Source organism: Neofelis nebulosa, chromosome 13, assembly GCF_028018385.1.
Source record: "Neofelis nebulosa isolate mNeoNeb1 chromosome 13, mNeoNeb1.pri, whole genome shotgun sequence".
Lineage (NCBI taxonomy): Eukaryota > Metazoa > Chordata > Mammalia > Carnivora > Felidae > Neofelis > Neofelis nebulosa.
The window spans coordinates 49,311,205-49,534,281 of record NC_080794.1 but is presented as its reverse complement, the minus strand read 5'-3'; the positions used below and the strand labels follow the sequence as shown (position 1 = coordinate 49,534,281).

Below are 223,077 nucleotides of genomic sequence, written 5' to 3'. Positions count from 1 at the left end.
GAGAAATCAATCGCTCAACCTCCTGGAACTTATTGGCAGTGACAGAAGGATCTGAGTGAGGTGCCTTTGGATTTGAAGCCTTACCGGGTACCTCAAGTGGCCCCTGATGGAGGAAGAAAGACACTTCTCCTTGTGACTAGTCAAGTAGAATCTTTCCCCAACAAAACACACTCTTATTTGAAAAGAATTCAAATACTAATCTTCCCTCTGTGAGTGTTTACTGTATGCCAGGCCTTGTGCCAAACTGTACAAGCATCGCTCCATTTGATCCTTTCAACCTCGCTGAACGTTTGGTATCATGATCCTCATTTTACCGATGAAGAACCTGAGGTCCAGAGAGATTGAATCTCTGCTGAACATCACACAGCTGCCAAGGGGCAGAGAAGGGTGTGAGCCCTAACCACTACAAGGCTACTCAGTCTTCAGTATGAAGATGAATCGCCTGGGAATCTTGTTAAAATGCAGCTTCTAGTTCAGTAGGTCTGGGGCAGGCTGGGAGTCTACATGTCTAACAAGTTCCCAGGTGATGCTGCTGCTGCTGGTCGCCAGACCACACTTTGAGTAGCAAGGTGCTGCGGAGGTCTGTCCCAGGTAGCCATGCAAGTGGGCCATGAGCGGTTTACCAAAGCATTGCCGAAGTTCTCTCTTCCATCCAGCGAGGCGCGGGGGCAGAGAAGGGCATGAAACAGTGTGAAAGGGTTGGGGAAGAGAACCAGAGGCACGGTGAGGCTTTAGGTTGACTGTCCCATGAAAGGGAGTGCCATTCTTCTCCATTGACTGTGTGGGAAGCATTCAGGGTAGACAGAGCATTGGCCATGTCCTGTCCAGCCCTTTCGCAGCTCAGTGGTTCTGACAGAAAGTCTCAGGAAGCCCAGCTCTCAGGCCTGCGGCAATGCCATGAGACCACTCACCCACCCTCCATGAAAGAAGCTGATTTCCGGAAGCCATTGCCTGGGAAGGCTCCGGCCGACACAGGACACCTGGTCTCCTTTATTGGTTCTCCCTGACCCTGTTGCATGCTTCTAGTGGGCTTCTGGGAACTGAGGACACCACTCAGGACAAGAGTGATGAAAATATCTGGGCTAGAGACAATAAATACTCTGCAGGACAAATAGAAAGTCGGCTTTGCCTGTCTCTTTTGCTCCAATTCTCTGTCAGATCAGCTTACCTGGTGCTCTCCCCAGGCATAGCTCCAAATGAACACTGAATTCTGAGTTGGGGGGGGGGGGGCGCTGTGGGCGCTAGGAAAATTCATGATCTAGCATCCTATTTAGGGCCACTGTTGACAGACACCAAGCAGCCAGGGCCTAGGGGAAGTAGGAATGGCACTGAGGGAATCCTGAGGATCTCGGGTTCTTGTCCAGGTCAGCTCTGGCCTGAAGTTCCACAGGCTCCCAAAAACCCCAAGGAGAGTAGGGAACTTACTTGGCCCTGGCTGCGGCCCCAAAGAGAGTGCCCATGAGATCACTGCAGCCTGGTCTAGGATTCGACAGCTGCTTCCTGACTCGATCATAATCCACTTTAAATATCAAAGCAAAACCAAAGCAAACAACACGTACTCAAATGCTCACAGCTGTATGGGAAGTGTATGGCCAGAGGGAAAACACAGCCTGGCTACAGACCCCCATCAGCCCACATCTTCCCTCAATCTGGTCGGCATCAAGGAGAGCGTGCCAACCCCGTGCCCCTGCTCTGTTGTGATGGCTCTTGATGGAGAGAATGGCAGGACTTGGTTGGTGTTCTTATTGATGGTGACGATATGTATGGCAAGGTTGAGGATGGTCTTGGTGATGGTGCCAGGTCTTGGGTTTTTACAGTCATGGGCTCCAGTTGGAACTGTGGGTGATGGCGGAGGTGTGATTGATCGTGCTGGGGGGTGGTTGCCATTATTTAGGTGAGGATGCTATTTGTATTAGTTAAGAAAATGGGATATGAACACCTCTGGTGATTGCATGATGGGCAGAACACCAGTCAGGGGGCTGGTCTTGAAATGACTCACGCTGCCACCTATCTAGCTGGCATTCCATCTTGCAACCTAATGGCTAGTGCTCAGGGAAGCCCTGCCCATATCACTCTGCAGTGAGGCCACTGCACCGCACAACTCCAGGGGCCCTGTTGTCATTGGAGTCTATGCTAACGACACCCCTCGAGAGCAGTGTATGGCGATCCCCACAGACGGTAGTGTGAATGGGGCCTTACAGCCTTCGCTAGTTCCACGTTGCCTTCAGAATACAAAGTCCCCGAGGCTGGCATCCCAGCTCTGGACCACAAACCATAACATCCTCTGCATTCCTTCCATTCCAGCCAAAATGATTAAGTTGGGGTTCTGGGACACCCCTTCTTCTCCTCAGCACCCTTCCTCTCTGCTTAGAGCACCTGTCCATCCTTCTCTACCTGCCCTTGTCCTAATCCTAACTGCTCATGAAGCTCAAACACGCAAATGCCTTCTTCCAGGAAGCTTTCTCTGACCCTCCACTTGGTCGGAGGGTGGGGGGTGCTCCTTATCTCTGGACCTCACATGACCAACCTTGCATCATGATTAGCCACTGCCCACATTGGTCCTTTCTGATTCTTTTGGCACCCACGGCAGTCAGGCATGGTGCCTTGACTAATGCCCACGGACGCTGAATGCCAGATGAGGAAATCTCTCCTATTTACTCTAGAGGGCTTTACGTAGACCCCTGGCCTGGGGCCACCCAATGTGCTTGTGCAGGGGCCTGGGGTCATTGGGAAGATACCAGGCAGGTTAGAAAACAAATAAGGACCTTCTAGGCCTTCAAGAGGGCTTCAATGGGCAGGGGCTGAAGACAGGGGTCTGTGAGGCTACCAGCTCTGACTAGTTGGCCCAGGTCCTCCACCAGCCTCAGGATACCCACTGCCTGGGACTTCTCTCTGTCTAGCAGCTCATGGCCACACAACCTACCCTTGGGCCTTAGAAGTCCTTAGTAAAAGGTCAGCTAAATATGGGTGTGCTACAGGATGCCTAGATGTAAGCAGAAGTCCACAACAACCCTCCCCTGTTGATCCCCCAGCCAGCCTGCCCTGCCTGGTCCTGGCCTTGGCCCTGGACTCAGACTGCTAGAGACAGGAAGAGATGGGAGGCCAAAGTGGAACAGGCTGGTGGGGGATTTGGGGGAGCATCTCAGTGTGGTTGACAGGATAGAGCTCTCTCCCTGGTCATCTCTTCCAGGTGGGATTGCCAAGTCCCTAGAGGCAGAAAGAAAGCCTGTGCCCAGGAAGTGGGAGACGGAGCAGGTCTCTGGCCCAGTCTAGCAATGGGGGGTGGGGTGGGAGTGGGCGTGGTTTGAGGAATCCTGAGGGATGGACCTTGGCATCTGCCTTTACTTACTAAGTGCTGCTGGTCTCACACTTTCAGCCTGTGGTTCCCTCAATCAGAGGATAGGCCGATGGGTAGACAGGTGGGTGGGGGGGACATGAGCCTGTCAGCTGGGCCCTTCCTGAATGGTCAGGACTAGAACAAGGCCACAGGTGGCTGGGGCTGACAGCAAGACCATGACAGGTCTTCCACACGCACCTGCCACCTGGGCAAGGCTCTGCCAAACACATCTTCCACCTCCTCTCCTCTCAGCCATGGCCTTGGCCCACCGAGGACTCCCAGCAATCCCCTTGTGAACTGCTCTTTAGTCCAGGCAAGTCCCTTTTCTCACTTCCTGGACCAGGGCTGAGCATGACAGCGTCTTCCTGGGAGAGGGGCTTGCAGCATGCTAGGGATGAGGATGATTTCTGATCAGTAGGGAGGGCTGGCTCAGCCTGCTGGTAGTGGCTGGGTGTTGGGGCGGGGGGGAGGCAGGGGGCATTCCAGAGTGCCCCCACCCCTACTGCCCTGTGGGAGGCTACGGACTCCCTCCCACCATTCGGCCCACCTGAGGTCCAGAGCCTGGGTGGGGCCCTCAAGTCAGGAGATGCACAGCAGGCAGAACTGCGCCGGGGTTCCAGCCCCAGCGGGCACTGCCCCTGCCCCTGCCCCTTTCCTGGTGGCGCCTGTCCTCTCCCCATCTTGGAATGTCCCTCTCGAGTGGTACGCACACAGGCACAGCATGACGGGGGCTGGTTTGATTCATTTTCAATCCTCTTTATTTCAGAACAAGCATGCTTATATGTACAGGAGAGAGAACTAGGGATCCAGCGCATACAGCACAGAGAGGAGAGCACACGCCCAATCTCACCACGGCCAGGAGGGGCCTCTGCCTCATCTACCCTGGGGTTTCCACTTACTCTGCACAGAGCCCTGCTCCAGGCTGCCCAGGTTCCAGAGAGCAGCGAGGGAGCGAGTGGGGCCAGGGGTTGGCCTCTTCCCGGGACCCTGATCTATAGGTGGCTTGTTCCAGGACAGCACTAGGCCAGGCTGCCTCTCCTAGCAGCTGAAGGGGATGGGAAATCAACCAGTGGCGTGTTCTGTTTCCCTTGGTTCTGGGGTGTGATGCCAGCAAACCCTGCCACGTCCTCTCTGATCTATGGCTAAGGCCCTGGGCAGGGGAGCAGAGGCTGGGGCCACGTGGGGTTGGGGAGGATTGCACTCGGCGGGTGGCCAGGAGGGGGTGCAGTGCTGTGTGGGGCTGGGCCTCGGCCATCAGCTCTGGGGGAGCAGAGAGCAGAACTGCCACAGTTGGCTGTCAAAGGTGCCCCCCAGCACCCCTATACATTCTCAAGCATCACCATGGGGCTCACATGCCAGATCTGTGTGTGGGGGGTGGAAGGTGGGGGTCCAGCCTGAGAGGAGTGGGGGGATTCCAGATAGCCTCTTAGCTTTTAACATTAAGGATTTGGGCCGAAAGGCCATGGTGCCAGTTGCGCAATTTGGCAAAACGTGGGCTGTTACGTTCCGTTTCAAACCTTTCCCTGTGGCACAGAGAGAGAGACAGAGACAGAGACAGAAAGAAGAGAGGAGGAGAGAAAGGGGTTAGGGGATGTGTCCCATTCCCCTGTCTGACAGCTCGGGCAGGGGGCACGGGGCGGGCAGGAATTTGGTTTGGAGAGGCTTTGCCACCCATGGAGTACTTTCCAGATAGTCAGAACTGGTTTGGGGCAAGATCAGAGTCCTAAGGGCCAGGACTGAGGGACTGAAGTCCCTGAGCTAAGTGAGTAGGAAGCTATAGAGAAGGGGCCTGGCTAGTGGGCCTGAGGACAGGCTGGGCAAAGGCGGGGGGGGGTGGTCACTGGTTCTCCCTGGCCCGTGTGGTTAGGGCTGGGCAGGGCTGCTTTGGCTGTAGGCTCTCAGGACTGAACCAAATAGGCAGGTGGGCCTAGCATGGTCTCTGTCCCCAAGCTGGGCATCAAGAAAGAGGAACGCCTGTTCCCATGATGAGGTTTGGTGAGCAGACCGTTCACCTCCCTATGCTTCCCTGGCCTTTACCAAGCCTTCTCTGTCCCCAGAGAGAAGCCTTCAGATACACCAATTGCCCCATCTGCCCAGGCCTGAGCACGGCCAGGCAGGAACATGTGTGCACACACATACTCACGAGACCACTGGCACACAGACAGAGGACCAGGACTTGCCAACACTTCCCATCAATAGGGCCTCTGGGGCCCACCCCACAGTCTGCTAAGTCGAGGGCATAGGACGAAACGGGCAAAGAGCAGCCAGAAACATAGGAATGGAGGAGAGGGCGTGCCTGGGCCAGGCCAGTGCCACAGACGCCAGAATCCTACATCTTCCAGGCCGGAGGGGCCGCTAACATCCTCCAGACCAGAGGTGCAAATTGGTGGCTCAGGGGCCGCATCTAGCCACAAACGCAGTGTTTAGCCCAGATAGTATTTAAAACTCCTTTTAAAAATTAATTGCTACATCCAGACCATGGAATACCACTCAGTAATAAAAAGAAATGAATGAACTATGGTACACGTGACAGGTTGGATGAATCCCCAGGGAACTGGCCTGACTGAAGAAAGCCAATCCCACAAGGTCACAGGCTGTACAATTCCATACATATAAAATTCTTGAAATGATAAAACTATAGAAATGGAGGACAGATAACAGATTAGTTGTCGCCACAGGTTAAGGAGAGGGTGCCCACGGTAGGGAGGTGGGTGTCGCTGTAAATGGACAACAGGGGGAGATCCTTGGGGCGATGGAAATAGTCTGTGTTTGGCTATACCAGTGTCAACAGCCTGGTTGTGATATTTTACTATAGTTTTGCAAAATGTTACCATTGGGGGATAAAGGGAACGTAGGATCTCTCTATATCATTTCTCACAACTACGTGCCCAAATCTGCAATTATCTAAAAATAAGTAGCTCAAGAAGTGAATTGCCAGCATATAAAAGCCAGGAAGACCCGGTTTAGGTCTCTAAAAACAGAGATGGGGCAATGCTGGTCTTACGTTTCCCCAGTAGCTCTGCATCCCCACATACACACCTTGCCCCCTTCCCACGTCTACATTACGAGGTAGACTCCCTCGCTACACCTCAAGTCCTGATATTGTGTCTCTGTAGAAGATTCTGTTAGACAAAACGGGCCCACTGTCAACATAGTTGAAAACCACTGTCCGGGACCAAACTTTCCTGATACCAAAGAAGAAACCAAGGCCCAGAGACATCATGCGAATGGCCTCAAACCGCACAGAAACTCAGCCGCAGAACTATGATCCACCTGCCGGGCATCTCCTGCTGCCTGCCTCTCTGAGGCTGGGGAGGGAGGGAGGGAAGGAAGAGAGCAGAAGCGGGGGCCCCTGCCGATAGCACTACGCGTGGCAACAATCCACCATCCCATAGAGACCACCCAGGGCACGGGTGTGACCAGTTTGCCCAGCCAGACCCACAGCCTTTGTCATCAGTGCTCAGTGACGGGCTCAGAGACAGTCCTGGAGAGTCAGTGGACCCTAGTGAGCCTGCTCTGCTTGCAGCTATTTGTAAATTCACAGCCTGCCAAAGAGAGGAGCCGGGAGAGGAAGGAAGAGATGGGACAGAGAGGGAAGGGAGCTGGCAGAAGAGAACGGACGAGAAGAACTGGGACACCCCACAAGGGCTTCTCAGGGACACCCCAGGGGGGTCCTGGGTTCTCCAGGTGTGGTTTTCAAACTTGCTAGACAGGACACCCGGAATGAAAAATCCACAAAACTCAGGTAACTTTTGTTATCCTCACGAAGGTTCCATTGGAGGGAGGGCTCTGGGCTGTGCTGGCACCGGGAGACTCAGCCACAGGAGCTGGGACTGAGCTGGCTGTGCACAGGGAGGAAAGAGGACACTGAGGTGCCCAGGGAGGCCACAGGGACTACAGGGAGGAGCCAGTGAGCAGTGAGTCCCTGAGCTCTGTAGGAAGTAGGGGAGGGAGAAGAAAATGAACCACAGAAGGGTACACGATGGAGAAGGGACTTGGGAAGTTTTTACGCTGTTGGTGGAGGAGTGTGCAAGACAACCCTCGCCTTCAGCTCCTCTGTGAACTTGTCGCTCAGATCAACTGTGTTCCTTGACATCTGGGGTCTCAGAGAGGCACAGAGTTCTTTGCACAGGTGAACAGTGGGTAAATGCAGAAACTGCTCTTACAGGCAGTTGAGCACAAGGTGGGGGCCAGAGGATGTCTGGGTTTCACACCGGATTCCTCTGGGATGGTTACACCCAAGCAGCGGGAACCCCATGCCTCAAAGATTCAAGCTCTGCTTAGGACAAAGTGAGGCTTGCCCCCACTCCCATCCTCGTCAGGGCTGCCCAACGTGGAGCCGAACTTCTGATCCATCCGACCCCTGGAGTGCCTTCTCCAAGTCAGGGGGAAGCTTCTGTGACCTCTCTCAGATTAGAGGCTCGGCTTTTGGATGGAGGCCAGGAACCACAGTATTACCTGCACCCGTGCAGGAGCCGGCAGGGGGCTGCAGTCTAAGCCTGCCTGAAGAGTTTGCTGACATGCTGGGGTCTTTCCTGAGAGGGAAGCCAAGTCCACAGCAGGTGCCTGGGCTATTTAGGGACCTGGCCTGCCTCACCTGTAAGGATAGGGTCCTTGGAGATTAGGCTCTGCCTTGGGCTGGCCAGCACGTGGGCACTGGAACCTCAGAGAGAAGCTACCTGCTACCAGGTACTGGAGACACCCTGAGTGTCAGAAGCCAGGACCTCAAGAAGAGGGCAGGGCTCTGAGCTGGTCTGGGACTCTACAGGGTTCAGGGTTGGGGGCGGGGAGGCCTCGGAGGTGGAGCAGAGACAGGTGAGGGGAGAGTTTGCAGGGTCCTCGGACACACAGACTGCCACCTGCCCCCGAGGCCACCAGTGCCGCCACCTGGTACAGAACACCTGACACCATGGCATTCCCGCCTATCTCCCCACCACACGGCGACAGGAAGAAGAAAGCACCTTTGCACACGTACAAGCCTGTAGAGGCTATCTGTCACCTTGGACAGGTTGCCAGGCCCCAGGGTTGGCAAACTCAGGTTCTGTGGGAGTCAGCTACATGGCAGCGGTGTGCAGTGAAGCCCACCCTGGGGAGGCAGCCTTCCTAAGAGACCCTAAGATTCCTTCCTGTCAGTGCTGCTAAATTGGGAGAAAGAGGAGGCCAGCTGCCCTCAGCCAACAAGATGGGTCAGCAGGGTCTCGGAGTGCAGCTTCCGACTTGGCAGTGGGGAAGGCTGGGATTGGGGCTTAGCCCCCTGGGGAGCAAGGACCCTGACCAGCTTGGACCCAGGGTGAGAACAAGCATGATCCCTTCTTCTCAGTGGGCCACTTGGGCAGCCCGGGCCCCGTGCTGTGACCAGTGGCCCCAGTCACTACTTCAGACTTTAATCACAAGCAGAATTGAACCACTGTGCCCACTACAAGCCTCACTCTCAGGTCCTCAGGCTGCTTGGAATTCAAATGAAAATGTCCACCCCCTCCTACGGCCGTGGGGGGAATGGGAATGGGCTTTTGGGGGAAGGCTTTGAGGACAGCTTTCCAGAAATTACAGTCAGGAAAAGGGAGAGGAGCAGAAGGCTTATGCCTTTCCAGTCCTGGGATGTTGGGTGTCCCCAAAGCCTTCACCGCAGGGCCAGAGATCCCAGGGCAGAGGGCTGACAGCGATTCAGCCCGTGGGAGGAAGGGGAGCTGCTTTGAGCTGGGGGGTAGAATTGGGAGGGGTAGAATTGAGGGAGAAAGCAGGATGGAGCCTCTTGTTAGGCCCTCTTTCCAGATTTCCCTACAGAAACACCTGCAGTAGCTGAGGGAGAGGCTCTAAAACCTGCAGCAGAGTTCTCAAGACCCCAAGGTCCTGTGCCTTCTGCTGGGGGCTGAGCCATGCTCCTGTGGGGTTAGGCCGTGGGGGGAAAGACGAGCCTGCCCTCATATCCACAGGACAGGGCAGAACAGTACCGAGGAGATGCTTCTAAAAGGAGGGAATGGCCCATGAGGACTGGAGACTGCCTTTAATACTGTCTTTTGTGTTCTCACTCAATAACTTTGCAGAGCCTGAAAATACTCCAGGGGAAACACAAAAGACAGAAGTTCCACCTTCTAAATGGTGTCTGGTTAATGAGGTGTGAGCTCAGAGTGGTTGGTCACCAGAAGTGCTCCAGAGGAGACGGTCAGGGCCTGAAAGGCAGGGCTCTGTCTCATGGGAAGGAGAGAAAACACCCTGCTGGCTTCCTGATGGAAGGAACCTAGGGATGCTTAAGCTGTTTGCTGGGGGTGAGGGGTGGGGGGCTGTAAGACCCCTCTATCAGTGAGCTGCATTGTTCCCTGGGTGTATATGGGTGGCTTCAAGGAGGAAGGTGGAAAAAACAGAAACGGCACGCGGGAGCCACAGAGCACAGGAGCAGGACCGCTGAGGGCTCAGTCACACTTAAAATAGCTAGATACTAACTTTTGAGCTAAATCACACACCATCTCAGTTCAGGCTCTGTGTAGACACGTTGCAGGCATTGGAGGGTTAAGAACCGTTACTGGAACTGCATGCCATCGTTAGCAGGCCTGGGGGACCACACTTTAGGCTGGGGTGCCCCAGCCAAAAAGTGGAAGCAGCTTAGATTGGCAAAAATATAGGTTCAAAAATGAAATCTACATCAACTCTGAGCTGACCCCAGAGCTCCACTCTCCACACGATCCTGTGATCACTACATGCTGATTAGCAAGTATAGAAAGCTTGGCCCCAGGTAAAAGAGCACCTCTGAGCCCCAGTCCCGTGCGGAGAGGCCGCCCATGGACGCGCTGGCCCAAAGCAGACTCTCCCAAGAAGAGCATGCACAACATTTGCCGCCGGAAGTGGAAACACAATCCTCAGGGGCTCCATGCCTCACCATGGAAGGCCCCAGCAGGTTCCAGTGGGTTCCAGGGCAGCGTGCCCCCCTCATGCCCAGGCTCATGAGCACCTGGCAGGATGCAGGTGGTAGGTTAGCAGTTGTGGTCCCAGGCCTGCCACTGGTGGGAGACCAGACCCTGAGCCACTTCGCCTTGCAGAAGCCTCTTCTCACGCCCAGGCTTGTCCTTCCTAGCAGAGCTATTGTGCTTTGAGCGATTTATGGAACTACTACATTAGCATAGGTCTGGACAGGTGGATCCCGAGGTCAGATGCCCATGCCCAGCACAGCCCTCCCCGTGCCTGCTTTCCAGTGCCTAGCCTCCAGACTCACAGGGGACAGACCCTGAGATGAGTGGGGAAGGCAAGGCAGCCGGCCAGGTGCCCTCACAGGGAGAGATGCCCTCATTCTCAACAGCCCAGCAAAGGCCAAAGCAGCCCTGCCTCTGCCCAGGGACAGAGCCAGGAGAGCCCAGAATCCTTACTCCTGCAGCCTGGGCCCAGGGGTTAGAGACAGCTCCAGGCACCTACCTCAGTGACCTGGGACGAAGGCCCCAAGCCAGCATCTGCTGGGGCCCTTTAGGGGCCAGGAGCTTCCAAATACATGAACTTGAGAGGTTCCTTCCATGATTCATGTGACCTAGGGGCTGCCTGGGGAGGGATTGGGTTAGGAGGGACAAGGCCACTGAGCCTGAGTCCAGGCACTTACCTTGACCTTCGCAAAGCTTCTTCGTCAGGATCTTGCACTGTGGGTAGAAAATTGCTGATCAGGAGAAATCATAGGAAACATAGGAAGAAAACCCTCCAGAGCTATGGACGTTGAGTCCCCTCCAATAATGGAACAATTTACTGCCCCCAGCCTGAAAATGGTGGCAGGGAAATGCTGTGTGCTGGGCAGAGGGCAGGGGGAGAAGGGGGACACAGAGGAAAGGGTACAGTTGGGAGGGAGACCTCTGAGGTCCTCTTATCCCAGCTCTGGGCCATCATTTTGCCCACAAGCCACCTGGCACACGTATGGCCTAATGTTGGAGTCAGGGAGCTGGGCAGAAGGCCGGTGTCACTCAGTAACCTGCCCCGAGGGGCCTAGAGGGGCTCAGCACATTGCTAGCTCTCTGTGGAAAGCAGCTCATCTTCAAGGGTCAGGGGGCTTGACTCCCTGGCTTCTGTGGGCCTTAGGACTGTGGGACAGGGCCCTCAGGGCCCCCCAGCATCTCTCGTGCTCCACCCCCGGCCTCACTTACTGTATTCCGTCCCTGTCATCTGGGCCAGGATGCGGAAGGAGCGAGACTGCAGGTTGGAGGAGCGGCGGGCCCACTCATCAGCCTCATCTTCTGGCTTGTTCTGGTTCTTAATCACCGCCTGGTACACGGGAGAGGCGCTGTCCACTGTAAGGTCTTTAATAGGAAGGCTCCTGCAAGGCAGAAAGAGGCCGTGAGGGAGGGCTAGGCTAGAACCCTGCTCCTGTCCTCCCACTACCCCCATGGCTCATCTGCTCGCACCCCCACACCCAGCACACCGGTTGGTGGCCCCTACTTGCCTCAACGCCCCTCCCCCATGCCCTTTACCCACTGCCATCTGAAAGCCTGAGACAAGGTCTTGGCCTGGGTCCTCAGTGCTCAGGGTGGCCAAAGCGAGACGGTGATTCCTCTGAGATCCCTCTTGGCAAACCTCTGCCCCACCCCGGGCTAACCCCAGGCACAGGCCTGAAGACCCATCCACATCCCAGGCCCCACCCCCTTGGGATCTCCTTTAAGGAAAGAGGAGGCAGAATAGGTCTTTTGAAATAATTTCAACCTCCCTGAACAGCTCCTGAGTTTGGGGCAGGGTGACAACAGACCATTCGGGGGACTCAGGTTTCTTCAGGGTCAGTTCCTTGTCCTCCTTGTACCTTTGGACCCCAACAGCGAGCCCCCAATGCCAAGCCTGCCCTAAAAGTGGACTAGGGACTTCTGCTCAGCAAAAACAGGCAGGCTTGGTGGAGAGGTGGTGTGAGAAACAAGGCAACCAGGCTTGTGTGTTCTGGAACTGCCCGCAGACGGGGGAGGCAGTGTGGTTCTGGCCTGGGGTCCTGGGGGAAGATCTAAAGGAAGGATCACTCTTCCTCTGCTCCAGGGCAGTGCAGCCTTTGGAGGGGAACCTGGTGACCTTCCTTCAGACTCCCAGTGTCTTGCACACAGCAGGTGCTCAAAACTTACTTAAATGAATGAATCCTACAGCAGAGCCACAAGGGACCACAGAATCTCTTGGGTCCAGTGCCTCCTAGCCTTAACCAGACTGCAAGGCAGGTTGTGGGGTACCCACTCACCCTGGCCGGCAAGAGCTGGAGGGTTCTGGACCCTCCAACCTACCCTCCGAGGGAGGGTCCAACATGCCCTCCCAGGAATCAGGGTGGACTTGGGACGAGTTCTCAGCCAGCACAGCCTGGCTCTCTACCCTATGGACCAGTGGCCCAGCACTCTCCTCTTACAGATGCTGAGACTGAGGTCCAGAGCGGCTGACCAGCTAGCTCCAGGTGTAGGGGCCTTGCTGAGTCAGAACTCAAGCTTTCTGGGTCCCCATCCACTGTCCTTTCCATCAAACTGCAGTGATGTGGGCTCAGAAAGGCCACTTCTGCCCACTTCCCTTGTGCACCCCAGATGCTCCATGCCTGGAAACATGGCCCAGCTCAGACACTTACTCTGTCCACTGCCTCTGCCTGCCTTCCAGAGGGCCAGCTGGCTAGGAGAGGGACCTCTCCAGTGCCCATGTCTTCTAGCCTCTCTGCAAGGAGCTAAATGCAAGCATTGGCCTGCTTTCCTAGGCTTGGTCCCCAGTGTCTGGCTCAGAGAATGCTCTGAGAGCAGAGAGGAGGAAGGTGATGAAAGGTGGCCAAGACTGGGGCAGAGCCCCCACCCCAACTGCCCTGAAGGCTCTGCCTTGCCCTGGAGAGCTACAGGTACTGGCAGCCTGGGATCAGATGGGGAAGACCAGTGGATCCCTCTGGGGTCCAGCAGGGAGGATCCTGGAACTGCCCACAGAGCAGAGAAGAGAGTGGGGTCTCACTGGGAGAAGCCATTTCTGGCATAAGGAGGAGTCCCAAGGGCTCCCAAAGCAGAGGCAGGATCTGCTACCTCTGGGTGAGAGGTGCAGTAAGAACGCACAACCAGGACTCCTTGGTTTGCCAGAAGGGAAGGAGGAAGTGTGGATTGTGCCATGGGAGAGAGAAAGTATAGACCCAAGCCCAGGTCCTGCCCTTGAGCCTCGCTACACAGCTTTGTGGTCCAGAAAGCAGACGGAAGGTGTTTGCTGCCATTTCTCCAGAACATGCCCTGGAGGCGCTCCCCTGTTCCTTCCACAGCTCCAAGGGCTCGAGAAAGCTCCCAGTAGTGAGTCCTCTGGGACTCACATTATTGGCACCATTTCCCACAATGCTGTGCAAAGACCAGGGACTTGTGTTGCTGCCACAGCAGATACTGGGGGTCAGATGAAGGAATTCCCATTCCTTTTGAGACTCCGGGCCTCAGGGAGACTATGTATAGGCCCTACAGTCCTGGGACTCTGGGTCTGGGGTTACTCTGGAGCCACTCCCAGTATGGTCTTCTTGCCACCAAAAACATTCCATGGTCACCACAACATTCAGGTCACCTCTGGACACTTAATTCCACTGTACGCTGCTCCCCGAAACTGACTCATCTTTCACCTCCCACGGGTGGTACTGGCAGGTGCTGGCTCCTCCAGATCCACCTCCCATGAGGGTCCTAGGAAATGGCTTCCAAGGGCCCCCTCATTGACCTCTTCCCTGAATAATGGTCCAGTGTGCATTCAGACATTCAGGTCTATGCTGTCCCAATGCAGACAGGAAAGGCTACCAGGAGCCCCCACAAAGCACAGCACAGAGATACGCTTCCAGCCTTGTGTGCAAGGGACGCAGTGTGATGTCATCACTCTGATTTCTGTCCACAGTGACATTAGTTGAGGCCAAGCCCCAAAGCACTTGCCTGCATAGGCTGCTGAGCATGTCGTTTGGCTGTGAGGTGGGTGTGAGGAAGAACATGGACAGAACCACTGTCCTCAGGCATATCCCACCAAACCCACACACCATCCCTCAACCAGACAGACGACGATGACGACGACGACGACGACGGAACAGACACTGTGGGGTCTACTTACGCCAGCGGCGATGCCCTGCCAAGCAGAAGAAAGCCCAGCAGTGAGTGTGTGTCCATCAGGGGATGGCAGAGGGGCGGCGCACACGCAAGGGAGCAGGGTTAGGGTCAGAAATGAGTTACGGGAGTGAGGCGGATAAAGGAGGAAGAGAAAGAGACAAAAAGAAAACTGTCAGTGAGGAAGGAATCGTGGGCATTAACAGCAGAAACGGAGCACCTTATGGCACAGAGGGCTAGCTCTTACCCACCAGTACCATGGTAGCATCAGCCCGGCAGGACCAAGTTAGAAGGAAGGGGAAAGCATGTTGCTTCCCAGGCACACAAGGGAAGGGAAAGGGAGGGAGGGGAGGGGAGAGGAGGAAGGTAGGGGAGGTACTCTGAGAAGCCTGGATTAGATCAATGGTGCATCATGTTAAAATAAATCATGGGTGCCCTAGTGGTAAAACCAAATGAGAGCAGTCTTTTTCCCAAGGTGCAGAAAATATAAACTTAGCGAAGAGCAGTTCTTCCATTATTTTCCACTGAACTTCCCTTTGGTGACGTTTGCGACGTTACCGCTTTTAAGAGCACAGCAAGGACACACATGGCAAACAAATGTTAACAGGAAATCCCTGTTAACTTTTTGGCTTAGTTGAGCAGCCTTGTTTTCCTGGGTACATATGAGCTAATGGTTGTGTTTTTAAAACTTGCGTGGTCATGGTTTCTGCTTTGAATGGTGGGATTAGATAAATCAGCCCTGTCCAGAGATGTGCAAAAGAGCGATAGCTCTGAGCCTGGCTGGTTTCAGACTCATGGCTCCAGGGCAAGGAACCTCTGCCCCCTGGTGGTGGCCCAAAGGAAGCACTGTGTCCCTTTGGGGGGTCCCCAAACCCCCACACAACACTCCATCCCTTTGGCCCCTGGAGCCTGCCCTTATAATGTGTACGTACGTCATGGCCGCGAGGGCTGGATTCTGCCAAGGTCAAACACTATAGGAGTTATCTGGGACTTTTAAACCACTTTACCCCTCTGACAACATCTGTTTTTCCTAGCTTCAGAAAAAAGTACAACTGTCGTTTTAAGATTTCTTGCTTTGAGGTCTGTGAGTTCGAGCCCCACGTCAGGCCCTGTGCTGACAGCTCAGAGCCTGGAGCCTGCTTCAGATTCTGTGTCTCCCTCTCTCTCTCTGCCCCTCTCCTGCTCGTACTCTGTCTCTCTCACTCTCAAAAATAAATAAATGTTTATTTTTTTAATTAAAAATTTTAATTAAAAAAAAAGATTAAAAATTTTTAATTAAAAAAAGAAAAGATTTCTTGCCTTGAGTTGGTTGAGATCCTGACTTGGGGATAAGATGTTGCCCAAAGAGATCATCAGTCAATTCTGAAAGTCAACAGCAATGATATTCTCAAATAGAAAACAGTGTGCATGTGTGTGTGTGTGTGAGAGAGAGAGAGAGAGACAGACAGAGAGCAGATAGAGAGAGAGAAACAGAGACAGAGAGGAAGGCAGAGATAAAGAGATAGAGACACACACACACAGAAAAAGACAGATACAGGGAGAGAGAGACACTAAAAGAGACAGAGAAAGAAAGAGACTTTCTTATTAATGTTTGCACTATTAGCAGTTTTTTCCACAAATGATTTTCAGCCAACTCTTTCCCTATTCAACACTCAAGTTCCTCAACCATTGCTAACAGGCAAATTCCAGGAAACAAGGATGTCCTAAATCCCATTGCCCTGAGACTGGGCTTCCCTGGAACAAACGGGAGGGCCTGGGTGCTTCCCAGGCTCTGCAGTGGGGCTGACTGCCAACAGCACCTTGGATGGTTGGTCCAGAGGCCCCTTCCCAAACAAGAAACCTGGTCACATATTTGCATTGCTCTCATCATTGGAAGAACACAGCAACTTCCCCCAAAGAATGGCTTAGTTTGTAAGAAGACTGGTTTATCCAGAATGTGGCCCAGGATTCCAGAAGTCTCTCTCTAAACTGACCCCCTTGTGGAGGCTGGGAAAATGCAGAGGCTTTGAAAAGCACTTGGAGCAACCACCATATTCTTCAATCCTCCACCCTTCTAAAGCTGACTGTGAGACTGATTCTGAAGAGAGAACACCGTGTTCTGGAAGGGCCCTGGCAAAGACTGGCTCCCTTCGAACAGCTGTGCCCTGAGAGGCCCAAGGCGAGGGAGGAAAGCTGGTCCCGATGCCTAAAGTCTCTGATGGCGCCCGGCAGCCTGGTACCTTGGCCTCCACTAGTGAGGAGGCCCAGCCAGTGGTGTAGGCGGTGAACGATGAGCAACTGTGGAGGAGGGGAGGCGCTTACCCACTGAAGTCACTGCCCTGGGCCTGGGCCTGTCCAGCAATGGCATCCATGATGGCATCCTGGGAGTACATGCTGATGGGTGTGTTGTACTGCGCATGGATGATGGTGGCCTTGCCGCCCAGCCCCTTCACCTCGATGGGCTTGTGGGTGGACAGGGCAGAGTCCTTCAAGGCACTGGGGTTGAACCGTTCCTGGTAGTCGGCGCTGGGGGAGGGCAGCAGGGGGAGCAGAGGAAGAAGAGGAAGGGAGGTAGAAGGAGAAAAGGGCAACAGGTGGTGTTACACAGGAGGTCAAGTTGAGGGCTGGTGGTGGAGAGACCTCCCAAGGCCTGATCCCAGGTAAGTTACCCAAGCCCCCTGAACTGCGGACAGCTGGGTCTGGTAGGGAAAATCCTCAGGACCCTCCCCAAAGCCCTTTGCAGAAGGTTTTCCTTGCCCATTTTGGCTTTCCCAGGTCCTGGGAGGTCTCGGCTCAGCCTGAGCCACTTCTCAGGGTCAGCAGGGGGCGCCAGGCATTGAAAGCTCTCTCACCACATCAGCAAGGAAGCAGAGACAAAAGGGGTGGGGGTAGGCGACAGGAGCTGGGCCACGCGTGAAAGGCAGCGGCAGCCCAAGCAGGGTCCAGAATGCCCCAAAGGCGAAAAGCAGCCCCACTGGGCACCCATGGGGATTCTGAGTAAGGTTCCTCCACGAAGGGGCTCGTCCTGCTGGCTACCCTCTCGGTTGCCCAGGGCTCTGCTCCTCCAGATGCTTCAGTGCAAGTGCTTCTTCCTTGGAACAGGACTCAGTCTGTTCAGTCCCCCTCTAGTCCAACTAGCTGTGTGGCCGCCAGTCTCTGCCAATCGAGGCTTTTCCCTCCAACAGATGAATGCACTCCTGGGGCAAAGAAGGTCAGGCGCAGCCCTTCTGCGAGTCCCGTCAGGACAGAACTGTCTTCAGGTTCACGTGGAACCCAGCATCAGCTCGGCACACGCTCCACCCCCCGCCCCCCGCCCCCCTGAGCCGGCCTGCTGGTCTTAAGCAGCTGCAGCAGGAAATGGGGAACGGAAAGGGCACATCAGACAGAGCCCTAGCACCCCTCCCCGAGGCCTCCACTCCACACTTGCAGCTCCACACGCATGCAGGCTCGCTCAGGGACGCGAATGCACCCCCACTCACACATGCACACGCATGTACCCATGCCGACACAGGCGCACGCTGTCCAGGCTAACTGACAGGCGGACGCATGCGAGGACAGGCACACAAGCGCACGCGCATGCTTTCCTTTGATACTAACTTGGCTGGAGAGTTGGCTACCACCTGGGGAGGAGAGAAAGAGCAAAGAAGACAGGACTATCAGCATGAGGTCCTGCCAGGGGCTCTGAGCGCGGGGACCATCCTCAGACCGGCCATCGTGGGGGCCGCGCCAGCCCTGACTGGCATTGGGTGAGGAGAGTGCCAAGGAGAGGTGGCAGAGCTCAGAGTCAGGGTCATGGCCTGTGAGTCTGGGTCAGAGGTGCTGACGGCAGTGTTTCCCCCTCAGTAGGTTCACAGCACCTGAAGCTCCGCCAGGGATAAGAGTTTTCTAGTCCATCTTCGTGGATGCTTGCGTACCATGTATGTGACTCCGCCACATACAGCCCGGCTGGAGAGCCCAAGAGAGGAAGATGGAGAGGGAGACGGGACCAGCTGTGACTGCTCCAGGCAGAGTCAAGGCCAGACGTGCCTCCCGGCCAGACAGCAGCTCTGGACTTGCCCTTGATTAATGGGGACCAGCTCTGGGAGTTCTGTTCCCTGAGCAGGACTGGCAGTATGGGGGGGTTATCCACAACCCCCCTGCCCCGGGATGTACTCTCCCTCCCAGAGGAGGGGCAGGCAGTCCTGGCCCCTAAAGGCCCTGTGCAAGGTCACCGAGGCAGGATGGAGGAACGCGAAGGCTCAGGAGAAGTACGGGTCCAAGGCTAATTGCAGGTAGGGCCCCAGCCAAGGCAGCTTGGACACAAGATGAACCCCACCCTCACTTTTGTCTAGAGCGAGCCTCCTGGAGCATCATCTCCTTGGGGCAGGCGTTGCCTGCATTAGGTTTCCTTAAATGCAAATTCCTTGCAGGGCCGACCCTGACAGCACCAATGGCCCCGTCAGAAGAGGGGAAAGAGTGCAGAGAGGGGTGTAACTGCCCCCAAACACTGCCGCCATCCCAGATCTGACCACTCCGGGCTCTGGCTGCCAGAACCTGGGCCCCAACTTGCCTGACCCCGGTCATTCCTTGGCCACCACTCAGGGGAGCCAGGCCAAACCCAGAGGGCCTCTAGCCCCAGGCCCTACACTGTCTCAGAACTGATAAAATTCCCTCTGTCCTCTAGCTTCAAATAGCAGCGAGAGGAGCTATATTAGGAAAGGTCTTCTATCCCTTCTCCATTTCTGGCCAGTGCCGACAGCTGCAGGGTCAGCTCTTGCCCTGGCCAGCCCAGTGCCCCCTGCAGAGGGCAGTGTTGGCCTGGAGGCACAGGGTGGGGGCGGGGGGCAGCACGGTCAATTAGTCTGGGTGTGCTGCCTCTGCCCTTCCCTGTCCCGGCAACTGGTAGCTGGCACCTTCTTTGGCATTGACTCCCGCCCCCTGCTTCGCTTCCTCCTGAAGATTTGGGGGCTGAGAGGCCTGCAGCAGACAGCTCAGAGAGGAGCGAGCACCCAGGTCTTGGGGAGAATAAATCAAAGATGTAAGACCTGCCCAGGGGCCCTTGCATTTAGTGACTTGTGGGATACTGCCCTTCAGGGCCAGCTCACAGAGGATGAGAAGGCGGGCGGGGGGGGTGGGGGGGGGTTGCTGCAGGGATGCTCCAGCCCAGCCTTTGTTCTCTCCACTCCTGCCAAGAGGATTCAAGCTGCCAAGAAATCACATCGCAAGCTGCCCAGAGAGGAGGGGAAGGAGCTTCCTTTTGGAGCCAGGCAGGACAGAGTTCAAATCGTGACCCTGCATCTTCTGAGCACTGTGACTCTGCACTGTTCCCCACCCGCCTCAGCCTCAGTGTCCTCATTCGCAAAATCGAGATGGTGGTGCCCACCGTATGGGCGAGCTGTGCGGATTAAACAGAATCCTGAGTGTAAAGCCCTCAGCATGGGTTTGGGGTGCAACGGATGGATGTGAGGATTAGCATTTGCCAACCCTGTCACTTTCGAGCACTCAGACACTCAGCAGAGGTGGTGGCCTCAGCCCATCAGAGGCTGGCTTGGCTAGCCCAGGTCAGAGGCTCCACCCTTCCAGCCAGCACTGCCCAGAGACCACGGCGTCAGCCTCCACTGTGGATGAAACACTGCACTCCTTCCCCTAGTCTGTCTACCCTGGAGAAACTGTTGACCTGCTGTTCAAGTAACAATTTAACCCTTGTCAGGTTCTGCACCAACAGGAAAGCACCACTGGAGCCATGGGAAGCAGGGGTGGGACTGGCCTTTGACTTTCCTGGGCAGCTAGATAGGTCCCTACCACCAGGAGTCATGCTGACCTGGGTACCAGCCCCATCTGCCACTCATGAGCTGTGTGTGACCTCGAGCAGATTACCCACTCTGGCCTTCTATTTTCCAGCTATAAAATGGGGAGGGGTGCCTGGGTGGCGCAGTCAGTTAAGCGGCCGACTTCGGCTCAGGTCACGATCTCGCGGTCCGTGAGTTCGAGCCCCGCGTCGGGCTCTGTGCTGACAGCTCAGAGCCTGGAGCCCGTTTCAGATTCTGTGTCTCCCTCTCTCTCTGCCCCTCCCTTGCTCATGCTCTGTCTCTCTCTGCCTCCAAAATAAATAAAACATTTAAAAAAATTTTAAATGGGGAAAGTGATACCCAACTCTGAATTTGCTGAGAGAGTGTGTTACATAAAGCACAAGACTGCCTTAGGGCTCCAAGTCCAGACTGAGGGCTCAGTAAGGGGAGACACTACTGTCACTGATGGTGGCCCTCATGGAGGTCTCAATCTGTCAGAGGCTGACTTCCCTGCCAGGAGCCAATCCTAGAGAGGACCAGAGAAAGCTACCAGAAGGACGCCATTTCTATTCTGCCATTCCTTGAGTTTTCTGGCAGAAACCCCTTGCTGGAAAAAGCCCAGGGGTTTATGACTTTGCCAGTTTGGTCCAAGGAAGCCTGGATCCAGGTGCCCGGCCTGTGAAACATCCAAGGCCAGCTTCACTCAGGATCCCAGGAAGAGCTGAAGGGTATGGGGAAACTGGGAAATGGAGGGGAGCAGTCAACTGGTGGGGCACAGCTTCCTTCTGTAGCAAGAGCAGTGGGAGGGCATGGGCGTGGGTCAGACTGACTCGGTTCTAATTCTGACTCACAAGGGCAACAGCTGTGTGACTTCAGGTAGCACACGGCAAGTGTTCCAGAACAGAGCTCAGTGCTGTGCATGTGGGGGTCTCTTTCCATCCTCCCAGTAACCCTGAGACATGGACAGGCTCATGTCCCTGTACAGAGGAGGAGCCCTGAACCCCTAAGCACTCGGCCCTATCGCCTTGCCTCAGCCTGCTCTGCCTCTCGAGCAGGAGGAGACAATTATACCGAACGCACGGGCAAAGTTAGAATGAGATATAACAAACATGAAGGGCTTAGAAGCTAGGATGTGCTCAGCTTGGGGGCTCCCTCCCCTCGGCCTCTCCGTGATGCCCACCCCGACTGTAGGTTCTTTTAGCTCCTACACTTGCAGAGTCCATCGGCTAGAGCTCAGGGGGTAGAGAGTAGGCTACTATTCTCCTGCACAGCCCCTTTCTCCTCCCGGTCCTGCTTCCTTGCCTTGTTCTATCGAGCGTCAGTCCTACAAGCCCCTGACACTCACTCCATCGCTGAATCTTCTGCACCCAGCTCAAGTGCTCCCTTCTCCAGGCAGCCTGCCCAGACCACTCCCAGCCTTAAGGAACTTGCCTTCCCACCTCTCTAGTTCTTCCCTGCTCCTGCCTCAGGGCTCCTAGAGGCCACCAGCCTGAGGCTTGCTCCAGAGTTCCTAGAGGGAGCAGGCTTCATCCCATCCTGGGAAACCAGCTGGTGTGAACGTTTTGAGAGTCAGTGTCTCACATTCGGGCTTTGCTCAGCCACTTAGAAGCTGGACAGCTGGACTTCGACTTAACCTTCTCTGAGCCTCAGTTCCCCCCTCTGCAGGAGCCAACACGTCACGCCAGGCTGTGTAAAGCAATGACACATCCAGCTCATGGCAAATATACCAACAGCATCATTACTTGTATCGCTCTCAGCTTGTGCCGCCTCATGAGCCGATTGAGGCCAGCTCCTCGCTCTGACCGCCCGGCCAGGCCTCTGTGAGCACTGAGGACCCCGGTGGCCCCAGACCACCAGCGGAGAGCTGCGCACCCGTTACCTACCCTCCTGGGAGTCCAGCACCTGAGGCCTTCCCTCGGAGGCTCATCTGATACATCTGAGCCATCTCCCTCAGGGTCTCTGCCGAGTACAGGCCAATGGGGTTGTTATACTGCCTTGGCTGGCTTGAGCCCTGTGGGACTTTCGGGCTGAGTGAGTCCAGGGCTCCCTCCAGGCTGGCCTTGGCCCGTGGGCTGCCCCATGGAGGGCCGGGGTCAGAGGCCTCTGTGTGTGAGGAGAAGACGGAGGTCTGGGAGAAGGAGGAGCTAAAGGTCTGCCTGAGCTCCGGGGTGCCCGGGGTGCCCGGGCTGGCCCTCGCCTCAGGGTTGGGGCTGAGCACCGCCAGGCTGCCGTTCGTGTCCCGAGCAGGGTCCTGGCACAGGGCAGAGCCATGCAGGGGAGAGAGAAGAGAGCAGTTAGAGGCCACACGTGTCCCAGTGCATCTGCATGGACCTGAAACAGAGGTGTTAGTGCGAGCGCCCAGCAGCCTACCACCCCGCAGCCTGCAGCCCGCTGCACAGAGCTCAAGAGGGGCCGCCCAGACTCCTGAAAGGGAAGCGTTTGGCCGAGGGGAGGGAGGGGAGGGAGGGAGGGAGGCATACAGTCCCTGGGCCTGAGGCTAACACCCACTTGGACAAAGTGCAAGCCCCACACAGAAGGCCAGGCCAAGCCAGTCTGCTTACAGGGCTGGAGGAAAGGGGGGGTGGGTCTCTGCTGGTTGGGGCAACTCCCTCCATCCTCTGTCTGCTCCCTGTTTGCCTGAGTGGAAGAATCTGGTGGTGCTTCCTGGCCTCCTGGTGGCGGTGGGCAGAACCTGGCCTGCTCCACTGACCCCATGTTGAGATGCCCCCACATGGCCAGTGAGAGGGCCCCCAGGGCTGGCGGTGGACAGGCAGGGTGGAGGTACAGGAGGGTATCCAGGGGCTGACATTTGGTTCCCACAGGCCACCTCTGCCACTTTTCCCAAGCAGCCCTCTGCTCACTTCCCCAATCTGTCACCCACCCCAAACTCTGGGTTAGCCTCTTCCTGTCCTCTCCCCCAACCCTGCCTATTGCCCACTCTGCCCCGCTGGACAGACAGGGGTCAGTCTGAGGTCATTCAGGGATGGGTGGGGAGTGGGTCCCTGCAGGACGGGTGAGGCGGGCCTCTCGTGTTCTGGGCCAAGTCGCTTGGGCCCAAGTGGTTTATCTGCTTACAGGGAGCTGGGAAGGGGTGGCAGGCACGGTGGTGAGGTGTGCCCACCTTGTACCCGCTGTTTGGCTACCACTAGAACTTCTGAGTGGGCTAATGGGGCGTGTAGTCAGGAGGGCAAGTGGAAACCAGAAACAGAGATCCTATGTCAGACGAGAAGCTCTGAGGGGCAGCAGGTCCCTTCAAGCCTGGAGTGGCTGACTCAGACTGGGGCCTCTAGCATCATGCCCCAGTCATCCCCCCTCCCAGCACCCTCAGGAGAATGAGGGTCTGAGCCTCCCGGACACTTGTCCCCACCTAGTTGGGAGGATGATCCCTCTCCTGCGAACACCACTTCCTAAGCTGGTTTCCCACCGGCCCAGCCACGAGATCCCAGGGTGTTGGCTAGCGCCCCCACACTCGGTAGCTTGGTATTTCATGGGGGCTCGGATGCCTCTCCCAGGAGGCCTGCCCCTCCTCCCTCAGGGTCAGCCATGGCAGGGGCATGGGTAGGGCAGGGCTGATCCTACCACCTTGCCCCCGTGGGGCAAGGGTCAGGCAGGCAGATCAGGGGCTCCACCACGGGACCACAGCGGAGAGTGGAGCCTGCCGCTGCCAGTCAGCACCTACCTTCTGGTGGGGGATCACCGGCAGAGGGGACTGGACCGGGGGTGCTGTTGTGGAGATGGGGACGGGGCGCTTCGACCTGGAAAAACCAGAAAGGGCACCAAGTGAAGACAATTGCCGCTAGGACCAGAACCAGGAGCTCCTGCCAGGGCAGAGTTGGTGACAGGAGAGGTCAGAGAGCCTGAGGACACGCCATGAACCGGGCGACCCCAGAAAGGCACTGGGCCCGACCGGGTTGGAGAAATCATGGCCCTTAAGCACTTTGCACCCACGAGCCTCTGTTAGGTCCTTGGGAGGCCGTCTGGGGTGAAGAGAAGGCAGGGAAGACCCTGACTTTCAGGCCTGACTGCCCAAATGCTGGCAGCAGTGTGACCACCCCCACCGCACCCTCAAACCTCATCTGTGAAGTGAGGCACAGGTGTGGCAGGTGTTTGATGGTGGCTCGGGCCTATCCTTCTGGTCCAGAGGCTGTCCTTACTTTCCTGTGCAGTCCTGTAGCACAGGCTGGGCCCATGTGACTGCTGTCAGACAGCCCCTCTCTCGGGCCCCTGATGCCCACACCCCAGGCTCCACCCCCTGGCTCTGGAGAGCTCCCACCTACTTCTGCAGCGTGAGACTCAGGTTGTAGCTGGCAGACTTGATCTTGTTCTGGGCTTCCAGGTGGGTCATGGTGTCTGTGTTGATGCCGTCAATGGCCACCACGAGGTCACCCTGGCTGAGCTGGGACTGGGCGGCCTTGCTGCCCGGTGTGATCTGAGAGAATTGACAGATGGGGGATGAACATACGAAGGGTGGGCCTGAGGATGGGCCAGTCCTCGGGGAAGAGTCGCCTGGGATCATGCAGTAGAGGCCCGCCATTTCCTCTTTCACTCACTGCGACCAGTACCCGCTGCTCACCAAGCCTGATTCCTCTTCCTGGCACACGGCCACCTCATTTCCTAGTGCTCTGTGTCTGAATGCAACCATGATACTAGCTAGGGCTAGGGGAATGTGGGTGGAAGCAACGTATGACACTTCTAGGCCTGCCCCCAGCAACCATGCTTCCCATCCTGCACTCTCTCTGCTTGTCAATTGATTGGATGCAGAGGACCCAGAAGAGGACAGCTGAGCCACCAACAGAGGGACCTGAATCCTAGAGTCACTGCTGGGAGGAGACATCGTTAAGAAATACTGCATCGGATGTTGCATGAGTGAGAAATAAGCTTCTGCTATTCTAAGCCATTGAGATTTGGGGGCTGTTTGTTACACCAGTTAGCCTACTATAACATCTGTATCCTCAAAACCCATGGAGCACTTTGCAGGTTCCAGGAGAGAGGGTATATGTAAGAGCTAAGATTGAGCATCACCACAGAGACTCTGCCAGGCGAGTAGGCAAGACAAATGCACCCTCACAAAAGCATCCCAGGGCAAGTGCCTAGTGCTACCGTGGCAGGAAGGCAGAGAGCTGGGAAAGTCATCAGCTCAGCCTGGGGAAGCAAGATCAGTTGGGACATGGGGCAGGGTCCAGTGCTCTGTGGTTGGCTTCACACTTCTAGAAAGGTGGGGGGTGGGGAGTGCAGGTATGGGGCCCACATTCCAAATCCTGCACACTCATGACATCACAGAATGTTAGAGTCTGGGGGACCCTACCCCACATGGCATGATCATACAGAATGTGATAGCTGCTACACACCAAGAATACCCAATCTGATGTCAGGAAGGCCACACTCTCAGTGTGGGACATTCTGTGGGATGTCACGATGGCTCAGACTATACTCCCAAAGACATCGTGCACAAAGCCAAATTCTGCCTGCCTGGCCCTCAGTACTAGCACGCTGAATTTGGTCGTGGTCTCCTCTGCAGTGATGTCACTGGAAATGCAAATTCTGGAGGGCCTAGGTGTATAACTTGATGGCTGGCCCCTAGGGACATTACATGGAATGTGATCAAGCTCCACTTCTAAAGCTGTCTCATAGAATGTCATGGAGACTGGCTTTACCCCAACTACCCTCCCCCCATGACACCACATGAAATACCATGCAAGTCCTACCCTCTACTGATAACACAAAGAATGACTTTATGACTTGATCCCCATGACATCATGTGGAGGCCCCCCCCAATGACATCATGTGGAATGCCATAAAGGCCTCGCCCCCAGTGACATCATAGGAAAGAGGAGCCTCTGGGAGCCACCCCCCACCAAGTTGTAACTAGAGGATATCCCTTGGCTTTTCTTCCACAACATGCCCACCAGCCAGCTTTCTTTCCTGGCTTCTCTGGGCACACCCCAGTTACTTCCGTGTCTACACCCCAGGGACAAGGCTGGCTTCTAATGCCGGCAGAAGCTACTTTCTGGCCCCGGCCTGGGGGACCATCCTAGAAGGAGTCCAGAAAGGACCTAGGGAAAGTCCCACACCCTGGGTTCCAGGTCTGGGTGGGCCTCTGGCCAGGCCCTGGGCTCCCAGAGATGGAGGGAAGCCTCCTACCAGGCCCTTCACAAGGAACTTTTATCCAAACCAGGGCCACCTGCAGTCACCAGTCTCCAGCCCATTCCCAAGTGGGCTCTACAGGGCAGGCCAGGAAGCGTGTGTGCTAACCTGGTGATAGCAGGGAGAACAGGTGAGCCCCCACTGTGGACCCACTCTTTCAGCCCCAAGGATTGTACTACTTTCTTAACCACTGACCACCCTATGCCCAGAGTAGCCTCCCCTCACCCCCAAACCTGCCGAGACGAGGCAAGGATAGTAGAGAAACAACCCATAGACTGCCAGGAAGCCACGTTGTCTGGTTTGCAAAGTCCAGCCTGCCTTCCTGGCTCCCACTGGGGTATCTTGGAACCACTTGGGCTTTCTCAAAATACACATCCCATATCCCGAAATTCATGGCTGCAGGGAGCCTCTACTGATGACAGGAATATGTTGTTGCCTTTGATTTGGGTTGAACAAAGGGTAAAAAACAACAGAGCAAAAGAAAACACTTTCTAGGCTAAGAGGGGACTCCTGAGAGCAAGCTGAGTTGCCCAGCTGGGCCCATCTGCAGAAAATCACCTTTATGTACACCTTCGGGCTTCACGTTCAGGTCAATGCTATCCCAGACACTTTTTTTTATAGACATCTGAAGAGTTCTACAGTGAGCACCCACGTAGCCACCACTGAGGTTCTACTTTAGCATTTGTTCAAGTTGCTGTGTCACATGTCAGTCCCCCTGACCATCCATCAGTCCATCTTAGCTGGGAAGCATTTCAGAGAAAATAGCAGTTACCAGTGTGTCTCCATTCAGGGTGAATTGTGCAATGCCTCTTTGTCCTAGTGGACTGCCCACAGGGATCCCCCACAGCAGGACACCTCCATACCAGGGCTCCCCTACAGCAAGACACGCCCACACCAGGGCTCCCCCAGATGCTTCTCACCATCTACAGAGAAGGGGGCCATTACTCTGCAGCAAGGAACTCCCAGGTCGGGCCACTACAGACCCCGAGACAGAAGGGCAAGCCTCATGCCTGCAGAGATGATGCCTGCCAGGGAAGACCGGAGCTGTGCCCAGAAGCTCATGGAAGCCGGTGTGAGCAAGGACACCAGAATGACATCCAAGAGCTGCTGGGGCCAGATCGGCCAGGACAAGCCGTAGGACTATCTGGAATGCCCTCCCTTCGGAGTTGCCCTCAGGACATCTGTCACCCTCGGGCGTGGGGTAACACCATACCTTCCTACCGCCATCCTCTTGCCTGGTCCTGCCTGACTCCCCTTCGTCCTCAGGTATAGACTGAGGTGATTCTTGTTCCCTGGGAAATGTTCAGTCTCCCCAGGGCCTGGTCAGTAGCCAAACTTCCTGAGGGGAGTGCCGAGCTGGCTCCTGTCTGCCCTGGCGCCTCTCTTCCTGCACCTGTGTCTGCTCATCAGGGCTCAGCTGGCCTGGCTTTTGGCTGCCCTGAGCAGGGCCCATGACCCCTGGGGTTGATGGGGTGGAGGGTGCTGTAATTCTCTGCTAGGTGGGCGATCTTCTGGCTCTGCCTGGGTCTCCTGAGAAGAGGCAGGGACCCTAAGGAAGTCACCCCTGCTCTGCCCAAGGGCCATCAGATCCCCACGCCCTTCTCAGGAGCAGCTTGCCCTGCAAAAGGGTGGGGCCACCCTGGGACCCTCGCCTGGAGTCCAGGCACGGTGTGCCCCGTGTAGCTCTTGTCTGACTCTGCCCCTCTCTCTTCGATCCTTGTCCTACAAAGGACCCAAAACCACTACATCCTTGGAGGATTTTTTTTTTCTTTGAAGTCTTTCTATCCTCTTTTGAGCATTTGAAAAACTCTTCATAACCACTGTTTCGTCCCCATTCCACTTTTTCAGTCATCCCCAATCACCAGCTACCTCTCAAGTAAGGGCCCAGCTGTGGGCCGAGCTCCAGGAGCACCGGCCTGTCTCAAAAGCTCCTTAGGACAGGCTTTAGGTGGTTGGGGGCCAAAATTGCCCCCAGGCTCACCTCACGGGAGCCCTTCCTCTTTGTTGGGCTGTGGTTTAGGGCACCTGACAGGGGACACAGGGCTAGCTGGTGCCAGGGAGCAACTGTGGCCTCTGCAACTGTGGGTGCCTTGAGGAGAGGCAGTAAAGCAGAGAGCACAGACTGGTCTGAGCCAGACCTCAGGGTACGGAGCAGCCTCCACGCCCTCTGTGTAAAGACACAAATAATGCCTTTCACCCAGGATTTCTGTGAGGATTACATTTTTAAATAGGTTATTCTGTAGGGGCGCCTGGGTGGCTCAGTTGGTTAGGCATCCAACTTTGGCTTAGATCATGATCTCATAGCTCATGAGTTCGAGCCCTGCGTTGGGCTCTGTGCTGACAGCTCAGAACCTGGAGCCTGCTTCAGATTCTGTGTCTCCCTCTCTCTCTGCCCCTCCCCCCTGCTCATGTTCTGACTCTGTCTCAAAAATAAATAAACATTAAAAAAAATTAAGCAGGTTATCCTGTAAGGAGGTGCAGAGCTAAGAAAGTTTCAGGGAAGCTCCCGATGGAGGGGGTACAGGGGCTGGCCCCTAACCCCTATCCCCCAAGGGTGCCAGAGGGGTGGAGGCTGGGAAGTTGCCTCCTTGGTCCCCACAGAGAAATAAGATCTGGGGCTGGCAGAGAGTGGCGTGTAAGGGGCCAGCCCCAACTGACCAGTCTTGAGCCAGCCTGCTGTCCCTAGAGGGGCCTGAGCATCAGCTGGAAGAGTGGAAGTTCTGTCCACAGTCCCAGGGAAGCAAGGCGCTGGCCAGGGCTCAGGCACATACATGTAAGGTTTTTATTTCCCTAGCTCCCTGGCAGCAGAGGGGTAGCTGGGCTCTGCAGAAGTGCTCAGCCATCACTCTCAGTGCTCAAAACCAGACAGGCGCCTGCCTTCTTTCCCTCTAGATACGTACGCTTGCCCCCCGACCAGCCCCTGCCAGTGTAGGTGTGGCAGGGGCTGGAGGGGAGGGCAAGGGTATGTAGTAGATGCTGTGTACTGTGCAACTTCCAGCATCTCCTCCCAACCAACCCAGGCTGACCACCCCAGGAGATTTCCCATGGAGCTCGAAGTGCATTTACCATTATGTGATCAAATTACTGTCACGCCATGCTCTCCTCCCTTCCCATCTGGCCTCCCCTGGGGCATCGCTCCATCCTTCATCCCCTAGCTGGAAGCTTCTGTCTCCCCATGACCCCGCTCCCCAACTACACCCTGGCTGATAGACAAGCCAGAGTCTTGTCTATGCTCAAAAAGCCTCTCCTTGCCCAGAGAAGATTTGTAGGACAGTGAAAATATTTTCTATGATACTACATGGTGGATCCATGTCATTATACCTTGGTCCAAACCCATAGAATGCACAACACCAAGAGTGAACCCAGATGTAGACTATGGACTCTGGGTGATAATGATGTGCCAATATAGGTTTATCGTGTGTAACAAATGTGTCACACAGATGGGGGATATTGATAACAGGGGGAGGCTATGCATGTGTGGGGCTGGGGGTATGTGGGAATACGCTGTACCTTCCACTCAATTTTGCTGTGAACCTAAAACTACTCTTAAAAAAGTAAGTCTTGGGGCGCCTGGGTGGCTCAGTCGCTAAGCGTCCGACTTCGGCTCAGGTCACGATCTCGCGGTCCCTGAGTTCGAGCCCCGCGTCGGGCTCTGTGCTGACAGCCTGGAGCCTGTTTCGGATTCTGTGTCTCCCTCTCTCTGACCCTCCCCCGTTCATGCTCTGTCTCTCTCTGTCTCAAAAATAAATAAACGTTAAAAAAAATTTTTTTTTTTTAAAAAGTAAGTCTTGGGGCACCTGGGTGGCTCAGTCAGTTAAGTGTCTGACTTCACCTCAGGTTACAATCTCATGGTTTGTGAGTTCGAGCCCCGCATCAGGCTCTGAGCTGTCAGCACAGAGCCTGGAGCCTGGAGACTGCTTCGGATTCTGTGTCTCCCTCACTCTCTGCCCCTACCCCCTGGTACTCTGTCTCTCTCTCTCTCTCTCAAAAATAATAAATAAACATTAAAAAAAATTAATTCTTTTGGGGCACCTGGGTGGCTCAGTTGGTTATGTATGTGACTCTTGGTTTCAGCTCAGGTCATGATCTCACAGTTCATGAGTTTGAGCCCCACATCTGGCTCTATGCTGTCAGCATGGAGCCTCCTTGGGATTCTCTTTCTCTCTCCCTCCCTCTCTGCCCCCCACCCCACTTGCATGCTCTCTCTAAATACATACATACATACATACATATTTTTTAAAGATTAAGTCTTTTAGGGTGCCTGGGTGGCTCAGTCAGTTAAGTGGCTGACTTTGGCTCAGGTCATGATTTCACAGTTCATGGGTTCAAGCCCTGCATAGGGCTCTGTGCTGACAGCTCAGAGCCTGGAATCTGCTTTGGATTCTGTGTCTCCCTCTCTCTCTGCCCCTCCCCCGCTTGCTTTCTGTCTCTCTCTTTTTCTCAAAAATAAAAATATTTTTTTTAAACATTAAAAATATTTTAAATATTTTTATATTTATATTTATATAATATTTATATTTATATTTATATATTTATAATATATATAATATATATTATAAATATATATAAATATATATATTTATATTTATATATATTTATAAATATTTTTATATTTATATAAATATAAAATATATTTATATTTATATTTAAAATATTAAATATTTTAAAGGGGCGCCTGGGTGGCTCAGTCGGTTAAGCGTCCGACTTCGGCTCAGGTCATGATCTCATGGTCCGTGAGTTTGAGCCCCGCGTCAGGCTCTGTGCCGACAGCTCAGAGCCTGGAGCCTGCTTTGGATTCTGTATCTCCCTCTCTCTCTGACCCTCCCCCCATTCATGCTCTGTCTCTCTCTGTCTCAAAAATAAATAAACATTAAAAAAATTAAAAAAAATATTTTAAAAATTTAGGGGCACCTGGGTGGCTCAGTCAGTTAAGCATCCGACTTCGGCCCAGGTTGTGATCTCGTGGTTATGAATTCAAGCCCCACATTGGGCTCTGTGCTGACAGCTCAGAGCCTGGAACCTGCTTCGGATTCTGTGTCTTCCTGTCTCTCTGCCCCTGCCCTGCGTGCATTCTCTCTGTCTCTCAAAAAAAAAAAAAAAAAATTTAAAAGAAGTTAAATCTTTAAAAAACGGATCTCCCTGCCTTAGTTGCTCCAACCAGCTCCTGTCATGTCTCTCCTTTCCTTCACCTTCAGGCTTCTCCAAGAATGACCAGCAGGTCCTGCCTCTGACTGTCTCCCATCCCTCTCACACCCAGCCATCTAGCATCAGCCCCCACCACTCCACACATGCAAGTGACCTCCCTGTACCCAAAACCAGGAGTCACTGGTCCCCTCTCTTGCGGATCACACCCTTCCCTGCAGGACCTTCTGAGTCTCTCTCTTCTTCTCCTCTTTTCCCACAGTTCTCTCCTGGATGTCCTAGGTGTCACTCTCAGTGGACCCCAGACAACACTAGGGCATGGTAAAGTCCACTTCATGCCTCTTAGGATGGTCCCAGCATAGAGGTGTTTCCTGGCTCCAAAGAGGTGGAGAAGCTGTGTTTGGGAATGTGAGGGCCTCCGGTGAGGGGGCCTTTGCAATCATGGACAGTCTCTGGATGATGGGGGACCGTGCAGAGAGGGATGGAGAGTCAGGGAACTGGGGACACATCTCCCAGGTGGGAGGGCTGCCCCAGAGGGACCTAGCAGGCATTACTCAGGAAGCCCGGCCTTCCTCACACTTGCTGCTGTCCTACAGTGGCTTAAGCCTGAGGAGCCCCAGGGGCTGTCCATGAAGTTGCCCTTGTCCTAGGTCCTGGCCCAAGGCTTTGGAGGGTCTGCTCCTCAGGGCCCAGCCAGCTTCATGCCCATTCCTTTCAGGGCCCTCACAGAGTCAAAGACATCTCTGAGTACCTGGGAGGGAAGCAGGGCCTGGGCACCTCCAAGAATGCATTCCCCAGCCGTGGGCCTCTGTCCGGTTATCTTCCCTATTCCTTCATCTGGGAAGGCCCCGGCCAGCCGCCCAGCAGCCCTCCGGAGGCTTGCCTGACCTTCAGGGTGGCTATAAACAGCACAGCCTGTCAGCACTGCTAGGCGCTGCCCAAGAAACAGCAACTATGGCCTCGAAATTCCAGGAATTGCCGGCACAGTTGCCCCAGAATAGTCTCAGCCTGTCCCCCTCCCCCTCCCAGGGGACCCTCCGTCCTCTGCGTCCCCACTGTAGCTAGAAGATCTGACAAATACTGGAACCAAAAACAGCAAAGAAACAAAGGCTTCTGGGCTGGTGCCCCAGGAGAGCCTGCTAGGCCGAGCGAATAAGGCTGTAAGAGATAGAGGCCTTGGTGCAGAGAGCCGGGCATCCTTCCCTCCTCCCCCCACCGGGGTCCAGGCTCAGCCCCACGGTTCCCCCATCCTCACCACCACCTCAGTGGAACAACAGGTGCACAGAATTTTATAACTGTGAGCAGCAGAGCCAGACAAAAACACACACTTCTTCAGTAGAGTCAAGGGCTGCACGACGCACCAAGGACAAGGCCCCAGACCACAGCCTCTGCCTCTGCCCCAGCTCTTGGACCAGAATGGGCTGGGCCTTTGGAGCTGCTCTTTAGCGGCTGCTCCCACCCCTCCCCCACTTCCTGGAGAATTGGCTGCGGCTGGATGGAGGGGCGGGGGGGGGGGGGGGGGGGGGGGGGGGGAGGGGAGCTCATGTTGCAGGCCCAGCCGCACCTGTCCAGGATAAATAAAGGCATTTCCCCTCCACCCTCCCATTCTCCCTCCTGAACCCACTTCTCTGTGGATCCTCAGAAGGAGACCGGGCGAGGGAGGGGGGCTGCTACAGCCCCAAGGTTGATTCTGGTGGGCAGGGTCGGGTGGGGACTGGAGGTACCACCCAGCGTGAGGGTGGCAGCCTTCTTCCAGGAGGAGCAGCCTGTGTCTACAGCTGACAGGGAACAGGCTCCATTCAGTACTTTGTTACTAATCCCCAGCCAAAGGGCTGAGCGGCAGGCCAGGGAGTTAGGGGTTCCTAAGGTCACAAGAGCTCCTGAGCAAATCGAGCCTCGGTTTGCCCCGCTCTGAAGTGAGATGGTAATCGCAGGCCCGCCTGCCCAACCACCTCTCTCAGGACCGCAGTCCGGGTGCCCAGGGCTGTCGGCCCTGCTGAGAATGAGCGAGCCCTGCCTTTGCTGCCCCATCCCTACCCCGCTGCAATATGCCACCACTGCCCTGTTGCAAAGGCTCAGGCCAGGACACTGGAGCATCCGCTGGCCCTGCGTCCCACTGGGGAATAAGTTCCTGGTCCAGAAGGGCCTTGAGAGCCCCAGCAGGAAATACCACAGCCCTGGTGGGAGTGTCTTGGGCCCTGCCTGGCCTTGCCGGAGTGTCTTGGGCCCTGCCAGGGCCCTGCCTGCCTTGAGCCTGGGATGCCCAAGCCCAGGATATCAGTGGCCCACCCGAGAAATTTGTGAAGAGGTTCTAAGCCCTGGGGAGGATCCAGCATCCATCCCAGCCTGTTCCCAGCCTTGATGACTTGGGGCATGGCTCTGAAGGAGGCTGAGAGGCCATTGTACCTATCCCCCGATGCCCTGCATGAGCAGCGGGTTCTATTTTTAAAGGTCCCCCTAGTCATTGGCTCCATGACATCCCAATACACCCTTTCCTTGCAGTGAGGACATTCTTCCTGCTGTCTAGCTTAAGGCCTCTGTGCTGCAATATAAGCCCTGGGCTGGCTGAGGCCAGGTGGTACATAGATCCTGGGTGAGGTCATTGACTATCCTGGGTGCCACTGCGACAGGAGGCTAATTTCCACCAGCAGGGATGGGGCAGGGAGCACCAGCATGAGGCCTGGAGGACTGTAGGGCTGGGGGAGATGTGGGCTCAGTCTGAGGCATGGGAGGCCTGTGGATCCATGACAGTGAGGGTAGACAACCCCTCCTTGGACATACAGGAAACCTGTAACCACCTGAGAGCAGTGCAGGGTCCATTGGGGGAGGGGCCATGTCCACTGGGACTCAAATGCCCATGTATCACCACATCATCAGGCAGGGTATCCAAGGCTCTGGGTGTCCTTTTGGTACTGCACCCTGCGGTTTCCGGGACAGTGGGTCTGAAGGGGTGGGGACTCAGGTCAGATGAACAAGATCTCCGGCAGGATGGAGAACATGGCCATTTCCTGGGACTAGAGCTGGTCCAGTGCCCCCCGCTGGAGGAGTGTGGCTTTTATAGCTATTATGAAGTTCCTATGTCACCCCTGAATGGGGCTTCTCCTTCTCCGCATCCCCCCCAAATACCCACACCAAGTTCCACAAACAGGTTCGCTCCTCCATGGGGGCACTGGCTCCCTGTCCCCTCTGCCAAGCACTGACTGCCCACCTCAGTGCCTCCCTTCCCGCCCCCACCCTCCACCCCCAGAACCACAGCAGAGCTCTGCTGCCCTGAGAAGACACTGCCTCCCTGTCCCCCGGTGGGCAGCAGTCCCAGCTCCCTGGCCCATGCATCACCCTCCAGTGACAGCCTGGAACCTCAGCCTGCCCCCTCGTGCCCACACCAGCAGCACAGGAGCTCAGCCTCAGCCCTACCCCATCAGGCAGGGCTTGCCTTTGCCCTCCCACATCTCACAGTCCACCCTGAGCCTCAGGGCCTTCAGACTCGCTGGAGAGAGGGTCTGAGACTCGCAGCTCAGCCAGACTCGCTGGAGAGTCCTTTGACAAGTGTTGCCTGAATGCTTACTGTGTTCTAGACACTGGTACAGGTGCTGGGAACACAGCAGTGGTTAAAACAAAGACAGATTCTCCCAAGCAGATCTAGCTTATCGCCTCTCTGGACTTGAGTGTTCCTGGCTAGGCAGTAGAGCTACTCAGACAATCTCCAGTGATCTGTGACATCCCCAGCAAGTTGTTCCCTGACCACAGACACTCCAGAACACGTGGACCATTTGCCCAGGTGAGCATGAGGAATAAAATGTCAAACAGGTAGGCAGAGCAGCTGTGGCTGAATGGGTAGGGGCCCGGCCAGGTGAGGGAGGAAACCAGTAGGAGATCCCCAGCAGGCCCAGGAAAGGGGGTAGAGATGAGGCTGTTACCTGGGGCCTGGGATGAAGGGGATGCTGGAGCCCAGTTACCAGCCTAGCCTAGCCCTGAGCCCCAAGGGCAGGGCAGCTGAAGTCACCAGTCTGCCCACCTATCTATGTGCTGGCCTGTCACCTGCCCTCTCCATGCTAGGAGTGCTCTCTCCCCATAGCAGCTGCCCCCTTCTGTGGAGATGGTCCAGGCTGGGGAGCACCTTGAGCCCACCCTCCCCACGGAAGGGCTTAGGAAGGCACTATACTCTGTTCACCAGCCTGCCTACCCAGCGAACTTGGCCTTTCCTTCTTGGCTCAAAACACCCACCACTTGCCCATGTTTCACACTCACAACAGGTTGGCGAGCTCAGGTAGACAACAGCTATGGCCAAAACCAAGGGCCTGTGGCCGGCAGTATCCAGTTGGAGCCAGTCCCAGCCCCAAGTCTGGGGATGGGACATGCTCTGCTCTCCGAGAGCCTCAGGGAGGACAACAGAGGGATGCGCACACCCTCCTCAGAGTGTGCCCCGCCCCTGTGGGTGTCAGGCTGTGTGGGCAGTGCACACTCACCCGGGAGATAGTGAGCGGCATGTTGAAGTCCTTGCCCCCCTGGAGACGGAAGCCCCAGGGCCCAGGCCCGGTCAGGGTCACGCTGTAAGACATGCTGGTGCTGACAGCGGCAGCCTCTGTGAACAAGAGAAGAGAAGAATGAGAGGGCCCTCACGCACCCACCTCCCCAGCCTATACCTGGGCCCCTACCCCCGACCCCAGCCTTGCCTGCTCCGTCCCTTGCTGCCTGGCCAGGCTGTGTGGAGCTCCTGAGAGGCTCCTAAGAATAGCCGGGAACGAATGCCATCGACACTGATATCTGCCCTCTGCTGCGCCCATAAATGGACTGTAACCCTACACTCTGCCCGCCCGCAGCCTCCCACCGTGACTCACACGGCTAATATTGCCCCTGGGGAGGGGTGTCCAGCACCCAGCACCCCCCAAGGGGCAGGATGGGGGACTGGCCAGGTTAGTGATAATGCTCTCTCCTCCTTGCTCCCTCTGCCCTTTAGAGAGCCCAGATGTGTGTTCTCTCGGCCCAGCTCAACCCACCCGTTTGCCCAGAAGACTGGGGCTTTGCAATTTGTGTCTTTCTGCCCTGTGCTCCCTGGTGAGGACTCTGAGGTTGAAGCTTACCCAGTAGAAAGCCTGGGACCAAGCTGAGCCTCCAGCTGGTCTGGACAGAGCTTCTGTTCAGGAGACTGGCAACTGGTCCAGGGTTGTCCAGCCATAAAAATGATCAAATAATAACTGTGTCTATGGTCCTGGCTGAGCTCAGCTCCAGGTCCCTCATGCCATTATCCCCTCAGATTCTGAGAGGCTGCCACCTTGGCCTGCAGGAACCAGGGTTCAGAGAGGTTAAGTGCCTTCTCCAAGGTCACACAGGGAGTGGACCCAGGCCATGCTGGAGCACCTGAATGGTGCTCATTTCTACTGGGCTTGTGCCAGATAATGCATTCCCCATGGCCGCAGGCACCTCCCGATTCCCAGGCCAGGCATGGGGGCGAAGGGCACAGGGTCTTGGCACAGGGTCTGAAAGCAGGTCTAAGGCAGGCCCACACCCTCCAGACCCTCTAGGGGCCCAGAGGTTATTCCTGGCTCTCCTGTCTCATTTGTGCTCTGGAAAACTTGACAGCAGCATGGAAAGCTCCAGCTGCCAATGTCGCACGCCAGGCCCCCATGCCCTTTGCACTGGAATGGCAGTGGGTAGGGAGGAGGGGAGGAGATGCCATTTGCTCAGCTGCTGGGATGTGGGGCCAGAAGGCAGAAGGAGGGGGAAGTGCGTGCGGTGTGTGTCTAGCTTGTAACCCAGAGACAGTGTGTTCTGGGTGGGGACCTGGGGGCCTAGGCCCCTTGGGACTCCAGCCAGTGTGTTCTTCAGGCCAAGATACCTCCAGAAGCCCTTCCTCAGAAGACACTTCAGGCCCTGTGTGGTCTGGAGATAGATCAAGGCCCAAACTGGCTCTGATTGGAGAAACTGAGGCTCAGGGAAGGTGAAGGTGACAGGGCTGGCAGTTCTTTGGCCCTCTGGGAAGGCTCTAGCCCTGGCTAGGCCCTGAAGACTCAGAGTGGGCCTGGGGTGTGACGAATTCCCAGTTGCCATCACCCCACCTCATGGCCTGGCACATACAACATGCATGGTAGCATCCCCACATCACAGGGACATTTGGCAATTTGCCCAAGTTCACAAGAATATCAAGTGGAAGACGCCAAAGAAGGACCTGTATTCTTTCCCCCATTACACCACCTCTTCTGCTGGGTATCAGACAGCCCAGGCTGCCCCCCTGCTCAGGCCTGGCCCGGGAAGCCAGGAAGTCCAGGAAGCTCATGGCCAGCACCCCACCCTCCCCATACCATCCCCTACCTCACTCCCAGGCCCCCTCCCATCCATCCCCACCTCCAGGTTTACCCCCTTTCCTAGGAGGGGTCTGTCCTGCCAAGCTGGAAAGGACCCGGCAGCGAGGTATGGCCAGTGTGGGGAAAGAAAGAAGCCCACCCTGTAGGGGGAGGGGAAGCCCCGGGCTAGGAAGTACCTGGAGCTGCAGGCTCTTTCTCTGGACTCTGGCACCCACACTGCCTGATGCTGCCTCTGGGGAAAGGGAGGGGTGATGGGAAGGATGCTCTTAAAGGGGAAGGCCAGCCTCCCTCCGTCTGCCTCCCCTGGGCGACCCAGCCAGAGAGGAGCTGGTGCCCACAGGCTGGGCATGAACCGCCTCCTGATAACAGCAGCTCACTGGGGAGTGGGGGTGGGGACAAGCCTGGTCTTTGTCCCTCCTCCATTCTTCCCCTCACAGTTTGAGGCAGAGGCTTCAGGAGTGAGAGTTGCAAGGTGGGGGACAGAGGGAGGGGAGAAAGAGATGCTGCGGGCGTCAGAGGCCAAGCCCTGGGTCTCTCTCCCATCGCGACACCAACAGGTGAAGACCGTGCTTCTCTGCTTTTTATTTTCCTATACGCTGTCAGAGCGATACAGCCCTGGGATGATCTTAGGTCACTGATTCGAGACACGCCACAGGTGCAGTGTGTGCACACGTGTGTTTGGTGGGCATGCAGACATGTGCAGGTAGAAGAGTGTGCCCGAAAATGTATGTGTGCACAAGAGGGTGGGCCATGGCAGAAATAACACTGGGGAAGCAGAAAGGGGATAGCGGTGAAGAACAGATTCCGGCGCATGAAAGTCTGTGCTCGGCTTCAACTGCTGGCCGCGGGAGATGCAGTGCTGGCCTGCCCACGTCAGTGAAATGCCCAGCCTGGGTGCAGCGGCAGCTCGCAATTAGCTGGCGTGTCCCACGGAGCCATCGCCATTGTCATCGCCTGGACAATCACAGCACACAGCATTTGAGGAGAGGCAGATGACTCCGGGAAGTAGGAGGGCCTGGGCTGAGCCTGGGGTGCAGGCTGTTGAGATGAGAAGTGGGTGCCAAGCACATGTCAGGGCAGGTGTTTTGGGGTGTGGGGCCCCGAATCCAGCACAGCCTGGGTGACAGGGCCACTTCCAAAGCCTGAAGGCTCATGGGGTGATCTTGGGTCTGTGTGTATGAGGGGGAGGTGAGGGAGCTGGATGTGTCCCAGAAGAAAAGGTGAGCCAATAGGCACCCTACATCCTAGGGTCCTGGCTGGGGAGCAGCCCTTTGGTCTGAAAGCAAACAGCACACATAGGTTTAGCTCCAGGAGTGTCCCACTGGGAGCATTCTCCCAGTGACCCTCCATGTTTAGGGTCACTGAGCAGTGAAGTGCGGTCGCATGGAGAGGCCAGGTTGTGTCCTGGCTGGGGGATGGGCCTTCTCCGAGGCCACATTGTGGCCTGGACGATGGAGCCTGCAATATCTAAGGCCACCGGCAAGACCTCCCCCTGGGGCCATCCCCTAGGCTCTCAGACTCCTGCAGTCAGTCAGAACTGAGCTCCCCTCACCCCCACCTTCCAGTTGTCCTCTTCCTCTACTCCCTCTGGGGGGCCTGCGTCTCCTCTCGCCCTGCGGCCGCAGTCACCTCATTTCTTGCCTGTCTTACAGCACCAGCTTCCTCCAGGCTTCTCCCTGCCCGTTCATTACATTCCAGCTGTCCTTCTCCAGCCGCTGCAGGGAACCCAACCACCCCGCAAGGTCAACCGAGCCTACCTCAAAGCCCTAGCTAAGTCCTCCAAGGGCTCCCTGATCCCCCCAGGGTCAAGGCTAGAGACCCCTCAGGTCAGTATCTGATTGGGCCTCCCCACAGTTCCTACCACCTCTTGCCCTTCTTTTCTCCTCTTCTCTCCCCACCACTAGCTCCCGGAGTCCCTCTGGCTGCTCCTGGGTCACAGAGCAACATTCTGTTCCAGGACACGCCAAGCTCCCCAGTGGCCCCACTGTGTTCACACAGGCTCTTTTCTTGGCCTGGAGTGCTCAACATCACCCCCATCCTGCCTGGCAACCCTTGCTTCACCTCCACCTTTCCTGGGGAGGCCTTGGGGACTTGCCTCTGCTTTCAGCACCCTGTGTGCTGATACCTTGATGGCAGTGCTTATCACACGTGTTAGGTGATGGCTGATATGCTGTCCCTCCCTGCCCAGTGCCCTAGCCCGGCCCAGTATTCCCTACAGGACAGGCGCACTGCCTTTCCTCACTGCTTGTCTCCGTCCTGGCCTCTGTGGCTGTTCACAGTGACCAGGGTCAGGGCTGGGGGGTGAGTCATCCCTGGAGCTGGAGCATCGAGGGGGCTGTGCTCCTGGGAGAGGCAGGGATTCCGCAACTGCAGGGGGCAGCCCAGGGCTCCCCCTCTCTGGGACATCCAGGGGGCAGCCTTGGGGACGTAAGGCAGGACATGGTCTTAGGCTTGCTAGGGAAGCCCAAGAGATCCCAGGAGCTGGGGGTGTTGCACCAGTGTGAACAGAGGGGCTGGGTAGAGAGCTGTCAGCTGAGGGGGAAGGGTAGCCTCGGGGCCTGTGCACACGGCATTTCCAGCGTTCCAGAATATGGCCTTCTCTAATCGCCATCGACATTCCGTTCCATAGGCACTTGGGCTGACAGCTGGCCTTCTTTTAATAGCCACAAGTATTCTGGGTGACATCCTAATCTCAGGGCATTCACAGCGAGCACATAACAGCTTACAACACCCACCCCCCAGGTACATCCAGCCTCCAGTCACGCAGACAGCGTGGTCACACGCAGTTTAGAGCGGACAGGTTGGGGCATACTCAGTCCTATGCCCTGTGGTGTCACAGAGACAGAGAATATGTGCTGGGCACATGGTCACACACATGCACAAGTTACACTCCACTGACTCACTGCACACCACATACCACATACTGTCACGGTCACACATAATTACACACACAAGCTATACAATCATCACAGCACTGTAGAGCTACCACCATCTGCCATGCATGTGCATAGTCAGGGTCACGCAATCACAGACACTCTCAGGTACAGTCACAGACCACATTCAGGCGTGCTCGGAGCATCTTGGAGTCACAGAGACCCCCAGGCACCCCAGGCAGGCAAGGGAAATCTGGGTGGGGAGGGAGTGATTCCCAGAGGGCACTGGGCCCGCCCACAAGAACAGCTCCCCTTTCCAGGCCACTCCCTGGGCTACTTGCCCCCTGTCCCCACCCCCTTATAGACTGGCAGGTGCCGGGCCCAATCACCTGCCCAGGCGTCTCTGCTTCCCGTCCCTGGGGCCTGACAGGGGCCTTGGCTTCCATGTCCTCCAGGCCCTGACTGCAGGGGAACCGTCCACTCACTTGCTGGGCAGCCCCCCACACAGCTGCCGCCTCCGTGTCCATCCAGCCCTGGGGAAGGTGAGAGAGTCACTATGAGGTGAGAGGGACATTCCAGAGTCTTGCTCTTGCCCTCTTCCCCAGCCAAGTGTCTCTCCGTCGTCCACACAGATATTCACTGAGGCAGGGTCTGTGATACTGTAGGCTTGCTGGTCACCAAATCCCTGCAAATTCTGAGTGCATGTGTTCGTGTGTGTGTGTGTACGTGTGTGTGCACTTGTGTGTCTTCCTAAGCATGTGGGATGGGTCTGTCTTCACTCTTTGATGTCGTGCACTACAGTGGTTCAAGGCAGGGACTGCTGGCAGCTCCTCCCTCAGCCCCTTAACAGAGACCTCCAGGGATGGAAGCAGTGGCAAAAGGTCAGTGGCGATTCTTGGTGAGGCCCATGGTGGGCCCTGTAGTTACAGTGATGGAGAAGCCCAGGTGTGGCTGGGAGACAGGAGCCCACAGCACAGAAGGCTCTCCTGGGGACAGCTAGCTCCTGCCTGTCTCTTGGGAGGCCCCTCTAGGGCCACAAATGCCTGTCTTTTCAAGCTGTGGCTCTAAGCTCCTAGAATAATGCCAGCATGGAAGAGAGATGGCCTAGAGTTGGAAGATGCATGTTCAGTCCTGGCCCTGCTCCTGGGTGACCTTGGGCCAATGCATTGCCTCACCAGGGTCCCTGCCTGGTGCAGGGGCAGATGGTGCAAGGGAAAGCCATGGAACAGTTGTGAGGGGCTCTTCCTGACCGCATCCCAGGGTCCTCAGTGTCCCTGAGGGTCCCTGAGTCTCAGAGGCAGCCTTGCCCAGAGGCCTGAGGCTGGCCTGGTTGAGGAAAGGAGGGAAATGTGCTAGCCAGCAAGGGCCCAGCATTCTTACCACCTCACTCTCAGAGCCTAGGGATGCCTGGCGTCTCCGTCCGGAGATCCAGCTGAGGTCCGAAGCCTGGCTGCTCAGTGTGGAGCGGTGGGTAGAGCGGTAGCTGGCATAGGGGCCAGTGCGCTGGCCCGACACGCCCAGCAGCACCCCCAGGCAGGGCAGGTGCTGGGCAATGGCCATTCTGCAAGAACAACACATCTGGTTAGGAGATGGGGGTGGACCAACAGACTGATACAGGGCTAATGGGAGTGGAGAGAAAGCCACTGGGGAAATGGGGGAGTTTCAAACATTGTAGTTATGAGGATAGACAATTGATAGGGTGATGGCGATGGACAAAAAGACACTGGCAGTCAGAGGAGGTGATGAGGAAGGACAGACAGATGTTGGGGTGAAAGAGACTGACAGGCTCATAGTGTTGGGGATGGACAGACACTGAGGCCATGGGCATGGAGGGAGAGGCTTTGGGTAGTAGGTTCAGCAAGGTGCTTGGTTTCAGCTCTCACGTGGCTGGCCCAAGGCACATCTCTTCCAATGGGGACCAGGGACGCTCCTCTGAGCCTGCAGCTGGCCTCAGCAGGGTGGGGAGTTACTGACACCACCAGGCAAAAGAAAGCACTGAAGGCTTCCTCATGCAAGAGGCCAGTTATGCCGGGATTCTATCAGCAGAGAAGGCTCTGGGCCAGAACGAGTCCCAGGCCTCTGCTAGGGCCCTTGAACTCTCCCGACTGTGGTCTCTCTAGGACATTGCTCTCTGGGGGCTTCTCTTTCTAGTGGGTATCACTGCTTATTGGCCATTTTGCTGCCTTTGGGCCCTGGCTCCAAAAATTCCATAGTCAGGATTGGACACTGCCCAGGGAGCTCTGATGTCCCTCCAAGCTGAGCCCCCTGGGAAACTGGGGCAGTGGGTAGGGGGGTGGACAGCAGCTCCAGACCCCACCTATTGTCACTGGCTGCTCCCAGCTGCTAGAGGTCCCCACATATATGAGAGATAGGAAAGATGGCTGGCCTCTACCCCCATTCACTGCTTCAGGCCCTCTGTGACCATGAGGGTGGGTCTGGAGACCTGGGGCTGGGTCCCGGAGGAGGGCCGCACCTGTACTTGGGGTGGGTGATGGCATAAATGATGGGGTTGTGGATGGCAGAGGCCTTGGCGATGACAGCTGGCACCGAGTTCATGTAGGGAGTCAGCACATGCGCGTACCTAGGACAGAGAAGCAGTGGTCCCCCTGCCAGCTGGCCCTCCTAGAGCCTCCACAGCCTACCTTCCCACTCAGGAACCTTCTTCCTCTAGGCCAGGCCCTGCAGGGCACAGCCCAACCTGGCCCAAACCAACACAGCCACATCAGCCCCCCAGGAGGGACTGCCATGCAGGGAGCATTCTGACTGGAGGTGAGCGGGAACCAGGGGAGCAGTTGAGGGAGGGCGGCTGAGAGGAAGATGTGCCAGGTTGGGAGTTTCCGCCAGGTCCACTATAGCTTGGAGCCTGTGCTGCTGGCAATAAGTCCTCCCCACCCCCAGTGACTCTGGCCCTCCGCCCATCTCCTCCCCCACCCCACCCAACCCTGAGACCCACTGCTTCCCTGGCTGCCTTAGAGTGATTTCACCAGAGAGCTTTAGGGAGGGCCAGGCCATTCCTGCACAAGGAGGTCTCGTACCCAAACACGTCCCAGGATTAATAAGTATCACTGTCACAAAGTGCTTCTGCATTCTGGCCTATGTCCATGCTGCTGTGGACATCAAGGTCCCCAGACTCTAGCCACAAACGACAAGCAGGCAGGGGGTGAGCGGCTCTCCTGGCTGTGTGTCCACAGGTGAAGAGGGAGCCAGAAACTCAGGGAGAGTCAAGTGTTCCCGTGGGATCTGGCAGGACCTAGTAGCCCTTGTAGGCCCTCAGGTCAAATCCACTGTGGTCCAGAGCTCCCCGCACCCCTAACCTGGTATGTGTTCCAGTGCCTCCAGGAGCGGGTGGGCCCATCTCCTGCAGGGAACCTTACAGCCCGGGGAGAATGAACAAAGTTCTGAGGACTGACTTCGGTTGTGGGGATGGCTGGCTTGGGCTTAGACTGAGGAGGGTCCCCTTACCCTCCTCCCTCCCCCTGCCCCAGCCCCTTGGGCACTGCTCACCCAGCAAAGGCCATCAGGGCCACAATGGAGTAGGGGGCCCAGGAGAGCACGAAGAGAAGGATGACCAGCAGCTCGATCTTGGCCATTTTCCACTCTCTCTGCAGCCGCTGCCGTTGCCGGGGGGACCTACCACCGCCCTCGCAGGCCCTGAAGGTCTGGAGAGCCCTAGGACAGGTGCAAAGTCCGAGTCTGACCCCACTCTGGATGCAGTGAGTGCCATGATCATGGCCACTGTGGGGGAGGCTGCCTGGACATTCCCTCCAATGCAGGAAGCCCTGACTCCCAAAAAGTTCTCCACCACATCCAGCCTAAGCTGCCTCCCTGTGGTTCCCCCTGTGATGTCTTCTCTACCCCCACAGACCTCCTGACCAAGCCTAACGGTCCCCTCCTCAGAAGTCCCCTTCTGAGACTCCTCTAAGCACCCAGGTTGCTCTCATCTCTAGACATCCCATCTACTACGCACATGTGCTCAGCTTGTCTTTGCCCACCTGGAGCTGGGAATGTCCTGGGTGGGTGCACATGTGAGCCTGGGGGCAGGGTAGGGGCACCCTGGAAAGGGGTATGGCTACCCTCCCATCCAGCCCCTCCTCGCACCCAGCTCTTACTGGCCTGTCTCCCGGATGGCCCTGAAGATGAAGATGTAGCAGTAGATGATGACCAGCAGGGGCAAGAAGAACACAAAGCAGAAGAGCAGCATGGTGTAGGCTCGAACTGATGGCGTGAAGCTCATGTAGTCCCAGGAGCAGGAGGTCAGCAGCCCCTCTGGTACGTAGGCGCCTGGAATCCCGGGTGGGGGGCAGGTGCTCAGCCTTCAGGGTAGTGTGATTCAGGCTCCTCCTCCAGCAGGGGCTCTGGAGGTGGGGTCTGGGATCCCTGAACACTGGTCCCAAGCCCCGCCCTTCCCAGTTCAGTGTGGAAAGCAGGGCACCTGGAGGAGAGCTTTCCAAGCCAGTTCTAGTAGGCAAAGCCCACAGCTGCCCATTTTTGCCAGTTTGGAACAGAGACCTCACCATAGCCCCAGGGTCTCACTCCACCAGATTTGGCCAGGTGCTCGATCCTGCCACAGAAAGGTGGGTGCCTTCCTGCTAACTCTCCTACCCGCTCAAGCCCCACACCCCGAGGCCTGTGTGTCTGACTCTGCAACTCAGCATTGGATACACCTGTCACTTCCCACCACCCAAGAGCCATGTGGTCTTCCCCTGTACTGGGAGAGGGGGACCAAGGCCACGCTCTGATTGCTGATGGCACATCAGTTTTCCCTGCTGCTAGTTGTGTGCCCTGAATATCCATCTGCCTTGAGCCTCAAGCACTCCCTTGGCCCCACCTGCCAGCTGGCCACCCCGAGTCTACCAACCTGCCCCTTGAACATGCCCTTCCCAGCTTATCTTCCCCTCTCCCGATTCCCCCAGTCCACTTACTCCAGCCAAAGAAGGGTGGCAGACTCCAGGCTAGGGCATAGAGCCAGACGCCCAGCAGGACAAGCGCCGCCCGCCTCTTGGACACCACCCCGATGGTGGCCAGTGGGTGCGTGATCACCAGGTAGCGGTCCAGAGCAATGGCCATCAGGGTGATCATGGAGGTGATGCCAAAGAGAGCCCCACAGAAGGCATAGAACTCGCAGCCTGTGGGCACAGCTCCCTGACCTCAGATCTTGGCAGGAGCCCATGAGGTACCCCAGGGGAGGGAGCGTCTGAGGATGTCACATACTCAGCTCCTGCCTTCTCTCCAGAAAAGCAGCCCTGAGCCCCTCTCCAACCTGGCTACTTGCCACATCTGGCCCAGAAGCTGAGTTTTCCCTCTTGCTCACTCATAGGATTGAGGGCGGCCACCCATTCTCTGCCCAGGAAGAGCAGATCACCTCCTTGTCCAAGGCCACCCTCCACTGTGGGCATGGCCCTCCACAACCCTCCTCCTCCCTCCAGCATAAGGGAACCCTGAACGTCTACCTGCCTCCCCGAAGAGCCACCGCTTATGGAGGCTGCTGGCGAAGAAGACAGGGGCCTGGGTGAAGGACATGAAAAAGTCACTGACCGCGAGGTTGATAATGAACATGTTGGCAGGTGTCCTGAGTCCTCTGCTCCTGTGGAGGGTCAGAAGCTGTCAGGAGGTGCTTCTGCTGGGGAACTTTCCTGAACTACATGTGCACACACACACGCGTGCCCACACACACATGTGCACATGTACAGTCACCAGCCACTGGGCCATAATCCGTCTTGCTGCCTAGCCAGCACCAGCCAGACAGCTCTGGAGCCTGACAGTGTGGACTAAGAAGTGAGGTCCCCTGAACGACAGCAACTCTTGCCCTGTATGGAGAGCAATACCACTCCCAGAGTGTCGTGCAGCCCAGCAGAAGCAGGAGCTAGCTCTAGGGCTCATCTGTTTCCTCCTCTCTCCTTCTGGAACCCTCTGCATGACCCACACTCTCTCCTTGGACACACCCCTCATTTCTCTGAACCCCTCCAGGCCAAGTTCTCCCAAGTGGCTTCTCCCGCGGAGCTTCTCACATCTTCCTCCTCAGGTGCCCCCTCCTTGTCCCCCTCATTTCAGTATTTCTGCAGTCTTCACCCTCGGGGATGGCCCAGGCTGTGCCCTACAGGTCAGGCACTTTCACAGACTTCTCTCCCATAATTATCCATCTTTGCATCTATCCCCTCCCTCTTTTCCAGATGGGAACACGGAGGTTCCCACCCAGGAAGTGGCTTCTTCCAGGTAACAAGGCTCAGTAAAGTGGCACTGCCAGGATTCAAACACTTATTTGATGGGCACTGCACAGGCGTAGATTTACTTAACCATCACATTGACTCCGTGAAATCAATCACAACTCCGTTTTGCCAACAAGAAAAACGGACTCCCAGAGGATAAGTGACTTGTTCAAAGTCGGTTCAGCTAATAGGTAGTAGGGTCAGAATTCACTTCTTCACCTCCTGTCTCACCATTCAGCCCAAGAATGGGGCAAGTGGGGAAAGAAGCTGGGGGTGGTTTCCAAGGGTGGCTGCTGAGAGTCTTGAGGATTAAGGATCTTGTTGCCTGGGCTGCTTTTTCAGGCAGAGGAAGGATACCCACTGGGGCAGGTGACATGGAGGTAAGCTGAGAGCAGGGTAGAATGGACAGAGGCTCGGGTATTGTAGGGACATTTGTCTTACAGAAACTATGCCTGGGTGCCATTGGCATGTGCCACTCAAGTTGCCCTGGACTACTCTTTGCCCCCTTCCCTGAGCTGGAAGATGGAGGCCTGCCCTGAGACCACTGAGGGCTTGGCCGTGGTGTCCCCACCCAGGCTCAACAGAGCCCTGGCAGAACTGGCACTAGAATTCCTGCCCTGTCTTTGCATGGCCAGCTGCCCTCAGTGCCCATGCCCACCAACCAGGTACCTGCAGAAGGTATAGATGACCATCAGATTGCCCAGGATCCCCGTGAGCCCCACCAGCAGGATCACTGTGCCCAGGGTGTAGTGGGCATGGTCCGGAACATCAACTGTGGGGAAAGGGATCCAGGCAGCAGCCTGAGCCCTGGCTGCCTGCGGAGAGACAGAGAAATAAGAGCATCACGTTATCCTGTCATCTTCAAATAACCCCGAGAAAGAAGGGTTAGGGTTCCCATAGGGTGGTTAGGGAGACTGAGGCTCAGAGTGGCACAGCCACTTGCCACACTACTAGGAAGTGGCTGAACCAGAGTGGAAATTCAGATCTCTCTAAAGTCAAGCTCAAGCTCCTATACCATGACACAGAGGCACAAGGATTCTAGGATCATCTGTTGGAGGCTGGTCGGACAGACAGACACATGTCTGACAAGGAGGAACACAGCTGGAGTAAGTCTACCTTTCCTTGGGGAGAAGGCAGAGCCATCCCCTGGGTGGCTTTCTCTCCACTATATGGCCCTGACCCAAGCACTCAAGATGGTCCGCAATGGTATTCTAGGCCCTGTAGACTCTGGGGTGGTGGAGTTGGGTAGAGCCCCTCTCCTCAAGACCCCCAGCCTCAAAGACTGCCACATATAATGGAATGGGGCTGAGTTTGATGCCTGGCATGGGAGAGAGGAAAGGAATTTCCCTTTAAAAAGAAAGCTTACGGGGCACTTGGCTTGCTCGGTCAGAGTAGCATATGACTCTTGATCCCGGAGTCATGAGTTTGATGTTGGGTGTAGAGATTACTTAAATAAATAAATAAACTAAAAAAAAAAAAAGAACACTTAAGTCTCCCAGGGTCACTTCAGGGAGGTCATGACCCTATAGGCCAGTACAAAGGGCTTTAAAGACCCCTCTGCCCTAGCTCCTTTCCTGGGAAGGAGGACAAGTTAGTCTCTGCCTTGCCTCCTATAGCTACAGAGCCTTTCCATCCTATCCAGGATATAGGCCTGCATCCCAGGGTCCTAAGGGCCAGCCCTCCCCAGTTAACAGTGGGTTTGGGGGCTATGGTCCTGGGGCCCTGGCAGGATCTTGGACGCAACAGAAGGCACCTAACACCTCACTCTGGGCTGGACAAATCCAGAGACCTAGGGTATGCCTTCCTCTCTGGAAGGCTTCATGGGACATCCAACCACCCTCAGAAAAGAATGGATGCAGCCAAGGACAGATCTGGGCCATTCCAGCCCCTTGTCCTTTAGGGCTGGCCTTTCTGTTCCTCGAATGACTCCACAGGGAAAGACATTCCCTACACTGTCTTCCTTGTCCTCTTTGTGGGATAGACTCAGAGAGGTCCAGTAACATGCCCAAGATCCCACAGTAGAGCTCAGGCCATTTCTATCTCCCTGTCAAAGCCCCTGTGTGTTCCCAACATGGAGGCCAGGGTGAGGGGAGGGGAGGCTCTGTGTGTGCACATGCTGGCCTCTGGCTTACCGTGGGACTGATGGGTAGAGGTTGGTCCAGGCTGGAAGTGCTGCTCCGGTAGCCGTCCCACCTGCTGGGTGAAGCTGGGGTGGCCACACAGCTGGGCTCCTGGGTTCTGGGCCCTGAAGGAGGGTTCATCCTGAAGTAGGGCCGTCCTTTCTCAAGCCCACAGAGAAGTCAAGGGCACAAGGTGCTCAGGATATTAGCTGTGCCCCGTCTCCCAAATTTCCTCCTTCCTTAGCATCCCTGCTTGATTGGCTGGCTGCCTGTTCCTGCATCCAGCATGGACCGAGCCTGGAGCTGCTCTTCGAGCTGATGACTGCTGTGTCCAGTGAAGCACAAAGGAACGAGTGTCACAGCTATGGCGACTCACAGCCACAGGGTCTGTCCCCACCTTTAAGTAGCGGAGCGGGGAGTGCACATGCCCAGTTGCTCGGTCCTGCGGGCTCCCTCAGATACAGGTCCCTGGGTATCTGTCCACAGAAGGTTTGATGATGGTAGTATACATGTGTGAAAGTGTGTGTGTGTGTGTGTGTGTGTGTGTGTGTGCGCACGCATGCGCATGAGTATGAGAGTGTGTGTCAGTGTGAATGTGTGTGTATATGTGTATTTCAGGGGAGACTGTTGTGCTTGGCCTCCTGGACATTGGACAGGAGGCTTTGTCCTCCCCTCTGACAAGGCTCTCTCTCTTCCCCGAGCTCATCAAGAACAGCCTCTTCTCCCTCAATGATGCCCGGGGTTGCCCAGTGGCACCCAGCTTCACCCTTTCCATGGGGTGCCCTGCCCTCAGATTCAGCCCACATGAGTCCATCACATCTTCACAACCACCCCCCTCCCAGAACCAAGGCTGGTCACCCACTCCACAGATGAATAAGCTGAGGATGTGCCAGGATATCACACAATCAGGGTGAGATCACATCACAAGGCATTTTATTTCTTGCCTTTGATAATAAATTTTTTAAATTTTTATTCATTTTTGTTGGGGGGCATACAGAGAGAGGGAGAGAGAGGATCTCAAGCAGACTCCACGCTGTCAGCACACAGCCTGGTGAGGGGTTCAAACTCACAAACTGTGAGATCATGACCTGAGCCGAAACCAAGTGTTGGACGCTTAACCAACTGAGCTACCCAGGCGTCCTGATAATAAACTTTTTTATTGAAGTATAAATACTTTAAAAATCCAAAAAGGCAAATCTGGTAGAGACCTGGAGACTCAGGCCTGGCTGAGATGAGTGAGTGTCGGGGTGGAAGGGTCCCCTCTTGGAGGAGGCAGCAGGAGCCAAGTGAAGAGCCCAGAGCTGAGTAATCTTCGCAGGGGGCCCACTTGGCTTCCAGGAACATCCTACCTGGGAGTGTGTCCAGAGGCACAGCGCAGAGATTTGTAGAGCCCTGGAGTGGAGACATATGCCGACTCCTCCTCCAGGACTCCCTCCACCCCCAGTCTCTACAAACAGTTTTCCTTAAGCCCCAGATTTGGGTGGGATGGGGGGCAGGGAGGAGCACCCACACTCGGAGGGAGAAGCTACACTTCCCAACAGGCGCCAGCTCGCTGTTCAGACACACTTCCTCCTGGGACCTTCCATGTCAGTCTTAGGCTCACAGAGGCTCACGTGGGTGGTGGGTGAGGCTGGACCCCGGCTTTGTTTCTCCCTGTAGTGCCCAGCATGGACTTACCAACTGCTGGCCTTTGAATATGGGGTTCTACCTACTGATCTCAGCTGGGAGCCACTCTGAACTGACACCAAGTCCCATTCACTGTTCTCCCCAACTTTCTACCCTGATAATTAGGAACGAATGCAGGTGAAGTACCTAGCACCACAGGCCCCCAGAAGTGTTTGCCAGTGGACAGATGAGCAGGGGCCATACCCTGGGCACCATAGGCCTCAAAACAACTCCTAAAGCCCTGAGATATTGAAACCCCCACACCTGGGGCCTTCAGAAGCCCATGGCCCATTTTACATCATCCTTCTCCATGGCTGACGCACAGCTGCCCTTGGAGGTGATGCTGAGATGTCCCACCCTCTCGTCTTGTGCCGCAACTCTTCAGGGGAGGGCCCACCACAACCCTCCGCCTCCACACCTCTGCGCCCAGCTTCTGCTCAGAGCCTGCTGTCCAGGCTGAGCCAAGAGAGCCATGTGGGCAGACTCAGCCTCCAAGGACACAGTGTTTAACTGTTCCCCTTGGGCATGCCACTGCCCAAGCTGTCCTAGTTACAAGCCATGGGTCCAAGGTGGGGAAGCCCTTGGCTTGCCATCACTCTCCTCAGACCTCACGGGTGCCCAGCTGCACTCCCACCCCTGAGCCCCACTTTTGCTCCCCACTCTGCCCCCTAGATCTCTCTCCAGGCCTGGCTCAGAGTGGAACCCAGCCTTCCCATGTCCATCCTGGCTTCTCTGTCCACAGTCCCAGGGGCCCCACTCCATCCAGGAGTGAGCACAAGAACAGACAGGGAGGGGTCCTCAAACCCTTCACAGGCCCCACCCTAGTTAGTGCCCATTTCCTCAGAGGCCGGTCAGGCATCTCTTCCTCTTCCAGTCTGGTTGGTCTGGTCACTGAGGGCAGGCTGATCTCAGTGCTCAGGGCCAGTTGCTGGCTCTGGGGTCTTCTAGGTCCCAGGCCCCTGGGCAGCTGATAGCAGGCTGCCATCCCCACATATGGCTCCTCTCTTCATGGCCTTCCCTTTTCTCTTACCTGCCTCCTTACAGCCCATTCTTCATGCTACAGCCCTAAAGTCGTTTAGAACCACAAAGTCAGTCAGACAGCCTCATGCTTCGTCCTTTGGTGGCTTCCGTTGCTCTTGAGACATAGACAAAGCCCCAGTTTGGCAAGGAGGTGAAGGAAAATAACACAGCACCACCCAGCACATGGCAAGAAGAGGCCTGCAATCCCCCACCGAATGCATGCTCCAGAACAGCCTTGTTTTCAGGAAGGAGCCACCAGGTGCAGGTGCCAGGCAGTCTGGGTGTGGCTGCCTGCAAGCAGGGAAGTATCTGAGAATGCCAGCTTCTGGTACCTGAAGACCCTACTGGGAGTTGGACTTGGGCCATGTGGGAAGGGGACGCTTGATCGCATGGGGAGTTGAGTTCAGGTGCAAACCCTCCTTCTGGGGGAGGAGGAGCCAGCTTGGTGCCTGGGCCTCCGGGCTCATTCACCAAGGAGTCCTTATTGTGCCCCAGGTGAGCTGGCCTCCTCTTGGTCCACAGACCGCACACAGTCCCTCTGTCACCAGCTTCTGCTCATGCATTTCTCCTGAAACTTCCCTCCACCCCTTCTCTAGGTCTCTGTTCAAACGCCACCTCAAAGACGTGCCTGAGGACCCAACTGTTCACAGCCTCCTGTCCATCCTATGGGACACTCACTAATTGTGTCATTTATAGTGATTGTCATCTGATTGTGTCCTCTCCCTCCCTGGATCACGAATGGGTCTGTTTGTTTCATCTTTGTGACCTAATGCCCTGCAAAGTGCCTGCACACTGTCTCTGGAAAATCTCCATGGTCCTTGCTTCTCAAAGCGCTGTCCAAGGACCGACCATATCATTGTCACCTGGAGCTTGCTAGAAACGCTCCAGACCTACTGAATCAGCTGACCCATCCACATTAAATGGGTGAGGTGCTGATCTAGACTCTTCAGAGGACGTAGGGGTGGTGGAAGCTGCCCTGAGGGCACACCGAGGCCACCCAGGGATTAGCAAGAGCAGTACATGCTGCCATGAAAGCTGGAAGGACAGCAGGAGGAAGGTGGGCCCTGGGACTCCAGGGGTGGGAGCGGTCCAGCAGGGTGCTGTTGGCTGTGCTCACGAGTGGGAGCTGGAGCCTAGGTGGGGATGCAGCTGCTGGCAGAGGTGCCATGGTGAGCAGAGTGTGGAGCATGAACTCCCATCCCTCCTTTCTGGTCTCCTGTCTTCTGCACCTGCCTCCTACTGGCCAAACCTGCCTGGAAGCCAGAGATAGGGGGGCTTGACAGGTGTGGCTCCCTGGGACAGAGAACAGAGTAGGGAAGGGCAGTGGGGCACATAGGTTTTCGCTCTTCCACCGCACTCCCAACCTGCCACTGTAGCCAGTAGATGGTGTGGGTCCCCCACCCCAGCAGGCAGATCAGCTCTCTCAGCTCACCTACAGGTGCTCTTGCTCCTTGATTTGTTTCACCCCTCTCTAGGGGCTGCTCATGGAGGGGTGGCCTGAGTCTTGGGTGGGCAGAGGTACGAGCTGTTTGCCTGGCCGGCCTCTGGGTTCCCTGAACCAGCCAGAGCCATCCTTATGTCCAGCATGACCTAGGAGTCTATGCGCCATCACACACATCACCCCCCCACACACACACACACACACGCACACACACACACACACACACACACACACACATACACAGAGTGCCAGGAGAAAAAGGGGTTGTGTGTGCACTGTGGTACACAATGGAGCCCTCACCCACAGCTCACCACTGACATGCTGCTTGCTCCTCATACCTCACTGGCATGGCTGGAAGTGGGAAAAGCTTTCTAGGCCCCTCATCCTCAGGGGAGTTTTAGAAGCATAGGAAGCAGGAAGCCCGAGGGCCGCCCTCGGTGGCTTAGGGGGCCTGGGTGTCTGCACAGCCAAGGGGCCAGGGAGGCAGGGGGTATGACGTTTTATGTTAGATCAAGCATGAGTTAAGACACAACTCAGTCTTGAGTCATCAGCCAACGCATAACCCACACTTGCTGGGGGACTAGAATCAACCAGCGTCATGGACACTGTCCACAGGGCCCTGATGCCAACTTTACTTTCTTCTGAGCCCCAGAATTCCTGTCTGTTATGGAGAAGTCCTGAAAGGTCTTATAAGAAAAGCCAGGAGGGCAGGCCCCTGGCCCCTGCATTTCTGTCTTTCTGGCCACAGCACCAGCGTCCAGGGAGACAGGTCTCTCTGACTGGTCTAGCAGGCAGTCCTGTAGTGCCATTCCCATGTCATTCCCATCCTCTTTACTGCTAGGGATCAGCTTCCTCATCCTGAGGCTGGCAAGGGCTATCTGGTTACCCAGAGACTCCTGGGAAACTCCCAGGGGCTGTTGCCAGGGGAATATTAAATGTCTCAATGAGTACGTTCCTGTAGGCACCTAGCCAGCAGCTCACCTGGGCTGCCCCTCACCTGGAACCGGTGGGGTTACAGACAAACCCTGTCAGGATAGGGTCCTCTTTCCCAAGACCCAGAGTGGGGGTAGAGGGCATAAATTCAGAAATCCAGAAAAGCTCGCTCTTCTGCTAACCTCTACTGTAGGGCAGGAGGTGTAACTCTGCCCTTTCACCTGCTGTGAGTGCCGTCCGTGCCCCTCCACCAGTATAGGCCTGCCCATAGGGAGCCAGCTAAGTGGCCTGCTGGTCCTGCTAATGTCCCCAGAGGCATCCCAGAGTCCTTTTGTTCCCTGGGGCCCATCTCTTTGTGGCTCCTCCCCCCCTTACTCCCCATTCTGGGGTGCTACCACTGAGGAGCCTCCTGTGCAGCCTGTGAGAGCCAAAACAGGGACTAGCCTGGGTACAGCCATGGGGCAGAGTTTACATAGCACTGTGGGACCCTTTCCTGTACCTTCTGATGCCCACATTCTTGGCCAGGCACTAAGAGGTATTCCCTATGCCCATCTTGCCAGGTCCATGTGTGATGTTTCAGTAAGTCCAGTCTGAGGGGTCCAATCTCACACCCAGCCAAGCACCATGCACTTATCAAACCACAGCAGTGTGCCAGGTTCTGGGCTAGCATCAGTTATAGTGGCTGCCCTGGGCACGCTTGCTGTGTTATTGGGAGGCAAATGATGCAATCCTCCCCCCTAGACACTGGCCACTTTCTCCCCTTAGCTGGAAGTTTCTGTCAAAGGGAGTCAGAGCCGGTTAACAGGTACAAGAGAGGAATTGGGAAACAGAAAGTCAAGGAAAATTGAGTAAAGCCAAAAGAACAAACTTCTAACTTGAAAACTGATTACACACCCTAGAGAGGCATGTACCTTGGGCACGCCCAGCCGCCCGTGTAAAGCAAGAACTTGCTACAGATTTCAACAATAAGATTCATTCCTAAGAGCCTCTGACATTTCCTAGTGGCATGCAGAGCACCCCAACTGGGTCACACAGAGAGAGGCTTGAACCACCCTAGGCACTATACACTTTTTTTGACCTTTTGGTAACATGCTGGAACAGCAGGAGAAGCAATTTTCTTCCTCTCAGTGTTTTAACTGATCTCGACCAAGTTCCTGAGCTCTTCCCTACAAAGTGGAGCATTTGCCTGGCGGGGGGTGGGGGTTGGGGGGAAGGGGAGATGGGAGGAGGGTATCCACTTTAACTTCTGAGAGCCCAGAGCTATTTCTGACTGCTCAGAGATAACAAGGTATGCGGCAGGATGGAAATCTACACAAGACACAGAGATGTTCTCAGTGAACAGTGATTCCAGCCTATGATGCATGTCTGGGTCCGTTCTCAGTGAGTAAACCCATAAGCCCTCATTTATTTGAGCATTGCATGCGTGGACCTGGAAGATTTTGGATGAAATCCCTGAATTTGAATTGGCTTTGTCTTTTTATGTGACTGTGGACCTGTTACCTTTGCAGGAGGATTCCCAAAGCTGTAAACATTGTAAATTTCCTCTCATGCTGGCCCAGCAGGTCAGGCGACCTTGGCTGGCCTTCCAGCTCTACCCCTATCTGCTGTCGGGATCTGGAAGTCACAAGGAACAGAAATCTCTGAGACTCAGTTTCTTCATCCATAGAATGAAAGTGTTAAAACTTGCTTCATTCATGAGGAAATGTCTAGGGTGCCCTGGCCTGCCTCACACATAATTGGGGCCCCAAGTTTACAGGGGCTGCCGAGGCAGAAGAGAGGAAGCCTTGACTTCGATGTTGGCACAGTACAGATTTTGTCACCTGGAGCCCACCCCTGGAGTCTCTGATTTAGTTAGCCTAGGATATGGCCTAAGCACCGGGATTTTTTTAAAACATTTTTTAAGCATAAAGACCTGCATCTTTATGCTATTGCTTTCCACTTACACACCTGGACTCACAGGTGAGCCCTGTCCCCAACCCACAATTCATTCCAGTGCCCTCAGCTCTAGCTCCATCTGCTCTGGACAGTGCTGTGGCTGCAAGCAGCCTGCACCCAGGAGCGAACTCTCCCCCCTCCTCTGACATGCACCTTCTCTGGTCAAGGTCTGAATCCACACTCCAACCCGACCTACCTGAGCCCCTGAGAAGTACAGAAAATCCCTGGTGCTGAGGAATCCAGTACATGGCAAGGGCTGTGATGAGCAGAGCTATGAAGTATGGAAGGCAGGCAGAAGAGGCAGGGTTCTTAGCCTGGGGTCTGCAGGTAGAGTTCAGGGCATCCATGAACTTGGGTGAGAAAAAAACCGTAAGAGACTCTTAAACGCTGAGAACAAAGTGAGGGTTGATGGGGGGTGGGGGAGAGGGGAAAGTGGGTGATGGGCACTGAGGAGGGCACCTGTTGGGATGAGCACTGGGTGTTGTATGGAAACCAATTTGACAATAAATTATATATTTAAAAAATGATATTGTTTGCACGGACCTCTGGCTGAAATTTAGCATTTTCCTTCATTACAAGTGTGGACAAAACCTGTGCCTTGGTCACCAGTGGGTATCACTGCTACTTTTACGTGATGGTAGGGTTGTTGCATAATGGCACAAGATTGGTTTTACTCAGCACTGCTTCTCAATTACAGACCCTCCTTACACCTGCCACCAGACCTTGTTGACTTGTTAAGAAGCATGCACGTTACTCTCTCACACATTTATTATTTAATCTTTTAGTAACAATATTTCACTGTGATTGGTTTCCTTGGTAATCTTGTGTATTTGATTTTATGCATTTTATGCAACACGCCTGGAAAGGGTTCCGTAGGCCCCCCGGGACTCCATAGTGGTCCCTGGCACCACAGTTAAGAACTGTGGAGTAAGGGGCGCCTGGGTGGCTCAGTCGGTTGGGCGTCCGACTTCAGCTCAGGTCACGATCTCGCGGTCCGTGAGTTCGAGCCCCGCATCGGGCTCTGGGCTGATGGCTCAGAGCCTGGAGCCTGCTCCCGATTCTGTGTCTCCCTCTCTCTCTGCCCCTCCCCCGTTCATGCTCTGTCGCTCTCTGTCTCAAAAATAAATAAAACATTAAAAAAAAATTAAAAAAAAAAACAACAACTGTGGAGTAGAAGTTGAGGCAAATGTTCAGAGACCAGGGCGTGGAAGCCACGATTGTGAGGGGCTAGAAGGGTCCTCCCCCGACTACCCCACAAAGGCTGCCTGGAGATCTTGGGAACTGGGATACAACTGCCTGTGACAAGCCCCTGGATCCTTCAGGCCTGGTTATCTAGCTTTGTCTGGATCCCCAGATGCAGCCAGAATCTGGCAAGAACTGCCAGGCCTCAGGGTCCCCCATCCATCCCAATCCCTGAACCCTGGTGCCAGCCTGTAAGTCTTGCCTTCCCCTTTGCCCAGATAAACTTCGCTTCCTTGCAAGCAACAGAGTTCACCAACATCCAGTGGGGACAGAGTCTGTAGGAGGCCTTGGCCACCCAGAGGCAAGGGGACCCAGGGTGTGGCAGGGTGGATCCAGGGTGTGCTGCCCCCAAGACAGCAAACTTAGAGATGAATGTTCCATCTGCCATCTTGATCCAGCTCACTCTGAGCAAGTGAGCTTAGTGCCTCACTGGAGAACTAGAAGTGGCCTTCACTGCAGGCCAGGTCCAGAAAGCTGCTGGGCCTCCTGGAGAGGGCTGGACAGAGCATGGGGGTGACCTGGAGACTAGGAGATGGGACCCAGGTGGGACTGACTTGCAGAACCCGGGGGTCCTCCCTTCCCAATACAGAGCAGGTGGAGGCTCAGACTCATGCCCCAAAACACGGACCCTCCAGCTGGGCCTGTCTCTCTGCTCTTCTCATTCCGAGATGCTGTGGTCTCCACCAAGGGACTCGGCCTTTCCCTCATCATCTAAAAGCTTCTCAGAACTCTAGTTCTGAAAGCAAACACTTCACAGCTTCTCCCTGAGGACCAGGAAGCCTACACTTTCACAGCAGCTGCTCTGGCCAGCCCTGCCCATGTGTTCCCTGCTCGGGACTCTGTGTCCCCAGGAGTGGTGGGGTGAGTAACCATGTGATGGGTTTGAAGAGTGAGGGCCTCCCCTGCCTCACAAAGCCCCAAGGACAGGCCAGGGCAAGAGAATTCCTGGGATTGTTTTGTAGTTTTTATTTGTGTGACCTAACTGATACCAGCACATCCTTTAACAATGAAGTCATACAGAAAGGCTTCTATGAAAACTCGTCCCCTGTCCCAACCCTCCTACTTCCCTAGTTCCACCTCCTGGAAGCAACCATTTTCAATCCCTTAGTATCTCTTCTGCCAGCTATCTCCATATTTGTAAACAAAAGGCTTATGTCACTGAATCTTGTTTAGAAGGATGTGGAAAGGGACTTTTCCTGTTGTTGGGTAAAGACCCAAAGCAGAAGCCAAGAGGCTTAAGGGCCCCCACATTCTAGAAAGAACATCACAGAGCTGCTTGACAGCCCTCCAAGGCCACCTCAGAGGAGCCCAAACTGGCCTTTGGACCTCTTCCCCACCCGGCCACCATGTTGCAGAAGTACACTGGTGTTTTTCCTCCCAAGAAGCTGAAGACTCGGTGAGTCTCCTCACGCCTACTTCTTCACAGGGATATCTGGCTGGGTTCTTTGTTGGGGGACCCTGATACCAGTTTTCCCAGAGAGGAGCCGAGTAGAGAAGAGGGATGGTGGGAGAGAACGCATCTCAGTATTTACTTAGCCCCTGTTTTGGTTCAGTAGCCCCATGCTCAGTACCTTTGTCTGATGGCCACCCCCCGCCCCCCCCCAGTGCAGAGATCCCCCAAGTACCTCCCTTCCCCACTCCAAGGATATCCTTCAGTCTTCTACATGATGGGGATACAGCTGTGCAGAATGGGGAAGACGTCAAGGGCTCCAAACAGCGTCTTGCGATCCCCCTGTTGGCCTCCTCCCTCCCCCTCACCTCTTCCGAGGTACCTGGTTCTGCTCACAGTGAAGCCTTTGGTGGATCCCACCACGTAATCAAGTGATTGTGGGTGATTCATGGTTGCTCCCATTGCTAGTTTAGGTCTTGGCTTTCTCAGGGTTACTGAATCAGTTTCCATTTATCCACCTGCTTCTAGGTTCCAGATGGTTTGTGGTTTCCTCTGCCATTCTCCCCATCTTTGGAGGTTGATGCCTTTCAAATATCCACTGACTGTGATTTTTGTGGAAGTTTTGGAGAGACAACAAACTTAGATATGAGTGTTCCATCCGCCATCTTGATCCAGAAGTCTCCAGTTTGCTTTATGCTCTGAGGTACACTGCAAGGCTAGGGTCTTTTATGTTCTTCCCCTTCTCTGTAGGTTGAGGGGGCACAGGTAGAGTCAGGAGTTGGCAAGGAGCACCACACTGAGGCACTGCCCATCTTTGTTAGGGCATCTGTATTCTGCTCTCTCTTCTAAAAATGATTAACTATTCAAAAAGCCGGAGTTTTGTTATTTATTTTGTAGCTCACGTTGTTAGTTACCAGGGGACAGTTATGATGGGGAAGTTTTAATTGACTATTGCGACCCATGACTTTGAAGTTTCTCCATAAGCATCTTTGTACATCAGCTTGGTCCTTTTGGAGGCTTATATTCCCAAAGTTCCTGAAACAAGATTCTAGCGGGATCAGGGATCCAGACCCCTGCTCTGAGGGTTGGCATCCCCCATCATCTGTGGCCTCCCCTCCCCAGCGTGATCCCCAGCATGGCCACCCCTACATACAGCACCTGGCTGGATTGCGCTGAATGGAAAAGCCCAGATTAGAACAAACTTCCTAAATGTGGAGACTTGACAGAAAAACATTATTTGATTTTACAGAACCCTGAGACTAAAAACCTGGGAGTTTTTAACACATGGCCCTCCCAACCCCAGATCTAATGGAAAAGCATAATAGGAGCTTCAAACTCCTCTCCCCAGAAGCCCAACCCTGAGCTAGAGTGTCCTTGGGTTCAGGTTTCTGATCTTTAGACTTGTTGTACAGAAGTGATGTGTCCCCATGAGAAAGGATCCAGGCCTGGGGATCCCTGACTATTTTGTTTTCAACCTCATGGCAGACAACTGATCTGCATTTCTCTCCATTACAGATCTTGCTGTTCCTGCCTCTGGTTAGTGCCCCTGGAGAGGCCAGAATCAAGGAGGCCTAGGTGCGAGGCATTGGGCACCTCGGGCACCTCTGAGCCTCACAATTAGGACAGTGCTCCCTCCTGGCCCTCCTGGGTCTAGTGCCGGTTGAGGACACAAAGACAAAAGTCTGCAGGAGCTGGGAGCAGGGCTGGGCTTTGAAGAGGAAACCCGTATCAGGAGTGACAAAACCTTCCCTCAGAGCTGAGCCTTGGGGGCACCCTGAGCAGGGTAGACGTACTTAGCTGAGCACTTAGGTACCTCCCTGAGGGCCACAGCAGCAGGAATTGTCTGGGAGGTCCATTAAGGAACCACCTACCTCCACATCTCTGTTCCTCCCCCGCAGCCCTGGACTTGGCTCTGGCCTCAGCCATCCTGTGCTCAGAGCTGGCTCCTGATGGGACCATGAAGCAGCACTGTGTTTGGGTATGGCTGACTCAGGTGAGGCTCAGGAAAGGGTCCCTGAGCCTTCCTTCCTGTAACCCTGCAACTTTACAAGAGGAAGGACTGTGGCTGGTGCCCTGCAGGCCCTCCCCTTACCATGCCAGCCACTGGATCCTGCCCCCTACACATTGGCATAAAGTCCTGGGAGCAGGGGCACTCTTGGCCACCTCTTGAGGGCCCACCCAGATGATGCTCCTGCCTCTTTTGATTTGGAATTCCCAGGACTTCAAATGTAAGAACAGTGAAATGTCAGTTTGGGAAGGGTCTAGCTAGACCTGGGAGTAGTATAAGAGGAGGGAACATGAAAGGCATCCAAAGGTGTCATATCAGGCAAAGTCCCAGCCTCCACCAGATACTACTGGGAACTCTTGGGTGTAAACTATCTACCCTTGGAATTTAATCCAACCTCAGGACAAGGAGGCTGAGTGAGCAATTCTTTGCTGTGGGCTATCCTGCAGGTACCTAAATACCCAAGCATTGAGCTCCCTCCAGGGGTGAAGAACTCCCAAAAGCCAGCCGTTAGAAGCAGGTGGGTGGGTGCACAGGCCCAGTGAATGGTGGCCACAGGACCTGCGCAGAGCACCAAAAAATGTCTGCTGCATTGAACAAGCAACTAGAATGAAATTCTGCCAAAGACTGGTGTTTAGTGAGGCACAGAATCCCAGAGCGGGATGAAAGGTCAAGGTCATCACAAGTGGATTCCCAACTTCTGGTCCACCCTCTGTGGGGATAGGGAGGGTCCCCTCCCCTCAAAGGTTTAACATTCCAAACTTGTCATCCTCTCTCAGGTCCACCGAATGTCCTGTCCTCCAGCCATTGTGGTAGAGCTGGCCACAAGGTGCCAAAAGAGCCTGGGTCAGTGTCTTCTCAGATGACACTGCTGTGACCCCGGCAGTCATTCATCAGCCTGGTGGCCTGCCCACTCTCACAGGCTTTCAGGAAAGAGATTGTCTGGCAGACAGAATTTTTTTTTAATGTTTATTTATTTATTTATTTATTTATTTTGAGAGAGAGAGAGAGAGAGAGAGAGAGAGAGAAAGCAGGGGAGGGGCACAGAGAGAGAGGGAAAGAGAGAATCCCAAGGAGGCAATGCACAGGGCTTGAGCCCAACACACAGCTCGAACTTACAAACTGTGAGATCATGACCTGAGCTGAGTTGGCTCTCAAGAGTCAGACCCTCAACAGACTGGGCTGCGCAGGTGCCCCATGGCGGACAGAATTTCTAATGAATCTAGCCACAGCCCCCTTTCTCCTGCTTACAGGCTCTAGAATTGACCACCAATAGACATAAGTCTTCTAGAATTTGCCCTTCCTATTCTTTCAATTTCTATGGCATAGTAGGGTATCTGTCCCCCTCGTCTCCCTTGGTGCGTCCCCCACCCCAAGGGCCCTGGGTGCAAGGGCCACACCTGCTGTGTTCGCCACCATGTCCCCGAGGTCTCTCCTGGTGCCCAGCAAACAGGAGGAGGTGCTAAGTGACTTTGCGTTGATCAGAACTGATGTCACAGGATTTTCGTGAAACCAAGTGTGAAGAAGGAGCTTTGTTTTAGCCTGCGTTTTCTGGGAAAGAGTCTAAGGCAAACGCTTAGATGCTAACACTTTCTGAGGAGTGAATCCCAGGGAAGCAGGAGTGAGGCAAGCAAAGTGGGAGGGAAGGCCTGAGGGAGGGCTGAGGAAGCTGGCCACAGTGCTATAATAGGGACAGTGACTGCTGCTGAGCTGAGTAAGACATCTGAAGGGGGGCTGTATGAACCACCATGGCATCGAGAAGTCTGCCTCAGAGGAAGAAGGGGAAAACAAAGTTCTGTCTCCCAGTTGCTGTGTTTATTGGGTGCCCACACCAGGGGGCTCTCTACCCTTGTGCATATGCATGGCGCCCCTCATGGCCCCAGTAGGCACCAGAAGAGCTGAATCCCAAGGCCGTGGTGGTGCACCTTTGGCACAAAACACAGCTTGGTGGGATAAGCCAGCCAGTGGGTAGAAGACAGTGGTCCACCCCATCTGCCGTCTTGCAGCCCACAGCTCTGTAGGCTGGCCCAGCAGGCCCACATGCATGCTGCAGTTGCTTGCATCCCAGTAGGGACAAGCTCCAGCATAGGAGGAAGAGACATGCAGCAAGAATGTGGGGGCAGGGGTGCTACAGGGTCAGGTGGGGGGAGCACACTAGGCAGACATGGCCTGCCCCACAAGGCTGAGCCCAGCTCAGCAAACTCGCTCCAATGAAGATCCAAACCTTCCCTGTGCCTCGAGGATGTGGCGGTAGCAGGTGGTCCTCCAGAAGGGTCACCTATAACATCGGGCAGACAGTGATGGAGTAAAAACAGGGAGGGGCACGGACTGGATCTAGCACAAGCATTTCTCGGCAGCTGTAGGAGAAAAAGACACCTGTCCATCAGAGCAGGGTGTCTGGCCCCACACCCACTCAGGTTCCGTAACCTGGTTCGCATGGGGAGGTGCCAGGAAGTGCCAGAGGAGGGCCTGAGACCCCAGAAGAATAGGTAGTAGACCAGAAAGGGAGAGGTGAGTGGCCAGGTGGGGCAGCATTAAGGAGTTGGAACCCACTGCCCAGATTCTTCCATGGCCCAGAGGGCAAGAGTGAACATTTTGGAGATGAGAAATATGCAGGTTGAGAGTGGGATTCACATGGTTTCAGCTGCCCTGACTCAAAGTGGTGTCCACAGTAAGCATTGCAGTGTGGTAGATTCAACGCATGGCCTCAAAGTCTTTGACACTCCTCCCATTGAGATGTGAAATGCCCTCTCCTTGAACTTGGGCAAGTCCTGTGACTGCTTTAACCAGTAGAATATGGTGAGAGTCATGTTGTACCAGACAGGGCCCCAGCCTTAAGAAACTGGAAGCTTGGGGCATCTGGGTGGCTCTGTCAGTTAAGCATCCGACTCTTGGTTTCGGCTCAGGTCATGATCTCACAGTTAGTGAGTTCAAGCCCCATACCGGGCTTCATGCTGACAGTGCAGAGCCTGCTTGGGATTCTCTCTCTCGCTCTCGCTCTCGCTCTCGCTCTCTCTCTGCCCTTCCCCTGCTCATGCTCTCTTTCAAAAATAAGTAGACTTAAAATAATAATAATAATAATAATAATAATAATAAAAGAGACTGGAAGCTTCCACTTTCTGTCTCTTGGGACATTCTATGTGGGGAGCCCTGGCTGCCTCGAAAGAAAGTCTGATGACTCAGCCTGCCTTGCCGCAAAAGCCACATGCATCTGCTTCAGTTGATGGTCCATCAGAGCTCAGACTTCCAGCCACACCTGCCAGGTGCCACATGAGGGAAGCCGCGTAGGACCTTGCCATCTGCCAGTTAGATATGAGTGACCTCAGTTCATGCACAGAAGAATCGTGCAGCAGAGCCCTGCCAAATTCCTGACCCATAGAATTGCGAGATATAAGTAAGTGGTTGCTGGTTTAAGCCTCTAGGCTTTAGGGTAGCTTGTTCCACAGTAACAGACAACCAGAACCAGATGCTGTAGTCTCAGCCCACCAGGGCTCCCAGTCTGCTTTTGTATGGTTTTTCTAACTGTGCTTTCCTCTGCACTGGTTTATCATCTCAAGCTTGTGATAAAATGGTCTCATTTATTGGTGAGTGATCCAAGCTTAAGGGATGGAAGCGTCATTTTCAGAAATGATACCCCAAGGAAGAAGAGGAATGTCCTCTTATTAGGAAGGTCCCATGTATCTTTCCCTTAAGATAGGGTCAAATGCCCATTCCTAAACAAACTGCTATCAAGGAAAATGGCCTTAGGACCACAATTAGTTTAGATCTGCACTGTCTAATATGGTAGCCTCGAACCACATATGGCTATTGAAATTAAAACAAATTAAACAAAAGTAAAATCCATTCCCTCAGTTGCACTAGTCACATTTCAAGTGCTCAATAGCCACACATGGCTAGCGACTACTATAGTGGACAACACATATTATAGAACATTTGCATCACTGAAGAAAGTTCTACTAGACAGCAGTGACTTAGATGAATCATTGAGGGAATTGGGAGAGTAAATTTGGGGAAACCAAGCACAATGGTTACCACACTCGATGGGGGTTACAGGAGGGGTTGGAGGAGGCAGTGATTTTGTCTGTTGTTCCTTATGTCAGTAGCTAGTTAAGTTCACAATTCCCTATAAACATCAGGGCTTCCCGCATTCTTCCTAAGCCAGGACTCAGAAAAATACAAGAAAACTAAGGCCTAACAGCACTTACAGATAGCAAAGCAAGAATCCAAATTGAATCTAACAGTACATCAAAAATTAATATACCATGACTAAGTGTGGTTTCTACCAGAATTGCATGGATAGATACATTAGGAAATTGATGAATAGAACAGACACAATGATTATTCAAAGGAGAAAAATTATGACCATCTTCATTGACAATTAGAGAACATTTGATAAAATTTAACATTTTAGGGGCAACTGGGTGGTTCAGTCAGTTAAACATCTGACTTCAGTTCAGGTCATGATCTCATGGTTTGTGAGTTCGAGCCCTGCATTGGGCTCTCTGAGATCTGTGGAGCCTGCTTCAGATCCTCTGTCCCCTTCTCTCTCTGCCCTCCCCCACTCATGCTCTCTCTCTCAAAAATAAATAAACATTTTTTAAAATTTGACATTTTCATTGTTTTCTAATATGAGCCATACCCCTGCCAAGAGACTGGACAGGAGCCTCTCTGTTGTGTATTATATGACAAAGGGAGTATTCTGGAGAGAACTGAGATGCTCTCAAAGAACCTGGATAGCATAGAAAAAACATTGCCCCTGGAAAATGAACTCATAGGACTTCACATACTCAGGTGTATGAGTATCCCCCGCTAACATAAGCAAGCCTGGACTCATCTGTGGTAGAGTGTGGTTAAAATCTTGGGGAGGCTCCATCACTCCTCCTGGTGACATCAGGTCTCCTTGGCAGGCGGTGCTGGGGTGTGATTATGCTCTATGGAGAGAAAGCTACCCAGGTATCATGTGCCTGACAAGGAAGGGGGTGTGCAGGGGTGGTGTCGTGTGAGCAGAGGGGACTGCCTGCCTGCACCCTTAGCCCTGAGCTTCCCAAAGTGGGCTACGGGGAGCTCAGAAGTTGAGTTCCTCAGCCATCTGGAGCCGGGTATGGCCTGAGGTGGCTGGAGACCCTAGGCTGTCCCCTCTGGCCCCCTACAAAGCCTCATCAGTTTAACCTGAGTGTGTTTTCTAGAGACTAGCATGTTTTCTGGTATATACCCTGACTCAGGAAAATATTCTTCTGGGGGACGGGAAAACCAGGCTGTCGGCTTTCTGACCTCGGTTTCTGGTGAGCTTAATGGAGTAAATCCACTCACCCTTAGGAGGGTCACAGGTGAGTGCTGCTCCATCTGCCGGGCTGTGGCACTCTGGGAGCCACTCAGCTGGCATGCCCCAGCTCCTCCTGGAGACATTCAGCCCACCCATCCCTGTGCATTGGCACCAACACACCTGTTTCTTGGGATAGCTGTGTGCCCCTTTCTTCCCCTCCTTCTTCCTAGTCCTGATCGCTAGCTGTCCCTCATACCCCCACTGTACTTCCCCACACCCAAATTCTACAGAAACATCCTAGAATCTGTCCCTGACTCCCAACAGCCCCTGCAGATCACCAACTCTGCCCCCATCGTCCTCAGTCTCCTCTTTCTCTGCTCTGGAAGTCAGGGCTGATAGACAAAGTTGAGCTGAGGAGATAAGACTAACACGGGCCAAACAACCACAGGCCATACCAGCCAGAGAGCTCCAGAGGAGGGTGCCCTTCCTCAAGGAAGTGCAGCTAACGCAGATTCTGCCAGCATCTACCATTTAATGGAAAATACAAAGGAACAAAGACTTTCCGGCCACTGATGAATACGAGTACACTGTCAGGCCAGTCTGGAGCTCCTGGGATGGACTTCTTCTCACCTCCCTGAGCAGGCCCTGGACCACGCACATGGATCCCTCTCTGGGCAGGTTACAGAACCAGCTCGTACAACAACTGCAGAGACCAAGCCAGGCTCCAGGGGACAGAGAGCCTGGCTGGAGGCCAGGGCCCCCTCTTCTGGACCTTCTGGTTTCCACTGAGGGGGGAAGTGCAGATAACACAGATAGAACATGGATGGCCAGTCAGCTCTGTCCCCTGCATTGCCTGGCCAGGCCCTTGGATCCCCGCTGGATCCCTCAGGGCCCCTCTCTGGTGCTTCTGACGTTCAATGTGGAGGTCTGCTCTGGGCTGCCGGTCAGTCAGTCACTGGGGAGCAGCCTCGGGAGCCTCTGAGATGGACCCGCCCTTCCCCAGCCTCAGCAGTGAAGATGCCTGCTCACTCTTCAAACTCGGGTCACACATCCCTTGCCAGGCAACTGTATCTCCCTCTCCATTTATTTTATACAGGGTTCCATTATACACCTTACCTCCCCATGCTGCCCCTCTCTCCACATGGGTGAGGGCCTCTGGGGTGGGCTCATTCTTCAGTCATTGCTGCAACTTCAGTGACCAGAAGAGGGCCTGGCAAGCCATTGAGTAAGTATACCTGGACAGCAGTGGTGTCCCACCTTGCTGGTGCAGCCATTCATGCAATGTGGTCCATGGAACTGGAGCTAAAGATGTTCCAGCAGCAAAGGGGGATGATACTTGTTTCTTTTCTTTCAGCTAGCCAGCCACTGTGCCTGCACCACTTATTGAATACACCTTTCTGTTTCCACTACAATGAGCTACCAACTGGGTTATATATTCTATTCTCATGGGTGCTGCAATGCATTTCCGGATTTTCTAATTAACTGTTCCAGTGATCCATTTATCTCTGCCTATGGCAATGTCATACTGATTTGATTATAGGGGTTCTAGAATATGTTCTGATATCTGGTAAGCTAAGTCTTACCTCACTATTCTTGTTTCTTTCTTTTCTTTTCTTTTCTTTTCTTTTCTTTTCTTTTCTTTTCTTTTCTTTTCTTTTCAAGTAGGCTTCATGCTCAGCATGGAGCCCAACACAGGCCTGCACTCACAACTCTTTAGATCAAGATCCGAGCTGAGATCAAGAGTCAGGTGCCCAACCAACCGAGCCATCCAGGTGCCCCTATTCCTGTGTATTTCTTGACTGCTCTTGGGCATTTACTCTTCCAGATAAACTCTTAGGGTTATTTTATTAAATAGTTCTCCATCCAAAGACAATAATTATCATTTGAGATGGTTAGAATTGCTTTCAATGGAAAATACTGATTTTTTTTAAATAGACATTTATTTTTTAGTTTCCCATCATTATTATGCTTTTCCATTCGGTCAGATCTTATTTTCTGTGTTTCACTGAGATCTTATAGTTTGTCTAAAATATAACTTATGTAATTTTCTTGTGAAATTAATTTATAAAGATTCTTGTTGCTAGAGGAGACAAAAGCCACAGATTTTGGTATGTCTAGGTTGATTGAACAAACTTCCCAGATTCACCTATTCCAGATTTTTTTTTTTTTTTTACTAGGGTCTCTTCAGTTGTCCAGTTATCTGAGAAATAGGTGATTTCACTTCTTGTCATATCAGTTATTTCATTTCCTCATTTTCTCTGCTTGAGTGTCCTAAACAATATTAAGTAATAATGATAACAGTTGGGATCTGTCTCTAGGTCCTGATTTTAATTGCAACCGTGGCACGTGGCACACGGGGGACTCGCTCTGCACCCACAGCCCTGAGGCCACTCAGAGCTCCACCTGCTGGCCCCTTCCACCCCCAGAGGAGCAGAAGGCGCCCATCCAGATGCACCGCCAGCACGCGAAGCCGGCCTGGGCATTCCGAGGGGCACCCCGCGAGCAAGGACTACCTGCGCGGACCCAGAGGTCCCACTCCTGTCCATCTCCAGACTCCCTGCCCGCAATCAGAGGCAGCCCTCCGGGGAGGCCGTGCACCGTGGCTTGGGCCTCATCACCACCTCAGGGTGCTGCGGAGGCCCCACTTTAGCCAGACCCATGCCTCTGTCCAACCTTAGCGACCCCAGGCCCTCACAGGCTGCCTCTGTGGGTAAACAAGGTGAGCAGGTGCCTTAGAGCAGTGACAATCCTGCTAGAGAGGCTTTGCTGCCTGAACGACCGCAATAGAAACAAATTCACACATAGTTTTTATAACCCAAGGGATTGGCTGTAAAATGTCATCTTCAAGAAGAAACACATGCAAACAGAAATTCTTGGAAAAAGAAGAAAAAAAAAAGAACAAGGAGAGGCTGTGTCTTGCCAGATATAAATAAAATATGTACCAGAAAATTACTGTAATAAAATACTGTGGGACTAGCAGAAGGATAAATAAACAGATGAGTGGAACAGAAACCAGAACAGAGACCAGAAACAGAACCATACATCTAGTCATTTATATGTGGCGGGGCTACACTTTTAAACTGGAAAAGGGATAGATTTTTCAATAAATGACATAGTTAAACATTTAAATAGGTGATTTTGACCCATTTTAAGAAGAGATGTCCCATGGTGCCCAGGTGGCTCAGTCAGTCAAGCATCCTACTATTGATTTTGGCCCCCGTCATGATCTTATGGTTTCTAAAATTGAGCTTCACATCAGATTCAGTGCTGACAGCTTGGAGCCTGCTTGGGATTCTCTCTCTCTGTCTCTCTCTCTCTGTCTCTTTTTGCCCCTCTCCTGCTTGCTCTCTCTCACACAAAATAAATAAATAAACCTAAAAAAAAAAAAAAAAGATGTCGCTTTCACAAAAATCTCAGAGCAAATCTTAGAGCAAAGATTTAATGGTTTTAAAAAGTCAGCCATGGGGTACCTGGCTGGCTCAGTTGGTGGAGCGTATAACTCTTGATCTCAGGATTGTGGGTTCAAGCCCCATGTTGGGTGTAGAGATTACTTAAAAATAAAATCTTAAAATGAAATCAGCCATAACAAAACAGCAAAACTAAACAGCCAATAAAATATGCAAGAATATATATTTCTTAAGATTTTTTTTTTTTAAGTAATCTCTACACCCAACAGGTGGCTTGATCTCACCACAGAGATGAAGTCATATCTATCAACTGAGCCAGCCAGGTGCCCCAATGTGAGTATATTTTCATAATCTTATAGACCTTTCCCAGACATTTCAGGAAAAATAAAGACACATAGGAAAATATTGACATATTTGTCTACATAAAAATGTAAATTTTATCAGGGCACTTTGGTGGCTCAATTGGTTAAGCTTCCAGCTCTTGGTTTTGGCTCAGGTCGCGATCTCAAGGTTTGATTCATGTGTTTGAGCTCTGCCTCAGGCTCTGCACTGACAGGGTGGAGCCTGCTTGGAATTCTCTCTCTCTCCCTCTTTCCCAATCTCCTGCTCATGCTCTCTCTTTCAAAATAAATAAATAAATAATTTTTAATGTAAACATTATCTATGGAAAAATGCAATAAACCAAGTTAAAAGGCAAATAAAAAGCCAGTAAAGGGGTGCCTGAGTGGCTCAGTCGGTTAAGCGTCCAACTTCCGCTCAGGTCATGATCTCACGGTTTGGTTCCTGAGTTTGAGCCCTGACATGGTCTCTGTGCTGGCAGCTCAGAGCCAGGAGCCTGCTTGGATTCCCTCTCTCTGCCCTTCCCCCACTCGCACCCTGTCTCTCTCTCTCTCTCTCTCTCTCTCTCTCAAAAATAAATAAACATTAAAATTTTTTTTAATTAAAAAAAAAGCCAGGAAAAAGCATTTATGACATGTATCAGAGAAAGGGGAGTTGATGTTACTAATATTTAAGTCCTAACAAAAATAAATGAACATCCCAATAGATATCTGGACAAAACACATAATATGGCCAATTCATAAAAGAAATATACATGGCCAATAAGGAAACAAAAAGCACTACACCTCACTAATAAAGAAATGAGCATTAAAAAAGCAATGATCAGACTTACAAGTCTTCAGGAGCTTTCCACTTCTAGTTAGTAATGGTGGCTTCTATTAGACTAACTGTCCACTGATAACAATTATGAATTCTGGACAAAATATAACGGTTTACAAACCAACTGTTTGAAAGAATTCAAGAGCAACCAAAAGTGGGCAGAAACTGAAGGGCATATGATCCTTGAAAAAAAGGGAGGAACGTGGAGTGAGATCCCCATTTACCCAACTTTTCTCCCAGGTCACTCAGTCCCTGCAGTGTAGAACTCAGCTGGGTGGGGGTGTGGGGGTAGGTGTGGGTGGAGTGGAGGTGGGGATAGATCTCAAGCAAAAAGAGGCCAACATACCCAGCTGAGGAATCAGAGGTCAAGGCCTCAGAGCATCTAAAATTGAGGGGAGAATCCCAGAAACAAAGATGTACCAGAGGAAGAACCCCAAGATTTGTGTACAAACTCCTCTGAAATCCTTGGCTGACTCCTACTGCACATGTATAGGGCAAGACTCCAAGGAATCCAGAGGAAGGCGAAAGTTGAATGGAAATTTCAACCGCTGTCCAATGCTAGAGAAATAAAAGTTTGGAGCTCAAATCCTGTCAAGTTAGAGAAGCCTGGTAAACATTCTGGCTTTCCGTTGAAACCCCGGAAGGGCCACACCTTAAAAGTAAGGACCACTTCCTGGAATTAAAGACTACATCCTAGGACTAAGGGCAAAATTGAAATAGACCCACTCTAAAAAAGTCTAAAACCAAGCCTTCAGGATCAAAATGATCTGCCTGTGGTTTAAGTTCCTCCAAGAATAACACTTGACATTTGTAAGTGGAAGATCATGAAATTTAGAGTCTTTAAATTGTATGATCCAAAATATTCAGAAGCCATTAAGAATTTGCTGGCCATGCTGAAAAGCAGGAAAATGTGACTCATAGTATAGAGGGAAATGGTCACTGGGAGCAGACCAACAGATGATAAAGGTATTGACAGTAGCAGACAAGGATTTAAAAATAAGTATTCCAGGGGCACCTAGGTGGCTCAGTCGGTTAGGCATCCAACTATGATTTCAGTTCAGGTCATGATCTCATGGTCTGTGGGTTCGAGCCCCACATTGAGCTCTGAGCTGACAGTGGGAAGCCTGCTTGGGATTGTATCTCCCTCTCTCTTTGCCCTCCCCCCACTAAATAAATAAACTTTAAAGGAAAGTACATTGAAGAATGTATAAAAAAGATAAACATAAAAAGTAAAGAAATGGGAATTTCAGGAGAGATGTGGAAATTCCACAAAAGAAACCAAGTGTAAATTCTAAAACTAAGCATAAACAATATCTGAAATACTTTGTTGCAGAATTTCAGTGACTTGATAAATTAAGTTTGCATATTATAATTTTTAGAGCAATCACTAAAATACAAATGCAAAGAGCTGTAGGTAAAATGCCATAAAGGAGATGAAATACAATACTAAAAAAATGCTTGCAATGCTTACAATACTAAAAAATCCTCAGTTGACCCAAAAGAACCCAAGAGAAGTGACACAAAGAACAAATAGGACAAATAATAAACAATAAGATGGAATACTTAAACTCAACCATATAAAAATTACACTAAATAAAAATTATTAAATCCAATTAATTTAAAAGGCAAAGGGTGAAAGGTGGGGGTAGTGAAGGTAGTCAAAATGTACCAACTCATCCACTCGCAAGATGAATAAGTTCTCTGGATGTAATGTACAACATGTGACTGGTTAACACTACTGTATTGTATATTTGCAAGTTGCTAAGAGAGTACATCTTAAACGTTCTCACTACAATAAAAAAATGTATAACTGTGTGAGGTGATGGATGTTAACTTATTGTGCTGATCATTTCACAATATATACATAGATCAAATCGTGATGTTGCACACCTTAAACTAATACAATGTTATATGTCAATTATTTCTCAATAGAACTGGGAAAACATTAAAAGGCAGAGAGTTCATCTTGGACAATAAAGCAAAACACAACTATCTGTTGTTTATACATAAACTGAAAACAAAATGGAAGCACTGTATCTAAAACACTAATCATTTAAAAAAAAAAAACACCCGATAAGGCTCTACTATGATCAAATTAGATTTAAGGCAAGGAGAACTACCATAGATATGGAGTGACATTTCATTATCATTCTTTTTTTTTTTTTTTTTTTTTTTTGAGAGAGAGAGCATTTGAGCAGATGTCAGGGGCAGAGAGAGAGAGGGGGAGAGAGAATCTCAAGCAGGCTCCACACTATCAAAGCAGAGTCAGGCATGGGGCTCAATCCCATGAAGCATGAGATCATGACCTAAGCCAAAATCAAGAGTCTGACGCTCAACCCACTGAGCCACCCAGGCGCCCCAGACATTTCATTATCATTCTAAACAATTTGATTCCAATCAGCTTTATTTGCAGTAGCATAACCACAGTTCTTTCTTCTCATCTCCATCTATTTAATTCCAGGTACCTTAAACCCATCAAGCTTGGTGGGAGAGTCTTGTGGGCTGAATTGTGCCACCCCCCACCCCAAATTCATGTGTTCAAGTCCTAACCCTCAGAACCTCAGAATATTTGGAAGTAAGGTCTTTTTTTAAAGTTCTATTTATTTAAGAAATCTCTACACCAGCATGAGCCTCGAACTTACGACCCTGAGATCAAGGGTCACATGCTCCTCTGACTGAGTGAGCCAGGCATCCCAGAGATAGGGTCTTTAAAGAGATAGTTAAGGATAAATGAGGTCATTGGGGTGGACTCTACTCCAGTATGGCTAGTGTCTTTATAAGAAGAGACAATTAGAGGGGGCCTGGGTAGCTCAGTTGGATAAGGGGCTGACTCTTGATTTTGGCTCAGGTCATGATCTACGGTTCATGGGGTTGAGCCCTGCACTATTCTCCTACTGAGTGTAGAGTCGGCTTGGGATTCTCTTTCTCTCTCAAAATAAGTAAATAAACGTTAAAAAGAAGAAGAAGAAGAGGCAATTAGGACATAGACACATGCGAAGACCTCATGAAGACAAAGGGAAGAAGATGGTCCCTCTACAAGCCAAAGGAGGAGGCCTCAGGATGGAACTAAGACTGCCAAAACTTTCTCTTCCCTTCCATTCCTGCTTACAATAAATTAGTTCATTATTTCCTGAGTATATCATTTTCTTGAAGTATCGTGTAATATGCAGTCAACACCAACCAACACAAGCTACTAACATATTTTTTTTAGGCTCTTCTGGAGCTACAAGCTACAAGCTTATCAGGTCACAAGCTTACTAGGTTCATTATCTACCTTCCGAGTAATTGCAGGTGATGGTTTTGTCAACTGTATCAATATGAAACAGCTTCCAAAGTCAGCTTTCTTGCTCCCATGAGTTGATCCCTAAGTCAAAGCCACAAGAGTCAGGTTTTTGTTGAGGCATGCTTCATCTCCCAGCATCAGTTTCTGGGTCGATCATAGTATGCTAACTCTCTTCTGGGGGCAGCATCCATAGGCATTCAGAATGGTGGTGCATTTGACACATCATTGTAGGCTGTCCTACAATACAACCTCTAACAAAACTAGCCTGTCCTAAACCCCTGGTAATAAAGCCATTTGCCTTTATACCAGGTAGGTTGGGAAAGCACCAAAATCTACGTGTGGCACGCACCCAAGCTGACTTGGAGGAGTTTGTGTTGTGAGGTCTACAGTTCTTATGAACTTATGAGGTTGCCTAGAACTAAAAAAACATGTCGGCAGGGCCTAGGGTGACTCCTTGTGTGCTGAGTGTGTTTGTGACAGGATCAAGTGTGCTTTCCTTATTGAAGATGTTGTGAAAGTGTTGAAGGCACAAGCTCAGAGTCAGAAAGCTAAATAAAAAAAATGAAGCTTTGTTGAGTAATAAAAAAAAGGCAACAAAAACAAAAGTACGCTAGATTATGTCAAAATCTTTTTTAAAATTTCTTTAATGTTTTATTCATTTTTGTTCATTCAAAACATTTGAATAAATGTTTTTATTCATTTGATTCATTGGTGGCGTGCACGAGAGAAAGACAGAGAGAGAGAGAGAGAGAGAGAGTCTGACTTTCTTTCTGAGAGGGGCAGAGAGAGAGGGAGACAGAGGATCCAAAGTGGGCTTCATGCTGACAGCAGAGAGCCCAGATGCAGGGCTCGAACTCACAAACCAGAGATCATGACCTGAGTTGAAGTCAAACATTTAACCAACTGAGCCAGCCAGGTGCCCCGATTATGTCAAAATCTTAATGATATAAGATAACAAAAGTTTATTTCTTGTTCATGTTGTGTATCTATTGCTAGTTGCCAGATCCCTTTCACTTGACTTTCTCACTCTAGGATCTAGGCTGATGGGACTGTCACGATCTTGAACATTGCCAGACTCACAAGCAGAGGAATTGTTCTGAAAGGTGACAAATTGGCGACCAGATGCTTTGGTCCTGAAGTGGCACACGTCATCTGATCATAACTGATTGGCCAGAACTAGTCATGTGTTCCCCACTAAAGCACAAGGGGGTAAGAAGTGCAAACAGGCAGGTGCCCTGAAGGTAGAGTAGGAAATATTTGGTCAATAGCATCATCCAACTGCATATAAACTGTATAATCAAATGTACTTTAGGTCTGGTGAATAGAGGCCCAACTTTACTAGAGTTGCAGCCCCTGGTAAGCCTATTTGCAGACTTAAGAGGCCCCTGATGAACTTCAACAGCACAAGTGCATACTACGCACCTTCTTCCTAGTCTTTCACCAAAAACCTATGGTGATTTTGCCAGGTAACTGTGCCAGGTAGAGAGGATTCCCCCCAAACTTTCAGTTACAATTGACCCTCACTCTGAGATAGAACTGATTCCTTGATACTCAGACCACCAACTTGGTCCACTAATCATGGCCTTAATAGCACCAGGTGACAATTGAAGATTTGACCAGTGTCAACAGCAGGTCCTATGAGGCAGCAGACATCAGGGTCATTTCCCCAAGGCCTGACTGCCATGGAGCTGCTCCGGGATTTAAAGAGTGTTTATTGTAATAGGAAACGCCAAGTAGAAACCACTGGAGTATCCCTCCAGGCTAAGGAGGTAATGAAAAAGGAAATTGACTCCCTGACTCCTAATGTTTGAGGTCGTTGGAGTTGGGTTTGCCTTGTCTCCTGCACTTGAGCAGTTGTTCCCATGTATCATGAAGGATGTGTAAAACTAGGGGAAGAGAATCAGTGAGAAGCCAGCAGAACCTCAGATAAAAGGGGAGCAGAGCCAGTGGTACCTGAGGATGGTCAATGACCAGAGACCAAATCCAGAGCATATTCCAGAAAACTCTTTGTGTGGAAAAAGTGGGAAAACTAATCAAGAGCAATAGAAAGAGGAGTGACTGGGGCACCTGGGTGGCTCAGTCAGTTGAGCGTCTGACTTCGGCTCAGGTCACGATCTCGAGGTTTGTGAGTTGGAGCCCCGCGTCGGGCTCTGTGCTTACAGCTCAGAGCCTGGAGCCTGCTTCAGATTCTGTGTCTCTGTCTCTCTCTGTCCCTCCCCCACTCATGCTCTGTCTCTCAAATAAATAAACATTAAAAAATTAAAAAAAAAAAAGAAAGAGGAGTGACTTCACAAAGTTAAAAAATAAAATAAAATAAAATAAAATGTTTAAAAAAATAAAATGTGGAAGGACAGGGGAGTCAGAGTCTTCTCAGGAAATGAGTCTCCTTCTGTAACTGAAAAACCACCTTATATAACCCAATGCATAACAACTCCTTACCAAAATATCTCAATTTTCCCAACTTTTATTCATCATGAATATGTAAAACTTTTGAGACATAGAAGAAATAGTTATGTCTGTGTTCATCTAGTTTATTAATTTAACTACTCGTATTTGAAACCATGTATTTTACAAAGTAATATTTCCATCTATAAGTGTTTGGGTTTTTTTATTCCACATTTTGTGAAACAACCCCAGTGTTTTTATGTCCCTTATAGCCTCTTGTTGAGTCACCCAACGGGTTTCTTGAAAAACTCATTTCTCGAGAACAAGCAAAAGCCTTGAGAATTCCAATTCCCCACTTGCCATCAAAAACGTCTCAAGGAAATAAGTTTTCATATGGTACATTTATCATAGGTGGAAATGGGGACCTGCTTGACCCCCCTGTGGAGGTGTGAGGCTGGTGTAACACCCAGGGAAACTTCAAAGCACTGTCTACTAAAGGGTGGGAAAAACAAATGTCCCTGGGACTTGTGACATGGTCACAACAGATTAGGTTATGGACAAAGGATCCATATTGGTTGCTTAGGTTAAAAATAAGGAGGAGATTTGGGGGGAGGGAGCCAAGATGGCGGAACAGCATGGAAGTTTTTTTGTGTATCTCGTGTCCATGAAATACAGCCAGACCAACACTAAACCATCCTACACACCTAGAAAAATGATTGGAGGATTAACACAACATCTGCACAACCTGAACCACAGAATTCAGCAGGTACGTGGCGTGGAGAGGTGAACTTGGGGAGAGAGAAGCTGCCGGTGGGCAGGGAGCCACTTTTGCAGGCGGAGAGAGGACTGGGGGAAGGGGGAGAATACAGGAAAAGCACCCCTCCCAAAAAGCAGCTGGAGAGAAAGTGGAAAATTGGAAACAGCCGCAGGGACTAAACTGAAAAGGGAGAAAGGAGAAGGTTTAAATTCCATTAAGACTGTAAACAAGGGGAACGCAAAGGATGCAACTCCACAGCTCAATACCTGGCAGTGCTCTGGTGGGAAGGGCGAATCCCCAGGAACAGAGTGGGGTCTGGGAGGTTCTCAGGCCACACAGGGAAAAGCGGTTCCACTGCTGGAAGGACATTTGGTAGAGACTGTTGAAGCCACCTAGTCCCAGCAGACCCCCGAAAATGGCCACATTCACTGGAGCTGAACAAGGTCGTTAAAGGTGAAGCCTGGTGCCAGATGTGTGTTGTGATTTCCCATAATCCCTGAAACACTGCTGCTACACTGTCTTGAGAACTTTTTCTGGGACGGGCTGACACCTGGCCGCAGTCTCCGAGCACCGGCAACAGCAGGGTCCAGCGGGCATTCCTGGGTGCAGCTGACATTCGGCCATTGCTCATTTGGCCATTGTTCATTTGGCCATTGTTCAGTGAGACCCTCCCTCAGAGGGGCGGAACGGGTCAAAGCCGCAGTCCTTCAGAAGTTAAGGGGCTGGGGAAAACAGCCACATCTGAGACAAACTTGGGAGAGAGGTACTGCCTGGGGCCTGGTCACGGAGAGTGGAAAGGCAGGGAGTGGATGAGAGCTGGACAGAGGACCAGTACACAATTGCTGATCTGGAAGAACAGACTGGGTGGCTGGGTGACTCCATTTTCACCGCTCCCACGCATGCGCATACGCACCTACAAGCACTGCAACAATTCACCCCAGTAGGCTAGCAGCACCATCTAGTGGAGAGCAGAGCCATTACACTGAGCCCCGCCCAACTGGGCCAAATTTGCTCTTCAAGAGCTCATGTCTCACCGCCGGCTTAATTTATGGACTATAAAGAGCTACGTAGACTGACTTCTAGGGAAAAACAAAGCAATTTCAGTCCTACTTCAATCTGTTAGCAGGTTCATCTATTCAATTTTCTTTCTTTCTTTTTTCTTTTTTCTTTTTCTCTTTTACAATTCTTTTCTTTTTCTTGAATAAAGACAAAAAATTCGTTTTAATGTTCAATTTTTTTTTTTTTAATTTTTTTTTTTCAACATTTTTTTATTTATTTTTGGGACAGAGAGAGACAGAGCATGAACGGGGAGGGGCAGAGAGAGAGGGAGACACAGAATCGGAAACAGGCTCCAGGCTCCGAGCCATCAGCCCAGAGCCGACGCGGGGCTCGAACTCACGGACCGCGAGATCGTGACCTGGCTGAAGTCGGACGCTTAACCGACTGCGCCACCCAGGCGCCCCTTTAATGTTCAATTTTTATTAAGAATATCTTTCTTTAATTTTTATTACTATGTTTTTTTACTTTTATGCAAATTTTTTCAAATTCTATTTTACTTCCATCAATTTATTTTAGTCTATGACAATGTATTCACTTTTCCAAATTTTCAAACGATTTCTTTTTTCCCCTTTTTTATCTTTTTCTCTTTTTCATTTCTTTTTGCTTAAATACAGAAAAACGAAAAATTCATATTTCTTTTTAATTTTTATTAAAAAATATTTTTCTTTAATTTTTTTCTACTATATTCTTTACTTTTGTGTATATTTTTTCAAATTCTATTTTACCCCATCATCTCACTTTAGTCTACTTCAGTGTATTCATTTTTTCAAATTCTCAAACGATTTCCTTCCTTCCCCTTTTTTTTTCTCTAATCTGTCAAACCACTTTCAACACCCAGACCAAAACACACCTAGGACCTAGCATCATTTGATTTGTGTGTGTGTGTGTGTGTGTGTGTGTGTGTTTAATTTTTAATTTTAATATTTTTTTTAATTTTAATTTTTTTAATTTCAATTTTTCTACCTCATTAATTCCTTTTCTCCCTTCAAAATGACAAAACGAAGGAATTCACTCCAAAAGAAAGAGCATGAAGAAACAACAGCCAGGGATTTAACCAACACAGATACAAGCAAGATGTCTGAACCAGAATTTAGAATCACGATAATAAGAATACTAGCTGGAGTCGAAAATAGATAGAATCCCTTTCTGCGGAGACAAAAGAAGTAAAAAATAGCCAGAATGAAATTAAAAATGCTATAACTGAGCTGCAATCACAGATGGATGCAGTGGCAGCAAGGATGGATGAGGCAGAATAGAGAATCAGCAATATAGAGGACAAACTTATAGAGAATAACGAAGCAGAAAAAAAGAGGGAGATTAAGGCAAAAGAGCACGATTTAAGAATTAGAGAAATCAGTGACTCATTAAAAAGGAACAACATCAGAATCATAGGGGTCCCATAAAAGGAAGAGAGAGAAATAAGGGTGGAAGGGTTATGTGAGCAAATCATAGCAGAAAACTTTCCTAACCTGGGGAAAGACACAGACGTCAAAATCCAGGAAGCACAGAGGACCCCCATTAGATTCAACAAAAACCAACCATCAACAAAGCATATCATAGTCAAATTCACAAAATACTCAGGCAAGGAGAGAATCATGAAAGCAGCAAGGGGAAAAAAGTCCCTAATATACAAGGGAAGACAGATCAAGTTTGCAGCAGACTGTCCACAGAAACTTGGCAGGCCAGAAAGGAGTGGCAGGATATATTCAATGTGCTGAATCAGAAAAATATGCAGCCAAGAATTCTTTATCCAGCAAGGCTGTCATTCAAAATAGAAGGAGAGATAAAAAGTTTCCCAGACTCGGGGCGCCTGGGTGGCGCAGTCGGTTAAGCGTCCGACTTCAGCCAGGTCACGATCTCACGGTCCGTGAGTTTGAGCCCCGCGTCAGGCTCTGGGCTGATGGCTCGGAGCCTGGAGCCTGTTTCCGATTCTGTGTCTCCCTCTCTCTCTGCCCCTCCCCCATTCATGCTCTGTCTCTCTCTGTCTCAAAAATAAAAAAATAAAAAAATAAAAAAAATAAAAAATAAAAAAAAGTTGAAAAAAAAGTTTCCCAGACAAACAAAAATTAAAGGAGTTGGTAACCACTAAACCAGCCCTGAAAGAAATTTTAAGGGGGACTTTCTGAGGGGAGAAAAGATGAAAAAAAATATATATATATCCAAAGCAACAAAAGATTAGAAAGGACCAGAGAACACTACTAGAAACTCCCAATTCTACAAGCAACATAATGGCAATAAATTCATATCTTTCGGTACTCACTCTAAATGTCAATGGACTCAGTGCTCCAATCAAAAAACATAGGGTAACAGAATGGATAAGAAAACAAGATCCATCTATATGCTGTTTACAAGAGACCCACTTTAGACCTAAAGACACCTTCAGATTGAAAATAAGGGGATAGAGAACCATCTATCATGCTAATGGTCAACAAAAGAAAGCCAGAGTAGCCATACTTATATCAGACAATCTAGACTTTAAATAAAGACTGTATCAAGAGATGCAGAAGGGCATTATATCATAATCAAGGGGTCTATCCACCAAGAAGACCTAACAATTGTAAACATTTATGTGCCAAATGTGAGAGCACCCAAATATATAAATCAATTAATCATAAACATAGAGAAACTCATTGATAATAATACCACAATAGTAGACTTCAACACCCCACTCACAGCAATGAACAGATCATCTAATCAAAAAATCAACAAGGAAACAATGGCTTTGAATGACACACTGGACCTGATGGACTTAACAGATATATTCAGAACATTTCATCCTAAAGCAGCAGAATATACATTCTTCTCCAGTGCACATGGAACGTTCTCCAGAATAGACCATATACTGGGACACAAATCAGCCCTAAGTAAGTACAAAAAGATCAAGATCATACCATACATATTTTCAGACCACAACGCTATGAAACTCGAAATGAACCATAAGAAAAAAATTGGAAAGGTAATAAATACTCGGAGACTGAAGAACATCCTACTAAAGAATGAATGGGCTAACCCAGCAGTTAAAGAGGAAATTAAAAGGTATATGGAAGTCAATGAAAATGATAACACCACAACCCAAAACCTCTGGGACGCAGCAAAGGCGGTCATAAGAGGAAAGTATATAGCAATCCAGGCCTTCCTAAAGAAGGAAGAAAGATCTCAGATACACAATCTAACCTTACGCCTTAAGGAGCTGGAAAAAGAACAGCAAATAAAACCCAAAACCAGCAGAAGACAGGAAATAATAAAGATTAGAGCAGAAAGTAATGCCATCAAAACAAGAAAAACAAAAAACAAAAAAAACAAAAACAAAAACAGTAGAACAGCTCAATGAAACCAGAAGCTGGTTCTTTGAAAGAATTAATAAAATTGATAAACCACTAGCCAGTTTGATCAAAAAGAAAAAGGAAAGGACCAAAATAAATAAAATCAAGAATGAAAGAGGAGAGATCATAACAAACACAACAGAAATAATAACAATAAGAGAATATTATGAGCAATTATATGCCAATAAAATGGGTAATCTGGAAGAAATGGACAAATTCCTAGAAACATATACACTACCAAAACTGAAACAGGAAGAAATAGAAAATTTGAACAAACCCATAACCGTAAGGAAATCGAATTAGTAATAAAAAATCTGCCAAAAAACAAGAGTCCAGGGCCAGATGGCTTTCCAGGGGAATTCTGCCAAACATTTAAGGAAGAGTTAACACCTATTCTCGTGAAACTGTTCCAAAAAGTAGAAACAGAAGGAAAACTTCCAAACTCTTTCTATGAAGCCAGCATTACCTTGATTCCAAAACCAGACAGAGACCACACTAAAAAGGAGAACTATAGACCAATTTCCCTGATGAACATGGATACAGAAATCCTCAACAAGATATTAGCCAACCAGATCCAACAATACATTAAAAAAATTATTCACCATGACCAAGTGGGATTTATACCTGGGATGCAGGGCTGGTTCAATATCCACAAAACAATTAAGGTGATTCATCACATCAATAAAAGAAAGGACAAGAACCATAGGTTCCTCTTAATAGATGCAGAGAAAGCATTTGACAAAATACAGCATCCTTTCTTGATAAAAACCCTCAAGAAAGTAGGGATAGAAGGGCATACCTCAACATCATCATAAAAGCCATATATGAACGACCCAAGGCTAATATCATCCTCAGTGGGGAAAAACTGAGAGCTTTCCCCCTAAGGTCAGAAACAAGACAGGGATGTCCACTCTCGCCACTGTTATTCAACATAGTATTGGAAGTCTTAGCCTCTGCAGACAACACAAAGAAATAAAAGGCATCCAAATAGGCCAGGAGGAAGTCAAACTTTCACTCTTTGCAGATGACATGATACTCTAAATGGAAAACCCTAAAGATTCCACCAAAAAACTGCTAGAGCTGATTCATGAATTCAGCAAAGTTGCAGGATATAAAATCAACACACAGAAATCGGTTGCATTCCTATACACCAACAATGAAGCAATAGAAAGAGAAATCAAGGAATCGATCCCATTTACAGTGGCACAAAAAAAACATAAAATACCTAGGAATAAATCTAAACAAAGAGGTGAAAAATCTATACACTGAAAACTATGGAAATCTTATGAAAGAAATTGAAGACGACACAAAAAAATGGAAAAAGATTCCATGCTCCTGGATAGGAAGAACAAATATTGTTAAAATGTTGATACTACCCAAAGCAACCTACATATTCAATGCAATCCCTATCAAAGTAACACCAGCACTCTTCAGAGAGCTAGAACAAATAATCCCAAAATTTGTATGGCACCAGAAAAGACCCCAAATAACCAAAGCAATCTTGAAAAAGAAAACCAAAGCTGGAGGCATCACAATCCCAGACTTCAAGCTATACTACAAAGCTGTAATCATTAAGACAGTATGGTACTGGCACAAGAACAGACAATCAGATCAATGGAACAGAATAGAGAACCCAGAAATGGACCCACAAACATATGGCCAACTAATCTTTGACAAAGCAGGAAAAAATAGCCAATGGAATAAAGACAGTCTCTTCAGCAAGTGGTGCTGGGAAAACTGGACTGCGACATGCAGAAGAATGAACCTGGACCACTTTCTTACACCATACACAAAAATAAACTCAAAATGGATGAAAGACGTAAACATAAGACAGGAAGCCATCAAAATCCTCAAGGAGAAAGCAGGCAAAAACCTCTTTGATCTTGGCCGCAGCAACTTCTTACTCAACATGTCTCTGGAGGCAAGGGAAAGAAAAGCAAAAATGAATTACTGGGACCTCATCAAAATAAAAAGCTTCTGCACAGCAAAGGAAACAATCAGCAAAACTAAAAGGCAACCAACGGAATGGGAGAAGATATTTGCAAATGACATGTCAGATAAAAGGTTAGTATCCAAAATCTGTAAAGAACTTATCAAACTCAACACCCAAAAAACAAATAATCCAGTGAAGAAATGGGCAAAAGACATTAATAGACACTTCTCCGAAGAAGACATCCAGATGGCCAACTGGATATATGCCATCTGGCACATGAAAAAATGCCCATCACTCATCATCAGGGAAATACAAATCAAAACCACAAGGAGATACGACCTTACACCTGTCAGAATGGCTAACATTAACAACTCAGGCAACAACAGATGTTGGTGAGGATGCGGAGAAAGAGGATCTCTTTTGTATTGTTGGTGGCAATGCAAGCTGGTGCAGCCACTCTGGAAAACAGTATGGCGGTTCCTCAAAAAAACTAAAAATAGAACTACCCTACGACCCAGCAATTGCACTACTAGGCATTTATCCACAGGATACAGGTGTGCTGTTTCAAAGGGACACATGCACCCCCGTGTTTATAGCAGCACTATCAACAATAGCCAAAGTATGGAAAGAGCCCAAATGTCCATTGATGGATGAATGGATAAAGAAGATGTGGTATATATATACAATGGAGTATTACTCAGCAATCAAAAAGAATGAAATCTTGCCATTTGCAACTACGTGGATGGAACTGGAGGGCATTATGCTAAGTGAAATTAGTCAGTCAGAGAAAGACAAAAATCATATGACTTCAGTCATATGAGGACTTTAAGAGACAAAACAGATGAACATAAGGGAAGGGAAACAAAAATAATATAAAAACAGGGAGGGAGACAAAACAGAAGAGATTCATAAATATGGAGAACAAACTGAGGCTTGCTGGAGGGGTTGTGGAAGGGGGGATGGGCTAAATGGGTAAGGGACATTAAGGAATCTACTCCTGAAATCATTGTTTCACTGTATGCTAACTAATTTGCATGTAAATTTTAAAAAATAAAAAAATAAAATAAAAAAACTACCTGTCACCCCTTACTAAAATGATCTACCTTTAAAAATTGTAAATAAAAATGTAACCCTACTCATAATGTAATTTCTTTATACATTTTTTGGTAACTAGATTGAAATTTTAGCTCTAGAATTTTCTAGAGCTTCAAAAGTCTTCAAATCACTTTTTATTTAACAAAAGTTCTTCCAGTAGGAAAGAAGACCTGACATAGGGATAAAGAGGAATTCCTCTGACTCCTGGGCCAGTTATCTTGAAAATTCCACCAGCTTCAGGTTGCTGCAGAAGACCCATGCATGGGGTCCATTCCATCCTGGGCACAGGTCATAAACATTTCAGAGAAGTCCTGCCCTCAGAAGGAGCATGAAGTTGTTTCATCAACAGGCTCCTTCACAGTTTGGAGTCTTTTCCCTGTCTTAGGATCTAAGTGCATCACTCTTTCTCCATTGTGACAGGCCACCCAGAGCTTCCTCTCAGTATCAATACACATTCCACCTGGGAATTGTTCTTTTTCCAGCTTGTGAACACATCTGCAGTAGGAGATCTTTCCTATCTGCAGGTCATAGTCAAAGGCTTCCACGGAGTAGGACAAGCTGTCAATGTAATAGAAGATTTTTTGGCCCAGGGACCATCCAAACTACTGGTCACAGTACTTTTCCAGGCAGTGGTCAGGAAAGAGGGAGTACAGGGACCCCTGGTGCGACTCCAGAACTGCGGGGGCCATTTCCTCAGCCATGGTGCCAGCAAAGTATCTCTCAGCAGACCAGTTTTCTTGTCTTTATCTACTGTGGCCAGGACAACTGCTGACTGATCTTTCCAGTTCATAGCACAGAACTTTGTTCCAATGGTGGTGACATAGCCTCCTGATTGGCAAAGGGCCACAGAGCTGACGGAGGCATCCATGGTCACATGCTGCACTTGCTGAGAGAATCCCACTGACAAGCCTTTTTTGTAGGAATATGTATGAAGAGCAGAAAGCTGGATGCCTCCTCCCACACTGGAGATTCACCACGCCTGAAATTCTCCAGCAAAATGCACTCAATTCTAATGGAAGATATTGTCATTGTGGGGAGATCTTGATGCTAATGACCCTTGGAGAGCCAGCTCAGGACTAGATTATTATTTACCGTTCTCTGAAAGAGTCCTTGAAAATGAGTAGCTCTCAATATTGGTGTCTGTGTTAGTAATTTGACCAAGGTCACATATTTACCACATGGTAAAGTTGAAATTTGATTTTTGGCAGCTTCCCTCCAGAGCTCTCTCTCTTAACACTGAGTCACAGCCAACCACCTCAGAACCTCAAACTAGTTTATATGATAGCCCTAGCATCTATCTTGATTTGGGTCACTTTGTTGGCTAATCAGGCAGACTTGAACACTCATGATGGAAAGTAGCCTACCAGCCTTGGATATTCAATGCCATGGGCATTGTTAGTGTGTGTGTGTGTGTGTGTGTGTGTGTGTGTGTGTGTGTGTGTGTGTGTGTTTTAAAGAAGGAAAAGAGAACACTTGTCAATCTGGGAAGTCAGTTAAGTACAGTTCAGTTAAGGTGTATCTGGCTGGTTCAGTCAGTAGAGCATGCAACTCTTGATCTCTGGATCATGAGTTCAAGCCCCACATTGGGCATAGAGATTACCTAACAAAAAACAAAAAAACAAAAAAACAAAAACAGGGGCACAAGGTTGGCTCAGTCAGTGGAGCATATAACTCTTGATTTCAGGGTTTTAAGTTTGAGCCTCACAGTGGGTGTAGATATTACTTAAAAATAAATTTTTGGGGGACACCTGGGTGGCTCAGTCAGTTAAGCCTCTGACTTCGGCTCAGGTCATTCTCACAGTTTGTGAGTTCAAACCCCACGTCAGGCTCTGTGCTGACAGCTCAGAGCCTGGAACCTGCTTCAGATTCTGTGTCTCCCTCTCTCTCTACCCCTCCCCTGCTCACTCTCTGTCTCTCAATAATAAATACATGTTAAAAATTTTTTTTAATAATTTTTTTTTAAAGTACAATTCAGTGTAAGAGAGTTGCTACTGTATTTGTGAGGAAATAATGTATTAGTTAGCTTTGGTGTGGTAACAAACATCCCCCCACACTAATCTCATTGACTTACAATAATACACATTTCTCGTTCGCAATACACGTTGGTATCTATGAATTAGTGGTGGTGGCTCTGCTTCATGTTTCTTCTCATTCTGAGACCAACCTGAAGGATCGGTCCCTGTTTAGGAAATGACATTTTTATGGTCAAGGGAAATAAGCAAGAGATGAGACTGAACTATCTAACGGTTCTTAAAGTTTCTGCTTGACTGTGGTATATATTACTCCTGCTCACATTTCATTGGCCAAAGCAAGTCATATTGACAACGGAGTAGGAAAGTACACTCTACCTTTGGGAAGGCACTGCAGATTACACATATAATCCTCTTATAGGGAAGGGAGCAGGTGTTTGGAATTGATAATCCAACTGCCTGCATATCTTAATATGTTAACTGTTGCTGCAGCAGAGTATAGGAATATTACTGTTATTTTCCCATTCTCATATCATCTATTTTTGCAGTATTTGTATAATTTTTATAATTCAACATCTGTTTTACTAGGGTAAATTATAGTATCCATCACTTGGCCTTTAATATGTTGGAGATATTTTCTGACTATGAAAATCATACCGTTTATCTTGCATCAATCAATGTGTTCACTTGATTTCTTTTCTTTTTTTTCATGTTTATTTGTTTTTGAGAGAGAGAGAGAGAGAGAGAGAGCAAGCACAAGCAGGGGAGGGGCAGAGAGAGGCAGAGACACAGAATCCAAAGCAGGCTCCAGGCTCCAAGCTGTTAGCACAAAGCCCAATGCAGGGCTTGAACTCACAAACCTTGAGATCATGACCTGAGCCGAAGTCAGACACTCAACTGACTGAGCCACCCAGGTGCCCCACCCTTGATTTCTTTTTGAAAGGAGCTCAGACTGCTTTGTCCCTACTTTCACTGCATTTGTGATTGAACCTTAAACACTTACAAGCATTAATGAAAATATATGTCTGAAAGAAGCTGACATATACTAGATATTCATAAAAACATCTTAAATCTGAATGGTGTATTATTTATGTAGATAAAAATTTCAATGCAACATAATAAGAGCAGCCAATTTTATTTCATAAGTCAACTTTTGTTACAAAAGTAATAAATGTTCATTTTAGGAAATTATAAAAATATAAAGATGCAAAAACCAGTGGGTAAAAATCACTAGCTATCTCACCCTGCGAACATAACCAATATAACCATAACATAGCATTTTAGTGAATATATTTTCAGTGATATTTCTAATATATGTAAATATATAAAGAGGGATCATATTGTGATTGACTGGTTTCACTTCTCAATATGATGTGACTAGTTGTCTAAGCCATTAGATATCATCCTACATTATTAATGGCTGCACAATATCCCATCTTATGGAAGCAGTTTAACTAGTTCTCTATTAATTATCAATAATTCTGTTATAGGGACAGACAGCCTGGCTGGCTCAATCAACTGATTGACTCACCTTTGTCTCAAGTCATGATCTCACAGTTTGTGAGTTCAAGCCCCACATTAGGCTCTCTGCTGTCAGCACAGAGCCTGCTTGGGATCCTCTGTCCCCCACTCCCTCCACCCCTCTTCTGCTCATTTTCTCTCTCACTTTTTCTCAAAATAAAGAAATAAACTTTAAAAAATTCTATTATAAATTTCCTTATAACATTCGCAATTAAAAACATTCACAATTAAACATTCACAATTTCACAATTAAAATTAAAAAACATTCAAACATTCACAATTAAAATTTCCAAAGACCAGGGGCGTCTGGGTGGCTCAGTCAGCTAAGTGTCTGACTGCAGCTCAGGTCATGATCTCATGGTTCATGAGTTCAAGTCCCGCGTCAGGCTCTGTGCTGACAGCTCAGAGCCTGGAGCCTGCTTCGGATTCTGTGTCTCCCTCTGTCTGTGTCCCTTCCTAGCTTGCTCTCTCTCTCTCTCTGTCTCTCTCAAAAAAATAAATAAAACATCTAAAAAATTTTTCCCAAACCCAGCTTTCTAAGATCAGAAATCCTGGAGCAAATAGTTACATATAATTTTCAGTGCCTCAGTATTGAATTATAAGAAAAATACTCAAAATCATTGTACTTTGACAAACGAAAAGAGGAAAAAGGAGACAAACTAAAAAAACCGACTCTTAACTATAGAGAAGAAACTGATGGCTACTAGAGGGGAGGTCGGTGGGGCTATGGGTGAAGTAGGTGAAGGGGATTAAGAGGACACTTATTGTGACAAGCACTGAGTAATGTTCAGAATTGCTGAATCACTATATTGTACACCCGAAGGTAATATAACACTGTCTGTTAATTACACTGGAATTAAAATAAAATTTTTAAAAATCATTGTATTTGGGTATCTAATATATGATTTCAGATCATCAGTGCTATCAGCCTTCCCACATTCCACAATCTTCTAGAGAGATACCAAGCCACTAAACAATTTTAAACCAAGTAAAGAACCCTCACTTTCAGAAATAGTGAGCTAAGTAATTCAGAACTACCCTCCTACTGAAGACAACTAAAATAATTCATATGAAATATAAAAAGCTTTTTCCTATAACAGAAAAAAAGCTAACAAGTGCAAGGAATCACCTTGCCAATTATTGGCAAGAGATAATAGCTCAGAAAAGGTGAAACTCCAAAGAGGAGAGCTCAGTATTTGGGCCACTTTTGCAATCAGAAGAGGTGGCTAAAAAGCTGAGGGAGCTAAGGTCATGTAAGTTGGAATCTAGGGCTTTGCAAGGCAGGAGCAATTCTGGAAAACTACCCCATGCTTAGGACTGTAATCCTGAGTGGCTGCACCCTGGAAGGAAGAGTAAACTGAAGGAAGGAAGGAAGAGTAAGCTTTCTCCCATATTTCAGCTCAGTTTCAAGTACTTTGGGTGATTCAGAAAAACCTCAGGCACTAAAAATGCTTAAGGTGCTTCTGGATTGCTAATGCCCCTACACATCTGCAAAAGTCCATGAAAATCCTTTCCGTAGGAAGATGATACTATCCTAGTCTGAAAATTACCCCACTAGGGGCTCCTGGGTGACTCAGTTGCTTTAAGTATCCAACTCTTGATTTCAACTCAGGTCATGATTTCATAGTTGGTTGTGGGATCAAGCCTCAAGTTGGGCTCTGCCCTGACAGCACAGAGCCTGATTGGGATTCTCTTTCACTCTTTCTCTCTGCCCCTCCCCTACTCTCTCTCTCTCTTTCAAAATAAATAAATATACTTAAAAAAAAAAAAAGACTAGGGGTGCCTGCGTGGCTCAGTCAGTTAAGCGTCCAACTTCGGCTCAGGTCATGATCTCATGGTCTGTGAATTCGAGCCCCACATCGGGCTCTGGGCTGACAGCTCAGAGCCTGGAGCCTGCTTCGGATTCTGTGTCTCCCTCTCTCTGCTCCTCCCCTGCTCACACTCTTGTGTGTGTCTCTCTCTCAAATAAATAAATAAATAAATAAATAAACATTAAAAAAATTTTTTAAAGACTTAAAAAAATTACCTCAATAAAATTTTCAATTACAATTTTCAGCACACAAAGACAATTAGACACAGAAGGAGATAAAGTAAGAACAAGAACCAATGTAAACAATAGATGATAGAGTTTCTACAGACTGTCCAGACAGGGGAATTATTAGACATAAATGAGAAAAAAAGCTATCTTAGTACGATCATTAAGATAAAAATTGAATTAAAAAAAATCTTTAAAAAAAATTTTTTTTCAACGTTTTTTATTTATTTTTGGGACAGAGAGAGACAGAACATCAACGGGGGAGGGGCAGAGAGAGAGGGAGACACAGAATCGGAAACAGGCTCCAGGCTCCGAGCCATCAGCCCAGAGCCTGACGCGGGGCTCGAACTCACGGACCGCGAGATCGTGACCTGGCTGAAGTCGGACGCTTAACCGACTGCGCCACCCAGGCGCCCCTAAAAAAATTTTTTTTAACATTTATTTATTATTGAGAGACAGAGGGACACAGAGCGTGAGCAGGGGAGGGGTAGAGAAAAGGGGGAGACACAGAATCTGAAGCAGGCTCCAGGCTCTGAGCTGTCAGCACAGAGCCTGACACAGGGCTTGAACTCACAAACTGTGAGATCATGACCTAAGCCGAAGTCAGTTGCCTAACCAACTGAGCCACCCAGGTGCCCCTAAAAATTGAATTTTTGATACAAAGTTGGAAACTAAAAAAAAAAACCAGAAATTGGGGTGCCTGGCTGGCTCAGTCAGTAGAGCATACAACTCTTGATCTTGGAGTTCTAAGTCTGAGCCCCACGTTGGCTGGAGAAATTACCTAAAAATAAAATCTAAAAAAAAAACAACAACCAAAAATTGAGGATTCAGAAGGTGAAAAATATAATAGCACAAATTAAAAATTCAAGATATGGGTCTAAAAACAGATAAGGTGAGGAAAATAGCTTTGAAGAATCCATGCAGAATTAGAAAATTCACATGTGTTTAGACCTTTACTTTTCTTTTTAAAAAAATTTTTAATGTTTATTCATTCTTTTTTTTTTTTTAATTTTTTTTTAACATTTATTTATTTTTGAGACAGAGAGAGACAGAGCATGAACGGGGGAGGGTCAGAGAGAGAGGGAGACACAGAATCGGAAGCAGGCTCCAGGCTCTGAGCCATCAGCCCAGAGCCCGATGCGGGGCTCGAACTCACGGACCGTGAGATCGTGACCCGAGCCGAAGTCGGCCGCTCAACCGACTGAGCCACCCAGGCGCCCCTATTTATTCATTCTTGAGAGAGAGGGATAGAGCACAAGTAGGGGGAGGGGCAGCGAGAGAGGGAGACACAGAATCGGAAACAGGCTCCAAGCTCTGAGTTGTCAGCACAGAGCCCAACGCGGGGCTCCAGCCCCCAAACTGTGGGATCATGACCTGAGCTGAAGTTGGATGCTTAACTGACTGAGCCACCCAGGCACCACTAGACCCTTACTTTCTGTAGGTTATATTACAAATCATAGATTTGTTTAACATAATTCTTCAGCTGCTTGTGGCCCCTACTTCCCCCAAGATCTTGGCACCTTTCATCAGAGATGACTTTCCTCCTTGCCTGCAGGGTTAGTATCCACCATATTTGTTAGAGTGTTTCTTATCAGTTCCTACCAGTCTGGAGAGCCAGTACCCAGGCTCAGAAACTGCATATACCAGGGTAACCCCATCCTCTCCTAGACCCAGCTGTGGTAGTCACCCCTTTACTCCTTTACTCCTCCATCTGAACCCAGACCTATGGTGTTTCTTTTTTTTTTTTTTTAATTTTTTAATGTTTATGTATCATTTTGAGAGACAGAGAAAGAGCATGAGCAGGGGAGGGGCAGAGAGAGGGAGACACAGAATCCAAAGCAGGCTCCAGGCTCCAAGCTGTCAACACAGAGCCCGACGCCGGGCTGGAACCCACGAATCGGGAGATCATGACCTGAGCTGAAGTTAGATGCTTAACTGACTGAGCTACCCAGGTGCCCCCAGACCTACAGTGTTTCTGCTCCTGGCTTCACCTTATAATAGATACATCCTTCCTAAGAAAGGAATATATCCCTTCCCTTTGTCCCAGAGCTGCTCCTCTCTCTCTCAAAGCCAAAATCACTCCTTCTTCTCTGGAGTACAGCTCTCATCTATTTACCTGATATGGGAAGCCTTATCCTGTAACTAAGAGTCTTGCCAATCAAACAAACAAACAAACAAACAAAGGCTTGCGGGTAAGGGAGGGAAAACGTATCAGGAGGCCTGGGCCCCCAAGAGGGTCAGAAAGGACTTGGAACAGTATAGCCCAACCCCCTCCACTTGCTCATGAGGAAACTGAGGCCCAGAGATGGTGTGACACATCCAAGGCCACACAGTGAGAAAGTATCACAGCCAGGACCAGGATGAGGGACCTCCTCTGCCACCTACTGCTCACTAAGACCCAAATCAAAGGCTGCCTGTTGCCCTGCACCTGGCAGATGTAGCACCTTTTGAGTTCCTGGCAGATGCTAGCGCAGTGAAGGTAAAATGGATCAGACACAGTCCTTGCCCCCAAGTGGTACACGTGACTGAGGAACAAAAGTACAAATTAAACCGGCACTACACTTACATGTACCTTACCAGTCTGGGTTCATTTATCCCTCACAACCCTATGGGGCATGTAGTATTATTATTATTCCCGTTTTATAGATAAACTGAGGCCAGTGAAGTTAAGTAACTCGCCTGTAGTCTCACAACGGATAATGTGCGAAGCCGGGATTTGAATCTAGGCTGCATAAGCTAGGGATCTGTGGGGGCATGCATGGGAGCAGGGGGGAAGAAGGCGGTGACTGAGCTGAACTGAACCTTCGAAGTGTATTTTAATAGCCTGGGAAGGGAGAAAGGACAGCAGGACAGGGAGAACCACACGCGCCTCCACCAGCTACAGCAACATGCAGTCAAGTCTCTGTGCCCAAGGATCCCAAAGGCAGTGGGCATGCTTCTCTGCCGTTCCACTTCCATTTTGCCCTAAGTGGTGGGGTGCCGGAAAGCCCTGCGGGGAAGGTGATCCACCAGTCAACTCGGGCAGTTAAGTGGCCCCCACCAGCAGGGGGTGGGGCGGAAGGGCCCTCGGCGAACACCCTCAGTACAGCCAGCCTGCCGCTGGGTGGCACTGTGGCTCCTCAGAGAGGGAACAGCGCCCACAGGGAGACTAGACTGGTCACAAAAAAGAGAGGGAGCATCATTCCGGCCCTCCTGCGCTGGGCACTGGGGTTACAAAGAAGTACAAGAAACAGTTCCCGCCTTCGCAGACCCGTGGTGGGGCTGGCAGACACCTGGGTAACTAATTAATTACTCCAATAATAGCCATAATGAATTGCTCCAACAGCCTGTTCCAGTTGCAGAGCCCAGGGAAGGAGGAGGCATTTGAGCCTTGATACAGGATTGGCCGTTCTAGGACAGGACGGCTGTGACGGTGCTGGCTCCCAGGGCACAGGCACAGATGTGGGGAAGGGGGGTTCCCAGAGTCCCAGCTGGGGCCGGGGGCCTCCATCAGCCACGTGCCTGCCGCAGGTGGGAAAGGGTGGGCATCTGTGCACAGGGCTTCAGCACCACCACACGAAGGTGCTCTTTGTCTCCATGAGCACTTAGCTCAGGGACCTGGTGAGGCCCCTGGTGCTAGGATGACTAGAAAATGCTGGAATCCCCTGGCAGGCACAGAAGACTGCTGGCATCTTGTCCTCTTTCTGTGCATTTCTGAACTCAGCCTCCAGTCCCAGCACTGGTCCCAACTTGCTGCGGGATCTGGGGCCAGACACCACAGGTCTTGGCGCTCAGTGACTGCATCTCTAAAAGTGATCTTTCATGTGCACAAATATGTTAAAAAATGAAAAAAGTTAATCAGAAACCACAGAGTTGGGGGGGGGGGGGCGCAGAACGCTTCAGTGGCTCGGTCGGTTAAATATCCAGCTTCCACTCAGGTCATGATCTCCCGGTTGACAGGACATGATCTCGCAGTTTGTGGGTTTGAGCCCTGCCTCTGGCTCTGTGCTGACAGCTCAGAGCCTAGAGCCTGCTTCAGATTCAGTGTCTCCCTCTCTCTCTGCCCCTCCCCATCTCAAAAATAAATAAACATTTATATATATATATATACACATATATATGTATAATATATATTATATATTATATGGGGGGAAATATATATATGTATATATATGTATATATGTATAATATATATGTGTATATATACATATATACACATATATATTATACATATATACATATATATGTTATATATATACACATATATACATATATATGTATATATATGTGTATATATGTATATATATATACATATATATGTATAATATATATATAATATATTATATAGAGGGGGGAAAAATAAGTCAAACAGCAATAAGAACTGTCCATGATGTTTCCTGCTGGCTTGAAGGCATGCCCTGGTCTTCTTTTTAGAGGTGGGGCAGTTGGGGAGGAGGACTCCCTTGGCTTCCCTTCAGGCCTGGGCAGGACCCAATACAAAACCAGAATATATCTACTTGTCCTTGGAGAACAATTCATCTCCAAATTCAATAAGCAGAACTTTGCAGCAGGGAAACAATTTAATATCTGGTAGATACATTTTCATTAAATTTTTCAAGATGGAACAAAGACTGTATTTTCAAATTTCCTATTTAGAAGTTAACTCATCATGGTGTTGAAACCCACATCCAAGCAGTTGAACTGAAATCAGCTTCCTAAAACAAAACACAAGCAGAGATGGACTGGCTGAAGTTTCAGACAAGACTTCAAACCCTCCCTGGATGATGGGCCCAGGCTTCCTCCCACTCTGGTCCACATGCACCCATCACCAGAAGGGGGCACCCATTGTATCCACTATACCCCCTTCACAGAAACCAGGGGTGGGGCAAGGGCGCTCAGGGTTGCAGGCCAGGGCCCACAGTATCATTTCAAGCAGATACTCCCCACCTTCTTTTGTCATTTAGTAGTGAAGCTGTTGAGAGGTGATAAGGCACTTGGAGGCACCCAGGGTTTGCCAGGGAAGGGGTTTCTCCTCACACTGTCCTCCACCAGTTGTCCAGCCTCAGAGCCAGACTTGCCCAACCCAACTGGGGAGCCCAGGTCACCTTTTAGAGAGATGATTCCCTCCACCCAATGGCGATTCCAGAAGAGGCACAGGCACTTTGCGTAGCAACGGCATGTAAATCCTTTTCACTTAAATAGTGTATTACTGGGGCACCTGCATGACTCAAATGGTTGAGTGTTTCTTAATTCCAGCTCAGGTCATAATCCCAGGACTGTGGGATCCAGCCCAGAGTTGGGATCTGCAGTGATCATGGAACCTGCTTAAGATTCTCTCTCTCTCTCCCTCTGCCCCCCTGCCCCACTCTCACGTGCTCTTTCTCTCTAAAAAAAAAAAATTAAAAATAAATAAATAAATAAATAAATAGGGTGCCTGGGTGACTCAGTTGGTTAAGCATCTGACTTCGGCTCAGGTCACGATCTCACAGTTTGTGAGTTGGAGCCCCGCATCAGGTGAGCTCGAGCCCAGCATCAAGTTAAGCACGAGTCCCAGTTTGGGTACACACGAGCCCCGCTTCCTGTGAGCTCCGCTTCTCTCTCTCTCTCTCTGCTCCTCGCTTACTTGCACCCTAAATAAATAGATAGTGTATGACCAGTTCAGTTAAATTGCAGTCTTCCAAAGATGCTTTCATCTACACATTTTACTACAAACAATATACATTTTATGTAATTATTTGAATAATGATAAGAGGACACCTAAGGAGAGCTGATGGGGATTAAGGGAGATAGAGCCCTTTCAGTCCCATTCTCCCCTCTGCCTTGGTCCGTTTGCTCCTAATCAATTACTTTTTAACATATAAAGAGTCATGCAGCAATAAATCAAGAAATCCTTTTGGCCCAGGCTTTGGGTTACCACACTGTAGGCAGACTGTGCGCAATTGCATCCCCAAATTGCAAGAAGTCAGCTCAGACTAGACTAGGTGCAGAAATGCTTCAGTTTTATGCACAGAAAACTGGCCTTGGAGGAGGGGCAACTGAGTTTCCAGAGGGTATGATATGACCCCCCCCCACACAGATTTATTATGTGCAACTGTGTCCCAGAAGAGGCTTTTGGGGGACATGGGAATTTATATATCCCTCATCTGTTCTGCAGAATGCTTCTAATCTCTTTGCAGGGTATCCTGGCATCCCTGAGTTCCTTTTATAAATTTTAGGTATGTAATTTTAAGCAAGTGATTTGTGTCTGGTCTTCCCATCAATCAGAGCTTACTGTTGACTTTGTCAATATCTTGGTGGTGTATTATCTTTAATACACAAAGAACACATATAAGCCAAAAATAAGACAAGCACCCTAATTGAAAAATGGGCAAAAAACATGAAAAAATATAATTCAGGGTTGCTTGGGTAGCTCAGTCAGTTAAGTGGCTGACTCTTGATTTCTGCTCAGATCACCATCTCACCTGTTTGGGAGGTGAACTCCAACCTCGGGCTCTGTACAGAGCCTGCTTGGGATTCTCTCTCTCCTCTCTCTCTGCTCCTTCCCTGCTCGTTCTCTCTCTCTCTGTCAAAATAAATAAGCATTAAAAAGAAAAAGAAAAATACAATTCATAAAAAGTTAAGAAATGCCCAGTGTTAGTGAAACTATCCCTCACCTTCTAGGACTATGCATATAATTTTATACGACTAAGAATAATTTCAGGGGCACCTGGATGGCTCCCACCATTAAGGGTCTGACTCTTGGTTTCTGCACAGGTTATGATCTCGCAGATTGTGAGTGTGAGCCCTGCTTAGGGCTCTGTGCTGACAGCTCAGAGCCTGAAGCCTGCTTTGGATTCTGCGTCTCCCTCCTCTCTCTGTCTGCACCCCCCTCCCCCCCCCCCCCCCCCCCGCTCGCACTTTGTCTCTCTCTCTCTCTTTCGAAAATAAATAAGCATTAAAAAAAATAATAATTTAAAAATGTTTCAAATCTGTGTACTCTTCGATCAAGCAATTCCACTTCTCCAAATGTATCCTATGGAAACATCTGCCCAACTAAAATGGACGTACAAGGATTTTCGTTGTAGCATTATTTACTACCGGAAATTTATTATAGGAAAACTGGGGGAAAGTCCATCAAGAGAGTAGATTGGGACTCCTCCAAGCCTCCGCCAGACGCGCGCAGCTGAGCCAGCCCGACCGAGCGCCGAGTGCCCTTCTCCCTCCTGCGAAGCCCCAGCTCAGACCCTTTCCGCGACCGGGACTCGGCCCACAACCGACTCTCCCACCAGGCCTGCGGGCGGCCCGGGCTGCCCGGGGAGTGAGCGCAGCGGTTCGGCCACAGCGGGTGGCCGTTCTACGTGCGCTCGCTGCCCGTGGCCGCGGTCTAGGGCCCCGCCGCGGGCTCGGCCGGTTAGCTCAGCGGCGGCGTCTGGAAGATCCCGCAGCCGCAGACCGCTGGCGCGTGTCCCTGGAAGTCAACCGCTCCGCCTCCGAGGAGCCGACCGTCGAGAGCGAGGAATGCGTAGTGGATGGAAGATCACTGGCAAGCTCGAAGAGAGGTAGGACGGCCATGGCTGCTTCTCCCCGGGCTTCGCTCAAAATTACACGCTGCCCCCCCCGGGGTGGACCCCACCCTCGTCTCCTCCTCTCTGTCCCCTGAGGGCAGGCTAACCGTGGGGGCCTCGATGCCCAGCCAGCTTGAGGCCCCAGAAGCTGGGAAGCCGGGAAGCCTGGAGCCAAGTGAAGGCCTTAGCCTTGCTGTACACCCTCCCCCTCAGTAGCCACCTCTGACCATCCCCACCTGCCAACCCGTAAGCTCTTTTCATACTTTACCTTCTGTTTTTGTCAAAATTCTAAGCAACTCCCCACCCCCCCACACACACACCCTCAAAAAAGAGCACATTGGTTCAACTTTTGGTTAACCATACAATAGCCCACGAAGCTATTAAAAAGGATAAGGTAGATCTGTACCTCTTGATGTAGTCAATATGTCCTCCAAGTATTGTCAAGTTAAAAAAAAAAAAGATTAAAAACTAGTATGTTCCCAATGAATCCTTCTATATAAAAATAGAAATCTCGGGGCGCCTGGGTGGCGCAGTCGGTTAAGCGTCCGACTTCAGCCAGGTCACGATCTCGCAGTCCATGAGTTCGAGCCCCGCGTCCGGCTCTGGGCTGATGGCTCGGAGCCTGGAGCCTGTTTCCGATTCTGTGTCTCCCTCTCTCTCTGCCCCTCCCCCGTTCATGCTCTGTCTCTCTCTGTCCCAAAAATAAATAAAAAACGTTGAAAAAAAATTTTTTTTAATAGAAATCTATAAATACATTGAAACCCTGGAAAATTATACAGCTCATTAAACTTTTATGATGGGCTAGCTTTGGGATGGATTTAAATTTTCCCATTCTTGGGGTGCCTGGGTCACTCAGTGGGGTAAGCATCTGACTCTTGGTTTGGGCTCAAGTTGACGTCACAGTTGGTGAGTTCGGGACTGCATGGGGCTCCGTACTTACAGTGTGGAACCTGCTTGGGATTCTCTCTCCCTCTCTCTGCCCCTCCCCTGCTCTCTCTCTCTCTCTCTCTCTCTCTCAAAATAAATAAATAAACTTAAAAAAAAAGTTGTCATCACACACACAGAATTTGTAACTGGTCGGTGACAGATGTTAACTGAAACTATATGCCAACTATGTCAATTATACCTCAATTTTAAAAAATGAAAAAGAAAAGGCAGAAACAGAATAGTGTAAATAGCATGCTACCTGTTTTTGTAAGAAAGAGAGAGAAATAAGAAAAAATATGTTTTTAAGCCACTTTATTGAGGTATAATTGACATACAAAAAGCTGTACAAATTTGATGTGTACAACTTCATGAATAATAGAAACTTATCTATATTCACTTTTTTATCGAGGTGTAATTGACATATTAGTTTCAGGTGTACAACATAACGACTCAATATTTGTACATATTGCAAAATGATCACCACAGTAAGTCTAGTTAGCATCCATCACCACACATAGTTATAAAACAGTTTTTTTATGATAGGAGCTTCTAAGATCTACTCTCTGAACAACTTCTGAATATGCAATACAGTTTAAAATATTTTTTTTAAAGAGAGAGAGAATGCATGAACAGAGGAGAGGGGCACAAGGAGAGAGGGAAGGATCTTTTTTTTTTTAATTTTTTTATATTTATTTATTTTGAGAGAGAGGTAGCACAAGGAGGGGGCAGAGAGAAGGAGAGACAGAATCCCAAGCAGGCTCCGCACACCATCAGTGCAGAGCCTGATGCAGGGTTTGAACTCACCAACTGCAAGATCATAGCTTGAGCAGAGATCAAGAGTCAGACACTTAACCGACTGAATCACCCAGGCACCCTGAGAGGGAAGAATCTTAAGCAGGCTTCACATTCAGCATGGAGTCCAACGCAGGGCTTCATCCCACAACCATGACATCATGACCTGAGCCGAAATCAAGAGTTGGACATCTAACCAACTGAGCCACCCAGGCACCCCTGCAAAACAGTATTATTAATTGTAGTCATCATGCTGTACATGACATCTCATATGTACTTCTATTTACATAAATAAGGACTGGAAGGATTCACAATACGTGAATAAAAGTGGTTCTCTATAGATGGCAGGTGGGGAGATAATGAGCTGGCTGGGGGTATAAGTGCAACCAAGACTTCTAAGCACAGACCTTTTAATATTGTTTTGACATTTGAAGCAAGTATTACCTTTATGAAAAAATGAATTATGAAAAACCCAGCAACAATGGCATCATCAAATCTAGTGAGGATGTGATAAACTTATTTTACTCACACACACAGTCATCTCCATTGAAGCAAGCATCATTCATTGCCAATGTCAGAGGTCATCCTCCAGTTGATTTTTAAAAATTCTTTTCTTTAAATCTTCTGGAACTCTGTGGTACACTGCAAGGAAATGTGATGCCGGGGCAGTGACTAGCCCAGTATCACAGAGGCTGCAAAAAAATCTAGGTGAAGATGGGTAAAATGGAGCTTTCTTTCTTTTAAGGATGCCAAGCATATGAACTTGCCTATGACTCTTGGTGGAAGGCAGAGATGATCATTTTCCACTACGGAAGCCATAATGGCCAAATACTCGCTTTTCCAGCTGCCTTTGCACATAGGGCATAGTCTCCTAGGACACAGGGTCAGAGCTAATCAGCTGCATCCTCCCCAGAACCTGAAATAAGAGCTAATGGTATGAAGAATCCTTTCTAGGTCATCACCAGTAGCAAAGCCACCATCTGTGTCCTGGGACAGTGACAGTATCCTAAAACCAATGTTAGTAGCGTCCAGGGTTAACAGTAGGTCCAATGGTGATAGCCTTCGTCCCATGCTGACAGACCAAACAGATTCGGCAGTGGCCTCACTTTACATCTCTGGTTTCATTTTACAGCATAAAATTTTGCTGCATCTCTGACTGCATAGCCTCCCTTGGACCTGCCTATTTTCCAGGCCAGTGTCTCCAAATCTCCCTAGTTTCATTCTATACGTTCCATTTTCCTTAAATCTGTCAGAATTGGTTTCTGTTGCTTGAAGAATCTGATTCTGGATTGCATTAGGGGTTCTCTAGCTGGAAACCAGAGGAAATAAGGGAACTGACAACCTAGCCAGGATCTCAAGCCTATACCTCTGATGGAAAAGAAATAGAGAAGAGGGTAAAACAGTCCCATAAATCTTAGAATTGTGTGTGTGTGTGTGTGTGTGTGTGTGTGTGTGTGTGTGTGTTACAGGGCAGCAGTGGGGGGGGGGGGTGGGTGGCTTTCCTGAGAAGATGCTGCTGGTGCTGGGTCCTGGGTTAGGCTGGATCTGAAGCTTGCTGGGAGCGTTGACCGGTACACACGTGATGGTATTAGCCAATTAGCGATTGGAGGTAAAAACTTGAGGGTAAGGTAGCATAGAGAAACTGTGAGAGTGAACATTCTGGCACATGGTTACAATTTGAAGTTGTATGATTTTTTTTTTAAATAATGATCATGAGGGGCGCCTGGGTGGCTCAGTCGGTTGGACGGCCGACTTCGGCTCAGGTCATGATCTCGCGGTCCGTGAGTTCGAGCCCGGCGCCGGGCTCTGTGCTGACAGCTCAGAGCCTGGAGCCTGTTTCAGATTCTGTGTCTCCCTCTCTCTGACCCTCCCCCATTCATGCTCTGTCTCTCTCTGTCTCAAAAATAAATAAACGTTAAAAAAAAATTAAAAAAAAAAGTAAATAAATAAATAAATAAATAAAATAAAATAAAATAATGATCATGAGTTCGTATGGTGCTTCTGAATTCAAAAGACAGATGGATGGGACAAAGGCCTTCGGGGGTGAAGGTATGTGTGATTGCTCCTCTGGGTCTATCCAAAGAAACTTCTTTTAGATGTGACTCATTTATTCATTTAACACATGTTCACTGAGCAGATAGAGAAGTGAATTAAAAACGTGCATCTAATTTCACTCCTCTGAAAACCCCAATAAAACTTCAATAAAGCGATTTATAACTGCTTTTTTTCTTTCATTTGGATCTATACATCTTTTTTTATTGTGGTAAAAGACACGGTACAAATGTGTTATCATTTTAACCATTTTTATGTATACACTTAAGTGACATTAAGTGCAGTCATAATGTTGTTCAGCCATCTCCATTTCCAGAACTTTTTCATCATTCCAAACAACCCACGGTGCACTAACCCCACATTCTTCCCTCCCTCCAAACCTGGTACCTCTGTTCTATTTTCTGTCTCTATAATTTTGCTTATTCTACAGCCCTCATATAAGTGGAGTCATATTTTGGTTTTTAAAATCTGGCTTATTTCACTTGGCATAATGTTTTCAAAGCTTCATCCATGTCATAGCATGTATCAGAATCTCTTCTTTAAGGCTGAATAATATTTCATTGTACAAATCCATCACTACTGGTTAACCTGTTCGTCTGTTGATGGACACTTGGGTTGGTTCCACTTTTTGGCTGTTGTGAAGAATGCTGCTGTGAGTGTTGGGGTACAGATATCTGTTCGAGTTCCTGCTTTCAGTTCTTTTGGGTACACGCCCAGAAGTGGGATTGCCGGATCATATGGTAATTCTATATTTAACTTTTGGAGGAACCACGTACTGTTTTCCACAGCAACTGCATCTTTTTTTGTATTCCTACCAGTAACATACAAGTGTTCCACATTCTCCACATCCCCGCCAGTACTTATCTTTCATTTTTTTAATAATAGCCATCCCAAAGGGTATGAAGTGGTATCTTGTTGTGGTATAATGACTTTTCTTTCTGTTTTAAAAAGTTTATTTGTTTTGAGACAGAAAGAACCAGTGGGGGAGGATGGAGATTGAGGGAGAGAGAGAATCCCATGCAGGCTTCACACTGTCAGCAGAGGGCCTGATGTGGGGCTCAAACTCATGAACCGTGAGATCATGACCTGAGCCCAAGTCAAGAGTCAGAAGCTTTGCTGACTGAGCTACCCAGGTGCCCTCATTGTGGCCTAATTACTTTTAATGCATAACCTCACTAAACAAGGGATGCATAGCCAAGCCTGTCCGATCTGAGTATTTTACTCCACATTCTGACCCTTCTGAGACCCAAGCACATTTGTTTTAACAAAGCAGAATATGGGGCTCCTGGGAGATTCAGTCAATTAAGCATCTGACTCTGGATTTCAGCTCAGGTCATGATCTCAGTTCATGACTTGAGGCCCACGTCGGGCTCTGCACTGACAATGCACAGACTGCTTGGGATTCTCTCTCTCTGCCCCTTCCCCGCTTGTGTGCACATGCACTCACCTCTCTCTCTTAGAAAATGTCTTTTAAATTAAAAAACATTTTTTTTTTTAAGAAAGGAGCTGAGGATGGAGAATGGGAGAGATATTGCTTACGGGTACATGCTTGCAATAGTAGGTAAGTGTTTCCTGGAGGTCTAAGACACAGTACAGTGATTACAGACAACGAAACTGTATCACATATTGTAAACATTAAACTTGCTAAGAGGTTAGATCCTAATTGTTCCCATCAGTAGAAGAAATGATAATTGTGTGGCATGACAGAGATACTAACACTACAGTGACAGTCATGTTGCAATATAAATGCATCAAATCAATATGTTTTACAGCTTAAACTTACACCACGTTATATGTCAATTATATCTCAATTAAAAAAATGAGAATTAGGCAAACCATAAGAGACTCTTAAGTACAGAGAACAAACTAAGGGTTGCTGGAGGGGAAGTGGGTGGGGCAATGAGCTAAATGGAATTTGGTGCAGAACCCAACATGGGGCTCGATCCCACGACCCTGGGATGATGACCTAAGCCTAAACCAAGGGTCAACAGACTGAGCCACCCAGGTAACTCAGCCCCTGTCTTTTTGAGTTTGTTTGTTTTAGATTCTACATATGAAAGATCTCATACAAGATTTGTCTTCCTCTGTCTGACTTATCTTACTTGGTATACTGTTGCCAAGTTTCATCCATATCATCACAAATGGCAGGATTTCCTTCTTTCTTCTGCCAGAAAAATATTCCGTCATATGATATACCATATCTTCTTTATCCATTCTCCCATTCAGCGATGTTTAGGTTTCCATAACTTGGTTGTTGTGCAATGAACATGGGAGTGGAGAGTCTCTTCTCCATCAGTTTTTATTTATTTATTCTTTGTTTATTTTTAAAAATTTTTTTTAACGTTTATTTTACTTTTGAGACAGAGACAGAGCATGAACGGGGGAGGGTCAGAGAGAGAGGAAGACACAGGATCGGAAGCAGGCTCCAGGCTCTGAGCCATCAGCCCAGAGCCCGACGCGGGGCTCGAACTCACGAACCGCGAGATCGTGACCTGAGCCGAAGTCGGACGCTCAACCGATTGAGCCACCCAGGCGCCCCTCTTTGTTTATTTTTAATGTTTGTTTATTTTTTTAGAGAGAGAGAGTGAGTGGGGGAGGGTCAGAGAGAGAGGGAGACACAGAATCTGAAGCAGGCTCCAGGCTCTGAGCTGTCAACACAGAGCCCAATGCAGGGCTCCAACTCACGAACCATGAGATCCTGACCTGAGCCAAACGGTCCTGAGTCAGACGCTTAACCAACTGAGCCACCCAGGAGCCCCCATCAGTTTTTATTTTTGTCAGGCAGCACATCTCACTATGATTATGAAATTTATTCTGAATCTTCTGCCAGTGCTTTTTGCCTGGTTGCATCTTTAGATGCGTTCCAAGGAAGTTTTGATTTAAACTGTGGTGTCCAAATTCTGGGAAGCCTGGATAATTCATGAAATTTGGATGGAAACTATTATTGAGGTTTGTAATGGCTTGATAGGGATATCCCGAATCCTACATTTTTCCATGCATTAAACCACCACTAGATGCTGCTAAAGGCTGTGATATGCCTCAAGCAGGCTATGTTTGCCTTTCCTCCTTATGGGGAAACAACCAACATTCATTTATTTAAATGCTTTGTGTTAGGACACACTCATATGGATTTTTAATTTGTTTTTTTAATTTGAGAGAGAGAGAGAGAGAGAGAGAGAGAGAGAGAGAGAGAGAGCGCTTGTGAGCTCAAGCAGGGAAGAAGCAGAGAGAGAATTCCAAGCAGGCTCAGTGCACAGAGCCTGATTAAGGGGCTTGAACTCACAAACCGTGAGATCACGACCTGAGCCTAAATCAAGAGTCGGACACTCAACTGGCTGAGCCACCCAGGCGCCCCAACACTAATGCATTTTAACGCAAGGTAGAGCCCAGTGGATGGGAAACGCCACCTTTTCTACATCTTTTGAACAGAGTATTGGAGCTTAGGGCTACAGAGTGTCTTCTCTGGGCCAGTTTTCATTCATTTTTCCATTTAATCTCTGTGACTGGCATCTGTTTGCCCCTCCAGATCAGCTTCCCACCCCTCTCCAACCATTGTGTGCCCCAGAGGCTGAGCTGTCAAGACAGAACTAACCAGCGCACTCCTCCTGGGACTTCCCCTTGGGTTTGGCCAGTTGGGTGCACCTGCAGGGGGCACTACACAGGAGAATGAGCACGTGACAAGTTTGTTCCCAGTTCCCACTGCAGAACTCCCACTGGCTAGCTTTGTCCTGCCACCCATGGTTCCACCGCCTGTAGGGTAGCCCTCCGCACAGCCTCTCTGTCTCCAGGTTTTGTCCTTCAGGCCCAGGGGAGGTGACAGACAGCCCTATTGTTCCTAGTCCCTAGTCCCCAGTCGTAGTACTGCACAATCCCCCAGTGGTTACTCTACACCTTATTCACACCTTTGTAAACAGTCTTTTTATTAAACTCTCCTCAGATTACTCAGTTGAGTGTGTCATCTGTTTTCTGCTAGGACTCTGGCTGATATAACCCCTAGAGATAGGGGGTAGCTTATCCAAGTTTGAGAGATAGTAGTAGCATAACTGGGATGGGAAACAGGTCTGTCTGAGTCCTTTGCCAGGTCAGACTTCACTGCCCAGGAAGGGGCCTACTTGAACAATGGGCAAATCGGGCACCCGGGATGAGGTCCAGTGCTGGGCACAGCAGATGGACTCTTCTGCTCTGTGCCCTACACCACTGCATGTCCAGGGCCCATCACCACTTCTGTGTCTCCTGAAGTTGGTGTGTGCCCTCCCCATCATTCAGCTGCCATTGTGTTTGCCCAGGAAGCCTTTGCTTGCAGAGCCCTGAGCAGTCTCCTTTAATGACTCTTGTGGTGGTTTTTAAAATATGTCCACAAATTCTTGAAGATTCTCTCCATCAGGAATGGAGTCTAATTCCCCTTCCCATGAATACAGGCTGCCCCTAGTAATTTGCTTTCAACCAGTAGAATAGATAAGTGATGTGCCATGAGTTTCAAGGCTGGGTCATAAAAGCAGATCAGCTTCTGTCTGCCTCTCTCCTCTTAGGACATTCATGAGACGAAATCCAGATGCCAGGCAACAGACAGGTGAGCCAGCTGAAACCCTCGCTGAGGTTCCAGCCATGAGAACGACTCAGGCCCCAGCCATGGTTTGATTACAACTACATGAGAGATGTCACTGGGAATTGCCTGCTGAGCCCCGTCAACAGGCACAGGGAGAGATAATAATAAAATTGTTGCCATCATTTTAAGTCACTAAGTTTTGAGATAATGTGCGACATAGCAGAGAAAACCAATAAAGTTCCTTCTGGATAGAAGGGGTAGAACCCTCAATACTGATTCTCTTTGGGCTGTCCAATATGTTCTGGGATATTACTTTAATTCTCTTTAAAAATTTTCCAAGTTTGGAGCACCTGGCTGGCTCAGTTGGTAAAGCATTCAACTCTTGATCTCAGGGTTATGAGTTTTTGAACTCATATAAAAAAACAAACAAACAAAAAACCCCAAAACTCCAAATTTGAAGTGCCTGGCTGGCTCAGTTGCTGGAGCACGATCTCAGGGTCATGATTCAAGCACCACGTTGGGTGTGGAGTCTACTTTATTATTATTATTATTTTTTTTTTTTTTTAATTTGAGAGAGAGAGAGCAAGCACAAGCAGGGCAGAGGGGCAGAGGTCAAGAGGGAGAGAATCTTAAGCAGGCTCCATGCTCAGCGCTGAGCCCTGTGTGGGGCTCAATTCCATGACTCTGATCCTGGGATCATGACCTGAGCAGAAATCAAGGGTCAGTGGCTCGGTCAACTGAGCCACCCAGATGCCCCTGTGAAGCCTACTTTAAAAATAAAATAAAATAAAAATGTCCAAATTTCATAAATAAATAACTCTGAAGTTTTATTTTTTCCCCATTATGGTCTTGTGCTGGATTTTGTTCCTGGATACTTGAAAAGTTGATAACTTCTTGGAATTAAATGTAACTGAATTTTTGTTCAGAACAGGTTCATGTTCTAGAATTTGCTTTTCTCACTTAGTAATATATTGTTGACAATTTTCCAAATGAGCAAATATAGATATCCTGCTTTTCAAACAATGGCTTCATAGTATTAGGCTCCAGTTTTTAGGAGCACCTGGGTGGCTCAATCAATTAAGTCCCACTTCGGCTCAGGTTATGATCTCACGGTTCGTGGATTGGAGCCCTGCATTGGGTTCTGTGCTGACAGCTCAGAGCCTGGAGCCTGCTTCAGATTCTGTGTTTCCCTCTTCCTCTGCCCCTCCCCTACTCACACTCTGTCTCTCTCTGTCTCTCAAAAATAAATAAACATAAATAAAAAAACTTTAAGATGGTTCCCAAAGCTCCTCCCCTCCTGTATTTAAGCTAGTGTGTGATCCAGATCTAGTGACTTGCTTCTAACAAATAGAATATGCAAAAGTGATGGGATGATTAAGTTACAAAAGACTGTGACTGTGACGTCCATCTTGCCCCATGACCTTCTATTTTTGCATGCTTTAATGAAGCAAGCTGTCATGTTAGAGAGGTCCAAATGGCAAGGAACTAATCAACAGTTCATAAGGAACTGAATCCTGTCTGCAACCAGGTAAGAGACCTTGAACATAGATCCTTCTTGAGTCAACTTTCAGATAATCCCACAGCCTTGACTGATACCTTGATTGCCACCTTGAGAGAGACACTGACATAGAAGATACAGATAAACTGTGCCCAGATGCTGACCCACAGACACTGTGAGATAATAAGTATGTGTTGTTTCGATACCTTAAATTGTAGAGTAATTTGTTATGCACCAATAGATAACTAACAGTAATTATTTAGGGATGGGAACTTGCAGGTTCTGTCATGTGGTGATGAAATCACTGACTTAACTATTGCATAGGGTTACCTGTAATGAAATATCCACTGAGGCAAGGCTCTGGGGCTCCTAGTGACTGACATCAGAAAACATCATAGAGGAAAGAAGGAATTCAAGGACTGCGGGTGATGCCATTGGTTTGGACTCTGCTGGACAATTGAAGGAAGGTGATTGAGAAGCACAAGGTCATAACATTTTATACCTCTTCTACTTCTGTTTATTTTTTCTCTTCTCTTCTCTTCTCTTCTCTTCTCTTCTCTTCTCTTCTCTTCTCATCTCATCTCATCTCATCTCTTCCCTTACATTCCTGGAAAATTCAATCCTAAAGGCATGAGGTAGGACAGAGGAAGACATTTGTACCTGGAGTGGAAGGAGTGTTGGTGGCACAGAGTGGGGTACTGGTGACTGAATGGATAAGGAGAGCATTTGTGGAGGAGGGTGGCCTGGCATAGGTGTCCGAGACTGAGAATGGTGAGAAGGACAGCACTGCAGATGGGTAGCTCAGTGAGGATGTCACAACCTGAGCAGGGTAATGAAGCATACCCTCTCGTGCTGCATTGGAAATTACCCTCAAACCTAGTAGGTTAGAACAATCATCATTTACTATCTCACAGGTTCTGTGAGTTGAGAATTCAGACTTGAATTCTCTGGCTTGTCTCTGTTCTGCAATGTCTAGGGCCTAGCCTGGCAGAATTGACAGCTGAGGGCTAAGATAATCTGAAGTCCTGGCTGAGGCTTGAGGATCTGCTTCTACGGTGGCTCACTTTATGCCTGAAAGTCAACGCTAACAAGTTGATTTCTTTCTATGTGGCCTATCCACACATGACTCCCTCCGCAGGACTGTTGAGTAGCTTTACAAAATGGCAACCGGCTTCCCTGAGAGCCAGTGATCCCAGAGAGTGAGCCAGGAAGAAGAGATCTTTTAAAAAATGAACTAGCTTAGACAGTCGTATGGCATCAGTTAAGCATTTGACTCTTTAAAAAAATTTTTTTTAATGTATATTTATTTTTGAGAGTGGGGGAAGGGCAAAGAGAGAGGGAGACAAAGAATCTGAAGCAGGCTCCAGGCTCTGAGCTATCAGCACAGAGCCTGACACAGGGAACTTCGAGATAATGACTTGAACCAAAGTCGGACGCTCAACCAGTTGAACCACCCAGGTGCCCGAGCATCTGACTCTTGATTTGGCTCAGGTCATGATCTCATGTCTCCTGGGTTCGAGCCCCACATTGGGCTCCATGCTGACAGTGGTGTGGAGCCTGCTTGGGATTCTCTCCCTCTCTATCTGCCCCTCCCCACATGTGCTCTCTTTCTCCCTCCTTCTCTCTCTCTATCAATAAATAAATAAACATTCAAAAAAAAAAAAAGTGAGTTGCTAAATCCAACCCATAGTCAAGGAGGGGGTAAATAGGTTACATGTTCTGAAGGGAGAATATCAAAGAATTTGCAGATCTATTTTAAATTTACAAAAGATACGGAGGGACAGCTCGGTTGTGGTGTCCCAGACCCTGAGCAGAGTGAGGAGGGCATATACGTACAAGGGAAGAGTGGCATGGGTTTTCAGAGCCTGAGCAGGATGAAGAAGGCATCCATGTGGGAAAGACAGACTGGCGTGGGGGAGTTGGAGTCCAAGTGTATTTGAGGAAGGCATCTGTGCTCATGTGGGGGTGGGAGTAGTGCTGGAAGATGGTTTGCATACAGGGGATTGATCACATAAGTAAATATATTAAGGATAATTGGAGCCAGGCTTCTCACTGTCAGAAGAGTGAGTTATAAATATGGAAAGAAAAAAATAACATAATCCTGTGACGTTGGATTGGGAACTGTAGGTATGAGTGTAAACTCACAGCTCTCAAGATGAAAAGATGGGGGTGCCTGGGTGACTCAGTTGGTTAACTGACCGGCTCTTGATTTAGGTTCAGGTCATTATCTCACGGTTCGTGGGTGTCTGCTTCCCCACTGTAAAGCAGTGTTTTCCCTTTGAAATTAATAAGTATTTGGTGGATATTTTGAAATTCTGTAAGTACCCCGTTCCTCATCAATTTACTCATTTATCAATGCATATCATATAGACTTGTGCCTTCCTATTTTATTTCAATGGGATATATTTTCTTTATGTGATTTTTTATTTTGACTGGCTCAAATTGTCCCAGATTTGATCAGTGGAGCCCCTTCATACTGGCTCATAGGTCTGTTTGACATGTTCCCAACATTCTTGAGAAAGTCTTTGCTTTCTGGTTTACAAAGATGTTTTGGGAAGTGCCTGAGAGGCTGTTGGTTAAGTGTCCGACTTTGGCTCAGGTCATGATCTCACAGTTCGTGGGTTTAAGCCCCGCATCAGGCTCTGTTCAGAGCCTGGAGCCCACTACAGATTCCGTGTCTCCCTCTCTTTGCCTTTCCCCCACTTTCTCTCTCTTTCTCTCAAAAATAAATAAACATTAAAAATTTAAAAAAATGTTTGGGCTCATCTTGTATGTTTCCTGCTCTAAGCCTGGAATCTGCCATTTCTCTATAGAACACTGGATCCTTTTAGGGGAAATGGTATTTCTGGGTGCTATGCGTGCTCATTGCTATTAGGACTCTGCTCTTCCAGGCTCCTTGGATAGCAGTAGGAAACACACACACACACACACACACACACACACACACACACCCTGTCTCTCTGTATGTCTATCTATCTACCCATCTTTCCATCATTTTTTTTCTTCCAAAGTTTATTTCGAAAGAGAGCGAGAGAGTGGGGGAGGGGCAGAGAGGGAATCTCAAGCAGGCTCTGTGGGTCAGCACAGAGTCCAATGTGGGGCTCGAACTCACGAACTGTAAGATTGGAGCCAAAATCAAGAGTCATGCGCTTAACTGAGTGAGCCATCCAAGCGCTCCCACATTTAATTTTCTTTTTTTTTTTTTTTTTTTTTTTTTTTTTTTTTTTATTTATTTTTGGGACAGAGAGAGACAGAGCATGAATGGGGGAGGGGCAGAGAGAGAGGGAGACACAGAATCGGAAACAGGCTCCAGGCTCCGAGCCATCAGCCCAGAGACTGACGCGGGGCTCGAACTCACAGACCGCGAGATCGTGACCTGGCTGAAGTCGGACGCTTAACCGACTGCGCCACCCAGGCGCCCCTCACATTTAATTTTCTATGAGAGAAGTAAGCCCTAGTATCTGAAGGCATTCCGAATATAATATGCATTAACTCTCTCCTTAGCATAATGCTGCTAATCGTATAACATCTGTGGGAGAACTGGAATAGTCACTCAAATCATTTTCTCCTCTTCTGTCATCCAGCTGAGGAACCCTGGTTGAGAGAGCCTGAATTCTAGTATTATAGGATGATCATGTCAGCAACTTATTCTCAAATGGTTCTGGAAAAGAAACAAACAAAAAAGGAAGTCTGAGATTGTGTCAAGGTTAAAAAGAAAGAGAAAGAAGGAAAATGCTGTAAATTCTTAATCTAAGGAACAGCCCAGGGACTTTCTATGATTGTGCTAAAATAATCGCTAACCTCTTGTAGTCACAGGATGAGGGAGCCAAAAAGCAGACCCAATGTTTGAACAGTAATTTGATAAAATTACAGTATCAGTTGAATTCATAGGCTTACCATTTCTTGGGTGCAAGTTAAGGCAGTAATGAGAGAACAGGATTCTTACAAGTTCAGTGAGGTTTACAGTACTCCTAACCACACTCAGCCTGGTATGTCTGAGGAGTCACCTCATGCCTGAAGACCCCTTAGAGACCCTGGAGCCAGTCACCTGCAAAAGGAGGCCAATCTCACTGGTACTGGCTCCAGGCCTACCCCTGGAACTGTGGCTGTCAACCTTGGTTGCACATTGGAACCACCTGGGGAATCTTAAAACCTACTGGATCTCTGGATTGCAGGCCCAGATTTTTTTTTAATTTTAATTTTAATTTAAAAAAAAATTTTTTTTTAACGTTAATTTATTTTTGAGACAGAGAGAGACAGAGCATGACTGGGGGAGGGTCAGAGAGAGGGAGACACAGAATCCGAAACAGGCTCCAGGCTCTGAGCTGTCAGCACAGAGCCCGACGCGGGGCTCGAACTCACGGACCATGAGATCATGACCTGAGCCGAAGTCGGCCACTTAACCGACTGAGCCACCCAGGCACCCCTAATTTTAATTTTTTTAAATAACGTATTTATTTTTTAATTTACATCCAAGTTAGTTAGCACATAGTGCAACAATGATTTCAGGAGTAGATTCCTTAATGCCCCTTGCCCATTTAGCCCATCCCCCTCCTTCAACGCATCCAGCAACCCTCTGTTTGTTCTCCATATTTAAGAGTCTTTTCTGTTTTGTGCCCTTCCCTGTTTTTATATTATTTTTGCTTCCCTTCCCTTATGTTCATCTGTTTTGTATCTTAAATTTCTCATATGAATGAAGTCATATATTTGTCTTTCTCTGACTGGCTAATTTCGCTTAGTATGATATCCTCTAGTTCCATCCACGTAGTTGCAAATGGCAAGATTTCAATCTTTTTCATGGCCGAGTAATACTCCATCATATATATATATATATATATATATATATATATATATATATACACACCACATCTTCTTTATCCATTCATCCATCGATGGACATTTGGCCATGCCCAGAATTTTTTATTTAATTGGTCTGTGGTGCAATTTAATTTGGGTCTTAGCAGCTCCCAAAGAGGTTCTAACTTGCAGCCAAGACTGAGAACTACACACCAAACTAGAGATAAAACCCAGCGTGTCCAAAGGTCAGATTACAGCTGAAACCCAGAAGCAGCATTGCACAGAAAAATAATTGCAAGATTTATCCTACTCATACCAGCAATATACATTATTTGGAATTCTTCTGCATGGAAGATTTGTCTCTTCTTTTCCATGTATTTATTTTTTCAATTGTTTATATCAGCATGACTCATGGATATTTATTTTATATTTTGGGTTATATATAATCCAGTGCTATTCATATCACTCAGGTTCCTCCAGTTTTAGCCATCAGGAGCTCTTTCAGTTGGCGTCTGTGTCCCTCAGACACCTCCAGCATTGGTGGGGTTTTGTTCATTTTTCAGTACTTCCTTTCTGGCACTAGGGGATACTCCAGGCTTACTGTCACCAGCTAGACCCCAAGACCTGACCTGCACTGTCCACCTGCTTGTCCTCACTGACCTTTGTCCCACATTTTCCCTTAAACTCTTCTTTCTGGCTTTCCTCTTAACTCAGGCAAATGGAAAGCAAACTGCCTTCTGAGTCACAGCGACTGCCCTGAGAAGACCTCCAGCCAGCCCAAACCACCCAGACCAATTTGAACTTAACCCTTGGCTCATACCTGTGCAGATGGACCATAGAGTGACCTGCAGAATGACTGACAATTACCTTTATCTCATTATAATGCTAAAATCTCTGCCCAAAGAGGAACATTTACATAACATACAAGGTGTATAGGCAAGTTTCCTTAAGGTGCATGTGCCTATGTCCCTATGCCTGCCTCTACCCTATGACGAGGCTTCCCTGTCTAAATATTCATCCTAACCCTAAGTAAAAGGAACTTACCCACGCTTGCTCAAGGAGTCTCAGCTTTGGAAGCCATTCCCTGTGATCTTAATTGCTGCAAATAAAAGTTTTCTGGGGCACCAGCGTGCCTCAGTCAGTTGAGTGTCCAACTTCAGCTCAAGTCATGATCTTGCGGTTTGGGAGTTACAGCTACGTGTTGGGCCCTCTGGTGTCAGAGCGGAGCCTACGTCGGATCTTCTGTTCCCCTCTTTCTCTGCCCCCCTCCTCAAAAATAAACATTTAAAAAAAGTTTTATTTGGGGCGCCTGGGTGGCTCAGTCGGTTGGGCGGCCGACTTCGGCTCAGGTCACGATCTCGCGGTCTGTGAGTTCGAGCCCCGCGTCGGGCTCTGGGCTGATGGCTCGGAGCCTGGAGCCTGCTTCCGATTCTGTGTCTCCCTCTCTCTCTGCCCCTCCCCCGTTCATGCTCTGTCTCTCTCTGTCTCAAAAATAAATAAACGTTAAAAAAAAATTTTTTTAAAAATAAAAAAAGTTTTCTTTGTGCAACAACTCAACCTGGTGCAATTTCAGACTCACCCAGGAATGAACTCACATTGGTTCAGTTACACAGTCTTACACATTTCTTGCCCCAGTCCTGGAATCAGCCATTTCTCCAGGAGTCTCTGGTTCCTTTTATTGCAGAATGGTATTTGAAACCAAGGTCTGAGAGGTAGGTATAATTTTTATATCCTGCTACACCAAAAACAAACGAACAAACAAACAAACAAACAAACAAACAGAGAAAACCAAATTAAAAAACACATGTTAGAGTCCCCAGGGCCAACCACCCCAGATCGGCCAGTGCCTAGCTTTGGAATCCTGTCCCTTTCCTTGATGTCTTTTGAGAGTCAGGGTGGGAGGCTATCCTGACCATCACCTGTTTGGTGGCCTTCTGTTAGGTGGGTACCAGTCTGGCTCTTGTGAGTCCTGATAAAACTAACAAATGATGGGAATGCAAGCTGGTGCAGCCACTCTGGAAAACAGTATGGAAGTTCCTCAGAAAACTAAAAATAGAACTACCCTACAACCCAGCAATTGCACTACTGGGCATTTATCCAAGGGATACAGGTGTGCTGTTTCAAAGGGACACATGCACCCCCATGTTTATAGCAGCACTATCAACAACAGCCAAAGTATGGAAAGAGCCCAAACGTCCATCAATGGATGAATGCATACACACACACACACACACACAATGGAGTATTACTCGGCAATCAAAAAGAATGAAATCTTGCCATTTGCAACTATGTGTATGGAACTGGAGGGTATTATGCGAAGTGAAATTAGTCAGAGAAAGACAAATATATGACTTCATTCATATGAGGACTTTAAGAGACAAAACAGATGAACGTAAGGGAAGGGAAACAAAAATCATATAAAAACAGGGAGGGGAAAAAAACAGAAGAGACTCATAAATATGGAGAACAAACTGAGGGTTACTGGAGGGGTTGTGGGAGGGGCGATGGGCTGAATGGATAAGGGGCATTAAGGAATCTACTCCTGAAATCATTGTTGCACTATATGCTAACTAATTTGGATGTAAATTTTAAAAAATTAAAATTAAAATTAAAAAAAATCTTTTAAAGAAAAAAAAGTGTGCTAGGGGCTAGGAATACCAAATTGAAGAACTCAGAAAGATCAATATCAACCAGAATAAAAAGAAACACACATAGAACATAAGAAAAAAAAAACAAAAAAACTAACAGATGATAGTGGAGTAAGTGCCCCAAGAGAGGAAAGTAAAGGTTCATAGAGGAAGGAGAAACTAATTCAGTGGGGAGAGAAGCTCAAGAACTGCTGCTTGAGAGCAGACAGTATGGCTGACATCTTCTAGACCGCAGGCTCTTTATACCTCTATCACTCCACCTATTGCCTGGCCCGCAGTAGTCCTCCATCAACACCTATTGGTGGTTTTACTCCACTGAGCTCAGAGCAGCCCACAGAATATTAGCAGAGACCTCAATTTGGGACATCCCAAATAGTTCTCCAGCCCTGCTGCTTGTTGTAGGCAAAAGAATCCTGCAGAGTTTCTGGTGCTTAAGAATTTATTCTGGGTGGCTCAGGTCACGATGTCATGGCTTATGAGTTTGAGCTCCACATCAGGCTCTGTGCTGACAGTGCAGTGACTGCTTGGTATTCTGTCTCCCTCTCTCTCTGCCCCCCTCCCCACCTTTGTGTGTGTGTGTGTGTGTGTGTGTGTGTGTGTGTGTGCGCGCGCGCATGCACGTGAGCAAACGCTTCTCTCTCTCTCTCTCTCTCAAAATAAATAAAAATAAACTTAAAACAATGGGGGGAGGTACCTGGGTGGTTCAGGTGGTTGAGCGTCTGACTTTTGATTTTGGCTCAGGTCATGATCTCATGGTTCTTGAGTTCGAGCCCCCCATCAGGCTCTGAGATGACAGTGCAGAGCCTGCTTGGGATTCTCTCTCTCCCTCTCTCTCTGCCCCTCCCACCCTCTCTCTCCCTCCCTCGAATGAATAAACTTTAAAAAAAAAAAAAGGATTTATTCTGTGTGCTTTCTGGAGATTTCTGAACCATCCTTGGTGGCACCAAAGCAGCATTAGGGAGATTATCCTGGAGGTGAAGTCATCAAATGGGTCCTAGACCCTTCAGATGTGTATCAGTGGTCCATATGCTTGGAGTATAATTACCAACATACATCTTGCCGGATAGAGATAAAGGAAGCTTCCAAAGGAATTTTTATATGTTTAAAGTAGACTCATAGGATTCTGGGGGGTCAGGCTAAGCTTGCCCTTTGCCCTTAGCAAAGTGTCAACATGGAGGCAGCTGATTTCTTGGAGGAAGGTCACTCTGCTTATTTCAAGGACTTGTCAATGGGCTGTAAGTAGTAAGGAAATGTATTTTCCTTTTGCCTTTGTTCCCCATATCACAGATTACTAAAAAAAAATAAACTTAAAAAAAAAAAAAAGAACTTATTCTGTGTGTCTTCTGGCAAGTTCTGAACCATCCTTGGCACTTGGGAGATTATCTTGAAGGTCAAGTCATCAAATGGGTCCAAAAGTCACCAGTGCAACCTGATAAACTCTGAGAGTGGGCTGGACTAAAGGGGTGGAGAGGGGACACAGAAGAGGGAAGTCAAGGCCCTGTCCCAAGTGGTGTCAGTCATGGGGACTTAGACAAACCCAATGAAGACAAAGGCTAGGAGGCAGTAGGCTGCAGGTAGAAGGTTCAACCAGTCCTGTAGCAGTTGAGGGGTGATGACCCCTGGCTGCAGGGGAGAGTGTGGGGGAAAGAACTTCAAGTGGGGGCATTCCTGTAGGCAGCTGACTGCTATACAAAAACATGGAAGCTGCATGGCCCAGACACCTGCTGGAGAATAACAGGTAAGCCAGTTTGGCAGGAGCAAGGAGGATTAATAAGTGGAGCCTGGGAAGGTTCTGGAACAGGATTCTTAAACCTGGACCTGGACAAATTTCATGGCCTGGAGCCTGAAGCCAGGTGCGAAATTGGGAGATCACGTGTATTTTTCAGGGCACCGAGTTAACAGAGCACATCCTTTCCTCAAAGTTTGAGACTACTGTGGAGTCTCTGCAATGTCAGGAGACCCACTGCAGTTTCTGGGCAGAGCGAAATAAAACTCAAAAGCCGGCTGGGATAGGACCTTGCAATTTATCAACAGAGCTTGAAGTCGGTGGCCACTAACTCAGAGCTACCTCCTAAAACCCTTGGCGGGGGGGTAAGGGGGGACTGGTATAAATTGCCCTCATTTTACCAAAACTGGCACCTCATTCCCTTTCCATAATCCCAGGGGTCCTCTGGGGAGTATCTCCGTGATTCTGGAGGAGAGGATGCACAGCCTGAGGTGAGTACAGGAGACCCCGCATGCAAACATTCATTCTCTGGAGGAGACCCCGGACCCTGTCGCGAGGGAAGCCAAGGCTTGGGGAGGCCAAGGGCGCACAGCTAATTATAAATGTAACCACAATTTCCAGGAGCTCGCTGTTAGGGGTCGCTAAGGGTTTTGAGGGCGGAGAAGACTCCGGGTCCCGAGGCATCCGGTTTGTTGTGTACATCAGCTTCAGCGGGACGGAGGAAGCAACGCAGAAGTGACCGTTGGAGACCTGAGTGCGGCAAAGATGTTCAGGAATCATGTACCTGGATGTAAAGGCCCGGATGGCGCGAAGTGTGGCTGGATGGGCATGGCAGCTCGTGACGCGCCGCCCGGCGGCCTTGGGCGCCCAGGGCCAGCTCCCGACTGCGGGTTCGCACCCACGCTTCCTTCCTGGAGCGTCATAGGCCGCACCGCGATGGGACTCAGTGGGCAGGAGGAGCGGAGGTGCCGGGTGACAGGAGCAGTTCTAGCTAAGCCAGAAACCTCGGGTGAAGAGATCAAAGCCCAGGTGGAGGTGGACGGGCCAATCCCGCCGCCGCTAGCTAGTCCCCCAACCGCTCCCAAGCACCGCGCGGGACAGCAAAGCCGGTGCGCTTGGGCGAAAGCGTCCCCGACGCGGTCTCCGGCCCCGTGCAGCTCCTGGATGGGCCTTTGCTCATCACACCACATCCGCTCCCCGGGCCGCGGCCGGACAGCCCCGCTTAGCCCCCCAGGCCATCGATCAGTCTTGGAAGTGCCCGCGAGGTCATCCGCACAACAAAGGCGGCCCCAAGCGGCGCCTTCTGTCTTGTAAATATAGGGTCCCGCCCCCAGGCAAAGTGGAGCCCCTGGTACCAGCAGCCGAGGCACCAGCCCCCACTCCGCACCCCTCCCCCACAACTCCGGAGCGCTTTCATTTGAAATGTTAATGTTTTGAAGCTTCCTTCTAGGCCCGGATCTGCGTCTTTGAAAACCGGCTGAAACCTCTGGGATTAATAAACAAACCGGCATTCGGCCTGGGTGGGAACAGGGTAAACATTTGTAGGTCTAAAAGAGAGAGGCAGGAGTGCGTAGACAAACGCGGTAAATTATTACACAGCCCTGGCCACTCGCTTTAAAAAGACTGCTTTGTGCACCGATACCAGGATTTGGAGTTTTCCCAATCAAGAGACCCTTATTTGCACGCTCCAGGCCGAGGACCCCGGCGGCGCTGCCTTCCGCCCCCTCCTGGCACTGAGGAATCCAGGTCACAGGTGGAGCACCGGCTGGGCCGCGCTCGGGCGGAGCCAAGCCCAGGCCCCGCCCAGGTCCTCCTAGGCTGGAACCCGGCCCGCAGCTCCTTAGCCAGGCGGCCGCTAGGGCTCAGGTATCCTCGGGTAGCCCTGACCACCGCGAGGCTGGGTTTCTCTGGCCGGGCGGCCTTAGCGTAACTCGCTCGGCTACTGCGCCTGCGGAGGACACAAAAGGGTGTCACAGCGGGTGCTTTTCAAAAGCCTTGGCGTGAGTTTCCCTGTACACATTCGATAGTTGGTCAGGGTTATTGCCAAAATCTTATCAAGTCGGGTTCCTTGCCCAGCCCAGCTGCTAACGATGATAATGGTGCCCGCGGTCACTTTGGGAGGAGGGCTGACATTCTGCCATGCACTGTTCGAAGCTCTGCGCGTGGAGTAACCTGTGATGAGATGACACAAGCCATCAACTTGCTTCTTTCTAGAATGGGAACATCACGTACTCTCCACTCATCCTCGCAGGGAGAGAGCAAATTGGGGCATGTGCCCCCGCTGGATATGGGGTCCCAATTGTGCACGTATGACCCCACGTGCCCGGGAATCATGTGTGCTGGGGAGGGGCTGTGGAGGTGACCAGGGCACCACTGTGGTTCTGGAACGCAGCCAGGTCCCCACAATTCCCGAACTTCAGAATTCTTTAATCCACTAAATCCTCCCAGGCACAGCCTGGCCTTCCAAAAGCTTTTGCCTGGAGCTGGGCAAACCCAATAAAGGAATGATCATTTTTCAATCATGGGAGTCAGTAACACTCATATAATGAAGCAAGTCACACAAAGGAAAGAATTCTTTCCCATTCTCCTGGGAGAGGCCCCTCAGCCCAGGCAATCTTCAGAGCTGCCCAACTGCCCAGACTATGGGCTTGGGGGGGCGGGGGAGTATACAGAGGGGTGAGGGTTCACTGAGGAGATCTCCTACCCACCCAAACACTGGAGTTGTCACTTGAAGAAATGCCAGCCCAGGTTATTCATAAGCATTTCTTACAGATCCCAATTCCTGCGTTTTCTCTGCCCCAAGTGTCAGTTGCGGATTCCCTGGATCAGCTGAGTGACAGAGAGAAGGGAGGACAAACAGCTTATGGTAGAGGACCCCCCACCTTCATCCTAGTAATAACATCTGGATGTTGTCAGAGGACCTGATGGACGGGGTGGAAAGAGATTGTATATCACCTGGTTAAGACAAAGTGCTTTGGCCTCCTATTGGTAAATAAGCCTGGCCTTGTAGACACTCATCTGACCCTCTACCCTCAGTGGTCACAGATACTTTATCTCCCAGGTTTGTTAAACCTTCCCGCAGGCACAAGACCATTCTGACTCCAACCTGGTCTCTTCCTCTAAACACCCCTGAGGTCTTAACCAGGGGTCTTAACCTTACTCCTCCAGGGGGCATGGACCTCTGGCTGGAAAGGACAGCAAAAGAATAGGGTTCCTCTACCTGGTGTGATGTTAACAACCTAGGGTAGCATATGCTTTATGTCCATAACCTTTGGAGAAAAACAGACACCTGTCAAGTAGCTGAGTGATCTTGGGTAAGTCATTTATCCTTGCTCGGTATTCCTTAAGTTTCCCACTGGCAAAGTGGTCAGAAATTAGAACATTCCTGAAAAGGAGGAGAGGTAGGGAAATCTGCATTGTAAACAGCACCTGGAAGCCTGCTCACTTCCTGCACACTTCACGCGTGTTCTCACGCATTCTCCTGAGGCCCCACTATATGGTGGTAGAGAGGGAAATGCCACTGCCACACTGTCATCTGCTCTGGAAGTGAAATACCTGAAACTCAATCACCCTGGTGTCCTGGCTTGGGTGAGCAGCAGTCAGAGACAGATTGGCTTTCAGAGCAGGTGACAGCCCAGTGGCTTGTCTCCTATCACGGGAGGCGGGCGGTCAGCTAACACCACCTCACTGCTGGGATGGATCTTGCTCCCAGCACAGTATCCCACTGACTCCTTCCTGGGAGATGAGCCCCAGCAGATCTTCACTGACATTAAATAGCCTTGTTCTGCTTCCACTGTTTCCATCTCAAGGATATTAATCCCTAGCCTGCCTGTGGCTATCAGACTTCTTCTTCAACATTTCCATATCCATTTTCCAAACTTACTTAGAAAGAGGCACAAAGCTCCAATATGACCAAACCTTCACATGCACATTTTTCTGTGTCTACTTTTCATTTAGAATTTATAGAAACAAGGAATAGAGTATGTTCAATTTATATGGGTGGGTGTATGACTCATTGGGTTCCACAAGTAGAGAGGAAGAAGGACTTTCCAGATCATGGGGGCTGCAAGGGCCAGGCAGTGGGTGAACTTATTCTAGTAGACAACGGGGAGTCACCAAACTTGTTCTAAAAGAGGGAAGTGGTTAAATTTATGTTTTATTTGGTAGCTGTGCAAGGGTGAAATTTTTTTTTTTTTTTTTTTTTTTTAGTTTATTTATTTGAGAGAGATCAAAAGCATGGGAGGGGCAGAGAGAGAGGGGGAGAGAGAGAGAGAATCCCAAGCAGGCAGAGCCCGATGTGGGGCCAGAACTCACAAACCGTGACATCACGACCTGTGCTGAAATCAAGTCTTGTACAGTTAACCAACTGAGCCTCCCAGGTGCCCTGGGTGAATTTGAAAGCTTTAAAAAAAATTTTTACAGTAGTTTTAGGTTCACAGAAAAATTGAGGGTATATTAGAGCTCCCACATACTTCCATCCCTGCCCTCATAGTTTATTTTTATTATCTTGAATTAGTGTGGTATATTTGCTACAATCAATGAACCAATATGATGCATTAACTAGAGTCCATAGTTTACATGAGGTTCAGTCTTTGTCTTGTACACTTCCATGGGTTTTGACAAATGCATAATAGCATGTACCCACCATTCCAGTATCATACAAAATCGTTTCATCGCTCTAGAAACTCCCCCACACGTCACCTATTCATTATTCCCAGCTTCCTCCTTGTAAACCCTTGGCAACCACCAACTGCTACAGTGTTGTCTTTTCCCGAACATCATATGCTACATGGACTTTTCAGACTGGTTCCTGTCTGTTATTAATATGTATTTAAGGTTTTTATGTCTTTTTGTGGCTTAATTTCTCATTTCTTTCAGTAAGCCTTTAACAAATATTTTTCTTCCATAAACATTTACTGAACTTCTGTATCAGTACTGTCCAATAGAAATATAATACAGGTCACAAATTTGTTTTTTCTAGTAGTCGCTTTAACAAAGGTAAAAAGAGGAGCACCTGGGTGGTTCAGTTGGTTAAGTGCCCAACTTTGGCTTGGGTCATGATCTCGTCGCTCATGGGTTTGAGGCCAGTGTAGGGCTCTCTGCTATGGGTGCGGAGCCTGCTTTGGATCCTCTGTCCCCCTCTCTCTTTGTCCCTCCCCCCTCTCAAAAATAAATAAACATTTTTAACAAAAGGTAAAAAGAAACAGATGAGAGTAATTTTTAGTAAGACATTCTACTTTATATATTTAAAATATTATCATTTCGGGGCGCCTGGGTGGCACAGTCGGTTAAGCGTCCGACTTCAGCCAGGTCACGATCTCGCGGTCCGTGAGTTCAAGCCCCGCGTCAGGCTCTGGGCTGATGGCTCGGAGCCTGGAGCCTGTTTCCGATTCTGTGTCTCCCTCTCTCTGCCCCTCCCCCATTCATGCTCTGTCTCTCTCTGTCCCAAAAGTAAATAAAAAACGTTGAAAAAAAAATTAAAAAAAAAATAAAATAAAATATTATCATTTCAACATTTAATCACTGTAGAAATTATTCGGATACTTTATATCCTTTTGTCTTTGGCCCTAAGCTTTTGGAATCCAGTGTATTTTAGATTTTCAGCACATCTTAACTTGGACTAGTCACATTTCCAGCGTCCAGTGGACACACGCAGCAGGACAGAGCAGTTACCATGCGGGGTGCAGAGGATAGAGCAGGGAACAAAACGGACAAGGTCTCTGTCCTCACATAGGTGACAGTCTAGTATGGGAGACAGAGAAAAACGAAGTAAACAAATCATTTTGGAGAGTGAGGTGTTACTGAGAAAATAATACAGTGGTATTATAGACTGGGAGGCTGATTTAGTTTGGGTAGTCAGGAAAGCCTTTCTGAGGCTGAGAACCAAATGAGGAGGCATTAACCATCAATTCTCTGTTGCCACGATAATGCTGTGTAACAAACCACTCCAAAATGCATACGCTTAACATAGAACTATTTGTTATTGTTCATGAGCCTAAAGTCAGCTGGGCAGTTCACCTGGCCCCAGGTGGGCTCACACACACATCTGTGGGCAGCTGCAGGTCAGGTAGGTGGCCATGCTAATCCTGGCTTGGCTTGCGTGTTTGGGGTCTGCTGGCTGTTGACTGGTATGGATGACCTCAGCTTTTTTCCATGTGGCATCTCAGCCTTCAGCAGGCTAGCCCAGGCCTGTTTTTATGGCAGAGGCGGAGGTCCACGAAAGAATGTGGGCGCGTTCAAGTTTCCTTAAGACTCAAGCTCAGAACTCTATCACTTCTGCCATGTTCTTTGGGCCAACCCCAGTTACAAGGCCAGCCCAGATTCTGGGAGGAGCTGCAGTCACATTACAAAAGGTGTGCATACAGGGAAGGATGGAAAATTCAGGCGATTTTTGTGATTAATCTCCCAAAGCACTTAAAAAGCTTTCAATTCCACCAGGATGTTATAAAAAAAATTCTAAGTTTGTGTGTGCCCAATAAAATATCCTCAAAGTATAAAAACAAAAATAGAACCCCAGGGAGAAATTGACACAATTACTCTTATACTGGGAGGTTTCAGTGTACCTTTTGCTCTTATTGATAGGTCAAGTACACACAAAAAACTAGTGGAGATACAGAAAAGTTGAACACAATTTATGAGCTATTCAGTCAACATTTATAGCCTACTTTCTGTGTGTGAGGTCCTATTCTAAGTGTGCTAGGTGCATGGCAGTGAACAAGTCAGCAATCCCTGTCCTCATAGAGTTTATACTCTAGTGGAAGGAAACAAATAATAAACAAGTTAATAAGTAAAGCAAACATGAAGTCTGCCACGAAGAAAAATGACAGGGAAAGGAGAGATAGAGTGCTGGGCTGGCAGGGTGAGGGATTTAAATAGCACCTCAGGGTAGGCACTACTGAGGCCTAAAAGAGGTGAGGGAGTGAGTCATGTGCTTATCTCCAGGACTAGTGGAGGGAACAACAGCAGAGAGGCCTGAAGCAGGAGCAGGTTTGGCAGGTTCTAGTAGACAGGGGCAGGATTGGTAAAATGGAGAGGGATAAGGAGTAGTCAGGGGCCAGATCACCCATGGCTTTACAGGCCACAAGATGGGTTTTGGATTTTAGTCTTGGCGATGGGAAGCCCCAGGAGGGTTTTTGTTGGGGAGGAGGAATATCATAGAACATTAGGGGTGAGGACACTGGGGAGTAGATGGCTGTTTGGAAACAAGGGTCAGGTAGCCAGACAGACCTTTAGAGGTTGCTGGGTACCAATCCTTGTCAGGCAATATGTCCCCAGGGAATTTTCCTTGCTTTGCTTTTCAACTACCAAGACAGCAGTTTATTCCCCAAAGGATGTCACCATCTCAGGAGAACATATTCCAATTATACTGGAAAACAAGACAATTGTGATTATAGTAGTATTCATCTTCTCAATTCTCAGGATGAAAACCTATCCAAAGCAAGAACAGGTTAGTCCAGAAAGCACTCCTCTCTCCCATGGGAAAACCCAGTCAACTACTACTGACAGTTTCAAGTCACTTTCCTTTCAAGACATAATCTAACATGAAAGGAAGCAAATGGGGGGCAGGCAATTAAATATTTATTGAGCACCTACTATTGCTACACACTCTTTCATGAGGTAGGGATGTACAAGAGGAGACAAAGATCCCTTCCCTCATAGGGAAGATACGTATGTAACAAACACAAAAAAACATGAGATATGTTAGATGAGATAAATGCCCTGAAGAAAAATAAAGTAGAAATAGCATTTGGGAGTGGGGTGTTACAATTTAAAATAGGTTGGGGCACCTGGGTGGCTCAGTTGGTCAAGTGTCTGACTCTTGATTTTGGCTTAGGTCGTGATCTCATGGTTTGCGAGTCTGAGCCCCGCCTTGGGCTCTGTGCCAAGGGCACGGAGCCTGCTTGGGATTCTCTGTCAAAAATAAACAAACATTAAAAAATAAATAAATAAAACAGGCTGGTCCATGGGAGATTGATTGGAAAGTTCCTTTTCCATACTGGGCAGAACAGAAATGTTTGGGGAGTGTCAGGGAGGTAAGGGCAGGGCCTGGCCCTCATTTTGTAGGGCACTGTAATACAATCACCACAACGTGCAAGTGTATGATTTATAATTTTTATTATAAATTCTGATTCCCCATCCTAAAACAAGGAAACATTTCCTGTAACCAGTGTGGAAATTTCTGACTTCAAGCTCTCTGAAGTGAATTTTGAAAGTTATGATACATTGTACTACACATTATCAGAAAAAGATTACACAGTTCTACTTAGCAATTCCAGTTCTGACAGTTCTCACGTCCGGGCTGCAACAGAGACCCAACAATGGCACAACAGATTCTTCTATTAGTTTTCCTGGCAGGATTTTCTTTCTTCCACTGAAGCAAAGGATGAGTCCACCTGAGTGGATGGAGCTCAAGGTAGTGGAGATTCTACCCTCCTCCAGGCGGCACGCAGGAGGGCAGCCTGTAGCATCAAAGGGTACAAGTGTGGTTCAGATCTATGATTTTAGTCTCTGCCATAAATATAATTTAATGGGGGAGAAAAATCAGACATCAGACACCGAGGCATTCTAGCAAATAAAAAAGCCCTTATTTGCTACCTAATATGTGCGTGAAGCAGATTTGAATGAAGTGAAGTGAACCAATCTGGGGGGGTGGGTGCAGGGAGAGAGGGTGGGGGATGGGGATAGGCAGGTGGCAGAGTATAAGTTGAGGGAACTAAGAAAACCAAAGGAAAACCACCACCAACATCCAAAAAGCTGCTTTCCCACGTGTTATCCAGACTGGAGTCCACATTGCTCACTCTGGTGTGGGACTTAGGGCCATGGCACTGGAATGGAGTGGGGCTTTCAGGGTATTCACTTGCCTCACTGGAATCAGGGAGGTAAAAGGTAAAGGGAGTGGTGTGGCCTGAAGGCCCAGAGACTGAACTGCCTCCAGAAGGGGCCCTGGCGTAGGCAGTCTTCAGTGTGAGGCACAGGAGAGCAGAGAGGCGCAGCACAGCTCTCTTCAGTATTAATACACTAAGCTTCCACAGACTAAACACACACACACACACACACACACACTTTCCTACTCTTCAAATCACGTACCATTTTCTACCAGATTCAACAATGTCTATAATAATGGATATCAGCAAATGCCAACCTCTCAATTTCCTCACCTGTAAAACAGGGATAACAGGCAGGGATGCAAATGAAGAGGCTGGCATCGTACCTGATGTATAATAGGTTCTTAATGTTTTCTCTTCCTCCTTTCCCCCACCTTAACAAAAAAGATTAGACTTCTGTTAAAGGCTATAGATGTACTTCAAAAATCAGGGCTTGTTGACCTTTAACGTATGGGCCAGTTACCTGGTGAATCATGTTAAAAATGCAGATTCTGATTCAGTGGAGTTGGGGACAGGGATTCCACATTTCCACTAAGCTTCCAGGGTATGCCATGCTGCTGACTAGGGATCACTCTTTGAGCAGCAAGAATTTAACTCTACTAAGCTCCAATAACACAACTACTGCACAAGAAGCCCCTAAATGGGCTCCACGGATTATCTCTTTCTATAAAAAATTAACTCTTCTATTTAAGCTTCATGTGGAGTCACTGACCCAGCCAACTAACCAGGCTAGGTCATAAAAAATGCATCCTTTGGTCCAGGAGGGTTCACAGCACTCTTCCACAGGAAGATCTTGCAATGGTCTCATCTCTGCACCACTTTCGGCTTTTTGATCTTAGCCTTTGCCTCTGATGATAATGACCCCTTAATTAGCACCCAGTACTCTGTCATCTAAATAATTATAGTAAGTGCAGCTTGCACCTCTGCTTACAATCTCTGAAGAAACTGATAAAATAAGATCCTATGCTGATTTTTTTAAGAAGACAAAAGTGGGGGGCGCCTGGGAGGCTCAGTTGGTTAAGCGTCTGACTTTGGCTCTTGCTGTTCATGGGTTCAAGTGCCACATAGGGCTTCTGTGCTGACAGCTCAGAGACTGGAGCCTGCTTCAGATTCTGTCTCCCTCTTTCTCTCAAAAATAAACAAGCAAAAAAAAAAAAAAAAAAAAGACAAAACTGAGATGCCTAGGTGGCTCAGCCGGTTAAGTGTCCACCTCTTGGTTTCCGCTCAGGTCATCATCTCAAGGTTGGTGAGTTCCAACCCCCCTAGTCAGGCTCTGAACAGATAGGTCAGAGCCTGCTTGGGATACTCTCTCTGTCCCTCTACCCCTCCCCCACTCACGCTTGCTGGCTCTCTCAAAATAAATCCTTTAAAAAAATAAAAAAAATGAAAAGACAAAACTGACCCAAATACAAGCCATGCACATACTGCCCACAGTGGAATTCACAGACCTGTTATAACTTCCAGTCACATAAGCTATCAAAAGTTGATTTATCAAGAAAAAGTACTGTTACAATATTTGGGAAACTTTAAATGTCAGAATATACATTTTGTAAACAGTAGGGCAAAAGTAAAACAGTTCAGCCATGCTAAAATCCACCTTAAATTTCTAGTGCGAAGGGCTGCAGGATATCTTAACTATTTTTTCTTGACTCAGAGTTTCCTGAATATACTTGGAGGAACCCGGTTAACTTCTGGGTGCATTCAAGGCAAATCATCCATTTGCGGAAGAAGGGGAGGGCTTTTCACTAGAAGCAATTAGTTTCCTAATTTCCCAGGTGTATCTCCATTAACCACCCACCAAACAGCTGGGCCGTCCAAGCCAGATGAATCATGCACCTCTCAGCACGAAACGATTGTGCTACTTTTTAGAACGCTGTTTTCCCACGGCAGCCTTAAAAAAAAAAAAAAAAGATCCCCCCCATCCAAATTTCCAACTTTGATAATCAATACATTGACCCGAAAAAAACAAAACCAAAACCCAAAGACCACAAAGGAGCGTAGTGTAAAATTAACTCTTTTCTCCCATCAATCTCCCACCTCCCTGTCCTCCCCAGAGGCAATCACTGGTTCAATTCTCGAAATTTTTCATTTATGGAAAATTTCAGAAACGTTAGTGAGACTGGAATAATCAGCCCTTGTGTACGCATTACACAACAATGGAAAAACACCCCACTGGCTTTATTCTCCCTCGGTCGGTATTTGTAGGAGTTATTTTCAAGTAAATCCCAGAGTCATAATCCTTTTACCCGTCAAAACTTCAGACTTTTAAAAAAAATTCTTACATAACCACGTTAGCGTTATTACACACAACAAAGTTAACGATAATACTATCCAGTATTCTTGGGGTCTCTCTTAACGCGTGCAGGGCAGACCGGAGAACTATGAAAGTATGAGCGGAGGGGTCGCGGGAGCATTCAAGCGCCGGAGCCGACATCACTCGCGGCGTTAGGTGCCCAGTGCCCCGGGCTTCCCAGTTCCCGCAGTCGTTACCTGCGTCGGGCCAGCACTCGCCAGGCCGGGTAGAGGGCGGTTCCCAGCCGCGAACTCCGCGCCTTCGCGCTCCCAGGCCGCGGCCCCAGCAGGCCTGGCGCAGCTGCACAACCCACCGTCCCTAGACACGGCGAGTCCCTGGAGGGGAAACGATTGACACAGCTGCCTGCACTGCGCCCCCGGCCCTCCCTGGCGGCACCTGCGTCTCCCGGCGTGGTCAGGAGCTGCAACGGGCTCCCGAGCCCGGGCGGGCAAAGCCCGCCACAACCGCTCCTCCCGCCGCCGGCTCCCGCGCCTAGCCGCGAGTGTAGCGCCCTCGCGGACCCGGACTACAACTCCCGTCGGGCGCTGCGGCCGGGCCAATGGCGGGCGCCGGAGCATGCGGGAAGCAGCGCCTGCGCGGCGGTTTGAGTAAGCGGCCGCGCGATTGGCTGCGGGGTCGGACGGCCGCGCGGGGCCTGTGGGAAGCGGAGTGACGGAGCGAGCGGCTGTTGGAGGAAGGAGGTGGGGGCCGGGAGCGCAAATGGCGTTGAGATGGTTCAGGGCCCTGTTCAAACTCCAGCGCTGACCATTCACCGGCGGAAGCGGCGGCGCAGGAGGCGGCGGCGGCCTAGCGGGGGCACGTAGCGAGCTCCGGTACCTGCTCTGGCGGCGGCGGCCAGGGAGGCCTAGGCCCGGGCCCGGCCGGCGGCGCTCAAGGCGGGGAGGGAAGTTGCGGTGCCGCCGCTCCCCCCCCCCCCCTCCACCGGGTTTCCTATTTACCCAGAGCGGAGTCGCGGGTTCTGACGGTGGCGGAGCCCCTTGCCTCTCTTCGCGCACAAGCCGGCCCTGTTCTCTCGCGCGGGGCTCCCGCGCCCGTCCGTGGGCCGTTGGGAGCAGGAGAGGCGGAGGCGGCCCGAGGCCAAAGCACCCGCCAGGCGCCGAGGGTAAGTGAGGTCTCGGGCGGCTGCCTAGGCCCGGAGGGAGCCAGGGAGGGTGGGGGAGGCAGGGGTCTGGAAGTCTCGCTATTTCACCTACACAGCCTCTGAGGAAGTTGGGCAGGGGAACGACCTGGAGAACTCTCTTTTCCCTCTTTTATTTTTCCTTTTTCTGAGTTCCTTTCGGGCGGCCACTGATTTGCCTCCCTCCCCAAGCGCGGTCAAGTGCGTTGGTTTCAGCCCTGAATCCTTTGCCGTCTCTCCTCCGCCCCTGGCCGCCACTAAGGCCTTACACTGCCCTGGGGATTCAGTGGCAGAGGCTTCCGGGGCGTCGGAAGCTACATCCCGTTCCTGGCGGTGGGGGTGGGGAGGAGAAAAGTTGCGTGAGCTTCCAGCGGGAGGGGACCGCGTCTCCTGCTACCCCCCCCCCCCCCCGGTGCAACGACCGCCCCCAGGTGAGAATCTCTAGGTGGTTAGCTTCATCCTTTCCGGCTTTCACTCCTTGGTGGAAGCCCCTAAACCCCTGGGGGTCCTAAAGAAGCTACACTTGGTTGAGGGTTAAGTGTGAGGACTTTTTAATCCCAGCGCACGTTCCTGAAAATTCGACCTGGTTTTGGGCAGAGAGGCAAGGGCCCAACGACTGTAAAGACTTAGTTGTGAATCATTCTTTCCTTTTTAGTTAGGAAAGTCTTTGGAGTTTGAAGCCTGACTGAGCAAGATAGCTTGTGTACTTGAGATATACTTAAAGTATGTCAACTGTGTCCGCACTCTTACACTAATTTGTACGTACTTTACACTCTAGGCATTAATGTTATCGCGATAGTATGTCTAGTGACTTTACAGACAGACATGGAAAACTATAAAATAAATCAAAAGTAGGGGATATTACATAATGAATTCCCATGTATTTGCCGCTCAGATACAACAGTTCTTAATTCTTAACCGAGTGTTTTTCATCTACACACTTTCCATTCCACATCCTTTAAAGCTAGAGAATTGCTGACATTATTTCATCAGTATTTTAGTACATAATTGTAAAAGACATGGACACTTAAAAAACAAGCATGATTTTCTTATCGCTTAAAATAGTTAACTCTTTCATATCAAGTGTTCATCTGCAGACTTTCAACTTGCAACAGTGAATGCTTTGTGGTTCCAAGACCATTTTACTGCAAGACCACTAGTTTTTCTCCTGCGGGCCCAAAGGAGCTCAAGTCTAAATTTTTGGTGTGTCATTTAGTCAGCATTTTTAGGTGGTTACCTTGTGAGTGTATACAAAATGTTTCAGCTTTGTTGGTGTACATGTAAATGCAGGTCTGTAGATGAGGGCTTTAAATTCTTGAAGGAATGAAATGACTTTTTTCTTTTGTTCTTGCAGCTGCCAAATATACTTAGTTTTGTTTAGACTGGACCTAACAGGAAAGCCAAAGATTCTTTAGTGTCAATCTACAGTAGATCTCAGGAAGAAGTTTTGTGACATTTTAAAAGGTCTTCACACTATTTTTTCTTAATGCAGATCTGTATGATGACTAAGTTATTACTTTGTCAAATTAGAATTGGTTTCTAGCCAAACACGAGAGAGGAAAATTATCATTGAATATACATAAAACTAAGTTTATAGTGACATAAGTTCCAAGAGTTTAAGTTAGTAAAGGAAAAATATGTTTAAAGTATAGACCAAAACGTATTCAAGAGTAGAAGTCAAATACTATTCTACTTGTCATATTTTAAATTTCAAATTATGAAGCTTTTTTTCCCCCAAATCTAGACAGTGATCTTTTTTGGGTATATTTAATAAATTGACATTTAAACTTTAGGAGGTCAAAGTGTAGGAAATGATAAGAATTGATAGTGTTTAAGAAGTACTGTTACTTTAAAAAGTGTTTTATTCTTTTGATTTACTATTTTGAATTTTTTTTGTTATAGTATTTGTTATTATTATGTAGATACAACAGATGAGCCCACTTATCCTTTATAAAGCAAAGAGGAAAATTTACAGGTTTCTGTTGCTTCATTTAATAATTAGCAGACTGGTGTAATATGCTGGAATTCACCAGCTTCAGAAATCGTAACTCTGCAGTTGAAGACAAAGAAGATAGAATACGTTTTTTTGTGATTAGGGAGATGACCGACTGGAGAATATTTTTCAAGCCACAGTTTAAACTACAATAGACCAAGGATCAGGATCTTTAAGATTGTATTAAAGGCTGCAGGTTCTAATACATAAGAAAGTAGCACCATTTTCCCCGACTTTTTCCCCCTCCTATGAATAAATGTTTTGACATTTCAAGACCTAATTGAGTCAATTATTTGATAATTCTGAGATACTGAAAAAAATTAACATTTTGTGCATAAGATTTTATAGGAGTAATGACCCTATTCAGATTATTTTCTTAAGGTAAAAGTGATACTTATGAGAATAGTACATAGATTCATTTGAAACTTAAAAAAAATGGATATTCCACTCTTAAGTTGGTTTTGTGGATAAGTTGATTAATCCTTATGCTTGCTTACTTTGTAAGTGTATGACTATGTACTCATTATAAAAAAAAATTAGATATGGAAGTATGTAGAATAAAAAAATGAACCCCTCTCTTTATACACCTTCCCTGTATGTATTCAACCATTTTTAAAGTTTGTATCTTGACTGTTGAAAAGCCCCCATGGGGGAGAATCCCGGGGTTATTTTTATATTCAGTGTTAACGCTGGTTAAGTGTTTGGTGATTGTATATTTTCTTTTCTTTTTTTTTCCCCCCACAGAGAATATGAAACAGGTGTCAAAATGACATCCAGATTTGGGAAAACCTACAGTAGGAAAGGAGGAAATGGCAGTTCAAAATTTGATGAAGTCTTTTCCAACAAACGGACCACCCTTAGCACAAAATGGGGAGAGACAACATTTATGGCTAAATTAGGGCAGAAGAGGCCCAATTTCAAACCAGATATCCAAGAAATTCCGAAGAAACCTAAGGTGGAAGAAGAAAATACTGGAGATCCTTTTGGATTTGATAGTGATGATGAGTCTCTACCAGTTTCTTCAAAGAATTTAGCCCAGGGTAAGGGTTCCTCTCATTCAGAATCTAGTGAAGCTGCTCAGCTGGAAGATGTCACTTCTGTACTTGAAGCTAATAGCAAAATTAGTCATGCAGTTGGTGAAGACAGTGTTGGGTCTGATAAATGCTTACATTTGGAAGAAACTTTGGTTGGGAAAGAAAAGAGCACAAACCGAATCTTAGAAGATGATGCAAGCAAAAGTAGCTGTGCTAAATTAATGACTTCAGGTAAGTTTTTAATTCCTTCCTTCCTTCCTTCCTCTCTCTCTCTCTCTCTCTCTCTCTCTTTTTTTTTTTTTTTTTTTTAGTTAAGTGATCTCTATACCCAACTTGACTCATGGGGCTTGAACTCATGACCCTGAGATCAAGAGTTGGATGCTCTTCTGACAGAGCCAGCCAGGCACCCCTTGAATTTCTTTATTCTGAGCCAGGAGACCTTTGTGTATGCCATTTAGTTATTAAATGCTTTAAATTCTAAAATATCCTGCTGCTTGGGTTTTCTTCCTGCATTTGTGATTAATGGGGGCTTTAGATAATTTGTAGAAGAGACTTAAAAACATTAAAGAAACCAATTGGGGGTTGAAATTTTACTTAAGCAGCTTGGATATTAATGTTTCCAGACTGTTACTTGTGGTGCATTTTGGGAACAGTTTTTCCTTCCTCCCCAACTCCATTTCTAGTAAGAAACATGTCTTTTTGTTGTGTTAGGATGACACAGTATCTTACATTAGTGGGGAAGATTTGTATTGTTACTGATAATGAAAATGAGATGAGCATTTGCAATGAGGATTAGGTTTAGGAGTGTTAGACTTTTTTTCAAAACTAGTTTAGAAAGATTAAGGAGGTATTGTGGAAACATTGAGGAATTGAACTTCATTGCAATTTGAGATTTGTGGAGTCTGGTGCCAGTAGCAACTTGTATTAATATATTTTAATCCACAAAACCAGTTGTATTTTTAAAGTGTTAATTTGTAAATCTGGCATCTAGGCTTCATTCGAAAAATAACATATTCTATCCGTTTTACCTCTACTCCCTTCGTAAAGGATTTGAGACTTCGGGTAAACGGTAAAAGTGCAATTAACTGAAACACTAAAGAACTAAGCTTGGAGGTAGCAGGAGAGACAGTGTGCTTGCTTTATTAGCAATAGGACAAGGATGGCACTGTAGTTGAAAACAGACCTTAGTTTCCGACTTCTTGGCAAAGTTTGGTGATACGAAAGGTTATATAGATCTCATATTTTGAAAGGAAGTAAAGACAAAACTTTCCTAGTACTGAATTCTCAAGAGGAGTTTGTCCTCGAGGCTTAATATAAGTGCCTCAAACAATATAATAAAAGACTTTGCCTTGCATAGTTTTACTAAAAATGCTGGACATTTTTCACTCTTTCTCACCCTTGGATGAGAGGATGAGCGAGCCAGCTGTTATTGTCATTCCCTTGATCCTCTTGGTTAATTCTGATTTGGCTGTCCTTATGCTTTGCCCACATTTCTCTTGACACATTGTTCAAAACTTAAGGTTAGGTTAATCTTTCAATAAAAAAAAAAACCAGCTTAGGGGCTCCTGGGTGGCTCAGTCGGTTAAGCGTCTGACTTCAGCTCAGGTCATATCTCTCAGTTTGTGAGTTCAAGCCCCACATCAGGCTCTGTGCTGACAGCTTGGATCCTGTGGCCTGATTCAGATTCTGTGTCTCCCTCTGTCTCTGCCCCTCCCTTGCTTGCACTCCCTCTCTCTGTCAAAAATAAATAAACGTTAAAAAAAATAAAAAACAGCTTAAAAACTTTCCCAATTCAGCTTCTAAGCATGTATTATAAGTCACAGGACTGTTGAACCAAAATAAACTAACTCAGTTCTCCTTACTGTACAGATGAGGCTCAAAGAGGTCAAGTGACTGTCCAAGGTTGGCTAGTGACAGATTTGGAATAATACTCATTTATTGATTTTCAACATACTGAGCACATACTACATTACCTCCACTGTGATAGGCTGTGAGAGTGCTGTTCCACTTGCGTTATCCAGTATTCTTAGTGCTCTCTTGTCCTCTGATAGTTAATCCACAATGGGGGCAGATAGGCTGGAGGAAGGAACGTGAGGCTGAGGAAGTGGTGAAACTGGTCAAGAAGGCAGACACAGCTTCCCCAAGTGCTAACTTTTGGAGAACTGGGCATCACTAGCAGGCAAAGTGTTTAGGTAGAGGGACAATAGAAACTTGGAAATTAAATCTACATAGATAGAAGTTGCTTATATTGCATATACATCTGTGTATGTCCAAACTGCCATTTGAAGTTGTTTGGTGGGAATTGGAAACAGTTTTCTGTAGAAATGAGGTATTAGCTTCCCAGTCTGATAAAGCTAAATTGGAGTTCTAATGCTGACACTGTGGACTTAAGAATCCAAACTCCATGGTGATGGTTTTATGAGTAGAAAATGGGTACTAAAATACAGATAGACGTTCAAGAACATCTTATCCCTCTTCCTCCTTCACAGGTCATCCTTAGTGTAAAGGGAATGGGGTAGCACTATGAACATTTTTTTCTCCTTTCCCTTGGCCACCTAGAGCTGCAGCAACCCTAGCAGCCCCCTGTAGGATAAGAAGGGAACTTTGAAGGAGTGCTTTTAGTTCTCATGGTAGTTGTAGTTCTGAGGTCTTAAAAACCATTTATAGGTTTGTATAAGTTAGTTATAGTTTTGGAAATATTTTTACATGGTATGACCTTGCTTTTCATTCCCCCTCCCCTCTAACATTTGGGCGTTTCCCTGTATCTAGACTCTTGCATTACTGTCTGTCATATTGTTATTGCCTTTACTCTCATGCAGAAAGAAGCCTTCTGGTTGTAATTGAAGTTTAGAAACCCAAACTTAAATTTGTGAAAAAAAAATTGTGTTTAATGTTTATTTATTTGGTAGGGGGGTGGGGACAGAGAGAGAGAGAGAATCCCAAGCACATTCCACGCTGTGAGCACAGAGCCCAATGAGCACAGAGCCCAACGCGGGCCTCCATCACACAAGTCGTGAGATTGTGACCTTAGCCAAAAGGATACTTAAGCGACTTGAGCCACCCAGGCACCCTACTAAACTTAAATTTTTGATAAAGGGGGTCTTTTTGGATTAAAGATTCTTCGAGAATGACAATGTTTTGGACTTAAGATGAAACTGCTTGTACATGTAATGTCTCAGAAAACCCTTGCAGGTCGTTTTTACACACTTTATTCAAGAAAGAACCTTTGAGAAATTTTATTGTAGTTTGTTCACAGTGTAGTAGCTAAGTTCCATTGTATCCTTCCTGTGGGAAGTGCCTGCTCCTTCAGATCATTTTCACTGTGAAATTATTTCGGTGAAAAGAGCTTATCCAAGCTCAAATTTACTGTAAAAATTTCTCCTGGCATCAAGTTTTAAAGTGCATCTCTTTCTCTACAGGGGAATATGTGGTTAATTTTTAGCTACTTTTAAAATTATAGGTAAAATATTTTATACCGGGTATTACTTTTAAAAACTGTGGCTCATTTGAAGAGGAAACACAGAATAAGGTTATGATAAAATGTATTATAGTTGCCATTTTCCAGATAGATTTTTTTTTTTAATTTTTTTTAACGTTTATTTATTTTTGAGACAGAGACAGAGCATGAACAGGGGAGGGTCAGAGAGAGGGAGACACAGAATCTGAAACAGGCTCCAGGCTCTGAGCTGTCAGCACAGAGCCCGACGCGGGGCTCGAACTCACGGACCGCGAGATCATGACCTGAGCCGAAGTCGGCCGCTTAACCGACTGAGCCACCCAGGCGCCCCCCAGATAGATTTTTGATGGGTATGAGAACCAGAATCTAGATTATAAACTGTGAATGAGAACTGCAGAGAAGGATTGAGTTGCTAAAATGTCCTAACTCTTGGGGCGCCTGGGTGGCTCAGTCAGTTGGTTAAGCGTCTGACTTTTGCCCAGGTCATGATCTCACAGTTCGTCAGTTTGAGCCCCGCATCAGGCTCTGTGCTGACAGCTTGGAGCCTGGAGCCTGCTTTGGATTCTGTGTCACCCTCTCTCTGTTCCTCCCTGCTGACACTCTGTCTCTCCCCACCCCCCCGCAAAAATAGAGATTAAAAACAATTTTTTCAATGTCCTAACTCTTGATTTAAAAAATAAAAAACTTATATCAGCTTCAATAGTTGTCAATATATGGCAAACCTTATTTTATCTACTCTACACACTACTCTTTCCACTTCCTATCCTCTAATCCCTGGATTATTTTAATGCAGATTCAGGACTTCTTATTTTATGTGCAAATACTTCAGTTGTAATTGCTTTTAAGTTGAGTTCTCAAACAGCTTTGCCACTTAAAAATGACTGTTAGCAGTACCTAAAGTTTTGTCCTTTTAAAAGATCTTGGAATATTCTGTAAAGTGTGGTATCCAGGGCTGTGTGCATTAAGGATGAAAGGTTTCTCTTGCCTTTTATATGAGGCTACTTCCATTTTCCATCTTTGTGCTTTCTGCTACAGGTTTTTAATCTGGACTCTAGAATAAAGTATGCAAAGACTTATATTTCCACTTGGCACACTTTCCTTGCCAGCCAGCTGGGATTCAGTCTACACATCTTGCCAAATATTGAGATAACTACTGCATAGGCTCTTAATTTGCATGACTGGTTTTGTAGCCAATGCATTTTTTCCATTTGCTTAAAGCTGTACTGAGTGTGTGTTAGGGATATTATTGTCAGGAATTTAAGAACTTTGATTTGGAACTGAAGATGATTATTATTTTTTGAATGTTTATTTTTGAGGGGGGGGGGAGAGAGAGAGAGAGAGAGAGAGAGAGAGAGAGAGAGAGAACGAGTGGGGGAGGGGCAGGGAGAGGGAGACACAGAATCCGAAGCAGTCTCCAGGCTCTGAGCTGTCAGAGCCTGTCACAAGGCTCGAACTCACAAACCGCGAGATCATGGCCTAGCCTAAGTCAGACCCTTAACTGACTGAGCCACCCCTGAAGATGATTTTAGGAAAGGGAAATAAATTGTTCTATTCCTGAAAACTTAAAGTAGCCCAGGAACTTGTGAGGTGAGATGAGATTTTCATCTGCGCATTGGATAAAGTACAGATGATTGAGGGTTTTTTTTTTTTTTTTTAATTTTTAATGTCTATTTATTTTTGAGAGAGATCGAGTGAGCGAGCAGGGAAGGGGCAGCGAGAGAGGGAGACACAGAATCTGAAGCAGGCTGCAGACTCTGAGCTGTCAGCACAAAGCCCGACACGGGGCTAAACTCACTAACTGTGAGATCATGACCTGAGCCAAAGTCAGACACTGAACCACTCAGGTACCACTAATGAGAATTAGTAAAGAATTCTGAAAGTGTAGCATCACCAAGAGCTCCTAACCCTCATTTAGGTATTGGACATATTTGTTGTTTAGAATGTATATGTCACACCTAAAATTCTTTTAAGGGAAGTAATGAGACCGATTATTTATTTAGTTCCTACTTTTGTGTTGAGCTCTTATATCTTATATATCAATTGATTCTTAATCAGAACTATGTAAGTCAGGCTTTGTTTCCATTTTATAGAGGGTAAATCACAGTTCAGTGAATAACTTAGATTACTAATAGAAGATTCGAGAAACAAAGTGTTCTCTTCTGTATTCTGATGTGAATGAACTTAATTTTATCATATTTAGAGGCTTACATTTAAAATAACAGTGTCACCTGTTGGTGGGAATGCAAACTGGTACATCCACTCTGGAAAACAGTGTGGAGGTTCCTCAAAAAATTAAAAATAGACCTACCCTATGACCCAGCAGTAGCACTGCTAGGAATTTACCCAAGGGATACAGGAGTACTGATGCATAGGGGCACTTGGACCCCAATGTTTATAGCAGCACTCTCAGCAATAGCCAAATTGTGGAAAGAGCCTAAATGTCTATCAACTGATGAATGGATGAAAAAATTGTGGTTTATATACACAATGGAATACTATGTGGCAATGAGAAAGAATGAAATATGGCCCTTTGTAGCAACGTGGATGGAACTGGAGAGTGTGATGCTAAGTGAAATAAGCCATACAGAGAAAGACACATACCATATGCTTTCACTCTTATGTGGATCCTGAGAAACTTAACAGAAACCCATGGGGGAAGGGAAGGGAAAAAAAAAAAAAACAAAGGTTAGAGTGGGAGAGAGCCAAAGCATAAGAGACTCTTAAAAACTGAGAACAAACTGAGGGCTGATAGGGGGTGGGAGGGTGGGGAGGGTAGGTGATGGGTATTGAAGAGGACATCTTTTGGGATGAGCACTGGGTGTTGTATGGAAACCAATTTGACAATAAATTTTGTATATTAAAAAAAATAATAGTGTCACTGTACAGTTTTAGTTTTATCTTGGCATTGGAGATAATTGATAGGAACACATTCTAGATTCCCTCTTGCCTCTATTTAAATAATTTTCTTTTTTAAAAAAATATTTATTTATCTTGAGAGGAGAGCACACTTATGAGCAAGCAGGGGAGGGGAAAGAGAATCCCAAGCACCTTTTGACCTAAGCCGAAATCAAGAGTCAGTCGTTCAACCAACTGAACCACCAGGTGACCCTGAATACTTTTCTTTTCAATAAAAATTGTGGCCTGGGGTGCCTGGGTGGCTCAGTCCTTTAAGTGTCCGACTCTTGATTTCGGCTCAAGTCATGATCTCATAGTTTATGAGATTGAGCCCTGTGTGGGGCTGTATGCTGACAGCTCAGATTCTGCTTGAGAGTCTCTCTCCCTCCCTCCCTCTCTGCCCCTCCCCTGCTTTTGCTGTTTCTAAATAAATAAATAAACTTAAAAAGAAAAATGTGGCCTAAGTAATTATAATACTTAGCAAATAAAACTGACCTTATTTTTACAAGTAATAAGTATTTTCTATTTTTTTCATTTTTTGCGATATATATTATACAAATGGAAATTTAGTATGCAAATTCTGAAAGACACACTGTAATTTTAAATTTTGTTTATGAGTGGAATTTTAATTTCTTTTAAAGTTTATTTTTTTTAGTAATCTGTACACCCATCATAGGACTTGAACTGACAACCCTGAGATTGAGGCACATGCTTTTCTGACTGAGCCAGCCATGTGCCCCAGAACTTTAATTTCTTGTAAAATATTTTCTTAGTAAAAGGATTATTTTCTTTTTAGGAAAAAAAATTTTTTTTTTTTAACATTTACTTATTTTTGAGAGACAAAGTATGAGCAAAGGAGGGGCAGAGAGAGAGAGGGAGACACCGAATCGGAAGCAGACTTCAGGCTCCGAGCTGTCAGCACGGAGACTGATGTGGGGCTCGAACTCATGAACCACGAGATCATGACCCGATCATGAACTGAGCCACCCAGGCGCCCAAAAGGAGGATTATTTTCAAGGTCTGAGCAATAACAAAAGTGCACGTGACCACTGACAAGTTTCTTCTCGGATCCAGGTTGAATACCAGCCATAGGAGGTAGTATGTAGAAACTGTGAGCATAGTCCATGCCTTCTAGGAATGGAGTTACTGATTTCTGCTGGTAATAACTGCTTTTAAAACGGTGACAACACATTTGTACAACACTTGATGCTTTTCAGAGATTTTCCATACGCATTCCATATTTTTAGAATTTAGAGCCAGGTGATTCACACATTTTTCTTGCCCAATCTTTGACTCCAGGAAACAGTCCTCAACTTTTCCAGAGCGCTGATGGTAGAGGAGGATGAATTTGTTCATAGGAAAGTCTGGGGGTTGCTTTCCTTCCAGCCATTCAGCTATTATTTTAGTGTCCTGTGTATGCTGAATGCTCATGTATGTCAATGAACAAGATTTTGCCTTATTCACATTCTAGTGGGCAAGACAGATTGAATAGAGAATAAGAAGTGTGCTAAAAATTACAGAAAAATATAGGATCTGGGGTGCCTGGCTGGTCCAGTCGGAAGAGCATGGGACTCTTGATCTCAGGGCTGTGAGTTTAAGCCCCAAATTGGGTGTAGAGATTACATAAATAAACTTTAAAAAAAAGAAAAGAAAAATGTGGGGTCCTTTAAGAGTGTATGGTCTAAGTGAGGGATAGGGGCAAAGCTGACTTCTTGAAAATTTTGTAACAGTGTTTCAACTTTTTTTTTTTTCAAGTTTACTCGTTTTTTTTGAGAGAGAGTGAGAGTGGGTGAGGAGCAGAGAGAGGGAAAGAGAATTTCAAGCAGGCTCTATGCTGTCGGCACAGAGCCTGACATGGGGCTCGATCTTATTAACCGTGAGACCTGACCTGAGCCAAGATCAAGAGTCAGATGCTTAACCAGCTGAGCCCCCCAGTTCCCCCAAAGCTGACCGTTAAGTTGGGACCTACTGCTACACTGAGCAAGCATGAAAGTAGCAGAACTTAGTGGCGTGGATAGTGAGGAAAAAGGAGACATTAAGAATGTCTCTCAGTTATCTAATGTGAACATGTGAGCAGATGGTGGTATTGAGATAAGGGGACTTACTTTTTTAATGTTTATTATTTTTGAGAGAGAGAGACAGAGTGCGAATGGGGGAGGGGCGGGGGGGGGGGTGGGAAACAGAATCTGAAGCAGGTTCCAGGCTCCGAGTTGTCAGCACAGAACCAGACACGGGGCTCAGACTCACCAACTGTGAAATCATGACCGGAGCCGAAGTCAGACCTTAACTGACTGAGCCACCCAGGTGCCCCAAGATAAGGGGATGTTTTGAGGGCAGGTTCATCAGTGTAGGTTTGGGCACATTGGATTTGAGACATTTGTGAGGCATAGGGTATGCCGGTATGAACATAGATAAGACTTGGTTAGAGATGATAAATTTGAGATTCAGCATGTAAATGTTACTTGAAATTATATGATTAGATGAAGTCATTAAGGAGAATGTAAGAGGAGAAAGCACTGAACAATGAAGACCTTGTTATACTTAATTGATGGAGAGAAGAAGAAAAAAAACTAGATTAGAAAATTGAATAGAGGCAGCCAGAGCACCAGTAGGAAAATTGAGCCAGTGGTATTTTATAGAAGCCAGTAGAAAGGTGTTCATGAAGGATCAACTGAACTGGAATGCTACTTGCAAAATCAACAAGAATGAGGACTGCAGAATTGGCATTGGAGTGTGCAGCTTGGGTTGGAACAGTCTGAGTAGTGAGTACATAGGATATGGGAGTAGCAAGTGTACACAACTTATTAAAGATATTTGAAGGGGAGAAGAGAGGTTCTGAAAAGTTATGAGGTGATGAGGGTTTCTGGAAGGTTTGATTGCAAAGTAGAGCCTTAGAGCATAGGATTCAAAGCACAAGGTGGGGAGATTGGTCTTGGAAGAAGGGAACCATGTTTCCTGGGTAGGAGGAAAGATGGATGAGAATGTGAGCTTAGTGAAAGGATGGAAGATAGAGTGGTTTTATGGATGAAGACATTATTTTCCCCCATGAAATGATAGAAGAGATTATCCCTGAAAGGAAGATAAGGGCAAGGAAATGTGGGGGCTAGAGTGGAGGGATAAAGGGTTCAAACAGGTGTTGCAGAAAATGGAAGCAGGAGCTGTATAGAGAGAATTTCTGGACGTCAGTGAAGCCTTAGTGAAGTCTGTATCATTAAAAACTTATGGTCACTTACCTCATTGTGAGTGCAAACACCCCCCCCCCCGCCACCGCTGCTTTAGTAGGCCCTGTTAGCCAGAACCTGCACAGAACGTAGAATATTAGATAGGAAAATTAGAATTATCCTGGATTGTCATTTTTGTCTGACAAGATGTGGTGTGAACAGGTAGAGAAGAAAGAATTTAGGGTATTGTCCAGAGTGAGTGAAATGATTGTGAAATTTAAAACTTTTAGGAGTTGGACAAGGCTGGTGGGTAGGAGAAAGGAGAGAGGTCAGTATACTGAGTCTTATTTTTTTTTTTTTTAATTCTTTTCAACATTTATTTATTTTTGAGAGAGAGCACAAGCAGGGGAGGAGCAGAGAGACAGGGAGACACAGAATCCAAAGCAGGCTCCAGGCTCCAGGCTCCAGGCTCCCGGCTCCCAGCTGCCAGCACAGAGCCCGACGCAGGGCTCGAACTCCTGGACCATGAGATCATGACCTGAGCTGAAGTCGGCCACTCAACCAACCGAGCCACCCAGGCGCCCCCTGAGAGTCTTGTTAAATAAAAGTCAGGAATGGGGTTACTGGAACAGGTTGGATAGTTGGTAGGTTGTGATTGAGAAGTGAGTTACTAGATTTTAATATTTAAGAGGTGAAGCATTCTAGGACATGACAAGTTTCCGGGTAAAACTGAGAACTGGTGGCTGAGCTGGAATGTAGAAGACTGTCTTTGGGAGAAGCTTAAAGAACTGTGAGGTCAGGGGATTGGGATTTGATGGAATTCAGGATGCTAGCAAGACTGGCATAAGGGATAGGTTATAAATCCTATGTAAAACCCTTAAATGAAGAATAAGAGGTTGTTAAATGACGAGTTTGGGGAAGATTAGAGGGTAACTAGCTAAGTGACACAAGCCTCAAAAGGATGGGCTTTTATAAGAGGGTGGAGTAGGAATAGTTTTATAAAAAGTCTCTGGAGAGTCAGCATACTAGTGACCCCAAAGCATCCTACTCTCAGATACTGAAAGGGGCTGCAGGGTAAGAGGCATATGTATGTAGTCAGGGTTCAGCTAGGGCCCGGAAGTGGTAGAGGGAATGAGCCCCCAGGTATATGTGAGTGTGCTGATCACTGACTCCTGCGTGATTTAGACTTAAGGGTTTGGGTGGTGATGGCAGTTGGTTGTTGGATTTTGAGATTGGAAAGAAGTACCGATACGTTTTGAGTATTAAAGTGTTTGGGAGAAGGTAGATGACAAGATGAGTTTACATTTTGGATCATGACCCAGAGAAACAGATGAGAAGCATGGTGTCTTTAGAACCAAATTTTCTGATGGCAATTTTCAAACCTTCTTTGTTCGTTCACTCATTGTCTGAAAAGTGTTTGAAAACTGTCCCTGCTTCATATATCCCCTATATATTTTTTTAAGTTTGAGTCTTATCAGTCAAGATCCCAGCTGGAAATAGGCGGCATGCCCCAATTAGGCTAATACCAAGAAAGTGTATTTATAAAGGGACTATTTACAAAGTTGTGGGGAAAATGTTACGGAAATCACAAGGGGTGGTGCCCTAGACTTGGTTAGCAAGCAGTGAAGCTATTATCACCCATTTTCACAGGGACGGGGAATATCTGAGCTGTATAGAGGAAGCCACCTTAAGGGAGCAGTATCCTTTTGTTGAGAGGCCTAATAAGGAAAGTGCTGGTGGGAGGGAGGGGGGATGGGGTGGGGGGGTGGGGCGGGGTGGTATCATACCTGAACCTAAAGTTCCTCCATTCATCCTGCTGGGGCTCCTTATGGGTAAAACCCAGTGGAAGAAGGAAGGAAACTTTTTGATATAGGTCAGCCTCCTGGGGCTGAGATTAGGATGGTGAGTGGATCTGGAAGGACAAGTGGAATATACCTGGTGTAGTATTTTAAAAACAAACCCATATAGTTCTATGAAAATGTATATAACTGATTACTATCAAGATATAGAATATTTTTGTTACCTCAAAAGTTCCTTCATGCTTCTTTTTGGTCAGTCTCTTGTCTCACTTCCAACCCCTGGCATCCACTGATCTCTTTTCTGTCCCTGTAGTTTTTATCTTTTCCAAAATGTCATACACCTGGGATCATGTAGTATGTAGTCTAATCAGTCTGGCTTCTTTTATTTAGCATAATGCTTTTAAGAGTATTTCACGTAACAGTAGTTCATTCCTTTTTAATTGCTATGTAATACTCCATTCTATATATGCCCAAATTCTTTCTTTAGTTGAAGGACATTTGGATTGTTTTCAGTTTTGGGCAATTATGAATGAAGCTGCCATAAACATTCACATTTAGATTTTTGTTAGACATATTTCCTCATTTCTCTTGGGTAAGTACCTAGGTTATGAAAATATTGATCTTAAATTTAAATGCTTGCAAAAGATGTAATTTCCTGTAAAAAAAAAAAAAAAAGAATTTCCTATGAATATTGATGTTTTAAAATAAAACATTTAATTTAAGTATCTGTGATTTTTTGACTGTTTTATTATAAAAACACAGATACAGAAAACCATACAATACAATGTATAGAAATACCTGTTTGGTTTAATGAATTATTTATAAGAGCAACATGCTTATAACCACCACCCACATTAAGAAATAGAATTTTGGCAACCACTCTAGAATCTCTTCCATCGGTCTCTTCCTTCACCCCCAGAATGACTGCTCTCCTGTCTTTTATCATAATCGCCTTCTTACTTGGAAATGTTGAAATTATTTGCTGTTCACTTTCAAATATTAAAAAAAAAACAAAACAAGTTCTTTCACAGCCAGAAGATTTACAGTGCCCCTTTATCTTTTTGAAATTGTAATTTTTTTTAACTTTATTTACTTATTTTGAGAGAGCATCCACGTGGCAGGGGCTGGTGAGGGGAACAGAGGGAGAGAGAATCCTAAGTAGGCTCCATACTGTCAGCATAGAGCCTGACGCGGGGCTTGATCCCATGAACCCTGAGATCATGACCTGAGCTGAAATCAGGAGTCGGATGCTTGTATTTCTATTCCACTTTGCCTTCAGAATTTTATCCTAATGCACGTATTTATGTTTATTTAATAATTCATCCTTTTCATAATTCTTTGTACAGGAATATGTATATATGTTTAAATTTAAAAATTCTTCTAGATTGTTATGAGCACAGTTATTAGTGCATGTTGGTCAACTATGAATACTATACATTTTAAATTTTTTTTTTTTCAACGTTTTTTATTTATTTTTGGGACAGAGAGAAACAGAGCATGAACGGGGGAGGGGCAGAGAGAGAGGGAGACACAGAATCGGAAACAGGCTCCAGGCTCCGAGCCATCAGCCCAGAGCCTGACGCGGGGCTCCAAGTCACGGACCGCGAGATCGTGACCTGGCTGAAGTCGGAGGCTTAACCGACTGCGCCACCCAGGCGCCCCTGAATACTATACATTTTAAAGGCAAAATTTATTGAAATTTTGGAATTTATTGGAAATGTACATCTTGATGGGCAGGACTTTTTCCAATTAGTGCATGTGTATGAATGTCATTGCTTAGATAATAAAAAGCTTTGGTATCAATCTATTCTTGTTTCTTAATACATGTAAATATTGAGAAAGCATAGTGACAAAAGTAAGGGGAAGAGTTGTTACAGCAGTTTCTATTTGAAAGCAATAATTGGAAACTGCCTGACATGCAAAGGATGTTACCCATACGTTAGAGTTACTCACGTAGTAAGCACAGAAGCCGGTAATCTATCATATTATTTTTTTATAGGTTATGGCAGAATTGGAGCAATATATCACAGTAAGATTAGGAATGGGTGAGCAATATGCCATTATTTATAATGTGGGAGAATGATTAAATCCCAGGTGGGTTGGCATTTCAGATTTTGGACCAGAGTACATGTGGAATTGAGGATTTAGAAATGAATTTTTTCTTTTTTTTTTTTAAACGTTCATTTTTGAGAGAGAGAGAGAGAGAGAGAGAGGGTGTGTTTGTGTGTGTGTGTGTGTGTTTGTGTGTGTATATGTATGTATGTATTTGTGTGTGCGTGCACGGGAAGGGTGGGGAAGTGGCAGAGGGGAACAAAGGATCCAAAGCAGGCTTATGCTGTCAGCAGAGAGCTGGATATGGGGCTTGAACCCATGAATATCAAGATCATGACCTGAGCTGAAGTTGGATGCTCAACCAACTGACCTACCCAGTTGCCCGAGAAATGAATATCTTTAAACCTCAGTTGTGCCTATATATGTTTTGAAAGGTTTTAGCGTAGTTCTGGGTGTGTCTGTATTAATTTGCCACTTGGAAGGTAGGTGCACTGGTCGAGGAGTGACGGGTATGTTTCCTGTCTCCTGGTAGGTAGGCAGAGATGGGCATCTTGAGCAGGAGCCATGGGAGCAGGGGCATCTGCTTGGCTTAGTCAGTTAAGCGTCAGACTTCAGCTCAGGTCATGATCTCACTGCTTGTGGGTTCGATTTCTGCAGTCAGACTCTGTGCTGACAGCGCAGAGCCTGGAGCCTGCTTCAGATTCCCTCTCCCTCTCCCTCTCCCCCTATCCCCCCCTCTCCCCCCCTCCCCTCTCTCCCCCCCTCTCCCCCCCCTCCCCTCTCTCCCCCTCCCCCCTCTCCCCCCCCTCTCCCCCTCTCCCCCCCTCTCCCCCTCTCTCTCCCCCTCTCCCCCCCTCCCCCCTCTCCCCCTCTCTCTCCCCCTCTCTCCCCCCTCTCCCCCCCTCTCCCCCTCTCCCCCCTCCCCCTCTCCCCCCTCCCCCTCTCCCCCCCTCTCCCTCTCCCCCCTCTCCCTCTCTCCCCCTCTCTCCCCCTCTCTCCCCCCTCCCTCCTCCCCCCTCCCCCCTCTCCCCCCTCTCCCCCCTCTCTCTCCCCCTCTCTCTCCCTCTCTCTCCCCCCCCCCCCTCTCGCCCCCTCCCCCTTTGTCTCCCTCTCCCTCCCTCTCCCTGTCTGTCTCTCTCTGTCTCTCTCTCTCTCTGTTGCTCCCCTACTGGAGCTCTGTCTCCGTCTCTCTGAAAAATAAACAAACATTTAAAAAAAAAAAAAGCCACTGGAGTGAACAAGCTCCTTAGTTGCTGGTAGGTTGTCATAGTTAAGGCTTTCCATAGGTAATGTTGATGGGGCATGTGGGAAGGTTAAATTGACCAGGACTGCTCTGTGATTTGGACTATCTGTGTAGTGGGCCCAGCTGAGTAGCACTTTTGAAAGCTGTTTGATATTTACTGTTTTATCTTTTTTTTTTTTTTTATGGCTTTATCTTTTAAATTACATGTAACTTTGGTGTTTTGGTATACTTTATAAAATATAAAGATGTCTTTTTCTTGTTTTTTTAAAAACTTTTTATTATTTTTAAATTTATTTATTTTTTAATTTACATCCAAGTTAGCATATAGTGCTATAATGATTTCAGGAGTAGATTCCAGTGATTCATCCCCTATGTACAACACCCAGTGCTCATCCCAACAAGTGTCTTCCCCAGTGCCCCTTACCCATTTAGCCCATTCCCCACCCGTAACCCCTCCAGCAAGCCTCAGTTCTCTGTATTTAAGAGTCTCTTATGTTTTGCCCCACTCCTTGTTTTAATGTTACTTCTGCTTCCCTTCCCTTATGTTCATCTGTTTTGTATGTTAAATTCCTCATATGAGTGAAGTCATATGATATTTGTCTTTCTCTGACTGGCTAATTTCGCTTAGTATGATACCCTCTAGTTCCATCCACGTAGTTGCAAATGGCAAGATTTCATTCTTTTTGGTTGCTGAGTAATACTCCATTGTAGATATATACCATATCTTCTTTATCCGTTCATCCGTTGATGGATGTTTGGGCTCTTTCCATACTTTGGCTATTGTCAGCTGCTATGAACATTGGGGTGCATGTGCCCCTTCGAAACAGCACACCTGTATTCCTTGGATAAATACCTAGTAGTGTAATTGCTGGGTCGTAGGGTAGTTCTATTTTTAATTTTTTGAGGGATCTCTATACTGTTTTCCAGAGTGGCTGCACCAGTTTGTGTTTCCACCAGCAGTGCAAAAGAGATCTTTATCTGCATCCTCACCAACATCTGTTGTTGCCTGTGTTGTTTCTTTTAGCCATTCTGACTGGTGTGAGGTAGTATCTCATTGTGGTTTTAATTTGTATTTCCCTGATGATGAGTGATGTTGAGCGTTTTTTCATGTGTTGGTTGGCCATGTCTTTGGAGAAGTGTCTATTCATGTCTTTTGCCCATGTCTTCACTGAATTGTTTTTTGGATGTTGAGTTTGATTTTTTTTATAGATTTTGTATACTAACCCTTTCTCTGATATGTCATTTGCAAATACTTTATCCCATTCTGTTGGTTGCCTTTTAGTTTTGCTGATTGTTCCCTTTGTTGTGCAGAAGCTTTTTATTTTGATGAGGTGCCCCAGTAGTTCATTTTTGGTTGTTTCCCTTCCCAAAATATAAAGATGTCTTAAATTACCATTTAAAGCGTTTTTTTTTTTTTTTTAATGCCTTTTACCATTCAAATCTTTTTTTTTTTTTTAATTTTTTTTAATGTTTTTTATTTATTTTTGGGACAGAGAGAGAGAGACAGAGCATGAACGGGGGAGGGGCAGAGAGAGAGGGAGACACAGAATCGGAAACAGGCTCCAGGCTCTGAGCTGTCAGCCCAGAGCCTGACGCGGGGCTCGAACTCACGGACCGCGAGATCGTGACCTGGCTGAAGTCGGACGCTTAACCGACTGCGCCACCCAGGCGCCCCTACCATTCAAATCTTTTTTTTTTTTTTTTTTTTTTTTAAATTTTTTTTTTTTCAATGTTTTTTTATTTATTTTTGGGACAGAGAGAGACAGAGCATGAACGGGGGAGGGGCAGAGAGAGAGAGAGACACAGAATCGGAAACAGGCTCCAGGCTCCGAGCCATCGGCCCAGAGCCTGACGCGGGGCTCGAACTCACGGACCGCGAGATCGTGACCTGGCTGAAGTCGGACGCTCAACCGACTGCGCCACCCAGGCGCCCCCCTACCATTCAAATCTTTAAGTAAAATGCAGAGACTGATGTGGGGCTTGAACATGCAAACCACAGGACCATGACCTGAGCGGAAACCAAGTCGGATACTTAACCAACTGAGCCACCCAGGTGCCCCCCCTTTTTAATTTAAAATGCTGCTGCATGGTCACGTCCATTTCTGTATGTGCTATAAATTCCTTAAATGGTTTCTGTTGATGTGAGACTTTTGGGTTGCTTCCGGTATTTTTGTTTTCTTTTTAAGTTGCTTTATTTTTCAGGTACCACTTAATAACTGTGTGACTGTCAGACAGTAACTTATGTCTCTTATCCTTTATCTGCAGAATGGGATGCAGGTTCACATTTCTTTATCTGAAACCTTTGGGACCAGATTTGTCTTGGAATTCAGGATTAATTTGGAAAGTAGAAAGTGTGTATATTTTACATCAATACCCCATCAGAGTCTGAGACAGCATTCTAATCAGTGTTTGTTCAGAAAAAGAAAATACATTTCTAAGTAGGATACTCTAAATAGCCTCACTTAGGTGAGGTCAGGTTTTGCTTCAGAATGTATTATGAAAAAATTTAGTTTTCAGAGCTTTCTGGGTGTTGAAATTGTGATAAAAGCATATGAACTGGTAGTAGTACCTACCACAAAAAGTTACTGTGAAATCAAATGAATTAAGATGCAGAAAGTATTTATAACAGTACCAGGCACATACTGAGGGCTAAGTAAGTATAGGTATAGTTCAGCCTGGTTTTATTTCGTCCCCCCCCCCCCCCCCCAGCTTTATTGAGAAATAATGAACATATAACATTGGGTACTTTTTTAGTTTTTGATTTTTAAAAATTTATTATTTTTTATTTTTAAGTAATCCATACATCCAATGTGGGGTTTGAACTCACAACCCTGAGATTGAGTTGTATGCTCCACTGACTGAGCCAAACAGGCACCCCTCTAGTTTGATTTTTTTTTTTGTACTTTGATTATTTATGTGTGTGTATATATATATATTTTGGGGGGGAGTGCAGGCAGGGAAGGAGCGGGGGGTGGGGGGGGGTGGGGACAGAGAATCCAGAGGTGGGCTCTGCACTGACAACCTGACAGAGAGCCCAGTGTGGGGCTGGAACTCATGAACTGGGAGATCATGACCTGAGCTGAAGTCAGATGGTCAACTGACTGAACCACCCATGTGCCCCTTTTTTGTACTTTGATTTTTAATTGTGTATGAAATAAAGTATCTTTTCATAAGTTATTAATTCATTTCTGTTTCTTTTTCTATAAATTGTCTATGTCTCCAGCTTTTTTGTGTGTGTGAGATGTTGGACTTACTAATGTGTACGAATTTATTTTAATTAAAGAAAAATTTTTAAGTTTACTTTGAGAGAGAGCGCATGAGCGTGGTAGAGGCAGAGAGAGAGGGGAGAGAGAAGCCCAAGCAGGGCCCAATGTGGGGCTTGAACTCATGAACCGAGGTCATGCATCATGACCTGGGCTGAAATCAAGAGTCAGGCACTTAACCAACTGAGAGCCACTCAGGCACCCAAGAATTTTTAAAAAAATTTTTTTTTTTAACGTTTATTTATTTTTGAGACAGAGAGAGACAGAGCATGAACGGGGGAGAGTCACAGAGAGAGGGAGACACAGAATTTGAAACAGGCTCCAGGCTCTGAGCTGTCGGCACAGAGCCTGACGCGGGGCTCGAACTCACGGACCGTGAGATCGTGACCTGAGCCGAAGTCGGACGCTTAACCGACCAAGCCACCCAGGCGCCCCAAGAATTTTTAATATATTAAGGAAATTATTAGTTTTTTGCATTTCCCTAATGACTAATGATGACCATTTTTCATGTGCTTATTTGATGTCAGTATAGTTTCTTGGCTGATGCCTGTTCACATTTTTTTGCTCATTTTTAATTGGATTGTTTATTTTCTCATTGAACTTTAAAGAGTTCTTTATATATTTTATATAAAGGTCTTTTATCAAGTATATTTATTGCAGACGTTTTCTCTTGAGTCTGTGGCTTGTCTTTGCATTGTTTTAACAGTGTCTTCTGCAGAGCAGAACTGATTTTAATCAAGTCCCATTTTATCAAATACTTCTTTTATGGCAAGGGAGTACACTTTCTTCTTCCCTAGGTATTCCTTTGTTGGACAGTTCTAATTGATCTTTAGTATTTTTGCTCATTAGTCCTTATAGTTTCAATGAATTGAATGATTTTTACACATTGAATATGTTTGTTCTCTCTTCTCATGACAACCACTCTGATATTTAAAGGCAGCTTGCATATGATGGAGGTACCCCTTACTGCCCAAATTAACTTTTCTAGTTACCTCACCTGTATTTAGTCAGTAATCGTCTCCAAAGCCTCTTTATCTGTCTGTGCAGTCGTCTTTGTCAAAAGTCAAAGGTTTTGTTTAAATTTAACCTTCAGCAAATCATGTGATACACATTTGTCCAAAACATTAGATGTTTAAGTTCTTTATCTGGATCTCTTCTATTAATGTGGATTATGATGGTTTATCTGCTTTAGTATTTCAATTTTTAGCTGCTACCAAAGGTAGTAAAATGTAATAGAACTCAGGGTGGATCTTTTTATGGGGTGTTTTGGCCATTTGTTTAATTGGTAACTGTTCATGTCATGAGCCTTGGTGGGCCTGTTTTTCCTCATCTGTGTTGATGGCTTTGGTGAAAGTGAAAGGAAATATATTCACTTTCTTACAAGGGCGAAAGAAGTATATATGTTGTTAGTATGTATATACATACTAGCATACAGTTACATGTGTATATCTGTATGTGTCTAGCTTCAGTAAACATTAATTCATGGTCAGTCTTGTTTCATTTTTATTCTTATATACTTTTTTTTTTAATGTTTATTTATTTTTGAGAGAGACAGAGTGCCAGGAGGGGAGGGCCAGAGAGAGAGGGAGACACAGAATCTGAAGCAGGCTCCAGCCTCTGAGTTGTCAGCAGAGCCTAATGAGGGACTCGAACTCATGAACCAAAGACCGTGACTTGAGCCAAAGTTGGATGCTTAACTGCCGAGCCACTCGTGTGCTCCTGTCTACTCTCCTTTTTAAAGTCTCCCTTATTTTGAAGCAAATTCCAGACCTTGTATTTCATACATAGATAGAATTCTTTAAAAGATAAGGATTCCAAAAAAGATAACTGCAGTACCATTGTTACTCTTTAAGGTACTTAATATGTATCTTTGGCAGTTTTTATTGTGTTTTAAGCGTATGAACAGACTATTCTCAGACTGTAGGCAATTCAAGAGATAGGAAAGTCTTGTCCCTCATCCCATCCTTAACAATGACCTTATCTCTACATAACACAGATCTGCCTCATTCTTTTTAAATAGCTACATAGTATTTAGATATGTGGCTGTATGATACTTTAAGTTGTTCTTTATTGGTAGGTGTTCATATTGTGTATGAAAGCAAAAACCAGGAAACAAAGTTGTGAGTTTCCTTGTTACTTATGTTAATTTCATACTCATTTTAGAGTAAATGCGTGTAAATAAAACTGCTTGCTTCAAGGGTAAGTCTATTTATTTGACATGTACATTTTTGAAAACATTTATTTTGAGAGAGAGCTTGTGTGCACAAGCTGGGGAGGGGCAGAGAGAGAGAGAGAGAGAGAGAGAATCCCATGCAGGCTCTGTGTTGTCAGCACAGAGCCTGATGCAGGGCTCGATCTCACAAACCCTGAGATCATGACCTGAGCTGAAATCAAGAGTCAGAGGGTTAACTAACTGAGCCACCCAGTTGCCCTAGAAATGTAGTTTGGCTTTTACTACTCTGTAGAATTTCTTTGAATGAGCAGACCACTTTATTGACTGTCCTGTTAATGAATATTTAGATGTCATTGTTTTAGAATGATGTTGCTATGGGCATAGTTCTGTTATGCTGAACCATGTGGAATTGCTATTAGTTGATTATTTTTAAAACAGAGATTTCATATGGTTCAGCTGAATACATCTTTTGGTGTATGTTTGCACGAGTATCTATTTGGTAAGTACTTTGAAATGAAATTGTTGTGTCCTAAGTGTTATGTTTAGTTTTTATAGATAATGCCAAAGTTCACTTTCCTCTACCACCAGTTGAAGCTGCTTTACCTTCCCCACAATACTTGATATTGTGAATTTTAGCTCTTTTGATGGTTGTGTTGTGGTATCTTATTATGGTTTTAATTTGCTAATGAATTAAGCATCTTTTAATGTATTTTATATGTTTATTGAATATCCTTTCTCTTTGAGTGAGTTGTCAAGTCTCTTGATCATGTTTTAATTAGGCATCTTTTTATTAGTTATATGCATTCTTTATATAGTCTCAATACCCTCCACTCTAGTTTGGTAGTTCTTAAATAGTATTGTTTTATGGACAGATTTAATTTTGGTGAAATTTCTTTCTTTTCCTTTATGGTTAGTGCTTTTTGTATCTGGTTTAAAAAAACTTAACCCGCCTGAGGTCCTAAAGATACACTCCTGTATTCTAAAAACTTTGCATTTACCCCCATATGTACGTCTCTAATGCATCTGGATAGGTAAGAACTCTTGTTAAGTGAAGAAAATTTACCTCTTTTTTGGTAATACTAGTTGCAGTTAGGTTTTTCACATTTTATTGTTTCTTTTAACTTTAACATGCTCAAATTTTAGATTTTGTGTAAATTAATATGGATTATGGGCTTTGTATCTGAGAATTTCCCCATTCCAGTGTAATGTATTTTTTAAAATTCTCTTTTATAATGTATGTATAGTTTCATTTTCTGTATTTAAGTCTTTGATTAATCCAGGATATATTGTAATACTTGAGGTAAAAATCCAACTTTATTTCCCTGAGATATTCCAGTACTTTTATTGAATAATCCATCTTTCCCATAGAGATTTGAAATTCCACAATCAATATACACTGATGTCCTGCATATATTTTGCTCCTTCTCTCTTTTAAGCCAGTAAAAATATTTTTTAGTTTGAAAATTTGCTGAAACTCTGCATACTCTCCCTGAGACATGTGTGCACATTTTCATACAGTTTCACAAAATGTGAAGAAACTGTGAAACCCATTCATAAATCTCTGATCAAACTTACCAATTTTTTAAATACTTCAAGGAGTATCCTTCATTCACAGAAGACTTGTTACCCCACCTATTTATTTTTCTTCACAAAACTATGTATACTCCTAGTATTTTAATGACTGATAATGTTTGTGTTTCTGTTGCTAAGGGAATCATCCATTTCCTTTCAAAATTAAGAATCCTCAAGGGAATAGTGGGCATTTAATTAATCTTTTATGTGCCATTGCTTTCTGTGTTTTAGATAAGCAGTATGAGGCCTAGAGAGATAATACGGCTTGCCAAACTTTTGCACATCTAGTTACTGGCTTAGCTATGTTGCTTAACATCATGCTTGTCATGTGTTTCCTTCATTACGATAAATTCCCTCCTTTATATGTTAGCTAACGTACTAAAGATTGAGTAACTAGTGATGCTAGAATCTAGTGATGTTGGGGCACCTGGCTGGCTCAGTCAGAAGAGTGTACAACTTTTGATCTTGGGTTTGTGAGTTCGAGCCCCATGGTGGGTGTAGAGATTACTTAAATAAGAAAATGTTAAAATGAAGTGATGTTAAGAGACATTTATTAAGTATCTGATAGCGGATAGTGCTGGGCTAAGTTTTAAATTAAGAACTCTCTATACATCCAGTCTTCACACTTAGCTTGAGGAACAGTAGGACTTAGAATGTAGTTTTGGATTCCTTGCGTGAAGCTGGTAGACACAGGGCGCATAAAGGAGAATCGATGAACTTACAGGTTAGAGCCCACTAAGAAAAATCTTGCTAAAAGATTATTAAAAATACGTCCTGTATTATGGCAGAGTGGTAATAGCTATGTTAATTTGCATCTATGTGATGTTGTATAACTTGTAAAATATACTTATCTGTTCAACCTGCCCTTCAGAAATATTTTGTTAATTTTTTGCTGAAGAAATAGCCTGAACTTCTTAAGGCCTCGTTTTAGCCAGAAAGTGGCAGAATTGGCACACGTTCATTGAACTCCTAAACCTGTCTTAGCTAGGAACATGTTTCTGTTTATATAGTCAATTTAGATTAAAACAGTAATGCATAGCTCCTCTGGAAGAAAATAACTGATATTTATTTACCTTTTTTTTTTTTTTTTTTTTAACACTTGATGTTTTAAGATACCAAATGAGTTTATGTGACAGAGAAGCTGGGATATTTGAGGGAGGAAAGCAGTTGAAAGTAATTGTTCTGCATTTTAGGATAAGATAGCCTTGCTCTCTCTTCTAAAGATATAGTTGTAAATACTTGTTGCAGAGCTAAATGATGAAGGGAAGGTGTTTATTTTATATATTAGAATACTCTTGTGGAGAACTTGGACAGCATTTATTATGCAGAACTCTGTTGGTAATGTATGTTTAGAAATTTAAAAATAGGTAATGTATTTTAATAATTCATCTGTAGGGTTGTTTTTGCTATACAATTGAATAGATGAGTTGATTATACTTGCTAATGTAACTTTTAGTTACAACTTTTAATGAGAATATTTTCTGTAGGGCTCTTTATTACTTTGTACTTAAAGTAGATTTATATAATAAGCACACAACAAAGTTAGACATAGGAAACATGGCTTATTTATAAGAATAGTAACACAACATGACAACATGTATTTTCTCTGATTTTAGGAGAAATGGGAGTAATAAAAGTGAAACTTGAAGTAGTTTCTTTTTTAATTTTTCATGTTTTGCTTATTTTTGAGAGAGAGAGAGAGACAGAGCATGAGCAGAGGAGGGGCAGAGAGAGAGGGAGACACAGAAGCAGGCTCCAGGCTCTGAGCTGTCAGCACAGAGACCAACATAGGGCTCAAACTCGAGATCATGACCTGAGCCGAAGTTGGATGCTTAACCTTAACTGACTGAACCACCCAGGTGCCCTGAAGTAGTAGTTTTCTTTGTTTCTTTTTTTTTTTTAATTTGTTATATTTTATTTGTTTTAATGTTTGTTTATTTTGGGGGAGGGAGGGGCAGAGAGAGAGAGGGAGACAGAGGCTCGGAAGCAGGTTCTGTGCTGTCAGTACAGAGCCTGATGTGGGACTTGAACTTAGAAACTGTGAGATCATGACCCGAGCCAAAGTCGTATGCTTAACTGACTGAGCCACCCAGGTGCTTCCCGAAGTAGTAGTTTTTACAAATAGGGATACTGACATTTATTGTTCATGTAAATGCTGTTCTTTGTTTTTTAGTCAGAAAGATATTTATTACATAAAACAATTAGAAACAGCCTACATAAAATTTGGCATTAAGATGGTAGAGTGCTATGCAGTGGCAAAAGTGATGTGATAATACATTTAATGACATCTCACAGACCTTTGTGAAGCTAAACATACTAAGCACTCCCATAATGTATTCATTAGGAAATAATTCCTTCGGTAAGGCTGTAAAGTAGCCTAGGTCAGTGACTTCCCTTCTGAACAGATGAGGAAATTGAAGCCCTCAGGAAAACTCCTGAAGTTAGGGGTCTTGCCTGAGCTCTGAAGAGCTCGTTTAACCAGGGCAACGTAAGTCTCCAGACTCAGCTACCCTACTCTTTTCACTTGTTAGTAAAAGCTGTGGTGGTATTTCTTCTGGTTTGATTTAGACTTGACTTTGCTTGACTCATGTCAGAGTCACCTTTTAATTTTCAACTTTTCAGTATCTTAGGCTTAGTGATTGGTACTTCTGAGATTATGAAAGCTATAGTTCCTTTCTTTCTGCTGGAAAATATCTAAGACTAAAACAGGTATTAGGTCCCTTCTAAAGGTAAGTAAATATTAATCTAACAAGTTAAATTAGATTTAAAGCCATTGGGTAGTATTAAAAATTGTGCATTGAATTCATGTAATCATCCCTTTGCCTATATTTGATGGTTTGTTAATTGGGATCTGTAATTTGGCTTTTCTTAAATGTAAGTGCACTTTTTAAGTATAAACAGTTAAGTTTGGCATAAACATTTTGCCATTGTTTTTCTACTGCTAAGTTCTGGGAGAATTAATCATAATACCAGTTTGAGTCATATTTTCATCTTGTTTAGAAAGGCTAACAAAAAATGTTTATGATGATAGAAATTAAAGATAGTAAAAATGAATTGCCCAAGTACAAAATGAATAGTAACTGTAAGATTTACTACTTGCGGATATGCATAGATAGCCACTGTAGTCACTTAGGCACCAGAGCAGCTGTTAAGAAAAAAAATCTTTGAAGTTATATGGCTTTTAGGGTTAGGAGAAAGAATGGAAACAGAATTAGAGAAAGAAACCTGACCCTGAGATGGGTTTCTAGACAGAGCTGGCATACCTTATGGGCAGCCCTACACCAGAGAAATAAACTGCTGGAATGTTTTCATTTATTGTGTTACACTGTTTAGATTCTACTAAATAAATTTTAGTTCAAGCATTTTTATTTGAAAAACCCATAATAATCTCCAAGAAGGTTTGCTGAGTCCTTTAATTCTGAATTGATCTAGTTGCTTAACGCTGTCGAAATCTCTTGAATTAAGGATAACGATTTTAAGGGACTTGAATGACTAGGGAGAGGTCACTAAAAGGTGGAAGGGGAAATGTCAAATGTGTAAACATTCATTAATTTCTTTACAGTTTAACCTTATTGCAGTTATTTCAAGACTGATTCTGTGCTCTTAGCCAGATATCATTATTTGTTAAATTTTACATTGATGTCACTTAAATTTTTATCCTTGACTTATTTTTAATTTTTATAGATAAAGTGGAGAATTTTAGTGAAGAATATGAAAAGAATAGTCACCATATTTACAAAAATGCTGAAGACAGTACTAAGAAATCCAATGCAGAAACAACAGTAGCTTCTGGATACAAAGCTGATGAAATCAAGGAAACAAATGATACTTGGAACTCCCAACTTGGAAAAAGGTCAGAATCTCCATCAGAAATATCTTCCATCAAGGGATCTGTAAGAACTGGTTTGTATGAATGGGATAATGATTTTGAAGATATCAGATCAGAAGATTGTATTTTAGGTTTGGATAGTGATCCTCTTTTGGAGATGAAGGATGAAGATTTTAAAAACCGGTTGGAAAATCTAAATGAAGCCATTGAAGAAGACATCGTGCAAAGTGTTCTTAGGCCAAGCAACTGTAGGACGTACTGTAGGGCGAATAAAGCAAAATCCTCACAAGGAGCATCAAATTTTGATAAGCTAATGGACGGCACCAGTCAGGCCTTAGCCAAAGCAAACAGTGAATCAAGTAAAGATGGCCTGAATCAGGCAAAGAAAGGCAGTGTAAGTTCTGGGACCAGTTTTAGAGGGACGGTTGGACGGACTAGAGATTACACTGTTTTACATCCATCTTGCTTGTCAGTTTGTAATGTTACCATACAGGATACTATGGAACGTAGCATGGATGAGTTCACTGCATCAACCCCTGCAGATTTGGGAGAAGCTGGCCGTCTAAGAAAAAAGGCAGATATTGCGACTTCTAAGACCACTACTAGATTTCGACCTAGTAATACTAAATCCAAAAAGGATGTTAAACTTGAATTTTTTGGTTTTGAAGATCATGATGAGACAGGAGGTGATGAAGGAGGTTCTGGGAGTTCTAATTACAAAATTAAGTATTTTGGCTTTGATGATCTCAGTGAAAGTGAAGATGATGATGAAGATGACTGTCAAGTGGAAAGAAAGACAAGCAAAAAAAGAACTAAAACAGCTCCATCACCCTCCTTGCAGCCTCCTCCTGAAAACAGTGATAATTCCCAGGACAGTCAGTCTAGTACTAATAATGCAGGTAAGACTTAAAAAAATTATTACAAGTAAATGCATTTTAAGTTTAAGTCAACAGCTACTGAGTTTCTGCTTAGGTACTTAATTTTAACTTGTTATGTTTAATTTTAATAGAAGTATTATTTAGAACCACAGATTGTACCTTATCCAGAGGTACAGTGTTTTAAATGTTCATAATCAAGTTCCACATTGTAAGGATCAATTTATAGATTGGGTTTTTTAATATTTGTGTTTTAATTCTGCCTTTAGCACTTGAGAATTTTAGTGTGTGTGTGTGTGTGTGTACAGGGATATTAGACATCTTGATGTTTCAACTTTGAAAATCCAAATGCAGTTGGGGACTTGGTAGATTTTGGACATTTAGAACTACATAGATAATAGATGGTTTGTAATGAGGGAAATATTAGAAAATTAAAATTGATTAAAAGCATTTGTAGTTGGCTCAAAAGTAAACTAATGTTTTAAAACATTGTCAAGAAATCTTAAGTTTAAAGTTAGAAAGTAAATGTTAATCTTAAAAATCATCCTCTTGAGTTGATTTAATAAAATTGAAAAGTGCTAGTTAAGTATTTATTCACTCTTACCAGTGAAAATTTAATTTGTCTCTTAAGATAGTAGGGCCAGTAATGACTGGAGGCTCTCAAGGAGTTGATAGTTTCTACTGTGAGAGACCAACACAAGTAGGTTAGCTTCGCTATAATTAAGTCACTACCTGACAAGGGCTTAGTGAAGTGGATTGATTGTTGAGTGAGGAAGAGTAAGCAAAAGCCTCTGGGATCCAGGGGCTATATTTATATATATTTAACCAAATACATAGTTTCTCTGTATCGCTTTACTTGTTAAATAACGTTTTTGTCTTGTTAAGTCATATAAGAAGTGTCATTATGGTGAATTAGAATTCTAATAGTATTCTTACATATAGATTCTTGTGTACATTATAAGTCATACTTGAGACTACCTACTATTTTGCTTTATTTGGCCTAAAAATAGTTTTGTTAGATTAGAGTCACTCTTCAAAACTAGAGGCATATAAGAATAGTCCCTAAGGGCTCACTCCTTATTCCTCTAACTGTAAAAATTAATAAATAAATAAGGGGGTTATCAATTCAGCCAGTGTTGTCTTGAATCTCTTCTGGAGAATTGAAGTTTGCAGCATCCTTGCTAGTCACATGAGATGACTGGGCAGACAGCTTAGGGTTGCTTTGTCAGGAGGATGATAAGTAATCATGCACAAAACCTGAGCTCCTTTCTTCCTGAAATTTACTTAGCTCTTTCTTCTAACTTTGGTAGCAAGTTATTTTGATCAGCAATTGAAAAATCTCTGGCTGAAATTTACATTTTGGGGTAATGTAACTTTTTAAGCTTTGAAATGTGAGATCATCAGGCTCCCTTTCAAAAACTTCTTTCATATTGCTACCAAATAAAATTAAAAAATTAGAGACCATTTGATACATCCAGGGTCTTCAACTGATGTATGAAATAGCAAACATTTTTTAAAAATTTTTTTAATGTTTGTTTATTTTTGGAAGAGAAAGAGCATGAGCAGGGAAGGGGCAGAGAGAGGGGGACACAGAATCTGAAGCAGACGCCAGGCTCTGAGCTGCCAGCACAGAACCCAATGCGGGGCTCGAACTTATAAACGGTTGAGAGCGTGTCCTGAGCCGAAGTCGGATACTTACCTGACTGAGCCACCCAGGTGCCCCATGAAATAGCGAACATTTTTAATGGTTGGGCTAGTGATAGTGAAAAGTCTTCCTATTTTACTTTTTTGTTTAGGCTAGAAGAAATTTTAACTGCTTAGGAATTTATCTAATTATTTGGTTATTTTTGTATGAAGACCCACAAATCATTGAGCTACATTGTACTAGGTCATTTATATCTTTTGCCAAAAATAGCTGTCTTTTTTTTTTTTTTTTAATGTGACTTTTGTAGGTGCAAGCAGACATTCTTTGAAGGCCAGCATGATTCAGTATACTTAAGCTCTAGAAAAATGTTAAAGGTAGATAACTGTGTGTATATTTAAACTAGACTGCCCAATGTCAGTGTCCGTAGATACCCAGCAGTTATTTTAGAAAAGAATCAGTTTTGCCATTTACAGAAAATAAAACTGAAGCACATACATACTAACTTGGTTTCTGATTTTCTTCTAAAGTTGGGGTCGGCAGGCCAGGAGGGTGAGAATGGCAAAATGAGACTTAATATTGTTAGGGATATTTTGTCAACTGAATGGTGCTTTTTATTCCTGTATTCTTTTACCCTGCAAAATGCCACTCCCCAAATGTTCATAGGTTGTTTGGGAGATAATTTGAAATATTGGAAAGCTAGCTAGTTTTGATTACCATTTCAGAAAACTTGGATTTTACAGAGGATTTGCCTGGTGTGCCTGAAAGTGTGAAGAAGCCCCCAAATAAACAAGGAGATAAATCAAAAGAAAACACCAGAAAGATTTTTAGTGGTCCCAAACGGGTAAGTAAAGCATTATCAGTGATTTGTATTATTTATATATTATTGGAGGACTCAGTTCTGGAGTTTTTAATCTGAAAATTACTAACAAATTTTGGGTTCAAAGAATGTAAGTCAATTTTTAAAAAAATTGTAAGCATTTTTTTGAAGTGTGGTAAAATATATACTTAGCATAATTTTTATTATATGTACAATTCAGTAACGTTAAATACATTCACAGTGTTTTGTAACCATCCCGTTATCTATATCCAAAACATTTCATCATAGCAAAAACTCTACCCATTAAACAATAACTCCCCCTTTGTCCTCCCAGCCTGTGGTAAACACTATTCTACTTTTTGTCTGTATGAATTTGCCTATTCTAGTTATCTCGTGTAAGTGGAATCTTACAATTCTTACCTTATCTGTGTCTGGCTTATTTCACTAGGGGGTCCACACATATGGGGGGGTCCACACAATATGGGGTCCACCCATATTGTAGCACATATCAGAATTTCAGTCCTTTTTTTATGGTGGAAGAACATTCCATTGTATGTATATACTACATTTGTTGTTGTTTTTCAAGGGTATTTTATTGAAGAGAAGGCCAGACTCTGCCATCCATCCACTGGTACAACTCCTCTATTATGTGATATAAATATATTGAAGGTTACTGTTGTCCATAAACTGGCTGGCTTAAAACATGTTTATTCTGTCACAGTTCTGCATGCTAGAAATCCAAAATTAAGATGTTGGGAGGGTCTTGCTTTCTAAAAGACACTAAGGGGGTTATTTGTCCTTGCCTCTTCCAGCTTCTGGTGGCTCCAGGTGTTTCTTGGCTTGTGCTGCATAACTCCATTGTCTGTCTCCGTCACATGGCCTTCTCCCTCTTTCCCTGTCTTCTTTCTCTTAGAGGAACATTTCGTATTTATCACATCTTGTTTATTCATCTGTTGGTGGACACTAGGGTTGTTTTCACCTTTTGGCCATTTTGAGTCTCTGCTTTCAATACTTTTGGATAAACAGGAGTAGAATTTTTGAGTGAGTAGGTAGGTGTGTGTTTAGCTCACTGTTTTATACCTTGACTAAACCACTTTACATTCCCACCAGCAGAGGGTTCCATTTCCTCCATGTCTTCACCAACACTTATTTTCTGGGTTGTGTTGTGTTGTTTCGTTTTGTTTTGAAGTAGGCTTCACGCCCAGCGCAGAGCCCAATGCGGGGCTTGAACTCACACCCTGAGATCAAGACCTGAGCTGAAATCAAGAGTCAGATGCCCAACCACCTGAGCCACCCATGTGCTCCCCCCCTTTTTTCTGATAATAGCTATTTTTTCTTTCTTTCTTTTTTTTATAATAGCTATTCTAATGGGTGAGAAATGATATCTAATGGTTTGATTTGCATTTCCCTGACTAGTGATGTTGAACATCTTTTTGTGGTACTGAGTGGTCATTTGTATATCTTTTTTGGAGAAATATCTTTTCAAGTCCTTTGTACATGTTTGATTTTTTTTTTAATCTTACAAAATTGTTCATTAACATTTTTTAACGTTTTTATTTATTTTTGAGACAGAGACAGAGCATGAGCAGGGGAGGAGCATAGAGAGGGGGAGACACAGAATCTGAAGCAGGCTCCAGGCTCTGAGCTGTCTGCACAGAGCCTGACGTGGGGCTCAAACTCACGGAGTGTGAGATAATGACCTGAGCTGAAGTCAGACGCTTAACCGACTGAGCCACCCAGGAGCCCCTAACATTTTTTTAAATTTAAGTCCAAATTAGTTAACATACAGTGCAGTAATAATTTCAGGAATAGAATTTAGTGATTCGTCACTTACATATACTAATACCCAGTGCTCATCCCAAGTATCCTCCTTAATGCCTCTCACCCCTGATTTTTTTCCTTAAATTTTTTTTTAATTAAAAATTTTTTTTAAGTTTATTTATTCTGAGAGAGAGAGAGAGAGAAAGGGAGCATGTAGGGTAGGGGCAGAGAGAGAGAAGGAGAGAGACTTCCAAGCAGGCTCTGCAGTGACACATCAGAACTCATGAACCGTGAGATCATGACCTGAGCTGAAATCAAGAGTTGGGTGCTTAACTGACTGAGCCACCCAGATGCTCCTTTGTGCATGTTTGAATTGAGTTTTTTTTGTTGTTGTTGTTAATAGTTCTTTATGTAGTCTAGATATTAATCTCAGATAAATAATTTGCACATAGATCCTTCATTCTGTGACTTGTCCCTTCATTCTCTTGATAGTATGATTTGATGCACAAGTTTTTAATTTCAGTAAAGTCCCAATTTGCTTTTTCTTTTGCTGCCAGAATGTCATTGCCAAATCAGATGCATGACTTTTCCTTTATGTTTTCTCCTAAGAATTTTATAGTTTTAGGTCTTTGATCCATTGTGAGTTAATTTTTGTATATGGTGTAAGTTAAGGGTCCAACTTCATTCTTTGGGTGTGGGGGGTGTCCAACTTCATTCTTATGCATTATGTAAGTCATTTAATATGGTCCAGCATGGGTATTCAGAATAATTTGCTTGACTTTACCTGTTCAATAAAAAATTCCTTATATAACTTGTTCTTTGTTTTGTTGTTGAAAGTTGCAAGTTGTCAACATCTTTTGCAGATTGAACTGCTTTTGAGCAGCTCAAGAATGAGGGTGTCCAAGAATGAGTAAAGCCAAGTCTTAATGGCCTCATTTTATTTTTATTCTTTTACCTCTGTAAAGAGCTAATTTGGAATCTTTTCAAAGTAATTGTGCTATACTTTTGTACCCCTTCATGTGACCAACCCCTCACCAGAAAAAAAAAAAAAAAGTGCTTGATGCTAATTTTTTTAATTTAATTTTTTTTGAACTCGAGTTATTTCTTTAATCTTTTTTAATGTTTATCTTTATTTTTGAGACATTAAGAGACAGAGCACGAGTGGGGGAGGGGCAGAGAGAGAGGGAGACACAGAATCCGAAACAGGCTCCAGGCTCTGAGCTCTCAGCACAGAGCCCGACACGGGGCTCGAACTCACAGACTGTAAGATCATGACCTGAACCCAAGTCGGACGCTCAACCGACTGAGCCACCCAGGCGCCCCGGTGCTAATATCAATAAACTTAAAACTTCAGAGCTTTGCTCTGGGGTGAGAGCCCAGGGGCCAGGGCAGTGTGGGATATAGTCTGTATGGAATATATAGACTATAGTCATTAATGCTTAGGTGCCGCTTTTGGTTTGTATGAAATTGTGCATGGCATGTGTTAATTCCAGAGCAATAGTTATCAACTTCTTTGGTCTCAGGATTACTTTATAATCTTAAAAAATTTACTGAGAATCACAAAGAACTTTTGTTTTTTAAAGACCTTTTGATTATATGTGCAGATCAGTATCAAATTATAAGTGAAAACATTTCAAAAATACATATTAATAATTCACTTAAAATGACAACCCATTACATGTTAGTATAACATTTTATGAAAATTACTTTCTCAAAGTGAGAAAAATAACATTGTTTTACAAATCTTTTTTAAAGTTTGGCTTAATGAAAGACAGCTGGATTCTCATAGCCCCTGCATTCAATATATTTCATTAATGCTGTTTTGGTTGAAATATATGAAGAAAATCCAGCCTCACACAGATAAGTATTTTTAATAGCCTTTTCAGGTAATTGTGAATGTTGTTCTTCCATAAGATACCAAGACTCAACAAATAGGAGTTTCTTAAAGATTAGTTGCAGTTTGGAATTTAAAAGCATGCCAATGAACCTTTCATATTGTTACATTGAAATCTGTCGGTCTTTCACTTTTTTTTTGTCTTCACTTTGAATGGAATTTTTACACGTACATACTTTGTGACATCATCCATTGGTCATTTGGAAAATACTGGTTACACTGATTGATGTGCAGATCTTTCGAATGGTGACACACCTCATTATATGGTATCAGAATCACAGTATCACTGCCAAAGTCATCAGAAGTCTTAAGTATTGGGAAGCTATCAGTTTCATAGTGGTAGGTAAAAGGTCTAAAATTTTAGTTGCTTAAAAGTTGAAATTTTTTCATTGGCAGAAAATACTTCAGGGTGAATGACAGTGATAGGTCCACTTTGTTCATATTTGAGAAAATGTGTGCCTAATACCAAGTCTGTATTACAGCCCTGTAAGCATAGCTTGTCAATTAGTTTTTCAGATAGAGAATGGTGATCCAGAGGTGCCTGGGTGGCTCAGTTGGTTAAGTGTCCAACTCTTGATTTTGGCTCTGGTCATGATCTCAGGATTGTGAGATTGAGCCCATTATCGGGCTCTGCACTGAGTGTGGAGCCTGCTTGGCATTCTCTCTCTCCCTCACTTTATGCCCCTCCCCAACTCTAAAAAAGAATGGTTTTCCAGGCAAAATGTGAGTAGTTCAGCTTGCAGCTTGAGCAGTTACATGTTCTTCTTCGACAAAACCACTGTACTTTGTATGTAGCAGAAGTGGGGTTTTTTTTCTTAAGTTTATTTTGAGAGAGAGAGCGAGCAGGGAAGGGGCAGAGAGAGCGGGGGAGAGACAGAATCCCAAGTGGGCTCTGCACTGTCAGCGTGGAATGGGGCTCAAACTCACGAACCTGTGAGATTATGACCTGAACTGAAATCAAGATTCGGTCACTTAACCAACTTAACCGACTGAGCCACCTGGGTGCCCCTGTATGCAGCAAGAGTGTTTTATGCATACTTCTTTTTTTTTTTCCTTTTTTTTTTTTAAGTTTATTTATTTTTGGGACAGAGAGAGACAGAGCATGAATGGGGGAGGGTCAGAGAGAGAAGGAGACACAGAATCTGAAACAGGCTCCAGGCTCCGAGCTGTCAGCACAGAGCCCGACGCGGGGCTCGAGATCATGACCTGAGCCGAAGTCGGCCGCTCAACCGACTGAGCCACCCAGGCGCCCCTATGCATACTTTTTTTGTTGCACAGAATATTAGTGTATTTGATAGTTGTGATTTAATAAAATTTATAATTTTTATTCCTTCATCAGAGGCTTTTTCTTATATGAAACTGCATTTTATTTTTAAACTACGAAGTATCTGGCAGTAAAGAATATGACTGCTTACACAGTTTGGAGCCCCTATCTAGATTCATGCTAAGACTCCAACAGCTTTACCTGCTGTTTACTATTGTTTTCGCACTGTCCTTATGAATGACTAGACAGTGAAAAAGGCAAATAACCATCTTGTTGTGAAAATGGTTGAGTTTCGTGGATGCCTAGCACATGTTTTGAGAACTGCTGATTTATAGCATTCTACTTTATTTTCCTCCCTCTAGACTTTTTATTATGAAAAGTCAAAATATTTAGAAAATGTGAAAGCAGCATGATGAATACCCACATCCTCTATTTAGATTGATTCCCAGTTAATATCTTGACTCAGTTGCATATACATGATCTCCTCCCCTACCGTATATAAATGTATGTGTAACTTTTTTCTGTCTTATTTGAAACTTGTGGAGTTATAGATGGCATACATTTTTAAAGAAAAAAGACAATCTCATATTCAACTGTGGTGATATGATTACAGTACTTAAAAAAATTAGCAATTCTGTTCATTGCCTGGGTGGCTCAGTCTTTTAAGCATCCGACTCTCGATTTCAGCTGAGATCCTGATACTGTGGTTTGTGAATTCAAGGCCTGCTCTGCACGCTGACTGTGCAGAGCCTGGTTGGGATTTTCTCTCCCTCTCTCTCTCTGCTTGCACTTGTGTGTTCTCTCTCTAATGAACTTTTTAAAAATAGAAATTCTTTGATATTATCTGATATCTAGCCCGTATTTCATTTTCTCCAGCTATCTCCTGATTGTCTTTTAGTTTTTCTTTTTCCCTCAAACCATAATCTTTTAGTTGTTAATATTTCTTGAGTCTTAAACAGTCCCATCTTTTAAAAATTCTTGTGGCACTGATTTTATTTTAACGAATTCATGTTATTTTCCTTACAGAATGTTCCACATTCAGAATTTATATGATTTTTCCTCTGGTGATGTCTTTTAAGTCATTACTCCACTATATTAAAGTAGCTTAGTTGCATAGACCACTGGAATTCTGTAAGTTTGATTAGGTTTGGGTTAAACATTTCGACAAGACTAAGTCAAAGTGATAATTGTGTATGCTGCTTTACGTCAGAAGCTACATAACACCTGGTTATTCTACTCTTAATATTGTTTGACCACCAAATGAAGGTTGTGATCACCAGCTCTCCAATAAAGGCATATTTTTCCTTTTATAATTTAGTAATAATTTAGAAGTAAGCTTCTAGGTGCCACCTTGGCACCATGCGAATATCCTGTTCCCCATTATGTTTCACTTCATCATTTTAGCATCCACTGCTGCTTGCATCATTTATTACACTGATGGTTGCAGAATGGTGAGATTTCTAATTGCCGTTTCTTCCGCATTTAAAAACTGGAATTCTGTAAAGAATGTTCTTCCTCCTCTCCCTACTCCTTTGCTCTCATTCTCTTCTACCCTATAGGCTCAATACTTTTTTTAACTGTTTGTTTATTTTTGAGAGAGAGCGCGTGTGCATGCATGGTGGGGGAGGGCAGAGAGAGAGGGAGACTGAAGATCCAAAGTCGACTCTTCACTGAAAGCAGAGAGCCTGATGCAGGGCTTGAACTCACATTCTGCGAGATCGTGACCTGAGCCGAAGTTGGACGCTTAACTGATTGAACTGCCCACATGCCTCAAGACTCAGTAATTTAAAAAAAAATTTTTTTTTAACATTTATTTATTATTGAGAGACAGACCGTGAGCAGGGGAGGGCCAGAGAGAGAGGGAGACACAGAATCTGAAGCAGGCTCTAGGCTCTCAGCTGTCAGCACAGAGCCCGATGTGGGGCTTGAACTCATGAACCACGAGATCATGACCTGAGCCGAAGTCGGACACTTAACCGACTGAGCCACTCAGGCGCCCCTCAATTTTTAAAAGAATTTTATTTATTTTTTTTAATTGTTTATTTGTTTTTGAGAGTGAGTGAGCAAGCAGGGGAGGGGCAGAGAGAGAGGGAGACAGGATCCAAAGTGGGCTCTGTGCTGACAGCAGAGAAGACTCAATAACTTTTACTTATTAAATGTATTTACAATAGATTTGGCCAGTGTGAACCATTTCAAGGTATCTCTTGTGTCCTTTTGCTATAACCCCATCATCATTTTATTTTATTTTATTTTTACGATTTTATTTTATTTTTAAAAGTAACCTCTACACCTAATGTGAGGCTCAGTCTCACAACCTCAGCATCAAGAGTCGCATGCTCCACTGACTGAGCCAGCCAGGAGTCCCAACCCCATCATCTTTGAGTACTTCCCTTGCTTCCTGCACAAGAGATGACTTGAGATTCATCTTTTTTTTTTTAAGTTTATGTATTTATTTTGCGAGAGTGCTGGAGGGGCAGAGAGAGAGAATCCCAAGCATCTGCACTAGAGGCACAGAGCCCGACACAGGCCTCAAACTCCTGAACCATGAAATTATGACCTGAGCCAAAGCCATGAGTTGGACACTCAACTGACTAAGCCACCCAGGCGCCCCTGAGACTCCTCTTATATTTTACCTGTTTTAGTCACAGAATCATCCATTTATGCAAGGATCCTTGGTTCTTTTTGTATGGGTATAGTATTTTGAAACCCAGATCTGAGTGCTGGCTGTATTTGTTTCTTATAGTTTCTTTTGTTGAATGGAGCTATGAAACATGTAGAAAAATAAACTATGAGTTCATGTTGATAGTTTTCATTTCAAATGTAAGATTATGAAAGTTTGTACTTAGTTTACATACTTTATTCTTACAGTATATGTTATTTTTAAAATGGCGATACTAGTATTATTATGAAAAATAAGTACATTGAGTGAAGTTTAAGATTTTTCCAGTTCTTGTGGTCTTTAGATTATTTCACTAAGGATGAAGTCATAGTAATGTGTTCCCAAATTTTGAAGTAATTTTATCTTGTGTGCTTTTGTTAATTTGATACTCATTTGCAATCATTTTTACTCATTTGTGTTCAGGTTTTTAACTTAGTTTTAATTTTAATATTGGAGTCATTTCTTTGCTACTAATGTGGCTTAGAAGGCAGCAGTGTATACGTACTTGACCCGATTATGAAGGAATCTGTCTGGCCTGAAGTAAATCGGGTCATATAACCTAGTAGGCTGAAGACCTATTTACTGTTGATGGATAGTATCTGAGAAAAATTCAGAAAGTGATTGTTAATTTATAAAACCAAAAGAACTTATGAAATTGAACTCATTTGAAAAATGTAATATGGGTGAAGCACACCTAAAAACAATAGTCCTAAATAACATTTTATTCCCTGAAGAGGCTTAACTTCAGTAAGTGTTTTGATTTCCTTTTTTTTTTTTTTTTTTTTTTTTTTTAACGTTTATTTATTTTTGAGACAAAGAGAGACAGAGCACGAACGGGGGAGGGTCAGAGAGAGAGGGAGACACAGAATCTGAAACAGGCTCCAGGCTCTGAGCAGTCAGCACAGAGCCCGACGCGGGGCCCGAACTCACATACTGTGAGATTGTGACCTGAGCCGAAGTCGGACGCTCAACCGACTGAGCCACCCAGGCGCCCCTTGATTTCCTTTTTTAACAGCCTACTGAAATATTTGCCGAAACCCTCTTTATTTTAAGTGGGATTGTGTCACAATTTCTTCACATATATTAGTACTATTTAGGTGGAGCAGCAGTTTTCAAAAAGAAACTTTGATCATTACTGTACCTTAATAAAAATAATAAAAATGTTTTAGATCCCATGGAAGTTACGTACTCTTATGAAAATATCTAGGTAAAGGATTTAGAAGCTTACTTCAGGAAGAGAGCAACAAGAAGTTAAATGGTATAAAATAGCTCATAGGAAATAGGTCATCCATTTACCTTCAGGACACTAAAAGACTACTTCAGAGTTGTTAAAAAGGAGAGAGCCATTGAGAAACAGAAATAAGGGAAATTTTACCTATAGAGTTTTGATGAGTATAAAGGAATAGAGGAAATAAGTGGATCAAAATTTTAAGCATTTAGTTAAAACATATGTGTAAATTAATACAGTGGAAATGATAGGTGTTTTATATATAAAAATTAGGATTCATGTTGTCTGTGCAAAAAAAATAGATAAGCTCAATTCTCAAAGGAATTTTTATGTAGGTTACCCCAAATCTCCAGAGGAGAAGGAAGTGGGGGGGGGTAAGTAGCTGGGTGTAGAAAATGTTCTCAGCCGTTGTTCCCGTTTTCCAGTTCTCCATTATAATAGAAACACCTTCATGTAGCTGATAGGTCACTGGGAGTATCTAGGTCTTCTCTAATCTGATTAGATTTAAAGACACTAATGACCTCATTTCCAAGTGAAGAGGTGGCTTGTGGTGGCAAGCCTTCCTACCTATTGGGCTTTTCTTAGGCTTGGTACTGTGGATGTTTTGGACTCAATAAATCTTACTTGTGGTGTTGGCCCTAGTAAATTGGAGGATATTTAGTAACTGGCCTCTATCCATTAGATGCTAGTAGAACCTGCTTCCCACTCCAGTCCTTCTCCCCACTGCCCAACCCACCACCAGTTGTTTCAACCAAAAAGGTCTGCAGATATTGCTAAATGTCTTGTGGGGATCAAAGTGGGCTTCCCTCCCATTGGAGTGTGTGTGTGTGTCTTGAGAATAAGTTGCAGACTTGATGCCCATTATTCCTAAATCCCTTAGTCTGTACTTTTAAAACACAAGAGCACTCTCCTCTGTAGCTACAGCATTCCCAACCAGGAAGTTGGTTTGACATTGATACTGTAATACAGTCTAAGTCACAGATCCCATTCAGATTTTACCAATTGCCTCAATAATGGCTTTATGGCAAAATAAATGCCCCACATTTCTCCCAAAGAGCCCGTGATCCAGTCCAGAATCACATGTTGTGTTTTGTTGTGACAAGTCTCTAGTCTCCTTCAATCTGGAACATCTTTCTTTCTTGGTCTTTCTATGGCTTTGACATCTTTGAAGGGTTAAGATCAGTTATTTGTAGAACGACCCTCAATTTGTGTTGTGATTTAGGTTATATGTATTTGGTAGAAATACCACAGAAGAGATGTTCTGTTCTCATTGCATCATATCAGGTGGCACACAGTTGTGTTTGTACCATTACTATTGATATTAACTGATCCCTTGGTGTTGGTCAGGTTCCTCAGCTTTCCTCATTAAACTTTGATCCACTAGTTTTAGCACTCATTCTTGCCCAGATCAGTTTTTTACTGTGATGGTTGTTGAGTGATTTTTCCTAATTACATCATTCCTTCTACAGTTATTAGCAGTTGGCCTTTAACTCTAAGATAGATCTTTTCCTCACATCCATGTATGTAAGAATATGTGAATGTATATATTTATATATTCATTTCTTTATGTCAGTATGAACATGGATTCCTGTTTTATTTAATCATTTGTTACTGTTATTAAAAAAAAATTTTTTTTTTAACGTTTTATTTATTTTTGAGACAGGGAGAGACAGAGCATGAACAGGGGAGGGTCAGAGAGAGGGAGACACAGAATCCGAAACAGGCTCCAGGCTCTGAGCTGTCGGCACAGAGCCCGACGCGGGCTCGAACTCACGGACCACGAGATCATGACCTGAGCCGAAGTCGGCGGCTTAACCGACTGAGCCACCCAGGCGCCCCTGTTACTGTTATTTAAATGATACTATCATTATTTCAACACTCAGATTGTTGTGGATTTGGCAGGTGGATGTTTCTTCAAACTGACTTGTGATGTGTCCAACTGTTTTGCATTTCTTACTGACCTGCTGAGATGTTCAAGACTCATCATATACATTCCTAGCCCTGACATCACCCATTTATCTAAAGGCCCCTGTTTTGTTCAGTGGAAAAGTGGAAAATGGTATTTAGAAATAAAAGTCTGGGGGCGCCTGGGTGGCGCAGTCGGTTAAGCGTCCGACTTCAGCCAGGTCACGATCTCGCGGTCCGTGAGTTCGAGCCCCGCGTCAGGCTCTGGGCTGATGGCTCGGAGCCTGGAGCCTGTTTCCGATTCTGTGTCTCCCTCTCTCTCTGCCCCTCCCCCGTTCATGCTCTGTCTCTCTCTGTCCCAAAAATAAAATAAAAAATGTTGAAAAAAAAAATTTTAAAAAAAAAGAAATAAAAGTCTGGTCATTAGGTATGGTTGTTTCTCCTGTGTTGTCATTCTAGGCCTTCTTTGAGTTGACAGAGCTGGGAAGCATCTCTTTCTCTCTCTCTCTCTCCACATGTAAATATATGCATCTCTTCCTTTCTCTCTCTCTCTCTCTCTCTCTCTCTCTCTCTCTCTCTCTCTCACACACACACACACACACATACACACTTTGTATCTATATTTAGAACCATGAGTTCACACTGATAACTCAAATTCAAGTGTAACACCATGTTTTATTCTAGCCTTTCCACATTTTACTTCACTTTGCTGACAGAAATCTGGTTTCCATTATTGTCAACATATTTATATATTTTCTCAATCTTCGTGTAATAACCAGTTTCCTGACAACACAGGCCATCTCCTCAGCTTTAGTGCCACTAGTCAAGAGGAGGTCCCTCTTCCCTCTCCCCATCTGCTCATGTTAGAAAACATTAACTTTTTTTAATTTTAATGTTTGTTTATTTTTGAGAGAGCATGAGCAGGGGAGGGGCAGAGAGAGAGGGAGACACAGAATCCGAAGCAAGCTCCACGCCCTGAGCTGTCAGCATAGAGCTGGATGTGGGGCTCGAACTCACGAGCGGTGAGATCATGACCTGAGCCGAAGTCGGATGCTTAACTGACTGAGCCACCCAGACACCCTGAAAACATTTATGTTTTAAGTATGCTGCTGTGATAATCTTTCCCAGCACCTAACCAGGGATACAGAGAAGGGTTGTTCACAGGATTGAGGGCTGGGTAGGGGAACACATGTGGCAGAATGAAGATGAGCAGGGTGAGGAAAACTTCTGGTAAGAGTATAGTTGAGGGGCAACCTGGGTGGCTCAGTTGGTTAAGCGTCTGACTCTCGATTTTGGCTCAGGTCGTCATCTCACAGTTTGTGGTGCCCCGAGTAGGACTCTGTGCTGACATTGTGGAGCCTGCTTGGGATTCTCCCTCCTTCTCTCTCTGTCTCTCAAAATAAATAAATAAAGGGCGCCTGGGTGGCTCCGTCAGTTAAGCATCCAACTTCGTCTCAGGTCATGATCTCACGTTCATGAGTTTAAGCCCCACGTCAGGCTCTGTGCTGACAGCTCAGAGCCTGGAACCTGCTTTGGATTCCATGTCTTTCTGTCTGTCCCTGCCCCACTCACGCTCTGTCTCTTTCTCAAAAATAAACATACATACATAAACAAACAAACTTTACCAAAAAAAAAAAAAAAAAAAAAGAATAGTTGAAATGATTACCCAGAAAAGTTGTCACTTGCTAGGGAGGGAAAAAAATGAGAGTTTGAGGAATTAGGTTGGAATGTATCTGTATTTAAGTGGCTGTTGTTTCTATATATGGTTTTATTGGTCATTTGTCAATTTTGATGCCTTTTTTTTTTGTTTTGTTTTTCAAGTGCCATCCTGGGGCACCTGGGTGGCTCAGTTGGTTAAGTGTCAGACTTAGGCTCAGGTCATGATATCATGGTTCGTGTGTTTAAGCTCGGCATTGGGCTCTCTGCTGCCAGCATAGAGGCCACTTCGTATTCTCTTGTCTCCCTCTTTCTCTGCCCCTCCCCTGCTTGTACTCTTTCTCTCTCTCTCTCTCTCTCTCTCTCTCTCTCTCTCTCTCTCTCAGAAATAAACATTAAAAAAAAGTGCCATCCTATTTCTGATTGTTGGATATCGTTTTCCTGCATTCTGTTATTTGCAGTTGTCATATATGTGCTAATATACTTAATTTCTTTTGCTTTCCCTGCTTTTTGTTTGATTTCTAGCTTTCCATTCAGCTGCTGACTTTCTGCCCTCTTTTCTTTCTGCCCCATTATCTGTGTGATCATCCTAACTAATCTTCAGTGCTTGGAGGGTTATATTTTACCTGGGAGTTTGGCCGTCTTATTTTGCTAGTAAAGACTGCTGCTGGGTCACTGATGAAACTAATTGTATTTGTCAGTCTCTGTTTCAGTTCTCAAATACTTACCCAGTATCTTCATTTTTATAATTTTCCTATAGTTTAGTGTTGGGCCCATCTGGTAGCATCTTTTATCTGACTCTCAAAGGAACTTTGTGGACTTTATTTTTTTCTTCCTTTCTGTCATTCAGTATGATACTGAATAGTGGGCTTCTGAGTAATTGAATTAAAATTTGATTGGGGCTCCTGGGTTGAGGCAGTTGAGCATCTGACTTTAGCTCAGGTCATGATCTCATGGTTCATGGGTTTGAGCCCCATGTTGGGCTCTCTGCTGTCAGTGAGGAGCCCACTTCAGATCCTCTTGTCCCCCCCCCCCCCCAACCGCACTCTCTCACTTTCTTTCAAAAATAAACATTAAAAAAAATAAAATAAAATTTGATTATCAGTGTAAATTGTGGCTATATATACTTGTTAAGATTACATAAAGCTGCAGTTTTAAAGTTAAGTGTAACTTTATAATTTTATAAGCCCATTTTTTTGTTTCATAAAATGAATTTATATAGGTTGTCAACTCTTACAACAGAAGAGATTTTTAAAGGACAAGTAGTTCCACCTCCCACCCAAGAGCAGATGTTCCTTCACAGTATCCTCCTTCAGCAGTTAAAATTCACTCTCATAAAGTAGCTTATTTTTCTATCAAATTGTTTTACCCGTGATTACCTTTGTTCTGTGCCTGGGGATTCACTGATCATACTGGGATCCAGTCATCAAGGTGGTAGTGTGAAATTTACTATATTCTCATGGACTAGAAACCTGAGATATAAATGGGTGTGGTGCCTGGAAAAAAAAAGACTCTAGCCATCAGCTTGCTAATGGGGGTACTGGCCAAAGTGTACAAGTAAAAAGCCACAACTACCCATTTATAGCTCCTAGGTGGCTGATCCAAAGAGTTGTTGAAGCTGAGCATGTTCTGGCTGATCCAGGGTGTGAAAGAAGGTCAGTTTTAGTTGGCTTTTCTTTGTGATTGTTTTTATTATTAAACATATAATACTTGCTTTCACTGTGTTAGGTGCTGAGGATACAAAAAAGAATAAGTCTGTAAAAGGCTGTCTGAGGTAGAATGTTTTTCTCTCTATGAGAACTTTTGGTTAGTCTTAATATTTCATCATTGTGTTTGTTTCAAAGCAGAAGCAACTGTCACCTTTTTATATAGGTAGAATTTAGCTTAAATAGTAAATCAGGTACTTAAATTGTTGATCTGATTTACATAAAGACTTAGGAAAATACAAATTATTTTCTTGATTAATTCTTGTGGTTTTTTTTTTTTTCTTGTAGTATTTTAGTCTGGAAGGATTTTAATAAAGAATAAAAGTACTATTAATCTTTTCATTTTCTATAGTTCAAGTGCCTTTAAAGTTTGAAAGTTCCAAATATTTTTCTGTAACTTATTTCCCGGAAAATTAAGTTTGAAATGAAAAAATAATAGCTGTAGGTTATCAAGAACCTGATAGCTTTGACATACATTTGACACTTAGCCAAAGAGTGTGTACATGCGTATTAGGGTGCTTATTTTTTAGAATTTGTCTTTCCAGTTTGTAATATATTTTATTTAGAGTTCATTGGATTCAGACATCCAGAAAACTCTTAGCTAGACTTTATTTTCTTGATGCTCTGATGACTTCATGCTAATGATGATCACAAGTTAACAAAAGATGTGTAATTTTTTGAGGATGGTGACCATATTTTTTTACCTTCACATTCTCAGTGTCTGAGCTACAGAACGAGTTCATAAATGTTTATTGCTGGGATTCATGGAAGTATCTTTCAGCAAGGAATATTTAGTACTAAATACATATATATTTATTATTTCAAAATTGGTAAGCCTATCAGATTTGGAAAAATTTCAGCCAATATCCTTCAAATACTTTTTTCTTTATCCCCCTTTCAGAACTTGAGTTACACTAGTCCTACCTCAGTCAGCCAAAAATCAGCTGCTAAAACCTGTAGTCTGACAGAATGTTATTGGCTTATGGCAATAAAGCATACTGCACACCAGAAGAATGATGGAGCATCTTACCAAAGAATAGTTTTTGTAGAATTTTGGGGGAACTGGGGAGTTTGGGTGAAACTTAAATGAAACGGTGTCTGAGAGGCTCACAGCAAAGTGGTGCTGTTTGTGAAGAGATCAATTTGAGGTTTGGGCTGCAAAGTGGACCCAGGGGTCCAGTTTACTTGGAAATTATGAAGTTAAAGTAATTGTGGGTTGTGTCCAGAAACTCTTTATTTAAAGCTGTGCATCTCTTCAAAGTAACTTAGATCCTCCAAGCTAGAATGGGATATTTTCACCTTTTTCTTTTTTTTTTAATGAATCAAAAATCTGTATTACTGTATTTTTATTTACCTGTATAGCTAACAGTACAGTGTTCTATTAGTTCCCAGTAGTATAGGGATTCAGCAGTTCTGAACATTACTCAGTGCTCATTGTGATAAGTGTATCATTAATCCCCATCACCTATTTCACACATCCCCACCCACCCACCTCCTCATTGGTAGCCATCAGTTCTCTGTAGTTAAGAGTCTGTTTTCTGTTGTTTTTTTGATTGTTTCTGCTATTGCATTTTGATGTTCTGTAGTGTGTATCAGGTATTAATCCCAACCATTACAATTTTCATCTCTGAAAGTTTAGATCTGTTTTGTATTTTTATTGTCTACTTCATATATTCAGTATTTCCTTTAACTTAAATATCTGGAATATAGTTATAATTATTTTTTAATGTTCTTGTCTACTGATTCTATCATCTGTATTGTTTCTGGGTTTGTTTCTGTGGATTGATTTTTCGTATTAGGGTCGTATTTTCCTACTTCTTTGCATGTCTGATAATCTTTGATTGAATCCTCCTCATTTAGGCTTTTACTTTGTTGGGCATTGGATATTTCCTTATATGATTTGACTTATTCTGAGATACATTTAAGTTATGTTTGATCCTTACAAGGCATTTAAATTTTAGATGGGTGAGCAGCTTTTAGGGTTCACCCTCCCCCCCAAAAAAATATATCACCTGATTCCCCTGAATTACAAGGCTTTTCACTGTGGCTAGTGGGGACATGAACTTGCCCCAGCTCTGAGAAAGAACAGCCTAGGGATTGTTTCCTTGCTTTTCTGAGGGAAGTTCTTTCCCTTAGGTACTTTCTTCACATATTTGCTCATCATTACTCAGCTACATATTCTGTGGGGCCCCTTTGTATATCCAGAGTTCTTTGAACAGCTCTCTTCTCTGGTACTGTGCTGTACAAACTAGCCACCTTCATCTCCCTGGGCTCCTGGTTCCATCTCCGTAAGAGAGACTGCTACTGGTTGGACTGTGAATTCTTCCTTCCTGTGTCACTCCCTGGGAACCCAGGCAATTATAGGGCTTACCTTATATATTTGCCTTCTTAGGGATCATTGTGCTATATGCTATTTGATGTCCGTTGTCTGAAAACTGTTTCATAGATTTTGTTCAGTTTGTTATTTTCATGTGGCAAAGTGAATTTGGTCCCTGTTACAACATTGTGTCCAGAAATGTAAACTCTAGATTCATGTATGTGTTATGATAGTCATTATGTTCTATATCCTTGAAGTCTAAAAAATAAGGTTTTTTTCTCTTCATGAGGACTTAAGAATAAAAGAATCGGGGCACCTGGTGGCTCAATCAGTTAAGCATTTCTCTTTCTCTCTCTCTCTCTCTCTTTTTAACTTTTTTTAAATGTTTATTTATTTTAGAGAGAGAGAGAGAGAGAGAGCCAGAGTGGGGGAGGGGCAGAAAGAGAGGCAGGCATAGAATCTGAAGCAGGCTCCAGGCTCTGAGCTGTCAGCACAGAGCCCAGTGTCGGGCTCGAACCCACAAACCATGAGATCGTGACCCAAGCTGAAGCCTGACACTTAACTGACTGAGCCACCCAGGTTCCCAAGCATCTGACTCTTGGTTCAGCTCAGGTCAAGATTCCATGGTTCCTGGGATCGAGCCTTGCATCAGGCTCCAGGTTCCATAGCCTGCTTGGGATTCTCTCGCGCGCTCTCTCGCTCTCGCTCTCTCTCGCTCTCGCTCTCACTCTCTCGCTCTCTCGCTCTCACTCTCTCGCTCTCTCAAAATAGCATCAAAAAAAAAAAAAAAGCATATAAGGATTATCTCCAAAACTAATGGTCCATTCTTGTTTCGTCTCTTGTTTTTTCTGTTTTAGCCTTTTAATTTGACTTGATTTGAAATTTTATATTAAATTGAAATACAGTTGTATCTATTTATGCTTAATTATGATTTATATGTTGCCTATATAAAAAACATTGGAGAAAATATACAGATAGAAGTTTGGTAGGACCAGGTTAAAAATAAATGAGGAAATTATATTAAGAAACAGTAAGGAATAGAATGAGGTGAAGACAAAATTCAAGCCTTTTGTCTTGATAGATTTCCTAGGGCCTACCACAAATACAACTTCAAGCTTAGAAGCCAGGGCAGAGATGGTTGTTAGTGGCCCCTTTACTTTTTAGGAAGGACTATTAAAAATAGAAAACCCTTACCACCCTTGGGTCAAGTATGGGTTATATTTTTATTTTTTTCTGTATCTCAACCAAGTAAGGTATTGCTATTAAACTTTCATTTGTTGGGGCACTTGGCTGGCTCAGTCGGAAGAGCATGCGACTCTTGATCTTGGGGTCATGAATTTGAGCTCCACATTGGGTGTAGAAATTATTGGGAAAAAAAATAAGCCTAAAAAAACTTTCATTTGTTATTGGTAGGTTACTTAATTAACAGTATTTAATTTCAGCTTATTAGTGAAGGATATCTTTATCCCTTCCCACTTGTAAGATTGCCTGTTCTAAGGTTGTATTCATTTTTTTATTACTCTTTGACTTCCTACTTTCTTTAATTTATCTGCATTTGATATAATTGCTTCATGGAAATTAAAATATTAACTGATACAATGGTAAAAGATTTCTACCTTGTTTTATTTTTAAAGTTAAAAATTTCTTTTAAGTTAGTGAGAGAGAGAGCATGGGCAGGGGAGGGGCAGAGAGGGAGAGAGAACCCCACACAGGCTCCATGCTGTCAGCGTGAGATCGTGACCTGAGGTGAAAACGAAGAGTTGGGCGCTTAACCGGCTTAACCAGGTGCCCTAATTTCTACTTTCTCTATTTTACAGGTTTTCTAAGTTTACTTATTTTGAGAGAGAGAGAGAGAGAGTGCATGTTAGTGGAGGCATGCGTGTGAGCAAGCAGGATCTGGGGAGGGGCAGAGAGAGGGAGAGAGAGAATCCCAGCATTCATATTGCAGTCGGTGCAGAGCCTGATGAAGGGCTCAAACTCAAGAAGCACGACATCATGACCTGAGCTGAAATCAAGAGTTGACAGTCAACCAGCTGAGCTACCCAGGTGTCCCTAAGAGAACTTACATTTTTTTTAATTTGGAAAATAATTTAAATTAAAATTTTTTATTTGGAAATACTTCCCCCCCCCCCCTTTTTTTTAATGTGTTTATTTTTGAGAGAAAGAGATAGAATGTAAGTGGAGAAGGGGCAGAGATAGACGGAGACACAGAATCTGAAGCAGGTTTCAGGCTCTGAGCTGTCAGCACAGAGCCTGATGTGGGGCTCGAACCCACGAACTGCAAGATCATGCCCTGAGTGGAAGTCAGATGCTTAATAGACTGAGCCACCCACGTGCCCCAGAAATATTTTCAAAACTACAGAAGAGTTGGAAAAATAAAATAGTGCAAAGAACACTCCTTATCCTGACTAACGTAACATGTATTGTTTTCATTTGTTCTTTGTCTGTATTTGTCTTTATACATCCATATACTTGCGTACTTTTTTTTTTTTTTTTTTTTTTGGATATTTAGGTCACATATATCCTGGCCTTTTACCCTTAAATACAGTGTGCATTTCCTACTCAGTGCTAGGTCCACATCATAGTACTCAAACTAGTAAATTTAACATTGTTCCAATATTTTTACCTAAACTGTTGTTTCAATTTAGTTAGCTGACACAATAATGTCCTTTGTAGCATTTTCTTCTCTTCTGGTACAGGATCCAGTTTAGGGCGAGGTATTTCATTTAGCTGTTAAATCTCTTTAGTCTCTTCTAAAACTGGAGTGTTTCCATAATCTTTATCTTTTATGACTCTGACACACCTGATCCCTTAAAGAAAAAGCATCTCATTTTGGTTTAGTCTCAAGCTTTATCTTGATTGGATTCATGTTATTCATTCTAGATCCAGATACTGCATAAGTGATGGTGTATTCTTTTCAGTGTATCACATCTGGAGGATGTTCATTATGATCACCCACACAAGGGGTTGTCTATTCCTCTACTGTATATAACTATTTTTTTCCCTTGCAACTAAAAAGCAGTCTTTGAGGAGATACTTTAAAACTATTCAAATACCCTATCTTTCATTAGACTATACTCTTAGATTTAGTATACATGATGATTCTTTGATGATCCAGTGTTTATTACTATGCTGGTTACAAAATAATCCCCATCTCTCACACTCCCTCCACATTCTTCAGCACTCTGCATGAACCCATCTCCCTTTTTTTTTCTTTTATCAGTATAGACTTATGAATCTCTCTCTCTCTTTTAATGGCTTATAATTCATTACTTATTTTGGAGCTAAATTTGTCCTCTTTTGGCCTCTTAAAGCTGGCTCTTTTGTGCCTGTAACATACCATCTTCTGTATGAGCACTTCTGTACTTTTTTGGCAGAACACAATATTCCAGGTTCATCTTGTACCTCTGCTCTAGCCCTGGAATCAGTTTCATTCTCTAATGAGTCCCTCTTCCCTATGGGCAGTGGTATTAGAGACTAGGATCTGGGCACTAGATGTGCTCATTGCTTCTTGGCCCTTTTAGCAGATGACAGTAGAAAACATGCATGTATATGTTCACCTGCATACATGTTTCTGCATATACATATATCTGTTCTAAAAATCACGAATGCATACTATCTCCAATATTAATCTATCCCCATAGGGTTCTTTCTTGCCTTCTCTCTTAACCTTGACTCCCAGCAACATCAACACATTGACTCAATGCACCTACAATACAATATCTACAATACACCTAAAATAGAGAATTGCTTTGTCCATGTATTACAATAAGTCTAATGTACTCAGGATTTTTATTTTAATTTTTGCAATCCTGTATTTGCCCCACCCAATGCTGCTACCCACTGAGGATATTAAGTGAAATAGTATGTTTGTAAGTTGCTTTGATTAGTTCTGTCTGCCTGCCTCTTTGTCTTTCTGTTTTTTCTTCAGTGTATTTGGTATTCATTTGAATTATGAATACGTTTCTTTTTTTTTTCTGACTTGCTTCCAGTTTTAGTTTTTTTTTCCCTTTCCATTCTTATTGATTTGTTTTTTGAATATTTACAGTGGTAACATGCTTCCAAAAGTCACAAATACACAAAAAGGTAAGTTCAGTTAAGAGTCACATCGTTGAGATATGTTTCAGCCCATCACCTACCTTGTGTAGAGAACCAACTTCATTATTTTCTACTTTATCCTTTCTGTGTTTCCTATCTTATTCATTATTTAAAAGAAGGCTTCATGCCCAATATGGGGCTTGAACTCACAACCCCGAGATCAAGAGTCGCATGCTCTACCTACTGAGCCAGCCAGGCACCCCTGTGTTTCCTTTTTAAAAAATAAGCACAAATTATCTCATTTTTCTTCCTTCTTATATAAAAGGTAGCATCTGTATGTGCTCTTTTGTGCTTTTTAAAATTTAATAACTCTTGGAAATCACTCTGGGTTTATCCTCAGAGTATATATAGTTCTAATTTTTTTTATGTTGGGTTTGGATTGCATTTTTTCCTGTTTTTTTTTTTTGTTTGTCCATTCTCTTACATGTTTACATCTCTTATTTATTTTTTAACGTTTGTTTATTTTTGAGATAGAGAGTGAATGTGTGAGCAGGGGAGGGGCAGGGAAAGAGGAAGAGAATCCCAAGCAGGCTCTGCACTGTTAATGCAGAGCCTGATGTGGGGTTGAACCCATGAGCTGTGAGATCATTACCTGAGCTGAAATCAAGAGTCGGACAGTTAACCAACTGAGCCACCCAGGCAGCAGGTGCCCCTGTTTACATCTTTTAAATTGTAGTTACACATGTGTAGGTTATGTAGATACACAGATACAGTATTGGTAAAATTTTGTATATTCAGTACATCACTATAATTATTTGGTCCTAATTTCAGCTGAAGATTATTCAGGTGTTTTAGGATTTAGCTTTGCTTACTATAAAAGACACCCCAAATAAATTTTTAAGTAGGTAGCTTACTTTTCTCAGTCCTGGCTGTTTACCTCTGGACTATTTTCAAGTTGCTGTATTGTCAGAGTCGAGTTTCCTCTGTGATAGTGTTCTGTCATCTCTATACTATTAAAGCATATAGAAGGAATGGGAAGGTGTGAGCAGTGATCCATTCCTAGACCAGGACCCACAAGGTGTACTGTACTTCTGTTCACTCATCATTGACTTGGACTTAGTCATGTGCCACACAAGCAGCAAGAGAGGTTGGAAAATCAGGACAAGCATGTGTGCAGCTACCTATTTTTTTTTTTAAGACAGTTTTAAATGTGTATTTATTTTTGAGAGAGAGTGAGCGCCTGCATGCTTGAGCAGGGGAGGGGCAGAGAGAGAGTGGGACAGAGGATCCAAAGTGGACTCTGCTGCCAGCAGCGAGCCCAATACAGGGCTCAAACTCACAGTGAGATCATGACCTGAGCCAAAAGTTGGACACTTAACTGACTGAGCCACCCAGGTGTTCCTCTAACTACATATTGTGAAAGAAAAAGAAGAGGAAATGAATGTTTTCAAGCCATAGGTGTCTCAGGATATTTATGGCTTCTCTTTTCATATTTCTAAATTTGATAATCCTCAGCTTAATACATCTGGTCCATTATATACTTAATGACATTTTTAGTTATAAAACATGATGCCCCTAATTCAGCTGATAATTTTATCATGGCTCATTGTAGTATTTTTTATAGTTGTTGAATTGTAGGCTAAGTTGTAATAGTTTTCATAAAGTGCCAAGGATTGAATTTATGCTTTGTTATCTGGATATTTTGCAGTTTATGCACAAATTATGATATTTTAAATTCTAACATGACAATAGCCTACCTTTTTTTTTAACTTTTTTTTCTTTTACATTTTAAAATTTATTTTTGAGAGAGAGGGAGAGAGGGAGAGAGAGAGAGACAGGGCACAAGTGAGGGAGGCCAGAGAGAGAGGGAGACACAGAATCCAAAGTAGGCTCCAGGCTCTGAGCTGTCAGCACAGAGCCTGACCTGGGGCCCAGACTCACAAGCCGCGAGATCATGACCTGAGCCGAAGTCAGATGCTTAACCCACTGAGCCACCCAGGCACCCCTACAACAGCCTCTTTTTAAAAAGATTTTGTTGTTGTTGTTATTATTATTATTATTATTTTAATGTTTATTTTTGAGAGAGAGCACACAAGCAGGGGAGGGGCAGGGAGAGAGGGAGACAGGATCCAAAGTGGGCTCTGTGCTAACAGAGAGTCCGATGAGGGGCTCGAACTTCATGAACCCTGAGATCCTGACCTGAGCTGAAGTGGATGCTTAACCGACTGAGCCACTGAAGCGTCCCCCCTGCCCCCATCTCTTTTTTAGTTTAGAGGGAGAGGGGGAGAGAGGGAGGGAGGGAGAATCCTAAGCAGGTTCCACGTTCAGTGCAGAGTCTGACATGGGGCTTGATCCCACGGCCCTGGGATCATGACCTGAGCTGAAATCAAGAGTTGGATGCTCAGCCGACTGAGCCACCCAGGTGCCCCGGTCATGGCCTGTTTCTATAAAGTCATTGCTACCAGTTACACTTTTGATGTATACTCAACAAATAACTGAGTAGTAGTGTGCCTTGTTCTTCATGTAGCTAGGAATTAACAATTTTTTCATAAAAATAGGCCATTTCTTTAAAAGGTATTTACGGAGTTTAATTGAATACAGTAGAAGAGATTTTAAGCTCAGATTTCTCCCTTGTACTTATAGACTGTATTCTCTGCATAGTGCTCTGTATTAATCTATTATAAATGTCTTGTTCTTAGCAGTGTATTTTTTTTTCCAGTGTTTGTTTGTTTTGAGAGAGAGTGTGCATGCGTGCACATGGTTTTGCATGTACGTGGAAGGGGCAGAGAGGGGGGAGAGAGAGAATCCCAAGCAGGCTCCATGATGTCAGTGCAGAGCCCAATGCAGGGCTCCATTTTAGGAACCTGTGAGGTCATGACCTGAGCTGAAATCAACAGTCAGATGTTCAACTTACTGAGCTACCCAGGCATCACAGAAGTACATTTTCTATTTAATTTAGGGATATCTGCCTTTTTTTCCTCAAATAATTTAACCTAAATATTTAATAACACATGAAAATCTTTTTAAGGGTTTTTTTTGTAATAGGGTGGAACAACTTGAGATTATGTGATTATAATTAAAGGAAAGTTCTAAAAAGCTAAAAGGGGGTGCCTGGGTGGCTCAGTCGGTTAAGCATCCGACTTCGGCTCCGGTCATGATCTCACAGTCCGTGAGTTCGAGCCCCGCGTCGGGCTCTAGGCTGACAGCTCAGAACCTGGAGCCTGCTTCTGATTCTGTGTCTCCCTCTCTTTCTGACCCTCCCCCGTTCATGCTCTATCTTTCTCTGTCTCAAAACTAAATAAATAAACATTAAAAAAAATTAAAAAAAGATATCACTCATTCTTTAAAAAAATAAATAAATAAAAAGCTAAAAGTTATCCTAATCTTTGTTTAAAAAAAAATTTTTTTTTAAAACATTTATTTGTGTGAGACAGAACATGAGTGGAGGAAGGGCAGAGAGCTGGGGAGGGTGGGGTTGACACAGAATCCAAAGCAGGCTCCAGGCTCTGAGATGTCAGTACAGAGCCCAACACGGGGCTCAAACTCAGGGACCGTGAGATGTCGAAGTTGGATGCTTAACTAAGTCACCCAGGCGCCCCAGTTATCTTAATCTTTGTAAACCTTTCTCCCTCAGATTTCCTCTGCTATCATCCATCTTTTAAAAAACTCCTTAATGTTTAAGGGGCACCTGGGTGGCTCAGTCGATTGAGTGTTTGACTTTGGCTCAGGTCATGATCTCACGGTCCGTGAGTTCGAGCCCCGCATGGGCTGTGCACTGACCGCTCAGAGCCTGGAGCCTGCTTCAGATTCTGCGTCTCCCTCTCTCTGGCCCTTCCCTGATTAACTATGTCCCTCTCTCTCTCTCTCAAAAATAAATAAACATTAAAAAAATTTTTTTAAACTCTTTAACGTTTTTTTAAAGCCAGACTTAATTTCCCCTTTTTGAATTGCCACTAAAGTACCACAGGCACATGTGTGCATGTGATATCTCTCTCTCTCTCTCTCTCTCTCTCTCTCTCTCTCTCTCTCTCTCTCACACACACACACACACACACACACACACACACAGTTGTGTGTTGCAGCACTTGATTCTTTCAGAACTCATTTCGTTGTACAGCCTGCTGATTGAATTACTGGTTAGAGTGTGATTCTGTTCTCATGATATCCTTGTGTGGGTAAGACTAGATGAATTCTAATCAGCTTACTATTTTTGTCCTCATTTAGTACATAGTCTTCTTTAAAACTCAGAAATAAATTTGGTACTGTTAAAAAAATTCATATGGCTTAAAAGCAATTATCCAATTTTTTTCCCTTTTGGGAGCCATCTCAGTGAAGGATAGCATAATATTGTCATTTCTTCTTAGCTTTTGGTGAAGGAATTCTTTCCTCTGCTTTGTAATTATGATTCAATAAGCCAATCTGTTAAGCATGGCCTTGGCATTAAAATTGTAAAGACCCAATTTTTATCCATTGTTCTCATAGAAACTGGATTCTCTCTCATGGATAAATGCTCCCATAGGTCTGTTACTGGAATGTTTTTCCCTTAGCTCTAATAGAGTGTTGGACTTAGGGTTCTTGTTTGTCGTGCCCCTGGATAGTTGAATAAAATAGTATGTGTTTAAGATTACTAAGATTGAAACATGTTAAAATGATTCCAGATCTTTAAAATGTTGGGCCATCTGGGTGGCTCAGTCGGTTAAGAGTCTGACTCTTGGTTTTGGCTCAGGTCATGATCTCACGGTTTGTGAGTTTGAGCCTGCATCAGGCTCTGTGTGGAGCCTGCTTGGAATTCTCTCTTTCTCCCTTTCTCTGCCCATTCCTATTCACATTCTCTCTCTCTCTCAAAATAAATAAATGTAAAGAAATATAAGGGGCGCCTTGGTGGCTCAGTTGGTTAAGCCTCCGACTTCAGATCAGGTCACAATCTCATGGTTTGTGAGTTTGAGCCCCACATCAGGCTCTGTGCTGACAGCTCAGAGCCTGGAGCCTGCTTTGGATTCTGTCTCCCTCTCTCTCTGCCCCTTCCCCACTCACGTTCTGTCCCTGTCTAAAATAAATGAACATTTTAACTTTAAAAAATGTTACAGTGCTCCTTTTTTGTTGTTTGTTTTGAGAGAGAGAGAGAGAGAGAGAGAGAGAGAGAGAGAGAGAGAGAGAGAGAGAGAGAGAATCCCAAGCAGGCTCTGAGCCACAAACTGTGAGATCATGACCTTAGCTGAAACCAAGAGTCGGACATTTAACCGACTGAGCCACCCAGGCACCCCAAATGTTTGAGTGTTCTTAAGGAGCTTTCTTACTTATTTTGTAATATTCTCCTTATTAGATTACAGCACAAACAGAACCCACAAATATTTTAACACAGCGAAAAGTTAAGGAATTTGTTTAATGTGATATGTCTGGTTTTTAAGCGAGAATAAAATTAACGAGATTAAAGGTAAGCCTAGTGTAGTGGTGCAGTCAGAATGACCTAGTTCAAACTTAGCTAGGTTGCTGAATGATAAGGATGATTTCATCTTCCATGAAAAGTCAATTCTTAAGTGGTATTTTTGCAGGTACTATACACAGTCACTTTCACTGAGTGACCTTAGCATGTGACGTAGTATTTTTGTGTAGTCTCCATAAACAATTCACTTCAGTGCATGTGCAGTTGTCATATATCATTTTGGAATGATGTAAAGAGCTCAGAGTCTGTCAGTGTTGTCCTTACCCCCCAACCATTGCCCCTTGTGTGTCCATGTGCATGCTACCTGCAGATTTTTTAATTTTAATTTTTAGATAATAGTATGTATCTTCATCTCCTCCCTTTATTAAACCTATATTAATCACGTAAAACTTTGAAATAATAGTTGAGGATCTAATTAGATCCACTTTCATTTAGTTAAGTACTAAAATGGTAAAAAGTCGGAGCGCCTGGGTGGCGCAGTCGGTTAAGCTTCCGACTTCAGCCAGGTCACGATCTCGCGGTCCGTGAGTTCGAGCCCCGCGTCAGGCTCTGGGCTGATGGCTCGGAGCCTGGAGCCTGTTTCCGATTCTGTGTCTCCCCCTCTCTCTGCCCCTCCCCCGTTCATGCTCTGTCTCTCTCTGTCCCAAAAATAAATAAAAAACGTTGAAAAAAAAAAATAAATAAAATGGTAAAAAGTCAAAACCTTTTTTTAAAGTTTATTTATTTTGAGAGCATGAGCCATGAGTGGGGGGAAGGGCAGAGAGAGAGAGAGGAGAATCCCAAGCAGATGTGGGACTTGATCCCACAAACCCTGAGATCATGACCTGAGCTGAAATCAAGAGGTGAATGCTTAACCAATGGAACAACCCAATCACCCTACAAAAACTTTTAAAATAACTGCATTACTGGGGTGCCTGGGTGGCTCTGTCAGTTAAGTGTCCGACTTCGGCTCAGGTCATGATCTCGTGATCTCATCTTTTCATGAGTTTGAGCCGCACATAGGGTTCTGTCCTGGCAGCTGTGAGCCTGCTTTGGATTTTCTGTCTCCCTCTCTCTCTCTCTGCCCCTTCCCCATGTGTGCCTCCATACCTGCTCGCTCTCTCTCTCAAAAATAAATAAATAAATACATTAAAAAAATAAAATAACAGTATTACTAAATCTCTTTGTTCAACAGAGTAAATAGAAAGTTCCTTGAATATGTCCCTTTAATATAAGTTATTTGGTTATTCTGTATCCTGTTAGGCTTTAGGGGCTTTTCAAAAAGAATTTATTTTGGTAAACACCACATGGAATTTACCCTCTTAGGAAATTTCTAAGTGTACAATACAGTATTATTGTTAACTATAAGCACAATGTTATACAACAGAACACTAGAACTTTTTCATTTTATATTATTTTTTTGTATGCAATGAATAGCAGCAGCCCCTTATTTCCCACCTCCCTTAAGGTCCTGGCTACTACTCTGCTTTCTTTTTGTATGAGTTTGACTACTTAACATACCTTACATAAGTGGAATCATGCAGTATTAGTCCTGTTAGGCTTACTTCATTTAGCATAACATCCTGAAGGTTTATCAGTCTTGTAGCATATGATAGGATTTTCCTGTTTTATGGCTGATAATAGTCTATTGTATGGATATATCACATTCTCTGTATCCGTGTTTTTTTTCTTTTTTAAAATTTTATTTTTAAGCAATTTCTACACCTAACGTAGGGCTCGAACTCACAACCCTGAGATCGAGTTGCATGCTCTACCAACTGAGCCATCCAGGTGCCCCTATCCATTCATCTTTTGATAGGTTTTCGCCTCTTGGCTATTGTGAATAATGCTACAGTGACCATTAGAGTGAAAAATTTTCAAGATCTTGATTTGAATTTTTTTGATAATTGGTTGTATTTTTTTTCCTTTTTTTTTTTAATTTAAATTTTTTAGTTAACATACAGTGCAGTATTGGTTTCAGGGATAGAATTCAGTGATTCATTACTTAGATACAACACCCAGTGCGCATCACAAGTTTCCTCCCTAATAGCCATCACCCATTTAGCCCATCTCCCACCCACCTTCCTCCGTCAACCCATAGTTTGATTTCATTAAGAGTCTCTTGTGTTTTGTTTCCCTCTCTTCTCTCCCCCTTCCCATATGTTCATCTGTTTTTTTTTTTTAATTAAAAAATTTTTAATGTGTATTTATTTTTGAGAGAGAGAGTGTGAACAGGGGAGGGGCAGAGAGAGAGAGAGGGAGACACAGAATCTGAAGCAGGCTCCAGGCCCTGAGCTGTCAGCACAGAGCTCAATGCAGGGCTTGAACCCATGAACCACGAGATCATGACCTGAGCTGAAGTTGGATGCTCAACTGACTGAGCCACCCAGCTAGCTGCCCCATCATCTGTTTTGTTTCTTAAATTCCATATATGAGTGAAATCTAATAGTATCTGCCTTTCTCTGATTTATTTCACTTAGCATTATACTCTCTAGCTCCATCCATGTTATTGCCAGTGGCAAGATTTCATTCTTTTTCATTCTTTTTGATGGCTGAGTAATATTCCATCGTGTGTGTGTGTGTGTGTGTGTGTGTGTGTGTGTGTGTACACACTACATCTTTATCCATTCGTAAATCAATGGACATTTGGATTCTCTCCATAGTTTGGCTATTGAGGGAAGTTCTATTTTAACGTGTTTGAGGAATCTCCTGTTCCTCAATTGTTTTCCATAGTGGCTGCACCATTTAAATTCCCACCAGCCAGTGCACGTGTATTCCAGTTTTTCTCTGCATCCTTGCCAACACTTGTTATTTTCTGGGTTTTTTTTTATAATGGCCATTCTAATGGGTGTAAGGTGATATTTTATTACGATTTTTACTTACATTTCACGTGTGACTTGTGATGATGAACTTTTCAAAAACCTGTTGTTTCTTTCTGTTCTTTGGAGCGATTTCTGTTCAAGTCCTTTGCCTATTTCTTAAATCAGTTTTGATTTGGTTTTTTGTGAGATTGAATTGTAGGTATTCCTTATATATTTTGGATAGTGACCCCTTATTAAATATATGGTTTGCAAATATTTCTTCCGTTTATAGGTTGCCTTTTTATTCTTTTGATTGTTTCCTCTGCTGTGTAGAAACCTTTTAGTTTGATGTAGTCCTGAGCCACAGCCGGATGCTCAACCAACTGAGCCACCCAGGTGCCCTTATAATGTGTTTTGGTACCAGGAAGTGTGAGGCCTCCAGTTTTTTTGTTCTTTGTGAAGATCGTTGGGCAATTCAAGGTCTTTTGTGATTCCATATGAATTTTAAGTTTGTGTTTTATCTTTTCTGTAAAGAATATCATTGGGATTTTGATAGGAATTGCATTGAACCTATAGATCCCTTTGGGTAGTATGGCCATTTTAACAATATTAAGCCTTACAATCCATGAACACAAGATGTCTTTCCATTTATTTGTGTCTTCCTTAATTTATTTCAGTAATATTTTGTACCTGTCAGTGTGTACAGTCTTTTGCTTCCTTAGTTTATTCCTAAGGTTTCTTTTTCTTTTTTCCTTCTTTCTTTTTTTTTTTTTTAATGCTTTTGTAAATGGGATTTTCTTCATTTCCTTTTTGGATTTGGATTGTTCTTTTTTAATTGTATAGAAATGCAACAGATTTTTGTATGTTGAGTTTGTATCATACAACTTAAGTGAATATATTTATTAGTTCTAACAGTTTGGGGTTTTTTTGGTGGAATCTTTTGAGTTTTCTTACACACAAGATTGTGTCATCTATTAACAGATAAAATTGTACTTCTTTTCCAATTTGTATATTTTTTATTTTTTTTATCTTGCCTAATTCCTTTTTGGTATGTCTATGTTAAGTAGAATTGGTGAGAATGGCCATTCTTGCCTTAATACTGATCTTGAAGGAAAACCTTTCAGTTTTTTACTGTTGAGTATGTTAGTTTGGGGCTTTTAATATGTGACCTTTATTATATTTAGGTAATTTCCTTGTATTCCTAGTTTGTTGAGTGTTTTTATCATGAAAGGCTGTTCAGTTTTGTCAAATACTTTTTTTTTTTTTTTTTGCACCAAATTGTGATGATGGACAGAGTTTTGTCCATTCTGTTAGTTTGATTTATCACATTGGTTGATTTTCATATTTTGAATTATTCTTGCATTCCATTGATAATTTTTCTTGCATTCCACTGATAAATCCCACTTGGTCATGGTATATGATCCTTTTAGTGTGCTGTTGAATTCAGTTTTCTAGTATTCTGTTGAGAGTTTTTCCATCTGTATTCATCAATGATATTGTTCAAAGACTTTTGAGATGAGTTAGAATAGTGTATCCCAGTCTGATTTTTATAACAGTAATACTTGGTAAGATGTGTTTTCATGTCAGTTATTTCATTTCTTCATTGCAATTCTCTGTTAGATGAATAGACCACATACTCCCAATTTTCTTTTGGAGATGCTAGTGTCAGAATTACACATCATCACTTAGCAACTATTACCATTAATATTATTGATAATAGGTAATACTTAACAGAGCACATATTCTTTTCGGCACTCTTCTAAATGTTTTATATATTTTCATTTAATCCTCAGATAAGTAAAATGTTTAGTAACTAATAGTAGAGCTCACTGTTCATCTGGATTTTAATACAGACCATCTGGTTCCTAAGTCTGCTTAGGTATATCACCACTCACAGTTAATTGGAAGGTGATCTATTTAATTTAGATCTGCCCTGCTGTTTTGTTACCTGTGAAACCAGAATACCTTATTATTATCCAGAAGATTATTATTGGAGATCAGTGCTTTTTAAAAAGAAGTATAGTGATTGGGCTTTGAGGCACCTGTTCTTTCCAAATGTCCTTTATCTTCCTGGGCTCACTACTATGCTTTGGGTGTCAGAAGTTGCTTAAATGAAGAATCTAACAACTAGCAGGCATATGGATTATATAGCTGATGTTTGAGAGAAGAACAGTAAGAAGTAGAGAGCTAGATTTAAAAAAAATTTTTTTTTTTTTAACGTTTATTTATTTTTGAGACAGAGAGAGACAGAGCATGAACGGGGGAGGGGCAGAGAGAGAGGGAGACACAGAATTGGAAGCAGGCTCCAGGCTCTGAGCCATCAGCCCAGAACCCGACGCGGGGCTCGAACTCACGGACGGTGAGATTGTGACCTGACCTGAAGTCGGCCCTTAACCGACTGAGCCATCCAGGCACCCCGAGAGCTAGATTTTAAAATTCATGCTGGATCTTCTCTATGTGGTAGTACCTCAAGAGGCCTGATTAAATCATTGTTGGAGTGCATAAATTGCTTTAGATTACTAATGCATCCTCACTTTATGTAAGCCGGTTTGTAAGAATAATGGGTTTATATACGTAGTATAGGTGAGAGACTATGCAAGTTTCAAAGTAGGATTCCTTTTAGTATTACGATTTTTCTGACACATTTAATATGCAAATCAACTTAAACTTTATCTTTCAATAAACTAGTTATTGTAGAGCTTACACTGTTACCTTGATGTCACAACATGGTTGTTTTAAAGATAGTATTTGGAGGGGCGCCTGGGTGGCTTAGTCGGTTAAGCGTCCGACTTCAGCCAGGTCACGATCTCGCGGTCCGTGAGTTCGAGCCCCGCATCAGGCTCTGGGCTGATGGCTCGGAGCCTGGAGCCTGCTTCCGATTCTGTGTCTCCCTCTCTCTCTGCCCCTCCTCCCCTGTTCATGCTCTGTCTCTCTCTGTCCCAAAAATAAATAAATAAACGTTGAAAAAAAAATTAAAAAAAAAAAAAGATAGTATTTGGAAAAAGATAACTTTGATGCTTGATTCCTGTTATGTTCGTTTACTGCAGCTAGTAAGGGAAGAAGGTTATTTGTTATGTAAATTTTTGGCCTGTCTTAAAAGTATGTTTCCCAACTTGTACTTTTTTTTTTTTTAAGTTTGTATATTTATTTAGAGTGAGCTAGTGCCAGCAGGGGAGGGAGGGAGAGAGAGAGAATCCCAAGCAGGCTCTGCACTATCAATGCAGAGCCTGACATGGGACTCGAACCCACAGAACCATGAGGTCATGACTTGAACGCTAAAATCAAGTCAGGTGCTTAACCAACTGAGCCACCCAGGCACCTCCCAACTTGTACTTCTATTTTTTGTCTGTAGTACTGAAAGTGTGAGTTATACTCTTATAAACAGAAGATCTCTTAAGGAGATCAAACATTTATTTGACGATTAAAGAACAAACTTGAAACATAACTTTTGTAAAGAATGGCAAAAGTGTTCTCAGCTTTTGTTTAATCAGTCACCTTTTTTTTTTTTTAATGTTTATTTATCTTTGAGACAGAGAGAGACAGAGCATGAATGGGGGAGGGTCAGAGAGAGGGAGACACAGAATCTGAAACAGGTTCCAGGCTCTGAGCTGTCAGCACAGAGCCCGACGCGGTGGCTCGAACTCACGGACCGCGAGATCATGACCTGAGCCGAAGTCGGCCACTTAACCAACTGAGCCACCCAGGCGCCCCAATCAGTCACCTTTTAAAAGTGAAGATTTTTGTGCTTTTCATACAGATTTATTCTATGGATTTGATTATAGGGTTTCATGGTTCTTTATTCTCAATTCTGAAATTGAGAATGTTAAAATTGAAAGTTATTTTAAGTTTATATTAAATTAATTTGCCAGCACACTAACCTAGACTGAAGTGGAGCATGTTCGTTTATATCTTTATCCCACTTCATGTGAATATGCAGACATTTTGCTGCAGAAATCATATATGTATTACGTAGTACTGCTTTAGATTCCACTGTATGTAATATATGTTATGTAATATATGGTAACTACTTTTTAAAATATATATATGTAACTACTTTTTAAAAATTTGTAACTACTAATTTACACTAATAGTTACTACTAATATTTAACTATTTAAATATATGTAACTACTTTTTAAAAATTTGAAAACTTCTCAATAATGGTACTCATCTGGCCCCCCATAGTTTCACTTACATATGAATATACGGAACTTTATTACTTTTCATAAGTTGCTTTATTTCCACCACTGGAAGAATATGGAGCATGAACCATTAGTAGGAGGAATACAGTATATGTTGAGTAGACTGTGTTGATAAGTAAGTTAGTACAAGATTGGTAATAGTTGCCCACAGCACTAATTGTTGATTTTGTGGCAGAATACCACAGTGATTCCATAGGCATGAGAGCATGGTGGGAATACAAGCTAGGTATTGTCTGTCCTGCTTTGTCTAGGATATATGTTTATGTATTTAAGTTATTCTTAGTGAATTTTTATTTATTAAATGAGTTACTTTTATAATGATGCAAAATAAGGAAACAGGTGACCTTTTTCTCATCTCTCTAGTCTCCTACAAAAGCTGTATATAATGCCAGACATTGGAACCATCCAGACTCGGAAGAGCTGCCTGGGCCACCAATAGTAAAACCTCAGAGTGCCACAGTAAGTGAACTGTACATTTTATTTCATTTTTGTTTAATAGATTATAAATTAAGCCATTGCTATCTTTATTCACAGTTTGAAAATCTTTGATTTCAACAGTGTGTTTTGGACTTCCTCATTAAAATTGAGTGGCTTCAGTTTAATCATTGGAAAAGTGAGGATTATGGACAGGATAATGGAAAATCTGGTGCTACTAGTTTATAGATAAGAGCCTTAAAAAATATTGGACCACTTTTTACCCTTGACCCACATTTTCTGGAATTACTGTATGTAGTGTTTTAAGGGTAAATTATTCGATATTTGAATTTTGTAATTAGCTACTAGAGCTGTATTATAAATTACATCCTACATAGATCTTAGAGTAGCTTTGAGTGGTTCATTTACTTTTCAGAGGAGAGCTTTCTCCTTCATTCCAGTAATACCTTTCAGTTCAAAACACATTTGAAACGGTTATCAAATTATTTTCTTCAGAATAACTGAAAGGACTGTAGATTAATATTTCTAGGTTAATGGTAATACCTCAGTCATCTGGAGCTATCAAGTGATGAATTCAAAAGAGTTAGGGATAGATATCTCTATATATACAGTTCCCTGTCTCCTTAAGTTGAGTATATTCAACTGTGCTTACTAGTATAGAATCATCATTGTGTCTATTAGTAATTATATACCAGCCTTTTATTATGACTATTTATACCCTAAATTGAAGATTCTTGTACCTTTTCTTTTTTTTAGTGTTTGTTTATTTTTGAGACAGAGAGAGACATTATATGATTGGGGGAGGGGCAGAGAGAGGGGGGATACAGAATCTGAAGCAGGCTCCAGGCTCTGAGCTGTTAGCACAGAGCCTGACGCGGGGCTTGAACTCACAAACGGCGAGATCATGACCTGAGCCGAAGTCGAATGTTTAACCTACTGAGCCACCCAGGCGCCCCCGGATTCTTGTACTTTAAAAGTTCTTTTGTCTATCTGTTGTAGTTTGATTCTCCCTTTCCTAGCTTTTCTCAGTGTTATGTATGTAATTGTGGTTCTTTATTCCTTCTAATGGTCCTGCAGACAAATAATAGATTGTGAAATCTGAGGTTAAAAAAGACCAGATAGAATTCCCGAGTGGTTCTTTTGTTGAGTCTTAGCTAGTAGTGCATGGAATTTCAAAGTAGCCCTTTATGACCTTTCAGAGGCTTTTCCCACTTTTTTTTTAAGCCAAATTTACTAGGTAGATGAGTTATTACTATTTTTTTATATTTATTTAGAACAATAATTTAATACCTTTATTAATAGGTGAGGCTGTCTTCAAAGGAACCAAATCAAAAAGATGATGGAGTTTTTAAGGCTCCTGCACCACCACCCAAAGTGATAAAAACTGTGACAATACCTACTCAGCCCTACCAAGATATAGTTACTGCACTGAAATGCAGAAAAGAAGACAAAGAAGTAAGCAGCTATATACAGTTTTACTGCACGTGGATAGATTTTTGTATGTAACATTTAGCCTTTTAATGTCTTGAACAGATATCCACGAATTTATCTTTTCCTAGTACTACCAATGATTTTAAAAACATTTCTTTTAGTTGCCATCTATTGAATTGTTTTATACACTTTTAAATGAAGTACAGCAAGCCCGTAGATTTAAGTTGCTAGTTGGTGGTTATAAAAGAGGTGGACTTATTTTTCTTGGCAGTTATATACAGTTGTTCAGCATGTGAAGCACTTCAATGATGTGGTGGAATTTGGTGAAAATCAAGAGTTCACTGATGACATTGAGTACCTGTTAAGTGGCTTAAAGAGCACTCAGCCTCTAAACACACGTTGCCTTAGGTAAGATCTTATTTTTATATTTGATAATTATGTGCATGCTATATCTTATTAACACTTTCCAGCCGAGTAGAGCCAAACATTTGTGAGTTTATTATCATGAATGTATTTTATAGTCAGTGATAAGTTAGAATGTGATTGATTTCTGATGAGGAACTTGATTCTACATGGACAATGGCAAGTTGGATGATCGTAGCCATTTAGCATAGTACAGGTTTCAGTTTACAGATGCTTAAAAGAAGTGTTACATTAAAAAATCATTAAAAAAGTTATGTTTCATCCCTAAATTTTAGACAAGTCATAAATTTGTTTTAAGCATGTTTTGATTTGGATCATCTTTTGCATACTATAAGATTGAATATCTTAGTTTGAATTATCCAGTCAATTGGAATATATCCAGTCAAACATTATCTATAGTCCTGATACAACAAAAGTGTTAGTTACAAAAAGTAGCTGAGACCTTTCGCTTTTAATGGTAGTAGTAATACACTAAAGACTACTGTGTGTTAGTTACATTTTTTAATATAGCATACCTAATCACTATGCATCAACAGGTTTTTAATAATTCATTTTGCCCATGTGTTTTATATTGTGATCTCAATGGGTAGTGCTTTGACACCCCTCACCTCTCCCCATTTGCTTGTTTTGGTATTGCACAAACAAAAAACTAATGCACTAGCTATTTTCAGTCCCCCTAACCTAGTCTGTTTTCTCCTAGTGTTATTAGCTTGGCTACTAAATGTGCCATGCCCAGTTTTCGAATGCACCTGAGAGCACACGGAATGGTAGCAATGGTTTTTAAAACCTTGGATGATTCCCAGCACCATCAGGTATTTTTAAGTTTCTGGGATTAGGAAGCATTATTTTAAAATTTTAGTCTATTTAGCTATTGAAAAATATTGGTTATTCATATATGAGTATTTCCTAATTTTGGTTTCAGTTAGTTTTATTTGCTGAATATATAGAGCTTAATGCTAGAAGTTTTTTGCTTAATACATTATTTAAGGATGTTTTCTCATGACCCTGTTTTCTCTTAATTTGTTAATTTATACTATTAAAACATCATTCTGATTTCATACCTAACATACTATGCCATGCTATACTGAATATTTAATTCTGTATGCATTGATTTCCTTTAATCATAAGATGCTGAAAAAAAAATCTTTAATTACTCTATTAAAAGCATGAGAAAAATGGTTTGAAATTAAAAAAAAAATATTTAGACATTTTGTTTGGATGTTGAATCTAGTTCTAGCCCATTGTGAAAAGAAATCTCATTTTCATTATGGCTTTGACACTATCTCTTAAAAATCAAGCATATGTAATAAAAGTTGGGTTTAATTAACATTTTTCAAATTGGGAAAAAAATTATTATCAGTAGTGGTGTTTTCAGATCATTTTATTATATTTTTGCTCAAGGAAATTATGTTTTAAATGCAGATTAGGTGACACAGTTTGATAGTGAATATTCTGAAACTGAAAACAGTGTACTTAACCCTGAGTTGGGAGAACTCCATTGCCAAGTTGTAGCAGATACAGAACAATGAGAGGAAGAGAAAAGAACTAAGAATTAATTTGCTTTGTTACACAGTTAGGAGAGGACCAAGGCATTAGTGTGTGCTCTTGGGGGCAGTGGATTTCCCAAGGCCTATACTGTGACATCCTAATTTCTAAAAATAATTTGCTCTGTAAGCATTTAATTAGTCACCTAGTCAAAAATTTTTCTACTTTGGGAGAATCAGAGTTTAAATCTTTAGATAATTAAGTTTCTGTACATATGAAATAAGTGTAAGTACAAAATATTCCAAATGTTAGACTATCCCAACATAGACCATTTTGTTAATATTAATGGTTACCTAAAATATATTACCTCAGTACTCTGGCTTTTAGTATCTATTATAAGCAGAGTATGTTAATAACTGCCTGATCTCAATGATTTTGAGAGCACATTATATTAATGTGAAAACATTTTTTTTTAATGTTTATTCATTTTTGAGAGAGAGAGACAGAGTGCAAGTGGAGGAGGGTGAGAGAGAGAGGGAGACACAGAAACTGAAGCACACTCCAGACTTTGAGCTTTTAGCACAGAGCCCGATGTGGGGCTTGAACCCATAAACTGCAAGATCATGACCTAAGCCCAGCGTCAGACACTTACTGACTGAGCCAGCCAGCCAGGCACCTCCTGCTTGATTTATTTTAAAGAAATGAGTCTAAATATGTTTATTTGAGCATCTTAACTTTATAGTATTGACACAAACTCAGCTGTGTTTATTTTATAGAAAAAAAAATAACCTAAGTGGTACAGATTTTAAAACATGCTCTTGATTTAAAATTGAAATTCAATTTTATCAACTATATCCTAAGGTGAACTATTGTATAAAAACAGGTGTGTGTAAAAAATGTTTTATAAACTCTTAGCACAGAATGGCTAAGAAAATATGTGATTCCACTTAACATTTTTCTAGTTTGGGAGCATGCATATAGGGAGCACTGATAGAAAGGAAAATTTTAAGTAGTGATAGAAAGGAAAATTTTAAGTAACAGACCTTTATTCATTTAATTTATATTTTCCTAGAGTATGCCCCTTAAGGGGGCAGTTTGCACTGAATATAACATTTTTAAGGCTTCCAACAAATCTCAAAACAGTCTCATAAATGAACTTGTCACCAGTTGTGTACATTAACTTTTATTTTTGTCTGTTGAAGAATCTGTCCCTTTGTACAGCAGCCCTCATGTACATATTGAGTAGAGATCGTTTGAACATGGATCTTGATAGAGCTAGCCTAGATCTAATGATTCGACTTCTGGAACTGGAACAAGATGCTTCTTCAGCTAAGCTACTGAATGAAAAAGACATGAACAAAATCAAAGAGAAAATTCGAAGACTGTGTGAAACTGTCCACAACAAGCATCTTGATCTAGAAAATATAACGGTAGGTTTCTTCCTTCCGTCCATTATAAAATGAAAATTACTTTCAGAAAGTTTTAAATTAGTCACAGCAGGTGTGTGACTTTGGACAGATCATTTAATCTCCTGGTCAACAATTGGGCAAGTTCTTCTAAGGCTTAGCTCTGAGCATGATTCTGTTCCCTGCCTAAACTAGCCCATCTATATTTAGATTTTTTGCCAGTAAATTTTCTGTTGCGTTCTGTCTGTCCTTTTGTTTTGGTTTTTTTTGTTTGTTTTTTGTTTGTTTTGTTTATTTTTTTAGTGTATTAACTATATTTAGACTGTTAGGAATTTGAATTCTTATTCTCTGTAGGTTTCAGGAATAAAGATCCAGAGGATTTTCAGGGGCCGTTTAAATGAGCATTCACATATTCCAGAGTATCTCAAGGTGTCTGGTTAACTCCTCAAGGGCCCAAGGCTCTGAAAGAAGTTTCCTGCCTGCAGCAATTGGGGTCATGGCCAGTAACCCTTAGGCTCAACACGCTCAACACAACTCCCGAAGTTTAAGATGACTGTGTTGCTTCTGGTTGATTCTAGTTCTCCTTTCCTTTGGCTGCTTTACTTGTAGAATCAGTAGTATCCCCACAGGTTACTAGGTCAGTAGAAGATAATTGGCCTTGTCATTTTGAAAAAAGGTTATTTGTTTATATATAATCTGACTTTGAGATATTTCCAATCTCAAAACTGTATTAGCATTGTTTTTTCTACTGACTACTAATAAACTGAAGACTGCAGCATTTGCCTCAAAAATTATAGAATGCTTTGTACTAGTTAAATATGATTTAGGGGTAGTGCTCTGTTTAATTAAGGTAGAGTGATTTGTGTAAAGTGGGGTTTGAGGGGAAAGTAGGTTAACACTAAAAGACAAGATGTAGAATTGAATGTATTCAGTACTTAGTAAAGTTGGGAAAATAGCTGTTATGCTCAGCTGGTGGATAAAGATCCCTGTACGTCACCACATTGTATACTACATTAAAATATATGTGTAATTTTTATTTTCCTTTAACCTTTTGCAATGCGTACAAATTTTTTAATGATATGAAAATAAATTTGAGATTTTTATTTTCTGCATCATTGAATAAATGTATCTTTTTTGTGGGGGTTTCCCATATTGTTCAACATTTAGATTCTTTCCAAGCATTTGCTGTTAAATAGCATGATGATAAACTTGTTCCTTGAAATTTCTCTATGGTTTGTTGAATTTATTAGGGTGGCAAATAGCGGTATAATAACTTTCTTATGTTGTATTAAATAATTTACTTACATGGTTAAAATGAGAACACAGTTGCTAATTTTAGGATGCCTCTTTTTCCTCCCAACTTCAGCTATACTTGAATATTGTATTTGTTTTAAATTGTACAGTAGACATTGTTTTGTACAGTGACTGTTCCCCTACACATTAGTTTTGGTTTTAACTGCTTAACTTCTTAAAAATACATTCCTATTCCTGATGCACCTTGGGAAGAGAATTTAAAATATATTATGTTTTCAGGTATAATTCACATAACTGAGAGCTAACAATTGCTGGTTAGTATTCTGATTAATGATTTGATTGTGCTTTAACTCTTTAAGGACTATTCCAGTTTGCATATAAAATGTTTGATTTGTAGGCTGTTTTTAATGAATATAGCTTAACATATCAAACAATCCTTTTTATGTTGATAGAGACAAACCAAGGCCTCTTTTAGCATAAAAACTTAATGATTGTTTGCTGTATATTGGCATCAAATTACTATTCCCTTTCGTCCTTAACAAAGAAATCCTCATTAGGCTTCAGCTTTATTACTACTATGACTCTTGAGCTAATATACCTGAACCGATCTCATTAAATTACTCTTTCAGGGACTTAGAATGAGAATTGGGCAAAACGGAATCTGTTTTTATAGTGACAGTTTCTCATTCTATATATGTCACCTTGGACATCAACCTTGTTTTTTTAATGAATAGACTAAAATATTCTAGATCTCCTCTAAATCTGTAATACTAGTAAGATTTTTGCTGGTAAGCTCTGTTTTTTCAATTTCTAAATATTTATATTCAGTTCCAAACCAGGATGACTTAATGTAAACTTGTATCTTTGAAAGGAAAGAAGCTTTGGAAAGAAAACCAGGTCTTATCAGCTTTGCTAATTTTGTTAAGCTGAAGTTCCATATTGTTACAGGAACCAGATTGTTCTTTCTTGGGGGGGGGGGTGGCTGTATGCTTTTAAAAAGAAACATAATAAGAAAGAAAATGAATAATTAAAGGCAAATGAAGAGAAAGAAAAACTCTAGTCCGGTTGTAAATACTACTGACTTTACTGTCGTGACTTTACTATTCTGGGCTTACTGTAGTGCTGGTCTTCAATCATTATTTACATATAATTTTGTCACGATAGACATATCATGTGTATCCAGGCTGCTAACACTGCATGTCAAGTTCAAGACTAGTGAATCTGAAACCCTAAAAGTAACAGGATTTTTATTCAGAAGAGATAAGAAAATATACAGAATTTAAAAACAAAACAAACAAAAAATCCCAAGCAGCTTTGCAAGGAAAATAAAGAATTACTGACAGGGACTCAGAGTAGAAGAAATACAGTTAGCTTATAAATATGTGGAAAAAATGTACAAGTTTACTGTAGTTTGAAAAATTCAAACCAAAGCAATAAGGTAATCATTTTTTATCCTTTGGCAAAAATTTAAAGTGATAGTGCTTTTGAGGATTCAAAAGCAAGGTGTACTGATAACACCCACACTTTGTTCCTAGAGTTAAATGTTACAACCTTTGTGGTAAATTATTCCAATATAGTGTATTACAGTTAATACATAGGCACTTTGATTCAACAGTCCTATTTTTCTATCTTTGTGCCTCTGTTCTATAGAAAGAACAGTATCAGCATTTATTTTATTGAATTGACAAATGATAGACTTTTTTTTTTTTTTTTTAAAGTGAGCTCCGTGCCTGATGTGGGGCTCTAACCCACAACCCTAAGATCGAGAGCCACATGTTCTATGTCCTGAGCCAGCCAGGGGTCGATAGACTTCTTTCTTTTAAGCTTATTTGTTTTGAGAGAGAGATCTCAAGCAGGGGAGGGGAAGAAAGAGGGAGACAGAGAATCCCAAGCAGTCTCCACGCTGTCAGTGCGGAACCCGATGCAGGGCTGCTCAAACCCATGAACTGCAGAATTATGACCTGAGCTGAAACCACAAGTTGGATGCTTAATGGACTGAGCCACCCAGCTGCTCCTAGATAGACTACTTTTAATAAGGGGTTTTCTCTGTAAAAACAAGCCAGTGGTTTAAAGTGTTTCTTCAACTTAGACTAGTCTGATAAAAATTAGTTCAGTTTTACTTATGAAAGCACTTACTGTTACAAAAAATACTATGGGCTGGTAGCATGCAGTGAACTTTTCTAAAGTAAAACAATCTGTAGAAGTGTTGCCTCAGAAATCTCACCAAGATTCAATATTCATTAATGATGCCTCTGATTTTTAGACTGGGCATTTAGCTATGGAAACCTTGCTGTCCCTTACTTCTAAACGAGCAGGAGACTGGTTTAAAGAAGAACTCCGGCTTTTGGGTGGTCTGGATCATATTGTAGATAAAGGTATGACATACACATGTATATAACATTTTTAATGTTACTTAAAGCCTGAAGAAAATAATCTATTTACATACTTCAAAAAAATAATGGCATCAATTTAAACATATTTTACTTTTTTTTTTTTTAAGATATATATACATTTAAATGTTTGTTTATTTTGAGAGAGAGAGAGGGAGGAGAGAGAATCCCAAGTAGGCTCCGACACGGGGCTCGATCCCACAAAGGGATAAACCGTGAGATGATGACCTAAGCCGAAATCAAGAGTTGGATGCTTAACCAACTGAGCTACCCAGGCATCCCTGTTATTTTATTTTTTTTAATGTTTGTTTGAAAGAGGGAGGGAGGGAACACGTGAATGTAACCGGGGCGGGGGGGAGGGGGGGAGCAGAGAGCAAGGAGAGAGAGAATCCTAAGCAGACTCTGCTCGTGGGGCTTGATCTCACAAACCGTGAGATCCTGACCTGATCCAAAATCAAGAATTGGATGCTCAACTTACTGATTACCCAGGTGCCCCAAGGTCTGTTCTTTTAGCAGCATCTTGCAAATCTCTGACTTTTAAAGGAAAAGCCATTAGCACTCTGATATTGGGGAGTTACGGAAATAAAAGAGCAACAATAAGAGTCTTCTATATTTCAACATTTCGGTGTTCTATAAAACTCAGAATAAATTATATTCAGAGAGGTTCTGGCATGTTCGTGGGTGCAGATGGCGTTTAATGTTAGTTAAGGAGATAAATATTGAGGTGATGAGACATACTAATTTTGTATCCATTTTGTTTCTCCTAGTGAAAGAATGTGTGGATCATTTAAGTAGTGATGAAGATGAAGAGAAACTAGTAGCCTCATTATGGGGAGCAGAGAGATGTTTACGAGTTTTAGAAAGTGTGAGTATAAGTATGGACAACTATGTTGAGAAAATTGTGACTGAGTGGGTGAGAGACCGTCAAATATTTTTTATGAAGTATCCCAAAAGTTTACTTTGCTAATCCAAACTGAAATTATAATGCATTCGTTGAGCAGCCAGTGTTAATGAACAAGCTAAATAACCAGTTTGGTTTAAGGATGCATATTGTCACTCTTTAGGAAACCTTGCAGGTTAAGTTTGTTTTTATTATAAAATGTCCTTGTTCTTTCCTTAATGTGGAATTCTGCTTAAATATATTGTTTGTGGAAAATGGTAATTAAGAGCTGTCAGGTTTTTTTTGTTGTTTTTTTTTTTAATCAATAAGGATTTTCTTGATTTAGCTATTTGAGCCAGATCGTAATCACAGCTCTTAATAATATTTGACTTTGAAGAATGCTACTGTTGGACTGTGTATGCCATAAGTATATTTGTTCTTTGGCTTTTATGAATGATTAAACCTAGTTCGGTGTAGGTTATAATTTATGCTGGCAGTGCATTTCAGGATAATATAGAATTAAAAGTTCTTGGTGTAGACAAAATTGAAATTTTTCCTGCTCTTTTAGAGTGCTTCAGGTGCATTACATTAAACAGGTAGCATTTTTTTATTCTAAATTAATCCATTTAGGGACTTTAATAGTTTATAAGTTAGAGACTGCTCTTTTCTGACATTGAGAGTGATTGGTAATTCATTACAGTGAACGTGTAGTTCAGAATGTTACTTATGAGCAAACAGTTGTAAAAATGCTTTAATTTCATAACAAAGGAATAGCTCTAGTATTCTAAATATGGAACATGTTGGTTATTCCCTTAGATGACAAGGGCTGATTCTTCCCTATCTTTGTCTTTACTGCACAAGGGATCGTATGTTGTATGTAAATGAATAAAAGCTGTGTATTGCCACAATTATTTCATATTTTTCCCTTTTAGGTAACAGTACATAACCCAGAGAATCAAAGCTACTTGATAGCATATAAAGATTCACAGCTCATTGTTTCTTCAGCTAAGTAAGTTTTTTTGAAATATCATGCTGTTTATTCAAAGCATTTGAGTTGAGGGGCGCCTGGGTGGCTCAGTTGGTTAAGCTTCCGACTTCGGCTCAGATCATGATCTCACAGTTCGTGAGTTTGAGCCCCACATCGGGTTCTGTGCTGTCATCTCAGAGCCTGGAAGCCTGCCTTGGATTCTGTGTCTCCCTCTCTCTGCCCCTCCTCCACCCGCACTCTGTCTCTGTCTCTCTTTCTCAAAAATAAGCAAACATTAAAAACATTTTAAAAAGGGGGTGCCTGGGTGGCTCAGTCAAGTGAGCATCCAACTTCAGCTCAGGTCATAATCTCGCATTCATGGGTTTGAGCCCTCTGTTGGGCTCTGTGCTGATAGCTTGGAACCTTGAGCCTGCTTTGGATTCTGTCTCCCTCTCTGCCCCTCCCCTACTTGCACTCTGTCTCTTCTCTGTCTCTCAAAAAATAAAGTGTATATTAAAAAAAAAAGGCATTTGAGTTGACCATAAGGGAAGTATGATTGTATCACCTTCCTTCATAAAACACTTTTGTCAAGTTCTGTGAACAAGAGGTAGTACAGTGTAGTACAGAAGTTAGGAGTGCAGATCATGGAGCCAGAAAGACTGAGTATGGATCCCAGCTTCATAACTTTAGCCCTGTGACCTTGGGCAAGTCATTTACTTGCTACAAGTGATTTAGAAGGGGGTAATAATTGCATCTACCTACCTAAGGTGGTTGTTATTAAAAATAATTTGTATATATGCTAATATATGTTATATATAACATTTTCAAAAATATGTTTTAAATGGTATATTTGTAAAATATTAAAATATTTTAAATGATTTTTAAATGTCTTTAAATGTCTTATTGTATACAATGTATATATTACGACGTTAATATATATGTGTATGCATAAATATTTCTTAGATATGGTAAAAACTAAGTATTAGTCCTTATTTTTATTGTAAATGACCTTTTCTAACCCTCTCCTGTCCTTTATATGTGTTTTTCCAGATCTATATGTAGCTCTCTCTATTGTACTCTCTCTGCCCAACTTGCATGACATTAGGTTAATGCTATCACCTCAGTTCACATAAAGTTTCCAGTTATGTTTCCAGCCTTGGTTCAAGTTTAGTACAACAGCCTCTTCCTAATATCTCCATCTTAGTTCTTGATATCTCACCTTCAGCCTGTCCAGCCCAATACCACAGGGGCTTAACTTTCCCAAATCTCTGCTTTGTAAATACAATCCCCAATGCCAAATCTCTGGTTCCTTTTTTTTTTTTTAAGGATTTATTTATTTTTTAATTTCCATCCAAGTTAGCATATAGTGCAACAGTGATTTCAGGAGTAGATTCCTTAGTGCTCCTTACCCATTTAGCCCATCCCCCCTCCCACAACTCCTCCAGCAACCCTGTTTGTTCTCCATATTTAAGAGTCTCTTATGTTTTGTCCCCCTCCCTGTTTTTATATTATTTTTGCTTCCCTTCCCTTATGTTCATCTGTTTTGTATCTTAAAGTTCTCATATGAGTCGAGTCATAGGATATTTGTCTTTTCTCTAATTTCACTTAGCGTAATACCCTCTAGTTCCATCCACATAGTTGCAAATGGCCCAAATCTCTGGTTCCTTATTGGCCTTGGATGTGTGTTCATAGTCCTTGGAATGAAATCAAAAGCCCACTGTAGCCTGACTTGAGTTCATGTGTTTTTAATCCTTATTTTACTGCATTTCAAACAAAGACAAAAATAGACAAAGTAGTATGATAAATCCTTTTTTTTTTTTAAGTTTATTTATTTATTTTGAGAGAGAGTGCGAGCCAGGGAGGGGCCGAGAAAGAGGGAGAATCTTAAGCAGGCTCTGCACTGTCAGCACAGAGCCCAGGTAGGGCTCGAACTCACAAAAACTGAAATCATGACTTGAGCTGAGATCACGAATCGGACACTTAACAGACTGAACCATCCAGGTGCCCCACTAGTATGACAAATCTTGATGTATGTACCATTAAGCTTGGATAATCATCAACCATGGCCCGTCTTGTTTCCATTTGTAACCCTGTTGATAACTCTTCTGTATTAATTATTTTGAAGCAAATTACAGATTTCATTAATCCATTAAATACTTGAGTATATAAAGTCTCTTAAAAGAGGACTCTTTAAAAGATGTAACCACAGGGGTGCCTGGCTGGGTCAGTCAGTGGAGCTCGTGACTGTTGATCTCAGGGTTGTAAGTTTGAGCCCCACGTTGGGTGTAAATATTACTTAAAATTTTTTAAAGTTAATTTCTTAGTTAAAATCATCTGGCAGTCTGGGCTGATAACACAGAGCCCGATGCAGGGCTTAAACTCAGGAACTGCAAGATCACTACCTGAGCCAAAGTCAGACACTTACCCGACTAAGCCACCCAGGCACTGGCCCCAAAATTCTAGACAAATGAATGAATGAGTGGTGTAACCCCAATACTGTTTTCATACCCTATAAATTATTGACTTAATGTTATCATACATCCAGTCAGTATTCAAATTTCTGGTAGTATTTAGTTTCCAGTAGATCTGTAGGTTTCCCCTGGGTCTTATTTTTTGGCCTTACATTTGTAAATTTTGTATCACATTTAGTACCTTTAAGGCTTGTGTTCTAGTTGTTATTATGTTTTATTCTCCCTTACCAAAGAGTATTCCTGCAGGTTAAATCAGTTTCTTCCTTTAAAAACGTATATTTCATGACCCCTGTACACATGGTGTCTTTCAGGAGGTATTTAATATAACAGTTTTCATCTCTTTCATTGTGATTAGGAATTTTCTGTCAAAAATCTTAGAAGTAGCCGTAAGGGTCAGAATTGGATGTTTGTGAAGTAACACTCCTCTGACTTTTTAAACTTTTCAGTAGGACCCTGATAAATGCAGGGATAGCATATTGAAAGATAAAATGATATACCTCTGATGTTTTCCCCTCATTTACCAACCAAAACCATGTTTTAGCTCAGTACTACTGAAGGCAGTTAACAATAATAGCACAGTTAGTTCTGGCTCACATCCTCAAACATCTAAACAACAAATTTATTTTATTTTATTATTTTATTTTATTTTTTATTTCATTTCATTTTATTTCATTTTATTTTATGTTACGTTTGTTCATTTTTGAGAGAGAAAGAGTGTGTGTGAGCAGGGGAGAGGCAGAGAGAGAAGGATACACAGGATCTGAAGCTATCAGCACAGAGTCTGACGTGGGGCTTGAACCCACAAATTGCGAGATCGTGACCTGAGCTGAAGTTGGATGCTTAACTGAGTGAGCCATCCACAAGCCTGAGCAACAAATTATTTTAGATTAGACATGAGGAACACCTTCCTAATAATATAATGTGTTTTAACAGGAGAGGCTAGAGAAGGATGAGTTACAGTACAGTTTTCTTTAGGAGTTTTGTGTGGTGTATATATAATCAACTGAGAGAGCATATACTTTTTTGAACTAATGGACTTGGTGATTTAAAGACAGTCTTCATAAATACTAGGCTCACTTAAAGATTATATTTCCTTGTTATTTTGGGTAGCATCTTGAAAATCCTTGGGATGTAACTGATAAACCTTATGGCTGCCAGGAGACATGTCAAGTTAAATGACCTCATGTTAAAAAAATATGATGTACTCTAATGTTTATGAAGTATTTAATATCATCTATACAAGGTTATTTATTATGCATTATTAACACAAATAATATTCTTTACCTGCTCAGAGTTTGCATCCTAAATGAAAATCATCTAAATGAAATTCAGAAGTGTAGTTCTTAAATTATCTTGTTTAGGGAAGGATTGTGGTAGGTCTGTTTTGGAGAGATTGGTAAAGTGGGGACAACTGTAAGTAGTACAGATGTAAGCTTCTCCACTGAGTTTATAGTTTTAACTTAGAAAAATTTAAATTATCGAGTTTTCTCAAAATAAAATTTAGCACAGTGTGATATTAGACCTACTTGGTATATGATTAAATAGTTAATACATTATACCTCTATAATAAATTTGGCAGCATTTATGACATTTAAAACATTAAGGTCCAAGTAAATAGAAATTCTTAGTATAACTAATTTTGTTTAGCATAATAGTCTACATTTTGTTTTCTCTTAAGAGCATTACAACATTGTGAAGGATTGATTCAGCAGTATAACCGTGCTGAGAACAGTATATGCTTACCTGACAGTAAGCCTCTGCCTCACCAGAATGTAACCAACCATGTGGGCAAAGCAGTGGAAGACTGTATGAGGGCCATCATTGGGGTATTGCTCAATTTAACTAATGACAATGGTAAGTTATATTTTCTACATGTATTCTCATTGAAAGATTGTATATTACATGTAAAAACAAGTTATTCCCCTTATTTCTTTTCTCGATGTAGTGATTTTTTAATTGCCATCATGTAACTCACTCATGTATAGATTTAACTACTTGTAGGGTTTTTTTTTTGTTTTTTTTTTAAGTTTACTTTTGAGAATGAGCATGTGTGGGAGGAGGGGAGGGGCAGAGAGAGAGGGAGAGAGCGAGAATCCCAAGCAGGCTGTACTCTATCATCATGGAACTTCAAACTGCCAAACTGTGAGATCATGACATGGGCTGAAATCAAGAGTCTGATGCTTTACTGAGCCATTCAGGCACCCCAGTATTTTTAGGGTCAGCCTGGTAGCTTGGTTTGGAAATAGTATGGTCAAAAATATATTTTAATAAAGAAATAGTTATGTATTTCTAACTTTTTATATCAGTGTTAATAAATATTGGTTGGTAGTGTCCTAGAGAAGAATCCATAACAATTTTCATATTCCTTACATTCCTAACTCTTTCAGAGTGGGGCAGCACCAAAACGGGAGAACAGGATGGCTTGATTGGCACAGCAATGAACTGTGTGCTTCAGGTTCCAAAGTACCTACCTCAGGAGCAGAGATTTGATATCCGAGTGCTGGTGAGTTGGAGTGACTATTTCAGAAATTAGTATTTAATCTATTAAAATGATAAAAACTTCATCTTAGTTTTGGGTTTAAGAACCAGCTGTTCAGTATATTGAGGGTTTCAGTGGATTACTTGTGAACACACCTCATATTATACAAAAGAGAGCCAGGAAGGGCTCTGTGCAAAAATAAAAAAAGTATTAAGTATGAAAATCTAAAAGTTAAAAAAAAAAAAAAACCTAAAAGTTGTGATTTTTATTTTTATTTATTTTTTTTTTTTTTAATTTAATTTTTTTTTTTCAACGTTTATTTATTTTTGGGACAGAGAGAGACAGAGCATGAACGGGGGAGAGGCAGAGAGAGAGGGAGACACAGAATCGGCAACAGGCTCCAGGCTCTGAGCCATCAGCCCAGAGCCTGACGCGGGGCTCGAACTCACGGACCGCGAGATCGTGACCTGGCTGAAGTCGGACGCCCAACCGACTGCGCCACCCAGGCGCCCCAAAAGTTGTGATTTTTAAAAAGCAGTGAAATCATTGTGAAGATCATTATCTTTCACACTGGTTTTTAACCATTTAGTGGATGGCAGAACACAGGTTTCTAGCTGCCAATAAAAGTTATGTATACTGTGTTGATTTGCTTTTAATTCTCACCTGTGGTAATATGCATGTTTTAATTTTTGTAGGGCTTAGGTCTACTGATAAATCTAGTGGAGTATAGTGCTCGGAATCGGCACTGTCTTGTCAACATGGAAACATCATGTTCTTTTGATTCTTCCCTCTGTAGTGGAGAAGGAGATGATAGTTTAAGGATAGCTGGACAAATTCATGCCGTTCAGGCTTTAGTGCAGGTAAGCAACAACTTCAAAACAAGCTAACACCTTCAGTTTGTTGCGTTGTCCAACTTCTTCATCATTTGCGCCTTTCCCGCCTCTCTCCCTCCCCTTTTCTTTTGTGGGTGTGTATGGGTGTCTCACTCTATCTAGCTCACCCTCGCCAGTTCACTGAAAGGTACACCGGGTTAGAATGTATACCCTTCCTTACTGCACTCCACTGACAGTTTAACTATAATAATCACTCCTTAGGCGTTGTTAGTGAAAAGCAGAAACAAGGCATATTTGTTTTATCAAAAGATTGCAGGTCAAGAATCCCTTTCCAGCCCCAATCCCATCCAGTTCAAGTCCTCTAGCATTTACTTCTTCGTGTGATCCGTGTCTCGGACTTTTGTGTTTCTAAATATTGGGCCATACCTTTCCCGTTTTTGGAAGCGGGGGTGGGGTGCACACTTTTCAGAGTATGTCTGTGGAGTAATTTCCTGGCTTAGGAATTGTGTTACGAATAACCGTATTTAAAAATTAATGTCCCTGTGGGGCATCTGGCTGGCTCAGTTGGAGGAGCATGATCGTGGAGTTGGGAGTTTGAACCCCACATTGTGTGAAGAGATTAAATAAGTAAACTTAAAAATAAATAAGTAAAAATTGATGTCCTCAATTCAGTGGATCCCGGTCACCAAACACACTCCCTGTCCTCAATTTATGCTTCTCCCAAAAAACCGCATGGCTGTGTTTCTTGAACAATAGTGGGCACTGTAGTTTTTCTTTTCCAGTCTAACAGGTTAGGTTCCTAACTACCTTTTTCTTTCCTTAAATGACAATTTGCATGTTTAGAATTGATAATGAACTATCCTTTTCATTGTTTCCAAAACTTTTACTATCCTGTTAATCCTTTTGGCCTTTTTGAAAATACCTTTTTTTTTTCTTTTAATGTTTATTTTACTTTTGAAATACAGAGACAGAGTGCAGGCAGGGGAAGGGCAGAGAGAGGGAGACACAGGATCCAAAGCAGGCTTCAGGCTCTGAGCTGTCAGCACAGAGTGCAACATGGGGCTTGAACTCACGAAGTGTGAGATCATGACCTGAGCCAAAGTCAGTGCTTAACCAGCTGAGCCACCCAGGCACCCCTGAAACTACCTTTTTAAAGAAGGTAATCAGTCCACAACAACTTGATCTTTTCCTGAGTCATAACTATGACCCCATCATTCTCTTAGCAAATATTTTGATCCCGGAGTTCTTTTATACTCTTAAAAATTATTGGGAACTTAAAAAGAATTTTTGGTTTGGGGTGCCCCGGTGGCTTAGTTGGTTAAGGGTCCGACTTCAGCTCAGGTCATGATCTCACGGTTCATGGTCGAGCCTTGCATCAGGCTCTGTGCTGATAGCTTGGAGCCTGGAGCCTGCTTCAGATTCTGTGTCTCCCTCTCTTTCTGCCCTTTCCCTGCTCGTGCTCTCGCTCTCTCTCACTCACTCGCTTTCTCAAAAATAAAAATAAGCATTAAAAAAAATTATAAAAATTTTTTGTTTGTGTGTTTGATCTATTGATATTTACTGAATTTGAAATCAAAGCAGAAAATTATAAAACAGAGGCCTTCGTTCCCTTAGCCATCAAAGCACTAACATAATCACATGGTATGTAGATTCTGGAAAACACTGTACATTCATGAGAGAATGAAAGAAGTCAGTTGACCTCTTATTGTTATGAATGTGATTTTTGACCTCACAGATTTTCTAAAGGGATTTTGGGGACCCCTAGAGATTCTTGAACCAATTTTAAGAAATACGGCTTTTGTATAAAGCTCAAATTTTATTTTCTTAAGGGTATTAAAAGTTTCTATACCACTCTTCTGTATACTCAGCAACTTTTTGAGATTTACTTGGCATTTGATTTTCAGGTAGTTGTTTTTAGTAACTTGGGAGTTTTCCCCAGATTCTATCAGTAAATACTTTCTGTACATTCAGCACTAGCCCAGCACAAGGAAAATAAAGTACATGAAGGCAAGGAATTCAGTACGTTCCCTTTTGACTTAAGAGTTTTCCCTGTGTACTTCCACTGACCATTACATTTTCATTGTTAATAATATCAGTTGAGATCGATCCAGTTCTGAGTGTTTTCTCTGAGACCTTTTGCTTTTTATTTTTACTGGTGTTTGTTTATCTCTTTAGATTTCTTTTAAAGAAGCCATGTTGCTTTTCCCTAATATTACATAGGTGTGTGCATGCGTGTGTGTGTGTGTGTGTGTGTGTGTGTGTGTGTGTGTGTGTTAATGTTATATAATTTTATTTAGTGTCCTTTCTTAATTTTATCCCGTCTGCTCAGGCTTAAAAAAATTTTTTTTTTTTAAATCAAGTTTGTATTTTTGCTTGAAATATGCTGTCATTATTATCCAATTTAAGGGCACATGTTGAGATTTGCATTCTTACAAACAGAATGCCTATAACATTAGTAGATACATTTAATTTACTTGATTGAATCCCAATAGCATTTATACTTTCTTTTTTGCCTTCAGGTGGATGTAGAACAAAGCCTTTTATCGTAACTTACCCTTTTTAACCAGACAGCACGCTTCTTAGGGTTAGTGATTTTGAAAGCAAACAGATCTTATATTTGGGTACATACATGTTGGTTGGTGTTCTTTTAATGATCTTCAAAAAAAAATTTTTATCAGCTGTTCCTTGAGCGAGAACGAGCAGCTCAGTTGGCAGAAAGTAAAACAGATGAATTGATCAAAGATGCTCCCACCACTCAGCATGATAAGAGTGGAGAGTGGCAAGAAACAAGTGGAGAAATACAGTGGGTATCAACTGAAAAGACCGATGGTACAGAAGAGAAACAGAAGAAGGAGGAGGACGATGAAGAACTTGACCTCAATAAAGGTACATTTATTTTAAGTCGTGTATTCAAATTGAAAATGTTTCCCTCTTAACACCTTTTTAATTCGTGTGTTGTCATAATCTTGCTATGATTGTTCGGCCTCTCTAGTTCAGTGCAGACAAGCTTTCATATTTCAGTGCTCACAGGAATTTTTCTTTGCTGGTTTCCTAGCGGTGAGGAAGGCACGTGTGCAGTGTACGAAAGGTCTGCCTTTCCCAGGCTGGGCTTTACTCAGTGAAAAGAGAGTGGTTGAACATTGGGACTCCTAAAGGTTTTTACAGTTTTGAGATTTTTTTATGGGTCTCACTTTATAAAGTGAGATCTGTTACCAGAAATTACAGTAACAGTTCTCAAATGGTATTAGCTTGCAAGCACTGTAAGGAATAAACTGATGGAGTCATTACATTTATTATCCACTGTTGTCAGCAGCTGATACTGGGTTTACTTTTTATGCATGTACTGCAAAATAGCCATTTGTAACTTCATGTCACTCTGGTTATGAAATTAAATAATATGGTTAGCTTTACCAAGCTAGGAGGCAAGCCCCAGCAAATGTCTTTTTCTGAGCCTAGTCTTTCTCTTATGTCCACGGTTCCACTAATGCCATTAGTTCTAATATTGTAAAAAATTGCTGTCCCATTCTCTAAATTTTTTAAAATTTAATGTTTATTTTTGAGAGAGAGAGAGAGAGAGAGACAGAGCATGAGCAGGGGAGGGGCAGAGAGAGGGAAACACAGAATCTGAAGCAGGCTCCAGGCTCTGAGCCATCAGCACAGTGCGCACCACGGGGCTTGAACTCCTGAATTGCGAGATCATAACCTGAGCTGAAGTTGGTCGCTTAACCAACTGAGCCACCCAGGCGCCCCAGCTGTTCCGTTTTCTCAGTGTTCATGTTTCCTTTGGGGTAATATTTTTGGTTGTGTAGCATTCTTTTTAAATAATAGCTTTATTGGCATAAGTGTTAGCTTGTGAGGACCTGCTGTAACTGTAGACGAGCAGCTTAAACAACAGAAGTTGATTCTGTCCCACTTCTGGGGGCTGTAGGTCCAAGATCAAGGTGTCAGGGTTGGTCTCAGAGCTGATCTCTCCTTGGATTGTAGATGGCCATCTTCTCCCTGTCTTTTTACATGGTCTTCACTCGATGTATCTTTGTTCTTATTTCCTCTTATGAGGATAACAGACAGATGAGAACCCACCCCAGTGACCTCATTTAAACTAACTTCCTGTTTAATTAAACACCCTATCCACCTCCTACCCTGAGGCACTGGGGGTTAGGAGCTCAGCATATTCAGGGGGTGAGGTAATAGTTCAGCCCACAACAAGATAAAATTCAGCCTTTTAAAGGAAACTTTGGAATAGTTTTCACTGTATTCACAAGGTGCAACCATTACCACAGCCTAATTTCAGAACATTATCATCCCCAAAAGAAACCCTATGCCCATTTAGCAGCCACCACTCTCTGTTCTCCCCTCCCTGGCCAGTGGCAACTACTAATTCTGTCTCTGGATTTGCCTATTCTGAACATTTCCTGTAAATGGAATAATAACAGTAGCCCTTTGTGACTGGCTTCTTTCACTTAGCCCAATGTTTTCAATGTTTTTCATGTTATAACATGTTACCAGTACATAAGTTCCTTTTTATGGCCAAATAATATTCCATTGTTGGTATGTACCACACTTTAGTCTTCAATTGATGGACATTCAGGTTGGGTCCACCTGTGGCTCTTATGAATAACGCTGCCATGACATAACATTCACATACAAGTTTTTGTGTGAACATATATTTTCAGTTCTCTTGGGTATATACCTAAGAGCGGAAGGTGCTGGCTTATTTGTTAACTCAATGTTTAGCATTTTAGGGAACTATCAAACTGTTTTCCAAAGTGACTGCCTCATTTTACGTCCCTGCCAGCCACATAACAAGGGTTCTAGTTTCTCCAAATCCTTACGAATAGTTATTTGTCTTTTTCATTTTAGCCATCCTAGTGGGTGTGAAGGTATATGTTACTTGATTTGCAGTTCCCTGTTGAATAAATGGTATTGAGCATGTTTTCACCTGCTTGTTGCTCATTTACCTATCTAGGTTGTCTTTTCACTTTCTTGATGGTGTCTTTTGAAATGCAAAAGTTTTGAGTTTGACGAAGTTTGGTTTATCTAATTTTGTCACTTGTGGATTTGGTGTGGTGGCTAAGAAGCCATTTCCTAACCCAAGATCATAAAGATTTAGTCCTGCATTTTTGTCTAAGAGTTTTATGGTTTTCATGCTTATATTAAGGTCCCTCTTCTATTTGAGTTATTTTTTGTTAATTTGTGTGGATATCCCATTTTTCTAGTGGCATTTATCGATGTTTAAGCAGTTCTGAAGAAAAGATAACAGAATTGGTGGTTTTGTGGGGTGGTTTCTTGTTTGTTTTGATATACCGTTACAGTTTTTTGTTTAAATATTCTTAGCCCTTCAGCATGCTGGCAAACACATGGAAGATTGCATAGTGGCCTCGTACACAGCGCTGCTTCTCGGGTGTCTCTGCCAGGAGAGTCCAGTAAGTAATGGTTCAGTATTATGTGTCTTGAAAAGATTCCATTGTGACAGCTTCATACCATTACCTAATTTACTTATGTATTACTTTATTTTCATCTTCATGTTAAAGCTTTCAAATATTTTATGACTTTTTTAAAAAAACTTATTTATTTTGAAAGAGAGTGGGAGAAGGAGAGAGAGGATGTAGGACTCAAAACTCATGAACCATGAGATCATGACCTGAGCCCAAGTCAAGAATTGGGCACTTAACCAACTGAGCCACCCAGGCACCCTTATTTGGTGAACTTTTAAAGGTATTAATTATTTCTTATTCCAAAATAAGAGTACATCGGATTTAATGAGAAAGGTTTTTTTTTTTGTTTGTTTTTTTAATGTTTGTTTTTGAGAGACAGAGACAGCATGAGCGGGAGAGGGCAGAGAGAGAGAGGGAGACCCAGAATATGGAGCAGGCTCCAGGCTCTGAGCTGTCAGCACAGAGCCCAATGCGGGGCTCGAACTCACGAGCCATGAGATCATGACCTGAGCCGAAGTCGGATGCTCAATCGACTAAGCCACCCAGGCGCCCCAATGAGAAAGTTTTTGATGGATGGATGAATTTATTGAAATGGCTTTGGTTGAAGTAAAAGCATAATATAAAACCTGTGCTGAGCTGGCTTTAGTCTCAGGGGGGCTGGGGGAGTGGGGGGAAGGAAAAATCTAGTCTCAGTGATATTATTATTAAGGACTCAGATAATGTGTCTTTAAACCCTACTGCCCTCTGCATGTTGTTTTGTCTTGTGCTTGGTCTCCTCCTGGCCCCATACTGGCTCTAGCTACCAGTCTCCTCTAGTTAAATAAGGTCCAATAGAAGAAGGTAGCCTCCCTCCTGTATATTTCTTTTTAAGAGCAGAGTTCCGCCCCCCATCCCTCCACACCCACTGCACCAAGTAGACGTCCTCTTATCTTGGCCAACTTTGGCTCACATGGCTTTTGTTTAAACAACTTACTTACTGTCAGGGAAAATGGGATTACTATGGAAGATTTAGATTATGATGGTTTAACTAGAAGTATTAGTGTCCAGATGGTAGGGCTGAGTCAGCATGAGGGCAGACAGTTCTGGCTAATGAGACAGTCATTGGGAGGACTTTTTAAGGGGAAGGTCTAGTGAAGAGCCAAATTTTAAAATGAAAGGGAAGTTCTTTTCCTTAGGAGCAAGGGCATTCAGGAGGCAAGAATGGAAGTCTATTCTATAGTGAAATTTTGGGTTAGCTTCTCGCTCTCTTTTTTTAATGTTTGAGAGAGAGAGCATGTGCAAGCAGGGGAAGGGGCAGAGGGAGAGGAGACAGAATCCCAAGTTAGGCTCCATGTGGATCTCACAAACCCTGAGATCATGACCTGAGCCAAAATCAAGAGGTGGACGCTTGACTGACTGAGCCACCCAGGTGCCCCAAGTTTGCTTCTCTTTTGTGTTAAATGTTTTTTCTGATCCTTTCTTATCCATCTCTTCCATATTTATATTCTAGTCAAGCTCTGATCTAAATGCAGACTAGCCTGCTCCGTTGTGGCCCTTCCTGGCACATGGCTTTCAAGATCAAGACCAAAGTTCTCATCATGGCTCTAGAGGCCCTGCAAGATTTTTTCAGCTCAGCCCTTTTCTTTGTTTCCTTAAATTCAGAGATTTAAAAAAGGTTTTGGTTTTTTTTGTTTTTGTTTTTATGTTTAATTTTTGAGAGAGAGAGAGAGAGAGAGAGATTGAGAGAGAGAGAGAGAGAGAGAGAGGGCAAGCAAGCACGAGCAGAGGCAGAGAGAGGCAGACAGAATCCAAAGCAGGCTCTAGGCTCTAAGATGTCAGCACAGAGCCCAGTATGGGACTGGAACCCACCAACCCTGAGATCATGACCTGAGCTGAAGTCAGACGCTTAACCTACTAAGCCACCCAGGCGCCCCCTTGAATTCAGAGATTTTAAGGGCAGATGAGAAATGCTTATCAAGCAGAGGGGAAAGAGGAAGAGGCAGGTGTCAAAAACAGTGGGCATACTATTTAAATTTAACAATTTTTAGGTATTCTGTTTTGCACACACCCTAGTTTCATTTATATTCTTTCTTAAATAACAGGTCTAGAAATTAATTTGTGGTATTACCACATATGATTTACCTTTGGCCATTTTTCTCATGTATAAATTTCTATTTGTCTGTATCTCTTATCTCTAAAGAGGTCATAAGGTCCTTAAATTGTAGGCAGTTGTGAATTCATAGAACCCTGGATGTCTTTATTGCCTTGGGGTATTATTATGATTAACCCCAGAAAGCTAGCTGATACATAAAACGTAATGGAAATTGGTTTGCTGAATGTGTAAGTAAAAGAGACACAAGAAAGCAGGTGGTTATATTATAGTAAAAGCTGCCTGTGGGAAAGGGCTGCATGCTTTGGAACCCCAGGAGCTTAGGTCATTTTCCATTGCATACCATGTATCTAGTGCATTGTAATAGTCTCCTCACTCGTTTTTGTCTTTCCTGCTCTCTTGACTCCATTCCTGAAATCTTGGACACTGCACCATAGCTAGCTTTCTTAAGACCACCTTTCTTGTCTCCCAGTCATTTAGGGAATCATAACTTTGTTTATGGCTTCATGTAAAACTTGTTAAAACTGCCTTCTCCATTTTCCAAATCTGTTCTTCCCCTTGGGTACTTTTCTAAATTTCCCAAATAGGCCATGCCATTTCTCATTTTTTTCTTTTTATTTAAGTAATCTCTACAACCCAACATGAGGCTTAACCTCACGACCCCGAGATTGAGTCGCATGTTCTTCTGACAGAGCCCCTCTCATTTTTTTCTTTTTGTACTTGCTGCTCTCTGTTTAAAAATAAATGCTGTGACTGTCCTTCCCACGCTCCAGCCACTATATGTTGCATTCTGTTTTGATGGAAAGGGATTTGATTATTGAGGCTTTCACTCAAAACCTTGGATCTAATCATTTATTCTGTGTCATAGAAATCACTTTTCTACTGAGCAGTCTTCATAGCACCATAGCTCCTGCTTTTGCCACCACTATGCTAGCACGCTGCTCTCCTAGAAATTGCTTAAAGACATTCTTAAATTAGCTTTCATTTAGCTCTATAGTTTCCATCATGATTGCCCTTATAACATTCATCACTTCAGTATATTTTTTAAGCATTTTGTAAAATCTGTTTTAGGTGCAAGATTAACTCCGGAGTAAATATGCACAGCTGGGGGCTTAGTTGGCTTTCGGTGGGGAGGTGGTTCACTTAGATTATGGGCGATTGATAGCACATAACTTAGCGTAGTTATTTTAGTAACATTTATTAGATCTTTTCTGAAACTGTATCCATACATTATTTTGTTTCTTTATAATTTCAAAAATACCCTGACAGGAATTTGTTTTACAAAGGGAGAGAGGGGACTGCTGGCAAATGTCTTAAAAACATAGCATGTAATCTCATTACCTGCCCCCATCACGAAAATCCGAAGTTCAGCCCCCACCTTCTGGCCCCAAACTCAGGACAACATATTTTCTTTTGTGCTTTTTATTATAGGTGAACCTTCTTTTTTTTAAATTTTTTTTTTCAACGTTTTTTATTTATTTTTGGGACAGAGAGAGACAGAGCATGAACGGGGGAGGGGCAGAGAGAGAGGGAGACACACAGAATTGGAAACAGGCTCCAGGCTCCGAGCCATCAGCCTAGAGCCTGACGCGGGGCTCGAACTCACAGACCGCGAGATCGTGACCTGGCTGAAGTCGGACGCTTAACCGACTGCGCCACCCAGGCGCCCCAGGTGAACCTTCTTAAAAGAGCCTTTCCTTTTATTATGAACCTTTAAAACAGTTCAAAAATATATTGAAATAGAACAGGTTTTTTAAGCAAGTTATATATTTTCCTTGTAACAGATTGGTTATATATATATATATATATATATATATATATATATATATATATATATATATATATATATAGTTTGGCTGCTTCTTGCTAACAGTGAAGGGAAACACCTTAATGTCCTTTCTTGGCATTGCTGACATTCTCTCTCTCATGAAACTAGATTATCTTTGGAAAGATCTAGTTAATTCCTAGCCTACATAGGAACATGAGGATTTTTTTTTTTTTAATTTCATAAGCACCTCTGAGGACATTTTCAACTTCCCTCTTGTCTTCTTGACATGCCTGCCCCCCCCCCCCCGCCCCCCGCCCCAACAGTGCATTTTGTTATCTCAGGCATTTTTCTCTGTACGTTTACAAAAGTAAATAAGGACACAAGTGTTTCATTGTAGCCTTTCCCAGTTTTACCTTTCTGAGGATGGGATGGAGTAGGGAATGGACACATACACCGGCAGATTTAGGAGGGTAGAAAAGGAAATTGCACATTAACCAAGTAGTTCAAGGACCTTGTGGAAGTTTCGAACAGGGTGTGTGCCAACACCAACAACCCAGTGCCGGGGGCAGACTCCTGTTTTCTGCTGCCTGACCCATGTTTCTTTGATCTGTTTCCTCAGATCAATGTGACCACGGTGCGGGAATATCTGCCAGAAGGGGACTTTTCAATAATGACAGAGATGCTCAAAAAATTCCTGAGCTTCATGAATCTTACTGTAAGTAGCTTCTGTTGCAGCTTGTGTGGTCTTAAAATATGATACTGTCATTAAACGGTAGGAATTAAAATGCTGTATGGCCATAGTGACTAGAAGCGAAAAGGGATTCTCTTTTAATGTGTTCAAGGTTCATTACTATGGCCAAATATATTGGCATTATGTTATCAAAGCCACAATTTAATCTTCATATGTTCTGATTGATAATGTTCAGTTTAGTAAAGCCAAAGATTCTAAGCTTTGATTTGATGCTTGATAAAATTGGTTACATATTAACTGTTACTTCCTTTCTGCCCCTCCCCACCTTCCCTTCAGTGTGCTGTTGGAACCACAGGCCAGAAATCTATCTCTAGAGTGATTGAATACTTGGAACATTGCTAGCTGCTTTACCTTTGCTTCAGGTGCTCGGTAATGCTGGAGCTATTCTTAGACAAAGAAAAGTCATGAAAGAAGTCCTTGAAGATATACCAAGAACATTCATCAGTATCATTCATGTTTGGATTTTTAAGGCCACCTGATTTCTTCGTCATGCATTCTGCATTTGCTAAATGACAGTTACTACATCAATCTGCAACTATCAAAAATGAGGGAAAAGGTTCAGGCTGTTAACAATTCCATGCAGTATTTAAATACACTTAACTTTGGCAGAGTTTATACTCTCCCCTCTTCTCTTGCTTCATTCTGGGCAAGTTTTAAGGGGAAAATTTGTGCTGCTGTTAGTGCAACTGCTGTGTATGTTGAGCCACTGTTGTCATGCCAGCCAGGTGCAAAGGCAGCTTAGCTACTGAGGTATCGAATGTTTTGAGGACATTCTAGACAACAGCTTAGTTCCTTTTTCAGGCTCATTTGCTTTTGCTTTTTTGTTGAATGATTCCAATCGTAAATAAAGCTTTTAATAATTTTGTGAATTTTTTTTTGTTGTTGTTCCCTGAACTACTGTCTATATTTAAAATTAGATGGAATCCAAAGACACAAGGGATTAATAGTATATTTTTTTATTTTTGATTTGGTTTGGGTTGTTGAGCTGTTTTTCACTTTTGAGACCATGACCATATTATCATACCATAATGAGTCATAGCTATAGACACAAGAAAACAAACAACAGTTTGAGGGAATATTATGTAAGATGATGTGCCCTGTTAAAGGATGAAGCAAAATAGACAAACAAACCCAGGGTAGTTTACGCTTAATGCTAGAGGAGGCTCTTGAAACATTGTTTTGAGGGAGGGCTCTCTAGATATATTTTCTAATGTTCAGTACAATAAATATAAGGAAGCTAAAACACCAATGTGGAATTCATGTTTCCAGATAATGTGTATATTCTTCTACAGAGTGACAGGATCAAATGCATAAACGCAAAGCCTTAAATTGCTGGTTCAGAGAAGATCCTTTTTTTCATTCAAATTCTTAGTTCATAGAACAGTGTGTTTGGAAAACAGTCATGGAACACACAAAACACATTTTATATATTTAATTTCACAACATTGCAACTCTTCCTTATGTTAATTATTGTTCAGACCACTGGTTAAACTTTTGTTGATTGGGCCTGAATACAGGCTTTCCAGAGATTTCTTTCATAAATACTTTTAAATACCTTTCAGGTAGTTATATCATGTTTCTTCATTGGATTTGTAAAACTTGAAGCCATAAAAATATATTAGTTTGGTGTGTATTGAGGAAAATAGCTAAAAGTCTAATTGTTACCCATTTAGACTTTGTTATTTCCTTGTATAAAGTGACAAATCGGGGCTCTTGTATCAGTGCCAGCTGTAATGTTTTTTAATGCAGTGGCTGCCTTCTATTGTCTTCCTATTTTTGATAATGCAGATTGTTGGGAAATCTATAAGGAAGTAACTGATTCCAGGCAAATTGTTTTCTTCCTCCTACCCACCCAACCCCCACCCATCACCTCTTAACAGCATAGTTCAAGTTATGCCAGTGTAACTTGGGAAGGACCGAGGTTTTATTTGCCCTGAGTATAAATGCTAGCGTAGTGACCTATTTTAAAAGTATATCAGTAAATGATATCCATAAAATTGAATTAGATATATTTTGTTTAATAATTTTAAAATGCATTGATATTAGTCATTGGCTTTAGGAATTGAACAGATTTTTGGTTAAAAAACCTGACTTGTGGCAGATGGTAAAGAGTCTTCTAAAATGTTTGGATGAGAACAGTCAGGGCGAACTACATTTTTCTGTTACACTGGTAATCATTTGAGAATTGATTTACCTCCGTGTTTAACAGGTTTTTTTTATTTTGTTTTGTTTTTTAAATAATAACTAATTGTCAAGCACTGATAGAGATGCAGATTGTGGTGGGGGTGGTGGGGGAGAAATCACCTCACCAACTGCAGTGCATTTGTGTGTTTTTAACCCTCAGAGAACTCTGCATTTTAGGGTACTTGAGGCTGACTTGCAAATTAAAGTTTTAAAGTAACCTTTTTTCCATTGTAAATATTTCTGTAAATACTACCAATTGGAAATTAGAACAGTAGAGTACTTTTCTGAATCCAATCCTATTTTTATTTTATACAGTATTTCTCAGCTGTGATCTTTGGAGCAAAAGCCAACGGCAGGAAAAAAATAGTTTGTACCAGTTTCATGAAGTATGTCTTTGGGTTTTTGTAAATAATTTTAACTCAAATAAAATTGCTACTTTCAATACACATGTTGTCTTTAACATAAATCTATTGAACTGTTTTGGAGGAAGAAAGCTCATGAACTTGATATAGCTAAGGGGAAATATGATGTGTTACATGAATTTCCCTTTCAACATACACATAAAAATTTAACCAGTTTTTGTTAAACGTTACATAACTTCTCCCTTCCTCATACTCATCCGAATGTCAACTCTTAACTTGGATTCGTTTAGGGATGGTGATTTTCTGCTTGTATGTAGTTAGGCCCGTGATGGATTTGTTAAGTTGCCTTAGTCTTTTTGCCCCTCTGAATATGACCCTAGACTTTGTTGATTTGTTTTATAGCTGCTTTTAGTTTTTCAGTTTTCTTAGATGTCAGATTCTAAGTTTCCTGCACAAGTGGATTCGTCAACCTCTCCTCACTGCTTTCAAAACTAGATTTGAAGGGGCCTCTCCCGTGAGCTCGCATCCACTCTCCCCTTTTGCACACATACACAACATGTATAACCATGTGGAAGCGGGCAGACTATGCATATAGAAAGACCTAAATCACACACATACATTTGGAAAATAAGTGCTGATGTATGAGCAGTTTCCCAAACGACTTGTATCTTGCTTACTCAGCCACAAATGGGGCTCTCCCTGACCTCAGGACGGTGAAGACGAAACGGAACCGTGCGTATGAAGCATTAGCACCCTGTTTCAAACCTAGGTCTTGGTAAATGGTAGCTTTCGCCAAACAATTCTGTTTCCACGGTCAGGGAATGAAAATGTTCTAAACAGAGTA

General features: G+C 44.8%; 4 protein-coding genes, 3 long non-coding RNA genes and 2 pseudogenes across 18 annotated transcripts in view; 5 read left to right on the top strand and 4 right to left on the bottom strand.

Annotated features, from left to right (window-relative positions):
- The window catches only part of LDB3 (LIM domain binding 3), a 64,676-nt gene extending 28,074 nt beyond the window's left edge, over positions 1-36,602 (bottom strand). For 2 of the 9 annotated variants that reach the window (XM_058696905.1, XM_058696908.1), the window contains exons 1-9: positions 36,059-36,192; positions 35,852-35,967; positions 24,377-24,528; positions 23,779-23,854; positions 17,929-17,951; positions 16,654-16,857; positions 14,360-14,374; positions 11,452-11,621; positions 10,920-10,956 (exon numbers count right to left, since the gene is read on the bottom strand). In XM_058696905.1, the coding sequence (XP_058552888.1) occupies positions 10,920-10,956; positions 11,452-11,621; positions 14,360-14,374; positions 16,654-16,857; positions 17,929-17,951; positions 23,779-23,854; positions 24,377-24,528; positions 35,852-35,944 (770 nt within the window). In that variant the 5' untranslated portion in view covers positions 35,945-35,967; positions 36,059-36,192. Of the gene's footprint in view, positions 1-4,072; positions 4,861-10,919; positions 10,957-11,451; positions 11,622-14,359; positions 14,375-16,653; positions 16,858-17,928; positions 17,952-21,982; positions 22,351-23,778; positions 23,855-24,376; positions 24,529-35,851; positions 35,968-36,058; positions 36,193-36,466 lie in introns of those variants that run through there. The other 7 variants (XM_058696906.1, XM_058696909.1, XM_058696903.1 and 4 more) reach the window with 5 other exon arrangements.
- Positions 36,603-38,249: 1,647 nt separating this feature from the next.
- Positions 38,250-49,247, bottom strand: OPN4 (opsin 4). The gene is made up of 10 exons (XM_058696912.1): positions 48,899-49,247; positions 47,436-47,581; positions 46,011-46,144; positions 45,483-45,686; positions 44,670-44,841; positions 44,065-44,229; positions 43,034-43,141; positions 41,941-42,121; positions 40,950-41,093; positions 38,250-38,641 (listed from the first exon to the last, which is right to left on the bottom strand). The coding sequence occupies exons 1-10, from the start codon at positions 49,025-49,027 to the stop codon at positions 38,561-38,563; spliced, it is 1,464 nt and encodes a 487-aa protein (XP_058552895.1). The 5' UTR covers positions 49,028-49,247; the 3' UTR covers positions 38,250-38,560.
- Positions 40,995-47,447, top strand: LOC131492948 (uncharacterized). The gene is made up of 4 exons (XR_009252364.1): positions 40,995-41,121; positions 44,169-44,273; positions 44,663-44,829; positions 46,731-47,447. It is a non-coding gene; the product is annotated as an uncharacterized LOC131492948 (long non-coding RNA).
- A 24,583-nt stretch (positions 49,248-73,830) lies between the features above and the next one.
- LOC131492385 (large ribosomal subunit protein eL34-like) lies at positions 73,831-74,184 on the top strand (annotated as a pseudogene).
- A 10,123-nt stretch (positions 74,185-84,307) lies between these two features.
- On the bottom strand, positions 84,308-85,063 carry LOC131492428 (regucalcin-like; annotated as a pseudogene).
- An 8,981-nt stretch (positions 85,064-94,044) lies between these two features.
- On the bottom strand, positions 94,045-97,059 carry LOC131492943 (uncharacterized). 2 transcript variants are annotated; one of them, XR_009252362.1, is made up of 4 exons: positions 96,733-97,059; positions 96,147-96,247; positions 94,791-95,315; positions 94,045-94,400 (listed from the first exon to the last, which is right to left on the bottom strand). It is a non-coding gene; the product is annotated as an uncharacterized LOC131492943 (long non-coding RNA). The 2 variants fall into 2 exon arrangements; XR_009252361.1 differs by having other exon boundaries at positions 96,763-97,059.
- A 5-nt stretch (positions 97,060-97,064) lies between these two features.
- LOC131492942 (uncharacterized) lies at positions 97,065-118,734 on the top strand. Its single transcript, XM_058696902.1, has 3 exons — positions 97,065-97,223; positions 116,653-116,706; positions 116,921-118,734. Exons 1-3 carry the CDS (start codon positions 97,194-97,196, stop codon positions 117,527-117,529), a joined length of 693 nt encoding a protein of 230 aa, XP_058552885.1. The 5' UTR covers positions 97,065-97,193; the 3' UTR covers positions 117,530-118,734.
- A 9,649-nt stretch (positions 118,735-128,383) lies between these two features.
- Positions 128,384-222,317, top strand: WAPL (WAPL cohesin release factor). 3 transcript variants are annotated; one of them, XM_058696900.1, is made up of 20 exons: positions 128,384-128,516; positions 131,269-131,789; positions 156,858-157,901; positions 160,245-160,363; positions 193,554-193,649; positions 194,928-195,080; positions 195,328-195,464; positions 196,180-196,291; positions 198,167-198,394; positions 201,888-201,999; positions 202,782-202,879; positions 203,827-203,903; positions 208,011-208,186; positions 208,720-208,835; positions 209,507-209,671; positions 212,323-212,530; positions 214,979-215,067; positions 219,556-219,651; positions 219,964-220,056; positions 222,187-222,317. In XM_058696900.1, the coding sequence occupies exons 2-19, from the start codon at positions 131,291-131,293 to the stop codon at positions 220,027-220,029; spliced, it is 3,591 nt and encodes a 1,196-aa protein (XP_058552883.1). In that variant the 5' UTR covers positions 128,384-128,516; positions 131,269-131,290; the 3' UTR covers positions 220,030-220,056; positions 222,187-222,317. The 3 variants fall into 3 exon arrangements, with proteins under 3 accessions (XP_058552883.1, XP_058552884.1, XP_058552882.1); XM_058696901.1 differs by having other exon boundaries at positions 160,263-160,363; positions 219,964-222,317; XM_058696899.1 differs by having other exon boundaries at positions 219,964-222,317.
- Positions 181,261-186,896, top strand: LOC131492944 (uncharacterized). The gene is made up of 2 exons (XR_009252363.1): positions 181,261-185,866; positions 185,918-186,896. It is a non-coding gene; the product is annotated as an uncharacterized LOC131492944 (long non-coding RNA).
- Positions 222,318-223,077: the final 760 nt, after the last annotated feature.

Excerpts from the sequence above, each read along its gene's own strand:
- OPN4 (XM_058696912.1), bottom strand. The coding sequence starts at position 49,027 with ATGAACCCTCCTTCAGGGCCCAGAACCCAGGAGCCCAGCTGTGTGGCC. Across the intron at positions 46,145-47,435 it reads GTCATCTATACCTTCTGCAG|GAGCAGAGGACTCAGGACAC; the intron begins GTACCTGGTTGG and ends GACCCTCCACAG. Across the intron at positions 43,142-44,064 it reads GCCCTGATGGCCTTTGCTGG|GTACGCGCATGTGCTGACTC; the intron begins GTGAGCAGTGCC and ends TCTCTGTCCTAG.
- LOC131492942 (XM_058696902.1), top strand. The coding sequence starts at position 97,194 with ATGGAAGATCACTGGCAAGCTCGAAGAGAG. Across the intron at positions 97,224-116,652 it reads ACTGGCAAGCTCGAAGAGAG|GGGTCCTCTGGGGAGTATCT; the intron begins GTAGGACGGCCA and ends CCATAATCCCAG. Across the intron at positions 116,707-116,920 it reads GAGAGGATGCACAGCCTGAG|CTTCAGCGGGACGGAGGAAG; the intron begins GTGAGTACAGGA and ends TGTGTACATCAG.
- WAPL (XM_058696900.1), top strand. The coding sequence starts at position 131,291 with ATGACATCCAGATTTGGGAAAACCTACAGTAGGAAAGGAGGAAATGGC. Across the intron at positions 212,531-214,978 it reads AGAACTTGACCTCAATAAAG|CCCTTCAGCATGCTGGCAAA; the intron begins GTACATTTATTT and ends AAATATTCTTAG. Across the intron at positions 215,068-219,555 it reads GTCTCTGCCAGGAGAGTCCA|ATCAATGTGACCACGGTGCG; the intron begins GTAAGTAATGGT and ends CTGTTTCCTCAG.